Here is a 208,311-nt window from a genome sequence, read left to right on the forward strand (position 1 = left end):
GAATCCCCGGGAGAAGAGGCTGGGTGACTCCCCCAGCTCCTGGAGGCTCCTTGGGATTCAGTGGATCCCTTGGATCTGTGCTCCAGGATCCCTCCAGGAGAGGGATGCTTCCCATTCTCCATGGGAATGACAGCAGAGTTCAGGAAGAGGAGTTAACAAAGTGGGAAAAGAGGAGAAAAATGGCTCTGGAATGTTCCAGCCTGTTCATTCCCACTGAATGCACCATGGATGATTCCTGATGGGATTGAGCTGGGATGGAGCTGGGAATGGAGCTGGGATGGAGCAGGGATGGAGCTGGGATGGAGCAGGGATGGAGCTGGGAATGGAGCTGGGATGGAGCTGGGAATGGAGCTGGGATGGAGCTGGGAATGGAGCTGGGATGGAGCTGGGAATGGAGCTGGGATGGAGCTGGGATGGAGCAGGGATGGAGCTGGGATGGAGCTGGGATGGAGCTGGGAATGGAGCTGGGATGGAGCTGGGATGGAGCTGGGAATGGAGCTGGGATGGAGCTGGGATGGAGCAGGGATGGAGCTGGGAATGGAGCTGGGAATGGAGCTGGGATGGAGCTGGGAATGGAGCTGGGATGGAGCTGGGAATGGAGCTGGGATGGAGCTGGGAATGGAGCTGGGATGGAGCTGGGAATGGAGCTGGGAATGGAGCTGGGATGGAGCTGGGAATGGAGCTGGGATGGAGCTGGGATGGAGCTGGGATGGAGCAGGGATGGAGGTGGGATGGAGCTGGGATGGAGCTGGGAATGGAGCTGCATCCAATGCATGGAACCAACACATGCATCCAATGTGTGTGTCCAACTTGGGTGTCCATGTGTGCCCAACATGTGGCATCCATGTTGTATCCATGTTGTATCCACGTTGCATCCATGTTTTATCCTTGTTTTAATCTTGTATCCATGTTTTATCCATGTTGTATCCTTGTTTGATCCTTGTTGTATCCATGTTTTATCCATGTTGTATCCTTGTTTTATCCATGTTGTATCCTTGTTTTATCCATGTTGTAACCTTGTTTTATCCTTGTTGTATCCATGTTTTATCCAACATGTCCATCTCATGCATGGAACCAACAGATGCAACCAACTGATGAATCCAAAATGTGTGTCCAACATGTGCATCCAATGGATTAATCCAACACTTGTATCCAACACGTGCATCCAATGCAGGGAACCAATGGATGCATCCAACACCTGCATCCAATGGATTAATCCAATACTTGTATCCAACACGTGCATCCAATGCATGGAACAAATGGATGCATCCAACACCTGCACCCCACCCATGTTCCAGCACACAATCCAAGCCCTGCATCCCACCAGGAGCATTTCCCAGAGCAGGATCCTGCAGGATTCTCCCCTCCTCATCCACAGGCAGGGAATCTCTGCCCTCCTGTCCTTTCCAACCTGTCTCCCACCTTTCTGTGCCTGGATTTCCTCGCTGGTTGCTCTGCAGAGGGATTTCCCATCCCTCAGCAGGGTCATGCCGAGGGTAACGGCGTTCCGGCTGCTCCAGGATGGATGGAGCTGTTGGACCAGAACTTCCCTGCCATTTATCCTGTTTTTGCCTCCTCTGGATTCATCCCCGCTGCTCCCAGGCCAGGAGACAGCACAGATAGATTTTTTAAGATCCTTTATTTTCCATAAAAAATATTGGATGGCGCATTGACAGAGCCGCGGGTGTAAAAGGACAAGGAAATATTTCCAAATGGTTTCTCTGGCACTGAGAATTCCAGCTCCTGTCGCTTATTGACCTCTAATTGTTTCCAGTAGGAGCAGGAGACAGGAAGATCAATAGGGATGGGAGAGAGTTAAAACCCTCCTGGTGCACTTAACTGTAGTTAGGAACCACTGGAATTCATCTTCCTGGGGTTTCCAGCTGTAATTGGAACTTTGGGATTGCTCTGTGTGCCTGATTCCATTCAGAGTATTAATTCCTTCCCCATCCTGATCCTTGCCTGGTCCCAGGGCTCGGAGCAGCCTCGTGGTTCTCCATCCACCTTTCTCCTGTTAGAAATCCAGGAGAAACAAATTTGGGGGGAATTTTAAAGGAGCAGGAGGATTCAGGCAGCTGGAATTCCATGGGAAAGAAGGGATGGATAAATTGAGTGAGGAGAGCACGGACACACCAAGATACAGGAGAGGATGTGGGAATGATGTCCTGGAGAGGCCTGGGGATGGTTTTTCATGGTTTTCCCACAGGGAGCTGCCTAGGCTGGGAATGTTCTGGGTGATTTTGGGATGGGAACCAGGTGGCCACCACTGAGTTGGTCCTGTTGTGGCCACCAGAGTTTCCCTGGGAATTGTGCTCCCCTGGGAGCTCCTCCAGATGGTGACAGTGCCACAGGTGCCAATGGAAGCTCCTGGTTCCCAATAAAAGCTCCTGGTTCCCAATGGAAGCTCCCAGTTCCAAATGGAAGCTCCCAGTTCCAAATGGAAGCTCCCAGTTCCAAATGGAAGCTCCCAGTTCCCAACAGAAGCTCCCAGTTCCCAATAAAAGCTCCTGGTTCCCAATGGAAGCTCCCAGTTCCAAATGGAAGCTCCCAGTTCCCAACAGAAGCTCCCAGTTCCCAATAAAATCTCCCAGTTCCCGATGGAAGCCGCGGCTCCCGGCGCTGCTGTCACTGGAATCACGGCCCAGCCCTAATCTGTCATTAACGCATTCAGCACTAATTGCTGGCAGCGTGCCACTCGCCTATTTTCCCCTTTTAACAAAACATTTATGCATGGAAGATTTAATGCCAGGTATCAAGCATATCATTGTAAATTTACCACTAATTAAGCCTAATTAAAATAATTAAATGGCTGCGGAGTCACAATGTGAATGAAAATCACATTTCCTCTCGTGTGCTCACCCCTCTCCTCGCTGGCCTCGCTCTGGCTTCCCAACACAAATATTTTCCCATTTGGGTGTGGGAAGAGAAGAAATTCATCCCAATCATAATGCTGGGATGTGGGGGAAGTTCCTCAATTCCAGGAGATTCTCCTTCCTGGGGATGAAGGATGGACAATGTGACAAATGTGTTCCTTGGAGCTTTTTGCATATTCATCACTGCTCGGATTTTTAATCAAAGCCTGGGCCATGAATAATGGATGGGAGGGATGGGATGGGATGGGATGGGATGGGATGGGATGGGATGGGATGGGATGGGATGGGATGGGATGGGATGGGATGGGATGGGATGGGATGGATGGGAGGGATGGATGGGATGGGATGGGATGGGATGGGATGGGATGGGATGGGATGGGATGGGATGGGATGGGATGGGATGGGATGGGATGGGATGGATGGGATGGGATGGGATGGGATGGGATGGGATGGGATGGGATGGGATGGGATGGGATGGGATGGGATGGGATGGGATGGGGTGGGATGGGATGGGAGGGATGGGATGGGATGGGATAATGGGATGGGATGGGATGGGATGGGATGGGATGGGATGGGATGGGATGGGATGGGATGGGATGGGATAATGGGGTGGGATGGGATCCAGGAGCTCCAGGGGATGTTCTGGCTGGAGGCTCCAGGAATTCCAAGGGATGCTCTGGCCAAGGATTCCAGGAATTCCAAGGGAGGGAAGGAGGGAGGTTGGGAAGGAGAGGGAAGGAATGAGGGAAGGAAGGAGGGAGGGGGGGAAGGAGGAGCCCACCTCCATTCCCCACTGTCACTGTCTCCTGTGGGGTCCCAGCCCGGGCTCACAATGGGCTCCAAGCCCCTTTGTGCTACCCCGCTCTGTTTTAGGCCCAGCTCATTCCAGGCCAGCCTGGCAAAGCTCTGATTAACCTTTGCTTTCCCAGGAATGGCCTCATTCTCCCTCATGACAGGGTCCCAGCACCCCTGTCCCCCCAGGCAGGGGTTTGGGTCCTGGCAGATTGGCTCTATCCCTGTCCCCTCTAATCCCAAATAAAGTCACCACAGCTCCTGGGCAGGGCACTGGGATGAGATCTGGGAATGTCCAGCAGGATTGGGATCTCCACAGCATGGCAGGAGGAGCCACAGTTTGACCCTGGACAGGTGGGACAGGTGGGACAGGCGGGACAGGTGACCTGCAGGGTGTGGGGACAGGCACAAACCTGTGTTCCAGGATTGAACATCATCCTCCTGCCATGGTGTCATCCTCATCCTGCTGTGATGCCATCCTCATCCTCATCATCCTCATCCTGCTGTGATGCCATCCTCATCCTCATCATCATCATCCTTCTGTGATGTCATCATCCTCATCATCATCATCATCATCTTGCTGTGACATCATCATAACCCTGCCATGACATCATCATCTTGCTGTGACATCATCATCAATCATCCTGCCATGAAATCCTCCTGCTGTGACATCATCTCCTCACCATGACATCACCCCAATAACAACCCTTGTACTGTGACATCATCCTCCTGCCATGACATCATCCTTGGTTTCCCATCCCTCATTTTCTGGGAATCACATCCTTCCCCAAGGGACATCAGCACAGAGCCCTGCCCAGGTGTGTCCAGCTGTGCCCAGGTGTGCCCAGGTGTGCCCAGGTGTGCCCAGGTGTGCCCAGGTGTTCCCAGCTGTGCCCAGGTGTGTCCAGCTGTGCCTAGGTGTGCCCAGGTGTGTCCAGGTGTTCCCAGCTGTGCCCAGGTGTGTCCAGCTGTGTCCAGGTGTTCCCAGCTGTGCCCAGGTGTGTCCAGGTGTTCCCAGCTGTGCCCAGGTGTTCCCAGCTGTGCCCAGCTGTGCCCAGGTGTGTCCAGCTGTGCCCAGGTGTGCCCAGGTGTGCCCAGGTGTGCCCAGGTGTTCCCAGCTGTGCCCAGGTGCCCCCTCCCCCCTCTCTGCCCCCATTCAGCTCCAGCTGTTCCCCCTGGATCAAACACTGTTTTTTTTCCCCCGGATTCCATTTTTTTTTGGTGGGAATTGACCCCTGTGGCATTCCCAGCTCCGTGGGCAAACAGAGCCGTTTGTCTCCGTGTTTGCTCAGCTCATCCCAAATATTTGCCTGCCGAGCGAGCGCCGTCTCCCGGGACGTGCTATTAATGGGATAATTAGGCAGCCGCTAATGAAAAGGATTCCTGGGAATTATGGCAGCATTTGTTTTGGCATTTGGAGGCTGGAGTGCTCCAATCTACCTGAGAGTTAATTAGTTAATTAGCGCTGGTGGAACACACCTGGAAAAATAGGGCAGCCAACGGAGGCTGCGGTTGGTTTTCCTCGGAAATGGGTTTTTCCATGGGATTTTTGGGAAGAAAACAAAATCCTCTTTCTTTCAGCTCCTCACTGGTTGGAGGGGAAGGTTCAAATCCTGGTGATTTGGGGTGTCCTGATGCTTTTGGGGTTTTTCTGGTGTGGCTTTGGGAATGGCCGTGGATTTTCCGGATTTTTCCCGGTTGTGTAACCCCGCCCCGGCTCCCGCCGAGCTGCTGGTGACAAACCCCGTGTGGGGCTGGCCCTGCACTGATTAATTAGGAAATTACATTTATATAACCCCTAATCCCCGGCTGGGCCTCGGGAATTACATCCAGATTAGCTCCCAGCCTGAGAAAACCCCGGGCTGGAATTATTGCCCGGGCACACATCGGCAAATTGGACTGATCTGGGGGAAAACAGCCAAAATTCGGCTTTTTGGGGGTTTTATTTCCCTTAATTCCCTCCTCCCACAGGGCCTCTGAGGGGTGAGAGCTCCGTGCAGCTGGAGCTGATTCTGGCTGAACGTGGCCGTCGGTTTTCCCAACAAAATTGCTTTTATCCTTCCCAACATGTGTTCCCAAAGATTACAGGGCTGTAATCCCACATGGCTTAACCCGGGGAGGGGGGCTTGGGGAACAGAGCTGGGCCAGGATTGGGAATCCTGGTTATTGAATTAGAAAGAATCTTAAGGGATAAAGGGTGGGCAAGGGGGGATTGAAATACTTGGGGGGATTTGGGGGAGCCGGGCGGTCACAACAAATCATTTTTAAAGTGTTTTTGTGGATTTGGCTGTTTGGTTTGTTTTTTTGTTTTTTTGTTTTTTTTTTTTTTTTTTAGGCCGTGGCTCAGGATTGATCCCAGATTGTTACAAAGGACATGTTTTCCCTGGAATTTTAGGGAATTTTAGCCTTGAGGCTTTGGGAATGCTCCATTAATGCACAAAGCCCTGCGTAGGTTCCCTGCTCTAAGGGAATTTTGGGAATGATCCATCCTGGGGAGCTGAGAACATCCTTGGGAATGCCCATCAAGAGGGGGAGAAATTCCTGATAGGTTTGGGATGGGCTGGAAAGCAAATCCTAAATTCCCTCTGGCCCAGGGAGTTTGGGATGATCCAGCAGGGCTGGAGCTGCACCTTCCTCATCCTGTGCTGGTGTTGGGATCTGGCAGGAATGGGATTCATTCCAGGTTTGGGATTTGCTGGAGGGGGAATTGCAGATCCTGAGGATCCTGTTGTCTGGGAGAACTTCTGCTGTCTTGGGATAATTCCTGGTGTCCCAGGATAATTCCTGCTGTCTCATTCCCTAAGAAGATTGAGACACAAATCCCACCCCAAATCTGATTTTCCCCTGGGAATCAGGGTTAAAGCTTTGGGAACTGGCAATTTTTCCCTTGGCCAATCCAGAGGGTGAATTCCCAACAGCCAGGCCTATCCTGAGCAATTTTGGGAAACCAAACACCAACGGGATCAGCAAATTCCCCTCGGATTCCCTGATCTCATTGAAGCACTCACAAGGAGATGGGGTTGGATTTTACCTGGTTTTACCCTGCCAGGACCCAAATCCTTTCAGATTTCCCATAAAATGTGGCAGGTTGACAGGTGTGTCAGCTGTCCCTGACCTCTGAGAATTTGGGAATAAACCATGGGAGCCTCTCCCTACATGGAGCAACCACCACTCCCTTTAATCTCCAGGATTTTCCCCTCCAGCCCTGCAAAAATGTCATTTTTGGCCCCTTATTGCACAGCAGTGATGGAGTCTCAGAGCTGTGGCTTTTCCTCCTGCCAGGCAGATTAAGGAGATTATCCCACTGCAAACCTGATGGAAAAGATTCCCTTTAAAGTCACCCATGGAGCTCAATAAATCACGAGCTTCAGGGCTGCTTCCCATAGATATCAGAACTTAAAAAACATTTCAGTGGTTGTTATTTAAAGGGGAAAATGACCCCAAAACAGCATTGCTGGTAAAACCTTGGGGTTCTCTGGGGTTTGGGGCAGAGCACAAATTATGGGTGCAGGTTTGTTCCCCTCTTCCTGGGGGTGGAAAAAAATAAACACGATTTAGGGAGACCGTGGGAGAAGGAGGAGGATTTGGAGAAGGATTTGGTGAAGGAGAAGCAGAAGGAGAAGAAGGAAGAAGGGGAAGAGGGATGGGAAAAGGAAAAGGGGGAAGAGAAGGAAAAAGATGAGAAAAGGAGAAGGAAGAGGATGAAGAAGAAGACGATGAAGACAAAGAAGAAGAAGACAAAAAAGAAGAAGACGATGGAGATGAAGAAGAAGAAGATGAAGAAGAAGAAGATGAAGATGAAAAAGAAGAAGATGAAGAAGACGAAGAGGACAAAGAAGAAGAAGAACAAGAAGTAGTAGAAGAAGAAGAAGACGAAGAAGACGAAGAAGAAGAAGAAGAAGAAGAACAAGAACAACAAGAACAAGAAGAAGAAGAAGAAGAAGAAGAAGAAGAAGAAGAAGAAGAAGAAGAACAAGAACAAGAACAAGAACAAGAACAAGAACAAGAACAAGAACAAGAACAAGAACAAGAACAAGAACAAGAACAAGAACAAGAAGAAGAACATTGAGAAGTGGCCAGGCCGCAGGGACTCAGCAGAATTCCCAAATTGTGCAGGAATCTCCACTCGGCCGCGGGTCTGGGGCCACCCAGCTCGGGCTGCCCCGGCTCATCCATGTCCTCCCTCCCTCCTTCCCTCCCTCCCTCCTCCCAAGCACAGCACACGGGGCTTTGGGGAGGTTTTTCCCTTTGTTTTCGCTTTTCCTTTCCCGGCGCTGCAGCTCCATTGGAAGCCCGAGGGATTTATGGCCTCTCCAGTTTATTGTTGATACAGATCTTTATCTGCCCCGGGCTTATAACTGACATTTAAATTACACTGCAAACAATGAATCAATATTTATGGATTAGCACGCCAATAGGAGTTGTCCCGGGATTGTGGCTCCCGGCAAACGGGACAATGAGGTCAAGGTCAAGGCTTTGTGTAACGAGGGATGGGCAGACAGGAGCTGCCAGCCGGGTATTGACTTCCTAACAGGAATGCATTTATGGCCGGCGTTTAGCCCTGCATGGAGCTCCCATTTCCCATTCCTGCCGTTTTCCCGCTGATAATTTGGGATCAGGTCAAGCCCCGAGCCCGGAGTGTTTCCCCCTGCCTGGAAAAACCCGGGAGAAACCCCCGGCTCCTCACGGCCCCTGATTTTCCAGCCCTGATTTTCTGCCTTCCTGGTTTGGAGTCGGGATCAATCCTGCATCCCTTAAAACCTTTCCTAGTTTGGGATCAACCCTGCACTCCTTAAACCCTTCCTGGACTGGATTTGGGATAATTCCTGCACTCCTTAAACCTTTCCTAGTTTGGGATCAACCCTGCACCCCTTAAACCCTTCCTGGGTTGGATTTGGGACCATTCCTGCACCCTTTAAACCCTTCCTGGGCTGGATTTGGGATAATTCCTGTCCTCCTTAAACTCTTCCTGGGTTGGATTTGGGATCATCCCTGCACTCCTTAAACCCTTTCTGGACTGGATTTGGGATCAACCCTGCACTCCTTAAATCTTTCCTAGTTTGGGTTTGAGATCATCTCTGCACCCCTTAAACCTTTCCTGGTTTGGGATCATCCCTGCACCACTTAAAAATTCCATGAGTTAAATTTGGGGTCAATCCTGCACCCCTAAAATCCTTCCCGACTTTCAGCTTCCAATGGGAGCTTGTTCCCTTTTCCTACCTGAAATCAGGCGTCAAGCTGGCTGAAAGAAAAGAGATTTTTAAATAATTATTATTTATTTTTTAGGGCTTTTCCCCCACCCTGTTTCTGTCTAATTCCAGCAGCAGCCGCGTGGATGTGGCACTTGGGGACATGGTGGCCTTGACCCTGCTGGGGGGACGCTTGGAATCAAGGATCTCTGAGGGCTTTTCCTGGAGGAATAATTCCCTAATTCCAGCATTTTAACAGTTCTTTGTAGTCAGGTACCTGCTGCTCGCTGCCGGTCACAATTCCCAAGGATTTCACTCGGGGCAATGCCTGAATCCAATCCCTGAAGAGCTGCGTCCCCAGCGGGAAATGGAAAAAAATAAAAAGGGATTTGGGGGATTTTTTTTTTTTTTTTGGGCGCTGTTTTTGATCCCCCTCCTTAAAACCCAGCTGAAAACTCGCAGTGCTAACCGAGCCCCGCGTTTATTTACATTCTAATCATCCCGAGCCTGCGAATTGTGTCAATTATTCTTTCCTCGGGGCGAGCCGAGCACTCTTTGTTCCTCGCTGGTTTACAAAAGTGAAATATAGGTGAGGTTTCGGACCTTTTAATCCCCCGATGTAATTACTGCTCCCCGCAGGCTCGGCCGCGTTTCGGCGGCGCTGCCGGGCTCAGATTAGACACACAAAGTCCCTGCTCTCCATCAAAGGCTTCCTTATCTGCCCGAGACAGCCAAACAACAAACCAGCCCCAAATCTCGCCGGCCCCGCTGTTTATTTGAGCGGGCCCGAAATAAATAAATCGGCTGCAGCCAAACAGGCGCTTTTCCCTGAGAACGGGCGCCTGGGTGGGAATTTCCAGGAGCGTGAAGAGAGCCCGGGACTCCAGTCAGGCTTTTGAAGTGCTTTTCTCCACGTTTTAGGAGCCCTAAAATGAGGATGAAACTAAAATGACACGAAGAAATAATCCCCCATTCAGCCCTGAAAGGATTATTCTAATTACTTTGATTATTAAAGATCAGACAGATTTTTTTTTTCTCCTTTCTTTCTTTCCCCCTCCTCCTCCTCTTTTTTTTTAAATTTTTTTTCTTTCTTTTTATTTTTTTTTTTTTTTTTTTTTTCTTCCCTGCCAACAGAAAGTAAACCAAGCCCCGAAATCCAAATCCTCGCTGGGAATTGAGGAACGTCTTAAGTAAACAGCGGGAACAAACGGGCTGTGTGAGGATCCGCAGGGTCCTGCAGCCGGCCCGGGGGGGCCCCTTTGTGCGGCATCAATGGGGTTAAACGCCCCCCGAAGCCCCCCGGGCCGGGGGCCGCGTCTCGCCCCTTTCAGATGCAAATGCGGGGGGCTCGCCTTTATCCCCGCTCCGAGATGCCGGTGTCAAGCTGCGCCCGCCTGAATAAACCCGGGAATGGCTTTGCTGGGATGGCCGGGCGGGTTTTGGGGTTTTTCTGCGCAGATGGTGCCGCAGTTCCCCCCCCCGCTCTCCGTCGGCCGCGATTCGTTTAAGGAGGCTGTTTGTTTCTGCTGATGAGGGCTGTTAATTTGCACAGCGGTCTCATTAGGCCTAAACCACCAATTAATTTCTTTTGTTCTCATTAAACGGCTGATTCCGAAACATTTTTTGGGCAGCCACAATGGATGGCTGCGAGCCGCAGCCGCGGCATCGTCCGCGCCAGGGCTGGCGGCGCTCCTGGAGCCCCGGCGAACCGCCCGGAGCCTGGCACGGCCCTGCCGCGGGCACCCCAGCATCCCCCCGAAACCCCCCGGGCACCCCAGCATCTTCCCTGGGTACCCCAGCATCCCCCCGGGCACCCCAGCATCCTCCCGGGCACCCCAGCATCCCCCCGATCCCCCCCGGGTACCCCAGCATCTTCCCTGGGTACCCCAGCATCCCCCCGAAACCCCCCGGGCACCCCAGCATCCCCCCGGGCACCCCAGCATCCTCCCGGGCACCCCAGCATCCCCCCGATCCCCCCCGGGTACCCCAGCATCTTCCCTGGGTACCCCAGCATCCCCCCCGAAACCCCCCGGCCACCCCAGCATCTTCCCTGGGTACCCCAGCATCCCCCCGAAACCCCCCGGGCACCCCAGCATCCCCCCGGGCACCCCCGGGCACCCCAGCATCTTCCCTGGGTACCCCAGCATCCCCCCCGATCCTCCCTGGGTACCCCAGCATCTTCCCTGGGTACCCCAGCATCCCCCCGAAACCCCCCGGGCACCCCAGCATCCCCCCGGGCACCCCAGCATCCCCCCGATCCCCCCCGGGCACCCCAGCATCCCCCCGGGCACCCCCGGGCACCCCAGCATCTTCCCTGGGTACCCCAGCATCCCCCCCGATCCTCCCTGGGTACCCCAAAATCTTCCTCAGCAGCCCCAAATCTGTCCTGGATACCTCAGCATCCTCCCCGGGTAACCCCAGGATCCCCCCCGGATCCTCCCTGGGTACCCCGACATCGTCCTCAGCAGCTCCAAATCTTCCCTGGGTATCCCCAAATCTTCCCTGGCAGCTCCAAATCTTCCCTGGGCACCTCAGCATCCTCCCCAAATCTTCCCCGGGTATCCCCAAATCTTCCCTGGCAGCTCCAAATCTTCCCTGGGCACCTCAGCATCCTCCCCAAATCTTCCCTGGGTATCCCCAAATCTTCCCTGGCAGCTCCAAATCTTCCCTGGGCACCTCAGCATCCTCCCCAAATCTTCCCCAGGTATCCCCAAATCTTCCCTGGCAGCTCCAAATCTGCCCTGGGTACCTCAGCATCCTCCCCAAATCTTCCCCGGGTACCTCAACCCCCCCCTGATTACTCCACATCTTTTTCACCAGCCTCAGCCTCTTCTCCAACACCCTCCCGGCACCGTTTCCAGCCCTGGCCTCCTTCCCTGAGCATCCCATCCAAATCTCTGAGCTCTCCCCTTCATTTTCCCAAATTAAAAATAAGATTTTGGGGATTTTTTTTTTTTTTTTTTTTTTTTTTCTCTGTTCCATCCTTTTTCCCGACCAGGGGAGTGCAGGATCCTGTGCCTTGTGTTTCCCAGCTCGGCCACACAATTCGCAGCCGCTTTGAAGAGTCCTTGACTGTCCCTGAGCGATTTAATGTCCCCAAGTGTCGCCTTTTGTCCGGCAGTGCCGCCGGGGCGAGCGCTTAGCCCCGCTTGACATTCCTGAGGGTTTTGGGAATTAAATCAACCCGAGGGAAACTCCGCACCGGGATTGGCCCGGGTCAGAAATCCCCAATCCAAACCCCAGCAGGGATAACCCGGGTTGGGGGCTGGTTTGACAGGGCGGTTCTGAAATGTGAAATAAGGAATGGAGAGATAATAAACGGGGATTTGGGGTGGTTGGGGAAGGGACAGGAGGGATTTGGGAAATGGGGATTTGGGGGAAATGGGAATTTGGGGGTGTTTGGTGTGGGGACAGAGGGATTTGGGAAATTTGGATTTGGGGTGATTGGGGAAGGGACACGGAGGGATTTGGGAAATTTGGATTTGGGGTGGTTGGGGAAGGGACAGGAGGGATTTGGGAAATGGGGATTTGGGGGAAATGGGAATTTGGGGATGTTTGGTGTGGGGACGGAGGGATTTGGGAAATTTGGATTTGGGGTGATTGGGGAAGGGACACGGAGGGATTTGGGAAATGGGAATTTGGGGATGTTTGGTGTGGGGACGGAGGGATTTGGGAAATTTGGATTTGGGGTGGTTGGGGAAGGGACACGGAGGGATTTGGGAAATTTGGATTTGGGGGAAATGGGAATTTGGGGATGTTTGGTGTGGGGACGGAGGGATTTGGGAAATGGGGATTTAGGGAAATTGGGGATTTGGGGTGAGAACAGGCAGGGATTTGGGAAATGAGGATTTAGGGGTGTTTGGGGAAGGGACACGGAGGGATTTGGGAAATGGGGATTTAGGGGAAATGGGAATTTGGGGATGTTTGAGGGTGGGGAGAGGGAGGGATTTGGGAAATGGGGATTTGGGGGTGTTTGAGGTGGGGACGGAGGAATTTGGGAAATGGGGATTTAAGGTAAATGGGAATTTGGGGATATTTGGGAAAGGGACAGACAGAAATTTGGGAAATGGGGATTTGGGGATGTTTGAGGGTGGGGAGAGGGAGGGATTTGGGAAATGGGGATTTGGGGATGTTTGGGGTGAGGACAAGCAGGGACTGGCTCATCCCAGCCTGGAGCTGCTCTGTCCCCGGGTGTCCCCAAACTTGGGCTGGCTCTGGATCCTGGGGGCTCCCGGATATTCCTCGTGCCCCTGGCGCTGCTTTGATTCCGACCCTCGGGCAGGTTCCAAAAGCCTCGCCGGCTTCTGCTGGTGTTCTGTAAATTCCGTGAAAAATTTATAGTCAGGACAGAAAGGAAAAAGGGAAAAAAAAAACCAACAACAAAAAACAACAAAAAAACAAAAAACAAAAAACCAAACCACCAAAACCAACCAAAAAAAAAAGAAAAAAAAAGGAAAAAATTCACCAGGGCTGTTCTCAGCTGAGCCTCTCCATAAATTATCGGGATTTGCTTCCCAGGGTGGTCCGGCGGGTCCGCGCCAGACTCGCCGCGTTCCAAGGGGGAGGATCCCGGGTTAAGTGCTGGGGAAAGCAGATTATTGCAGATTATTTAAGGAAGTGCTGAGAAAGCGGGGACAGTCCCTGCGGCTGCCGGGGCAGCTCCGGGCTCGGCACTTCCAGGCTGGGATTGTGGTTAAAGGTGGGGAATGTTCCGAGGGGGTTTTGAGGAGTTTTTTGGGGGATTGTGGAGAGGGGATAGAGCTGGAGAAGGATCCAGGGCTTGGAATTGTGGAGCAGCAGCGGGATGGGGCAGCTCCAAACCCGGCTCTGGAAATTCCAGGGATCCAGGGGCAGCCACGGCTTCTCTGGGAATTCCATCCCATCATCCATCCATCCATCCATCCATCCATCCATCCATCCATCCATCCATCCATCCATCCATCCATCCATCCATCCATCCATCCATCCATCCATCGTCCCCAATCCCTCTCCAGCTCACCTGAAACTCCTTTAGGTCCTGGAAGCTCCAAGGTCTCCCCGGATCCCTCTGGGAATGCCGAGTCCTGGTGGAGGCAAATCCATGGGGAGGGGCTTTAATGAGTCATTAATTAACCCCAGATGAGAAAATCCCGGCGATGCCCCAGCCCGTGCTCTCCTCCTGCAGCATTCCAGGTGTGTCCCTGTCCCCCATCCCAGCTCAGCCCTGTCCTTTCATCGGGGATTTATTTGGGATTCCCAGCAGGACCTGCAGAGGGGAAGATCCAGGGGTTGGGATTTTCCCTTCCCAGGGAAACTCTGCCCTTCCATCCCTGCATTCCCAACCCCATGGATCCACTTCGCTCCAGCCTGGAAATGCACCAAAAATTCCATTAAAGCACAAAAATCTCCCAAATTAAGGCCCAGCTTTCCCATTTAAAAAAAATTAAAATTAACTTTCCCAGCTTTAATTTTTTTTTTCTGATTTACTGCTCAGCCCTGGGAGCTCCCCAGACGCGGGGACACCCACGGGGTTGGATTTTCCAGGCAGGATTCCTGCAGCTCCTCATCTTTCCCGGGGATAACAAGGCTCCTGTGTGCTCCCGGTTTTTGTTTGGGGCTGGAGCTGGCTGGGGAGGGAAGTGTTTGTGAGGGTGTTGTGGAAAAGCCTTGGCTCCATCTGGGAGCTGTCAGGAAAAGGCTGAGCTCAATCACACGTTGTTATGAATAGCAGCATTTCAGCCTTTAAAACCTTCGCTTTTTTTTTTTTTTATTTTTTTTTTTTTTTTTTCCCTGCTCTTTTTATATTTTTTTCTCCTCTTTTTTCTTCTCCTTTTTTAAGTTTTTTTTCCCCTATCCGCTCCTGAGGTAAATTCCAGCTGGGATCAACACTCCTCAGGAATTCCCCTGGAGGAAGTTGGCTGTTCACCAACTCGTAAAAAAAAAAAAAAAGAAAAAAAGAAATAAAAATAATAATAATAATGAAAAAGATTCATTATTCCTGTTGAGCTGAGATGAAACAATTCCCTGGAATTAACGAGGTTCATTTTGGCCAGCCCAGGTTCTGCTCCAATGAAAGTTTTTATTGTTACCCAGAAAAGCCAAAAAACCCCCAAACTCCCCCCAGGGGCTGCATTTGGGGCTCTCTGTCCAAGAGGTGACCCCAGACCCACCCTGATCATCCCTGCATTCCCAAATTCCACCCTCTGCCAACCCCAGAATGGATTTTTCCAGCCCAGGGTTGGGATTTTTGCTGCTGGGCTGTTTTTCTTCCCGCCTTGGCTCTGGTTGTTGGTAAAAAAATTTCATTTATTTTTTTTCCAAATGAGTTTTTCTCCATCCGCCGCTCTGCAGGGGCGGGGAGAGCAGCTGGAGGAGCGAAGCAAGCGGAGCTGGGCCCCGCCCATCGCTCATTAACACCCAATTAGCGCAATTAGCTGAGGGGACCCCGAGAGCCGGCAGCGTCCGCGCCCAGCCCGGGGAACCGGGATCTGGGGATAATGGGATAATGGGATGGGATCCATAGGATGGGATAATGGGATGGGATGGGATAAAGGGATGGGATGATGGGATGGAATAATGGGATGGGATGATGGGATGGAATAATGGGATGGGATGGGATAAAGGGATGGGATGATGGGATGGGATAAAGGGATGGGATAATGGGATGGGATGGGATGAGATGGGATCCATAGGATGGGATAATGGGATGGGATGGGATAAAGGGATGGGATGATGGGATGGAATAATGGGATGGGATGGGATAAAGGGATGGGATGATGGGATGGGATAATGGGATGGGATGGGATAAAGGGATGGGATGATGGGATGGAATAATGGGATGGGATGGGATAAAGGGATGGGATGATGGGATGGGATAATGGGATGGGATAATGGGATGGGATGGGATGAGATGGGATCCATAGGATGGGATAATGGGATGGGATGGAATCCATAGGATGGGATAAAGGGATGGGATGGGATAAAGGGATGGGATCCATAGGATGGGATAATGGGATGGGATGGGATGGGATCCATAGGATCCATGGGATGGGATGGGATAAAGGGATGGCATGGGATAATGGGATCCATAGGATGGATAATGGGATGGGATGGGATCCATGGGATGGGATAAAGGGATGGGATGGGATAATGGGATGGGATGGGATCCATAGGATCCATAGGATGGGATGGGATAATGGGATGGGATGGGATCCATGGGATAGGATAATGGGATGGGATACACGGATGGGATAAAGTGATGAGATAACGGGATGGGATCCATAGGATGGGATGTGATGGGATAAAGGGATGGGATAATGGGATCCATAGGATGGGATAATGGGATCCACAGGATCCATGGGATGGGAGATCCCGTTGTTCCCTGGTTGGCAGATTGTGTGGATGTGCCTGAGGCACAGCGGGGTCTGGGGTGGGCACGGCTCAGCTGGCACAAGGGACACCAACCATGGCATGGGATACACAGGGTGTGGGACACGGAACACTCCATGGGTCACAAAACATGGGACAGGACACAGAACACGGGATGGGACACAGAACATGGGATGGGACATGGAATATGACACAGGATACAGGATGGGGACACAGGACATGGGATGGGACACAGAACATCCCACAGGACACAGAACATGGTATGGAACATGGAACATGGGATGGGGACACGGAACATCCCATAGGACACAGAACACGGGACAGGACACAGAACATGGGATGGGGACACAGAACATGGGATGGGGACACAGAACATGGAATGGGGACAGGACATCCCACAGGACACAGGACATCCCACAGGACACGGGATGGGGACACAGGACATGGGATGGGGACACAGGACATGGGATGGGGACACAGAACATGGGATGGGGACACAGAACATGGAATGGGGACAGGACATCCCACAGGACACAGGACATGGGATGGGACACAGAACATCCCACAGGACCCAGCCCAGCCGTGCCACCCCTTTCCCAGAGCTGCCCTTCAGGGGCTCATCCCCAGCCTGGCAAACGCAGTTTGGACCCTGCAGGACCAGCCCCCTGCCCCCACACCCCGGCAGGAAATCCCAGCAAACCCGGGCTCTGCACCCCAAATTCCGTGTGCCAGCTGCCCCTGCCCACCCTCAGCACCCCGGGGACCCCCCCCTGCTGCTCCAGCACCCCCAGCCCTGCTGGCAGCCTGGAGAGAGGGATCTAGAATGGAAAATTCCAGCGTGGGGGTGGGAATGATGGGGAGCACAAATGGGGATGGGAGAGTCCAGCAGCTCCTGCCAAACACCTGGAAAAGCTGATCACAGTGGATCCCTGCACCCCAAAATCCTGATCCCAGTGGATCCCTGATCCCTGCACCCCAAAATCCTGATCCCATCAGGATCCCTGATCCCTGCACCCCAAAATCCTGATCCCAGTGGATCCCTGCACCCCAAAATCCTGATCCCAGTGGATCCCTGATCCCTGCACCCCAAAATCCTGATCCCTGCACCCCAAAATCCTGATCCCAGTGGATCCCTGAGCTCAGCATCACAAAATCCTGATCCCTGCAGGATCCCTGATCCCAGCACCCCAAAATCCTGATCCCAGTGGATCCCTGCACCCAAAAATCCTGATCCCATCAGGATCCCTGAGCTCAGACCTTTCCCTGCACCCCAAAATCCTGATCCCATCAGGATCCCTGATCCCAGCACCCCACAATCCTGGCAGGATCAGGATCAGGACAGCCTTGGGCTGGCACAGGCAGGGATGGGGTTGGGATGTGCATCCCATGGGATGGGGGATGCTGAGGGCTGGAGCCTCTCCCATCACTCCAGGGCTCCATCCCAGCTCAGGGTCCCTGTTTGGGGGGTCCTGAGCCCCCCAACCCTCCCCTGCTGCTGCCTTTCCCCCCCACCTCCATGAATTCCATGGATCACAGGCTTCAGAGACACTTTGCTTGCAGTTCAGCTTCAGTACATTGATTTTTTTTTTTTTTTTTTTTTTTTTTTTTCTCTTTTTGGCCCTTTTTTACAAAAAAAAAACCAAAAAACAAAAAACCAACAAAAAAAAAAAAAAAACCAAAACAAAAAAAACCCAGTGATAGTTATTAACAGCTGTACAGATTCTGCTACATACTTTGGTGTGAAGTTGGGAGCCTGGCTCTGGGAGGCTCCTGAACAGGCAGTTCCTGCAGTTCAGTCCTGGCAATTTTGGGGGAGAAAAGCCAAGAAAGGAGCTGGGGGTGACAGGGCAGGACCCCCCAACCCTCCCCATCCGTGGGGAGTGGGAATGCTGCGCCCAGGGTGCCCCAAAAACCGACCCCAAACCACCCCTGGGACAGCCCAGGACCCTCCAGGAGCCTCAAGCACCTTTCCCCAAAAGCAGCTCTGGAGAATTTTCCTTGGGTCCCCCCAGGCTGATCCCCCCTGCCCTGGGGACCCCCAGAGCAGCTCAGACCCCTGGGAACAGAATTCCCAGATTGCTGCTGCTGCCCAGCCTGGGATGGGATGAGGCTCTGGCAGTTCTGCAGCTCCAGCTCTCACCTCTCCATCCTCCTCCTCCTCCTCTCCCCTCAACCATAAACATTTTAATTTATTATTTTTTACCTTTTGGACCAGATCCAACTCCCCAAAAATAATCCATAAAAATGTTGTATAAAAATCCTCTGCCATGTGCCACAATACAGGTGAGCACTTCTGCTACACAAATACTTTTATTTTCCCATTAGGTCTTTGTTTGTTTCTTTTTTTTTTTTGTCTTTTTTTTTTTTAATGTCCTTTTTTGGAACCCTTTAGTACAAAAGGCCTGTGGGGGGAGGGAGTTGCTCCATAAAACCAGAAGACACAAGACCATAAAGCCCACAAGGACCACAAGCAGCCCCCCCACCACACACAAACCCTAATTGTTAGTAAACTTTGCTTTTTTTTTTTTTTAAAAAAAAAAAAAAAACCTTGCTTTTTTTTTTTGTCTTTTTTTTTTTTTTTTTGAAGGTTATCAATTCTAATTCTTTTACTTTCATTTGAATACAAAACACATAAGTTTGCTATTATCTTTCATGGCTCCCTGAGCTGAATTTTCTAAGCTTTCTTTGAAATCACTCCTCATTTGCTTCTGTCCGAAGACCAAGAAGGGTTTGCATGGGCTTCCCCTTTTCTTCAAACATCCAAGCATGGGAAAAAAAAAACCCAAAAAAAAGAAGAGGATAGATCCATAAATCCATCTATAAAACAAAAAGAATTGTGTGGATGTGCTGTCAGTAGCTGAGGATCCCAGTGATTCCCACCATCACTAACACACCACGCACGACAGGAGGAACAACTTTTCACCAGTGGACATCTCTGCTCAGCCTGCATGGCAAAGTCCCCACGAGGAAGGAAAAAAAATAAAACAAAACAAAAATTTAAAAAAAAAAAAAAACCCAGAATAAAATTGCCACCACCAAAAACCATCAGTGGAATACAATTACAGCAGACAAAAATACACAACTAAGTGTAACTGGGAGGGTCCCCCCCTTCCCATGCTATTTCCTAGTCCAGTATTTACATTTTTCACAAGTCTTATGCTGGATGCACCAAAAAAAAAAACCAAACAAAAAAAAAGTCCCAATAAAAAAAAAAGGAGTCCTTTATAGTGCCACCAAAACCAGAGGGAAAGAACTGGAAAACCAAAATTAAAAAAAAAAAAAAAATTCAAAAGAAACCCCAAAAAACCTTTTTGAAAAACCAAATAAAAAATCCATTCAGGGCTTCCATGTGTGCCAGAGTTGCAGATTTCCAAATAAATCCGAGTGTGGCAGAGCTGGGGCCTCCCCTGGGTGCTCCTGGAAGGTTCTGAGGGTGGGAATCCCAGGATCAGTAGATGACCTCATAGACTGTGGCCTTCTTGTCCCCAGAGCCCGTGACAATGTACTTGTCATCTGCAGAGATGTCACAGCTCAGCACTGACGAGGATTCCTTGGACTGGGGAGGGAAGGGAGGGAGAGGAGAGATCAGCATGGGGAAAAAAAAACAGCAGGAGGGGAAAAAAAAACAGCAGGAGGGGAGAAAAAATCAGCAGGAGGGGAAAAAAAACCAGCAGGAGGGGAAAAAAACCAGCAGGAGGGGAGAAAAAATCAGCAGGAGGGGAGAAAAAATCAGCAGGAGGGGAGGGAATCCATGAAAATGGGAGAAAAAATCAGCAGGATGGGTGGGAATTCATCAGGATGGGAGAAAAACCCAGCAGGATAGGATGGAATCCATCAGGATGGAGAAAAATTCATCAGGTTGGGATGGAATCCATGAGGATGAGATGGAATCAATCAGGATGGGAGAAAAACCCACCAGGATGGGATAGAATCCATCAGGGTTGGAATCCATCAAGATGGCACAAAAATCCATCAGATTGGGATGGAATCCACCAGGATGTGAAGGGATTCATCATCAGGATAGGATTAAACCCATCAGGATGGGATGAAATTCATCAGATTGGGATGGAATCCATCAGGATGGGATTAAACCCATCAGGATGGGATGGAATCCATCAGATTGGGATGGAATCCATCAGGATGGGATTAAACCCACCAGGATGGGATGGAATCCATCAGGATGTGAAGGGATCCATCAGGATGGGATTAAACCCACCAGGATGGGATGGAATCCATCAGATTGGGATGGGATCCATCAGGATGGGATAGAATCCACCATCAGGATGGGATTAAACCCATCAGGATGGGATGGAATCCATCAGATTGAGATGGGATCCATCAGGATGGGAAGGAATCCATCAGGATGTGAGGGGATCCATCATCAGGATGGGATTAAACCCACCAGGATGGGATGGAATCCATCAGGATGTGAAGGGATCCATCAGGATGGGATGGGATCCACCAGGATGGGATGGAATCCATCAGGATGTGAAGGGATCCACCCAGTTGGGATTCCAGGAGTTCCCAGTTCCTCCCTGCTGGGGCCACCACCCCATCCCTGACACCACCCTGGCCATCCTGAGGGATCTGCCCTCCCAGGATGATCCAGGAGGGGCCTTGGATCCCCCCAGCCCCCTCCCCAGCCCCCCCTGCCCCACCTGGAAGATGCTGGCTCCATAGGGCGTCCTCCAGGCGTTCAGCAGGTTGTCCTTGCCAGTGCTCACAAACCACTTCCCTGCAATTTGGGAATCTGGCATCAGCAGCTGAACTGACAGTGTCACCTCCCTGAATGTCCCCTGTCCCCACAGGATGGCTGAGCCCAGAGGTTTGGGAGAAATGGGGAAAGCTGGAGGTTCACTGGGGAGTCAATCCAAGGGTGGATTCCCAAATCCCACAGTGCCCTGTGGCTGTTTGCAGCCAAAACCAGGATGGGGATTGGGGATAAACCATGCCAAAACCAGGATGGGGATTGGGGATAAACCCTGCCAAAACCAGGATGGGATTTGGGGATAAACTGCCAAGATCAGGATGGGTTATGGGAATAAACCCTGCCAAAACTAGGATGGGGTTGGGGATAAACCCTGCCAAAACTAGGATGGGGTTGGGGATAAACCCTGCCAAAACTAGGATGGGTTATGGGAATAACCACAGCCAAAACCAAGACGGGGTTATGGGATTAAACCCTGCCAAAACCAGGATGGAGTTTGGGGATAAATCCTGCCAAAACTGGAATGAGTTTATGGGGATAAACCCTGCCAAAACCAGGATGGGGTTATGGGAATGAACACCACAGCCAGAATGGGTTTACAGGAACAAACCCCACCACAGCCAGGATGTTTTTTTGGGGATAAACCCCAAGTGCAGCACCCATGGGATGGATCCTGCTGAGCCCCTCCTGATGCACTGAGCACCATCTGCAGCTCATGGACACCCCTGGAAATGCCCATGGACATTTGGAGCACCCTGGGATAGTGGGAGGTGCCCAAACTTCAGTTTCCTTCCAACCCCAAATATTCCACAACTCCATATCCCCATCCCTGAGCGAGGTCAGGTGGGAGCACCCCAGGGATGAGCTTTAGGGTCTCTCCCAGCCCAAAATGCCAGGATTGCAGCAGCCCAAGCCCAGCCCAGCCCCCTGCTCACCACAGTAGGCGAATTTGAGGGAGAGGACGCAGCTCTCGTGCAGGTGCAGCTGGTACTTGTCAGGTTTGGTGTGGTGCAGCACCTCCACATTGCTGCTCTCCATGCCCACTGCCAGCCACTCCCCCGTGGGGCAATAGCCCAGAGAGAAAATCTGTGGGGGAAATGGGGTCAGCAGCAATTCCCAACCCCCCTCCCATGGAAATTTGGGATGAGACAGCCTCAGTGTGCATCCTGAGCCAGCTGTGCTGGGATTTCTGGCACTGCTGGAGCTGCTGGTCAGCACCAGATGGGTGAGAAGGTTGGGAGAAGACAAAAAGCCAAATAATCCATGGGATTGGGTGGCTCCATCCCTTTTTCAAGGCCCCAGCTCTGCCCCTCTGAGCAGAGCTCTGGGAGGCTCTGCTGGAGCAGGATCCTGATCCCTGCACCCCCAGAACCCTGGCACACGATCCAGGGAACCCCAGCACCCCAAAAGCAGCAGAACAGCCAGGCTGGGGGCTCAGAGAAACCCCCCATGGCTGGGCAGGGTCCAGGTGCCCCGGGCAGGGTCCAGGTGCCCCAGGCAGGGTCCCAGTTGCCCTGGCAGGGTCCCAGTTGCCCCGGGCAGAATCCCAGTTGCCCTGACAGGGTCCCAGTTGCCCTGAGCAGGGTCCCAGTTGCCCCGGGCAGGGTCCCAGTTGCCCTGGTAGGGTCCCAGTTGCCCTGAGCAGGGTCCCAGTTGCCTCGGGCAGGGTCCCAGTTGCCCCGGGCAGGGTCCCAGTTGCCCTGGCAGGGTCCCAGTTGCCCCGGGCAGGGTCCCAGTTGCCCTGAGCAGGGTCCCAGTTGCCTCGGGCAGGGTCCCAGTTGCCCCGGGCAGGGTCCCAGTTGCCCTGGCAGGGTCCCAGTTGCCCGGGCAGGGTCCCAGTTGCCCTGAGCAGGGTCCCAGTTGCCTCGGGCAGGGTCCCAGTTGCCCCGGGCAGGGTCCCAGTTGCCCTGGGCAGGGTCCCAGTTGCCCTGAGCAGGGTCCCAGTTGCCCCGGGCAGAATCCCAGTTGCCCCGGGCAGGGTCCCAGCTGCCCGGGCAGGGTCCCATTGCCCTGAGCAGGGTCCCAGTTGCCCTGGCAGGGTCCCAGTTGCCCCGGGCAGTGTCCCAGTTGCCCGGGCAGGGTCCCAGTTGCCCTGAGCAGGGTCCCAGTTGCCCTGGCAGGGTCCCAGCTGCCCGGGCAGGGTCCCATTGCCCTGAGCAGGGTCCCATTGCCCTGAGCAGGGTCCCAGTTGCCCTGGCAGGGTCCCAGTTGCCCCGGGCAGTGTCCCAGTTGCCCGGGCAGGGTCCCAGTTGCCCTGAGCAGAATCCCAGTTGCCCTGGCAGGGTCCCAGTTGCCCTGGCATGGTCCCATACCTGGGAGGTGAAGTCGTGCTGCTGCAGCTGCCGCCCCTCCCGCAGGTCCCAGGAGCGAACTGTGTTGTCCAGACCCCCTGTCCACAGCTTGGTGCCATCGTGGGAGATGTCTATGCAGCTGGCACCATCTGTGTGGCCCTGGAATTGCCTTGGGAGCAGAGAAAAATAAAAATGGGATCCTGGAATTCTGCAATTGTGCAAGGGGAGGGCTGGGAGAAGCAGGGAGATGAGCAAGCTGGGATAATGGAAGGTGGGGGGAAGAGGGAAAGGGATTGTGATGGGGGAGAAGAGGAAAGAGATGATAATGGGGTGGGGAAAGAGGAGAAGAGAGATGGGCAAAAGAAGGGGAAAAGAGAGATGGACAAAAGAAGGGGAAAAGAGAGATGGACAAAAGAAGAGGGAAAGAGATTGGGAAAAGAGGAAAAGGGATGCTGAGAAAAGGAAGAGGAAGGTTGACAGAAGAAAGAGGGACATTGACAAAACAAAGAAAAAGGAACGATGACAAAGGAAGAGGAGCAGGGATGTTGAGAAAAGGAAGAGGAAAAGGAACATTGACAAAAAGAGAGAAAAAGAGATGCTGAGAAAAGGAAGAGGAAAGTTGACAGAAGGAAAAGGATGTTGAGAAAAAGAGGAAGGCTGACAGAAGGAAGAGGAACATTGACAAAACAAAGAGAAAAAGGAACGATGACAAAGGAAGAGGAAAAGGAATGCTGAAAAGGAAGAGGAAAGTTGACAGAAGGAAGAAGAAAAGGAACATTGACAAAACAAAAAGAAACAGTGACAAAGGAAGAGGAGCAGGGACATTGACAAAAGGAAGAGGAAGGTTGATAGAAGGAAGAGGGACATTGACCAAACAAAGAGAAAGGAACAATGACAAAGGAAGAGGAAAAGGAACAATGACAAAGGAAGAGGAGCAGGGACGTTGACAAAGGAAGAGGAGCAAGGACATTGACAAAGGAAGAGAAGGAGAACACGGACAAAGGAAGAGGAATTTCCCCAGGAAGGAGCAGCAGCAGCAGCGGCAGCAGCAGGCAGAGGCAGGCAGGGAAGGGGCCGGCGCAGGCGCCCCCAGCCCAGCAGGGCTCACCTGACCAGGGTCTGGTTGTGCAGGTCCCAGACGGCGATGTTGCCGTCGCTGCAGCACGAGAAGCAGACCTTGGCGTCGGGGCTGATGGCCAGCGCGTAGCAGGCGGGCGCCGACGACGTCAGCTCGGCCTTGATGCGCGGCGTGGGCGACGCCAGGTCCCAGATGGTCAGAGTGCTGGCCTCGCCCCCCACGATCAGCGTGCGCCCGTCCGGCAGCAGCTTGCAGGAGCGGATGTAGTTATCCCTGTTCTGGGGGCACGGGGCGGGGACAGGGTGGGGAGAGGGAAATGGGGTTGGTGAGGAGGAAAGGGATGTTGGGGGGAGGGAAAGGGAAAGGGATCATGATGGGGTAAGAGGAAATTGGACATTGGTGGGGAGGATAAGAGGGTGGGAAAAGAGGAAAAGGGATCATGATGGGGGAAGAATAAAAGGGATATTAAAGGGTGAAAAGAGGGATAACAGAAAGAGGAAAAAGACAATAATGGAAAACCAAAGAGTTGGTAACAGGTTAGGGTCAAGAGGGTTATAAGGAGGGAAAAGAGGAAACACAGACGGAAACGTGGGGAAGATGACAATGAAGAAAAACCATCAGAGACTGTCAATGTGACACAAAGAGGGGCAGGGGCCGGGGCCAGGACCCCTCCTCACCAGGCAGTCCAGCTGGGAGATGGGGCTCTTGCTGCCGGGCTGGCTGATGTCCCAGATCTTGACGCAGCCCTTGCCGCCGGTGTAGACGTGGCGCGTGGGGTTGCTGATGGTGACGGCGCACACGACCTCGCCGTGCGCCAGCGTGTTGATCTGCCGCGCGTGCCGCGGGATGCCCGGCCCCGCCAGCGCGTCGTGCGGGAACGGCACCGGCTGCATCTGCCCGTCCGCGCTCACGTGGAACGAGTAGGCCCTGGGGAGACGCGGGGTCACGGGGGGAGAGACCCCCCAGGGGGGAGAGACCCCCCGGGGGAAGAGACCCCCCAGGGGGGAGAGACCCCCCCGAGGGTGGAGAGACCCCCTAGGGGGGAGAGACCCCCCAGGGGGGAGAGACCCCCCCAGGGTGGAGAGACCCCCCAGGGGGGAGAGACCCCTGAGATCCAACCTGTGCCCTAACAGCTCGACTCACAGTCTGACTACAGCACCAAGGGCCGTGCCCAGCCTGTTCTCACAGCTGGCACTGAGTTTCTCTGACCTGCCCCGTGACCAGCAGAGACAGAACCAGCACCCCACCATGACTCTGGACCTGAGTTCTGGCCTGGCCAAAGGGGATGTTTGTTTGTAGCTGTGCCTGGTGCTGCCATGGTATGAGTAGGGTACTGGTTATAGCACCCTGTTCCTGCTCCTGTTACCTGCAGCAATGATTTCCACATGCCATAGTCCATAAATCTCCCCACCTTCTGGCCAGAGGCCACTGGCTTTGGAAAAGGACTATAAAAAGTGATTTCCTAAAGAGACTCTGAGATCTCTTTCTCCCCACTGGACTGAAGACACGTCTATCATCAGACAAGCACAAGGATGCATCCCATCTGTTGGTAGCTACATCCCATCCTTTCTCTCTTTCTCTCCCCTTTTACTTCATTTCCTTTCCCTCCCTCTCTCTCTACCACAAAACTGAATTGTTTTCATGTAATAAACTGCATTGCTGCTTTCTGCTGAGTAAAACCTGAGTCTCTTTCTTTTGTCTTTTGCACCCTGGGGTCGAATGAGCCATCAGACTCCCACTGGGGTTGAGTGGATTGTGACATCCTGCTGGGGGGAAAGGGCTCAGACCCACTGTGGGGATGGGGACAGGGAGTGAACAGTGAGGAACAGCTCAGCACACAATGAGGACTGGCTGGTGTTTACTGTGCTTGCAAAAATCCAAAGGAGAGGCAAATTGGAACTTGCAAACAGGGTGAGGGGTGCAAAGCTACCCCACAAGCGATAAAGCCAAAAAATAAATCCTTATAAGGATTTATTGAATTTTCCCCCAAAAATAAACCCCATAAGTGATAAATCCTTAAACCAGCAAAGAACTCATCTCAAGGCCTGGAATGTGCCCAAAAGGGACACATGCTCTGGAGACAAACTGAAAAGTTCAAGTTCCATGAAGAATTTGGAGCCCCCAAATTTGGGAGGCACAAGCACATTAAAATGAACTTTTGGTTCATTTGAATATGAAGCATAGGTGGGCGGGGCTAGGACATGAATATGTATGAGGCATTGTGCAATCCCAGGCTTTTAGGGAATAAATAGAGCAGTAGTTTGAATTTTGGTGTGGATGCTTTGGGAGGAATTACCCCCGTGCACCTCAGCGCTGAATAAATGCACAGCAACTTTATAACTGATTCCTCAGGAGTCACAGAGTCTTTTCTGTGTATCAGGGTGCTGGGGACACAGCCCAGCTGCCACCTGGTCCCAGTGCCAGCCCTCCCTCCCCTCCAACCCCACAGAAACTCAAGCAGCACTCACGGCTTCCCTCCGGGGATGGAGGCCAGGCTGGAGGGCAGCCCCGGGGCTCGCATGGGGGGGTGTGGATCAAACCCCACCTGCCAAGAGATGCAGGACAGGGTGAGGGCAGGAGTGTCACACAGCCTCACATCCATCACCCCTGGGGACACTGGGCAGCTCCTGATCCTGCCCTGCTGCTCAGAGCTCGTTAATAATTGGGGATTCCCCCTGGTAGGAAGGGGAAGCAGCCAAAGTTTTGGGGTCAGCAAAAAGCAGGGGGGACACCTTCCCTCCCTTCCCCTGTGTTCTTCCCCAAATCCCCAGGAATGGGATCAGCCCTGCTGTGCCCAGCACCCCGAGGGCAGAAACCCCAATCTCTGCTTTAATGGCAGCGTTTGACTCCTTGTTCTGCCTTAAAACTGGAGTTCAGTGAGAGGAAGGGGAAGGGGGCTGAGGAATGGGATAAGGGGGTGGGAGAACGGGATAAGGGTGTGGAGGAAGGGGATAAAGGGCCAAGGAGTAGGATAAGGGGTTAAGGAATGGGATAAGGAGCTGAGGAATAGGATAAGGGGGCTGAGGAATGGGAAGGGGGTTGAGGAACAGGATAAGAGACTGAGGAATGGGATAAGGGGGTTGAGATGAGGGTAAGGATTGGGATAGGGGTTGAGGAATGGGATAAGGAGCTGAGGAATTGAAGGAGGGTTAAGGAATGGGATAAGGGGGTTGAGGAATGGGGGTTAAGGAATAGGATGGGCATTAAGGAATGGGATAAGGGGGTTGAGGAATGGGAGTTAAGGAATAGGATGGGCATTAAGGAATGGGATAAGGGGGTTGAGGAATGTGAGTTAAGGAATAGGATGGGCATTAAGGAATGGGATAAGGGGGTTGAGGAAGGGGGGTTGAGGAATGGGGTTAAGGAATAGGATGGGCATTAAGGAATGGGATAAGGGGGTTGAGGAATGGGAGTTAAGGAATAGGATGGGCATTAAGGAATGGGATAAGGGGGCTGAGGAATGGGGTTAAGGAATAGGACGGGCATTAAGGAATGGGATAAGATGCTGAATAACAGGAAGGAGTAACCCCACATTCCCATCACATTCCCATCACCCCACAACCAACCACCTCCCCACCCCAATCCCCACCCCCCAGCAGCCCCCCAGGCCCATCCCCCAGCAGAAAGGAGCTAAAGGGCTACGTACAGCTCCAAAGCTCACCATGGGGGCGCGGCCGTAGGCGCCCATCTGCGGCGGGAGGCTGTGCAGGCCCGCGTAGGCGCCGGGGCTGCCCAGGGAGCCGTTCATCTCGTGGTGCCCCATCATGGCAAAGGGCCCCGCGTAGGAGCCCGCCAGGGAGATGGGCGTGCGCAGGGCCGAGGCTGCGGGACAGCGGGGTCAGCAGAGACAGGGACAGGGACACACAGGGACAGACAGGGACAGGGACAGACAGGGACAGACAGGGACAGGGACAGACAGGGACAGACAGGGAGATGGGCGTGCGCAGGGCCGAGGCTGCGGGACAGCGGGGTCAGCAGAGACAGGGACAGGGACACACAGGGACAGACAGGGACAGGGACAGACAGGGACAGACAGGGACAGGGACAGACAGGGACAGACAGGGAGATGGGCGTGCGCAGGGCCGAGGCTGCGGGACAGCGGGGTCAGCAGAGACAGGGACAGGGACACACAGGGACAGACAGGGACAGGGACAGACAGGGACAGACAGGGACAGACAGGGACAGGGACAGACAGGGACAGACAGGGACAGGGACAGACAGGGACAGACTGGGACAGACAGGGACAGACAGGGACAGGGACAGACAGGGACAGACAGGGACAGGGACAGACAGGGACAGACTGGGACAGACAGGGACAGACAGGGACAGACAGGGACAGGGACAGACAGGGACAGACAGGGACAGGGACAGACAGGGACAGACTGGGACAGGGACAGACAGGGAGATGGGCGTGCGCAGGGCCGAGGCTGCGGGACAGCGGGGTCAGCAGAGACAGGGACAGACAGGGACAGGGACAGACAGGGACAGACAGGGACAGACAGGGAGATGGGCGTGCGCAGGGCCGAGGCTGCGGGACAGCGGGGTCAGCAGAGACAGGGACAGACAGGGACAGGGACAGACAGGGACAGGGACAGACAGGGGACAGACAGGGACAGACAGGGAGATGGGCGTGCGCAGGGCCGAGGCTGCGGGACAGCGGGGTCAGCAGAGACAGGGACAGACAGGGACAGGGACAGGGACAGACAGGGACAGACAGGGGACAGACAGGGACAGACAGGGACAGACAGGGAGATGGGCGTGCGCAGGGCCGAGGCTGCGGGACAGCGGGGTCAGCAGAGACAGGGACAGACAGGGACAGGGACAGACAGGGACAGGGACAGACAGGGACAGGGACAGACAGGGACAGACAGGGACAGGGACAGACAGGGACAGGGACAGACAGGGACAGGGACAGACAGGGACAGGGACAGACAGGGATAGACAGGGACAGGGACAGACAGGGGACAGGGACAGACAGGGAGCGTCAGGCACGGGGACGGGGACAGGGAGCATCGGGGACAGGGGACAGGAATATGGGCAGGGGTGGTGACACAAGACAGCTGGCATCATGGCATGGGGACAGGGAGCGTCAGGGCACAGGGGTGGGGACAGAGGGCAGCCAGTGTCAGGGCACAGGGGACAGAGATATGGACAGGGATGGGGACATGGGACAGAGAAGGAATGAGACAGTGATGGGACACAGGCAGAGGTGGGACACGGGACAGGAACACGTTGAGGGGACAGGGTGGGACACAGGCAGGAATGGGACACGGGTTAAGGATGGGGACACAGGCAGGGAGAGGAGCAGAGCACCGCCACAGAAAAACCCAACACCACAGAGCCCAACCCCACCTTGTCCCCAGCCCCACTGAGTGCCACCTCCTTGGACACCTCCAGGGATGGGACTCCACCACCTCTGCCTGGGCATTCCCACCCTTCCCATGGGGAAATCCCTCCTGATGTCCAGGCTGAAGTTCCCCTGGCACAGCCTCAGGCTGTGTCCCCTCATCCCACTACCAGACCTCCCTCCTCACCCCATCGGCTGTCCTGACCTGGATCAGGTCCCCATAAAATCAATTCCCCATAAAAGCAATCCCCCCTAAATGGAAACCCCCCATAAATCCTCTCCCCAAATCTGCCGTTCCCTGTGACGGGACAAGTTGCAGCCTCGTTGGGGACAGCGCTGACCCCGTGGTGACCCCGTGGTGACCCCGTGGTGACCCCAGTACCCACCCAGAGGGTCCATGCCACCAGGTTTTCCAGGCATGGGCCGCAGCCCCGGGGTGCTGCTGGTGCCCGGGGTGGGAGCGTCGTTCCTGGGCGTCGGAGTGTTGGACTTGAGGCCGGGCGTGGAGGATTTGTCATTCTGGGGGGAGAAGGGATGGAAAAGCAGGGATGAGCTGCAGGTGCAGCTGGGATGCAGAGCCCCCCCTGGAGCTGTGACATACGTGGCCCAGGTCCTTGGTCTTGGAGGAGGGAGTGCTGCTGGAGGAGGCCACCGAGGCTGGGCTGTTGGGAGCGTCCCCCTTCTTCAGCCCCCGCGATTTGTCCAGCCCGTTCTCCGGGGGGGAATGGGCAGGGCTCACCCTGGGCGTGGCAGGGTCCTGCGGGGTGGAAAAGTGCTGCAATTATCACACTGGGAAGGGTCACTCTGGTCTCTGCTTCAGGCAGAGCTGGGAGGTTCCATAAGGAAGGAATTGTCACATCCCAGAGCTGGCTCACCTCGTTGGAGACGTCGACCACCAGGTCATCGCTCTTGTCACCATCGCTGTCCTGCAACACAGAGCGGGTCACACCCCACAGGGAGCTCCAAAAGCTGGGGGGGAACAACCCCCCGAGGAGCCAAACCATCCCAAACAGCAGCAGGACACTCAGGGGAAATTGCTTCCATGGAAAAGATTTTTTTAATGGAAATTTTTTTTCATGGCCAGGCGTTGGAAGGGGCTGGGGTGGAGTCGGTCAGGGGAGGGGATGTGGCACTTGGGGACATGGATTAGGGTGGCCTTGGCACTGCTGGGGGATGGTTGGACCCCACAGTCTCCAAAGCCTTTCCCAGCCTGAATGATTCCATGGTTCTCTGCTCCAGCTCACCCACACCACATGTGTAAAACATCACCCAAATACCGATTCCTCCCCTCAAAATGCTGTCCTGAGGTGTCCCTGTCACTGTGTGTTGGGTTGATGTGGCCAGAAATGTGGATTGATCACCAACTGCAGAAGGGTGGGGCAGTGCCCCTGATCTCCTGGCACACATTCTCTGCTCATGGGCCATCTTTAAACCAGCTGGGCAATCATCTTTATCTTCCCACAGCCCATCCTCCCTCCAGGAGATATCTCCTGTTCATGGCTCAGGTGTTAAAAACCAGCTGGGGCAGTCATCTTCCCATGACCCACCCTTCATCCAGGAGGTATCTCCTGTTAATGGGCCATTGTTAAAAACTGGGTGTGGCAGTGACTCTTATCCCTGTGGGGATATCTCCTGTTAATGGGCCATTGTTAAAAACTGGGTGTGGCAGTGACTCTTATCCCTGTGGGGCTATCTCCTGTTAATGGGCCATTGTTAAAAACTGGGTGTGGCAGTGACTCTTATCCCTGTGGGGCTATCTCCTGTTAATGGGCCATTGTTAAAAACTGGGTGTGGCAGTGACTCTTATCACTCTGGGGATATCTTCTGTTAATGGGCCATTGTTAAACCAGCTGGGCAATCATCTTTATCTTCCCACAGCCCATCCTCCCTCCAGGAGATATCTCCTGTTCATGGCCACTGAGTCCCAGGGCATGGCTGATAAAATTCCATCATCCCACTGGGAGATGCTCCAGCCAGGGCAGGAGCCAAGCCTTTCCTACCCTGAGAAAAACTGACATTTTGGACACCAAGGAACCTTCTTTCCACTGGATTCCAGAGGAAAACCAGACCCTTCCACATCATCCCTGGAGCTTCAGAGGAAACTGCACCTTCTCCAGGAGCACTGCTCCAGCTGAGCCACATCTGCCCCTGCAGGAGGATGCAGCACCATGGAATGGGACTGTGCCACCACCCTGACTGACTGACTGTGCCAGCTTGGATTCTGACTCTGGCAGGGCTGGGATTGTTCTGTGTAATACTGCATTGCTATTTTAATTCTCCTAGTAAAGAACTCTTATTCCTGTTCCCATATCTTTGCTTGAGAACCCCTTGGTTTCAAAATGATAATAATTTGGAGGGAGGGGGTTTACAATCTCCATTTCAAGAGAATCTCCTGCCTCTACTGGCAGACACCTGTCCTTCACACCAGGCCAGGCTGCCACTCACATATCTGCTCATGCTGTCCTTCTCCTCTGCTTTCCTCTTCTTGGAGTCCATGCTGTAATCCGTGGAGCTCCGGTGCTTCTCGCTGGCCCGCAAGCTCTCCGAGGGGGACACGGAATTATTCTGTGGGGATGGGAGAAGCTTTGCAGGGGCAGCACAAGGGGACACAGCCCTGTGCCAGTGAGACCCCAGGGATCCACCTCTGCACCCTGGGAGGATGCCCATGGACATCTGAGCTCTTTTTAGCAGGAAAATGCAGGAGAGGGTTGTTGTTTATAAAACCCACATGGCTGGGAAAGCTCAGTGGCACAGCTCTGCTCACTGGGGATTTCCTGGCAATGCCAGCATGTCCTGGGCTTTGCTCTCTTTAAGTTGGTATTCCCAGGAAAGCTTCAGAGCTCAGTTCTCCCACTGGCAGAGCTGGGAGCCTCATCCCAGGAAGAGCAAAGGAATAGCTTTTTAAAATAAAAAGACATTCACAAAATGTCCTGGAAAAGCCACGTGAGCAGGAATGGCAGAGCCCAGTGCCTGTGGCACAGGAGGAATTCTCCAAGGAGCAGAGCCCAGGAGATGCCAGCACTCCCAGGAAAGCTCCAGAGCCCAGTTCTGCCTCTGGCAGAGATGGGAATGGCTCTGGAACTAAAGGACGTCCACAGAATGTCCTGGAAAAGCCACGTGAGCAGGAATGGCAGAGCCCAGTGCCTGTGGCACAGCTCTGCTCACTGAGAATTCTGTCCATGCTTCAAGCAGCACAGCCCAGGAGGGGCTGGCATTCCCAGGAAAGCTCCAGAACTCAGTTCTCCCACTGGCAGAGCTGGGAGCCTCACCCAGGAGGAGCAAAGCATCTTCCAAGTAAAAAGGACATCCACAGAACGTCCTGGAACAGCCACGTGAGCAGGAATGGCAGAGCCCAGTGCCTGTGGCACAGCCCAGGAGCTGCCAGCACTGCCAGGAAACGCTGCAATCAAACACAGCAGCAGCACGAGGAGGATGCCTGGCCCTGATCCCACACCCCCCTCACCACCCCACACATTCCCTGCCCTCAATCCCTGCGAGCAGCAGGATCTGCCCCCTCTCCCTGAGCCCTTCCTGCCTTTCTTCCCCCGCTGAAAGGCAGAAGCAAAGCAGTTCATGTTTCTGCTCAGTCCCCACTAAGCAGCTTTGGATAACACGGAGCTCTTTCTTCCCAGGCAGTCATGCTGAAAACCCTCTCAGCTCCCAGAGAATCATGTCAGGCATTTAGAGGCATCGATCCATTCAGCCCAGCTCCTGGCCTGCTGCCAAGCAACTAAATATTTTTTATTGCACAGGCAAAAAAAAAAAAAAAAGAAAAAAAAAAGGCTGGGGGAAAATATGAATGACTAAGGCTGATTATCACACACACATTAAACCTCCACGGGGAATACCCCGGCTGGCAGTTGATGGATTGGGAAGCTGCCCGGCCCCCTGCCCGCCGCAGGAGCGGGTTAATGATGCCCAATTCCCCTCTGGCTCTCCCCCCTGGCTCAGCACTTCCCTTTTCCCTCTCTCCAAAGGGTTGTTTGTGGGCTTGGGGCTGGCAGGGGATCGTTGCCAAAGCCGCAGCTCGGCCGGGGTTTTGTCCTTGGCAGCTTTTCACACGGAATGTTGGGCTGGGGAAAAAAACCTCTGGGGTGGCTGAGTCTGACCTGGGACACAGCCCCAGCTTGTCACCAGCACTGAGAGCTCAGGGACACATCCAGACATCTCCACTGCCTGTCTGTGCTGCCTCTCACAGCCTTTTCCAAGGAGGAATTCCTCCTGATGTGCTGTTTGTCCTGAATGGGGAATGGGAGGTGCTGGCTCAGCCCCCACCTGGCTCCTGCCACCCTAAATATCCAGGGAATCCATCCCTGCTCCCAGGAAACCCATCTCAAGGACAGGCTCCTCCAAAATCCCTGGTTGGGAGCTGCTTGAGCTCCCAAATCCTTAATATGGAGCAATAATCAAACCCTATTAATTAACCCAAATTAATGATCGCAGAAAATTGGGGAATGATCAGGAATGAACCAACCTCCCTGACCACCATGAACCAAACTCATCCTAGATTAATGACCCCAGAAAATGAGGGGTGATCAGGAATGAACCAACTTCCCTGATCACCAAGAACCAAACTCATCCCAAATTAATGACCCCAGAAAATGAGGGGTGATCAGGAATGAACCAACTTCCCTGATCACCAAGAACCAAACTCATCCCAAATTAATGACCCCAGATAATTGAGGGGTGATCAGGAATGAACCAACCTCCCCAAAGGTTCTGGGTCTGACCACGCTCCTTCAGCCAAAATTTCCTGCTTTGCCACGAGCAAAGGGATTTAAATCAAATTTCCCAACCACCACCACCATGGAGAAGGTCACCCTGCTCATCCCAGCACAGCTCCCCCAGGCAGGATGAGGGATTTTATTGCCTGGTTTATTATTTAATAAGAACTAAGGCAGCCCTGCAGCCACCAGGTGGGTTTTTTATGGGATAAAATAAAACTCAGCTGTGCAGCCACCAAAAAGTGGGAGCAAAAGGAAGGAATGGCACTTACTGCACTTGAGTCTCGCTCTTCAGGAGATGCCAGGGCAGAGGGGAGGGCACAGCCAAAAGAGACAGGAAAATAAACCAAGTTAGGGTAAGCCTTAAACCAGGAAAATAAACCCAGAACCTCCTCATGCTCTCAACTCAAACCCTTAAACTCAAGCCCTGTCTGGGCACTCTCCAGCTTTAAAATCTCTCCCCATCCAATTCCTGCCCCTTTTTGATTTATCTGGCCAAAAAGAGCTGGAAATGTCCCAAATCCAAAGGGATTTGGTGCTGGCAGCAGCCCCAGGTGTTTGTCCCTGAGGTGACCCCACAGCCCTGGGTGCTCAGCTCCACATCCAGGGATAATTTGTACCCCAAAGTCCATCTGTACCCAAATATATGCATTTCCCCTGGAATCTCTGGCAATCTGAATCCATGCAGGAAAAGCAATGGAACTGGATCATTGCTGCCAATAGTTTTGTCTCACTGTTTTTGTTGGTTTTTTTTTCTCCCACCCCAAATCCCCCAGCAGAGCCCAACAGCTCTGTGGGAACCTGCCCTGCCAAGGGGAAAGTGGAGGGGGAATATCCCAAATTCCCTGTGCTGGTGGACAGGGGGATGTGCCAGGACAATCCTGGATCCTTCTATCTCCTAACAAACAGCCAGATCCCTAAGAATGGGAAAAATCACTAAATTCCTGGTGCACAGAGCTGGATCCCTTAGGAAGGTGATGGGGAGGAAGAGGAGGGTGAAGGCTGCTTCACCATTAAGGAACAACACAGGAATTGCAGCCAGGCTCTACCAAAGCAGCATTTAGGGAATTCTGCATTCCTAGAAGTGCAATCCATTATATGAACCCAGCTGAGCTGAGGGATGGGATGGTGGGAAATGAGTCCTGACAGGACCAGGGTGTTCCCCCAGCATGAGGAGACCTCAGAGCTGGAGCCAGGCTGGGAGAACTGGGAATGTTCACCTGGAGAAGGGAAGGAGCCAGGGAGAGCTCAGAGCCTAAAGGGGCTCCAGGAGAGATGGGGAGGGATTTGGGATAAGGGATGGAGGGACAGGACACAGGGAGTGGTCCTACTGCCAGGGGGATGGAGGGATGGATGGATGGATGGATGGAGGGATGGAGGGATGGAGGGATGGATGGATGGATGGATGGATGGATGGATGGATGGATGGATGGATGGATGGATGGATGGATGGATGGATGGATGGATGGATGGATGGATGGATGGCATTTTGGAAGGAGTTCCTGGCTGGGATGGGATTCCCAGAGCTGCCCCTGGATCCCTGGCACGGGGAGGTGTCCCTGCCATGGCAGGGGTGCCACTGGATGGTCCCATCCAAATTCCAGGATTCCAGGGCTCTGTCCACTCCTCCCTCTGCTCCCACTGAGCTGGAGAGGGACTGGGGACAAGAGACAGGACACAGGGAATGGCTTCAGAGAGGCAAGGTGGAGATTTGGGTGGGATCCTGGGAAGGATTGCTCCCTGTGAGGGTGGCAGTCCCTGGCACGGGGGGCACACGGTGCCATTTCTCACACTCCCCCCCTCTCACCCAACCCACAGGGACTGTGCCCCCTGCAGGGGCTGCCCCAGCCCCTCTCACCTCTGTGGTCCAGCTCGTGGTGGTTCTTCTCATCCTTGACTGCCAGGTGTGCCTGGCTGCCCAGGGCCCCCAGGGCCAGCAGCCCCGAGCTGGCGGCGCTGCCCGGGGGGATCCCGGGGGGCTGCAGCCCCGAGGGGTGGGGGGGCAGCTGCACAGGGGGGGCCGTGGGCAGCGTGGGACAGGTGCTGGGCCTGGAGCTGCTGCTGCTGCAATGAGAGCACCAGTGAGGCAGGCAGGGCAGGGACAATCCCCAAGAGGGATGTGCCCAGCCCCGCTGGGTGCCTGCAAGGAGAAACCCCCCCCTCGTCAGCAGAAGCCCCCCAGGGATGATCCCCAGCTCAGAGCATGGGATAATCCTGCATTCCTGGAATGCTCATCCCTGGGGAAATGGTTAGTTTGGCTTTCCAAGCAGGAAAAAGGAAAAAAAAACAACCCAGGAATCAGGGAAGGGACATGCCCAACCCCATTGGGTGCCTGCAAGGAGAAGCCCCCCCATTAGCAGAACTCCCCATTAGCAGGAGGTGCCCCCAGGGATGGTCCCCAGGTCACAGCATTGATTTCCTGGGATAATCCTGCATTCCTGGAATGCTCATCCCTGGGGAAATGGTTAATCTGGCTTTTCCAAGCAGGAAAAAGGAAAAAAAAACAACCCAGGAATCAGGGAAGGGACATGCCCAACCCCACTGGGTGCCTGCAAGGAGAAGTCCCCTGTTAAAAAAGCAGGAGGTGCCCCCAGGGATGATGCCCACTTTCCTGGGATAATCCTGCATTCCTGGAATGCTCATCCCTGGGGGAATGGTTAGTCTGGCTTTTCCAGCAAGAAAAAGGAATAAAGAACCAATTCAGGAATCACATCCATAGGCAGAGAGACTCCATGGCTGGAGGGTTTAAACAGAGAGAAAATTCCAACCCCAGCAGGTTCCCAGCCAGGTCAGGACAGGGAAGTTCTGCTCATTTTTTCAGGTGCTTCCATGGGGAGAAGAAAATCCCACCCAATGTCCTGGTTCCATCCAGGATCCTGCTGCTGCCAACCCCTCCAGATAAAGCCTGCAGGGACCCTGCCATGGGGCTGGACAGAATCCCCACATTTCCCAGGGTGGCAGAGAGCCCCCAGCTCCCCCAGGGGATTTTTGGGAGTCAATCCCAGCCACCCCAGCACCCATCCAGCCATGGAGATCCTCTGCTGAGCTGCAAGGAGCTCTGGGCAGAGAGGAAAACCAAACACATTCCCTACTTCCAACACAATCTGGGAGGAAAAGCAGCTGAAATCCAAGGAGCCACTTCTGAGGGTCCCCAGGTGCTGCCAGGAGGGTCCTGGAGCTGCTGCTGGGACCCCCCTGACTGCAGCCACAGCCCCCCTGCAGCTGCCAGAGTCACTTTTGGGTGTCTGGGGGGACACCCCAAATGAGGGGGACACCCCAAATGAGGGGGACACCCAGGCTGCAGCAGAGCCCCCCAGGTCCTCACAACCAGCCTGGATCAGGATTTGTCCCATGGGCAGGGAGGGACAGCAGGACCTGCTGGCACAAGGGACACCCCAAAACCAGCCCCAGGAACTGGGGGCTCCCTCTGTGTTCCTGATATTTCCATCAAGGGAATTTCCAGCAGCCAGAAGCTGCTCCCAGGTGTCCCTGGAAATGCCCCAGGCCAGGCTGGACAGGGTTTGGAGCAGCCTGGGACAGTGGGAGGTGTCCCTGCCATGGCACTGGGTGGCATTTAAGGTCCTTCCAATCCAAACCATCCTGTGATTCCATGAGAATTTTCCCCACATGAAGGTTTTGGGGAGCAGCTCTGGCTCTGGATGGGTCACCCAGCCCCTCCAGAGCTGGGATGGAGAGGGAAGATTCCAGAACAGGATTCCAGCTGGGAGCTGAAGACAATCCCAGGCACAGCAGATCCATGGAAGCAGCTCCCACCATGAGATTTCTTCTGCTGCAGGAAATCCATAAATCCCTCCAAAAGCTGGTTCCACCAGGATCCAAAACCAAATGGCACCAAAACCAAATTCAACAGATCCTTGGCTCTTCCCAATCCCAACTTCAGAGGATTTCCACCCATTGTAGCAGAGCACATCCCAAAAAACAGCCCCAGGTGGTTTTCCAGCCATTCCCACATTTCCTCTCCAGTGCTGCCCATCCCTGGAGTGCACCAAGATCCAAAGATTTATCCTCCATCTGCAGGTTGTAACCCATCCCAGCAGCTTTCCACCCAAAAAAAGGAACAGCAGCACTCCAGTTGCCAGGGTGTCCATGAGAATTCCAACCCTGGAACAGCCCCAGGGCACAAAATCAGCAGAGAAGGAAAACTGGGATTTCTTCCTGGTTTTTACAGATAAATCCATCCAGGGAGCTGCCCCTCACAGGAGGTGGAACCAAGGTCAGGACACAAGATCCCATCTGCAGGTTCTGGTTTTGATTTCCATCATTCCCATTGGATTAATTCCTGGGGATGAATTCCTGGGGATGAATTTCCACCATTCCACCAGGTGAATTCCTGGAGATGAATTTCCATCATTCCCATGGGGTGAATTCCTGGAGATGAATTCCTGGAGGTGAATTTCCATCATTCCCACCATGGGGTGAACCTGGAGATGAATTCCCAAGACAGGCTGGGAATTCCTGGAGATGAATTTCCATCATTCCCTTTGGATTAATTCCTGGAGATGAATTTTTCCATCATTCCACCAGGTGAATTCCTGGAGATGAATTCCCACCAGGTGAATTCCTGGAGATGAATTCCCACCAGGTGAATTCCTGGAGATGAATTCCCACCAGGTGAAATCCTGGAGATGAATTTCCATCATTTCCACCAGGTGAATTCCTGGAGGTGGATTTCCATCATTCCCATTGGATTAATTCCTGGAGATGAATTCCCACCAGGTGAATTCCTGGAGGTGGATTTCCATCATTCCCATTGGATTAATTCCTGGAGATGAATGTCCATCATTCCCACTGGATTAATTCCTGGAGGTGAATGTCCATCATTCCCACTGGATTAATTCCTGGAGGTGATTGTCCATCATTCCCACTGGATTAATTCCTGGAGGTGAATGTCCATCACTCCCTCCAGGTGAATCCCTGCAGGTGCTGCTCACTCCACGTGTGCTCTGCTGGAAAAGCCCCATCCCCTTATCCCAAGCCTTATCCCAGCCTGGAGAGGGCTGTGCTCAGACCCAGGGCTTGCTGCAGCACTGCAGGGATGGGGAGGCTCTTTGGGAACCCCAAATCCTGTGACACACACACAGGACAAGGATTTGGAGAGCACTCCAGGATCAGGGAGTGAGCTCAGGATGCTGCACTGGGGCTCCAGCTGAATTCCAGCACCAACTCCTGTGCTCCCAGCAGGGAGGGATGGCCCCAAAATCCCCCAAAATCCCAGAATAATCCTGCAATCCCAGCCTGGGTGAGCCCCTGGGGTGGTGCCACACTGAGATGGGGACACAGAAAAGGCTCCAAATTTGGGAGGGAGGCTGGCAAGGAGTGTCTGTGCTGGAGTGGCTTTAATTGGATTATGTCCATCAGCTCCATGCCTTTGTTCCTGATTTAATGGTTCAGCACTTCAGTTCAGTTAAATTTAGTGACAGAGTTTAATCATTTCCAGGGCTACAACCAAATCAAGGCTCCATTTCAGCCCAGCCTGGAGCACAGGAGCAGCCAGACAATGGCCCAGATGCATAAAATTAACAGATCTTGACCTCAAAAGGGGCAAAAAGAGCTGTGGGAGGGTTGGGGTGCTGCAGCCCCTGCTCTGGGGGGCTGGGAACAGCAGGGATGGAGTTCAGGGACATTGGGATACCCCAAAACTCAGCAAACCAACCCAGGGATGGAGTTCTGGGACATTGGGATACCCCAAAACTGAGCAAACCAACCCAAGGATGGAGTTCTGGGACATTGGGATACCCCAAAACTGAGCAATCCAACCCAAGGATGGAGTTCTGGGACATTGGGATACCCCAAAACTGAGCAAACCAACACAGGGATGGAGTTCTGGGATATTGGGATACCCCAAAACTGAGCAAACCAACCCAAGGATGGAGTTCTGGGACATTGGGATACCCCAAAACTGAGCAAAGCAACCCAGGGATGGAGTTCTGGGATATTGGGATACCCCAAAACTGAGCAAAGCAACACAGGGATGGAGTTCTGGGATATTGGGACACCCCAAAACTGAGCAAAACAATCCAGGAATGGAGTTCTGGGATATTGGGACACCCCAGGGCTGTGTCCTCATGGGCAACCCTACAAAAACAACCTGCTGGGGACAGGGAAAACACCAAATCCTCTGTGTTTGGGGGCTCAGGGGCTGCAGTTGCCACCAAAATCAGCTCCACATTTTGGGATGAGCATGGAACCATCCCCTAAAACCATGGGAGGAGGGAATCACCATCCCCTAAAACCATGGAATCACCATCCCTGCTCCATCCCAGTCCTGCAGGAGGGTTCAGAGTCACCCCAAAATTCATCTCCCAATTCCTGGGGCACACCCTGAGTGCCACCAGCCCCACCAGGAAGGATCCAGCTGCTTTTCCTCCTTCCCAAAAAAAACTGCAGGAGCCCAGAGCATGATTCCATATCAAATACAGGAAAATGAAGAAAGTTAGCACAGAGAATTAGAAATTATTAGAAAATTATTTGAAAAAAAAATATTAAAATAAAAATAATTATAAATGTTTTCTGGCAAACAAAGCCAGAGGAGCTCTGGAGCCACCTGGATTGGGAATTCCAACATTTGCTGCAGGACCAAGAGAGTGACAGCAATTAGAGAGAGGATTCAAATGGTTAATTAAAGAAACAACTCACAAGGTTAATTAAAGAAATAACTCAAAAGGTTAATTTCCCATCAATCTGTGCAGGGAAAAGGGTCAATAATGGGCACACAGCACATTGCACAGCAAGAGCCCCACAGAGCCAGGCCTGGCCTCAGGGGCTGGGGGGGCTCCCACCCCAAAACCCCCAAATTCCAAACTGGAGCTGCCAGGGGGAAATCCCAGCCCTGAACTGGGCAAACTGGGGGGTTTGGGGCAGATTTGGTGTTTTGGGGCAGATTTTGGTGCTTTGGGCACAGCCAGGCTGTGGGATTGGGGCAGTTTTTTGGTGTTTTGGGACAATTTTGGTGTTTTGGGACTGCCAGACTGTGGGAATGGGACTGTTTTAGGACAGTTTTGGTGGTGTTGTGGAGCAGTTCTGGTGTTTAGGGTCAGTTCTGGTGTTTAGGGTCAGTCCTGTTATTTCCACACAGCCAGGCTGTGGGATGGGACAGTTTTGGGGCAGTTTTGGTGTTTAGGATCAGCTCTGTTATTTCCACACAGCCAGGCTGTGGGATGGGACAGTTTTGGGGCAGTTTTGGTGTTTTCACACAGCCAGACTGTGTGATTGAGGCAGTTTTGGGGCAGTTTTGGTGTTTAGGATCAGCTCTGTTATTTCCACACAGCCAGGCTGTGGGATGGGGCAGTTTTGGGGCAGTTTTGGTGTTTAGGGTCAGTTCTGTTATTTCCACACAGCCAGGCTGTGGGATGGGACAGTTTTGGGGCAGTTTTTGGTGTTTTGGGGCAGTTTTGGTGTTTCCACAGAGCCAGGCTGTGGGACTTGGGACAGTTTTGGGGCAGTTTTTGGTGTTTTGGGGCAGTTTTGGTGTTTCCACAGAGCCAGGCTGTGGGACTGGGGCAGTTTTGGGGTGCCTGGGGCCAGCCTGGGAGCCACCCCGTGCTGCCCTGAGGGCAGGGCTGCTCTGGCCATGGTAAATGAAGGAATAAAAGGGGAATACACACGGTGAGAGGCAGATTGGGAAGTCCACGTACCCCGATGATGGCATTCAGCTCTGTCATTGTCACCTGCTTGGCACGTTCAACAGCCTGGGCCACCTGCTGTTGGTGCTGGGGGACACAGGGGTGAGACCCAGCCCAGGCCCACCCCCAGCTGTGCCCCCCCTTTTTATGCCCCATTTCCCCTGTTTTCCCCCATTATTTGCCCTATTCCCCCAATTTTCCCCTATTATTTCCCCTATTTTTCCCTATTCTTTTGCCCAATTTTGCCTATTCTCCCCTATTTTTTGCCCATTTCCCCCCCTATTTTCCCCCCATTTTGGCCATTTTTGCCTATTTTTTTCTGTCCCATTTTGCCTTTTCTCCCTCTATTTTTTGCCCTTTTTTCCCTATTTTTGGCCCCATTTTCCCATGTTTTTTTCCCCTATTTTGCCCATTCCCCCTCTTTTTTCCCTATTTTCCTTTATTTTCTTGCCCTATTTTGCCCATTTTCCCCCCATTTTTTGGCCAATTTTCCCCCATTTTGCCCATTTTCCCCTATTTCTTACCCCTATTTTTTGCCTGATTTTACCCGATTTTTTCTGCCCTATTTTAGCTCTTCCCCCCTTTTTCTGCCCCATTTTCCCTTTTTTTTTTTGCCCATTTCCCCCCTTTTTTTTGCCCCATTTTGCCTATTTCCCCTCTATTTTTTTGCCCTATTTTACCCAATTTTCACCATTTTCCCTATTTTTTTTTGCCCTATTTTCCCCACTGAGCCTTTTGTGCTCAGTGCATCCCCCCAGCTCAGGGGCAGGATTCCATCCCCACACCCCTCCCACCCTGCAGGGACCCCCGGGGCAGGGTGTGGCCCTGTCCTCACCTCTTGTGACAGAAAAGGCATGATCTGGGCTAAAATCGTGTTCAGTCTTTTAGCAATTTCTGTCTGGAAAAAGGGAAGAAGGAAAAGCAGCATCAGCACCAGGCAGACTCCCACAGCTGGCACGAGGCTCCCTGCCCTGCCCAACCCCCTCTCTGGCCCCAAACCTTCCCAAAATCTCCCCTCTCTCCCTTCCCAAAATCCCATTTCTGTCCCATTCTTTTCCAAAAACCTCTCCCTGTCCCCTCCCAAAATCCCGTTTCTTCTCAAAATCCCCTTTTTGTCCCACTCTCCTTTCCCAAAATCTTCTCCCTATCCCTTCCCAAAATCTCCTCTCTGTCCCTGTTTCTTCCCAAAATCTTCTCCCTGTCCCTTCCTAAAATCACCTCCTGTGCATCCCCCCTTCCTGTCCCTTCCCAAAATCCTCTCCCTGTCCCCTCCTTGTACTTTCCCAAAATTCACTCTGTCCCACTCTCCTTTCCCAAAATCCCTTTTCCTGTCCCCTCTCCCTGTCTTTTCCCCAAATCCCTTCTCCTCTTCCCAAAATCCCTTCCCTGTCCCTTGTCCCTTCCCAAAATCCTTTCCCAAAATCTCTTCCCTATCCCCACTCCTTGTCCTTTTCCCAAAATCCCCTCTATTCCCTCTCCCTGTCCCACTCTCCTTTCCCAAAATCCCTTTTCCTGTCCTCTCTCCCTGTCTTTTCCCCAAATCCCTTCTCCCCTTCCCAAAATCCTTTCCCTGTCCCCTGTCCCTTCCCAAAATCCCCTCTATTCCCTCTCAGGACAGCCCTGCCTGGGCTCCCAGGGGTTAATTCTGGCTGCTGCTGCCCGAGGCAGCTGTGGAAACATCTCCAGCCCCGAGGCAAACAGGAGGATGCAGCCCCACAAGGGGCTGGCAGGGAACCCACCACCCCAAATTGCTGCTGCCAGCCCCAGCAGCTCGTTAGCAGTGATTAACCAGCTCCTGCTGGGAGGGAGCCCCTGCCAGGGCAGCCCTGATCCCAAATCACCCCAAATCCACCCCAATTCCATCCCAAATTCCCCCTCCTGACCCCACAGCATCTCTGGGATTTAACCCAGACAACCCAAATGAGCTCTCAGTGCCAGCTGCTCTCAGGACAGTCACAGCCACCTCCTAATCCCAAAATCACCCCAAATATCCCAAACCCACCCCAAATCCATCCCAAATTCCCCCTCCTGACCCCACAGCATCTCTGGGATTTAACCCAGCCAACCCACAGGAGCCCCCAGTGCCAGCTGCTCTCAGGACAGTCACAGCCACCTCCTAATCCCAAAATCATCCCAATTCCACCCCAAATTCCCCCTCCTGACCCTACACCTCAGCTCCCACAGCACCTTTGGGTTTTAAACCCAGCAACCCCAAATGAGCCCCCAGTGCAAGTTGCTCCCAGGATAGTCACAGCCACCCTCTGATCCCCAAATTCCCCCTCACCATCCCAAAAATCAGCTCTACAGCACCTCTGGGTTTTAACCCAGCCAACCCCAAAAGATCCCTCAGCTCCCTCTCAAGCACCCCAAGGAAGATCCCCAAATATCCAAAATTAGAGGAAAAACCCCCAAAGAACACTCAGCCCTTGCTGCTCCTGCTCTAGGAACAACCCAAGCAGCACAACCAACATTCCCAACCTGGAAAATCCTGGAAGAGGGAGAGGGAACAACCCCAAAAAACCCCCCCCAGAGGCCAGAGAGCTGCAAAGGCACAGGAGCCCTGCAGTGCCCTGAAGCACTGATTGGGTTACACCTGCTGCTTTTCTTAGCAATTCCAGAGGCAGGGAACGTGCTGGCACACGGTGCCAAGGCAGGGACAGGTGGCAGTGACCACAGGCTGACTCAGGTACCCCAAATCAGCAGGATCAGGGTGGCCTGAGCGTGAGGGATCCTGCAGGCAGGGGGGGACACAGAACCCTGGGATGGTTCTGCTGGATGGGACTTCAAAGCTCATCCAGTTTCAGCCCCAGGTTGCTGCAGAGTGGGACTGGAGACTTCCAGGAACGGGGCAGGGAAGGGACACTTCCCAGTATCCTGTCCTGGCCACTGCAGGGACACTTGGGTGTTGTCACCCCTGTCCCCAGCACAGGGTTTTCAGCAGGCAGCAGCTCCCTGAGAACCTGCAAGTGCCAAATGCCAGCCCAGCCAGGCTGGCACTGTGTGTGCCACCAGCCCTGCTGGTGCCACCACAGCCAAAGTTCCTTCCAGGCTCTGGCACTGCAGCTCCATTGAAGATTTACAGCAGCCATGGGGCTGGGGATGCTCCAGGAGCTCTGCCCAGCTTCTAGAACAAATCTGATCCAGGTCTGAGGGGAGGAGAGTGCTGCCAGCACTGCTTCCCTGGGCTGGATCCTGGGAAAATCCCAGCTCCTGGATCCAGGGAGCAGCTGGGCTTTCCCCACAGTGCCCTGACCAGCAGCTTCCACCTCTAAATGCAAATTTTCCAAGCCAAGCTCTCCTTTCCACACAGAGAGACTTCCCACGTGGGAATATTCACAGATATTGGATGTCCAAAATATTATGTTTACAACTGAGAGGTTTTCCTGTGAACAGAGATCCATCAGTGCTCAAATATTTGCTCACACTTTCCCTTTTCCCATTCCCTGGCAGGTTCAGCTCCAGTTGTCCCCCATTAAAAGTTTAACTGGGAGGGAAAGGGATTGTCTGGAGTGCCAGGAATTGGGGAGGGGGCTCCAAGCTCAGCACACTCCCCTTGCCAGGGTTTGCTCATCACCTTGCCCAGAGCTGCTCCTGCCAAGCAAAGCCTCCATCCATTCCCAGCGTGGGTTGCCATGGCAATCCCAGCTCCTGCATCTTCCCTGGACCAGGGCACGGGGGGAGAGGCTCCCCAAAACCCCTGGGAGCCAAACCTGGGATGCTGCAGGGTGTGAAAAAGGCCAAGGAGGCAGGAGAAGCTGAAATCCCAACTCATCCCCCCTCTCTCTGTGTCCCTGCCAAGGACCTGCTCTAAAAATCCCAGCCTGGGGTTTCAGAGAAACCAGAGAAAACATCTGCACTGGTGATAAATCAGCACTTGGCCCTGGCCTGGGCTGCTGTCACCTGCTCTCAAAATGGCCAGAGCCACCAGCAGCATCCCAAGCACTTGGGGACAGGGGCAGCAGCTCCTGGCAGCAGCCAGCAGTGTTAAATAGCTGGGGCTGGCTCTGCTCTGCCATCCCCACACCTGGATGGAGCAGGGAATTTAAAAATAACCCCCTGGGTCTCACTCATGGCAGAGGAGGTTTCAAACTGAGCCAAAATTTGGGAGTGCAGGGTGTGCCAGCCCCAGGGGACCCCCAAGGTGGGACAGGACAGGATAGAGATCACTCCTGGGCTCCCTGTTCCTGGGAGGAACCAGCCCCACATTGTTCAGCATCCCAAAAAACCCTGCACAGGACATCCCAAAAAAACAAACAAAAAAACCTAAAAACAAAAAAAAAAAAAAAACAACCCAAAAAACAGCAGAGAACATCCCAAAACATCCTGCACAGAACACCCAAAAAAAAAAAAAAACAAAACCCAGACCTGCACAGAACACTCCTGGAAATGGGGCTGCAGTGACAATTCCATGGGAGAGAACAATATAAATCCACACACACTTCCCTGACAGCCCAAAATCCCTGGAAATAGAGCTGTAGTGGAAATTCTATGGGAGAGAATAAAATAAACTCACACACATCCCCCCTGACACCCCAACATCTCTGGAAATAGGGCTGTAGTGACAATTCTATGGGGAAATAACAAAATTAACTCACAATGGCAACCCTGAACCCCTGGAAATGGGGCTGTAGTGACAATTCTATGGGAAATAACAAAATTAACTCACTGACACCCAAAATCCCTGGAAATGGGGCAGCAGTGACAATTCCACGGGAAATAACAAAATAAACTCACACTGGCACCCCAACACCCTCGGAAATGGGGTGCAGTGATAATCCTATGGGAAATGAACACACATATCCCCCTGACACCCCTCAACCCCTGGAAATGGGGCTGCAGTGACAATTCCACGGGCAATAAAATAAACTCACAGTGGCACCCCAACACCCCCAGAAATGGGGTGCAGGAGCATCACCCCTCTCCCAAACCCCCCCAGCCCCTCTCCCTGGGGGCAGCACACCCCGAGGTGCCTCAGTCATCACCCCAAAATCCCCTCCAGGTCCCCCCAAAGCCGCGGTAAATCCCAGGCAGGCGTGAAGCACCAGCAGCATTTGTTGAAACCAGGATATTGTCTCCTGAAGCACATGAAAATCAGGCCCTTGAGCAGTGTGGTTCTCACTCGGGTGCACAATTATGGGCACTTTCAGCTGTCTACCACTATTTCAAGTGCTCTCTCCAAGCGGGCTGTCAATGGCATGTTGAAAGCTATTTGTGGCTGCTATCGTTATTAGCAAAGTGGAGAGCCTGGCTTGATGAGAATTAAATTCAGGGCGGGGGTGTGGAGGGGAAGGACACAACCCCCTCATTAGGGAATTATCAGCAATGGGGTGAAGAACCCCAAAAATTCACCCGGGAGATGTTAAATGCAGCTCAGGAAGCCCCAAAATGCAGGGGGGGAAATGAGAATTCCCTTCTGCCTTGGGAGTGCTGAGAGCACAGCTCGCAAATTACTCGGCTCCTGAAGTATTTAGCAAATTATTACCTGGCACTCCTTGCTAACGAGCACGACAGAAAGGATATTGTGTTGCTGGAATATTCTAGAAACACACGCACACAAAAAGCTGCTTCTCTTCCCTGCAAGTGTTGGGGGTTTAGGGTTTTTTTTTTTGTTTTTTTTTTTTCCCAAGCATTAGGCAGGAAAACAAGAAGCTTTCCGAGCCATAACAAGAAATCAAAGGCAGCACAAAGGTTCTGTCCTCCGAGGTGTCCCGTTTCCCCACGCAAAAAAAAAAAAAAAATTAGTTTTTCTTTTGGAATGGTTATTGCCCTCGGCGATTATCCACGGAGATCTGCACAGAAACAATGCACGGCCCGACAGGGGGAAGCGAAGTTTTCTTTTTTTTTTTTTTTTGAAGAAATCAATTAGCCCGAACAAAAAAAAAAAAAAAAAAAAAAAAAAAAAAAAAAAAAAAAAAAAAAGTTTTGCCGGTGTTTCAAAAGAAAACTCCTGATTGGAGTCGGGTTTAGGAAAGCTGAGCCTGGGGAGAGTCGAGTTCAGCAGGAAGACTGATGTAAGGAGCGACCGACTGGGGAATCACTTCCTAAATATTTCCTTGCATATGGAGTTGTTTATGAAACTCCATTTTTTTCCTAACGAGAAACAAAACGAGAAGAAAGGAAGAGGGGGGGAGGAAAAAAAAAAAAACAAAAAAAAACCTCAACCCCACACGCAGCCACATATGCACACACTTAATATTCAGCGTGGAAGAGATAATCTGTTATATAAGCCCACAGACAGACAATCCCCTTTTGCTTAAAGATGAAGTATCCATCAATGTTTGTCTGGAGCAGATGTAATCACAAGCAGTCAAGTCTGGAGGGCAGGACACTGCATGAATAATTCAAGCACTTCAGTCTACTTGATTGTGTGCAGATAAACACAAGTCAACCGCTAAACAGGTCAGCTGATAAACTTGTTGTTCAGGACCAGCCACCCTCAGCCAGATGCCGGCAGGACCACGCCGCAATTAGCGGGATTCCTTGCGGGATGCGGTGCCAGCCATGCCTTTCGGGGATGCTGCGGCCCCAAAAAAGGGGGGGATCCCTCCCCAGCCCCCCCCCGTGCCCGCTGCGGTCCGGCGCTCCCCGTTCGCCCCGGCTCGGGTGTCTTTGTTCGCTGTCAATGAAAGGAGGAGCAGCTCCAGCTTTCCCCGAGTTCCCGGCAGATGTCAGCGAAAAGGGGTCGGGATGCTGCGGGAATCGCGGGGACAGCAAGGGGTGAGCACGCTGGAGGGGCTGGAGGGAAGCAAACTGGGAATTCTGGGGCTGCTCAGGCACCCCCGAGACCCCCCGGGCACGCTGAGGAGGGGGCTGCTCCAGCAGCGCATCCCAGAGCTCGGGGGAAGGGGGAAAAACACCGGGAATGCCTGGGGAATGGCACAGGGGATCACCCCGACATCCCGGGGTGTCACCAACACCCTGGGGGTGTCACCGCAGCGAGGGGATCACCCCGACACACTGGGGTGTGATTCCAGTTTGGGAATCACCCCAACATCCTGGATGCCATCCCAGTATGGGAATCACCCCAACACCCTGGGGTGTCATCCCTGCAAGGAAGTCACCTCAGCAAGGGGATCACCCCAATATTCTGGCTGTCACCCCAGCACAGGAATCACACCAACATCCCCAGGTGTCATCCCTGCAAGGGATCACCCCAATATCCCAGGGTGTCACAGCATCTTCCAGCAAGGGGATCACCCCAATATCCTGGGTGTCATCCCTGCAAGGAAATCACCTCAGCAAGGGGATCACCCCAATATTCTGGGGTGTGATTCCAGCATGGGAATCACCCCAACATCTCAGGTGTCATCCTAGCATCTCCCAACAATGGGATCAACCCTATATGGGAATCACCCCAACATCCTGGGGTGTCATTCATCCCAGCATCTCCCTGCAAGGAAATCACCCCTGCAAGGGGATCACCCCAACATCCCAGGTGTCATCCCAGCATCTCCCAACAATGGGATCAACCCTAATATGGGAATCACCCCAACATCCTGGGGTGTCATTCATCCCAGCATCTCCCTGGCAAAGGGATCACCCCAACATTCCATGTGTCATCCCAGCATCTCCCTGGCAAGGGGATCACCCCAAAATCCCAGGTGTCATCCCAGCATCTCCAGCACCCTGCAGCCAGGTAGGAGCAGGGTGAGAGGATGGGGAGAGCAGACCCTGTGCCCCAAGAGCTTGGGCTGGGGTCACTTCAGTGTCCCCTGGGCATTGCTGGGGTGGCCACAGGCTCCATGTGGCCACACAAAACCCCAAATTTCGGGGTGTTCCCCTACACAAACCTGGCTGAGCTCCCCCCGAGCTCGGGTGTCCCCTCACAGCATCCCCCGAGCAGGAACTCGGGATTATCTGCGCGGAAGGAGGCACTCATAAAAATAAAAAAAAACCCCCAAAAAACTCCAGACTAAGCAGGAATTATTTTGGCTGCCCCGTGACCAGAGAGGCGCATTCAGAGGCGCTGCTTTGCATCTCATCAGGCTGCTCGAGCAGTGCGATGCCGCTGTTACACCAGCGCTTTGCAGCTGAATGGGGCTGATCTGCCAGCCGGCAAAGTTGATGTCAACTTCTATCTGCCTTAAGTTCTTAATTAGAACTCCTTCTAAAACCAGTAAGCAGCAGCAGCACAAATAATCAGGTCTAATCTCAATAATAACTTTATTCCTTTAAGTTTTACCATCATGTGCGCAGCCTTTAGGCTCTTTACCGATAATCTTATCAAGGTAGCACACCACATTCTGCTGGGGCCTTCTCTATTTTTTCCTTCAGGCAAGTTACACATTAGAGACGACTGGAAGGGAGGGGAAATTTAAAAAAAAAAACAAAAACGAACAACAACAACAACAAAAAAATAAAACAAAACCCCAACCAGCCCCAAACATTGCTTCACTTCCCAGATGCAAAGACAACTCCGTGCCATTGAGCAACACACGGTGAGCTCGGGAGATAATTCCCGGCTCGGTCTCACGCTCCAGGAGCAGGGATGACCTTACAAACAGCCCTGTTGGAGCCACAACACGAGCAGAGGCCGGCGCTGCCCCTATCGCTGCTTTCCAAGCCTTGGGAACGCGCTATTCCAGGTACCGGGAGGCGAGGCTGTTCTCACCTCTTTGCATAAACATTCCGGCTGAAAACCGAAATTCCTCCTGAATATCGACAAAATAAACCCCTCCCGAGTGCCATCAACCTGCGGCTGCCAATTTAACAGCCGGGCCACGGGATCCCACCTGGAGTCACATCCCTGCCTCCAGCACTTATTCTCTATTTAGTGCAATCAGGGCCGATTTTACCTCAGGTGGAGGAAAAGGGCAACAGGAGATCAATCAATCGCAACTTCCCCCTTCGAAATTACTCACCTGTTTGTGCATTTCAATATTCAAACCGTACGACATTTCGTAGTACTGGGGGAAGGAGCAAAGGGAGGGAAAAAAATAGAAATAAATTCAATTAAACACGAGAGGCGAGGAGAATTTGAATTCAATTCACAGAAGGTATTTGCATAAGGTCATTACCAAAAAGCATCCTGGGCAAAACTGGGCTTAAAGCACGGGTAGCCAAGGAAATTACACCTTATAATAAGCAGATGTTTATGGGTTTAACTGGCAGGCACTTAACGAGGGGACACTCCTTTTGACTCCTGTTTTCTCCTCCTAAGCTACTTAGAAAAACAAAGAGGCGCAGAGCTGGGTGACAGGCGTCTGCTCAGCCCTGGCAGAACAGGTACAGCCCGGAGTCTGGCCAAAAATCCAGCTTCTCACCGGGGGGGGGGGATCTGTTCTGCCCCCGGGGATCAGCCGGGAAAGGGGGGCTGGATCTGCCAAAGCCATCAAAAACCCCAAGCAGCCCACCCGGGGGAATCACCATGCAAATGGAGCTTCAAAAAAAAGAGCGTTTGGAGGCAACAAAAGTGCTGGTTTCCCTGGGGAAGGAGGAGAGGGGGGGAGAGCAGGGATGGCTCCCGGGTGGCCTCGGGGTAAGTCAGCGAAGGGGGGGGACCCCTATCAGTACCGGGGACCCCCCCCATGAGCTCGGGGTCGCCTCTCCAGCTCCTCCCCCGACCCCCCCGCGGCAGCAGCAGAGCTCCAAAGGGGTTAACAGGAAACTTGGGATGGCGCTTCCAGCCGGCTGCAGCTCGGAGCGCCGGGCTCCGCCACCCCCCCGCCCCGGGGGTCCCCGGTACCGAGAGGGGGGTCCCCCGGTTCCCCCCCCGCCCCGTTCGCGGGCTCGCAGCTAATGACATTTCCAGGCTGATCCGAAATCTGATTAAAGTCTCTCACCATAACGTAATGGCGCTGCATTTCGGTCTTCTCGTTCGCCAGCTTGTCATACTCCACTTTGAGGCTGGGGGGGGGGGAGAGCGCACGGTGAGACCCCAGCGGGAACGGGGGGCTCGGGGCTAACGGGGGGGCGCAGCCGGGGCTCACCTGTGGTACTGGGCCTGCAGGAACTGGAACTCGTCCTTGATCCGGTCGCAGGACTCGGCTACGGTGAATTTGAAGCCCGGCTGGCCCGGCTGGTGCGGAGCCTGCGGGAAGCGGGGGTTACCGGGGGCGGGGGTACCGGGAATGGGAAGGGGGGTACCGGGGGTTACCGGGGGGCTACCGGGACTCACCGGGTGCCGGCCCTGGGGGTACATGGCCGGGCTGGGGCGCGGTCACTGGGAGCAGCCGCGCCGTGCCTCGCTACGGCGATCGCGACGTGCGGAGCTGCCGCTGCTGCCCGCCGGGCTCGGAGCGCTCCCGGAGAGGCCGAGAACTGAACAAAGGGACGAGAGAGAGGAAAGTCCGTGCGGGGGGCGGAGGAGGGAGGGCGGAGGGGGTGGAAGGGTGGGGGGGGGGTGTTGGGGGGGGCCCGGCCGGTTCCTCTCCCCGCATATTCCGCCCCCCGGTCCCGCACCCGCGGCCAGGTGCCGACCCCCCCGCACCCCGGGGCCGCCGCGCTCCCCGGGCCTCTCCGCTTCCTCAACCCCCCTCTCTCTCCTTCCGGCACTCGCTGGCGGAAAAAAAAAAAAATTAAAAAAAAAAAAAAAAAAGAAAAAAAAAATTAGCCACCCCCCCCCCCCCCCCCGCGCCGAGAAAAAAAAAAAATAAAAAAGATGAAAAAGCCACAGCGACAACAACAACAACGCGGCGGCGGGAGGAGGGTCCCGCGGTATTCCTGCGGCCGGGAGAAGGGGAAGCAAAGCCAGGAACTAACGCCGGAGCACGACGGCCATGGAGGAGAGGAGGAGGGGGAGGAAGGCCGTACACATCCGACTTCCCGGGCGCCGCGGACATGCGAGGTGCGAGCGGGTCCCCCCCGCAGCGGGGAGCGGCCGTTCAGCTGCGTCCAGCCGGGATCGCCGTAACTCCGGGAGCCATCGCGGAGCGGGCGCGGAGCGGGGCAGCGGCGCCCGAGCACGCGGTGCCGCCACAGCGCCCGGGCGGAGCGGGGCGGCGGGCGGGGGACAAAACCCGGGCGGCCTCTGCGGCGCCGGCCAATGGGAGCGCGCCGCGCCCACGTGGGGACGCCGGCGGAGCGCGCTGATTGGGCGGTGATTCAGTGACGTCACAATGGCAGCTTGTCTCTGTGAGAGCCACGCCCATGGCGGAGCCCCGCCCCGGCCCCGCCCCCCCCCCCCGGCCCGGCCGTAACCCCGCTGCACCGGCCCGGTTCGGGCTGTAAAGCAAAACCGAGCGCTTTGTCACCGGCAACGCCTCCGCGCGCTGAAAGCGCTCGCTGCGAACCCCCCGTACCGGCAAGGCCGCCCCGCCTCCCCCGGCGGCGCGCGGCGCCTTTGATGTGTCGTGAGGGCCGCGCTGTTCCCCCCCCCCCCCCCCGCGCGCCTCCCCTCACGCCTGAGGGGGTTTAACGAGGAACACGGGGAATGGCGTTAATAACGTCAGAGCCTCCCGCCGCGCACGGGGGACACCCCGCGCCCGCCGCAGCGGGGCGGGAGCAGCGGTGGTCCCGGCGGGGCGGAGGGAGCGGGACCGGAGCAGCCGCGGCCTCACGGGCGGGCCCGGCCCGGCCCAGCGCACAAAATGGCCGCTCGCCCGCGCGTCAACCGGAGCCTCCGCCCCACGTGGGGCCGCGCGCCGCTCGGCGCCGCTCAGCCAATCACAGCGCGGAATCAGCCGAAGCTCCAACGCTATTGGTCGAGGGGAGCGGCGCTGTCAATCAAAGCCACGCGGGGCCGGCGGCGCGCATCCCCCGCCCGCCATGGCGGCGTAATTAGCCCGGGCCGGCGCTTCCTCCAGCTCAAACAATCTGTCACCGCCGAGCCGGGCGGGCCGCGATCTCTGCGGCAACGCCGCGCCTCGCCGCTTTTCTCCACCAGAAGCAAATAAATAACAAACAGTCGGGCGCAGTGCCGTCCGCGCTCCTCCATCCCCGGCGTGGGGGTGCGGCGCCCCGCTGCCCCCCGCGCTCGGGGGGATGGATGGATGGATGGATGGATAGATGGATAGATGGATGGATGGGGGTGTCCCGGCTCCCCCCCCCGCCCGCCGCTAATTGGGCGCGTTCCGGTTGTTGACGTGCCGAGCGCTGTCAGCTCCCGCCGCTTCCTATTGGCTGCCGCGGCTTGGCCACGCCCCCTGCCCCACGTGGGGCGCGGCCGGAGCGCCGCAAAACGCGGAGCGGATCGTGCGCGGAGCGGAGTCACTGCCCCAGCGCCCTTCCCGCCTCCTCCGCCATTCGCAGCTCTTCATAATTCCTTCATTCTGCCGCGTTTCGGCTTTTGATTGTTGGCTTCTCCTCTGTCGAGGCTGAAGCTCTTTGTGAAAGCCCTTCCGAGCGGGGTGAAGTTGGGGGAATCCCTTGGGGTATCCATAGGGGCACCCATTGGGATGGACATTGGATGTCCACAAAGATGCTTATTAGGGTGTCCATCCCTTGGGGTATCCATAGGGGCACCCATCAGGAAGGATATTGGGTGGATATGGAGGTGTCCATCCCTTGAAACACCATTTGGGATGGACATGGGGTGCCCACTCAGGTGTCCACCCATTGGGATGGACATTGGGGTGTTCATCCCTTGGGATATCCATTGGGATGGTCATTGGGTGCCCACCCCCTGAAATGTCCATTGAGTGACCCATGAGTGACCAAACCCCCCCAGGCAGGCAGATCCTGCGGGATGGGATAATGTGGGAGCAGAACAACAAAAACGAACAGCAAGGAGCAAGGCTGGAAATATTCCTGGTGAAATTAGGAATGTCCACCTGAGAAGAAGGAAGGAAGGAGCAGAGGCTCAGAGCCTGAAGGAGCTCCAGGAGAGATGGGGAGGAATTGGGATAAGGGATGGAGGGACAGGACACAGGGAGTGGTCCTACTGCCGGGATGGAGGATGGAGGGATGGATGGATGGATGGATGGATGGATGGATGGATGGATGGATGGATGGATGGATGATGATGGATGATGGATGGATGGATGATGATGATGGACTGAGGATGGATGGATGGATGGATGGATGGATGGATGGATGGATGGATGGGATGAGGGATAGATGGATGGATGGATGGATGGATGGATGGGTGATGGATGGATGGATGGATGGATGGATGGATGGATGGATGGATGGATGGATGGGATTTTGGAAGGAGTTCCTGGCTGGGATGGGATTCCCAGAGCTGCCCCTGGATCCCTGGCACGGGGATGTGTCCCTGCCATGGCAGGGGTGCCACTGGATGAGCTTTAAGGTCCCACCCAAACAATTCCAGGATTCCAGGGCTCTGTCCACTCCTCCCTCTGCTCCCACTGAGCTGGGAAATGTGGGGAAGGGGGTGATTCCCGTGCTGGGGCTGAGCCAGACTCTCTGTCCCGGGGACTTTCCAGGGCCAGGCTCAGGGGACGTGAGGCCACTGGGAGAGGAACAGAAAGCGGCGATTTTGCACTGAAAATTCACTTTATTGCTCAAAATAGAAGCCATTAGCAGGGCTGTGCCCCTCCCCCTGTGGTACTTATGGACAAATTCTGATTTTTACTTAATGGTTTCCCTGAAAAGGTTGTAATTTTCTTCCCATTCCCATCGAGCCGCAGCTCCACTGTGCTGTGGTGAACTCCAAGGGCTGAGGACGGCTCTCGTTAATTGATATTCCTCATGCTGAGAGAGGAGATGTTTTATTTTAGCTTATTAAAACTCACCTGGTTGGGGGAGGGAAAAAAAAAATAAAAAATGAATCAAAAGAACGATTAGGGGTGAAAAGAAACGTTCTGGTTCATATTGATTTAAGGTCTGCTTAAATTGATATTTGCACATCCCAATTAGAAACCCGTGATCTTTTCCCAGAATTTATTTTTTTCTTTTCTGAGTGAGTTGGGTTTTCTTTTTTTTTTTTTTTTTTTTTTTTTCCTGAAGGTTTTTGGGAAAAGCCTCTGTGGGAGAAGCTGATGTCTCCTCTCCCAGCTGGTGGGGACATCAGTGGGGACATTGTGTCCCTCCTTTCTGGGTGAGGATGAGGACTTTGAGGACATTTAGTGGCACTCAGTGACACCATTAGAGTGGCACCTTCCCATGGGATCGTGATTTTGGGGTTTTTGGAATAATGTCACAATCCCTCAATGTCCCATGGGATCGGGATTTTGGGGTTTTTTGGGATAATGGCACAATCCCTCAGTTTCCCATGGGATGGTGATTTAGGGGCTTTTGGGATAATGTCACAATCCCTCAGTGTCCCATGGGATCATGATTTTGGGGTTTTTGGGATAATGTCACAATCCCTCAGTGTCCCATGGGATGGTGATTTTGGGGTTTTTGGGATAATGTCACAATCCCTCAGTGTCCCATGGGATGGTGATTTTGGGGTTTTTGGGATAATGTCACAATCCCTCAGTGTCCCATGGGATCGGGATTTTGGGGTTTTTGGGATAATGGCACAATCCCTCAGTGTCCCATGGGATCGTGATTTTGGGGTTTTTTGGGATAATGTCACAATCCCTCAGTTTCCCATGGGATGGTGTTTTGGGGCTGTTTCGGGACGATGTCACCACCCCTCCCTGGGGATGTCACAGCTCCGAGGGTGGCTTTGTCCCGTCCCCCGCCCTGTTCCTGGTGCCCTGTGAGGTGGCACAGCCGGGAAGGGAAGCTGGGCATGTCCCCTCCCCTCGGGGACAAAGCTCGGGCTCAGTTTCTGGGCACGGGCTGTTGTGACACTCGGTGACACCGTCCTGTCCCCAGCAGCCTTTCGGGGAAACCGTCGGAGCTGCTCTTCCTTCCCCTTCCCGAGGTTCCTCTGTGGGATCAGCCGCTGTCACAGCCCTGGCACTGCCACCACCCCCGGGACAGGACACCCCAAATGTCCCCCAAAATCTGAACATCCTGACAGCCACCCCCGGGACAGGACACCCCAAATGTCCCCAGGGTCTGAACATCCTGACAGCCACCCCTAGGACAGGACACCCCAAATACCCCCAGGATCTGAACATCCTCACTGCCACCCCCGGGACAGGACACCCCAAATGTCCCCCAAGATCTGAACATCCTGACAGCCACCCCCGGGACAGGACACCTCAAATGTCCCCTGCGTCTGCACATCCTCAGAATCTGCCCCGGGACAGGACACCCCAAATGTCCCCTGGGTCAGGACACCCCAAATGTCCCCCAGGACAGGACACCCCAAATGTCCCCCTGTCCCTGCAGCCCCCCCGCAGTCCCTGCGGCCCCTGGCCACTCACACGTGTGCCACACACATCCGCACCCACGTGTGTCCCTTTGGTGTCCCCTCCTCCCTCCCGGCGTGACGGGAGCCGCCCCAGAGGTGACTTTATCGCTGACAAGGCGCTCCCAGCCCGGTCAATGGTGTGTGTTTACATTTACAGGTGACATTATCTGCCCTCCGCGCAGGGCAGGACCCTGCCTGCCAAATTCCCTTCAGCTTTCAAGTTTATCTAAACAAGGATTTCAGAGTGGGAAGGCAGCGGAGCGCTGGGCAGCCAAGCGCCGCCCGGATATTTGGTTTTGTGGGGAGCTGCGCTTTATCTGCCCCGGGCTGCGAGGTTTTTCCAGCCCCCGCTGCGCCCCTCTGGCCACCGGGATGGCGCTGGTGGCCACAAAAATCCGCAGGGAAGCAGGTGCTCCTGGATCCTCCTGGGGACTCCTGGATGGTCCTGAATCCTCCTGGATGCTGCTGGGTTCTCATGGGTGCTCCTGGATCCTCCTGGATGCTCTGGGTGCTCCTGGATCCTCCTGGGGACTCCTGGATCCTCTTGGATGCTTCCAGGTGCTCCTGCATTCTCCTGGATCCTATTGGATCCTCCTGGATGCTGCTGGTTCCCCCTGGATCTTCCTGGATCCTCTGTGTGCTTCCAGATGCTCCTGCATCCTCCTGGATCTTCCCAAGTGCTCCTGTACCCCTCCGGATGTTCCTAGACACTCCTGGACACTCCTGGATGCTCCTGGATCCCCATAGATGCTTCTGGGTTCTCATGGGAGGTCCTGAATGCTCCTGCATCCTCCTGGACCCTCCTGGATCCTCCCAGGTGCTCCTGGATCTTCCCAAGTGCTCCTGTACCCCTCTGGATACTCCTGGACACTCCTGGATGTTCCTGCATCCTCCTGGATGCTCCTGGATCCTCCCAGGTGCTCCTGGATCCTCCTGGACGCTCCCGGGTCTGTCCCGTGCCGCTGCCCCGGTTCCGCTCCCGCCACCCCTGGGCTCACCTGCCCTCCCTCCCTCCCTCCCTCCCTCCCCCGCCGGGACAAACAGCTCGGGCCCGGCTTCTGCTGAGCGCTGCCTAATTATAGATATTATATTGCAAATGGCTTTTGGGCCTGCTAATGGTATTACTGGTGTTATTCTTCTACTTGTTAATTATAACCAATTTGTTTGGGATGCCTTCCCAGTTTTCGGCTGTAATTGCTCTCTCCCCGTTCCCTGGTGGCTGTGACTCAGCAGAAACTCCGCAGTTTCGCTCAGGGATGAGGTTTCTCTCTGTCTCTCCTGCCAAGCGAGGCTGCAGACGCTGCCTGAGCGGCGTGGCTACTGCTCCCAGCCCGCCGGTGGCCACGGGAGGCTGGGACGCGGGGCTGGGAGCGGGAGCGCATCCCCCGAGCGCTGGGGCTCAGGTTTGGGATGCTCTGGATCAGAGCTGCGAGCCGTGAACCATCCCAGGATCCCGCCCGTGAAGCCAAAGGCTCAGGCCGGGGAAAGGGGGGGAATATTAAAGCGATTGTTTTCTTTTTCTTATTGCTAAATTCTTAAGAAGTTTGCTCTTCTCCTCTGGCCGGCATTAACTGCAGATAAGTTATTTGGAAAGCGAGTATTTCAGCAGAACAGCCGCTCAAGTAGCCTAATACACACATTAGAGTCTATTTGCACTTAAAAGAAGTGGGAGGTATTAAATCAGCCCCTGGCCAGATAGGCATTGTATAAACAAGAGCTGTTAACTCCTACTTGATAGCGATGATAGCGAGGGAAAGCAAAACAGCCCCGCAGTGTCACCGCCGGCCTGACACGGCTTGTTGGAGGTCTGGGCAGAGAAAAAAAACAACAAACCCCTGGGAGATGATGGCTGAGGGAGGGGGGGATGATCCCAAATCCGGCCAGCGGGCCGGACACGAGTGGACACGCGGTGGACACGCTGGTGGACCTGCGAAAGCCACCAGGAGCTCGGGATAGGAGCCAGAATTCCAAGGGGTTTGGTCCTAAAATTCCAAAGATTTGGGGGCTGAAATTGCCAGGTTTTGGGGGCAGGATTTCCCAGATTTTGGGGCTGAAATTCCCAGAGTTTTGTGGCTGTAATTCCAAGAATTTTGAAGCTAAAATTTCGCCCATGCTGGCACAGGGGGGTTTCCATGCTGGATCTCGCTCCGGGGCTGGGGGGGCGAAGCTGCTGCCGAGGTATTAATGAAATTTATGACTCAGAGCGAGCAGAAGAAACTGTTTTCAGCTGACTTCACTCACCACTTCCTCTCGTCGCCCTGGGCTCTCCCGGCAGCGCGCTTATCTCGGCCTGGAGCCGTGCCCAGCGCCCCTGCCCCGCTCCCTCCCTCCCCGCCTCAGTCACTCAAGCACTCTCAAGTTGTTCTCTGTGGCTAATCAAATGTCAAAACAAGCTGCCCCTGAGATTTGGAGAGCTTTTAACCAGGAAGACATTCACGGCCGAGACACGAGAGCGCCGGGCTCGGCCGGCAGCGGGAGCGGCCCCGGCCCCGCGCAGCTCCCGGGGTCTCAATTTTGGGGGATTGGCGCTGTGGGGATGGTGGCAGTGATGCCATGGCTCGCTCAGAGATGGCACTGCTGGGATTGGGGCTTCTTGTGTCCATTTATCCATTAATCCATCCACCCATCTACTTATCCATCCCTTCATTTATCCATCCATCCATCCCTTCACTTATCCATTTATCCGTTTATCCATCCCTCCATCCATCCCCACGTGCAGCAGCATCATCCCCATCCTTGTGTCCCATTCCTCCATTCCCAGCCTCGCTTTATAGCCTGACCCTAAACCCGACCCCAAACCAGGAGCTTTGGGTCCTCAGCTCTGCGCTGGCCCTGGGGATGGAGGGGACCCACCCCAAATCCTTCCCGAGCTCCGAGCGCCCCCGGTGCCATCTGTGGGGCCGGGAGGGGACAGGGAAGGGACAGGGAAGGGTCTGTGCCCGCTGCCACCGCCGGGAGCAGACAGGCAGCGGCTTTGTCCCTGTGTTTTCAGACAAATGAATGGATTTCAGTGTTTGACCGACACCGCGGGGTCCAAACCCCCGGGGGTTTGGCAGCAGGGCTGGCACTTGTCAGCTCCGGTTCTCTCTGTCCCCTTCTGGGAAGATCCAGCGAGTCCTCGGGAGAGCCGCATCCTGGAGAGCTTCGTCACCCGGCCGGGAATTTTGGGATCAAAATTTGACACCCTGGAGACGGGCAGGGCACGGAGATTTGGGAGGAACGCGGGAATCGCTGGGGGATCCCGAAGGAGCCCGGCCTGGGGTGGGAACTGCCAGGGAAAAGCTGAGGGAATGATAGTCCTGTACCCCAAAAACAGCCCCGCACCCCAAAAACAGCCCTGTACCCCAAAAACAGCCCCTCATCCCAAAAACAGCCCTGTACTCAAAAACCAGACCTATACCTCAAAAACAGCCCCGCACCCCAAAAACAGCCCTGCACCCCAAACAACTCTACATCCCAAAAACAGCCCTGGACCCCAAACAGCCCTGCACTCAAAAACCAGCCCTATACCTCAAAAACAGCCTGGCACCCCATAAACAGCCCCAACCCGCAGGGGCAGGGCAGGGAGCCCAGCCCAGCTGCCCGTGAATCATCCCAAATTGCCTCTGGAAGGGCAGAGCTGCCTCCCCTGCCGTGTTGGGGAGCAGGGCTTGAGCAGCCAGGGCTCCCCAGTCTCTGTGAAATCACAGGAACAGGGAATTCCCAATGGTTTGGGTGGAAAGGGATGTTAAAGGAATGGGACATCCCACCCATATGGCAGGAACACCTTCCACTGCCCCGGGGTGCTGCAAACCAAATCCAGCCTGGCCTGGGGCAGGATCCAGGAGCAGGATCAGAGCAGCTCCAGGGGGGTGCCAGAGCTGGTTTTGGGCAGCCTCTCCAGGATAACCCAGCTCATTCCAGGTGCTCGGCACTGGGATGTCCCCAGCTCTGCCCTGGTTGTGTGACCGGGGCTGAGCCAGGAGCCAAACCCACACTGCTGACCCGGGCACAGGCTGGAACAGGCTCCCAACCCAAACCATCCCGGAATTCTGGGGTTTTAAGGGAAGCCCGGCTCCTCCCCGGTGCCCAGGTGGCCACTCCGAGGGCTCTGTGGACCACCAGCCCCTCCCCCGGCTCTGTATTGGTTCCAGCTCCTTGAGGGGATTTGGAACTCAAACCCAAGGGAAAGGACAAAGCACCAAATGATGCCCCCAGAGAAGAGAAATTCCCTCTTGGGTGATGAATGTTCCTGTTCCTTGCTTTAAGAGGGAGCAATCAGAGCTGCCCGAGCCTGCACTCATCGGGGTGCCTGCCATAAATCCCAAAATAAATGGGATCACGACCCTGCTGTTCCACATCTAGGTGAGCTCTGAGTGACCCTCGGAGCCTTCCCGGGTCCCTTTCAGCTCCTTCATTATGGAAAATCCAGGTTTTGGAAAATCCAGTCTGGATGATGCTCTGGACATCAGAGAGTCCTCGTTCCTGCTGTTATTTTATTAAATCATTCAAAGACACTTCTTTAATAGCTCCAGAATTTTTTTTTTTTTTCCTTTTTTTTTTCATGTGGCTGAGGCTGCTCCCAAACCTGGAACAGGCACAAATCCTCCCGCAGGTTGGTTCAAAGCCGCCTGGAATCTGCTGCTCCGCCGGGAATGAGGGGATAATTGGGATGAGCGCCTTCAAAAGGAGCCGGAGCTGCCAGCCCCGGGTCCCGAGCCCTGCTGCAATCCCGGGGGAGAATTTCTGAATTTCTGCCTCAAATCCTGGTGAGGGACAGGAGGGGAGCCCAGGACACCCACCCCAGAGCCCCCAGCCTGTCCAGGCACGCTGCTGTGGTTGTGAGGAGATTAAAGGCAGCGGGGACATGCAAATTTAATGTTGTTAATTGTTAAACCGCAGAATTTCAGGGGAATCATCCCTGGAATGAGCGGCTCCAGTAGGATCAGAGCTCCCCGGGAATGGGAGGATGTGTTTGTGGCTCTGGAGGATGCAAAGGAGCGGGGAGGGATGTGGGAAAGGGAAATTGGGGAAGGAGAGGCTGGGGGGTATCCTGGTTTGGAGGTATCTCCAATAAAGGCAGGAGCTTCTCTTGAAAATGGAGAATGTAACCCCCCTCCCTCCAAATTATTACAATTGTGAAATTAAGGGACTCTCAGGCAAAGATTGGGAATTAGGAATAACAGTTCTTTACCAGGAGAATTAAAATAGCAATGCAGTATTACACAGAACAATCCCAGCCCTGCCAGAGCCAGAATCCAAGCTGGCACAGTCAGTCAGTCAGGGTGGTGGCACAGTCCCATTCCATGGTGCTGCATCCTCCTGCAGGGGCAGATGTGGCTCAGCTGGAGCAGTGCTCCTGGAGAAGGGGCAGTTTCCTCTGAAGCTCCAGGGATGATGTGGAAGGGTCTGGCTTTCCTCTGGAATCCAGTGGGAAGAAGGTTCCTTGGTGTCCAAAATCTCAGTTTTTCTCTGGGTAGGAAAGGCTTGGCTCCTGCCCTGGCTGGAGCATCTCCCAGTGGGATGATGGAATTTTCTCAGCCATGCCCTGGGACTCAGTGGCCATGAACAGGAGATATCTCCTGGAGGGAGGATGGGCTGTGGGAAGATAAAGATGATTGCCCAGCTGGTTTAACAATGGCCCATTAACAGGAGATATCCCCAGAGTGATAAGAGTCACTGCCACACCCAGTTTTTAACAATGGCCCATTAGCAGGTGATACCTCCTGGATGAAGGGTGGGTCATGGGAAGGTAAAGATGACTGCCCCAGCTGGTTTTTAACACCTGAGCCATGAACAGGAGATATCTCCTGAGGGAGGATGGGCTGTGGGAAGATAAAGATGATTGCCCAGCTGGTTTAAAGATGGCCCATGAGCAGAGAATGTGTGCCAGGAGATCAGGGGCACTGCCCCAGCCTTTAATAGATGGGGACAGAATTCACAATGCTGGAATACACAGAATTCACATTTCTGTTCACATCAACCCAACACACAGGGACAGCTCTGGTGGCACCTGGAGGTCTCTGCGTGAGGAACATGGCAGAACACTGGATTTTTTTTCAATTTTTTTTTTTTCCCTGTCTTTGGGAATTCAGAGAACCCCCCGGGCTCCTTCAGAGCCGCGTTTCAACAACCAGGAACTCGTGTGTGTCTTGGACAGGACTCCAGTGCGGCTGGGGCCATGTGCAAGGTGTAATTTAAGCTCCAGCTCAGAGCCCAAGTGCTCTCCAAGTGCAGAGGTTTTGGCACCGAGGGTTTGGTTTGGTCCCAGCTTTCATGGCAAATTGAATAATCACAGGAGGGGGAGGAACGGCGAGAGAGCAAGAGAGAAAAAAAATAAAAAACACAACAAAAAGCCCAACAACTCTTGACAGCTCTTCCAAAAGTGGAAAGAACCAAAACACATTTTGGCTTCCTCAGCCCTGAGCCGCAATTATTTCCCTCTAGATCTGGAGCAGCTTTTCCAACAACCCTTTTCAATTTAGCTTTTTTTATTAAAATCGTGCCGTGCCCTGGCAAATCCTGGCGGAGCTGCCTCTTGCCAGGGCTCTGCAGCTCCTACTCGTGCTGCTGGCACCCCAAAAAACATTCCCAGCCCTGCCTGGGGCAGCAGCTGCCCAGCGAGCAGGGCCACAGAGCCCCGAGCACGTTTTTAAATCACCCACTGTGCTGCTGACTCGCTGGCCTGCTGGATCTTTTAATTATCCCCATGTTTGCACTTTGCTGTGGCTTACAGGATTTTTCCCCTCCAATGCTGTGTTTTCCTGACAATTAGCCCTGCTGGCTGGGAAAGGGTTGGAGAGGGAGCTCAGACCGAAATCCAAAAGTAAAATCAGCACAGAAATCCAAAAGTAAAATCAGCACAGAAATCCAAAAACAGCTCTGAAATCCAAAAGCAAAATCAGCACCGAAATCGAAAATCAGCACCAAAATCCAAAAGCAAAATCAGCATTGAAATCCAAAAGCAAATCCAGCACCAAAATTCCAAAATCAGCACGGAAATCCAAAAGTAAAATCAGCACCAAAATCCAAAACCAGCACCAAATTCCAGCCCTCCCTCCTGGCTGGACTAAAGCAGGGTCAGGCTCAGCCTGGGACACTGGGAGGTGTCCCTGTCACGACAGGGGTGGCACTGGGTGACTTTCAGGTCCCTTCCCACCCCGAGCTCACAGCAGCAGCTAGAGACACCCAAATTGCAAACCCCACCCTGCAGGAGAATTTTGGGGTCCCACAGAGCCCCCTCCACCCTCATTAGGCAGCTGCTAATCAGCTCCAAACGATTAAGTCACGGTCCCCACCGCCCGGCTGCTGCTCTCCCCGGGAATTAAACCTCCATAAAACCAAGCAGCGTGAATCTCCGAGATTTACACGCTGCTTTCTTAACAGTTTTCAGTATATTTCAGTAGTTAATAAAACCAAACGCTGCTTTGTGTAAAAGGTAATAGATTACAGTCGGGGGGGGGTTTTACTGGCACTCGGTGTGCTCAGCCAACACCTCATCCGTTCACCTCAACATCCACTTGGTGCAGATTAAAAGCAGATTTATCACAGATGTGCCTCAACATTATGCTTGGCTTGAGCCATTAGACTCCTGGAGTTTAAAGGTTGGGATTTAATGACTTCAAGGAAGCCGGGTGCTTTTTGAAAAGCTTTAAATAAGCAGCTGGGACGGTGCTGGCATTCCCAAACTGGGCAGACTGGTTATGGGCTGCTCCGAGGATGCACAATTCCCACTCTGGAGCCTGCTGCCCTTTGAAGCAGGTCCTGCTCAGGGGTTTAACCCTCATGCAAATCCACAATAAATTATTTACCAGATGAAAGCGCTGCCCTGGAAAATTGGGTGGTGGAGCAGCTTCTCAGCCCCAGGGGTGGATGGGGAGTCAAGGATGCTGGAATGGGACGGGAAACGTTGTCCTGTTCCTTGGAAAGGGATAAATCCCACTGTCCCAGGTTCCCTGGGCACTGCAGGGATCCGCAGCTGCTCTGGGAATTCCATCCCAGCTGGGAATTCCATCCCAAAATCCCATCCATCCATCCATCCATCCCTCCCTCCATCCATCCATCCATCCATCCATCCATCCATCCATCCATCCATCCATCCATCCATCCATCCATCCATCCATCCATCCATCCCTCCATCCATCCATCCATCCATCCATCCATCCATCCATCCATCCATCCATCCATCCATCCATCCATCCATCCATCCCTCCATCCATCCATCCATCCATCCATCCATCCATCCATCCATCCATCCATCCATCCATCCATCCATCCATCCATCCATCCATCCATCCATCCATCCATCATCCATCCATCCCTCCATCCATCCATCCTCTGGCAGTGGAATCCATTCCCTGTGTATCCCAAACCCCTCCCCAGCTCACCTGGAGCCCCTTCAGGCCCTGCAGGTGTGTCCAGCCCCCCCGGAGGAAGCAGCACAAAATTCTCTGCTGGGATTTTTATCCCTCCCAGGCACAGAGTGAGAAAATCCGAGCGGAGTTTCGCCCTTGGAGATCTCGGGTTGTTCAGTCTCAGAGGGTCCAGAGTGTCCTGGGGCTCGGAGGGCACACCTGGAAGAAAGGGCACATCTGGAAGAGAACACACCTGGCAGAGGACACACCTGGAAGAGGACACACCTGGAAGAAAGGTCACACCAGGTAGAGGACACACCTGGAATTGCACACATCTGGAAGAAAGGACACACCTGGAACTGCTCACACCTGGAACTGCACACACCTGGAAATGTACACACCTGGAATCTCTCACACCTGGGACTGCACACACCTGGGACTGCACACACCTGGGACTGCACACACCTGGAATCTCTCACACCTGGAACTGCTCACACCTGGAATTGCACACACCTGGAATCGCTCACACCTGGGACTGCTCACACCTGGAACTGCACACACCTGGAATTGCACACATCTGGAATCTCTCACACCTGGAATCGCTCACACCTGGAACTGCACACACCTGGAACTGCACACACCTGGAATCCCCCACACCTGGAATCTCTCACACCTGGAATCTCTCACACCTGGAATCTCACACCTGGAACTGCACACACCTGGAATCTCTCACACCTGGAATCTCTCACACCTGGAATCTCACACCTGGAACTGCACACACCTGGAATCTCTCACACCTGGAATCCCTCACACCTGGAATCTCTCACACCTGGAATCGCTCACACCTGGAATCGCTCACACCTGGAATCCCTCACACCTGTGACTGCACACACCTGGAATCCCTCTCACCTGGAACTGCACACACCTGGAATCTCCCACACCTGGAATCCCTCACACCTGGAATCGCTCACACCTGGAATCTCCCACACCTGGAATCCCTCACACCTGGAATCCCTCACACCTGGAATCTCTCACACCTGGAACTGCACACACCTGGAATCTCCCACACCTGGAATCCCTCACACCTGGAATCGCTCACACCTGGAATCTCTCACACCTGGAATCCCCCACACCTGGAATCTCTCACACCTGGAACTGCACACACCTGGAATCTCCCACACCTGGAATCCCTCACACCTGGAATCGCTCACACCTGGAATCTCCCACACCTGGAATCCCTCACACCTGGAATCGCTCACACCTGGAATCTCTCACACCTGGAATCCCCCACACCTGGAATCTCTCACACCTGGAATCGCTCACACCTGGAATCTCTCACACCTGGAATCCCCCACACCTGGAATCCCTCACACCTGGAATCGCTCACACCTGGAATCTCCCACACCTGGAATCCCTCTCACCTGGAATCGCTCACACCTGGAATCGCTCACACCTGGAATCCCTCACACCTGGAATTGCTCACACCTGGAATCCCTCACACCTGGAATCGCTCTCACCTGGGACTGCCCCCCCTGCAGAGCTCCCAGCCGCCGCAGCCCCGCGCTCCCGCCGCGGTTCCCCCGCCGCTCCCGCCCCTCTCCGCGCTCCCCCAGCAGAATTTGGGGTCCCCCCGCCCCGTCCCGCCCGTCCCGCCCCGGGAGCCGCCGGCGGGGGGAGATTCCGGCGGAACGTTTGATGCGGGTTAAATTAACCTCGATCGCCGTCTAATATTTTAAAAAGACACTTTTTCTAACACGCGGGAATAATGTAGGAGAACTAATGTTCCCTCCTGAAACGCCTTTCAGGGAGGTGATAAAAGCGCCCTTTAATCTGCTGTGGGAAGGGAGAGACGTCACCCGGGCAGGTGGAATCGTGGAATAAATACAATCATTAATGAGAAGGAAGAATTTGCATCTCCCGACTTTTTTTTCCACAACACCTGCTCAGTTGTTTTTTTTTCTTGTTTTTTTTTTTTTTTTTTTTTTTTTTTAATCCTCAAGCAGTTTTATTTTGTTTCCTGAGGGTCTGGAGAAGGCAGGGATTGGGGATTGTGGCCGTTATTAAAGGACATTTCCAAAGGCTGTAAAATGTCAGGGAAGCAGCGCCTGGGAACTGAGTGCTCCATTAAGTTTTCCCTGTGAAATTTAAGCACCTTTATTGCCTTAAATGAGAGTTACAGCCTAATGACGGCCCCATGCAAATCCACAGCAGCGTTCCCGAGCCCAGGGCTGCTTCCCACCCCGGAAAAACAGGGAATGCTCCCAGACCGGCAGAGGAGGAGCCCCGAAAAGGGGGCAGAGAAATTTGGGGGGTCAGGATGGGGGTCAGGGGAGTTCTGGCTCGAACAAAACAGCAGGAGGGACCTCAGGGACAAATCCTGGTTCTGGGTCTCCATCCTGACTTCCCACAGAGGCTTCAGCAGCTGGGATGGTTCCCAAATTCTCCCGTGGATGGACACTGCCAGCAAGGTGGGGATAATCAGCATCACCCCCAAATATCAGCGTCATTCCCAAACCTCTGCATCACCCCCAAACACTGACATCATCCCTAAATACCAGCATCATCCCTAAATTCCAGCATCATCCCTAAATTCCAGCATTATCCCTATTATCAGCATCATTCCCAAATACCAGCATCATTCCTAAATATCCCTTTCAGGGGTCCCAGGGTCTGTACTGGGGATCCAGGTCCTGATTAGGGTTCCCTTTCAGGGGTCCCAGGCAGGGATTCCAAGTTTTGTCAGGGTTCCTAGATCCTCAGGGTTCCCAGATCCTGAATAAGGTTCCCTTTCAGGGATCCCATGTCCTGGACTGGGGTCTCAGGCCCAGAATAGGATTTCTTGTAAGGGGTCCCAGGTCCCAGGCAGGGATTCCAAGTTTTGTCAGGGTTCCCAGATCCTGAATAAAGTTCCCTTTCAGAGGTCCCAGGTCCAGAATAGGATTTCCTGTAAAGGGTCCCAGGTTCCAGACAGGGATTCCAAGTTTTGTCAGGGTTCCCAGATCCTGAATAAGGTTCTCTTTCAGGGATCCCATGTCCTGGACTGGGGTCTCAGGTCCAGAATAGGATTTCCTGTAAAGGGTCCCAGCTTCCAGACAGGGACTCCAAGTTTTGTCAGGGTTCCCAGGGTCTGTACTGGGGTCCCAGGTCCTGATTAGGGTTCCCTTTCAGGGATCCCCTCTCCCGGACAGGGGTCTCAGGTCCTGATTAGGGTTCCCTTTCAGGGGTCCCATGCCTCAGGCAGGGATTCCATGTCTCAGCAGCTCCAAGTCTCATTTTGGGCACAAACCCCGCTGGAGCCGAGGCACAGCCCGGCTTTGGCAGCCCGGCCGATGTTCCCTTCACTCGCGGGGCCGCAAAGAGCCAGGAGGGAAAGCGAACAATGAAAAAGGGGAGTTTTCCTTGCTGGAGCTGCCGGGAAGTGCTGACAGAGGCGCAGCGGGAGGGGGAAGCGCTCTTTGCTCTGCCTGTCTCCCGCTGAACGAGGCTCGGCTTTAATGGGCTCGGTACCTACAAGGCGCAGCTGACAACAAAGATGTTCCACTAAACCTAACACGAGAGGGAAACAGCTCCAGCACACAGTGAGTAATTAGAATCTAATTAATTTGCATTTCACAAGAGAGGCAGAGATGTCGGAGGGAAAGGAGAAAAAAAAAAAAAAAAATCCGCTCCTCGCCGAGATGAAAGGGCTGGAGGAGGGGAGCGAGGGGGTGACTCGGAGCCGGGATGGGAAGGGTTAAACGGGAGCAGGAGGGGAGGTGACAGGTCTGGGGGTCAGCAGAAAGTCCCCAAACAGTGACTTTCCCTGGGAAAGCATCCCCGGCCTCGCAGGGAGGAGCCAACCTCAGGGAAAAAGGGACAAAAGGTGCCGGGAGCCGCCGGGCCGGGGGCTCCTTCCCAAAATGAACATTTCAGTGTGTTTGTCCCGCTGTTCCCGCCCCTTTTCCCGAGAGCGAAGGTCCCGGAGCTGCAGAACATCAAGGGGAGATTTATGGCTCCTTTCCATAATGATGACACCAGGCAGGAGATTTCGCTGTCGGAGCGGCTGGAGCAGCCACGGGAGCCCCGGGGAAGGAAAAACAATCCTCATGTCCTGGGGTGCTCCGTGATTGTCATCCCTGCATCCCAGTTCCATCCCATCCCATCCCTGCTCCATCCCATTCCATCCCTGCTCCTTCCCTGCATCCCAGCTCCATCCTTGGTCCGTTCCTACATCCCTGCTCCAACCCAGCCCCATCCCAGCTCCATCCCTGTTCCATCCCACCTCCATCTCAGCTCCATCCCATTCCATCCCAGCTCCATCCCTGCTCCCTGCTCAGGAGATTTCACAGGGTTGGGATTTCCCAGGATCATGGGATGACCTGCTTGGAAGGGACCTTAAATCCCATCCCATTGCACTCCCTGTCACTGTCCCAGCTGCTCCAAGCCCCAGTGTCCAACCAGGCCTTGGACACCTCCAGGGATCCAGGGGCTGCTCTGTGCCAGGGCCTGCCCTCCCTCCCAGCTGGGAATTCCATCCCAATATTCCCTGAGTCCATCTGAGGCCATTCCCTGTGTTCTGTCCCTTGTCCCTCCCTTCAGGCCCTGCAAGGGGCTCTGAGCTCTCCCTGGATCCTTCTCTCCATTCCCAGCCCTCTGAAAGTTTGGGGATTTTGGGGAAGGAGAAGCAGGAGCTGCTCCTGGAATTCCTGGGCCTGGAATATCCATCCCAGTGGGGAGGGGTGAGCAGCAGCCTCATTTCTTCCCCCTGCCCACTGGAGCTTCCTGAACCTTCTCCCTGGGGCTCTGCACAGCCCTTGGCTGTCACTGTCACAGCCCCCAACATCTGGCACATCTGGGGCTGCCCCCGATCCGGGGCCGATGCAAACAAAACCCAAATGCAGCCAAAGCTGAATGCAAATGGATGCAAATGGGGAACCTTGTGCAGGAAAGGGGGGACCCAGGGGGATGGTGGGGACCCAGGGGGATGGTGGGGACAGTGGGGTCAGTGTCCCCCAGCCCAGCCCCACCCCCCAAACAGCCAGAGAAGAGTTGGGGGCAGGATGGAAGTGAGGGAATGACCCCGGGGGTCAGAGTGCAGGAAACCCCCGGAGGGCAGGGAGAGGGGCCGGGGGAGAATCTCCAAGTCCAGCTGGAGTTTCCCTGGCCGGGATCGGCTCCCGGGGCTCCCGGTGCCCCCCGGCAGCGCCATCCCAGCACCCGGAGCCCATCCCAAGCTTCTCCTCCCTTTTTTCCTGCCGATCCTTGCCCTCCAACCGCGGCGCGTCTGCAGCGCCGAATCAGCTCTGTAAACACGCCGAGGGGGGATTTATTTTTCTTGAAAGCAAAATAACTAAACAGCACATCAGAGGGAAGGCATTTAACTCAGTCGGCTCCTTCCTTTTGTCGGGAATCAAAGCGGGGACGATTCCAGCAGGGCGCTGGGGAATGTGCGGCTGCAGCTCCCACGGGCTGCGGGATTTGGGGTGTTTGGGGTGTTTGGGGACAGGAGATAAAGCTGCTGCTGATCCCACAGGGATCACAGGCACGTCCCGGCACGGGATGCTGGGAACGGGAACATCCCCACGGCAGCTGCGGTTTGAAGGTTCTCTCTCTCTCTTTTGTTTCCTCCCCAGGAAAAACAAACCAAGCCCAGCCCAGCGCATTCCCTGCGCCCCATCCCAATCCCCGGGCACGGAGCCGCCGGGATCCGGCTGGAATTGGCGGTGGGATGAGGTTGTGAGTCACGGAACCACTGAAACCAAGGGCCCGGGTGGCTCCCAGGCTGCGGCAGGAACACCCAGGAATTCTTTCCCTCCATGGAGAAGCAGCGGCTGGAGGGATCCAGCTCGGCAGAAGCAGCTGGAGCCTCGTGCCCCGAGGTGCTCCCTGCCCCGGGGGGCACGTGGATCTCTTGGAAGTGCCACATTCCCAAAAAAGTGCGGATACGGCTCTTGGGGACACAGTTTAGGGGTGACCGTGGCAATGCTGGGCTCAGTGACCTTCAGAGGGCATTTCCCTGATTTGGCGATCCCACCCCTGATTTGGTGAATCCATTTCCTGCTTTGGTGATCCCATCTCTGATTTGGTGATCCCATCCATGATTTGGTGATCCCATCCCCTGATTTGGAGATCCCATCCCCTGATTTGGAGATCCCATCCATATTTGGCGATCCCATTCCCCGATTTGGTGATCCCATCCCGATTTGGCGATCCCATCCAGATTTGGCGAACCCATCCCCATTTGGCGATCCCATTCCCTGATTTGGCGATCCCATCCAGATTTGGCTATCCCATCCTGATTTGGCAATCCCATCCATATTTGGCGATCCCATCCATATTTGGCGATCCCATCCAGATTTGGAGAGCCCATCCAGATTTGGAGATCCCATCCATATTTGGCGATCCCATCCAGATTTGGAGATCCCATCCAGATTTGGTGAACCCATCCCCTGATTTGGGGACCCCACCCCCTGATTTTGGTAGGCAGAGCTGTGCGTGGCTCGCTGTGCCACCCAAGGGAGGTGACACGGGGACAGGAGAGTCTCAGCACGTGCCACGCTCCAAAGCATCTCCCAAAAATTTGTCAGAGCCGGAAAAATCCCAGTGCCAGCCCTGGCCCGGCTCCAGCGCCGTCCTTCACCGGCGAACAAGCCAGGGAAGATGAAAGATTGATGCCCGGCTCTCCCGGCAGCACATCCAGCCCCTCCCCGGGGATTTGTGCCTCGGACAATTCCTCGTCCCCACCTGGCTCGTCCCCGGAGCCACCGGGGGTGAGAATTCCGGGAGGTTCCCGGCTCTCCGCTGCGATTCGCCCGCAGATTTGTCACTTCACTAAAGACCCAAATTACTCGCGTTTAGGAGGCGGCTCCGCAGCTCCAACCTGAGCTCCTGCCGGGATGAGGGATGCGCGGCGGTGATTATGGAAATGGGGATGGCAGACGGAGAGCTGGCAGCGGCAGCGCGCTGAAATCGCTATTTATAGTTCATGGGAAGGAAAATAAACCTCGAATTGTCCAGGCGGGTTCAGGGGACAGGGAGCAGGGCAAGGGACATCCCGAGAGCCGCTCCCGTGGGGTGGGGGCTCGCAGGGGGTGGGGTTGGGGTTTTGGGGATCGGGGTGCCCCAAATTCAGCCCTCGGGGTGCGGGCGATTTTTATTCACCGTGGAGAGAAAACAAAAACCCCAAAGCGCCAGGGGACTGTGAGTGATGTTGGCGACCACGGGAGCTGGGAATTCACCGAGAGACTTTATCCCATGGAATCGGAATGGTTGGGCTGAAAAGGAACTTAAAGCCCATCCCATCACATTATCCCATCCCATAAATCCCATCCCATGGATCCCCTCCCATGGATCCCATAAATCCCATCCCATCTCATCCCATCTCATGGATCCCATCCAATTATTCCATCGCATTCCATAAATCCCATCCCATAAATCCTATAAATCCCATCCCGTGGATCCCATCCCATCCCATGGATCCCATCCCATAAATCCCATAAATCCCATCCCACAAATCCCATAAATCCAATCCCATGGATCCCCTCCCATGGATCCCATAACTCCCATCCCATCTCATCCTATCCCATGGATCCCATCCCATCCAATTATTCCATCCCATTCCATAAATCCCATAAATCCCATCCCATCCTATGGATCCCATCCCATTATCCCATCCCCCCAGCCCCGCAGGGAGGAATTCCCTCCCCATTTCTCACCCTATTGATCCCTCCTTTCCCTCCTCTCCCGTCAGGATGGAATCTCTGAGCTCCCAGCGCTGCCAACCAGGATTTGTGGCGTTCAATAAATATTATTAGAAAAGCACAGGATAATAATTATGTCAATTAGAGGATGGGTAATTGGGCCTGCAGCAGAAAAGTGCTTTTCTGCCTAATTGCTGAGGCCATGTGCCTGTGATTGCATGTGTGCCTTCCAAAAATAAAAGGGCAGCCAGCAAGTGGGAAAAGCACTTTTGTTTTCCCAATGAGCTCCGTGGTGGGAATTGGGGGGAGGGAAGAGAATCCAGGGGTGAAACCATGGCCCAGGAGGGAGGGGGAAAGGACCTGGGGGCTGGGGGAGAGGGGCCCCAAAACTGGGGAAAAGGGAAACAGAACTGGGGGAAAAGGGATCCAGAATTGGGGGGAAAAGGGATCCAGAACTGGAGGAGAAGGAACTTGGGACTGGGGGTGAGGGGTCCCAGAACTGGGGGAAAAAGGGATCCAGAACTGGGGGAGGAAAGGACCCAAAACTGGAGGAGAGGGGCTCGAGAACTGGGGGAAGAAGGGATCTAAAACTGGGGGAGAAATGACCCAGAATAGGGAGGATAAAGGACCCAAAAGTGGGGGGAGAGGGGTTCCAAAACTGGGGAAGAAGGGACCCAAAACTGGGGGAGAAAGGACTCAAAACTGGGGGAGAAAGGACTCAAAACTGGAGGAGAAAGGACCCAAAACTGGGGGAGGACTCCCAGCACAATTTTGGGAATCTCAGAGCACAGGAGCTCCGTGCCCTCTCCAGATCCCTGGGACCAGACCCCCAAAATTCCCATGGGGAAGGGGAGCCAGAATTCCCTGAATCCAACCCTGCTGAGGCTCCAGCACAGACTTCCCCACCCAGGCATCCAACTGGTTTTCCTCCCACTGCCAGCTCCTTTCCCAAGAGCCAAATCATCCCCCAAATATGCATTTGGCTTTAGCATATTCCCATCTCCTGGAAATCCGTGGAGCACCAGGCCAGCTCCAAGCCCTGAAGGTCTGGAGGGCAGGAGGGGGAAGAGCTGTAAGCAAAGCAGGAGCATTCATTTCAAACAGCAGCTAAAAAAAAAAAAAATGGAAAAATTAAAAATATTAATTTTAATTTTCTTTTGGCTGCCTGGGGGCTGCTGGAACATATGCACAGACAAGTTATGCAGAATTCCTGCATGGAAATGGGCTGGCTGGCTCCTCTGGGTTTATCATCTCATCCAGGGAAATCTGCCGGGCTCTGCCCTTCCTGCAGGGCTCTGCTGCAGTGTCACCGCTCCCAGGAGGTGACAGAGTGACAGGAGCACGGCCCTGCTGGCTCTGGCCAGGGTCAGGTGAACCCCAGAGCTTCCTCTTGATCCCAATCTCCCAATGGGAATTCCAGAGAGGCGTCACATCCCTGGGAAAGTTCCAGGTCCCTGCCCATGACCCCTGAGTGTCCCTTTCAACCCATTCCAGGGTTCTGGGATTGCCTGTGCTCCTCTTGGATGGCGGTTCCCAGCCAGGAATTCCAGAGAGAGTTCCAGGCTGCATCCAGGGGGAAACCCGGGGATGGTCCCAGAACCAGAGGGACCCTGGGGAATGATCCCACATCCATGGGATATTTGGGAATGGTCCCACATCCAGGGGGTGTTTGGGATTGGTCCCACATGCTGGGAATGGTCCCACATTGTCCCTGACACAGATAGAAACCCCACACCCAGAAATCCCGGATTTTTTCCACCAATTCTGGTGAATATCCACAAAAATCCATCGCTGGAGAGACCCAAGCCCGGTCAGGGCAGGAGAGCGGGGGTGCAGCCCAAGGATCCAGCAGAGCGGGATGTGCTATCCCCAGCACCGCTTTTCCCTGCATAATCTCCATTATTTATGGTCATGAGCTCCTAATTGCGCCGCTTATCTGATAAATGAGGGGGGAAAGAGCGGGGCAGGGAGTTCTTGGCAGGGCACGGCCGCGCCGGGCATCAGCTGCAGCTTTTTGGGAAGTTCCCAGTGGGGGATGAGAACCGGGAACACCCCGGGATTCTCCATAATGGGAAATTTCTGAGATTGAGATCGCAAAAATAAGCCAGATCCACGAGTCGGGTTCTTCCATTATCCCCTCTCGGGATTATTTCCATGTGGAATTGAACAAAAATGCGGTTTTTAAATCATCTCCTGAGCTTCCTCTCCATTGCTGCCATCCCAGCAGCTCCTGGTACCAAAGCAGGTGGTGAAACCGCACAAAGCTGGATTTTAGGTGGGATTTCAGGGAGAAATTCCTCCCCTGAGGTTTTCCCTGGATCCCTGGCCGTGTCCCAAGCAGGGCTGGACACGGTTTGGAGCAGCCTGGGATAATGGGAGATGTCCCTGCCCTGGGATGAACCATTCCAGGATCCTCTGATTCTATTTTTGAGGCCAAACCTCCCGTTTCCTGCTCGGAGTGGTCTGGGGGATGCGGGCTGGAATTCCCTGGGAGCATCTCAGGTCGGTGCCAGGAGTTTGGAGCGGTGACGCCAGGAATCCTTGGGACACTCGGGGTGACCCCAGAATGGGCAGGGACCCCCCAAAATGCCCTTGGTGACCCCCCAGGCCAGGGTCACCGCTGCCCCCAGCACACAATGCCCTCATTGTGTGGAAATCTGATTCATCCCGGCCAGGGATAAAATTAGCAAAGCATCAGATTCCCAGGAGCCTTGTTAAATCAATCCAACACACATCAGGCAGGCCCTGCACAATGCAGGGCTCAGATAAAATTAGCAGCAGTCCCCCCGGGTGGGTTGATATCAGCTCGGAATTGGCAGGAGCTCGTGCATAATTTATCAATTACAAACAATTTAATTCATCCGGGATAATGAGCGGCGGGGCAGCTCCGGGTGAGATCGGTGGCACAGGGGGTGACAAGAATCACCCAAATTTGGGTTATTGCAGGGAAGAGCGGGGGACCATGGGGGTCCTGCAGGTTCTCGGAATGTTTGGGTGTTGCTGCTGTGGGTGAGGACGCAGATGGGCCGGGAATGACGAGAAGAATTCCGAGGTTTTTCCAGGAGTCCCCCGGAGCTGAGAATTCCCAGCGCTGCCGGCGCTATCTCGCCATCCCAGCAGGGAAACTCGAGGGGGTGAAGGGGAGGTTATTCCAAAGAACAAAAGTGATGAAAATCAGAAGCTTTTCTGCCGCTGACAGGAGCCTTGGGAAGGTTGGGAAGCGTTTCCTTCCCGCTGCCCTCCTTTGTTCCTGCGCCCATCGCCCCCGGCCGGGGCCGCTGCTGCTCACCGGGAGAGGGAGGGGGAGCCGCCGGGAGAGACCCCTCGGAAAGGCCTTCCTCCCTCTCCATCCTCCCTCTCCATCCCTTCTTCCTCCCTCTCCATCCCTTCTTCCTCCCTCTCCATCCTCCCTTCCTCTCTCCATCCCACCTTCCCTCCTCTCTATTCTCCTTCTCCATCCCCATTCCTCCCTCTCCATCCTCCCTCATTCCCTCTCCATCCCAGCTTCCTCCCTCTCCATCCCCCTTCCTTCATCCCTATTATCCTTCTCCATCCTCATTCCTCCCTCTCCATCTCACCTTCTGCCCTCTCCATCCCTCCTCTCCATCTCCCCTTTCAACCCTCTCCATCCCTTCTTCCTCCCTCTCCATCCTCCTTCTCCATCCCCACTCTCCATCCCTCTTCCTCCCTCTTAATCCCCCCTCTCCATCTCCCTTTCCCCCCTCTCCATCCCCCTTTCCCCCCTCTCCATCCCCCCTCACCCCAGCTCTGCTCCCCGGCTTTCCTGCTGCCTCCCACAAACTAAACCCAAGCAGTTAAGTGGTGCATAATTACGGCATTGTGGTCGCTAATTACGATCCCACAGCGAGATCAGGGCCGTGCAGGGAGCTCAGGGTTTGGAGCAGCTCAGCCCTGAACCCTCGGAATTCCTGGCTGAGGTCAGGAGAGCTCAGGGGAAGGGAGAGGGGGATAAACCCAAACCCACCAACATCCTCCTGACCCCGGTGCCCAGGGGCTGGATCATGGAACTCTGGGGGGGAAATGTGGAGATGGTGGAGAACCCACGGAGAGTCCCAGCCCCAACCCATTGTCTTGGGTTGTGGCCAGCAATGTGAATTCTGTCCCCATCTATTAAAGGCTGGGGCAGTGTCCCTGATCTCTTGGCACATATTCTCTGCTCATGGGCCATCTTTAAACCAGCTGGGCAATCATCTTTATCTTCCCACAGCCCATCCTCCCTCAGGAGATATCTCCTGTTCATGGCTCAGGTGTTAAAAACCAGCTGGGCAGTCATCTTTACCTTTCCATGACCCACCCTTCATCCAGGAGGTATCACCTGTTAATGGGCCATTGTTAAAAACTGGGTGTGGCAGTGACTCTTATCCCTCTGGGGATATCTCCTGTTAATGGGCCATTGTTAAAAACTGGGTGTGGCAGTGACTCTTATCCCTGTGGGGATATCTCCTGTTAATGGGCCATTGTTAAACCAGCTGGGCAATCATCTTTATCTTCCCACAGCCCATCCTCCCTCCAGGAGATATCTCCTGTTCATGGCCACTGAGTCCCAGGGCATGGCTGAGAAAATTCCATCATCCCACTGGGAGATGCTCCAGCCAGGGCAGGAGCCAAGCCTTTCCTACCCAGAGAAAAACTGAGATTTTGGACACCAAGTTATTCCATATTTCCACTGGATTCCAGAGGAAAACCAGAGCCTTGCACATCATCCCTGGAGCTTCAGAGGAAACTGCCCCTTCTCCAGGAGCACTGCTCCAGCTGAGCCACATCTGCCCCTGCAGGAGGATGCAGCACCATGGAATGGGACTGTGCCACCACCCTGACTGACTGACTGTGCCAGCTTGGATTCTGACTCTGGCAGGGTTGGGATTGTTCTGTGTAATACTGCATTGCTATTTTAATTTTCCTAGTAAAGAACTCTTATTCCTAATTCCCATATTTTTGCCTGAGAGCCCCTTAATTTCAAAATGATAATAATTTGGAGGGAGGGGGCTTACATTCTCCATTTCAAGGAGAATCTCCTGCCTTTATTGGGAGATAATTGTCCTTTTAACCAGGACATCCATGGACTATCCCAGCCTGGTGCATTCACACAACTCTGGGTGCAGCTCAGCCCTCCCCCACCCCCATTTGCTCCCTCCCTGCTCGGAGCAGCCTCAGCCCCGTCCCTTCCCCTCAGGGCAGTTGATTTATGGGGTAATTTGTTCCTCCCCGTGGTGGCAGCCGTGTAATGGGATGATGGAAGCTGCAGCCTCAGACTGGGCGGGAGGGGCTCAGTGAATGGGACCCCAAATCGATCCACAGCCATTGCTGGGTTTTGGGCTTGGCTGGGAAGGGGAAAATAAGAAATATAAAATTTACAGTGATTCTCTAGAGCTTGGTGCTGCAGGAAATTGGTGCCGAGCTTGTGCCCAAATCCTGAGGGATTTTAGGGTTCTACCCAGACCTGCTCAGCCACTCTCTGATTTAGAGAATCCCGGGAACAGGGTGCACACGTGAGCTGGGGCTCAGCCACACTAATCCCAAATTAATTCCCAATGGATTTTCCAAGGATGCTCAGTGCCCTGCAGTGGGAGTTTGGTGCCTGCCAAAATCCTGGTGAGCCTGAGGGAGAGATGAGAGAGGTGGGGAAAGGATGGGGAAAGGATGGGAAAAATATGGGAAAGGATGGGAAAAATATGGGAAATGGTGGGAAGGATGGGGAAAGGAGGGGAAAAATATGGATAAAGGTGGGAAGTGTAGGAAAGGATGGGAAAAATATGGAAAAAGGTGGGAAAGAATACGAAAGGATGGGAAAAGGATAGGAAAGGATGGGAAAGGTTGGGGTCAGGGCACAGGGGATCTCTGGCTGCCTCCCAAGGCTCAGCCTCCTCCATCCCCGCGGTGCCAGCAGCTGTTACTGGGAGTTACTGGGGCCCAGGCTGGAAACCAGTGCGTGCTCCATTCCCACTGGAATTCCTGTTTCTTCAGGGAATGACCCCGCCCCGGGAGCTGTGGGGGAGCAGCGTGAATCACCGATCCGGCGAGCAGAGCCCGTGAAGGAGCGGGATCAGCCCCGGAGCGCCCCAGTTCTCCACCCCAGTGTCCTTGCTGGGGGAAACTGGGACACCCGAGCGGGATGTGAGGCTGATCCCGGCCTGTGGCGGGCTCGCAGCAGCCTCGGGAGGGCTCGGGAGGGCTGATCCCACTGATCCCACGGCGATCCCACACTGATAGCATCGCGCCGGGCGTGCCCCGCTCCGCAGCTCCGGTGCAGCGGGGATTAGCAGGGATGCGCCGCTGGCGTTTGGGGAAATTGGGATGCGCGATAGGGATCGGCCGCAGCCCTCGGTGAGACACCGGCACGCCCAGCCCCGCTCCGGACCTGGCCCTGGCCCCAGAGCCACCCGGGATAAGCGCAGGAAGGCGATTCCAGGGAAGGGAAGTGACCTCGGAGATTATCCCATGCTCAGGGACACCTCCCACTGTCCCGGGCTGCTCCAACCCCAGTGTCCAACCTTTGGGCACATCCAGGGACTGTGGGGCAGCCACTGCTGCTCTGGGAATTCCATCCCAGCCCGGAATTCCTTCCTGTGGCCATTCCTGTGTCCTGTCCCTTGTCCCCAAGCTCTCCTGGATCCCTCCAGGCGCCGCTTGGGGCCTCAGCTCTCCAAGCCCCGGCTCGGGATGAGCTGGCACGCACGGGAAAAAATTAAAAAACAACTCTAAAGAAGCCAAGGAGCGTTAATGAGGGCTGGAAACCATCAACCCAAACCTGTTTTGGCTGCGGGTGCCGCCCCGACGTGCCAGACGAGCCGGGAGCTCCGGGGGAGGAGGAGGAGGAGGAGGTGGCGGGGAAGGCTGAGGCTGCTGCCGCTGCCCTCGGGGCTGTGCGGAGATGAAACGGGGTTTGTAAATCCGCGTCTGCACCCAGGGCCGGGGGAGGAAGGGCTGCAGGAGGAGGAACAGCTCGGCACCCAGCGCCCTGAGTCACCCCCACCCTCCCCAAGCGCTCCCCAAGCGCTCCCCGCCCTTCCCCGACACTTGACCCACCCGAAAAAACAGCAAAAGGGAAAGTTAAATCTGATTTCAGCGCTTTCTGCCTCTTTTTTTTTTTTTTTCTATTTTTTTTCCCTCTCTCTCTCCCATTTAATTCCTTGTTATTACTTTTATTAGCCTCGCTTCTTTGGCTGCGGGGCCTCGCTCGGAGAATGGAGTGTGGCGTGGGTGTTACCGGCTGCTGGCGCTCTCCCCGGCTTCAGAAAGAAATGCCAATTACTAATTTCATGGAGATAAGCCATCCTGAAGGAGGGGAGGTGGGAAAAAATAAGGAAGGGAAAAAAAAATCCTCCCGGCTTTGAAACGCGAAAGGAGACTGCATTTATTCATTTATTTTTGATTTTTTTTTCCTTCTCCGCAGCTCGTGGGGGCACCAGAATCGTTCAGTGGAGGGATCAGAGGTGGAATTGGGATATCCATGGATTCAAATCCACACACACACGAGATCCTGCATCCTGCTGGGTGCTATTCCCGACCCTGCGAGCCCCGGGGCTGGCACAGCACAAGCGGGGCTCCCAAACCGTGTATCCCACCAGTATCCACCAGTATCCACCAGTGTCCTGCTCTCAGCACGAGGTGACGCCTGTCCCAGCTCCCACAAGCCGCAAGCACCGAGGGCAGGGGCTGGGGAGGGAAAATGACGGTGCCCGGAATGAATCTGGGTGTAGTTTGCATTTTTATTGCTCCAGCCTCGGATCCCAGCCTACAGAAAGGTTTCAGAAAGGATTAGATGCCATAAAACCTTTAATAATCCTCCCACATCTGACGTTTAATTATTGTTTTTACACATGCGGAGCCAACACGCCTGGAGCGAGCAATCAAGGCTCGCACGCCACTCCTCCTCCTCCTCCTCCTCCTCCTCCTCCTCCTGCTCTCCGGGATGATTCGGCACCCGGAGGTCTCCTCCTTCCCAAAACCGCTCCTCCCCCACAATCCGGCCCTAGAAAATTCATCCTGAGCCATGGATGCGCTGAGGACACCCAGCCCGTGTCCCCTGGGAGCTGCTGGAATCACCCCTGGCTGGGAATTGCAGGAATTTCTCATCCCCAGCTCGGATCCGCCTGTTTGGGGGGAAGATTTCGGCGCTGATTTGGCATCGTTGCTGTTTTTTTAGGGGATTTCGGCGCTGATTTGGCACCGTTGCTGGTTTTTTAGGGAGGGAAAAAATAAAAGAAAAATCAGAATTGGTTGGTTCTTCTCAGCTTCTCCCTGAGCCCAACAGGCACAGAGAGGCTTCGTGCATGGGAAGGGAAATCACAGGAAGCGGGAAATGTGTCCAAACTGGGGTTTGGGGGATATTTTAAAAGCTGCGTCATTAATAATAAATTATTTCTGCATCCAGGGCGGTGGCACCGGTGTCACATCCACAGGGACACAACAGAAGCACTCGGGGCCACCCTCCTGCGGGGACAGGGTGAGGATAAATCATTCTGGCAGGGTGGGGGTAAATAATTCCACTGGGCATTCCCCGACGAAGATAAATAACTCCATTAGGATGCCGGTGAACGGGTTTATTATTATTCATTGTTCTTGTTAATTATTATTATCCTCATTATGGTTGTTGTTGTTATCACCAGCTGCTTGCCCCGTTGCCTGCAGCGTGGCTCTGTGGGGGAAGGAGTTTTCCTGGTTATTTCTGGGATGGGGGGAACCAACACGTTCTTCCACTCCTGGGAATCTCCAGCAAATCCCAATTTCTTCAGGAATTTCCCCCGTTGGGTCAGTGGTGGGCTGGGATGGCTTCGAGGTGGGGGTCACTGGTGGAGCAGGAGATGTCACAGCCCTGGGAGTGTCACATCCCTGGGAGTGTCCCATCTTTGGGAATGTCCCACCTGAGAATGTCCCATCTTTGGGAATGTCGCATCTTTGGGAATGTCCCATCTTTGGGAATGTCCCACCTGGAAATGTCCCTGCCCTGGGAGTGTCACATCCCTGGGTATGTCCCATCTTTGGGAATGTCCCACCTGGAAATGTCCCTGCCCTGGGAGTGTCACATCCCTGGGTATGTCCCATCTTTGGGAATGTCCCACCTGGAAATGTCCCTGCCCTGGGAGTGTCACATCCCTGGGTATGTCCCATCTTTGGGAATGTCCCACCTGGAAATGTCCCAGCCCTGGGAGAGTCACATCTTTGGGAATGTCACATCCCTGGGAATGTCCCACCTGGAAATGTCCCATCTTTGGGAGTGTCCCATCTTTGGGAATGTCACATCCCTGGAAATGTCCCAGCCCTGGGAATGTCCCATCTTTGGGAATGTCCCACCTGGAAATGTCCCATCTTTGGGAATGTCCCATCTGGGAATGTCCCACCTGGGAATGTCCCATCTTTGGGAATGTCCCAGCCTTGGGAATGTCACATCCCTGGGAATATCCCATCTTTGGGAATGTCCCACAGGACTGTCCCAGGCCAGGCTGGCCATGGCTCAGTGCACCCTGTTCAAGTTGTCCCTTTCCAGGGACCGGATTTTTTCCAGCCCAAACCATCCCAGCCCCGCTCCCGGCCCCGGGCTGAGCTCTGCCCTTTCCCCCTCCATCCCAAATTCCAGCGGTGCTGCCTCTGCCCCACGGCTGAGCGAGAACTCGGGATTTCCGAGAGAGGGACAGGCACCAGCGCCACCAGCGCCACCAGCGCCACCAGCGCCACCAGCGCCACCCCCCCGGGTCCGGCCCTGTGTCCCCAGGCAGCCGCTCCAGGGAACAATCGCTCATTTTTTGGGACCCCGGCCGGACAAAGGCGGCCTGTGCTGCCCAGATGTTTTATTCATGGCAGCAAAAACAAGCCCGGCTTATTCTGTTTGTGCTTCGAGCCGGGCTCGGCAGGGCGGGGCTGGGGGGTCCTTGTGCTCCCCCTCCCCCGCTTCAGCCCCGGGATTCGGGATTGTTTCCCAATTCCTCTGGCTCGGGGTTTGTGCAGCTGCACCAGGAGCTGGGGACACGGGGACAGCAGGAAAAGGTGATTGCAGACAGGGCAGGGTCAGTGCCCTCTGACCTGTTCGAATATTTTTATTTTTATTTATTATAGATATATTTATCATATATATTTATTATATATATTATATATATATTTATTATCTATGTATTTAATATAAATATTTAATATTTGTTAAATCCGCCCTGATCCCCTCTGATGGAGCAGAGCCCACAAATCTCCATTTCCATCCCCGAGCTCCTGCTCAAGCTCAGGAAGGTCCCACAATAATCAAAGCTCAGGTTCAGGCTCGGTTTTATTTTCCTGCTGGAATCCAGGCAGAATTCTTGGCACGTCCTGGGACGCGAGGCAGGCAGCTCAGGGAAAACAAGGAAAAAAATTTTAAAAATAATAATAAAAAAAATCTTTAAAAAAATTTTAAAAATAAAAAATCGCAGGGATGTGACCGGCACCCCTCCGTGTCACCCTCGCAGCCTGTCCCCGTGTCCCCACCCCAGGCGCGCACGGAGCTCGGCTGCCAGAAATTCCAGAGGAATTTGCAATCCCAATGAACAGTGGGGTGAAAGCCTCGATCGGCGCGGGAAGTCCCGGAATCCTCCCCAAGAGCCCGGCGAGCCCCGGGGCTGCGAAGGCCCCAGAGGATTTGCCAGTCAAGAGCGGTTCTTCCTTGGCTTTGTCATGGCTGAGCACTGGGGGCACTGGGAGCAGTGGGAATGGCACTGGGAATGGCACTGGGAGCACTGGGAATGGCTCTGGGGGCACTGGGAATGGCACTGGGAATGGCACTAGGAGCACTGGGAATGGCACTGGGAATGGCACTGGGAATGGCACTGGGAGCACTGGGAATGGCTCTGGGGGCACTGGGAATGGCACTGGGATGGCACTGGGAGCACTGGGAATGGCACTGGGAATGGCACTGGGTAACAGTGGGAATGGCACTGGGAGCACTGGGAATGGCTCTGGGGGCACTGGGAATGGCACTGGGAATGGCACTGGGAGCACTGGGAATGGCACTGGGAATGGCACTGGGAATGGCACTGGGAGCACTGGGGGCACTGGAAATGGCACTGGGAATGGCACTGGGGGCACTGGGAGCAGCGGTTTTGCCCAGCCGGTGACAGAGAAGGGACAAACCCTCAGCCCCTGGTGACCTCCCTGCTTTTATTGGGACCACAAAGAGGAGGAGGAGGAATCTCAGGAGGAAGTAGGAGCTGAGGGAGGCTCAGGAGCACCGGGAGTTCAGCACCCAGCCCTGCTCCCTCAAACTGGAGTGCCAAAAAATAAAAATTGTCCCGTCTCTGGCACAGCCCGGCTCCTCCTGGAAGTTCAGCTCTGTGGCAATCGCCCCTCTCGGGGCAGGAGGTGCGTGCTCAGCGTTGCTTCACCGCCGCTTGTGCAACTCGCTGCTGCGGATCCCTCATTATTCACGATGCTATCTCGCCACTTGATATGCAGAATAGCTCAGAGGTACCGTTGACTACATTTTTTCCAGCTCTTTGATGTGCCAGAGATAACTCGTTTCTGTTTCGCAGCCATTAAGTTCGGTGGAAATCATTACACCGCGTTAAACGCGGCGCTTGTTCTTTAATCAGCGCTGCTTCTGGTTCCAGGCTGGCTGTTGCAACCTGTCAGGCGTGGAAAAAGATCCTGTGAACCCAGGGGAGCGGTGCTGGGGGAAGTTTCTGCAAGGTCAGGGCCGGATCCTGATTCCAGCAGCAGGGCTGGGCTGTGGGAATTCTGGCTGCTAAACCCACCCAGAGCAGAGCCCAGACTCATCAACCAAATCCTGGCGTGGCCCGGCTTGGGAAGGAGCCTCAGGTTCATCTGGTGGCCACGGGGGTTGTGCCACACCTGGGAGAGGCTCCCAAAAAGCAGCAGCTCCAGGAGGGAGCCTGCTCGGAAATCCAGAAGGAATTTCTTCCTGGAAAAGGTGGCCGGGCACTGGGACCGCCCAGGGAGGTTTGGAGGAGCCCAAGGTGGGCACAACTTGGACTCGATGTCCCCGCAGGATTTTTCCACCCCGGACCATCCCGGGGTTCTGTGCTGCTCCAAATCCGCGATGTTTCCGAGCACAGCGCGGGTTTATTCGGCCAAACCTCAAACCAGCAGAGCAGCGGGGACACCAGTGAGGATGGAACCCCTTTACTGGGAGGCGCTGGGTGCCAGGGCAGGGCTGAGCTCCTTCACCTCTCGCCCCTGCGAGGCTCCGCAAGCCACCAGCCGCTTTCGTTTCCTGCTTTCCCGCGGCCTCCGGTGCCTGTGGCAGGTTCTAAACACGTCACCCCGGGTCTCCAAAACCTTCCTGGTGTTTTCCTGCCCGTCTCCATCCTTTGGGCAAGCCGGGAGTGGCTCCTGCCCCAGCGCCCCCGGAGCCCTGCTGGGCTTGCAGATGTTTATCGCGGATCTGCAGATGTTTATCGCGGCCCTGCAGATGTTTATCGCGGCTTGCAGATGTTTATCGCGGCTGATAGAGCTGCGCTGGCTCTTCGCACGAGAGGAAGGCGAGGTCCTGCAGCGCCGAGCTGATGCCAAACCCCGCTGGGGCTGCGCCTCAAAGGGTTTTGGTGTCGCTCATTCCCGGAGCTCCTGTGCACATCCTGAGCTCCTGAGGATGTAGAGGGGACACCAAGGTCCTTCCTGTGGCCACCGAGGCCCTTCCCGGGGCCACCGAGGCTCTGCCCTGGCCAGTTTTCCCCGCCGGGGTTGTCCCAGGGCACGGCTCGGGGTAAACACGGCAGCAGCCCGGTAATCACGGCCCTAATTCAGCCAAGCATCCCCACTTAGAAAGACACCTAAGCATGTGCTTAGAGATAATTAGACGCTTAAAGATCTTTCCTGAGTAAGCCTGGATTTAAGGCTGTGTTTGGTGTCTCCTGCACTTAGCTGTGATTCAGCTCAACACCCCCCAGCCCAGCCCGAGCCCAGGGGGAGGCGATTCCAGCGCTGCCAACCGAACCTCTGCGCAGGGGATGGGAAAACAATGCTCCTCCTCATCCCCACGCCTTTGTTTTCTGCTTCCCTGAGACTTCCAGGCTGTTGGGAGGGCAGGGATTGAGGCAGCTCCTCTGCCAGGCCAGGAACGCCTCGGTGGGAAATGTCCCCTCTGCTCACCGTCACTTTTTCCACCTCATTTGCATCTCTCTGCTCTTTTCTCGCTTTCCTCTCAGCAGTTGCTGCTCAGATGTCGAGTGTGAACCCTCTGCTGGCTCTGTCCCTGCCTGGTCACAGACCTCAAAGCACAAAAACCCCCGGGGCTGCTGGAGGATGGTCGGACCCGGCCGTGCCTTCTGCTCTGACATAATTTCTTTAACAAATCAGGGCAGGGCCTTGCAGGAGAGAAGAGTTTGAGGGGGTGGTTTGGGTGTTCTGCTGCTGAAATTCCCCAGGGAAACAATCCCGGACCCAGAAAACCCAGCAGAGCCCTGAGAGCTGCCTGGAGTGATGGAATTTTGGGTTTTGGAGGATTTTCCAGGGGAGTTTCTGGCACATGTGACATGCTGGGCCAATCACCTCCACTTGGGCTCTTTCCCACTCTCTCCTTGGCCACTGACTGGATCTATTTTATTACTATTATTATTATTATTATTATTATTATTATTATTATTATTATTATTATTATTAAAACCACGGACTTGGTTCATTAAATTGTTCATTAAATTGTTCATTAAATTTTATCTAAAGTACACCTCTGACATTCCCACCTGTGACATTCCCACCTCTGACATTCCCACCTTCAACATTTCCACCTCTATTCCCACCTTGGATATTTCCACCTGTGACATTCCCATCTCTGACATTCCACCTTTGACATTTGACATTCCCACCTCTGACATTTTCACCTGTGACATTCCCAGCTTTGACATTCCATTTTTTACATTCTCACCTTCGACATTTCCACCTCTGTTCCCACCTTTGGCATTCCCACCTGTGACATTCCCACCTCTGACATTCCCACCTCTGACATTTTCACCTTTGTCATTTCCACCTCTGACATTCCACATGACATTCCACCTGTGACATTCCACCTGTGACATTCCCAGCTTTGACATTCCATTTTTGACATTCCCACCTTCAACATTTCCACCTCTATTCCCACCTGTGTCATTCCCACCTGTGTCATTCCTCCTGTGACATTCCCACTGTTGACATTCCCAACTTTGACATTTGACATTCCCACCTGTGTCATTGCCACCTGTGTCATTCCACCTGTGTCATTCCACCTGTGACATTCCCACCTTTAACATTTCCACCTCTATTCCCACCTGTGTCATTCCCACCTGTGTCATTCCACCTGTGACATTCCCACCTTTAACATTTCCACCTCTATTCCCACCTGACATTCCCACCTTTGACATTTGACATTCCCACCTGTGTCATTCCCACCTGTGACATTCCTCCTGTGTCATTCCCACCTGTGACATTTGACATTCCCACCTGTGACATTCCCACCTGTGTCATTCCCACCTGTGTCATTCCCACCTGTGACATTCCCTCTGCTGTCATTCCTGCTCTGGGGATGATGCCCCTGCTCGTGGCCACCAGATGAACTCAGAGGTCCCTTCCAAGCTGAGCCAGGCCAGCATTTGATGGTTCATCAGTTATGGGGTGGCTTTATCAGCCAGGAGCACCCCCGGGTGGGACCTGCCCGCCCCCCCCGCAGCCTCACCTGGGCTCCAGGATGGTTCCAGGTGTCCCCTGGGGATGTGTCCCCGGGGCAGAGGTGGCCCCTGCTGGGAGCTGGGCTGGGAATTCCCGAGCAGGGAGTTTCGTGTTTGTGCTCACATGTCCTTAACCCCGGCGAGCCGCGAACGCTCCTGTGAAATCACATCTGCTGCTCGTCAGGCTCGGCGCTTCCCTCGGCTGCCAGAGCCCAGAGGATATTTATAAACCACGGCAGAGCCCACCCAGAGCTCCGTCAGTCACAGGGAAAATCACAATTCGAACAGGAGGGGATGGGATCTGCCACTGCAGGGCTGGCGGCTGCCAGCAAATAACTCAAAAAAATCTCATTTTAAGGAATCCCGCACTTTCCCTGAGCTTCCCTATACACCCTACCAGCCCTGCCCTTTATGTTTTTATTTTTATTTCAGGAAAGGGGGAGGTGAGAAAAGGAATCACCAAACCACACCTGCCGTGGTTCCAGGGTTATCCAAACCCTCTGTGCCCATGGGAGGGACACAAATGATCCCAACCCTCAACATCCTCAGGAAAATCCATAAATCAGCCCTGGGTGAGCCCAGAGCTCCATGCCCAGCGTGGATCCATCCCTGGGCTGCTTCCCTGCCATGCTGGAATGGGATCCAGACCCAGGCAAGTCCAGGGGTGTTTTTCTGAAAAGTAGGCACAGCAAGGATTTTTATTTTTTATTTTTTCACAGAAAAAAGGGATGGTTTGGGTTGGAAGGGACCCTAAAATTAATCTCATTTCAACCTTCCACTGTCCCAGGCTGCTCCAAGTGCCATCCAAGCTGAGTTTGGACACTGCCAGGTGGGATGGCCTAATTGAAATGCTGGGATGTGGGAAGAGGAAAAATGCTGGAATGTGGGCACAGGGAGATTCTGATGATTTCCAGTGAAACCACGGGGAACTACAACAGGCAGGGCTGAATCCAAGGGGATTTTGGAAGTGGTTGGCGCAGCAGGGAATGGCAGAAATGCCAGGGAATGTCATGACTGACCCCACACCGCACAATTAATGCCCAGGGCTCAAGCATGGCAGCTCTGCAGCCCCAGGAAAGCTTTTCCACAACCCCCAGAATCCCCACTCAGAGCAGGAGGTGACAAAAAATCCGGATTGAAACCTCCTCCCTCTTGCCCGTGGTGGAAGCAGAACCCCAGGGTTAAGTGGGACAGCTCCTGGGCTGTGCTGGGAGTGGAGGATGGGGGTGATAAAGGGTTTATTTCAGCAGCAGCAGCAGGCGCGGAGCGCTCGGGAGCGCAGCCCCATTCCCATTCCTGTCACGTGCCCCCAAAATTGCAAATGGAGATTTGTTACATTTCATTTGCTCCCATCCCTGGGAAGCCATTTGTGAGCAGCTCACGGCTCCCGGGAGGCTCCGCTCCAATCACGGGGAAAGAGCGGGGAAGGGAGGAAGCGATGGCTGAGAGAGACCTGGAGCCGCGGGGCTGGGACGGCGGGGACACTGCTGGGGACATGGGGACACTGCTGGGGACACTGCTGGGGACACTGCTGGGGACACGGGGACACCGCTGCGGACACTGCTGGGGACACTGCTGGGGACACGGGGACACTGCTGGGGACACGGGGACACCGCTGGGGACACTGCTGGGGACATGGGGACACTGCTGGGGACACTGCTGGGGACACGGGGACACTGCTGGGGACACGGGGACACCGCTGGGGACACTGCTGGGGACACTGCTGGGGACACGGGGACACTGCTGGGGACACTGCTGGGGACATGGGGACACTGCTGGGGACACGGGGACACCGCTGGGGACACCGCTGGGGACACTGCTGGGGACACGGGGACACTGCTGGGGACACTGCTGGGGACATGGGGACACTGCTGGGGACACGGGGACACCGCTGGGGACACTGCTGGGGACATGGGGACACTGCTGGGGACACTGCTGGGGACACTGCTGGGGACACGGGGACACCGCTGCGGACACTGCTGGGGACACTGCTGGGGACATGGGGACACTGCTGGGGACACTGCTGGGGACACTGCTGGGGACACGGGGACACCGCTGGGGACATAGGGACACTGCTGGGGACACGGGGACACCGCTGGGGACACTGCTGGGGACATGGGGACACTGCTGGGGACACGGGGACATTGCTGGGGACACTGCTGGGGACACGGGGACACCGCTGGGGACACTGCTGGGGACACTGCTGGGGACATGGGGACACTGTTGGGGACATGGGGACACCGCTGGGGACACTGCTGGGGACACTGCTGGGGACATGGGGACACTGCTGGGGACACTGCTGGGGACACTGCTGGGGACACTGCTGGGGACACGGCTGGGGACATGGGGACACTCTGGGGACACGGGGACACTGCTGGGGACATGGGGACATTGCTGGGGACACTGCTGGGGACACTGCTGGGGACATGGGGACACCGCTGCGGACACTGCTGGGGACACTGCTGGGGACATGGGGACACTGCTGGGGACATGGGGACACTGCTGGGGACATGGGGACACCGCTGGGGACACTGCTGGGGACATGGGGACACCGCTGCGGACACTGCTGGGGACACGGGGACATTGCTGGGGACACTGCTGGGGACACGGGGACACCGCTGGGGACACTGCTGGGGACACTGCTGGGGACATGGGGACACTGTTGGGGACATGGGGACACCGCTGGGGACACTGCTGGGGACACGGGGACACCGCTGGGGACACTGCTGGGGACACTGCTGGGGACATGGCTGGGGACATGGGGACACTCTGGGGACACGGGGACACTGCTGGGGACATGGGGACATTGCTGGGGACACTGCTGGGGACACTGCTGGGGACATGGGGACACTGCTGGGGACACGGGGACACTGCTGGGGACATGGGGACACCGCTGGGACACTGCTGGGGACACTCTGGGGACACGGGGACACTGCTCTGGGGTTGGGGACACTGGGACACTGCTCCAGGACATCACTCCTGGCCTGGCGGTGCTGGGGAATGTTTGGGTATCAATTCCCACCCCAGGATGCTGGGAATACAATTTTCAGCCCCAGGGATGCCCCCCAACCCCAGGGATGCCCCCCAACCCCAGGGACGCCCCCCAACCCCACAGATGCTCCCCCAGCCCCACAGATGCCCCCCAACCCCAGGGATGTTCCCCCAACCCGAGGGATGCTCCCCCAGCCCCATGGATGCCCCCCAGCCCCATGGATGCTCCCCCAGCCCCATGGATACTCCCCCAGCCCCATGGATGCCCCCCAGCCCCACGGATGCTCCCCCAACCCGAGGGATGCTCCCCCAGCCCCATGGATGCCCCCCAGCCCCACGGATGCTCCCCCAACCCGAGGGATGCTCCCCCAGCCCCATGGATGCCCCCCAGCCCCACGGATGCTCCCCCAACCCGAGGGATGCTCCCCCAGCCCCATGGATGCCCCCCAGCCCCATGGATGCCCCCCAGCCCCGGGGCTTTGACCGCTGCTGTCTCTCCAGCTGAGGCTGCTCCCAGATGGATCCCCCACCCTGAATTCCCATCTTTTCCTCCACGAGCAGCTCCCGGAGCTGGGTGAACAAAGCCAGGATTTCGAGCTCAGGGGGGCACGGGCTGAGCATCCGCTCCAAGCTCAACAATTCTCACCTCACACCCCCAGAAACCGAAAGCAGAGGGGGCTGGGGCTGGGTTGTTTTGTTTTTCTTTGGTTCCCCATTTTTTCCGAAGGCTGACTCTTGTTTTCAGTGGTGGCTGAGGGCTGTTATTGATGAGGGCACGTTGTGGAGGAGCAGGAAGCCGCCTGCCTGCTGCTAAATTGAAATCTCCTAATCTTCCCAATCCTTTTAAGCACCGGCAAATGAAAAAGCAGCGCCGTGAGGAAAATCTCAGCTCCGGGGGAAGCAGGAGCTGCCAGAGCTGGGGGAGCTCCTGCTTCTGAGGGATCCAGGATGGGACCATGATTTATCCTCTTCGGATAAATTAATTCAGCCCTGTTTGCACCTCGCTGACCACAGCGAGGTGCAGAGTTTGGGATGGACATTCCCAGTTCCATTGCGCCCGGCCTGGGAGCTCAGCTTGTTCCCAACTCCGTGAGAAAACAAGGACACCATAAAACCGAAATCCTAAATAATCTCCTCGGCCTGAGAGAGAAATTCCTGCTCCGGGAATAGGCTGGGAATGGAGAGAAGAAGGATCCAGGGAGAGCTCAGAGCCCCTGGCAGGGTCTGAAGGGGATCCAGGAGAGCTGGAGAGATGAGGAATGGAGGGAAAGGACACAGGGAATTTTTGGGATTGAGGGGGATGGGACATCACTGGTCCTGTTTGTATTTGGCATGGGGGATGGGACATCACTGGTCCCATTTGTATTTTTGGCATGGGGGATGGGACATCACCGTTTCTCGCTCCTCACCCTTCCCGGCCGGGAATAACAATCGCTGCCATCAGCCCTCATGAATAAGCCGCACCATCTGATTTCGTTATTTATATCCTTCCTGCTGGGAAATTAATTAATGTTTCATTTGCAGCACAGGCAGCCCCTCCGACGCTTGTCCCCGCTCTGGATGGGGCGATGTCGCAATGTCACCGATCCCCGGCGCTTTTCCTGGCACATGAGGATTGTTCTGCCCCCTCCCCGTGCCCCAAACCCCGCCTGGGGCTGTTTCTGCAGCGCAAAGGGACATTTGGGCTCTTCCTCCTGGATTTTAAGCGGCGTCCAGAGGGAAAATCACGCCCCTGTTGCTGGGATGGTTCTGGTCCATCCATGCAAGGACAGGATGGGAGCAACCGACAGCCCAGGAGGGCTCGGGGGGAAGGAAAGGAAGGAAAAACTCCATGGACACCTGCAGGAGATGGAGGGAGGGGAAAGGGAATTATTAATTTATCGTGGGGGCAGCGGCAAACGCTGAGGGTCCGAGGGAAGGAGGAGCAGCCCTGGAGCGGCTGGGATGGATGAGGGAGGCTGGGATGAGGCTGGGGTGGTGTGGGATCCTTGGCCGGGGATCCTTTGGCATCTCCAGGGTTCCCCACAGGACAGGGAATGGGAATGGGAGCGCTCGGGATGGAGATAAGGAGCTGAAAAAACAAAACTCCCCAGCTCGGGACGTGCCCATGACCCCACAAGGGCTGGACGGCTCAGCCTGATGGAAACGAAGCTTTTCCTCTCCAGGTTTCCATTCTCACCCCAAAACCAGGATGGTCCCGGCCCTTCCCGTTCCAAACCCCGATTTCTGTCATTCCTCTGTTTTTTGGGATGCTGTTTGCGGCAGGGAAGGCTCAGAGAGATGTCAGGGCAGGGTTGTTACTGCCCGGGCCTAATGAATATGAATGGGCTCTTCATAAACGTGGCTTTGTGTCATTAAATTCCTTCACACCTCAGTGCCTGCGGAAAGGTTACTCGGAATTAAATGTAAATCACAGATTTACCGGCACCAAACGCGCGGCCTGGCGGGGCTTTTCAAAAACATCGAATTTAATAACGGGGGGATCTTCCCCCGACGGGTTCCGAGCGCTCCCGCCCGGGGGGAGGTGATGGAGATCTCACCCATGGGCGATTTTCACCCTTTTTTTCCCCAAAGTTGCTGGTGGTGCCAGCAGGAGAGGAGCCACCCCCCCCGCCGCAATTAACAGATTAAGGAATTGCTTCTGTCGGGCTGCAAACGGAGGGGCGGGGGAGCGGCAGGGTTGGGAACACCAGTCTGATCCATAATGGGATCACACAATCCCAGTCTGGGCCGGGTTGGGAGCTTAGAGCTCATCCCATTCCACCCCCCCCTGCCACGAGCAGGACACCATCCGCTATCCCGGGATATCCCAAACCTGCTCCGAGCCAAGCCCGGACACTTCCAGGGGTGGTGGAGGTGCCACGGACACCCCCAGCCCCTCGGGGGGCTCAGGGGGATCGGGAAAATGATAAAACCCGGGATTTTTTAAGGAGCAAAGCCCCCTCCCAGACTGCTCTGAGCAGCCCGGGCACGTCTCAGCCTGCCAGGGAGAGCTGATTAGTAATTAAATGGCTTTTAAAAATAAAACCATTAAGACTAATCCCATCAAAATTGGAGCTTCATCCCGGCAACTCTTATTAATTGTCGGCGCACCTCATGGCGGTTCCGTAAATAAACACGTGGGTTTTTTTGGGAATTCTCGCCGGGAAAAAAAAAATAACCTGGGTTTTGTTAAATTCTCCCTGGGAGAGGGGAAATTCTCGCTCCAAGCTGGGGGACATCCCGGATGATGCTCCAGGTGCCCGGCCCCTCCTGGAATGTGCATTCCTAATGTATGGAATGCTCTATGGGAATCTGGAATGTGCTTTCCCAATGTCGGGAATTCTCTATGGGAATCTGGAACCTGCATTCCCAATGTCGGGAATGCTCCAGGACCTCTCAGGAGGCTCTGGAAGACACTGGAACGTGCATTCCCAATGTTGGGAATGCTCTATGGGAATCTGGAATGTGCATTCCCAATGTCGGGAATGGTCTGGAGGACCCTGGAACACACATTCCCAATGTCGGGAATGTTCCAGGATCTCTCAGGAGGCTCTGGGGGAGTCTGGAACGTGCATTCCCAATGTCGGGGATGCTCCAGGATCCTGGAATGTGCATTCCCAGTATCAGGGATGCTCCAGGACCCCGGAATGTGCATTCCCAGTATCAGGGATGCTCCAGGACCTCAGAATGTGCATTCCCAGTATCAGGGATGCTCCAGGACCTCAGAATGTGCATTCCCAGTATCAGGGATGCTCCAGGACCCTGGGATGTGCATTCCCAGTATCAGGGATGCTCCAGGACCCCGGAATGTGCATTCCCAGTATCAGGGATGCTCCAGGACCCCGGAATGTGCATTCCCAGTATCAGGGATGCTCCAGGACCTCAGAATGTGCATTCCCAGTATCAGGAATTCCCCAGGATCCCTCTGGAGGAGCTCGGGGCCGCCCTCCCCGGGGATTAAAGCTCGGGCTGAGCCCGGCCCATCCCTGCGGGGCCGTGCAGCCGCCGGCTCCTCCTCGCTCTTCCCTGGCAGCATCCATAATTCCGGGGTTAAGGAAACAAAAGCTCCTCTCTGCTTGTTTGTATTTTCCCCCTCATCAATAGCAGGGCCGGGCAGGCCACTGGCAGCTGCTCCCCGGGGCCTGCTCAGCTATTAAAGACAGAAATTACATCTTCATAACCCGGGATATTGCTGCTCGCTTATTTATGACTCGCTCCATTGCCAGAATATTTATTCTAGACAGGGAGCCTGATAATTTTCATCCAATCTACTCCTCGTAGCTCAGGGCAAAAGAATGGAACAGCTCAATTGAAGGAGCACTTTCCCATTATTGCCAGGTAAGGGCAGAGCTCATTGCTGCCCTCGCCTCGCCACCACGCTGGGCTCGGGGGATTTTTTATCCTGCTTTTTCTCTCCTCTGTTTTTTTTTTTTTTTTTTTTTTTTTTTTTGGTTTTTTTTCCTTCCTTTCTTTCTTTCTTTTTTTTTTTTTTTTTTAATTCATCGAGGAATGGCAGCCCACACAACCACTTAGAGGAAGTACTGCATAAATCCCAGTGCAGTAATTACCCATTTGGAACACGAGGCTTTATAGGAGCGGCGGCACCGTGCCAGGATGCTCAGCACGCTGCTCCTGCTCCAGCTGAAATCCTCCCAGGGCTTGTAGGGAACGGCTCCGGCTGCACTCACAGCCTCGTAAAAGCGAGCTGCTCCAGCTGGGGCACGGCCTGGAGCCATCCCGGGAGGGGAGAGAGAGGGGAGGGGGAAAGGAGGCACCGGGGAAAGACGGGGGGCTGCAGGGGAGGGGCAGGGGACAGCCCAAGGGACAGGGGAGGGACCAGGGACAGACCAGGGATGGTGTTTGGGGCAGGGGAGGGACAGGGGACAGCCCCGGGGACAGGGGAGGGGCAGGGGACAGCCCAAGGGACAGGGGAGGGACAGGGGACAGTCCAAGGATGGTGTGGGGAAGGAAAAGGGACCAAGGACATCCCAGGGATGGTGTTTGGGGCAGGAAAAGGGACCAGGGACAGCCCAAGGGACAGGGGAGGGACAGGGAACAGCCCAGGGATGGTGTGGGGCAGGAAAAGGACCAGGGACAGCCCAGGGGTGTGTGGGGCAGGGGAGGGATGGCCATGGCTTGGAGTGATTCCCCAAAAATGGATGGCTGGTGCTCAGTGAATGGAGTGATTCCCTAAAAACTGACAGGAGGATGGATGGATGGATGGATGGATGGATGGATGGATGGATGGATGGATGGATGGATGGATGGATGGATGATGGATGGATGGATGAAGGGATGGATGGATGGAGGATGGATGGATGGATGGATGGATGATGGATGGATGGATGGATGATGATGGATGGATGGATGGATGGATGGATGGATGGATGCAGTGATGCCCCATAAGTTGCAGAGATATCCCCAAAAAAAGACAGAGCAACACCCTTTAAGGTGATGCCCCATGAGGTGGAATTATGCCCCAGCCTGGAATGCTGCCCTGTAAAACAGACAGAGCAATGTCCCATAAACCAGAGTGAGACCCCATAAACCAGAGCAGTGCCCCACAAACCCAAGAGATGCTCCCCAAACCCAAATGATGCCCCACAACCCCAAAGGATGCCCCCCAAGCCCCAGGGGTGCCCCAGAAGGTTCCATCTCCCACCTCCCCGAGCCCCCAGCGCCCACCCCCAGCTCCGGGCAGGATCCCCTCCCTGCCGTGGCTCTGCTGCTGCCTGCCTTAAATGTCAGAGGCAATGAAGTGTTGCAGAGGCTTTATTGCTTTCCGTGGAGCCGATTAGGAATCTCCTCTGCTGGGTAAAGAGCAATATTGCAGTCTGAGGGATGGGGGGAGCGCAGGCAGCCCTGTGTGAATTCCCCACAGGAAGCTCTGTTCTGGCAGCCAGAACAGTTATCAAAAAGACAATTTAGGCAGGATTGTGCTCTAACTGGCTGGAGGACAGGGGAGCCAGCCCTGGACAGGAATCTTTCAGCTCCCAGTAAATGAAACTGCAAAAGAAATCAGCTTTGCTGCCTGGTCTGCAGGGGAGGAAGGTGCCAGAAGGAATTGGGTTTTTTATAACCATTAGCTCAGCCCGGCTCTGCCTGCCAAGGCCAGGAGCTGCTGGGGGATGGAGGCAGCTCAGCAGCAATTCCAGCCCCCAAAACACCCAGCAGGGCACGGGGGAAGCTGCCACCCCTCCGTGTTTCATCCCTGCTGACACTAAAACTCAAAGCAAGGCCTTTGCCACCCTTAGGGACAGCTTTATGTCCCCAGGAGACACCAGGACCAGAGGGGTGGTTGGGGTTGGGGTGTTTTTGGGAAGGGAGGTTTTGGAGAAACCATCAGGCCCTGAAGGGTGAGAATCTCCATTTTTGGGGCAGAAATGTTCCTGCTCTGTGGGCACATCCCAAAATGGCCAGTGCCAGCTCTGTGTGGCCACCTCTGGGACCCCTTGGGTGCCTCGTGTTCCATCCTGGAGAGTCAGGGAAGGATCAGGGCTCTGGCAGGCAGAGAGGAGCTGAGGTTAAAATCATAATTATTTAAGGAGCTGTTAATGATAATTATTGATGGAGCACCCAGGATTTGGAATTTCAGCCCAGCCCAGCCCTGCTGGGGGCTGTGGGAGGCACAAATCCATTTCCACCCGCTCTGATGGGAGCTCTGCTGACATCCCAGGGAAGCAGCACCCAGCAGGGAAATGAAAACTTCCCATCCTGAAATTACATCCAGACACGGGGGGGAAATTCCCTCCATTTTCTCCTTGGACTGGCAGAAGTGAGAGCAGAGTTTCCCTGTTTGGGATCCTCACCCTGCCCGCGGTGCTCTGTGATTCCCCAGCGAGGAAAACTGCCTGGGAATGAGGAGGGAATGGGGAGGTGTGTTGGGTTGATGTGACCAGCAATGTGCATTCTGTCCCCATCTGTAGAAGGGTGGGCCAGTGTCCCTGATCTCCTGGCACACATTCTCTACTCATGGGCCACCTTTAAACCAGTGGGGGCAGTCATCTTTACCTTTCCATGACCCACCCTTCATCCAGGAGGTATCACCTGTTAATGGGCCATTGTTAAAAACTGGGTGTGGCAGTGACTCTTATCCCTGTGGGGATATCTCCTGTTAATGGGCCATTGTTAAACCAGCTGGGCAATCATCTTGATCTTCCCACAGCCCATCCTCCCTCCAGGAGATATCTCCTGTTCATGGCCACTGAGTCCCAGGGCATGGCTGATAAAATTCCATCATCCCACTGGGAGATGCTCCAGCCAGGGCAGGAGCCAAGCCTTTCCTACCCTGATAAAAACGGACATTTTGGACACCAAGTTATTCCATCTTTCCACTGGATTCCAGAGGAAAACCAGACCCTTCCACATCATCCCTGGAGCTTCAGAGGAAACTGCCCCTTCTCCAGGAGCACTGCTCCAGCTGAGCCACATCTGCCCCTGCAGGAGGATGCAGCACCATGGAATGGGACTGTGCCACCACCCTGACTGACTGACTGTGCCAGCTTGGATTCTGGCTCTGGCAGGGCTGGGATTGTTCTGTGTAATACTGCATTGCTATTTTAATTCTCCTGGTAAAGAACTGTTATTCCTAACTCCCATATCTTTGCCTGAGAGCCCCTTAATATCAAAATGATAATAATTTGGAGGGAGGGGGTTTCCATTCTCCATTTCAAAGAGAGTTTTACCCTGGACTTGTGGAGTTTTTTTGCAGTTTTTATTTGGAGTTTCCCCCGAATCTGCAGTTTTTATTTGGAGTTTTCCCCCAGATTTGCAGTTCTTCTTTGCAGTTTTTACTTGGAGTTTTTCCCCTGAATTTGCAGGTTTTGGTTGTTTTGTTTTTGGGGTTTTTGTTTGTTTGTTTGTTTGGGTTTGTTTGAGAAGGGGACCCAACTCTTGGATGATTCTGCCCTCCAAAAAATCTCATTTTGCTCCTCCCAGAGTTTCCTTCAGCCTCTGGAGCTGTGAGAGCTCAGCTGAGGGCGAGGGAAGCTGCTCTGCTCTTCTTCGGGAAGGTTTTTGGGTTTTGTTTTTTTTCCCAGCTTTGTCTCCTCTCCCGCAGCTTTCCCAGGCCGGCCGGGAAGTTTGAGCCGGGCTCACACCTCCTCCTAAAGGGAAAGCTCATTAAATTGATGATCCAGGCATCCTTTATCCAGAATCTCCCGTTCTTATTAGAGGCATTAATTAAAACAATAGCAGATCAAAGCGCTGCGCAGCATCTCATTTGGGACGGAGCCTCCTCCCCTGCGCATCCCGGCTTTTGTTCTCATCCCTTTGAGCTCGGGGCTGGTTCTTGCACGGGCGGTGTCCCTTCCCAAGGGCACGGGGGGGGGGGGGGGGATGATTCCCATCCCTGATCCCCAAAATTTCTCCTTGCTGCGGCTCTGGGGTGTCCCAGGGGCTCTCCTGTGCCGGGCATCTCCTCTGAGCTCTTCTGCAGCTCCTGAGTTTTTTTGGGAGAGCCTGACCCGGGGAAATGTGCAGGCTTTTATTAGCGCTGCAGATAATTACATTTAATAAGGGCAGCAGCTTTTCCCACACCAGAGAGCTGAACCATCAATCTCGCCTGTAATAATCAACCCTCTCCAAGTCATTTACATTCATTGTTCCTTTTGCAACACATTACCCACTCTTTGTGGCCCTGGCTGATCTCGGGGGAGCTGTGTGGGGCAGGGGTGTCCCCTGGGGGGTTCTGTCCCCATTTCTGTGCCCACGGGACCCTCAGCCCTTTGTCCAGGGAGCCACAACCCTCCTGAGCACCAGCACCGTGCGAAATTTCCCAATAAATCCGTGGCTTTGTGGAGTCCGGAGCAATTACTCAGCTGGCAGGAACCTGCAGGGCCGGGATTGCGTCTGCAGGGATCCCGGGGTGAATCATGGAATTGTTGGGGCTGGGAAGGACCTCAAAGCCCAGCCAGCCCCACCCCGGCATGGCAGGGGCACCTCCCACTGCCCCAGGGTGATCCAAACCCAATATCCAACCCGGTTCTGGGCACTGCCAGGGATTCAGGGGCAGCCACAGCAAATCTGGGAATTTTATTGTGGGGTCTGGCCACCCTCCCAGCTGGGAATTCCATCCCAATATTCCCTGAGTCAGTCTGAAGCCATTCCCTGTGTGCTGTCACTTGTCCCCGATCCCTCTCCAACTCTCCTGGAACCCCTTTAAGCTCTGAGCTCTCCCTGGATCCTTTCCTTCTCCAGAGGAACATTCCCAACCCCTGGAACACCTCTGTGGCCTCCTCTGGGCTCTCTCCTGTGAATTTGGACCCCAGAGCTGGAGCAGCTCAGCAGGTGAGGTCTCACCTGAGCAGGACGGGTTCCTGTCCTCTCCCTGCTGCCCAGGGATGGATCATTACAGGAGGACACAGGAACATTCCAGAGCAGGTTCTTTCAGGCAGAACTGGTGGGATTTTAGGGAGAGAAGCAGCTTCAGTGTGTTGGGAAGCACTGTGTCCCTCAGGAGATGGGAAAAATAATGGATAAATGAATAAGAGCACAGCAAACATTCATCTTCACAGCTGAAATTGGAGAGGAGAGCTGAGGGTGTTATAAATCCTATTTTGCTGCTGCTGCTGCTTCGCTGTGATTTGGTTTTGCTGGCTCAGACCAGGACAGATATTCCAGCCTAGTTTTCCCTCCCTGGTGCTCTGTGCTGCTCTGGGGTGGGAGCAGAGTCTGGGAATGTCCCCTCCTGTCCTGGAGCTCTGCAGGACCCTCTGGGGCCAGGGGGGCAGAAATGGGGTTGGGGATTCTTTGCCATGGAGTGATGAAGAGGAACCAAGGCTCCAGGCTGGGCTGGCTGGGTTTGGAGCAGCCTGGGGCAGTGCCAGGGGTCCCTTCCAGCCCCAGCCAGTCCCTGATTTCATGACTCTGTGATGATTTACAGAGTGCCAAGGCCTCACAGGGCTGGGACTCTTCTCCTGCCATCCCTGTGCCGTTCCAGCACGGGGGGATCTGGCAGGATGAGGATTTGTGTCAGAAAAGGCAACAAGAAGGGCTCAGATCCTGCACCTTCCCTGTGATCCCATCTGGCCATGCCTGTGTGCCTGTCCCTGGGCCAGCAGCCAGTGACATCATCCCACAGGATGGCATCACCGTGCACAGACAGGGCAGCACCCCCGGGGCAATTCGGGGTGCTGGGCTGCCCCAGGGTGCAGCTTGGGGTGGTCTGCACCAGCCAGGCACATTCCCCAGCCCGTGCCAATATTCTGGGATGTGCTCCAGGCACAGCCCCAGTCCCTGTGGGGCAGCAGCCAGGACACCCTGCGGGATCTGCTGTGTTTAGTCTGGGCTCAGGGCTCATTATCAGCCTAACCATAGCGAGCAGGGCTTGGGAGGAGCAGGAATCTGCAGGAGCCTGAGAGCTGAGCTGGGCAAGGGCAGCTCCTGCTCCCTTCCCTTCTCCAGATGAGCACCCTCGGCACTCCCAGCCCGGCTCCAGCAGCTCCAGAGCTGTGCCCACGAACTCCTGCCCTGGATCCATCCCCACACACCTGGTGCAGGAGGAGCTTTAACACCCCCGAGCTGCTGGTGTGACCGGAGGTGGTGACGAGGTGACAATGCAAAGTGACAGGGAGGTGACAGACGGGGAGGGTGCAGAGCAGGCTGTGCTGGCCTGGCAGGAGCTGAGGCAGGTGCAGGAGCCAAAGGCTGGGTGTGGATGGATGCAGGATCCAAGCTCTGGGTGCAGGATCCAGTCTGGGTGCAGATGGATACAGGATCCAAGCTCTGGGTGTGGATGGGTGCAGGATCCAAGCTCTGGATGGAGGATCCAAGCTCTGGGTGTGGATGGGTGCAGGATCCAAGCTCTGGGTGCGGATGGGTGCAGGATCCAAACTCTGGGTGCAGATGGATGCAGGATCCAGCTCTGGGTGCAGGATCGAGCTCTGGGTGCAGATGGATGCAGAAGCCAGCTCTGGATGCAGGATCCAAGCTCTGGGTGCAGGATCCAGCTCTGGAGTAGGATCCCATCTTTGGATGCAGATGATGGAGGATCCAGGTTCTGGGTGCAATCGATTCACTTTTCCCCTTTGACTCCCCCCACACCTGGCAGCCCTTGGGGTCTCTCCATGAGGCACAGCTGACGCCCCTGGGAATGTGAGTCCTTCCCAGCTGGAATCAGTCAGGTTTTACACAGGAATATCCATGGCTCTTTTCTCCTTCCCTCTCAGATCCTTCCCAAACCCAGCCATCAGCACCACGTGTTCCCCTCAAACCCCATCCCTGTCTGGAAAGAACAGGAGCCGCTGCTCGCTGGGTGGGAAAAAACCCAGGGATCATCATGCGGGAACAACTCGCTGAAAACCCCCCACCCATGCACGTCCTGGAGCTCATTTATTCCCTTTTATCTCCTGCTAGAAGCGATCAGCTGGGGCTTGGCAGGAGGCACCTCTGCCATGTGTTATCTCTCTGATATCCCGAGCCGATAATCCGCGCTCAGCTTTGTGCCTGACACCCGGCTGGAGCAGCCCTGCATCTCTCTGGGATTTTTCCTCTCTCCCATCGCCCTTCCAGCCCATAAATATTTGTGTAAGAGCCTCTCTCCCCCAGCCCCGCTGCCGTTCCAGTGTCGCAGGCGACTTTTTTTTTTTTTCCCCCAAACTTTTAAATTCCGTTCATTAATCATTTAGAGAAATGTGCAATTACTCGAGTCCAATTACAGAAAATGTGCAACTACTTGAGTCCCATTATGAGCCCCTAGAAAATGCCAAGAACTTGATTAGAGCAAAACCACCGCCAGTCCCAGAGACTTTCAAAGCAAACACTGCGACTTCTCCTGGCAGGGGAGGAGAAATCCCAATTTATCGACGCGCGAACGCGTCCAAGCCTCGCCGGCAAGATGGGAAATCTCTGCTATCGGCTGGAACGCCAGTTCAGCGCTCCCCAAAGGAAGAGATGTCTCTCCCTTAATTAAAGCAAGGACTGAACTCGCTGTAACCTCCCGATTTCATGGATCTGCTCGGATTTTTTCCGGAGGGTTTGTAATTACCCCGCGAGCCGGCTGCTCCTCTTCCAGCGTCCGCGGGATTGGGATTTCTGCTCTTCCCAGACCCAGAGCAGCTCCTGCCGAGATTGCCTTCATTCCCTAATCCGTAATTACTCCAAGAGTCTCCCCTGGAAATCAGGGGCGGCTCCTGATTGAGGTCAGGCTGTGTCTGGGAGAGCCGCAGGAATTACGGTTTATTAGGGATTAAACCGGGATTTAAGGGCCTTTCTTAGCGTGGGGCTGTGGCGAGCCCGACTCCCAAAGTCTGAGATTTTCAGGGGAATCTCAAGCTAAGGGGCTTAGAGAGGGGAATTAATTTCCTGGGACGCCGCAGCTCGTCCAGAATTTAAAAAAAAAAAAAAAAAATCTCTTATAAAAAAGTATAATTTTCTCCTTGTTATTCGTGATTACAAAATAATAAGATTGTTTAAAAATCCAATAGAGTGGATGTCAATATTGGCAGGAGACGCAATTGCAAAGCACGTGCCAGCCGTCCGTGGCTTTTCTTAATTTTAATTAGGATAAAATTTACTAATCTTGCCGGGTTTGCAGAAGGAGGTTTGCCAAGAAGCCATCAATTGATCTGGATGATATTGGCTCCCTTTTAAGAGCCCCTCGCTAACTGCTCTGCAAAGCCTGGGCTTTCAGCTCCCTTCTCAGATCCTCTCCGCAGCGTTTTTGGCATGTCAAAAGGCCAGATGTTTTTTATTTGAGAGCAAATTGACACGTTAAATTACATTGTGCAAACAGCAAAGCCAGCCATGAGTAAACAGGCGACGAGGATTCATTGAATTTTATGGGTCGCAATAATGTTTATGTAATTTAACAAATTTATGCTTCGTGTCAGCTTCACCGCAAGAGTTATTCATTCCAAAAGGAAAAACAACTTCCACGACAGCCCCCAGAGATTCTGCCTCGGAGCCAATCAGGAGCAAACCCAGCTCGGAGATGACAGTGACACGGCCAGCACAGCCCGCTCTGGCTCTTTTTGGGGGGTTTTCACTCACATTCGAGGATTTTGGAGCACCAAGAGGGGCTGGTGCTGCTCCAGGCTCTGCAGAAGGGGCTGCTGAGCTCCATAATGAGTTTTCCAGGGAGCTCTGGCAGATTTAGCAGGAATCCTGCATGAATCAGCCTGTCCTCGCTCCCCACCCAGAAAACACCTCACGGGGATTCCACTGGCAAGGAACCCTCTGTTAAATATCCCAAAATCTATTAGACCCTGTGCTAACATCTCAAACTCTGTTAGACCCTGTGTTGACATCCCAAACTCTGTTAGACCCTGTGTTAAATATCCCAAAATCTATTAGACCCTGTGTTAACATCCCAAACTCTGTTAGACCCTGTGTTAAATATCCCAAATTCTGGTGAACCCTGTGTTAACATCCCAAAGTCTGTTACACCCTGTGTTAACATCCCAAATTCTGGTGAACCCTGTGTCAAATATCCCAAATTCTGCTGAACCCTGTGTTAAATATCCCAAACTCTGCTGAACCCTGTGTTAAACATCCCAAACTCTGCTGCCTGTTGAACCCTGTGTCAAACCCCGTGTTCCCTCCATAACAGGGTGGTGCCTTCAGGAAACCCAAAAAACCTCAGAGGGGATGGCAGGGGAAGCTCAGATTTTGGTCAGCTGAAGGGAAAGGTGCTGCTCACATCCCAAATTTCCCATCTGGCTCCTGTCCCTGTCAGCACTGCCCTCATCAGCAGTTCCCATGTCTAAATGGAATTTAATGCAGGCCTGAAGGAGATCTGTGCCCAGGACACGGAGAGGGAACAAGGGGTTATTGCTGTCAATATAATTAATTTCAAGCTAATTTGAGCATCTGATTAAGTTTAGCATTACCATAAAAACTAAACTGCTATTTAAAGCAGAGAGAGGTTTATTAAATAAGTGCTGGAATGCAACAGAAAGCAAAATGAAGGCAATAAAGCCACTGGAAGTAATAAAATTAAGTGAATGCTGGAGATAATCCTTTGATGGATCTTTCCTTTACCCTTGCCCGGGATGGAGATCTTCCTTCCACTGCTGGCATTTTCCATCCAGACCTCTGGAAAATCTTCTAATCTTCATGGAATCAGAAGATGGAGGAAGAAATGGTCGGTGCAATGATTTTTCTTTGGAGAAGGAGGAGGGATCAAGGTCAGGGCGGGAATTCTGCCTGGAGCAGGGATGGGTGGGGAAGGACAAAGGGGATCCCCCGTGGGTGCTGCTCTGGGGGTTCCCTTCACCACTGCCCTGTCTGAAATGAGACATCGGCCCGGGCAGGCAGCGGGTGGTGAAATCCCTGCGGGGATTCGTGCCAGCCACGACAAATCCCCTCCTCCCCAGGCCCCCGTGTCAGCCCGGGAAAACATTGATTTTCTGTGAAGCCTCAACGCGCGGCGGCGGAGATAACGCTGATGGGATCGCACAGACATCCACACGCCTGTGTCCCCAGGGCCCGAGCTGCCGCCGCTCGGGGCTGGCAGAGGGAGCTGTGCCCGTGTCACTCCGCGGGCATCCCGGGCCAGGGATGGGGACGGGCTGGGGACGGGCTGGGGACGGGCTGGTGGCCACAGGGACCCTGTGCAGGGTCAGGGATGGGGATGGGATGGTGGGCACAGGGACCCTGTGCAGGGTCAGGGATGGGGATGGGCTGGGGACGGGCTGGGGATGGGATGGTGGGTACAGGGATCATGTTCAGGGTCAGGCTGGTGGCCACAGGGATCCTGTGCAGGGACAGGGATGGGGATGGGATGGTGGCCACAGGGACCCTGTGCAGGGTAAGGGATGGGGAGGGGCTGGTGGCCACAGGGACCCTGTGCAGGGTCAGGGATGGGGAGGGGCTGGTGGCCACAGGGACCCTGTGCAGGGTCAGGGATGGGGAGGGGCTGGTGGCCACAGGGACCCTGTGCAGGGTCAGGGATGGGGATGGGCTGGGGACGGGCTGGGGATGGGATGGTGGGTACAGGGATCATGTTCAGGGTCAGGCTGGTGGCCACAGGGATCCTGTGCAGGGACAGGGATGGGGATGGGATGGTGGCCACAGGGACCCTGTGCAGGGTCAGGGATGGGGAGGGGCTGGTGGCCACAGGGACCCTGTGCAGGGTCAGGGATGGGGACAGGCTGGTGGGCACAGGGACCCTGTGCAGGGTCAGGGATGGGGATGGGCTGGGGACGGGCTGGGGACGGGCTGGTGGCCACAGGGATCCTGTGCAGGGACAGGGATGGGGATGGGATGGTGGCCACAGGGATCCCGTGCCAGGGTCACAGTTTGGGGGTGCTCACAGGGATCCACACCAGGGTCACAGTTTGGGGGTGCTCGCAGGGATCCCGTGCCAGGGTCACAGTTTGGGGGTGCTCGCAGGGGTCCCATGCCAGGGTCACAGTTTGGGGGTGCTCACAAGGATCCACACCAGGGTCACAGTTTGGGGGTGCTCGCAGGGATCCCGTGCCAGGGTCACAGTTTGGGGGTGCTCGCAGGGGTCCCGTGCCAGGGTCACAGTTTGGGGGTGCTCACAAGGATCCACACCAGGGTCACAGTTTGGGGGTGCTCACAGGGGTCCCATGCCAGGGTCGCAGTTTGGGGGTGCTCACAGGGGTCCCGTGCCAGGGTCACAGTTTGGGGGTGCTCACAGGGATCCCGTGCCAGGGTCATGGCTCCTGGCACCCCTCAGCTGCTCTGGGTCAGCACCAGCTCGGAGGTACCACCTCACCTGGTGCCACCCCAGCCACGGCAGGGACACCTCCCACTGTCCCCGATTGTTCCAAACTCAATGTCCAGCCTGGCCTTGGGCACTGCCAGGGATCCAGGGGCAGCCACAGCCGCCGTTCCCTCCGGGGAAAAATCCATCCCAACACCCCATCCAGCCCTGCCCTCTGGCAGGGGAAGATTTTCCCCTTTGTAGCAGATTTCATGAAACCCCCAGAGAGCACCGAGACTTCTCCTGGTGCTCTCCAGAGCCCCTCGGGAACATTCCTCAATTTTAGGCACTGCCAGCCAACATTTCCTCCCATCCTGAGCCCAAACTTCCCCTCCTAAGTTTTCCATCCGGCACCAGGGTTTGCAGGTAACTTCCACTGCGATGCTGAGCACAATTTAGATCATAAAATATATCCGCGGGCTGTTTCCTTAATTGATTTCTTTTGTTTCATTCTATTCCTCGAAGATTTGTCAACATTAATTTTTATATGCTTAACACTTTGCAAATACTGGCCAACTTTTTAAAATTAATGTGTTGAGATGGAGATTGAATACCTTCCCTCCCTTACACTTGCAGCAGGGATGAGAGTAAAACACGCTATCAACATTTAATCAGGGAAATTTGGGTTATTAAAAAGGAAATCCGCCAGCACCCACTGGCAGCCGGATTTAACACCGCCGATTCCCGCACGACGGAAAAGCCCCACATTTCCCACAATAAGGAGGTTTCAGGAAATTCCCGGGGTTTCCCAGGGTTCAAATCAACAAATCAGCGATTTGTTGTGCCTGATAAAACCCTGGCCACCAAAACCGACGGGGCCGGTGCCAAACCCCGCCGGGAGCCGCCCCCGAGGAATCCTGCGGGTTGTTCGGGAGCCGCGCGTTTCTGAGCCTCGCTCCCCAAACACATTTCGGAGATGGCTCCTATTAAAGCGCAATTACAGGTTGAGTAAGGGATTGGCTCCGTGCCTAATCGAGAGGATCGCGCTGTGACAATCGGAGAAGGGATGGAAGAACGCGGCGAGAGCCCGAGAGAGGGAAGGAGGGACCGGGGGGCACCGGGAGGGACCGGGAGGGACCGGGGGGGACCGGGGGGCACCGGGAGGCGCCGGGAGGGACCGGGAGGGACCGGGAGCCGCCCCCGGGGGGCTCCGCTGCCACCGCTCAGCCCCGACAATTCGGAGTTTTGAAAGCCGAGCCCGGAGCTGCGGGCGACAGATCTAGCTGCAGAAACAGAGAATCACAGAATCACGGAATCACGGAATCATGGAATCACGGAATCACAGAATCACAGAATCACAGAATCACACAATTACAGAATCACAGAGTCAGGGAATCACAGAATCACGGAATCACAGAATCACGGAATCACGGAATCACAGAATCACAGAATCACACAATTACAGAATCACAGAGTCAGGGAATCACAGAATCACGGAATCACAGAATGACAGAATCAAATTATCACAGAGTCAGGGAATCACAGCATTATGGAATCACGGAATTGTGGAATCCCAGAATCAATGAATCACAGAATTTATGGAACTACAGAATCACAGAATCACAGAATCACGGAATCTCAGAATCACAGAATCTCAGAATCTCAGAATCTCAGAATCACAGAATCACGGAATCTCAGAATCACAGAATCTCAGAATCACAGAATCACGGAATCTCAGAATCACAGAATCTCAGAATCTCAGAATCACGGAATCTCAGAATCTCAGAATCACTGAATCTCAGAATCTCAGAATCTCAGAATCTCAGAATCCCAGAATCCCAGAATCCAGCTCCAGCTCCAGCTGCTGCCGCCGCTCCGTGCATCCTGCGAGCGCTGCTGTCGCCACGGAAACCGCCGATTGTCGCAGCCATCGCTGCCAGCGCTGCGGGGCTGGGGCCGGGCTGTGAGTGCCACTCCAGCGCCACTCGGGGCTGAGCTCGGAGCGCCTCTCCTGGAGACGGGGACACCGCTCCAGCCGCCCGGGGACAGCGCTTTTCCGCCTCGTCACCGCCAGCCCGCGGGGACGCGGCCCCAGCACTTCACCCCTTGGCACAGCGCACGCAGAGGGCACTGGGGGAGCTCCAGGAGCCCGGGGGGTCACTGCACAGGGGCAGGGGACACCCCTGGGTGTCGGTCACAGGGAGCTGGGACAGGTGACAGCAGTGGGTGGCAGCGCAGGGAGAGACAGAGAACGGTAGGGGCTGGGTGAGAGAATCATGGGATGGGTCGGGAATGAATTCCCAGCCTGGGAAGGAGGTGAGAGGGGGTTGTGGAGGAGTCTCCAAAGCTCTGGGTGCACAGGCAGCTGGCAGGGATGTGTCCCCACCTCGTCCTGAGAGGTTTAACTCTGGTTCCTCGTCCTGCAGGTGGAATCACTGCTCCCCTCCAGAGCCTCGCCATGGATCCAGGGTAGGGTTGGGGTTGGAAGGGACCTTGGAGGTCATTTAGTGGCATCTTCTCCATGGCTTCCATGGCAGCTCCATGTGCTCCTGGTGCTGGGCCCCAGGGCTGGAGCAGCTCTGCAGGTGGGGCCTCACCTGAGCTGGACAATCCCCTCCTGACAAAGAGCAGCCAGGACACCAAACCTCACCCTGGCTCCTCACAGCTCCTCAGGCAGCTCTGGCATCCCTGAGGACCAGCAGGGCCACCTGGGCCACCTCCTGCTCAGGACAAAGTCCTTTCCCCAGGTGATGGGGAAACCCCCCTGTTCCTCTTCTGCCAGAGGGGCTGGAAAAGCTGCAGAGGGAAATTCGTGCAGAGCACCCTCAGGAGATCCATGGGGGGCTGGAAATGCCTCTGAGATGATGGACCCCAAGCTCTCACCCAGCACTGCCAAGGCCTCCAGTGCCCCGTGTCCCCAAGGGCCACCCCTGCAGGTTTTTTCCAGCATTTCCATCTCCATCCCAACCAAATTCCCTGAGGAGCTGCTGCTAAGGGTGAGCAGGGGCTGGCTGAGCCAGGGGCTCCTTCCCCCACCCCAAAACTCCACCCCAAAACTCCACCCTGGTGTTTATCCCCGCTTTGGCTCCGGCGGGGGAGCGGCAGCAGCAGAATCCTGGAGCACAGCGAGTTCTCAGCGATATAATTCTCTTTAATCTTTTAAGCATTTGACAGTATTTGCTTGAAAGAAGAAGCAACAAGTACATAATTATTGCACTAATTAAGCTGCCAAAACACAAGCATGCTGCAAGAGCACCTTTGAAACAGTGAGCTCTCGATTCATTAGCATCTGCTGTAAGCTTATTAATCACCTAACAGGCAATTAGCAAGCTGTTACTGTTTGAGACTAGTATGTAAATAAATTCTTGGGTTAATTTCTTCCTCTGATAATAAAGAAAACATTATGAAAATTAGCTAAGCGACAATGTAAATGATCTTGACTGTTAATTATGTGCTGGTGTTACACGCGGCCGCCGCTCGGCACAGAGAGGATGCACCTCTCGTTTGGCACAGCCTGAAAAATAAAATTGTTGGCAGAGGGAGGGGGAGGTTTTCCTGCGGTGCAGCCACAGCTGTTCCCTGCAGATCCCCCCGAGCCACAGCCCGGGATGGGCACGGAGGGGTCCCCTGGGGTTGGGGCAGGAAATTGGGCTGGGGGTGGATCTGGGCTCTGGTCGGCGTCTGGGAGCAGGGGAGTCACAGAAATGCACAGAATCGGGGAATCATGGGATTATAGAATAATGGAATAATGGAATCATGGAATCGTGGGATTATAGAATCAGGGAATCATGGAATTATAGAATCGCGGAATAATGGAATCACAGAATCATGGAATCATGGAATCACAGAATCACGGAATCATGGAATCATGGAATCGTGGGATTATAGAATCAGGGAATCATGGTATCATGGAATTATGGAATTATAGAATCACGGAATAATGGTATCATGGAATTATGGAATTATAGAATCACGGAATAATGAATCACAGAATCATGGAATAATGGAATCAGGGAATCACAGAATCAGGGAATCATGGAATCACAGAATCAGGGAATCATGGAATTACATAACTACAGAATCAGAGAATTATGGAATCATGGAATCATGAAATCACAGAATTATGGAATCATGGAATTACAGAATCATGGAATCACAGAATCACGGAATCATGGAATTACAGAATCATGGAATCATGGAATCAGAATCATGGAATCACACAATCTTGGAATCAAGGAATCATGAAATCACAGAATCACAGAATCATGGGGTTACAGAATTACAGAATCACAGAAACAGAGAATCACAGAATCACAAAATCACAGACTCATGGAATCACAGAATCACAGAATTGCAGAATCACAGAATCACAAAATCATTGAATCACAGAATCATGGAATCACAGAATTACAGAATCATGGAATAACAGAATCACAGAATCCCAGAATTACTGAATTACAAAATCACAGAATCACAGAATTAGAGAATCCCAGAATCCCAGAATTGCCCAGCACCAAAGGAGGTCCCTTCCCTGCCTGGCCCCTTCCCTGCAGGAGCCCTGCCCTGCTCTGAGCTCGTTTCTCCAGCTCCTCTCCCCCAAATCCCTCCCAGCTCCTCGGAAGCTGCTCCAGCAGAGCAGAAAACTCATTATGGAGAACTGCACTGCTGGAGTGAGGAATTACCAGCAGCAGAGGTTGCTTCATGATCTCATTAATTTAAACTATTTTATCACCAGCTCCTGCCTGTAATTACGTGTGCAAAGTGCACAGAGAATATTTCACTGTGAGAGAACTGAGAGATGAAGATTGAGGTGAAGATCTTCCATGGGGCTGCAGGAGCTGTGGGCTGTGCCATGGCCCTTGTCCCAAATCCTTCTCTCTCTCTGAAGAATTTTCCCAAAGAAAAAATTTTTGGACCACAAAAAAAAAAAAAAAAAAAAAAAAAAATCACATCTTTCAGGGTCTGTTTTCAGAGTTTTGCTGTTGGTGGAAGCAACTCTTGGCTGCTATTGATCAGAACAAAAACTCCAGCAGCCCTGGGTGGAAAAAGCAGCCCCAGGCCGTGGCTGTGTGCTCCCCTTCCCACAGCAGAGCACTCCAGCTGCCAGACATTGGCTCAGCTCTCCACATGAAAAATTTACTTTTTAATGGGCCAGGCTGAGCCAGATCCAAAATAACCTCTTAGCACAGGGCCCCGAAGGGATCTCCAGCCATCCCATAAAACTGGAGCACTCTTGGACTGAAAAGCTCTTCCCAGCCATGCCCTCCTTGGCTTCTCAGGCCACACAGTCATTGGGAAGGAATGGAAATTTTCCAGGAAATGGGAAATGATCTTTTGGAGCCACACTGCCCATGGCTTTTGTTTTCCAGTTAAAGCAAGCTCACACATCAATACATTTGGATTTTGTTGGTTTTTTTTTTCTCCTCCAGGGTCCAGCAGCAGGAGCAACCTCAGCAGCCTGGCCAAGGGGGGCAGATGGAGGGGAAGGGGAAAAGCTCCTGGAGGTTCTGAGGGTGTGAGGAAAGGTGGGACAGAGCCAGGGTGAGGTGGGCAGAGCCCCAGAGCCCCTCCTCAGCACAGGAACACAGGTCTGGTGGTGAGGGCATTTCTGAGGGGATTTTGGGCAGAGCTGCAGCTCTGGGTTGGGTTGGGAGGCACCTCCAAGCTCCTCTCCTTCCCCCAGACCAGTTTGCTTTTCCTTTTCTCTCCCAGAGCTGGTTTTATCTGGGAAATCTTGAGAAAAGTGGGTTTTACACAAGCAACCATCCTGCTCTGAGCTGTGTCCAGGATCAGCCAGCTCACCCCACAGCCAGCAGCCCTGGGTGACCCCAGGTATTGATCCATGAAATATTTCCCTGCTGAGTCACAGGGGAGCAGCCAAGCCAAACACCTGGCCAGGTTTGAGGGAAGGGTTGCTTTGGAACAGAACAGCAGGTGCAGTGTTGGAACCCTGGTCTCATCGATTTGTGAAGCAAAATGGAGTTTTTGGGGGGGAGGTTTGTCCTTCTTCACCTTCTCCTTCATGGGTTTGGGTGGTTTTGTAACTGGATAGAAAAATCTGCACTGTGGGCCATGGGTGGGTGGTTATTGGGGTAAAAGTAAAAATAATTTAAGTGTAATTTCTTAATTGGAGGGTTTATCCTTAAAAGGCCACGTGGAGAGAGAGACACAGCTCCATTTTCATTTTTGTTTCATTTCCAGTTTGTTAGCTTGAGGTGCTGCAGAACTCAGTTTGTGGGACTTTGATGAGAACTGATAAACATCTGAGTCTGAACAAGAAATTTCATCTCCAGCACTCAATCCTGACCCTAAAAAACGGGAATAAAACGTGACAGGTGAGGAAAATTGCTGTGCTGGCAGCTGAGGGGCTGGGCTCTGTGTCACTGGGTGTCACCTGCAGTGGGTGGCACAGGGACCATGGCAGGACAGGGGCTGGCACAGGGGCTGATGGAGGCAGAGCTGTTGTTATTAGGGCTGACCTTGTCCCCAGGCTCTGCCACAGATCCAAAGGTCACAGCAGAGCAAACATTCCCAGAAGGGCTGGAGCCAGCCCAGGACAGGATGCAAATATCCCCAGGGAACAGACAAACAGCTGGAGGGGAGGGTGGCCAGGGCTGCAGGGAATCCTGGAAACCACTCCAGGGGGATGTGGAGGGGATTGCAGCCCCAGAGCTGCTCCAGCTCCAGGGTGCAGCACCACAGAAACACAGAAACACAGAACAAGAGTTATAGAATTACAGAATTACAGAATTATAGTATTATAGAATGATAGAACCACAGAATCACAGAATTACAGAATTACAGAATCAGAGAATCACAGAATTACAGAATTATAGAATTATAGAATTATAGAATCAGAGAATTATGGAATCACAGAATTACAAAATTACAGAATCACAGAATTATAGAATTATAAAATCACAGAATCACAGAATTACAGAATTACAGAATTATAAAATCACAGAATCACAGAATTATAAAATTACAGAATCCCAGAACCACAGGATCACAGAGTCCCAGAGCCAGCCCAGAGGAGGCCACCGAGCTGCTCCTGCCCCCAGGTGCCACATCCACATTCTTTAAATCCCTCCAGGGATAGGGGCTCCAGCCCTTTCCATGAAGAAATTTTCCCAATGTCCACCAAAAATCTCCCTGGTGCATCTTGAGGCCATTTCCTCCCATCCTGGCAAGCAAGAAATTACACTTAAATTATTTTAACCCAATAATTAATTACCCGTGGCCTGCAATGCAGACTTTTTTATTTAATCAGATGAGATCACCCAGACCCATGAGGAAGAAGGTGAAGAAGAAAGAAAAACCTCTGCCCTAAAACCTCCATCTTGCTCCATATTTTTCACTATATTCCAACACTTTAAAATCTAAATCTTCCACTATGTGATATTTCACATAGTATAATATAAATACATATTAATAAGATATTACACACATATAATCGTTAAGGTATTACACACTTTTATTCAAACTAGACACCTGTGGTTCCAGTTATTCAATTTTGGGAGCCCAATGCACCACAGGAACATTTCCCTGCACGGAAGAAAGGAAAAAAATCTAAAAGTAGGAGAGGAAAAATCCGCTCTGCCCTGCCCTGGGGCCGGGGCTCGGCATTCCAGCACAGGATGGAATTCCCGGGGCTGCCCGAGGGTTTCAATGGGATTGGGCCGCGATCAAAGCTAATCTGCGATTAGCCACACTGAGGAGATTTCATCTGCTTTAAAGCCTTACCTGAAATGCAGAACTGGGTATTATTGCATATCTGCTGTGGCAAAGCTGGAATATTTGTAGAATTAAACCCTCTCTGCAAGCATCGCCCGAGGAGGGAGCAGAACCGAGCGCGGCTCCAAACACTCCAAAATCATCTCTCCCCCACGGAAACGCCACAGGATTTTCAAGTGTCATCTATTTGCTCTCATTTCTATTTAGTTCGAGCCAGCCGAGCTCATATTTTCAAGGTGGTGGGGTTGAAATCAGAAATCGGAAATCCGAAATCGGAAAGCAGAAATCCGAAGTCCGAAGTCCGAAATCAGAAATCAGAAATCAGAAATCAGAAATCAGAAATCAGAAATCAGAAATCAGAAATCAGAAATCAGAAATCAGAGATGAGAGATCAGAGATTAGAATTCCGAAATCCGAAATTGGAAATCAGAAATCAGAAATCAGAAATCAGAAATCAGAAATCAGAAATCAGAAATCAGAAATCAGAAATCAGAAATCAGAAATCAGAAATCAGAAATCAGAAATCAGAAATCAGAAATCAATGAGAATTCCGCCTCTCTCCTCAGGAAGGGGAGATTTTCACCCGGTGCCAGAGATGGGCTCTCCAACCTCTCTTCTCCACAATTCCCTGCCGGAATCAGGCGGTTCCAGTCCCTGACTGTCCCTTCCAGGCAGAAATTCCGTGTCCTCATCCTGCCCCCATCCCCTGGGAGCACAGCCCGACCTCCCGGCTCCGATTCCTGCTCCCCGTGCTGGGAATTTTGGACCATCAGGGTTTTTTTTTTGGGGCCAGCCCATCCAGGCTGGGGGAGGTCCAAGGTTCTGGGATGGGTAAGTGCAGCCTTCCCTTGGGAAATCAGAGCGAGGAGGGGGGAGAAAAAATAACCCAAAGCGAACTAATTCCTATTAGGAAGGAGCTCCTCTCTGCCCTCATCTCCTGCGAGCGTTCTTGATTAGCTGATAAATGATTAATGGTGCCAAGAAGAGCCGGCTCCTTCATCTCCTGCTTTCATCCCCCAGCCGCCTCCGGGGGACTCCAAATGTCAGGGGCAGATGAAAGGGACCCCCCGAGACCCCCCAGCCTCCCGGGAAGGATGAGCCTTCATCCCCTTCCTCATCCTCATCCTCTCCCTGCTCTCCTCTGGCAGAGCCCATCGCTGCTGACATCGCTCTATTTTAATGCTCCTAACAGCAATTTTTATTCCAGCGCTATGTGAAGGCACTTTAGATTTCCGCGCGGTTTTTACTTTTTAATCTGCCATACTTCTTGCCGGTGTCAAAGTGTCACCGGTTAATAGTCTGACTGGAAAAAGGAGTGTTTCAGATCTTGTTCCGCCGTCCACGCTGCGAATACATTAGAGAGGCACTGAATGATTTAAGAGGGATTTTTTCTTTTTCTTTTTTTTTTCCCTCCCCCCGAGCAGGCAGGGAAGGCAAACGTGGGAGTGCAGGCTCGCTGCTCCGAGATAAAAAGATGGGCAGAGCTTTCTGCTCCGGGCTCCCCCGAGGCAGCGCGGTTTGGGGTGGGGAAGGCGCTGCTGGCACCTCCTCATCCCTCAGGAATTCCGCTCCAGCTCTCCCAGGCAGTTTTCCCCCAAGGATTTTGTCATTCCTGAGCACCAGGAAAGTGGATAACCAGAGGAGCTGGAGCACAAGCTGGGAAGGGAGGGATCCCCTGGAGTTATCCAGGTGTGGGGCAGAGCATCCCCCGTGGAGGACATCCCACCCATGTGGAGGACATCCCACCCCTGTGGAAAACATCCCATCCCTGTGGATAACATCCCACCCCCGTGGATAACATCCCATCCCTGTGGATAACATCCCATCCTTGTGGATAACATCCCATCCCTGTGGATAACATCCCACCCCCGTGGATAACATCCCATCCCTGTGGATCACATCCCATCCTTGTGGATAACATCCCATCCCTGTGGATCACATCCCATCCTTGTGGATAACATCCCATCCTTGTGGATAACATCCCACCCCTGTGGATAAAATCCCAACCCTGTGGATAACATCCCATCCTTGTGGATAACATCCCATCCCTGTGGATCACATCCCATCCTTGTGGATAACATCCCACCCCTGTGGATAAAATCCCAACCCTGTGGATAACATCCCATCCTTGTGGATAACATCCCATCCTTGTGGATAACATCCCACCCCTGTGGATAAAATCCCAACCCTGTGGATAACATCCCACCCCTGTGGATCACATCCCACCCCCGTGGATAACATCCCATCCCTGTGGAAAACATCCCATCCCTGTGGAAAACATCCCATCCCTGTGGATAACATCCCATCCCTGTGGATAACATCCCATCCCTGTGGATCACATCCCACCCCTAATATCTGTCCCCATTTAGAAATATCTGATATCCCTCCCTATATATCAATATCTGATATGTCAATATCTGATATCTCTCCCAATACACCAATATCTGATATCTGTCCCCATATATGGATATTTGATATCTCTCTCAATATATTGATACTTGATATCTCTCCCAATATATTTATATTTTATATTTGTCCCCATAAATGGATATTTGATATCTCTCCATTGTGCATATCAATATCTGATATCTCTCCCCATATATGGATATTTGATATTTGTCCCCATAAATGGATATTTGATATCTCTCCATTGTGCATATCAATATCTGATCTCTCCCCATATATTGATAAGGTTTGATGTGCCCCCAGCCAGGGCTGGATGCAGCTCTGCCCATCCCAATTAGCAGAAGGGCACTAATTGTGGAAGGGAAGAGGAAAACCCACAGTGCTGTTTCCCTCAGCTCAGCCCTGGCTGCTCCAGCCCCTGGGATTTCCTGTCAGGCCTCTGTGAATTTTAAATAAAAGGCAAAAGGGTTTAACTGGAACACGACACCTCTGAGCACTCGGGAGCAGCTCAGCTCCAGTTCCCAGGGATGCTCCAGAGCTGGATCCACACCAGGCAAGGGCAAACCCATCCCTGCTCCTGCTGCTGCTCCTGGGCTCTGCTTCCAGCCCATCCCAAACCAATCCCACACACAAAACCCACGGGTGCTGCCTGGGCTGGGCTGGAGACAAGGATTGACCATCCCAGGCTGGAATGGCAGGGAGGAGAGGGCTGGGTGTGGGTGGGAAGGGACCTCAGACATCACCCAGTGCCTGGAAAGCTGAGCTGGAACAGAGCAAAAGGAATAAAATGGGAATTTATTGAAGGGATGCACCTTGGGCAGTGCAAGAGCCTGGGTGGGACTGCAATAAATCAAATCCAAAATGGATCCTGGTCAGAATTTACTTTTGTAAATTTTGGTTTGTATTGGGGTCAATTATCCAACCACAGCCTCAGGCTAGGAAGTATCAGCCCCTTTTCCCTCGTTTCTGCTTTTTGGGTACCACCTGTTCTTGATTCTCCAGCTCTAAAGGAATTGTTTTGTCCAACAACCCTGTGAAGAGAACTTACTAACACCTAACATGAAATTTTAGAGTTGCACACCAAGCAGCAGAGACTGTGAAAAACAGAAAAACTAAACCCCAAGGCATCACCACAGGGCACACCAAAAGCAGGGATTTATGGGCTGGATCACACCTGCAGAGCTCTGGGATCCCCTCCTTGGTTTTCCACGGATTTTTTTGGTGATGGGGATGGTGATGGAGGGGGAGCCCACTCCCAGCCACGGCCCCGCTGCCAGGGCTGGGCATTAATTATTAACTCCAAGCAGGAGATTTGCCTCTCTCCCAGCAGCAGACGCTGCTGCAGGAGCTCCCCACATAAAAGAGCATTAAGTGAAAGCCGGGATAAAGCCACGGCCCCGCTTTCAAGGCCCATTGCTCGGCAGGAAAATTTACAATCCTTTAATTCCATTTACAAGGCGGCAACACAAAAGGGAGACGGAGACGGAGGCTGGAAGCTGGGAGACTGAAGGGGAGGAATAAAATAAACAGGAGTCCAAGGGAGCTGGGATCAGACCCCCCCTCTGAAATCCAGCCCTCATTAAATTCCAGCCGGGATTAGAGGCTCTCCTGCTCTTCAATGGGAGCTGGATTAAGTTATATGGGTTCCATCTTGTCCCTATTCACGCCCAGCCGGGTTGTCTGTGCCCGAGCAGCTCGGTGTAATTTGCTTATAAATAATTGACTTCTTGGCGATTAAAATCTCTGGAGGGGCTCCGGGTTTATTCACAACAAGCCGCCTCGGCCTGCCGTGCAAATTAGGCCTTTCAAACCTGTCTCATCTCCAACAGAAATGTTATGAAGAGTGATTTTTTTATCCCCTGTAATAACCTTCAACTAACCTTTAAACTGAAGTGAATAATTTAAATCTTATTTTCATATCAATGGGGGAGTCAAGCCAAGCAATTATCTTTTATCTGTATACTCTGTCGTCAGAGCGAGGCATAATAAAGTTTTCCCAAGTGGGCAGAGTGAGGCAGGAGAGGAGGAGAGAGCGGGGAGCGCGCTGGGATCTGGAGCCATTAATGCAGAGATGAATTATTCAGGAACGAGGACAGGATCTGCCGGCGAGGATCCGCAGCTCGGCACAAATCGCCGGATTTTCGGCACAGTCAGGGCTGGGCTGGCTGGGTGGGTGGGCAGCACCCCCTGCCCAGGGTGAGTGTTGAGGAGGAAATAGAAAAATCTTATTAATATGAAACTGTAAGTGAAATAGAAATTATATCAGTTTTCGACTATGAAGCTGAAAACAGCCATGTGAAGATTTGAGGCCTCTTCCTCTGCTTAGGTGATGCCAAATTGCCACAAATACCAAAGAACCAACAGGCATCCTGTTCCAAGGATGGCAGGAACGGTTTAGAGATAAGGTTTGTAGACAAGAAAGCCATAAAACATGGTAATAGAATGATTCCTATAGGTTGAATGCAAATATTAGGAAGTTAGTATATTGTAGTAAATTGGTTAATGGGAATTAGAATATTCAACATAGAAGAAGACTTATTGTATTGTAAACAGGAAATTGTTCTCTATTTTCTCTTAATCTCTCTGTGCTCTATTCTCTCTACTCTCCTATTCCCTCTTACACTCTCTCCCTCATATACCCACACACTAATAATAAAGTACAAACTTCAAGACCAGAATATAGAGAGCTCCTGAGTCCATCCGACAAAACCCCCTCAGGTGAGCTACAAAAAATGGGGAAATGACAAAAAATTCCTCCCCAGTGTCATTGGATGCTGGGGACCAGGGGAAAAGCAGCATTGGAGAGTTGGGTTTCTCAGGCTGCACAAGGATAAGAAATTACAACAATGATTAAACACCTGCAGGGTGTGAGAGCCCTGTGAGTGTCTCGTGATATTTTGCACAAAGCATGATTTCAAAGAGGTGTTGCCCTCTTGGACCAATGAGTCTTTTCTATTCTGTATGGCACGAGCTGCCCTATATAAGTGTGGTGTTCCTTTAAATAAAGCTCTCTTTTCTTCTCCACTGCACGAGGAACTATTTTGTGTTATCCTTTTCTCTGCTCTCCTACAGCCCCAAATGCAACACCCCAAAAATCCCCACCCCAATACAAGAAGCTGGGCTGAAATCCCCAAATTCCTCCCCTCATTAAGGTTTTTGCTGGACTCTCCACGATCTTCTGGATCTGGTGGATTCTCTTTTTCATGGATTCATCAAATATCGTGATGGAGGCACTGATGGCAGCTGAGCTGCTGGAATATCACAGCCTGGCCCTGGGAAAACATGGCCTGGCATCAAATCTTCATCCCTAGCCTTGGGGATCTTCATCTTCTAGACCTGGGGGCATGGAGGAGTGGGATGAGAGGGGAAAAACCAGGGAAAAAGGAAAAAAAATATTAAAGTGCTGCTCAGAGCCTCGCTGAAGTGGCAGACCCACATCCCTCTTTGGAATGAGGATTTAACCTGCAGCCACAAGCACCCAGGATCTCCAAATTCCTCTGGCATCATCCATAAGGGGATTAAAAAAAAAATCACCAAATGCAGTGGGAGGGACAGGGCTGGGAGCCTCCTCCTCCATCACAGCATCCCCAGCAGCCTGGAAATGTTTGCACTGCAGCAGGGACAGCCCCGGGGGTTTCCTCTCTGGGTTTTTTTTTTTTTGTTTGTTTTTTTTACAGTGATGGACAGCTGGGGAAAATCCCAGAGGGTGCAGAAAATCAGGAGCCAGGGCAATCCCAGGGAGGGAGCAGAGCTGGATTAGATGTCAGGGCAGCTCTGGCACCGAGCATTAAATATCTTCATGTAATCTTTCCACTTAAACCAATGATTAAACAGATTTAGCAGATGATTAAACAAATAAAGATTAATGAAACAAGCAAAGCAATCAAATCTTTATGGGGGAATAAATGCGTGATCCAAAACAATATTAGGACAAATTGTCTAAAACTAATCGAGGCTGTGCTGCTTTTGTCTAAACAGCGTTTGTTATGTTCGCACTTGGGTGCAATCAAAATATTTGCTCAAACTGGGATGGAACTGAAAATCCCAAACACCACCGAGGATGAAAGGAAAAATAAGGAATGTTTTGCAGGATTCCCTGGGCTCCAGAGCCAGGCTGGGTTTCTGAGGGGGCCGAGGGATCTCCTGGGAGGTGGGATGAGGATGGAGAGGATGGGATGGGACAGAGGGACCCTGGAGAGGCTCCATCCCACAGCCACAGGGCTGCTCCCTCTTTAATTAATTTTATGGGATCTACAGCATCTCCAAGGTCCCTCCAAGACCATCCCAAACTTCCATGAACTTTGGCTTTGGCTGCTCCAGCAGCAGCAGCAGCAGCGCCGGGGTTTAGAGCTGTAAGTCTTTTTCTTTCATCAATTTTGCATAGGGGAAGATCGTGTTTGCTCTAAATACTTTTGTTTTTAAAGCCTCCTAAATTTTTGAAATGAAAATAACAAGGGGGAGAAAAGAGAAAAAGACTTTTCCAGACAAACTGTCAGGAGGCTGCAGCCGCCAACAAACACAAACAGAGCTGAGCTTAATTAGGGGGGAAGGGAAGGAGGTGCCAAATGCAGGGATTGCTGTGCCTGGTGGGAGCAGGGATGGGGTGTCCCTGCTGGGATTGGGGTGTCCCTGCTGGGATTGGGGTGTCCCAGTGTGGATTTTGGGGTTTTCCTGGACATTGGGATGATGCTCTTGGACAAAACCGCCCCAAGTTGTTTGAGTGTTGCACCCAAACCTTTGCTTAGGAAATGGGGTGGTCACTTAGCACTAATGCACATTCCTGTTTCTAAAAATAGTGGGGTGGGATGGGGGAATTCCTCATTTTGCAGGGAGGAAAAAAAATCAGAAATCACCTGGGCTGAGAGCAGAATCAGCCTCAGCTCCTGTGGTGCCCTGAGGTGGAGCTGAACATCCCTGCTGGGAGCCACAGATCTTGGGATGGTTCCTGCTGGAAAAGCCCCTGGACACCACAGAGTCTGAGCATTCCCAAAGCCACCACAGCTTCCCCCAGTGACCAGAATCCCTGCAGGAACAGGAGCACCAGCCCTGCCCCAGCTGGGGATGGAGGCCTGGAGCTGCAGGGATGAGGAGGAGGATGGCACAGAGGGACCCACGTGCTGTCCCTCTGTCCCTCTGTCTCTCTGTCCCTCTGTCCCCCAGCCACAATCCCAGTGGGAATTCCTGCCCCACCCTGTGCCAGGACACACAGCTGGATGCCATGGGCACAGGGTGACCCCTTTTGGCCCCTGTGCCACCCCTGCCAACCCCAGCCCCTGGTGGTCCAGGGCTCCCCACAGCCCCTGGTGCTGCTGCTTCCAATGGGAATTCTGGAATTCTGGAATTCTGGACCCTTGGCTTTGCTTGGGCATGGAGAGGTTTGCATGGTGCAGCTGCAGCAGGAGAATCCAGCAAATCCATGACATGAATTCCAAGTCTCCCTCCCCGAAGGAAAGGCTGGAGCCAGCTCAGCATCCCTCCTCTCTCCCCCCTCCTTCTTTTTTTTTCCTTTTTTTTTTTTTTTTTTTTTTGGAGACTCATTACTATATTGTGGATATTCTCCACTAAAGGGCATCTCTTTGAATGCATTTGCTTTTTTATTAATGTGTGCTAAGACAAGTCAAGCCTGATTATCATGAAGACAATTGCTGAATTCCCTCCTGGAGAAATCTCATCTAGACTGTGTAGGCGTTTTAATTTCAGAGACCCATTAATTGGCACAATTGCTTAAGCAGCTGCTTTCCGTGTCATTTTAGGACCACTTTATGAAAAACAGAGCTTAAAAAAAAAAGAAAAAAAGAAAAAAAAATATATGACAGGCCAGAGCTTTCTACATGGCAACATAATTAATGCAAGGAGCTTCCTTGGAGCAGCAGAGCAACAAAAAGGCACCAAAACACGGCTGCCCTGGGCTGGCTGCACGTGGGGAGCAGAGCCCAGCACCCACCTCGCTCTGGAAATCAGCTGGGAAAGCTGCCCAGCACCCTGGGCTGCCAAAAACTCCTCCTCACCCCAGGAAAGAGCCCTGGGGCAGAGGGGGAGGCAGAGGAGCCAGCCCAGAGCTCCCAGGGTGGGCTCAGCCCTGAGTGCTGGTGCTGAGGGGGCCCAGAGGGGGCCTGGGGGGGTTCAGGGTCTCTCCCTGCTCTGGGGTGATGGGGAGGGGTCTGGAGGAGGGGCAGGTCCTGGTAAGGGGGTGGGAGAAGCTGCAGGAGCAGAGAGGACCAAAGATCCCAAACTGACCCCGAACAAGAGGGGTCAAACAAAACATGGGGGGTCCTGGTGCTGCTGCTGTGCCAGTGCACCCTGGCATGTCCTGGAAAATCCTGGTGCATCCTGCCATGTCCTGGTGCATCCTGGAAAATCCTGATGTGTCCTGGCACATCCCAGCACATCCCGGCACATCCTGGCACATTCTGGCACTTCCTGGCATATCCCGGCACATCCTGGCACATCCCAGCACATCCCAACATATCCTGGCACATTCTGGCACTTCCTGGCACATCCCAGCACATACTGGCACTTCCTGGCACATCCTGGCATGTCCTGGCACATTCCAGAACATCCTGGCTCATCCAAACACATCCTGGCACATCCCAGAACATCCCAGAACATCCTGGCACTTTCTGGCACATCCTGGCACCCCCTGGACCCCTCCCAGTGCCAGGGACAGGGGCAGGGGTTGGCAGAGCCCCGTGGGCACTCGGGGCTCCCTGGGTGCCAGGGTGGCACCGCAGGCTGAGCGGGCTCCCAGAATTTGGTTAATTAAGAAGAATTAATTAATGAAGCCCCCATCCTTCAGCAGAGAGTGACCAGCCCCAGCTCTGAGCTGCTCTTTGCCCCAGCCCCACCTCCCCACTGATTAATAAATCAAACCCTATCAACGCCCCGAATTAGCAGCCGAATATATCCGCTCACCCAAAGCGACGGCGGGAACAATTACTTATTAATAAAGCAATAGCTAAATCTAATTACATCCCCATCAGATCCTGCAAGTAATAAAAGCCCAGTTGCCTGGCAGAGCTGAGGGACCTGCTGACCCCAAATCAGAGTTTACAGCATCCATCAGCTCCCCGGGCATTGGCAGCACATGCAGCAATTACCGTGGGCTTCCCGGCGGGGCAGGGGTCACCCCAGCTCTGCATGGCTGGGAGCAGCAGCAGAGCCTCAGAAATCTCATTATCCTCTTAACCATACATTTATCTGACAAGATAAAAGAGACTAGGTGACCAAGCTATCATTAAAGATTAATAGAAAGTATAAAAAATTCAGCTGCAACCAGCATTACTGTTTAGTGCCTGTGATAGGCCTGACAGGATTATTAATCAGGCAGCCAAAAAGATTTAGGGCTTTGCTCTTGGGGGTTTTTTTGTGTTTCAAGTCGGTGGTGTCGTCCCCTCTCCCCAGCAGGCACAGCCTGGGTCAGGGGGTGTTGGTTAATTGGTTCTGGGTTTGGTTTTGGATCAATTATGAAATCCAGGGCTGAGGTGAGGGGCTGGGATGCTCCAGAGAGGGTCGGGGTGTTCATGGCAGCGGCTCCTCTCCGTGCCAGGCTATTAATAAATTGTACAGATCAATGCCAGGATTAATTTTAATCGAGGGCTACAAGGATCATGCAGCTCCCAGAGTGATTTTCCCCCCTCATTCTTAATTCCATTTAAGTTTAACATGAAAGATTCCCAGGTAACACCTACACAGGAAGAAACGAGATTTCCCTGTTTTTAAGCCTTAAGTATTCTTTTTATTCTGCTTTGCTTTTTCCCTTTTGATCATAAATCAATGTCCGTCGCTGCTTTCCTGGGAAGCCAGGCTGCAGGCAGGGCTGCCCTGCATTTCCCCACCTGCCACAGAGAAAAACCAATAAATTAGGGAAGGAGTTTGCTAAAAAACTCCTTGGAGGGTTTTTTTTTAGCACCCCAGCACCTCCAGCTCCTCTCATCCCTCCTTTCCAGGGATCCCTGCCTGGATTTCCCTCCAAACTCACATTTAAAGTAGGAAATATCACTGAAAGCTTGAGCAGCCTTTGTGGGCCTATCCCAGGGGGTTGGAACAACATAATCCTCACAGTCCCTTCCAAACCAAACTTTTCTGGGGTTCTGTGATTCTGCAAAAACCAAGCTTTTATTTTCTCAGGTTAAAATATCCCAGTGGGAGATTTGAGAGGCTCAGACCAGCACAGCCTTTCCCAAAAAAAATGAGACAAACCTGAGCAATACCTGTGAGCATCCCAGGAGAATAATTTACCTCAAAACAACCCCAAAAATATTCACTCCATAGAAAAAAAAAAAGTGCAAATCAACCTGTGGAAGCCCAGGAAAGGATCCAAGAGAGAAACAGAGCAGAGAAACATGGAAGTGTCTGATCCTGGCTGGGAACAGGACGTGGTTTCTATCTCATATCTCATGGAACCCTTTGCAGGGAGGTTTCTCTGCTGCAAAAATCACATTTTAAAGTATTTCCCCACTGAATTTCCATGTTTTCCATCAATTCCCTCCTGCAGTTGGGAATTAATGATCAAACACAACTGGAATTGTGAGCAGAACAAGCTGGAGAAGGGCTCGGGGGGTTTGGTGACAGGGGATGGGGATGGCAGGGACTGGGATGCACTGGAGGGATGGATCTGGGCCAGCTCCTTCCCTGAAGAAGGAGCAGCAGCAGCAGAACAAGTTCCTGCTTTTTTTTCCCAACAATCCTGCAAATCTTCATGGAATCATGGAATGGTTGGGCTTGGAAAGGCTCATCTTATTCCACCTTCCACTGTCCCAGGCTGCTCCAAGCCTGGCCTTGGACATTCCAGAGATCCAGAGGCAGCCACAGCTTCTCTGGGCACCTTATCTCCATCCCAGAAAACAATTCCTTCCCAAAATCCTTGGGATTTGGAAGGGATACACAATTCCTTCCATTCACCCCTGGCAGTGGGAATCCATTCCCCCATCATTCTATCCCTGCACTCAGGAGCTTTCCTGTGAAATCCAGGGCTTGGATTTGATCCTCCTGCATTCCAGGGTGCTGGAAAACCTTCAGAATCTCCTGGGTTTGCATCTGGGGAGCTGCTGTGGAACCCCAAATAACCCAACTGCAGTTGGGCAGGCCGGGAGCAGGGCTGGATAATCCCTGCAAGAAGGTGGAACTCAGCTTCCAGGTCTCTTTGAAGCTCACAGGAGTGAGATAAAAGAGGAAAAAAAAAAAAAAAAAAAGAGAGAGAGAAATGTTAAAGCTTCATCAGAGTGAGTGGGAGGGGACGGGGGAAGCGGCCTCAGCTCGGATCCTCCTGGCTCTGCCAAACCCTGGATGAAAGGGAAACCTCCAGCACATCCCCTGAGCATCAATGAGGAAAACCCACGAGTTCCTCCCCACTCTGATGCCTCACATCGCTGTCATCGGGGTCATTTTGGGGCAAAAAATGTCAATTTCAGCTCTGTGACATCACGTCACTCCCGAGAGAGGAAGAGCAAATCCACTCTGACCCAAAACTCAGTTTGCAGTGATTCCCTGAGCTGTGCAGAAAGCAGCTCGGGGCGATTGAGGTAGCTGAGCAGTCCAAAAGGCTCAATAAATTCCTGAAATGGGACTCCAGCCAAGCGTGAAGCTCTCTGACTTCCATGAGAGCCCCACGTTGGGCGCCAACTGCAGTTCAACTCAGATTCCCTGAGCTGTGCAGAACACAGCTCTGAGTGACTGAGGTAGCTGAACAGTCCAAAAGGCTCCATTAATTCCTTAAATGGCACTAATGGAACTGCAGCCACATTTGAAGTTCTCTGACTTTCATGAGAGCCCCACGTTGGGCGCCAACTGCAGTGATTCCCTGAGCTGTGCAGAAAACAGCTCCAAGTGACTGAGGCAGCTGGATAGCCCAAAATTCTCAATGAATCCCTCAAATGGGACTAATGGGACTCCAGCCACGTGTGGGGTTCTCTGACTTCCATGAGAGCCCCACGTTGGGCGCCAACTGCAGTTCAACTCAGATTCCCTGAGCTGTGCAGAAAACAGCTCTGAGAGACTGAGGCAGCTGGATAGCCCAAAATTCTCAATGAATCCCTCAAATGGGACTAATGGGACTCCAGCCAAGCGTGAAGTTCTCTGACTCTCATGAGAGCCCCATGTTGGGCGCCAACTGCAGTTCAACTCAGATTCCCTGAGCCTCCTCTCTGCTTTCTAGGTTTCAGCTGGTTTCAGCTCAGTACCAGGAGGAGGCTTTGGATCCTGCAGGAAGGAGATAAAAGACCAAAAGAGGCTCTTCTTCCAGGGATGGTCCAAGCTTTATTCCTGGAGGGGCCCAGGGAAAAAAAAAAGAGCATGGGGAATTTCAAACCTGGGGTGAGGGGCGGAGGAACTCCAGATCACAGCCAGTCAGGGGGAAAAAGGGGAGGGGGAAGGGTTAAATCATACACCAGACCACAGGAGAAACCATTTCTGTGCAAAATATAAACCAAACCAGTGAAATACAACACAGTTCATCCCACAGGGGTCCAAACCACACGGAAACAGCTGGGAATTCCCAACATTCCCTGTTTTTTGTGGTATCCCTGCCCCTCAGGCCAATGAAAAGCAAGTGCCAGGAGCTGCTGGAGGTGGGATGGGGCTGGGGGGGGGTTCACAGGGAGGTTTTGAGTCTGGGATGTCTCATTCCATGGGATTCTTGCTGAAAATGTTCAAATCCCTGCTCCCCCAGGATGCTCCAGCCTCTCTGCTGCTCTCCTTGGAGGCTCCAGGCAGAAATTCTCCCCGTGCTGGGGACTGGAAACATCTAGGAGGAGAATCCACCCCTTTCCTGGGGAGGAGCTGTCCGAAGCCGATGGAAGATAAAGTTCAATGAATTATTTACTGCCATGAGCTCATGGAAATCTTCCCTGGAGCCTGGCAGGACCAGCAGGCTCCCAGCTTTTTATCTGTTTACCAGGATGAGATGGGAGAAGGGAATGGAGGGGAGTTGAGAAGAACTTAATGACGGCGTCTGTTGATCATCAACGCGAGAAAAATGAATTGCTTCCCTGAACCTGAGAAATATCAAACTGCATAAATAAATCCATTTCAATTATTAATAAAGGAATTTACATTCCGAGCCTGAGCCTGAGAATTAATTTCATTTCTTATGCTAAAGTGGCCAGTACGGCTGAGGAGTTGAGAATTAGAAGATGCAGAAATGAAGGGAAAATGAAGGTAAGGGTGGGTGTGGAGGGAAAAAGAGGCAAAGTGGAAATTCCTGGTCCTAAACAGAACCATCTTCCAGCAGCTGGAAAGGAAATGAAATGGGAATAAAAAGGGAGTTTGGGTGTGAAGATGATTAAGGAATGATGATCCCTCTCCATCACCATCCTCTGTGCTCTCCTGGCCCACATCCATGCAGATTGCCAAGGACAGGCCGTTTGGGGACAACCAATGCTGGCCCACAATTGATAAATACCAGGTCTAAGCAAACCCCAGTCTGAAATCCTTCCCAAAACCACGGGCTGTGCCCTCCCTGCCTCTGCCCCAGGGCCGTTCCCTCTCTTCAAAATCATTTGGGGTGAAGGCTGACCTACAGCGTGGGCAGGGCAAAAATCCTGCCTGGGTTTTGCCCTCTGTGAGAAATGACCCCAGAAATTATATTAAAAAGTGGCAGTGCCCTGGTGGCTGCCAGAGCTGGGGAGTTTGGGGCAGAAATGTTGGATTTTGGGCAGTTTCCAGCATCCCAGGGGCTGGAACGGGGCAGTTTCAGGGCACAACAACCACATCAGCCCTTCCCTGCACCGCAGCCCCCAAAACTGCTGATTTCCCATTCCCAGACTAAACAACCCCATTTCTTTCCATCTTCCCTCTTTGGTGGCATTCCCAGAGCTCTGGGAAGCAGGAGGGGGTTCCAGTGCCCAGCCCCTTTCCCAGACCCCATTCCCGTGTCCATTTCCCTGCTGAAAACCCAAAGCCCAGAGAGAAAAACCCTTTTATTGTGCAGCTCATCCCGAGTTGCTGAACTCAAACCTTGTCCCAAAGCCACCCTTCCCTGGGGCAGCCTCCTCCTCCTTGCCTGCATTGTTCCCCGTGTGACAGACATTCCAGGAAAACCAGCTCCAATCCAAGCAGACATTTGGAGGGGCTTTTGTTTGGCTCCAGCCCAGCTCCCCCCGCCCTGACTCCTGTCAAGGCTCTTGTCGAGTTGATTTGCTCACGCTGCCTCCCGAGCCCGGCCTTGCTCCGGAGCTGCTGCTCTTTTCAGTCGGCTCCTCGGGATGAGAAGAAAAAAAAACTTGGCAAAGCAACAATAGGGAAAAGGAAAAAAAAAAAAGGGAAAAAAAAAAGAATAATCTCAGCACAGAAGTTGCATTATGTGATGTGGCTGCCGTGTGGTTGAGGCTGGGAGGGGATGATGAGAGAGTTGAGGGGATATGATAACGGGAGAGACGATCCTATTTGGGATCCAATGAAAACCTGGGGGTACCAACCCTGCCTGGTGCCAGGAGAGCCCATCTGGGGGAGCCTGGATGGGGACAAAAGTGTTGCTGGGCACGCTCAGCCCAGATTTGTCCGCCTGGATTCCCCATGTGGGGATTTAATCTGGGGGATGCTGGCAGGGAATTCCCGTGGGTACGAACCCCAAAGCTGGCAGGGCTGGGTGGGATTTTGGGCAGGAATTGTTCCCTGGGAGGGTTCCAGGGGCTGGGATGGAATTCCCAGAGCAGCTGTGGCTGCCCCTGGATCCCTGGCAGTGCCTCAGGCCAGGCTGGACATTTGGATTAGAGCAGCCTGGGACAGTGGGAGGGGATTTAAGGTCCTTTCCCACCCAAACCACTCTGGGATCAGCCCCCAGAAAGCCACAGGGTCCCAGTGCAGGGGACAGTGGTGGCCCTGTGCCCACAGAGCCCCAGAGCCCGGGCCAGCTCTGCCCAGGAGTGCCCAAATTCACACAATCAGCTCCTGGTGAGAGGCAAGGATCCAAAACCCTAATTTGGCCTGATTAAAGCTTAATGATTCCAGCTTAATGATTAAGGAACTGCCCCAATTTGCTGGTTGCAAGCAGCCCAGCCTGGCAGGACTCAGGAGGGTGGGCACAGCTGGGGGGACAAGGGGCCAAGCTGGGCATTTCAATGGCTTGGGCACAGGGAGGAGGATCCCAAATTCCTGCAGGGAGACATTAAAGAGCCTTAATGAGGATTTCAGGATGAAAACCAACCTGGCTGCCTCTGGAGCAGCTGAGAATCGCTGTGTGCAGTCACTTGGAGAGCCCAGAGCTGCATCCCCTGCTCCCCCTGGCACCCCCAGGGCTGGGGCAGGGGCACAGGGGGGCACAGGGGGCACAGGGGGCACAGGGGGCAGGGAATGGCTCTGCTCCCATCCCTGCCCTGCTCCCCATGTGCACACGAGCTCTGGACCCCATCAGAGAGGGGCCCCAATGCACACAAGGTGCTCTCCTCATGAAAGCATCTTTTGATTGTGTTATTGCAGCTATCAAAACATTGCTGAGTTCAGAGCATTCCTCAGGGATCCCCGAGCTCTTCAAAGGCCGGAGCACCACGGCTGGGGAAAGAACCTTTAATTATGTTGGTTTCCAGGCTCGCTCTGCCGTGGTTTCCTCGCAGAAAAAAAAGGTTCTTAATGAGGAGGAGCCCATCTGGCTGCACTGCTCAAGCAGGGGAATAAAGCTGAGTCTGGGGTTGTCTCCAGTACATGGGGGAGATCCCTTCCAGCCCCACAATCCGAGGGGCTCTGGAGCACTGGGGGAGGGCTGTGGAAATACCAGCCTGGCTGCAGAGCTGCTCCCATCCCAAATCCCAAATCCCAATCCCTTTACACATCCCAAACCCCCATTCCCAATCCCCAATCCCAATCCCAATACCCATACATATCCCAATCCCCAATTTCCATCCCATCCCAAGCCCCATCCCAATCCCAAATCACAAATCCCAATCCCAATACCCATCCACATCCCAATCCCCAATTCCCATTCCATCCCAATCCATATCCCCATCCCAAATCCCTTCCCCATCCCAATCCTCGATTCCCATCCCAATCCCCCATCACAATCCCCATTCCCATCCCCATCCCATCCCAATCCCCCATCTCAAATCCCATCCCATCCCAGGACAGAAACAATCCCACAAACCCAAACAAGGAAACCGAAGAAAACTCACTCCGTGTATGTAAAAGCTTTTTCTGGCAATCCCAGAAAATCTGGTTTCCCCATCCTTCCTGCCCCGAAGCCCTGGAGTAAAGCAGAATTTATTCCCCCTTTTCCTGAGGACCTGTGGGCACAGTCTGAGTCTCTCAGGCGGTCACGTTTACCACCAAAACACAAATATTTACACTTCAATAACAGATGCGTTTCCCACAAAGGATTAAAACCCACCTGAAGCTCGAGGTTCAGACTTCACCAAAAAATCCCCAACCCCCCAGGGCTCTGCTTCCCAGACAGAATTACAAAGAGCAACCCCTCAAGGGCTGCAGAGGCAGCAGCGGCATTTTAGCGATTTTAGCTGCCAATTTCTTTGCTTTCCATGTTTTACATGACAATTGAGGGAAATCTTCCCCAGACAGCGATTCCCGTCCAGGTCAGCGGGACACCGGCACCACAATACACAAATTACAGCGCTGGCAGCCGGGAGCAGCCAGAGCTGGAGACGCCACATTGATGCCAAAAAATTCCCATTTCAAGGCACCACAAAGGCAGAATTGCGCTGCGTTTCCCATGCGAATGATCAGGCAGGAGAGCAGCGGCACCTCCGGCTCGGGGAGCAGAGGGGGATTCAGGATTCAGGGACATCCCACATGGATTTAGGAACATCCCATAGATGCAGGAACATCCCCCATGGATTTGGGAACATCCCCACATGGATTCAGGGACATCTCACATGGATTTGGGAACATCCCCCATGGATTTGGGACTATCCTCATTGGATTCAGGAATATCCCCCCATGGATTCAGGAACATGGATTTGGGAACATCCCCCACGGATTCAGGAACATCCCACAGGTTCAGGAACATCCCACATGGATACAGGAACAGTCCACAGGGTTTTGGGGAAATCCCCCATGGATTTGGGAACATCCCCCACGGATTCAGGAGCATCTCCCACGGATTTGGGAACATCCCCCATGGATTCAGGGACATCCCACATGGATTTAGGAACATCCCATAGATACAGGAACATCCCACATGGATTGGGGACATCCCACATGGATTTGGGAACATCCCCCATGGATTCAGGAACATCCCACAGATACAGGAACATCCCCCATGGATTCAGGAACATCCCCCACGGATTCAGGGACATCCCACACGGATTCAGGGACATCCCAATGATGCGGGAACAACCCCTACAGGGATTTGGGAACATCCCCCACCCGCAGCTCCCAGTCCCTGCTCTCCAGCAGGGATCTCTTCTCCCCTGCCCGAGCCCAGGGTTAATCCCACCCAATTCCTGCTCCCAGATGATCCCAGGGGAGCTGCTGGGCCCCCCAGGCTCTGCCCACCCAGGAATGCTCCTGGAGCCACAGGGATGCAGCACTGCTGTGACAGGAGTTCCCAAAATCCAGCCCCGAACACTCTGCGAACATCCCGCCCTGATTTCATCACCCAGGAATGCTCCAAAGCTTCCAGAACATTTTTTTTTCCCCTTCAATTTCTTCTTGGTTTTCCAAGAGTGGCTTTTTATTTTTTTTTTTTTGTTTTTTTATTCCCAGAGGAAAAGCAGGAAGTTAACCATTGGAGTGAAGTTTTTCTGTTCCCCACCGTGTCCTTCCAGAACCAGGGTTAAAAATGGAAAGGGGCACCTTTAAAACTTTAATACCATTTAAATGTTGCAGTCTCCCTCCTGCACCAGATCGTTCTGTAAAGCAGCTAATTAAAAAATGGCTGCTGTGATGACAGACTCGATTAATAGCTCTTGAAGAGCAGCCAGTGCACCAACTGCTCCTGGAGCCATGATGAAAGCTAATAATGTAGAAAATTCTGCCAATTCTTCTAATTCATGAATATTTAAGCCTGTGAAAAATCTGTCAGATTATAGCACTTCTCTGGTGATTTTCTGCTTAAGTACAGGGATGGGTGGGTGCCAGGGGCTCCCAAACTTCGGGGAAGTTTTATTGTCTGCAGCTCCAGGGTCCTGAGCCCTCCTCTGGCTCTTTAACCCCTGCCAGGCCAGGGGGAGCCCAGGAAAAGGCTGGGCTGGACTCAGAGGGACACCCAGAGGGACACAGGGACACCCAGAGGGACACTGGGACACCCAGATGGACACAGGGACACCCAGATGGGCGCAGGGAATCTCAGAGGGACACAGGGACACTCTGATGGGCACAGGGACACTCAGATGGTCACAGGGACACCCAGAGGGACACAGGGACACCCAGATGGACACAGGGACACTCAGATGGTCACAGGGACACCCAGAGGGACACAGGGACACCCAGAGGGACACAGGGACACTCAGATGGGCACAGGGACACCCAGATGGACACAGGGAGTCTCAGAGGGACACAGGGACACTCAGAGGGACACAGGGACACTCAGATGGGCACAGGGAATCTCAGAGGGACACAGGGACACTCAGATGGGCACAGGGACACTCAGATGGTCACAGGGACACTCAGAGGGACACAGGGACACCCAGAGGGACACAGGGACACTCAGAGGGGCACAGGGACACCCAGATGGACACAGGGACACTCAGAGGGACACAGGGACACCCAGAGGGACACAGGGACACTCAGAGGGGCACAGGGTGTTCCATAAACACAAGTCTGGGATTAAGGGTTCAGAGGATTTGCAGCTCTGGGTTTCCTGGTGGGAAACAGCTCCATGGAGCTCTCAGGGTTTCCTGGGTCAGCCCAACCCCAAGGAATTCTCACCTCCAGGAATTCCTGCCATCCTCCAGGAACCCCCAGCCAACCTGGCCTGGCTTAGCCACCTCTTCTCCTGGGAGGGGAATTTGCTCCTGGCTCCCCCCCTGCAGCACCCAGAGGTTCCCTGTCCCACTGGGAATCAGCTCTGCAGGCTCTGGGGGGATTTTTGACCTTCACTGGGGGCTGGGATTTCTGTCCAGCAGCTGGGGGATCATCCCATCCCATTATCCCATCCCATCCCATCCCATTATCCCATCCCATCCCATCCCATCAATCCCATGGATCCCATTCCCAGAGCCCAGGAATAGCTGAGCCCCCCCTTCCCCTGCTCGTCACAGACCTTCAGCCACTTACAATGTCACTTCAGCTGAGTAATAAGCAATTATGATTTAATTACTCCAATGCTCTTCAGCAGAATTCTCTGAATAATAACAGTCACTTTTATGGCACCTCATTTATCCTTTCTGCTCCTCATCTGGATTTATCCTGCAATGCCAGAGCCACCAGAGCCAGTCACCTTGCTTGGGCTGCCACCAGCCAGGCTTTTCTTTTCCCACCATCCATCCATCCATCCATCCATCCATCCATCCATCCATCCATCCATCCATCCATCCATCCATCCATCCATCCATCCATCCTTTCCTCTGCTTTTCCCTCCATCCATCCCTTCCTTTTCTTTCCCCACCATCCCCAGCTTGGCACGGTGGGATGGCAGCCACCCTCCCTCCCTCCCTCCCTCTCTCCCTCCCATCCTGGAAACTCTCAGCTCACAGAGAACCCGACAAGTGCCGCTAATTCATAAATATTTAACACCCAAATCTGCTGCCTCCCGATAGCTTTTTCCAGAGTTTCTATTCTAATCCGTATTCCACCCTCTTCCCCTCCCCACCGGCCCTCCTCGGCTTGGTTTGTTGTTTTTTTTTTTTTCCCTTCCTCTTTGCCGGGCACAAATCCAAGTGCTGAGATGACTGTTTCACTTCCCTGCTGTCATCAGTTGTTTTTATCTTATCTGGCCCGTGGATGCCAGTCGGAGCCCGCTCAGCCCCAGCGCGGCTGTTCCGGCAGATACGGGCACTCAGCGCGTCCGTCAGCACTTCTGGGGGGAAAAAAGAGAAAATCCCGGCAGCTGACAGCTCGGGGTGACAGCGGCAGCAGCTGGGCCAGGCTGGGAATTCTGCGGGAATTCTGTCCCTGTCCAAAATCCCTCTTCAGCAGCTCCAGAGCTCTCCCTTCCCAAATTTCTTGCCCCTCCCCGCTCGCAGCTCGTCCTTCCCGCACTCCCCTGGCCGCGTTTCCACTGTTAATTTCTCCGTTTGATAAAGGCACGGTGGGCAAGGGCGGAGCGGGGCCAGCACCGAGCCGGCTCGGCTCTCTGTACATCTCACCCAGAGTAAAAATGTCATGTAAGATTTACTCAACACGCATTTTATCAAAGTGCTCAAGCGCTGAAGTAAAAGGGCTTTTAGTTCCAGCAGATTGAAGGGGGTGGCATGTGGGGAAGGAGGAGAGAACGGATGGATTTGAGCTCTGCCAGAAGCTCTTGTTGCTTTCGCATCAACATCTTTATTTTCCATGAGAGGATTTAAGACCTTGTTGTGTATAAACAAGCGAGACTGGAGGAACTTGAACGGTGAGGAACTGTAAAAGGTTATACTGAAAAATGCTCTTAGTCTGCATGAAATAAGATTCTTCCTGGAAACATGACACTGAACATTGGAGGGAGGGGGAGGAATAGCTGTAAAATGGCTCTAGAAAAGGGGTTACAAATTAAACATAATAAAAAGAATCCTTTCGAATGAGATCTTAATTTAACCTCAACATCATGACCATATATTTCAGGAAATTAATCCCTTGGCCTCCAATAAATCCAGAGTATAACACAACCACTTACGGTTCAGCAACGAGCCATTAGCGCGGGCTGCGGATCGCGCTAAACCACCAGAGCCGTTCCCGAGGCTGAACCCGCAGCCATCGGGGCTGGGCTGGCACTGCCCTCGGGGGGATTCCTCACCCTCCATCCCACCCTGCCCGGCCATCCCTGGGATGGATGCGCCAGGCGGAATTTGGGAGAAAACTCCCGCGGAGGCTCCGGGAGCTGCCAGCTTGGCTCTCCTGCTCTCCCAGAGACGAGGGAAGGAGCTTTTAATGAGGCAGGAGTGTAACCTTGCTCTGAGAGGGAACATATGCCAGCCCAGCTCCCTTGGCAGCCGCTCCTGGAGCCGCCTGCTGCCAGGGAATGCTCGTCCCGGGCAGCCACAGGAGCTGCGGGATCAGAGAGGGGCACACGGGGAGCGCCGCAGGGATCACAGAACCTGCTGGAAGAGCTGCGGGTCAGAGCGTTCCTGCTGGAGACACAGCCCTGCAAAACCACGGGGGTGTCGGGGAGATGGGGGGTCTGGGGGGAAAAGGGGGTTTGGGGAGGAGGTGGAGTCTGGGGGGAAAAGGGGGTTTGGGGAGGAGGTGGGGTCTGGGGGGAAAAGGGGATTTGGGGAGGAAGTGGGAGGAAGGAGCACAATTGGGAGCGTGTCTGTGTGTCTGTCTGTCTGTCTGTGTGTCTGTCTGTGTCTGCGTGTCTGTGTGTCTGTCTGTGTCTCTGTCTGTGTCTGTCTGTGCGTGTGTCTGTCTGTGTCTCTGTCTGTGTCTGTCTGTCTGTGTGTCTGTCTGTGTGTCTGTCTGTGTGTCTGTGTGTCTGTGTGTCTGTGTGTCTGTGTGTCTGTGTGTCTGTCTGTCTGTCTGTCTGTGTGTCTGTCTGTCTGTCTGTCTGTGTGTCTGTCTGTCTGTCTGTGTGTCTGTGTGTCTGTCTGTCTGTGTGTCTGTGTGTCTGTCTGTGTCTGTCTGTCTGTGTGTCTGTCTGTGTGTCTGTGTCTGTGTGCCTGTCTGTGTGTGTGTCTGTCTGTCTCCAGGCTGCGATTTTGGGGGGTCTGTGCTGGAAGGGGTGACCCCGATGTGTCCCTCCCAAATCGGGATATTCCACAATTCCACAGAACCATCCACACCCCAACAAACCCTCTGCCTGTCCCCTTCACCCAAAAACTGCCCAAATTCAGGGCGGAATCTCCCTCCCGGGCCGCACCGGGGGTTCCCCAGCTGCTGGGAGGTGGGAACGGGGACAGCTCGGGTTTCCCACCGGTGCCAGGTTCCCTTTGGTTCCCAAATCTCTGCCGTGGGCGGGTGCTGAGGTTTTGGGGCCAGAGCTCTGCACGGGGAAGCAGCAGCTCCAGCAGAGCGGCTGGAACAGAGCTGAGCCCTCCGGGAGCCCTTCGATGGATGGAGAGATGAAATATTCAGGAGGATTAAGAATTTGGAGGAGGTGGAAATCAAAGAGGGAAAGAAAACAAGCAACAAAACAATTTAATCTGGCCTCGGAGCGCTAATTGTCGTTGAGATTGGGGCTAAAACAAACACAGCACAACGAGCTGCCAGTCTGAAAGGGGAAGGAAGAGGGTGAGCACCATTCCCACCGCACTGAAAGAAGAGGTTTTTCGGGGTTTTTTCGCTTGTTTTGCTTGTTTTGTCCCCAACTTTCACCCAGTGGGGTCCCCACTCCTGGGGGTGCCCCAGGAATATCTGGATGCTGGGATAAGGTGGGCACAGCTCGGATTTGGGGATCTAGGAGGCATTTTCCAGCCTCAGTCATTGATCCATGTGAGGCAGGGGGGTGTTCAGCCGTGGTGCCACCAACAGGGACACCCCAAAATCCCTGAGAGCAACCCCAAAATCCCTGAGAACAGCCCCAAACCCCCTGAGAACAGCCCCAAATCCTGAGAACAGCCCCAAACCCCTGAGAACTACCCCAAATCCCTGAGAGCAGCCCCAAACCCCTGAGAACAGCCCCAAACCCCTGAGAACAGCCCCAAATCCCTGAGAACAGCCCCAAACCCCTGAGAACAGCCCCAAATCCCTGAGAACAGCCCCAAACCCCTGAGAACAGCCCTTGTCCCCCCTGTCCCCCCTGTCCCCCTGTCCCCCTGTCCCCCCTGTCCCCCTGTCCTGGCTCAGCCCGGGGCTGATTTCAGAGTGAGATTCTCTGCAGCCCCAGCTCAGTTACCCAACACTGCAATTTAAGTTGACAATTACATGGTAACCGACTTGCACACAAAAAGAGGCTCTGGAAGAATTCCCAGAATACAGAAGTCTGACAGTATCCACCCAATTTGTTGCAACAACAAAGAATACTGGAATCTGTCCTTTCATTTGGCAGAGGACTCTTTTTATTTTTTAAGGCTAGGTGGGGAAATTTAGCCTGCTATTTAGGGAGCGTGTTGTGCCTTGAGAGTGACAAGCCAAGAGTTTCACTGGGAAGCCAAACTCCAACACAAATTGCAGCCTGCCACCCAAGGAATCTGCAGCAAGCAGAGGAACCAGGGGGATGCATCTGCTGTGGGGGGATGACAGAGCTCCCTGTTGTGTCCTCCCTCTCTGCAGGAGTGCCAGCAGAAGGAAAATCCCACCTGAAAAAAAAAAAAAAAAAAAAATTAAATTTTTTATTTTAATTTTTTGTTGTTTTTAATTTTAAAAAAGTAAAAATCCTGAGTGTGGGCACAGTGTGGATCCCTGGAAATGCCCAAAGCCAGGCTGGACACTGGGTTTGGAGCAGGCTGGGGTGGTGGGAGCTGTCTCTGCCAAGGCAGGGGTGGGATGGGATGAGCTTTAAATCCCTTCCAAGCCAAACCACTCTGGGTTCTGGATTGCACTGGGGATGCTCCTCTGTCCCAGCCCTGCAGGAAGTGGTTTGAGGAATGTTTCAGAGCTGAGCCGGCTCCGAACGTGCCTTGAGGTTTGTGCCCTGCAGCAAACGCTGAGTAATTCCTACCAGAAACAAGACCACAGGAATAAAAACCCAGCCCAAGGACTCCTGTGTGCCCAGCCTGGGACAGGGACTGTGCAAGGGTGGCCTGGGGGTGCCCAGAGCTGAGCCCTGGGGGCCGTGTCCCCCCTGCACCATTCCCGGGACCCTCCCAGGGATCGATTCCATCCCAAAATCCCATTTCCATTCCCTGCTCCTGCCCCAACCCTTGTCCTCTGCTGCTCAGGGATCTCACCTGTGCCAGGTGCCATCCCAACCCCCTTCAGGGCTCAGACAGGGTGGGGGGCACTGGCAGGGTGGTTTTGGGAACCACAAACCATCCCCTAATACCACACAGGGCTGAGGGACCACCCAGGCACCTCCTGCAGGCTGTCCCACCCCCCCAGCCCTGCCAGCATCAGCAGCAGCTGCCCCCACAGCCCTGGCACGGCCCCAGCATGGCACAGCTCCCCAAAAACAGCCCCGGGGCCACGCAGGCACCTCCTGCCCCCCGAGCCAGGGTTCTGCTCAGCAGGGCAATTAGGAGGAGGGAAGTAATTAGGTGGTAGGAAAACATGGGAGAGGGAGAGAGGAGCGTGGTTTGGGGGGAGATGTTATCTGGGGAGCCAAGCTGGGCTTGGGGAGGTTTGGCAGGTTTGGGATGTTTCACTGGGCACCACAGCACTGGAATAAAGCTGGAGTGTCAGGGCAGAGCCAGGAGAGGGACAGGGACAGGGACAGGGACAGGGACAGGGACAGGGACAGGGACAGGGACAGGGACACATCCCTGCCACCAGAGAGAGAGACATTCCTGCCACCAATCCCTGCTGGAACTGCTCATTCCCAGCCAGGCTGGACACTCACAGCCTGAGTAGACACTCATAACCCAACTGGACACACCCAGACTGGACACACCCAGACTGGACACACCCAGCCCAACTGGACACACCCAGACTGGACACACCCAGACTGGACACACCCAGCCCAACTGGACACACCCAGCCCAACTGGACACACCCAGCCTGGACACACCCAGACTGGACACACCCAGCTCAACTGGACACACCCAACCCAACTGGACACACCCAGCCCAACTGGACACACCCAGACTGGGCACACCCAGACTGAACACACCCAGCCCAACTGGACACACCCAGACTGGACACACCCAGACTGGACACTCCCAGCCCATCCAGACCCTCCCAGTCCTTACACAGCCACCCAATTCCAGCCTTTTCCCACCCAAACCTCCCCCAGCAACCCGAGCTCGCTCTGTGCAGCCCCAGAACAAGCCAAGCCCGTCCCAGGGCGGCTCTGGGGCAGGGGCAGGAGCAGGCAGGGGCACCCCAGTGCTGCTGGAGCTCTCTGCACCCCGGGTTTTGCTCCTGGCTCATCAGGAGCAGCAGCACCCACTCCCAACCCGGGCTGGGCTGGCATTCCCTGCCAGGGAGAACACACAGCCTCTCCCCTCCCTCCCTCTGCCTTTCTTAACCTTTTTGGCTCCTTTATTAAAGCAACTGAACAGTTTAGATTTTTTTTTCCCTCCCCCCTCCTCCTGTGTGGCTCTGCCTTGAATATTTGATGTGGAGCCTCTGGTGAGGGCGAGCAGGGTTTTTCTGGGCTCTGGAGGAAAACTCTAGCAAGGCAGGAGTGGTAATGAGCACCCCTGAGTACCCTCTCTCTTTCACAACCTCCTGCCTTCAAAAACGAGCAGGAATTGGGCAAGTGGTTCTCATGTGGGAGCAGCTCTGCCTTCCAGGGGCTGCAGCAACACTTGTTTATTCCAATTGAAGCTGACACCAGCAGCAGGCCAGGCGGGCTCTGTGTGTCCTGTTTTGTTTCCAGTGTGGATTAACAGCGTCTCTTTAATTCCTAATGGCCCCTTCTGGGACCTGCAGGCGCTGCCCAAACACCAGCCCAGCTGTGTCACTCGTGTCCCTCCTCTCCCGTGTCCCCTCCGTGCCCAGCTCCTGATTTCACACCCAGACAGAGCTCCCAGCCCAATTACTTGGGATGAACTCCTGGGAAGCTTTTTCATCACACCCACACACTTCTTCTTCTTCTTTTTTTTTATTTCTCCCCCATCCAGGTCTCTGAATTTAACACAGCAGACACGATTCCTCTCCTTTTCAAAGGCACAATATTCCCTTTCATTTCCAGCCCTCTGTACATCATAACCCTGAGCAAACTCTGCAGGAGCTGCTCGGCTCCAGCTGGGATAAACAGCCAGCAGAGTCCTGGGGGGTCCCTGCCCACCCCCACTGGAGTTTGCCCCCAAAGCACACACCTGTGGGGCACCTGGCCAGGCTGGGGAGCCAGGGCTGGGCTCTGCCAGGGCTGATGGTTGGGGTGATGATCTGTGGGTGTTGCAGCTCCCTGTGCCTGTAGGGGTGCCCTGCACTCCACAGGATCATCTGAACCCTGATAGGACCACCTGCACCCCAAAAGGATCATCTGAACCCTGATAGGACCACCTGCACCCCAAAAGGATCACCTGCATTGCAACAGGATTATCTACATTTGAATAGGATCACCTACACTGCTACAGGAACATCTTCATCCCAACAGAATCACCTGAACCAGAACAGGATCACCTATATCCTTATAGGATCACCTATATCCCAACAGGATCACCTGCATCCTTATAGGATCACCTACTTTGCAACAGAATCATCTACATTGCTAGAGGATCACCTGCACCCCAATAGGATCACTGAAACCCAATAGAATCACCTGCACTGCAATAGGATCACCTTCATCCCAATAGGATCATCTACATCCCAATAAGATCACCTACATCCCAACAGGATCTCCTGTACCCTTTGTAACACCTTTGCAATACTGCATTTCTATTTTAATCCTCCTAGTAAAGAACTGCTATTCCTAATTCCCATATCTTTGCCTGAGAGCCCCTTAATTTCAAAATCATAATAATTTGGAGGGAGGGGATTTCCATTATACATTTCAAAGAGAATCTCCTGCATGTATTGACAGATACCTGTCCTTCCAACCAGGACATCACCGTTCCTAATCAGAGACAGGAGAGGAGAGTCCAAACGGGACAAAGGAGGGTAAAGGGACAAAGGAGGGTGAAGGGGACAAGGGAGTGTAAAGGGGACAAAGGAGGGGAAAGGGGACAAAGGAGGGTAAAGGGGACAAAGGAGGGTGAAGGGGACAAGGGAGGGGAAAGGGGACAAAGGAGGGTGAAGGGGACAAGGGAGGGGAAAGGGGACAAAGGAGGGTGCTGGAGCCAGCCAGGGATGCCCGGCTGGGCAGCCAAGCCCAGCGCCGAGCCCTGCAAGAGCCAGGCAGGCTCTGATTATCCCGAGGTTAATTAACGAGCTGATTAGTGCAGCTTGGGCAGGGCTGGGGCTCCCGTGGCCGCCGGGCTTTGTGCGGTTCCTTCCTGCGCCCCGCAGCCCGGGCGGGATTTCCCGGCTGCTCCCAACAAAGCCCGGCTCAGCCGAGCCTGCAAGGAGCCCCGCAGAGCCCCGGGCTCACACTCGGTGCCCGCAGCCCCCCGGGGACAGGGCAATTCGGGGAGGGGGCGTTTCACAGCCTCATCGTGCGCTGGAGGATGGATTTTGCTGGGATGCGCTGAGCATCGTTTCCTTCTCCGTGACAAGGTTGGACGAGGCTGGGAGCGAACTGGGGGAGTGGGAAGTGTCCCTGCCCAGGGCAGGGTGGAACAGGGTGGGATTTACCCTTTCCCACCCAAAGCATTCCAGGATTTTCGGATTCCTGTGTGCCCTGCTCTCTCTGGTCCAGGCTCAGTGCTGCAGGAAAGAGGGAAGGAGATTTGGTTTCCCCTGAGCTTGCTCCAGCCCCTCCCTGCTGAGCTGCAGCAGGATCAGAGAACATTATTAAAACAGTGTCATGTTACCTATCAATAATAAATGACCAGAATAAATTCACTGCTCTCTGCTTAATAACCCTGCTGCATCTCCATACAAATACCTGCTCAGAACTGGCTCCTCATTCCAGGAGCCCTTCAGAGGGACACCAGTGCCACGTCTCAGACACAACTTCCATGGGAAAAATATTGTTTCCTGCCACAGAGGGAGGAAGGGGAATTAGGCACTGATGGAATGAATCCAGTGTCAGTGATGTGCTCACGTTTAGGTGCAGCCCAAGCATCCCCAGCAGGTGTGGGATGTGCCACCCCTGCAGATCCCTGGATCCCTTGGCCAGCAACATCCCCAGGGATTCATCCCCAGAGATGCATTCCCAGGATTTCATCAACCCTGGAATCCCAAACCCTGGGGATGCTCTGACTGGATCCCAAACCCTGGGGATGCTCTGACTGGATCCCAAACCCTGGGATCCCAAACCCTGGGGATGCTCTGACTGGATCCCAAACCCTGGGGATGCTCTGACTGGATCCCAAACCCTGGGATCCCAAACCTGGGGATGCTCTGACTGGATCCCAAACCCTGGGATCCCAGACCTGGGGATGCTCTGACTGGATCCCAAACCCTGGGGATGCTCTGACTGGATCCCAAACCCTGGGATCCCAAACCTGGGGATGCTCTGACTGGATCCCAAACCCTGGGATCCCAGACCTGGGGATGCTCTGACTGGATCCCAAACCCTGGGGATGCTCTGACTGGATCCCAAACCCTGGGATCCCAGACCTGGGGATGCTCTGCTCCTCCCCAGGCATGTTTTAGCCCAGCTGGCTCTTGGTGTTCTGATGCCCCAAGCCCAAGGGGTGTGCTGTGCAGCTGAAGCTCCTGGAGGGTGATGGAGTCTGGGAAGTGCCTACAGCCCAAAAAATCCCCTTTCCCACCAAGAAATCCCCTTTTCCACCTCTGCCAGGTGGGGCACAGCAAGGGGCCAGCACAAACAAACCCCCTGGCAAGGCCCAGACACCCTCTGCCCTCCTCCTGTGGCACAGCTCATCCCATCCCATTATCCCATCCCATCCCATCCCATTACCCCATTATCCCACCCCTGTGCAGGGACCCCTCCAGCCCCAAGAGCAGCACACACGGTGCAGAATGAGAGTTGGATTTTTGGGATCCCCCCAGCCCAGCTCCCTCCATGCAACCCAGCGTGCCAGGGACTCTTTTTTTTAATTTGTTTTTTTTCCAGCATGTCAGAGCAGCCTGATCCCTCCCAGCTCTCTCAGATGTGGTGGGATTGTTTTCTCCAAAACTTCCCAAACACAAAGTCCCAACCTAAAGCAGACGCTGCCCACAGAAAGATTTCCCCCCTCCAGCGAGCTGTGAAGTTATAAGCAAATAAAACTGGATTTAATAATGGGAAATATTCCTCATTCTTGTGCCTCTGAAGTCAAACCACCCTGCTTGAGGGCGTCCTCCTCCAGCCAAGGGGGTCTGTGCTGGATGCTCGCTGCTCTTTGGACCAAAGTTTGGAAAAAAACAAAGTTTTGTTTCCCTTCATGTGGGCACAGATTTCAATCTCCCTCCAGTCTCAGAATTACCCAGCAGCTGCTTTGTTGCAGCTTTTTTTTTTTTAATTTTTTTTTCCCAAAAGCTCCCAGAATCTTCCCAGCACAGCCCAAATCCCACACAGCAGGATCCTGCTCCAGTTTTTTGGGCAAAAATCAGGAATGAGGGTGGTGGGGGGTGGCAGAGGAAATCCCCAGCAGAGCAGGCAAAGAGCATCCCTGGCACATCCCACAGGCAGCAAAATCTGAATTTGCCACCGGCCTCAACATCTCTGTTCTTCCAATCTGGGACCTCGTTAAACCTGCCCCGGGCTGGGCTTCACATCCCCTCCCTTCTTTTGGTTTGGGGGGTTTTGTGGCTTGGCTTTTTTTGGTTTTTATTTTGGTTTTTGGGGTGTCTTTTGGGGTGTCTTTTGGTTTTGGGTGGTTTTTAGGTTTTTTATTTAATTTAAGGTTTTGGTTTGGTTTGGTTTTTGGGGATTTTGGGTTTTTTGGGGGTTTTTTGTTTGGTTGGTTTTTTGGGTTTCTTTGGGTTTTGGGGGCTGTTTTGGTTTTTGGGGTTTTTTTTTTTGTTTTTTGTCCCGAACTGTGATCCCTAAAGATTCCCGGTGTCCTTCCATCTCACACAGCTCTCCCCGGGCAGCCGGAGCCGCTTCGAGCCACTGGTTCACACGGAGGATCAGAGGCAGCGCTGGGGAAGCCACAAATGTCCCGTTTGCCCTGGAGCATCCGCGGAGCAAAGTTCCCCTTCCCGGGAAGGGAAAGAAATCAGAGCTGGAGAAATCAGAGCTGCAGAAATCAGAGCTGCAGAAAGAAATCAGAGCTGCAGAAATCAGAGGTGCAGAAATCAGAGGTGCAGAAAGAAATCAGAGGTGCAGAAAGAAATCAGAGCTGCAGAAATCAGAGCTGCAGAAATCAGAGCTGCAGAAATCAGAGCTGCAGAAAGAAATCAGAGCTGCAGAAATCAGAGCTGCAGAAATCAATCAGAGCTGCAGAAATCAGAGCTGCAGAAATCAATCAGAGCTGCAGAAAGAAATCAGAGCTGCAGAAATCAATCAGAGCTACAGAAATCAATCAGAGCTGCAGAAATCAATCAGAGCTGCAGAAATCAATCAGAGCTGCAGAAATCAGAGCTGCAGAAAGAAATCAGAGCTGCAGAAATCAGAGCTGCCTTCAGAGGGGCTGAAAGGGGAGAAGACGCAGAACACAGCGAGAGCTGCCTCTGTGCCAGGCAGAGCTGGGGAGGGGGAGCAGCCCCCGGACAGGGGCGGCACAGCTCGGTCCCCCTTTGCAAAACCCTCTCCTGGAGGATGGAGATCCATCCCTGCCCAGCTTCCCTCCGAAAATCCCGCATCCCTTCGGATCCCGCGGGGAGCAGGGGCTGGGATGAGCTGCTGGGATGGGCTGGAGCACACCCAGCCCCAAACTGGGGGCTGTCACACCTGAGGGGTGACCCCCAGGGACAGCCCCAGGGGTGGGGGACACGGGGAAGGGACACTGCACTGCGGGTGGAAAGGGGAGGAACGCAATTAATAAACCGGCCTTGATTAATTTGGCATTCTGAGGCAGCTCTGCAGAACACGGTCCCAGCAGGAATGGGCTGCCCCACATCCCAGGGCAGGAAGGGATTTACAGAAATCAAGAATTCAAGCCTGGGAATAATGTATCAATCAACAGCCTCTTCTTTTGGGCTCACCGAGAGCCATTCAAAGCACTCAGAAAAAAAAAAAAAACCAACAGTGATTCATCTGTGGTGTTATTGTTAAAATCCACACCGAGGTGCTTTTAACAAATATCAAGTGCTCTGAGGAAGAGCATCGGGAATAAAGACGTTAAAAAAAATTAGTGTTTTTTCAAAGGAGAGCTGATTTCTCACATTTTAATCCTCACAATCCGCAGTCAGAGTGCCCAGGGTTGGATGGGGACAGTGGGAAATGTCCCTGGCCACGGCAGGGGTGGCTCAGGTGGGATTTAATGATCCCACCCCATTCCTGGGCAGCTGGGAGGGACGCAGGGATTGTCCCTGCCGCTCCCCGCGTGCTCTGAGCCCTCGGCACCGCCGGGAACAGCCGGGATTTGGGATCACAAACCCTTCATCACCCCGTCTGGGCTCCTGGAGCCAGCACACGGAGCAGCTCGGGGCAGATCCAGGATCCTCCCCAGCACGGGCAGCCCCAGATGCTAATGAGGATGCCAAACCCTTGTAAAACGCCGGCTGAATTCTGGGGAATTAGGAAATTTCCATTTCAATTCAAATACAAATTAAACTCCGAGTTGTCATCAAAGAAAAGAAGAAGATGAGGATCAAAGTGATGCAACACTCTGGGAAAGGAAAAGATTAAAGAAAGTAAATTGAACAAGATTTTAAAGAGATATTAAAAGGTGTTAATGCAAGTTAATGCGGCTAATGAAGAGAAAGGGAGGCTATTCAATTAACATTTGCAGCCAGGAGAGGAGAGCTTTCTACACCTCCGCTACGACATCAAAGGCTGGATGCTACCTCTTATTAAAAGGGAACATAGAATATTTAAAAGGCAGAATAGATTAAAATAGATTTCGGATAATTACGTCTACCTCCATAATGGCAACAGTTTATCATTATATTCCAAAAACAAATCTAATAATATGTGCCACATACTGCGGTTAGAAACATTCTTTGAAGTGTTCCAGAAAAGCAGCAATTAAACCCGAGCACAGACGGGTCTGCGGTTCCTCGGGGCGATGGGAACCGCGGCATGTCCATCTGGAGCTGGGAATGGTGCTGGGCAGGATGCTCTGCAGGAGCTGGAATTTGGGAAAATCAGGAATTTTTATCCCATTTTTTTCAAATTTGGGATGTCCAGCTGGAGCTGGGAATGGTGCTGGTCAGGATGCTCTGCAGGAGCTGGAATTTGGGAAAATCAGGAATTTTTTATCCCTTTTTTTCAGTCTCGGCATGTCCAGCTGGAGCTGGGAATGGTGCTGGGCAGGATGCTCTGCAGGAGCTGGAATTTGGGAAAATTGCCCGGGAACGCAGCACTCTTACCCCGGGAGAGGCTCCTGGCTGTCTTGCAGCAGTAATTACAGATAATTTGGGGTTTGCAGACACCTCCGAACCCACGGAGAGGGAGGTGGAAGGGCCGGAGCCGCCCCAGCCCTCCCGGCACTGCCAGGACCCGAGCAGGAGGTGTCAGTGCCCATCTCATCCCTTCCAGGACCCGAGCAGGAGGTGCCAGTGCCCATCTCATCCTCCTCCCTCGCCCTTCCAGGACCTGCACCCGGCACTGCCAGGACCCCGAGCAGGAGGTGTCAGTGCCCATCTCATCCCTTCCAGGACCCGAGCGGGAGGTGCCAGTGCCCACCCATCTCATCCCTTCCAGGACCCGAGCAGGAGGTGTCAGTGCCCATCTCATCCCTTCCAGGACCCGAGCAGGAGGTGTCAGTGCCCACCCATCTCATCCCTTCCAGGACCCGAGCAGGAGGTGTCAGTGCCCATCTCATCCCTTCCAGGACCCGAGCGGGAGGTGCCAGTGCCCACCCATCTCATCCCTTCCAGGACCCCGAGCAGGAGGTGTCAGTGCCCATCTCATCCCTTCCAGGACCTGCTCCCGGCACTGCCAGGACCCCGAGCAGGAGGTGCCAGTGCCCATCTCATCCTCCTCCCTCGCCCTTCCAGGACCTGCTCCCGCCTGTCACAGCTGCTCAGCCTCAGCCGTGGCCACGACCCTGGAGCAAACTGAGCCACGGGGGCACGGGGGGGTCAGGGAACCTCTCAAACTGTGCCATGGGGGGGTGGCATCACCTGTGATCAGCTCAGCATCACCTATGACCGGCTCAGCATCACCTGTGATCACTCAGCATCACCTGTGACAGGCTCAGCATCACCTGTGATCACTCAGCATCACCTGTGACCAGCTCAGCATCACCTGTGACCGGCTCAGCATCACCTGTGATCACTCAGCATCACCTGTGATCACTCAGCATCACCTGTGATCAGCTCAGCATCACCTGTGACAGCTCAGCATCACCTGTGACCAGCTCAGCATCACCTGTGACAGCTCAGCATCACCTGTGATCACTCAGCATCACCTGTGACCGGCTCAGCATCACCTGTGATCACTCAGCATCACCTGTGACCGGCTCAGCATCACCTGTGACCAGCTCAGCATCACCTGTGACCGGCTCAGCATCACCTGTGACCAGCTCAGCATCACCTGTGACAGCTCAGCATCACCTGTGACCAGCTCAGCATCACCTGTGACCGGCTCAGCATCACCTGTGACCAGCTCAGCATCACCTGTGACCGGCTCAGCATCACCTGTGATCACTCAGCATCACCTGTGACCGGCTCAGCATCACCTGTGATCACTCAGCATCACCTGAGACAGCTCAGCATCACCTGTGACAGCTCAGCATCACCTGTGACAGATCAGCATCACCTGTGATCAGCTCAGCATCATCTGTGACCGGCTCAGCATCACCTGTGACAGCTCAGCATCACCTGTGACCAGCTCAGCATCACCTGTGACAGATCAGCATCACCTGTCATCACTCAGCATCACCTGTCACCGGCTCAGCATCACCTGTGACCGGCTCAGCATCACCTGTGATCAGCTCAGCATCACCTGTGACAGATCAGCATCACCTGTGACCAGCTCAGCATCACCTGTGACAGCTCAGCATCACCTGTGACCAGCTCAGCATCACCTGTGACAGATCAGCATCACCTGTCATCACTCAGCATCACCTGTGACAGATCAGCATCACCTGTGATCTCTCAGCATCACCTGTGATCAGCTCAGCATCACCTGTGATCAGCTCAGCATCACCTGAGACAGCTCAGCATCACCTGTGACCAGCTCAGCATCACCTGTGACCGGCTCAGCATCACCTGTCATCACTCAGCATCACCTGTGACAGATCAGCATCACCTGTGATCTCTCAGCATCACCTGTGATCAGCTCAGCATCACCTGTGACCGGCTCAGCATCACCTGTGATCTCTCAGCATCACCTGTGACCGGCTCAGCATCACCTGTGATCACTCAGCATCACCTGTGACCGGCTCAGCATCACCTGTGACAGATCAGCATCACCTGTCATCACTCAGCATCACCTGTGACCGGCTCAGCATCACCTGTGATCACTCAGAATCACCTGTGACCGGCTCAGCATCACCTGTGACAGCTCAGCATCACCTGTGACCGGCTCAGCATCACCTGTGACAGCTCAGCATCACCTGTGACCGGCTCAGCATCACCTGTGACCGGCTCAGCATCACCTGTGATCACTCAGCATCACCTGTGACAGCTCAGCATCACCTGTGACCAGCTCAGCATCACCTGTGATCTCTCAGCATCACCTGTGATCTCTCAGCATCACCTGTAACAGTTCAGCTCCACCCTGGAGCTGGAGCAGCTGGATGAGGTCTGGCCACCAGCACCCCCAAAAATCCCCCCCAATCCCCCCCATCACCTGCAGAGCCCATCCTGACACCCCCCTGGCTCCCTCCCACCCTGCTCAGAGAAACCCCCCAGATTTGGGAATCTCTCACAGGCAAATGTCAGCTCTGCTGAAACATTTGAATTTTCCCATGGGAGACGTCTAAACAAAACATTAACATTTTGACTTAAAATGTCATTTCATTCTGGTTCTTCAATTAAAAACAAAATGACATTTCAAGTCAAAACGTTGATTCGAAACTGATTTTTTCTTGTTGTTTTACTCCAGGAACCAAAATTCTATTTCAAGTGAGACAGACAAGAAAGGCTGGCTCAGAGCTGGTTCCTCCCAGGTTTGCTGAACAAATGCCCCAGGAAACCCAAATTCTGGGAACAACCTGTTTTAAGGGTTTTTTAAATTTAAAAAAGAGCTGACAGGAGGGTGCAGCTTCCTGGGCTAACTCAGCCCAGGAAGGGAGGGGGGCTGGGATTGTCCCTGCAGGGATTGAGGCATCACCTGAGCTCCCCTTGTCACCCTTGTCACCCTTGTCACCCTCACCTCATTTCCTTGGCACTCAGCATCACCAGCACAGAGAGATTTCCCCTCTGGTAAAACCTGAGTCCAGCAAAAATTCCCTGAGCAATTCACTGGAAGAATTTAACATCCTCTCCCTGCCTGCTCTCCTCTCTCTGCACATGAAATGTTCTTTTCTGTGCTACAAAAAATACTTGGAAACCACTTTATCCTTAAGTGCTACCAGGCCTTTTTCCTTCCAGCTGCATAAACACGGTGGAGCAGGTTGGGCTGTGCCTCGTGGCACATCTGGAAAGCCCAGGGAGGTTGTGACAGCCCAGGGATGGTCTGAACAGAGCTCAGGTTTAAAGAGAGCTCAGGTTTGAACAGAGCTCAGGTTTAAAGAGACCTCAGGTTTGAACAGAGCTCAGGTTTAAACACAGCTCTGTGCCTGAACCTGGTGAAATGCTCAGAGTCAGCTTCAAACCCTCCCTTGGTTCTGGTTCTGGGTGCAGATCCAGCCCAGCCAGGGGGTTTTCCTGCAGCAGGAATTGCACTGGGCAGAGTTTGCACCTGGAGCTCAGCCCCTGCAGCCCCTTTGGGTGGGGATTTGAGGCTGTGGGAAGGGACAGGGATGGAGGGTGGGCTCTGGGAGCACCCCTGGCCCCTGCTGGGCAGGATTTTGGTTTGTGGTGAGGAACCCCCAGGGTTGTGCCCCAGGTGTGACCCCAGTGCCAGTGAAAGCCCTGCAGGCACCAGTGGCCCCTGTGGGTCCATCCCAGCTCAGGATTTCCTGTGGCACACCCAGCTGCTCCAGGGCTGGGTTCTCACCTGAGTTTGCCAAGAAGGGACCCTCATCTCCCCTGGAAGCTGCTCTGTGCCCAGGGATGTGGTGCTGGCAGCTGAGAGACCCCCTGCACCCCCACCTGGAGGGGGGTCCAGCTGCTCAGCAGGTGCAGGGTGAGACCCCAGGGGATGGGGAGTGGCACTTCCCACCTGGAGGCTCCAGGAGCAGCAGGGGCTGGACTCAGGTGCCCAAGCAGTTTTGGGATGGAGCCTGTGGCTCCCTGCAGGAGCCAGGCCTGTCACAGACACACAGACGTGGTTTGGCTCCAAGGAGGTCACTCACAAGGCAGGGCTGGCAGAGAAGAGGAAAAGCAACCCAGGCTTGAGGAGAAATGTGCTGGAGGCCACCCCAGAGCAGTGCCAGAGCAGGGAACAGCAGCCAGGGCTGAGCTCCCAGCCCCACACACAAACCACATCCAAGGGCTGCAGGGAGCAGCCAAGCCCAGCCACAGAGCTCAGCTCCCTTTGTCTGGGGCAGACAAAGAGAGGGGGAAAGTAAAACCCATCCTTTCCCTCTGATCCTCCCCAAAACCTTTCTCCCAGCAAGACACTCCAGCCCAGAGGAAAGGGAGGATGAGGTTTTGTGGGTGCACCACCCCTGGAAGTGCCCAAGGCCAGGTCGGATGGGGCTTGGAGCAGCCTGGGATGGTGGGAGGGGTCCCTGCCCTGGCTCTGGGTGGGATTCAAGGTCCTTTCCCACCCAAACCATTCCACAGCTCCAGCCCCCAGCCCCCTGGCAGCTCCAGGCGCTGCCCAGGAGCCTTTGGGGGTTGTTGGCACCAATCTCCTGCTTCCCACGAGAATTCCAGCTCTGACCCCACAGGAAAACCCCGTTCCCACATCCCCTGTGCTGGCAGGGCAGAGCTGGCCTGTCACCCCTGTCCCTGCAGTCACACCCTCCCTGTGCAGGGCAGAAACTGTCACCTCGCTCTAATTAGCCAGTGAGGTCCCTAATTAGCTGATGTAATTACTCTGAGGAAGTGATTTCATGTAAGAAATGCCTTATTCCTGAGAGCAGGCAGAGCCAGCCCAGTACCTGCAGGAACAGTGGTGGTGGCTGTCACTGGGGTGGGACAGGGATGGGGACAGGGACAGGATGGGAATGGGGACAGGACAGGGATAGGGAGGGGACAGGGATGGGGACAGGGACAGGATGGGAATGGGGACAGGACAGGGATAGGGAGGGGACAGGGATGGGGACAGGGTGACAGGACAGGGGGACAGGACAGGGGGAAAAGACAGGGATGGGGACAGGGATGGAGACAGGGATGGGGACAGGACAGGGATGGGGATGGGGACAGGACAGGGATGGGACAGGGGGACAGGGATGGGGAGGGGGACAGGGGGACAGGACAGGACAGCAATGACAGACAGAGGGACAGGGCCAGGCTGCCCCAGTGTGGAATCAGAGCCCACAAAACAGTCCCAGCACCAATTTGTTCTCTCACAAGAGATCAGATAAGCTAATCAGCACTGCTCCATCTGTCGAAGGGATGGAGGTGGGGGCGGGGTGTGGGGAAATAATACTGCTTATTTACATTTTCTTCCTTTTCTTGATGTAACTTCTAGATCTAATCAGCACCAAGCTGTGCTTTAATTGGAATTACAGCACATTTCTCTGCAGCTCGTTTGTCTCTCAGCACAAACTGTCCTCAAGTCCAGTGCCCAGGTGGCTCTTGGATCCTCCAGCCTGGCCTGGGTTGGGTCTGACGGGAGCTGAGGGGCATCCCCACCCCCATCCCATTATCCCATTATCCCATTATCCCATTACCCCATCCCCACATCCCACGGGAGGCAGGATAGATGATGGATGATGGATGGATGGATGGATGGATGGATGGATGGATGGATGGATGGATGGATGGATGGATGGATGGATGGATAGATGGATGGATGATGGATGGATGGAGAGAGGGATGGAGGGATGGGTGGATACATGGATAGATGAATGGATGGAGGGATGGATGGATGGATGTTGGATGGATGATGGATGGATGATGGATAGATGGATGGATGGATGGATGGATGGATGGATGGATGGATGGATGGATGGATGATGGATGGATGGATGATGGATGGATGGATGATGGATGGATGGATGGAGGGATGGAGGGATGGATGGATGGATGGATGGATGGAGGGATGGATGGATGGATGGATGGATGGATGGAGGGATGGATGGATGGATGGATGAATGGATGGATGGATGGATGGATGGATGGATGGATGGATGGATGGATGGATGATGGATGGATGATGGATGGATGGAGAGAGGGATGGAGGGATGGGTGGATACATGGATGGATGGATGGATGGATGGATGGATGGATGGATGGATGGATGTTGGATGGATGATGGATGGATGGATGGATGGATAGATGGATGGATGATGGATGGATGGAGAGAGGGATGGAGGGATGGGTGGATACATGGATGGATGAATGGATGGAGGGATGGATGGATGGATGTTGGATGGATGATGGATGGATGATGGATGGATGGAGGGATGGATGGATGGATGGATGTTGGATGATGATGGATGGATGGATGGATGGATGGATAATGGATGGATGGATGGATGGATGTTGGATGGATGATGGATGGGTGGATAGATGAATGGAGGGATGCAGATGCTGAGGGGACTCTCACCGGCCGTTTGAGCAGTTTCAGGTGACAGGAGCTCGGCTCTGCTCTCCCAACGAGACCCGACAGATCCCCCGGCCCTGCAGAGCCCGAGCTGCCAACGTCGCTGCGGATCTGGTGACCTTCGAAGAACCCCAGGGCTCCAACCCCGCAATTTCCAGCTCGGCAGCGATGGAGCCGCCCCGTGCCCCCTCCCTGGGGCTCCCGCTGCTGCAGGAGCCGCCCCTGGAGCACAAATTCCCACAAATTCCCACAAACTCGGCTTCGCCGCCGACGGTTTTGAGCCACAAATCAGCGGTGAGAAAAGTGTTAAGCGCTTCAATTGGAGCGGGTTAATCATAAAGGGATGGGGACAGGGACGAGACACCCCGTCTGCTCCCCGAGGCGCCCCATTAATGCAGATCACCGGGTCATTAAAGGACAGGGATGTTTGCGCTCCTCCTTTCCCACAGCTGAAAACCCCGAGATGGGAAACACGCCGAGCTGGGGTTTGTGTCACCCAGAGCGTCCCGCAGAGCCCCAGAATAATGAAAGGAGGAATAAATCGGTTAATTCCTGTGTAATGAGAGCTGCGAGCCCGCGCAGGCTCCGGGAGTTCACCAGGGCTGCTCTCCGGATCTCGCACGGTGTCCTGCAGTCCGAGCCAGCCCAGCCCCTCAGCCAGGACACCCTGGGCTGTCCCCGTGTGCCACAGAGGCCAGGGGGCTTCACCTGGGCAGCCCTGCCCCTTTTTGGGGCTCGGGAATCCCTCTGAAACCAAATCCAGCTGTTCCCCAGCACTGCCCTGGGCAGCTGTGATCCCTGTGCCCAATGTCACATCCACAGGAGCTGTTAAATCCCCACAAAGAGGGGGATTCCAGCACTGCCAAGGTCACCAGTGATCCCTGTCCCCAAATGTGACACCCACAGGGATGGGGATTCCAGCACTGCCAAGGTCACCAGTGATCCCTGTCCCCAAATGTGACACCCACAGGGATGGGGATTCCAGCACTGCCAAGGTCACCAGTGATCCCTGTCCCCAAATGTGACACCTACAGGGATGGGGATTCCAGCACTGCCCTGGGCATCGGTGATCCCTGTCCCCAATGTCACACCCACAGGGATGGGGATTCCAGCACTGCCAAAGCCACCACTGATTCCTGTCCCCAATGTCACATCCCCAGGGCTGGACAGGGACTCCAGCACTGCCCTGGGCAGCTGTTCCAATGCTCCTCCTTCCTTTTGGAATTTTCCCCATCCTGCCCTGCCACACCAGCCTCCCTCAGGGCCACCAAGGCCGTGTGCTGTGCTCACAGAGCAGAGTTTGTGCAGGAGCAGAACTCATCTGCCAGCCCGGGGGGGGCTGGGTTCAATCCCTCCCGTGGTTTCACAGCTCCCATCCCACCTCACCACAAGGCCAGGAGGAAATTGCAATTATTTGCTGATGGTTTTTGGGAACCCTCATCCAGCCACAGGAGCTCCTTGTTTGTGCTGCACCACCAACCTGCTTCTCCTCTGCCAGAACTATTCCCAGGGCACCTGTGGGAAGCCTTGGTTTGGAAAAAAAAAAGTGATATTTCATATCCTAAAAGGGAGAAAGGCAGAAAACCTCTCCCTCAGTGCCCCCTGACCATTCCAAAGGCACTGTGGCCATGAGGAGACCCCAAACTGGGGCAAGGTTTTCCTGCAGGGATAAACATTTCTGTGAATATGAGGAGACCCCAAACTTGGGCAAGGAGGTTTTCCAGCAGGGATAAACATTTTTGTGAATATGAGGAGACCCCAAACTTAGGCAAGGAGGTTTTTCTGCAGGGATGAACCTTTCTGTGCCCAGAACCAGCCTCTGTGAAGTCAGAAGGATTTCCAGCAGTTTTTCCATGCTGAGCCCCGAGTTCCTGTGAGCCCAGCCCCCCAGGAGCTGCCCCAGGAGCAGGGCATTGAGTGGATAAATTGATTTTGGATCCAGGTCTGCCCTTCCCCGGCCCTGTGGGGACTTTCCTCAGGGAACTGCTGCTGGACTGTCCCTGCCAGGGCAGGAAATGGAGTCACAGGGTGGTTAGGTTGGAAAACACCTCTCAGATCATCCAGCCCGGCCATAAACACGTTCCCAGCACAGGCAGAGCTGCCTCTGCCCCGAGGGTTTCCCCACAGACGGTTCCTTCCTTCTGCTGCGTGAGGAACACAAAGAGATGCAGACCCAGAACAGATTTTACCTCCTGAGCATCAAGACTCAAATCAAATAAAAATTTGGATGGGCTGATGCTCAAGTGCACCTGGTCTCTGGAAGCACCTGCAGGTTGGAGGGATTGGCAGGAGAACCAGGAGGGATTTGTAGGAAAATCGGGAGGAATGTTTAGGAAAATCAGGAGGAATTTTTAGGAGAACCGGGAGGGATTTTTAGGAAAACAAGGAAGGATTTTTTAGGAGAACCGAGCGGGATTTTCAGGTGAACCAAGAGTGAATTTTAGGAGAACCAGGAAGGATTTTCAGGTGAACCAGGAGGGATTCTTAGGAAAACAAGGAAGGATTTTTTAGGAGAACCAGGAGAGATTTGCAGGAGAAACGGGCGGGATCTTTAGGAGAACCAGAAGGATTTTTAGGAGAACCAAGAGTGAATTTTAGAAGAACCAGGAAGGATTTTTAGGAGAACCAGGAGGGATTTTTAGGAAAACAAGGAAGCATTTTTTAGGAGAACCGAGCGGGATTTTCAGGTGAACCAGGAAGGATTTTTAGGAGAACCGGGAGGGATTTGCAGGAGAACCGGGAGGGATTTGCAGGAGAACCAGAAGGAGTTTTAGGAGAACCAAGAGTGAATTTTAGGAGAACCAGGAGGGATTTTTTAGGAGAACCAGGAGGGATTTTCAGGAGAACCGGGAGGATTTTGTGGAACCTGCGGGAGCAGCGCTGGAATTCCGCGGGAGGGACGAGCGGGGCCGCCCCGGCTGCAATTAGGAGCCAATTTGGGAGAAGTTCAGGCTGGGAGGGGCTCACATGCCGGTGGTCTCCGGAGGCAGAGCTCTGCCCGGGAGGGTTTTCCTCTCTCAGCCCATCCCTTTGTGCCTGAAAGAATCAGCCCCGCTTATTATCAAAGCCACAAACCATCTGGTTCCACTTTGCCGGGGAAAGGCAACGAGTGCAAATCTGGTTTCACTTGGGTTTTCCTTCCCCGGGTTATGGTTTGCTCCGTGTTTAATGTTGTTTCTGCAATTCGATAGTTGGGCGGTGGGTGGCCCGGTTCCCCCATTTGAAACTAATTTACAGCTTTGTCTGGCAAAACTGTTGCTTCCAATCAATTAGCGCTGACACCGAAATTAAACCGTCCTGGGGTCTCGACATGTAAAGGAGCAGGTCGTCGTTTTTTTGGATGAAATTTGCTCTTCCGAGGGGAGTCTGGTGGCTCAGCCTTCCCCCGTGCCGAGCTGGGTTTTTATTTTTAAAAGATCCAGGCTGTGTTTCTTTCCAGCAGGTTTAATGGGGAAGGCTGAGCTCCCTGGTGGATGCTATTTTTGTTTTACAGCCGTGACCTTGTTAAGGAGATGGACAAACAAGGCAGAAATGGAACATTAATAAATAAAGCCTGAACCCATCAAACCATCGCTGCGGGAGCGTTCCCAGCCCCTGCCCTGCCCACCCCACCCGGGCCAGGCTCTGCCCCACGAGTGGCACCCCCAGAGCTTAAATGAACCCCGGGTTTATTGTCGTGAGAGCCCCCCGCAGCCAAAGCCTGGCCTAAGCCCACCCAGGCAAGGCTTAACTGCCGGCAGGGGCAGCTCGGGAGGTTTGGCCGGGATTTTTGGGATTTCAGAGTCCCCGGAGGACAAACAACGCCCTGAGACAGGGGCCAGGCTCCGCGGGGAGCTGCAGGGTTCGGGTTTGGAGCTGGGAGGGACCGGGAGTCACCCAGGGTGGTGATGCCACCCTCAGCCTTCCCCTCCTGCAGCCAGAAATCCCGAATTCCCTGCGGATGGGGCCAGATGGGGATCCAGGGCTGAGAGACAGAGCAGGGCTGCAAAGCTCACCCAGGGCTCAGAGCTGGATCCAGTGGCTGAACCAGAGCAGGGACACACCTGGAACACACCTGAACCCGACTGGACCCACCTTAAATCCACCTTTAACCCACCTAGACCCACCTTAAATCCACGTGGAACTACCTGGAACTTACCTGGAACCTGTCTGGACCCACCTGAACCCACCTGGACCCAACTGGACCCACCTGGAACCAACTGGACCCACCTTAAACCAACCTGGAACCAACTGGAACTACCTGGAACCCACCTGAAACCACCTGGACCCAACTGGACCCACCTTAAACCCACCCGAAACCTACCTGGACCCGACTGGAACTCACCTGGACCACCCCCAGAACCCACCTGAACCCACCTCCTGCCAGGGCTCAGCCAAAACCTGCCCTCCCCCAGCACCTGGACCCTCAGCAGTGCTGGGGCTGTTTAGAACCAGCAAACAGCAAAAAAAAAAAAAAAAAAAAAAAAAAAAAAAAAAAAAAAAAAAAAAAAAAAACCTCTCTCCCAACAGGAAGAAAAATATTTTTGAAAGCCTTGAAGTTTTTACAGCTGGTGAGAGGCAGCACCGGGAAGGCTGGAGGGCAGCCCTGGCCAGCAAATTCCAGCCAAAGTAGGAGCATGGGAGAATACCAGAGCAGACAGGAAGAAAGAGATGAAGAAGAAGAAAGGAGATGAAGCAGCTGTGATAAAAACGAGCTGGCTGACAGGCTGGTGCCCACCAGAGCCTCGTGTGTGAAGATGCAGCAGCCAGAGCTGGGAAAATTCCCTGGCTTTGAAGACCGGGTCTTCCTGGAGACAAACAGCTCTAATCCACACTCCTGAGTAATTCTCTCTTTGGCAGCACATCATACCAGCATCGATTTAAACCTCGGGGCAGCTGCACCGCCTTTAATCTGGGTTTTATTTCTGTAAACTCCAGTTTCAAGGAGCTGCAGCGGGGCTGGGTGGCAGGAGCAGAGCCAGAATCACTCGGGGCTGCCCTGGAAACTCTTGAGCTGCTCCAGGAACGGTGTAAAAAGCTGTGATGCTGAAAAGGTGACAGGCAGGAAAAGGGTCAGAGTGATGCTGAGCAGGAGGGGCAGCCCCGGACGGGCTCGTTCCTCTGCTCTGTGAGGGTCTCAGCTCCCAAAAAACAGCCTGAGAAGGGGAATGGCATCCCCGAGAGCTCCTTTAAACTGAGATTTTAATGGAATTGTCCCCAATCCACAGCCTGCCTGTCCTGGGGGGTTAAACTGAGATTTTCATGGAATTGTCCCAATCCACAGCCTGTCCGGGGGGGTTAAATTGAGATATTGATGGAATTGTCCCAATCCACAGCCTGTCCTGGGGGGGTTAAATTGAGATATTGATGGAATTGTCCCAATCCACAACCTGTCCTGGGGGTTAAACTGAGATTTTCATGGAAATATCCCCAAGGATATCCCTCAACAGGGAGATGCTGTGGAACAGCCAAAAGCCAGAATGACAGAAGGGCTCAGGTTGGAGCCGGGGGGTCCCCGGTGCATCCCCCCGATGGAATTGGGTCTGGGGTCGGCTTTCTGCCCCCTTTGAGCCCGTTCCTCCCGGATTCCCGCAGTCTGAGCTTTGTCCCGTCTCTGGCACCATCTGCAGGTGGCAGCTCCATCCCTCCGACGATGCCAGGAGGATTTTCCAGCCCAGAATCCCCCAAAAACGGAGCCGGGCAGGGGCTGGGGGTGCCAGCACAGCCCCGACCCCCTCCCCGCCCTTCCCCTGCAGCGACAGCAGAGAATTCGCACATTATTGTGTGAAAAAACAAAGTTTCAGCAGCAACAATCCCCACTTTAACCTTACATCTTATTTTATATAGTTTTTAAAGATACCGTGGTTAACTTTAAGCGTGGTAACTTTTTTTTTTGAACCACTAAATTCACTGATCAGAAGCGTTTGTGTGGATGTGCTCAGGCTCTCTCTTCCTACAGGTATTTAATTTTTTTTTTCTGGATTCTTGTGAGACAGACTTTAATTTTCCACAGATGCAAACTCCTTACAAGAACAGATTGTTGTGCAAACTGATTCTAATGATTCTTTTTCATGGGAACAGGTTCAGTTAGAATAGCAAGGTTAGAACTGAGTTTTACCAAGATTTTTCTTTTATGAAGTTTTATCTATATGCAACAACTCCACATCCTCTGCTGCTCAGGGAGTTTATTTCTCTTCTTGGAGGAGAAAACAGCTGGGGGAGCTCTGGGGAGGGAATTGAGGTGGAAGGGAGCTGCTGGCACAGGGCTGAAGGGTTGGAATTATATAGAATATAAATTATATTCTATCATATTATATTCTATCAATCATATTATATCATGTTATATCATATTATATAATATATATATAATATTGTATCATATTATACCATGTTATATATTTATTGATTGGTCTTGTGCTTTGCACAAGCTTAGGTACAATAATTGGTGGTTATCCAGAATTTCACTTACCTGTATTTTGAGTCTTTTAATTTCAATATTTTGGTTTTTTAGCTTTTTTTTTTTTTTTTCTTGATTTAGTATAATTTATATTTTAGTGGCTTTGAAGGGTTTTCAGTTGTAGCAAAACAGTTAAAAACGGCTCATTTTGTGCACCTGTTATAAATATTGGTCTAAAGTAAGAAATATACAGAAAAACATGGAGAGAAGCAGGTGAATACAGTTTGGCTGGTGCATACAAGCACAGGCTTGTTCAGACGTGGCTCCGTGGTTGAAATTTGCTCAGAATGACACCTGAGCACCTGGAAGTGGCTCCTCAGGGATCCCCTGAGCAGAGCTGAGCTCTGGGGAAATTCCCCCCCTGAGACCCCCCTGGCCCCCAGCACAGACCCCCGAGTGCAGAATTGACCCTCGGGGCTCTGCTGCTGCTGGGAACCCGGGGCAGAACAGCCAAAACCCCAGGAAATGGAAAAAAAAACCCTCCATCCCTCAGCCTTTGTCAGCAAAGGGATTCCAAACAGCACGATGAGAGGCTTGGCATCTTTCCTTCCTGAGGAATTTGCAAAATATCCTTTTTTTTTTTTTTTTTTCCTGCAGCAAAAATCAAAGCCAGACTCAGCCTCAAACGATTAAAGGTTAACTAAAACTTCAAACAATCTCAGGGGATGGGTGGTTATCCCAAGAATGGTGGGATGTAAATGGGCTTGGGTGGAAGATCTGCCTTTAATTAGGGCTGTGTCAGGGCCACGAGCAGGAAAAGAGGCTCTGGCACAGATGGGAGATTCCTTGGAAATTCTTTGCAGGGGAAAATATTGCTGCACCTGTTCTGGGAGAATCCTGCCCCGGGGAAAGTGTCCTGAGTGTCCCAAAAACTCCAGGGGGTTTGGACATGGCTCCAGGCACAGGGAGGGGTTTGGGGGTCTGGGGGTGGGTCTGTGATTCCTGGGGGTCCCTTCCAGCTCAGGGCATCCCCTGGCTCAATGAGGGCAGGGATTGGGAACCTGGAGCAGGAACAGGATCCCAGACATGAAATGGGAACCTGGAGCAGGAACAGGATCCCAAACCTGCACTGGGAACAGGATCCTAAACCTGAACTGGGAACAGGATCCCAAACATGAAATGGGAACCTGGAGCAGGAACAGGATCCCAAACCTGCACTGGGAACCTGGAGCAGGAACAGGATCCCAAACCTGAACTGGGAACAGGATCCCAAACCTGCACTGGGAACAGGATCCCAAACATGAAATGGGAACCTGGAGCAGGAACAGGATCCCAAACCTGCACTGGGAACAGGATCCTAAACCTGAACTGGGAACAGGATCCCAAACATGAAATGGGAACCTGGAGCAGGAACAGGATCCCAAACCTGCACTGGGAACCTGGAGCAGGAACAGGATCCCAAACCTGAACTGGGAACAGGATCCTAAACCTGAACTGGGAACCTGGAGCAGGAACAGGATCCCAAACCTGCACTGGGAACCTGGAGCAGGAACAGGATCCCAAACCTGAACTGGGTACCTGAACTGGGAACAGGATCCCAAACCTGAACTGGGAACAGGATCCTAAACCTGCACTGGGAACCTGAAGCAGGAACAGGATCCCAAACCTGAACTGGGAACCTGGAGCAGGAACAGGATCCTAAAACTGCACTGGGAACAGGATCCCAAACCTGAACTGGGAACAGGATCCCAAACCTGCACTGGGAACCTGGAGCAGGAACAGGATCCCAAACCTGAACTGGGTACCTGAACTGGGAACAGGATCCCAAACCTGAACTGGGAACAGGATCCCAAACCTGCACTGGGAACCTGGAGCAGGAACAGGATCCCAAACCTGCACTGGGAACCTGGAGCAGGAACAGGATCCCAAACCTGAACTGGGAACCTGAACTGGGAACAGGATCCCAAACCTGCACTGGGAACCTGGAGCAGGAACAGGATCCCAAACCTGAACTGGGAACCTGGAGCAGGAACAGGATCCTAAAACTGCACTGGGAACAGGATCCCAAACCTGAACTGGGAACCTGGAGCAGGAACAGGATCCTAAAACTGCACTGGGAACAGGATCCCAAACCTGAACTGGGAACCTGGAGCAGGAACAGGATCCCAGAGCAGCAGTGGGAACAGGATCCCAGAGCAGCAGCTGCTCCAGGCTCGGGCTCCTCTGGCTCCTCCCAGCCCAGCCCCAGCAGCATTTTAATTAGCGGGGTGTTTCCGTGCCCCTTTTCCCCATTGATGTGCCCCCAAGAGGAGCCCATAAACGCAGGAATTGAATCCATAACTCACCGCCCTTGGCGGGGCTGCTGCGGGCTCTGCTCGCCACATTGCACACGATGCTTCCCTGCCTCTGCCAGGACATAAACTCCATCCAACAGCTCCAAAAAGAGGAAAAAAACCCTACAACCCTCCTCCTACCCCCGCAGCCTTCCCAGGCTCCGGTTTAGGGCTGGTTTAGGGCTGGCAGTGTCTGATGTGGGGCCAGGCTGTGGCTGCAGTCAGATGAAAGAGCAGCCCTGGCTCTGCCAGGTGTGCCCCTGGCACTGCAGCCCGGGCCCTGCTCCAGCCCAGACACCGCCAGGAAATAAAATCCAAACCAGGAACATGTGCTGGAACAGCCTCACTTCGCTGGTTTCTATAAAGGAGTTTCCCAGGGCAAGGCTGGGGTTTTCTTCAGTGCAGCGTTTGGAATTCTCAGCTCCCTGCTCCCAGCAGCCTCTTATTTACAGCGGTGAGACCTCAAAGAGCCGAGTGAAACCTCCAAAACAACAAGAATTGCTGGGGGCGAGGTGCCAGAGAGGAGCAAACGATCCGCAGGGAATGCTGAGAGCAGGGGGAGCCAGAGCTGGGGGATCCACACCGGGCTGGGGGCACAGATCCTCTCCTGTGGCTTGGTGAACTCCGAGGGGCAGCTGCTGCTGCTGGCACACAGCTCCAGAGACCAGGAGAAAATAAGAAAATTAAAAGTAAGTAAAAAAAAAAAAAAAAAAAAAAAAAAAAAAGTAAGTAAAAAAAAAAAAAAAGTGAGTAAAAAAGTAAAAAAAGTAAGGAAATGAAAAGGGTTTTGTAGAAGATGTTACACTCCCTAAAGCATAGCCCGGGGTTGAAAAACACCCAACCTAAAAAATAGCTGCAGGGTTTTTAAATGGAATAATTTTCATGCCCTTTAAGCACAGGATGAGGGGTGGCCCCAAGCTGAAGGAGAGGTTTGGGTTGGACACCAGGAGGCACAGAGAGAGATGAGGGTGCTCCAGGATCCATTCACACCTCCAGGGATTCTCTGGGCACCCAGGGAACAATTCCTGCCCCAAATCCCACCCGTCCCTGCCTCTGGCATCCCCATGTCCTGGCCCTCACCTTGCCCCCAGCTGGCACAGGTAAGGTCTCACCTTGGTGTGGCCCAAGGAAAATCAAATCCCTGAGCAGAGCAGCATTTACAGCCCCTCCTGGGCATCTGGATTCCATCAGGAGCAGGGGCTGCTGAGCAGATCAGCACATCCCTGGGGAGTGTTGTGGGGGCAGAGCCAGAGCCTGGTGCCCCCTGCCCTGAGCTCTGGCTGCAGGATGCTCCTGGCAGTGAAATGTGTCTGAAACCAGCCAGGAGCTCCAGAGCTGGCAGGAACCTTCTCCCCTCATGCTAGGCCAGGTCTAACCAGTCCTGCTCCTTCCTAGGAGAGCACAGAGCTTTCCTGCCCCTCCTGGCTCCACATGGACACCCCAAACCTGCACAGAAATCACCTCAAAGGGCTGAGAGCAGAGCTGTGACAACAGGCAGAGAGGGCTGAGCCAGGATGGGAAATGGAGCCACAGGTGCTGATCAAATCCCCTGAGCCAGGTCACACACATTCCAAAAAATGGCACAAAAACTGTGCCCTGGCAGGGCAGGGACAGGGCAGGGACAGGGCAGGGACCTCTGTCCTCACCCTGCTCCAGGCACTGGAGCCTCCTCTGTCCCCAGGGGCACTGACCCTGCAGCTGCTCCCAGAGAGGGATCCTGCTGCAGGCAGGGACCTGAACCCAGGTGATCCCACAGCAATGGGAACATTGTCAGTGACCCAAAGCCAGAGCCAAAAACACCTGGAACATGGCCCCAAAAATACCTGGAACACAACTCCCAAAATACCTGGAACACAACCCCAAAAACACACCTGGAAAACAACCCCAAAAACACACCTGGAACACGGCCCCAAACACACCTGGAACACGGCCCCAAACACACCTGGAACACAGCCCCAAACACACCTGGAACACAACCCCAAACACACCTGGAACACAGTCCCAAACACACCTGGAACACAACCCCAAACACACCTGGAACACAGTCCCAAACACACCTGGAACACAGCCCCAAACACACCTGGAACACAGCTTCAAATCAAGCCCCAAACACACCTGGAACACAGCCCCAAACACACCTGGAACACAGCCCCAAACACACCTGGAACACAGCCCCAAACACACCTGGAACACAGCCCCAAACACACCTGGCCCACAACCCCAAATCCAGCCCCAAACACACCTGGAACACGGTGCCCAGCCCCTGCTGGGAGCTCTGCCTCAGCCCAGGGGCAGGAACAGCCCAGGGCTCACCTGGAGAAGGGAAGGATCCAGGGAGAGCTGGAGAGGATTTGGGGTAAGGGATGGAGGGACAGGACACGGGGCTGGGTGGGATTTGGGGTAAGGGATGGAGGGACAGCACTCGGGGCTGGGTGGGATTTGGGCAGGAATTGTTCCTGGCAGGGGCTGGGGTGGATTCCTGGCAGTGCCAGGCCAGGCTGGTGGGCACTGGGACAGGGGACAGCTGCCCAAAGTGGCCCCAAAGTGACTTTTCCAGCTGCCACCAGAGCCTTTCCCAAGGGGTGTCTGGAATGTTCCCCCTGCACAAACTGAGCACAGACCCCCAGAGCTGGGTGGGGTTTGTCTGGGACCCCAAAAAATGGGAATGGGAAAGAACAGGCTGAGAATCCCCAGCAGTCAGTGGGTGTTTCAAAGGCACAGGAGGTTCAGGAACAGATTGGTTTATTTGTTCCATGTAATTTAGTCCCCAGTGTGTCCCTGGAGTCCCCAGCACTGCACTGGAGATACTGCAAAGGTGACCCAGGAAGGTTTTGTGTCCTTCCCAACATCCCAATCCAACCCTGCCCTCTAGTTGCAATTTATTTATTCACTTTATTACAGTAACATGTATCAGATAAATGGGGCAATAAATAAAAATAAAAAAGCACAGCACCTCCAAACCCCCTGATGAGCTGAGATCCACACACCCAGCTGCCTTTTTTATCTGGATTTTTGGGAATTTGGCAGCTCAGGAGAGGAGAGGGATCATTCCCTTCCAGGCAAGGAAAACATGGATCTCACCCCTGGGATTGCAACCCAGGCTGGAACTCCTGGTCCTGCAAAAGCTCCTGAAGGATCTGCTGCACTTGGACCCTGCAGCCAAATCTTCCTGCAATCCCCTGCCAGAGCCCCAATCCCTATTCCAGAGCCTCAAATCCCCATTTCCAGCTCCCCAAATCCCCCATTTCCAGCTCCCCAAATCCCCCATTTCCAGCTCCCCAATCCCCATTTCCAGCTCCCCAATCCCCCATTCCCCAATCCCCCATTTCCAGCTCCCCAAATCCCCCATTTCCAGCTCCCAAATCCCCATTTCCACCTCCCCAATCCCCATTTCCAGCTCCCCAAATCCCCCATTTCCAGCTCCCCATTTCCAGCTCCCCAAATCCCCCATTTCCAGCTCCCCAATCCCCCATTTCCAGCTCCCCAAATCCCCCATTTCCAGCTCCCCAATCCCCCATTTCCAGCTCCCCAAATCCCCATTTCCAGCTCCCCAATCCCCCATTTCCAGCTCCCCAATCCCCCATTTCCAGCTCCCCAATCCCCCATTTCCAGCTCCCCAAATCCCCATTTCCAGGATCTCAGATCCTGCAGCATTTCTCACTTTTCTGCCCACTGGGACAGAAATCCAAACCCCAAATCCAGCAAGCTGTAGAGTGAGAGCAGCAGAAAGTCTCTGAACTCACACTAATTCTTATCCCAGCCCTGATCCTCCTTAGACAAACCCCCTCCCTCTGAAATTCCTCATTACTTTATAAAACTGTAACTTGATGCCCTGCTGAGAATTTTTAAATCTTCTCCACTGTATTCTTAAAGCACATAAGCAAAACCCCCATCACTTAATGAAGTGTAAAACTAATTATTATGAAATAAAACTAGCTGCTCACCAAGTGGAAAACCAGCCTGTTTTCATCTCCTATTTTCCTCTGCAATGTATTTCCCCCCCTGCTCTGCAAATGTAAAAATAAATATCCCTCCCAGCAGCGTGCTGCCAGGAGCTGCAGCCCACCAATGAAAACCTGCACAATTTAATGGCCCTTAAATGCTCAACATCTTTTTCTCTTCCTGTAAAATCCATCTGACCTAATGGCTGTGACAATTACATCTATGGCCTTCCTATTAAAAGGTAATTTTCTGAGTTGGCAGAGCAACACAGGCACGAGATGACAAAAGCACTGAACTCCAACTCCCCAGCATTCCCAGGACAAAAAGGCAAAATTCCCTTTTCCAGAGAGCTGTTACACCCATTTTCCCAGCATTTACACAACCCACACCTATTAAACCTCAAAACTCTACTGGTGTTTCTTTACCTGAAAAAGAATTGACCACCACAATGCAAAAAAAGATTAAAAAAAGAAAAAGGAAGAAACTATTTTATTGATGTTATAAGAGAGATTTAGAAAAACATACCTAGAAGGAAAGACAGTATCAAAATAGGCCAGTTAGTACAACAAAACAAATCCTCTCCAATCAGTTTCAAGTAATGCAATCATAAAAGATATTTGGCTAAAAAGAAACTCTTTACTCTGAGATGTTTTCTGTAATAATCCTCTAAGAAACTAAAGGAAAGCAGCAGCAGATCTGTTTTACTCCAGACATGGATTTAGTAAATATATTAAAGGTATTTCTATATAAAAACTGCCCTGCACATCCATCACTGTCTGCAGCCTCCCCAGTCCTACAAGACTCTGCCCAAAAAGGGAGGAAAAAGGAGATGAACACAACTGTGCTGTAAGGAAAGGAGCAGCTGGGGGAGCCCAACAACAGAGCAGGAGCTCTGGCTGCAGCTCTTGTTTCTCAGGAATCTGGAGGGAGTTTGGCTTTTGTGCTCCAGGATGCCACATTCCCCTGGTGCTATCAGCAAAAGGAGCAGGCTGGGGGCAGCACCCACTGCAGCCCCTTTTGTTACCAGGCTGCTTTTTCAGCCTCCCCTTTGTAACACATTTCATGGGTTGGTTTGTACATAAAAGTTCCTTATGGGAAGCATCCTGCAGGTAAAAATGAAGCCTTGTTTCGTGGGGAGATCCCAGCAATTAAAAACTCCCATTAATCCTCCCCTACTGACATTTCCCCCTTAAAAAATATTGAAGAACATCATGGAGGTGCAGGGCTGGGCTGCCTCAGGGAGCTGCTCACTCCCATCCTGAGGAATGGAATCCTGACCCTGGCACTGCCTCCAGGAGCCAGGACTGAAGCACCCAGGAACAATTCAGGGGAGGGACTTTAGTGTTTGGATGGAAAACCTGATTTGTTTTGAAGTCTTGTAGAAGCAAAGGCACTAAATCTTCAGCTTATATATTAAATAAAGGTTGTAACTTGGCCAGCCAAGTTACAAGAGACACCAGAAGAGCTTCCAGTGTGTCACAGCACATCCTGCTCAGCCAGTGTGACAAATGAGCCACTTTCTCTTGATCATTAAGGGACATCCACAGCTACAACACTCAGCTACTCTCCTCTGCAGTTTATTTTTAACCACCCCATGAGAGTTCAAGTTCAAGGATCAACTGGAGCTTCTGGGTGTAGGTCCTGCTTTAATAAGTGGTCAATCAGACATTAAAATAATTTAACCCCTATGTCATCATTTTGACAGTTTGAAAAGATGTTCTAAACCTTTTATCCATCTCATGAAAGAAGTGTCAGGCCTGAAACACCACAGCCCTGTTTAGTGTTTTGTGAGAAGAAAAAGCTTCAGCTGGTTGGGAGGCTGTGATTGCAGCTTTACCAGCAGCAGGGATTTGACACCAGCACTGGAGTTGAGTGTCCCAGCTGCAGGTCAGCACACCAGGCCCTGCCTCATCTGGATGATCTGCAGCAGGGCAGCCTGCACATCTTCATCCATGTGGCCCTGCAGGGCAAACACTGGTCACACACTCTGCAAATGCCCCAGCAGCTGCCCCAGCCCCAGAGCTGCCAGCTCACCTGGGCAGCGCTGAGCAGGTGAGTCCTGTACACCGAGATCACCTCCTGGTGCTGCTGCTTGGCCTCCTGGCAGAGAGCAGGGACAGCATCAGCTCCTGCAGCTGCAGCCCCTGCAGCAGCTGCAGCAGCTGGAAACCTGCAACCCCTGGAAATCCGCAGCCCCTGCAGCAGCTGGAAATCTGCAACAGCTGGAAACCTGCAACAGCTGCAACAGCTGGAAACCTGCAACAGCTGGAAACCTGCAACCCCTGCAATAGCTGGAAATCTGCAACAGCTGCAACAGCTGGAAACCTGCAACAGCTGGAAACCTGCAACAGCTGGAAACCTGCAACAGCTGGAAACCTGCAACCCCTGCAATAGCTGGAAATCTGCAACAGCTGGAAATCTGCAGCACCTGCGAAATCTGCAACACCTGGAAATCTGCAACACCTGCAAAATCTGCAACATCTGCAACCCCCCCTGCAACCCCTGCAGCAGCTGGAAATCTGCAATCCCTGCAAAATCTGCAGCACCTGCAAAATCTGCAACCCCTGGAAATCTGCAACGCCTGCAACCCCTGAAAAATCTGCAACCCCTGCAACCCTGGAAATCTGCAACACCTGCAACCCCTGCAAAATCTGCAAACCCCCTGCAGAATCTGCAAGCCCTGCGACACCTGCAGAATCTGCAAGCCCTGCCCCTTCCAGCCCTGCTTCTGGGCACTGCCAGACCCAGCAGAGCTGAGTTTACAGCTTCAAGTTTTATCCTCTCCCTGCTCTTTTGCTGGAAGCTGCCAGGGCTGAGGTGACAGAATCACAGAGTATCTGAGCTGGACCCAACTCCTGGCCCTGCACACACTTGTTTCAGCTGTTTGGTTAAATTAAACCCACCTCATTTTAGAACTGCCTTAGAACCAACCTTGCAGAGTGGAGTGAGTCTGAGCAGGAGCTGCACTCCCCTGGCTCAGACACAGCTTCACTGAGTGCTCACAGAATCCCACACTCAGCATGTGCCCCCTGCTCTGACAGGGCTTCAGGACAAACAACACACCCAGGGCTTGCAGGCAGAGCTCACACCATGAGGGAATCAGGACAAACAACACACCCAGGGCTTGCAGGCAGAGCTCACACCATGAGGGAATCAGCACCTCAGCCTTCCAGGGAGAGAAAAGTGCATGGCTGGGTTTCTGTAAGGAATGAGTGAAGCTGAGCCTGCACTCACAAATGATCCTGGCAGGATTATAGCACAGTATCCCACCAGCACAACCTCCCCTGCTTTGCTCATATCCTTTTTATCTGGAAAAGCTGCCAAGTGCTGCAACTCAAACTGAAGAGGAAAGCAGAAGAATTTACAGAGAAGCAAGAACTCAGGGGAAAAAAAAAAAAACCACCAAAAGAATGGACAGTGCACTTGTGAAGTGTGAGCTGCAGGGGCACAGGCACATTTCCCTGTTTACACAAGGAATTAAGCAGAGCTGCTGCACATCACACAGCACCTTGTGAGAGCACTTACAGCCAGCTGCTGCTGGAGTGTTTTCACTTGGCTCTGGAGCAGTTCCACCTGCTGGCTGTGCCTCTTGGAGGGGATCCCAGTGGTGTAGGTCAGCTGGGACAGCCCATTGAGAGCCTGCTTCAGCCTCTCCACGTCGTTCAGCAGCTCTGTGATCTGCACAGGAACACACAGACAGCCCAGCAGGGCTCACTGCCATGCTCTGGGGCATTACTGCAGACACTCAGGGAGAATCTGACTTTCCTGACAGGCTGACACTGGGGTGTGTGAGGTACAGACCCTGCAGGGCAGCAGGGACAGAGGGGACTGAGGAAAGGGAGGATCTCAGGATATTCCAAACTTCTGGCAACAACAGTGAACTTTTAGAAGGCAAGTCAGGGATGCCCAACAAGCACAGCTCCACTGGAAGGAGGGGTTGGTATCCCCAAAAGCCTGAAGATTTAACAAGATTTAAATACTACACCATGTCCAGAATATGTAAGGGACTGGAAAAACTTTGCAAGCTCAGGACTCAAGCTGCTTTGGGCCAGCCCTGGGCACCTAAAGCTGAGCATAGAGAGGTGCTGGCACAGCCCAGCCCCTGAACAGCACCAGAGCTCACCTTGTTGTCCTTGGCTTCCACCTGCTTGGCAGACTCCTGGATCCTCTTCTGCAGGTCCATGATGGTTGTCAGTGACCTGTCACACCTCTCCTTCTGCTCCCTGATGTCCTGCTCGATGCTGCAGCTGCGCAGCTGCAGCTGCTCCTTCTCCTCCCTGAGGCTCAGCTGGCCCCTCCTGGCCTGCTCAGCCTCCTGGCACACCTGCTCGTACCTGAGCCTCATGCTGGCCAGGTGCCCAGCCATGCTGCTCACCTGGGCCTCCAGGGCACCCTTCATGGAGCTGAACTCTGCCCTGGCCACCTGCAGCTGGCTCTGCAGCTCTGCCACAGCCTGCTGGCTCAGCTGCAGCTGCTCCTGCAGCATCAGCACCTGCTGGCCCCTGGCTCTGTTCTCTGCCTCCTCCTGCTGCAGGCTGCACTTCACAGCAGAGATTTCTCCTTCCAGCCCTTCCTTCAGCTGGGTGTACTCCACCAGGGGCACCGAGGATTCCTTCAGCCCAGCCAGCTCCTGCTGCAGCTCCCTGACTTGGAGCATCTCCTTCCCATATTGTTCCTCCTTCCTGCTCAGGGCTTCCTGCAGCTCCTGCACCGTGTGACCCAGAGCCTCCCCCAGAGCCTCCACGTGCCCTGCCAGGACCTGCTGGCTCCCTGGCAGCTCCTGCTGCCCCTCCTGGCCCGTGTGTTTGCTCAGCAGAGCCCTCAGCTGCTGGTTGAGCTCCTGCATCCTGCTGGCACACAGCTGCTCCAGCTGGTGGGATTTCTCTGCCAGCACCTGGTTCTGCTGCAGGTCCTGCTGGATGGACACCACCCCGCTCCTGAGCTTCTCATTCTCCTCCCTGCACCTCTGGGCCTCCTCCTGGCTGTGCCTGCACCTCTGCTGCTGCTCCTGCAGCTGTGCCCTCAGTTCCTGCACTGTGGCCTCCCAGCTCTGCTCCCTGTCCTGCAAGGAGGCCACCGGGGTGTATTTGGATTTGATGCACTCCTGAATCGTGTCCAGCTCCTTCTTCTGGGCTTCAATCTCTGCATGCAGCTGCAGGATTTCATCCTGCCCCCTCTCCTGCTCTGCCCTGAGGGCAGCATTGCTCTCCTGCAGCTCCTGCACGTTTTTATTTAAACTATTTACTGTGCTCTCGTGATCTTTTAAGCTTATATACTCTGTTTGTAATTGGTTCTGTAAGACTTTCACCTTGTTTTTCAAAGCTCCATTTTCTTCAGTTACCCTCAGGAACTCTTGCTTTATCTCTCCAATTTTGCCCTTCAGATCTGACAGCTCCCCATTGGTTTTCTCCAGGGTGCTGTTCAGGACAGTTTTCACCTCCTCATGTGTGGTGGCCAGCACGTACTGATCCCTCAGGGTCTCCTTCAGCCCCGAGTTCTCAGCCAGCAGCTTCCCCACTTTGGCCTGCTCCTCATCACATTTCTTCTGAAGCTCAGCAAGCTGCTTTTCAAGCTCAATCCCATTGGATTTTAAAGCTTCCACCTCCTTCTTGTGCTGCTCTGGAGACAGGTACACAGCTTGGAAGTGGCTGATATTCTCATTTAAGGAGTTCTTCTCTGCCAGCAGCTTCTCAGCTTCTGCTTTGCTTTCATTGTACTTCTTTGTTATTTCAAAAAGCTTTTTTGTCAGGTCACCCACAGCCAGATCGTTTGTTTTCTTCAACTCCTCATGAATTTTTAAAGGCACATTCTGGCTTTTAATTTCAGTTTTTAGCATTTGGACTTGCTGCTTCAGCACCTTGTTATCAGCCTGCAATCTTTCAAGCTCCTTCTGCAGAGTCTCATTCTTGTGTGAGAGCTCAGCAATTGCCTTCCCCAGCTCCTCCTTCCTCTGCTCAAAGCCACTCCTCATCTGCTGGTGCTCCTCTGGCTTCACACTCTGAGCCAGCTGAGCTCTCTGACTCTCACACTCCCTCTGTAAAAGCCCCACCTCTGCCTGCAGCTTCTCCCTCTCCCCCTGCACCTCTGCCAACCTCCTTGCCTTCTCACTCACCTCGTTTGACAGCAAACTCTTCATGTTCTCAAACTGCTCTGTGCTCACAGACTGGGCCAGTTTGGCTGCAGTGTCTCTGAGCTGCCCTTCCAACTCTGTGACATCCCTGCCCCTTTTCTCTCTCTCCATCTCCAACTTCCCCAGCTCCTTCTGCAACTTCTTGTTCTCCTCCAGCAGCCTGCCCTCGTCCCTCTGGAACTCTGCCACCAGCAATTCGTTCTGCTTGATCTGGTTCCTGAGTTTCCCCACCTCAGCAGAGGCTCCCTCATACTTGCTTTTCATCTCCTGGAGCTGCTCCCTGAGCTCCTCTGTCACCTTGCTGCTTCCTGAGGCCACCTCGCTGGCCAGGTGGTCCTTGAGGGCGAGGAAGTGGCTCTGCATCTGCTTCACTTTGCCCTCAGACTCAAACATCCTCTTCTGCACCTCCTTCAGAGCATCCTCCAGCTGCCTCACCTGCCCATCACACTCTGCCTTGGTCCTCTGGCACTCAGAGGCCAGAGCCCTGCACTCTGAGCACTTCAGGGACAGCTCTCTCTGCAGCTTGCTGATCTCCTCCTTGGCTGCCCCAAAGCAGCTCCTCAGGCTCTCCAGATCCTTCTTCAAAATCTCCTTCTCTGAGCTGGGGGATTGGGTAGGCAGGGACAGCTCCAGGGGCCTCAGCATAGACCTGGACTGCAGGGAAACAGGCACAAAAAAATATAAAAGTTCACAGCTCTGACAGGTCACACACATCTGTTTATTACTTATTATTTCATATGGGAATTGCCACTATTTAATATGGGAACTGTCATTATTTAATATGGGAACTGTCACTATTTAACATGGGAACTGCCACTATTTAATATGGGGACTGTCATTATTTAACATGGAAACTGTCATTATTTAACATGGCAACTATCATTATTTAATATGGGAATTGCCACTATTTTAATCTTGGGACTGCCAAAAATCCAGTTGATCTGAGTATAACATATAGAAGAGATTTCTTTCTTTTTCTTAAAACCACACTAAGTTATTTTTGCCCCTGTTAGAGAACAGGTGTTTCAGCTTTTAACAGCAAAAATCTCAAAGTTCCACATTAGTGCTTCCCAGTCATGGAATGGTTTGGGTGGGATCTCAAATCCCATCCAGTTCCATCCCTGCCATGGCAGGGACACCTCCCACTGTCCCAGATTTCTCCAAGCCCCAGTGTCTAACCTGGCCTGGGACATTCCAGAGCTGCTCTGGGAATTCCCTCCCAGCCCCTCCCAGGGAACAATTCCTTCCCAACATCCCATGAAAACCCAGGGTGGGGCAGGTATCATGCATTCATTCCACTTCCCCTGTTCTGCATTCATATTTAATCACCCATCTGCTAGAACAAATTTAATTTATGAAGATACTGCTCCCATCCCACAAGTGTGTGAAAATAATGTGGTAAGGAATCAGAGCAGAGAATGTCATGGCAAACAGACCCTTCTTGCTGGGAAAAAGTGAGGAATGCAGTAATTTGGAATTCCAGAAGGGTTTGGGCTGGAAGGGGCCTTAAAGACCACCTCATTCCACCCCAAGGGGCTGCTGGACTTTGCTTGTACCCAAATTGTTGCTTGAAAAGGTTGATAGCTTGTCAGGGAATTATCATACAGCAGGCAGGGAAATTAAATCTCCAAATATTAGCTGAATTTAAATTAGACAAAGGTGATGGAGATGAATCCCCAGTTTGCAGAGTGGGTAAAACATGTTCAGGAGAGCTGAGACAGAGGCTCCCAGCATGTCCAGAGACACAGACAGGACTCTAGAGGGCACCCACAGCTAAAAACAAACAGGGAAAACAGGAATTCCTCAAAACCCCGTGCTCAGAAGCAAAGCTCAACAAACACACATTTACAAGCACATTTAGCTTTCCCAGCACAACTATCTCACAGCTCCTTCCAGTGGTAAAATATTTATTACCTGGGATTCCACTGCAAAGGCTTGGCCTTGTTTAAGCAATAAATCTTCTTTCCCTGGATTTTCAAAGCAAACAGTGTTTAGGCTCTGGTTAAAAACAGCAAGACAATCACAAGAACTCTGCTTTTCCTGCCCCCTGGGGTCACACCAGGCTGAAGGCTGTTTAAATCCTTGTCAATAAGGCAATTTCTGAGGAGCAGTGCTTTGGCAGGCTGGGATCTGGCCCTGCAGAGGGTCAGAGCTGCCCCTGCAGGGAAAGCATCCCCTGCTCTCCAAATATTTCATATCTGCCAGGAGCCCTCGTGTGACACCAGTGCCAGGCAGCTCCAGCTCCTGGAAAAGGGATCATTCTGATGCTTGGGTTTTAGTTTTTCTGTTTTTCAGAATCTCTGCTGCTTGTAACTCAAACTTCATGTTAGGTGTAAGTTCTCCTCACAGGGGAGTTGGACAAAATTCCTTTCTAGCTGGAGAATCAAGAAGTGATTCACACAAGGAAACCTCTGTGCTCCAACACCCCCATGCACAGCCAGCTTCAACAATTAACCTCAGCAATTAACTGTACTCACTGTTTCCAAAGGTACCTCCAGACCCAGCAGAGTCACCCTAAAAATCAAACAGCAAGGGACAAAAGTGAAGCTGAAAATTCATTTCAGGTTTCTGCTCTGTGTTAAACCAGGGTGGAGGGGCAGGGAAAGATTTTGCAATGAGAACCATTCAAGAGTTTCAGCAACTCCAAAAGCTGAATTATTTCCCACTGCAAATATCAATTGTTGTATCCCATTTCAAATCACTCAACTTACTTCATAACACTTGAGTTTAGCTCTGAGAGCTTCAATAGTCCTCAAACTCTCCTCCTGCTGCTTTTCCTTGGCAGTCAGCATTTTCTTCAGCTCATCTTTCTGAAAGAGAGGAGACCCACAGGAATGGACAGCTCTGTAACACCCCAAGGAACTTTTTTAAGAGTTGAGACAGAACTTCAACCAAGACCAGCACCAAAAGAATCCCTAATTCATTTATTTATTTATTTATTTTGCTTCTGGAGTTCTTCAAGATTGCTCCTGTACAGGAGGAGTCTTGAAGAATGAGTCAAGAAAATGCACCAACATAACCTGCTACTGTTCAATTAATTCATATTTGTTAGCCTTGCATCACTGAAATTCACTGCAAAATGCTGAATATTGCCAATGTGCTGAATATCCTGAATGTGCTTTAAAGCAGCCATGGCAATTCTGGGAATTATTGCAGCACCAGAAATGCTGTGAGGCTGCATGAACTGGTGCAGAGCAGCCAGGTTGCATTTTCAGGTAGGTTTTAAGTGATGTATTTAAAACTGCAGAGGGAATAAAAGAGAGAGAGCTGCTGCCCCTGCTCCCCAGAAACACCTGCAGGTCACACATCCTACCTCATTCTCAAGATCAGCTGCAAACATTTGCTCCTGCAAAAATAGCAACAACAAAGAATCCCCCCAAATCATTTCCTCAGTGATGTTTAAGGGGCTCACACAATTCAGAGATAAATCCACCCCAGTTTCTAATGCTGCCACTCCCAATTTCCATCCAGGTTTATGGCTCTGGTTTCTGTTTCTCTGGCCAGGGTGTTTGACAGGACAATGTCTGGAAATTGGAATATCTCCTCTTTTCCAGCTCAGACACCACTGAGGCTTTTCAGATGTTTGCTGAAATTGGGAAGTGACTATTGAGAATTTTGTTTATAAAGGCAATGCTTAAAGCAGGAGTTCAGACAAGCCAGTGTCTGCAATAAAAAAATATTCTTTCTATCCAGGGGCTGCATTTAGGAGAAGCTGCATAAATGTTCCTATAAAAATACAGCAAATAAACAGATTCCACAAAGCAAAAACAACAAAATAAACCTCTTTATATTTTCTTTTTATTGGTGACACTTAGACCTCAAAAAAGAGGGAAACTTTTTAAAAATCAACATTTCAAATTTGGGTGAGAAACTGTGAAAACCTTTGTTTTCTTGCCAGCTGAAGATATATTTTTTTCTTTGCGTTTCCACTTCCAGCAACAGCTGGAAAATCAGCTGCTGACAAAGCCCTGCACATTCCACCTGCATTTAATGCAGAGACTTGGGCAGTTTTTCTTGTACTGAGTTGGTTTTTGTATGTTTTCAGTATTAAAAAAAAGTCTAAAGTTTTATTCTAAATTTTTTAAAATAGTTTCTAGTAATAAGGTTTCTTTTTATAGCATTTCAATTTAAGCCTGTTTTAACTTCCTCCTAATCCCATCTCACAAAAAAAAAAAAAAAAAAAAAATTTCCAACTAATAAACCAAAGGCACTAGAAAGAGCAAAGGCTTTTCCAGCAGGAATGAGTGGCACACATGGCAGCAATTCCCAGCAATTCCCAGTTCCACCTGCTTTTCCAGTTTTTTCCAGGCTGTTTTACCTCACTCAGCTGCAGCTGCAAGCCACTGATTCTGTCCAGCAGCATCCTCTGCTCCTCCTGCACTTCCCTCACTCGATCTTTCAAACCTTGGTTTTCCAGCTCCAAATCCTTGCCAAGTAAAAGATGGAATTAAAAAATAAAAATAAAGACACTGAACCAACAGATTGAACAGCTACTGGTGAGTGCAAGCCCTGCCTAGACTATTAAATGCTGCAATGACATGGGAATATTGGTGCTGCTTAGGAGAACCATTGTGACACTGATTATTTTTAGTGGGAGAAATGGTAATTAACATTCTTGAGAACGTTAAAAAAATAAATCCTCCTCATTTGCAAGTGATTTCACTGCAGAGGCAGGAGGGTAAGAGGTAGGAAAGGACAGGAGAGGGCACTTGGAACTGTTCACTGGGATCAGAGCCAGCCTGTGCTGCTGCTGCTGCCTGGGCTCTGTTCATCCAATCCTGCAGCCCCCTCCCCACCCTGCAGCCCCCTCCCCACCCCTGGGCTCTGTTACCCATCCCTGTGCCCCCTCCCCACCCCTGAGCTCTGTTACCCAGCCCTGTGCCCCCTCCCCACCCTGCAGCCCCCTCCCCACCCCTGGGCTCTGTTTGTCCATCCCTGTGCCCCCTCTCCACCCTGCAGCCCCCTCCCCACCCCTGGGCTCTGTTCCTCCATCCCTGTGCCCCCTCCCCACCCCCTGGGCTCTGTTACCCATCCCTGTGCCCCCTCCCCACCCTGCAGCCCCCTCCCCACCCCCTGGGCTCTGTTACACAGCCCTGTGCCCCCTCCCCACCTGCTCCCCCTCCCCACCCACCTGCCTGCTGGGCTCCTCCTGGCCCTGGGGCAGCTCCTGCTGTGCTCCAGAGCCCCTGGCCCAGCTCTGGGACCCTCTGGGGACCTGTCAGAGCAGAGAACATTCCATCACCTGCACCCCCAGAGCCCCACCTGCCCCCCCCCCCCCCCCCTCCCCAGTACCTGCTGCTCTGCCTGCCCCCTCCTCAGGCTGTCTCTTCCTGAAAAACACAACAACAGCAGCCAGTCACAAATTCAGGTTCAGGGAGCAAAGCCACACATCAGCTGAGTCCATCCCTCCCACCCTGGCAGGGCAAAAAACAGCTCACAATTCATCAAACATGGGAGCCCCACAAGGTTTTCTGTAAAATAAAGGTTGTTTTATTTCTATAAAATAAAAACTATTTATTTCTGTAAAATAAAAACTATTTATTTCTATAAGATAAAAACTATTTATTTCTATAAGATAAAAACTATTTATTTCTATATATGAAAAGGTTATTTACTTCTATAAGATAAAAACTATTTCTGCAAGATAAAGGTTATTTATTGCTATAAGATAAAAACTATTTCCATAAAATAAAAACTATTTATTTCTATAAGATAAAGACTATTTATTTCTGTAAGATAAAGGCTACTTATGTTTATAAAATAAAAATTATTTCTTTCTATATGATAGAAGTTATTTATCTCTATAAAATAAAGGCTATTTATTCCTATAAAGGCAATTTATTTCTATAAAATAAAAACTATTTATTTCTATATGATAAGGGGTATTTATTTCTAGAAAATAAAGGCTATTTATTTCTAAATGATAGAAGTCATTTATCTCTAAACAATAAAAGCTATTTATTTCTATAAAATTTAGACTGTTTATATAAATACAGGTAAATAACTCCCATGATCAATACTGTTGAGGCACCAGAGCCTGCAACCCCCTTAAAGGCTTTGATAAACCCCAACCCCAAAAGCTGCTTTTCCTTTCCTTTTTCCCTTCCCTTTCCTTCCCTTTTTCCTTTCCTTTCCCTCTCCTTTCCCCTTTCCTTTCCTTTCCCCTTTCCTATTTATTTCCCTTTCCTTTCCCTTCCCTTTTTCCTTTCCTGTTTCCTTCCCTTTCCTTTTCATTTCCCTTTCCCCTTTCATTTCCCTTTCCATTTCCCTTTCTCTTTTCATTTCCCTTTCCCTTTTCCTTTTCATTTCCCTTTTCCTTTCCATTTCCCTTTCCCTTTCCCTTTTCCTTTTCATTTCCCTTTCCCTTCTCATTTCCCTTTCCCTTCTCATTTCCCTTTCCCTTCTCATTTCCCTTTTCCTTTCCCTTTTCCTTTTCATTTCCCTTTTCCTTTTCATTTCCCTTTCCCTTTTCCTTTTCATTTCCCTTTCCCTTTTCATTTCCCTTTCCCTTTCCATTCCCCTTCCCCTTCCCAGCCCACCCCAAGTGCCCAGAGGGGCAGAGCTCCCTCCTGAGCAGCTCCTGAGCCGCAGGGACACAGTCCCAGCCCAGGGCAGGTGCTCCCACCTGTGCAGGAGCCCTGCAGGGCAGTTTTGATCAGAGCCAGGATGTCAGTGCTGTCCCCAATCCTGGCATAGTAGGCAGAGTCATGGCCAAGGCCGTCGGTGGCAGCAGCATCAGCCCCGTTGGTGAGCAGCACCTGCACAGCGTCCCTGCAGCCATACTCACAGCCCAGCATCAGGGCAGTCCTGGGGACACAGGGGGACAACCCAAACTATCCCAGAGGGAAACAGGGACCTCCCCAGACACGCCAGGAACACCCCAAATCCACCTGGGAAACACCAGAATCCACCCAAAACTTCCCAAAGTTCTCCCAGGACAGCCCAAAATCCATTGGGTTCACACCAAATCCACCTGGGAAACACCAAAATCCACCCAGAACTTCCCAAAGTTCTCCCAGGACAGCCCAAAATCCATTGGGTTCACACCAAATCCACCTGGGAAACACCAAAATCCACACAGAACTTCCCAAAGTTCCCCCAGGACAGCCCAAAATCCATTGGGTTCACACCAAAATCCACCCAAAACTTCCAAAACTCCCCCAAAAACACCCCAAAATCCATTGGGTTCACACCAAAATCCACCCAAAACTTCCAAAACTCCCCCAAAAACTCTCCAAAATCCATTGGGTTCACCCCAAAATTCTCCCAGGACATCCCAAAATCCATTGGGTTCACCCCAAATCCACCTGGGAAACACCAAAATCCACCCGAAACTTCCCAAAGTTCTCCCAGGACAGCCCAAAATCCACTGGGTTCACTCCAACATCTACCCAAAACTTCCAAAACTCCCCCAAAAACACCCCAAAATCCATTGGGTTCACACCAAAATTCCCCCAGGAAACCCCAAAATCCACCCAAAACTTCCCAAAATCCCCCCAGGACACCCCAAAATCCCCTCAAAACTTCTCAAAACTCCCCCAAAACACCCCCAAACTGCCCCAGGACACCCCCAAACTGCCCAGGGCAGCTGACCTGCCCTGCTTGTCCCTGGCATTGACATCAGCCCCCCTGTCGAGCAGCAGCTGGCACAGCGCCGGGCGGCACATCTGGGTGGCCAGAACCAGGGGGGTCCTGCCATCCTGGGGGGACAGGGACAGGATGGGGACAGGGGGCACAGGGACAGGATGGGGACAGGGGACAGGATGGGGAGACAGGGGACAGGATGGGGACAGGGGGCACAGGGACAGGATGGGGACAGGGGACAGGATGGGGACACAGGGGACAGGATGGGGACACAGGGGACAGGATGGGGACAGGATGGGGACACAGGGACAGCTCTCACCCCATCCCTGGAGTTGACAGCAGCACCGTGGTCACAGAGCAGCTGGATGCTGGCAGAGCAGTCAGACATGGCTGGGGAGAGAGAGGGACAGGGTGACACACAGCAGGGACACAGTGACACACAGCAGGGACACAGTGACACTGAGAGCAGGGACACAGGGGTGACACTGAGCACTGAGAGAAGGGACAGGGTGACACACAGCAGGGACACAGTGACACTGAGAGCAGGGACACAGGGGTGACACTGAGAGCAGGGACACAGGGGTGACACTGAGAGCAGGGACACAGGGGTGACACTGAGCACTGAGAGAAGGGACAGGGTGACACACAGCAGGGACACAGTGACACTGAGAGCAGGGACACAGGGGTGACACAGAGCAGGGACACAGGGGTGACACACAGCAGGGACACAGGGGTAAATGCATCAATTAAATCTTCATTTCCACACAGTCACCAGCCAGGCAAACCCCTTCACCTGCATCATGAAGAGCAGTTCTTCCCTGGAGATCCACATTCTCTGTTGGACAGTTGTACTGTTAAAATAAATAACCCCAGTCAGCAATCAGAACCCAGCTGCATTCACAACATCAGGTGTCTGAGGTTTGAATTAAAGCAATCAAGTGTGATTTAAATAAAAATTATGCACAATCCATTAGAATTTTCACAGATAATGAGCTTTTATATCATGGAGGCATGCATCGAATAAAAGTTTAAAAGAACCCATTAAAAATAACAACCAAAAAAAAAAAAAATTCACACAAACCTAAGACAACCCTCCAACACTTTCATTAATGAGAGTTTGTGGCTATAAATGCCCAGTTTTGAAGCAAACACTGCTCTGGAGCAGCCAGAGTCACAATTTCTAAACTGCATCCAGACAGGGAACAGCAGCCTTTAAAAGACACTCTGCCCCATTTCCAAGAATCACAAATTGATTTGATAGCCTATGCAAATATTTTTTAAAAAAAGTTATTTTCTTTATTTTAGCCTTTTTTCAGTCCCAACCTGTTAATTAACACAAAAAGGTTCTTTTTTAAAAAAAGAACCTGATGGGTTAAGAAAGAAATCCCATGTCCCAGTTTGGAGTCAGGGCATTTGCAGCCACTTTCCCCCCAGCACAGGAGCTGCACCCCAGTACCTGCAGGAGCTTCTGCAAGCACAGAGCATGGCCATACTTGGCAGCCAAGTGCAGGGCATTCCTGCCTGCAAAAAGAGAGAACAGCAGCTCAGGGATTGCCTGGGGAACCCTGAAAATATTCCCAGTTTGAGGTGAGCAGCTCCTGTCCCCCAGAGCTGCCTGTGCTGTGACATCCCCCTGCAAAGGATGAGTTTAATTGTGGAATTAATCTCAAAATACTGCAGCTGACTCCACACAAGCTTTTAATAAATAACTTGGCCCCCTCCTCTTATCTCTAAGTTTTCTTGTTTTCAGCTTCATATTAAACATGTAAAATTCTGAGGCAACAAGCTGAAAATCAGCAGCTGTTTTTAACTCTCTTCCATAAGATCTTACACAAACTCTGTTATCAAACAGGGAAATGTGGAAGGTCCAGATGAGCTCTGAGTGCCCAAGGCACACAAACACCTCCCACAACATTCCACTGCAATCTCACCTTGAGTTCATGTAAAACTGTTCTTACCCTGCTGTTCTCACCCAGAAATGCACCTCACCAGTGAGTCTGGAGCAATTATAACAACTACAAATCTATAATCTATCTATAATAATTATAAATTAACAACTGCAGCAGCACCAACCCACATTCCTTAAGTTCTGCTGCACTCATGAATTCCACCAGTTTCCTCAAGACCAGCAACAATCCACACAAATAATTTGCTTTTTTCCAGCTACAGAAAGAAGGAAGAGCTACCCTGTGGCTGAGTTTAACTTTATTGAGATGAAACCCAGCTGAGAGCATTTCCAGCTGCCCTGGGCCCACCTGCAGCATCAGTGGCTGTGATATCAACCCCATGCACCAGGATGGTGTTCAAGCAGTCCAGGTTCCCCTTGGAGGCTACAACGTGGAATCTAAACAAAGGAGAAGAGACCTTGCTCAGGCACAGCTGGTTTGCACACAAAAATGAAAATACTGGCCAGGAAAGGCAACAGCTGCATAAGGGAAGTGTTCCAGAGGGCAGCTCTGGACAGCACCCAAAATTAAGGATTCTGCAAATATTGCTTCAAGGAACAAGGCAGCTTTCCTGAGAAACAATCATTATTTGCCTGGATCAGTGAACCAGGTGAAATACCAGCATGGTTCCAGTTTCTCTTTAATATCCAAACCCCAGAGCAAGCCTTTAAACACTGATCTTCATGCAAGTGAAGACTGATTGAGAATTTCCCATTGCAGCTCACATAGATGAGTTACAGATTCCTGCACTCCAAACAGCCTCCAGAGCAGCAGGAAGATGATTTTGAGCAGCTTCCCACCTCCCCTGCCCAGCCCTGAAGCCACTCACGCAGATCTCCCTTCCACATCCAGCTTGGTGGGGCTGACCCCCTTCTTGGCCAGGATGGATGAAAGCTTCTCCACATCTCCCCTCTCAGCTGCCTTCATCAGCCTGTCATCATGCTTGCTCCAGTCTGGGTTCAGCTGCAGAAGCAGAGCAGGGAGTTACAGCTGGGACCCACAGAATGGGACACAACCAAAGCCCCCCTGCTGTACAAGCAGGCTGTAGCCAGGATGTTTGGGGTTCTTTGTGCAGCATCCCTGCCACTTTGTTTTGGTAGTGAATGTGCAGAGCTCTGGGACAGCCACTTTGGGATCAAACCTCTTTGGTTTTCCTTGTTCTGTTCCAGTTTGTGTAGAAACACACCCCAGCTCGTGGCTTTTCCTGGCTGTGCCAGGCTGGGTCATACATTAGCTAAGTGTGATATTCAAGGGAAGAGCATCTAGTGAGCTGCAGAAGAAGGAAATATTCAAAGCTGATAGTTTTGAATTCCTGCAGAGGAAGCCCGAGTCAGTTATAAATAGACCACCACCCACCCAGCCCCAGACAGTCTCACCCCCACTCCTCTCCTGTTTACTCCAAATTCAGCATTTCAGGCCCCAGGCCAAGCTCCCACCCCAAAATGCAGAGCTTGTTCTCTCCCCTGCCAAAGCATCCCTGGGAATGGCTCAGGGCTTTTCAGGAAACTGCTCTGGGGCACAAACCTCACATCCAGGCTGGACACTGATGGCTTGATGTTCCAGGAGCTTGGAACAGAAGAACAAGGCTTCCAGAGGAGCATTATACTCAAAATAATTTGGAGTATTGTAACTCCAAATGGGAGGATAACATTTAAATCTAACTCTGCACAGCAGAATTTCCTGGCAAGGGTGAGACACAAGCAGCCTGTGCGTGCAGGGAGTTACTTTTCACACGGGTCAGAAATTCTTCAAAGCACAAAGAACATGAAACCAGGTAACCTCAGCCCAGGGTTTGTTTGAGAAAAAGAGGGTACACAAAAAAAGAGCACCCCCAAAAATCCACTGCCACCATCTGCATCGATTTGTACAGGGCAGCTGCACTCATGCTCAGGCAGAGGGGACCCCACCAATCCATACAAACATCTCCCAGGGGTCAGGGGGTGACCCCACACTGCTCAGGGGTACCCAGCACAAGAAACAATGGCCAGGAACTAAAATACAAGAATTTCCACCTCAGCATGAGGAAGAGTTTCTTTCCACAGAGGGGAGAGCCCTGGAGCAGCTGCCCAGGGAGGGGCTGGGGTCCCCCTCTCTGGACACATCCCAAGCCCACCTGGACACTCCTGTGTCACCTGCCCCAGGTGACCCCAGGCTGGAGCATCTCCAGCCCCAACAACTCTGGGTGATGATCTTGGCTCTGCTTTCCCACAAGAAACAAGATTACAGTAATCACCAAGGCTCAGCATCAGCTCCCCCTGCTAACAGTGACAGGAGTAATAAAAATAGAGCACTAATGAACTTAGCAGCAGTGCTGGCTGGCTGAGGTGCTGCACTGACTCATCAATCAATTAACACATCCATTAGCCTGAAAGCCAAGGCAGCCTGGCCTGGGAAGCCACTGCATGGTGGCATCAGCAGTGCCACGTCCCTGCCCAGCTTGGGCAATGCCACCCCCCTTCCAGGCTCAGATTTATGTCAAACACTTGGGGACTGTGCACACACAGCACCAAACTCTGTGCTCCCCAAACTCTCCTGGGGTGTTCACACTGAGGATTGCTGGGTTGTACCTCTGCACTGATACCTGCCAGCAAAACACACCCAAAACTACAGAAAATCCTCCCAAATCCTCCCCAGCCAGTCCTCACTCCCATTTCATAAAAGTTCTGATTAATAGAAGCATTACTTAAACAAACCCAAATTAATCCATCACCTTCATATTTTCCTCCTTTGTAACACTTCAGTAAGTTGCACCCCCAGCCTTGTACCAAGTTTAAAAGGGGCTGGAGGCACAGGACACAGGGAATGGCCCCCAGTACAGAGGGCAGGGCTGGGTGGGATTTTGGGAGGGAATTTCTGGCTGGGAATTCCAAGCTGTGGCTGCCCTGGATCCCTGGCACTGCTGAACATTGGGTTTGAGCAGCCTGGGACAGTGGAAAGTGTCCCTGCCACGGCAGGGGATGGGATGGGATGAGCTTTAAGATCCCTCCCAACCCAAACCATTCCACGATTAAATAATTAAACATTTAACAAACGCATTTCACACTTAGGGCAAATTCCTGGCAGGAGGAGCTGCTAAGGAGACACAACACACATGAATTGACAGAAGCACCACACAACCCTCCCACAACCCAGGCTGCTCACACTCCCACAGCTGGAAATTGCTGCTCGATACCTACAGAGTCTGGCTGCACAGGAGAACCAACAAATCACACTGAGCTCACAGCTGGGGCTGCTGTCAACCCAGCCCAGCTCCTGGTGAGGTGCAGCTCCTGTGCATCCTTCACTGGGCTCTGCTGCCCATCCTCAGCATCCCCTGCATCCTCACCAGCCCAGGCTGTGCTGCAGGGGGGCTGTGCTGCAGGGGGGCTGTGCCTGCAGGGGGGCTGTGCTGCAGGGGGGCTGTGCCTGCAGGGGGGCTGTGCTGCAGGGGGGCTGTGCTGCAGTGATACAGCCCAGGCTGTGCTGCAGGGGGCTGTGCTGCAGGGGAGCTGTGCTGCAGGGGAGCTGTGCTGCAGGGGAGCTGTGCTGCAGTGGTACAGCCCATCAGCCCAGGCTGTGCTGCAGGGGGGCTGTGCCTGCAGGGGGGCTGTGCTGCAGGGGGGCTGTGCTGCAGTGATACAGCCCATCAGCCCAGGCTGTGCTGCAGGGGGGCTGTGCTGCAGGGGGGCTGTGCCTGCAGAGGGGCTGTGCTGCAGGGGGGCTGTGCCTGCAGGGGGGCTGTGCCTGCAGGGGGGCTGTGCTGCAGGGGGCTGTGCTGCAGGGGGGCTGTGCTGCAGTGATACAGCCCAGGCTGTGCTGCAGGGGGCTGTGCTGCAGGGGAGCTGTGCTGCAGGGGGGCTGTGCTGCAGTGGTACAGCCCATCAGCCCAGGCTGTGCTGCAGGGGGGCTGTGCCTGCAGGGGGGCTGTGCTGCAGGGGGGCTGTGCTGCAGGGGGGCTGTGCTGCAGTGATACAGCCCAGGCTGTGCTGCAGGGGGGCTGTGCTGCAGGGGGGCTGTGCCTGCAGTGATACAGCCCAGGCTGTGCTGCAGGGGGGCTGTGCTGCAGGGGGGCTGTGCCTGCAGGGGGGCTGTGCTGCAGGGGGGCTGTGCCTGCAGGGGGGCTGTGCTGCAGGGGGGCTGTGCTGCAGTGATACAGCCCATCAGCCCAGGCTGTGCTGCAGGGGGGCTGTGCTGCAGTGGTACAGCCCATCAGCCCAGGTTGTGCTCGACAGCAGCCGGGCTATTAACACATTCCTGGAGTGCCCCGGGCCTGAGTCAGCCCAGAGTGAACTCCGGGCACAGACACGTCCCCTGCACAGGGCAGGGGCTGTTCTCGAAAATAAACACACTGCTGGTGTTTGCCACGGCAGGGGGGAGGGACACAGCAGCACGGGGAACAGCCCAGGAATGAAACACCTCAACAGCACCCCAACAACAGCCCAACAACACCCCAAAAACAGCCCAGGAATGAAACACCTCAACAGCACCCCAACAACAGCCCAACAACAGCCCAGGAATGAAACACCTCAACAGCACCCCAACAACACCCCAAAAACAGCCCAGGAATGAAACACCCCCAAAACACCCCAGGAATGAAGCACCTCAACAGCACCTCAACAGCACCCCAACAGCACCCCAACAACAGCCCAGGAATGAAACAACCCCCAAAACACCCCAACAACAGCCCAACAACACCCCAACAACAGCCCAGGAATGAAACACCTCAACAGCAGCCCAACAACAGCCCAGGAATGAAACACCTCAACAGCACCCCAACAACAGCCCAACAACACCCCCAAAACAGCCCAGGAATGAAACACCCCCAAAACACCCCAGGAATGAAACACCTCAACAGCACCCCAACAACAGCCCAACAGCACCCCAACAACAGCCCAGGGATGAAACACCTCAACAGCACCCCAACAACAGCCCAGCACTAAAACACCCCAAAACCACCCCAGGAATCAAACACCCCAAAAACACCCCAGGAATGAAACCCCCCAGGAATGAAACACCCCAAAAACAACCCAACAACACCCCAAAACCAGCCCCAGGAATGAAACACCCCAACACCAACCCAGGAATGAAACACCCCAACAACAGCCCAACAACAGCCCAAAACCAGCCCCAGGAATGAAACACCCCAACACCAACCCAGGAATGAAACACCCCAACAACAGCCCAACAACAGCCCAACACTAAAACACCCCCAAAACACCCCAACAACACCCCAACAACAAAACACCCCAACAACACCCCAGCAATGAAACACCCCAAGAATGAAACATCCCAAAAACACCCCATGAATTAAACACCCCAACAACAACCCAGGAATGAAACATCCCCAACAACACCCCAGCAATGAAACACCCCAAAAACACCCCAACAGCAGCCCAGCACTAAAACACCCCAGGAATGAAACACCCCAACAACAGCCCAACACTAAAACACCCCCAAAACACCCCAACAACACCCCAACAACAAAACACCCCAACAACACCCCAGCAATGAAACACCCCAAAAACACCCCATGAATTAAACACCCCAACAACAGCCCAACAACAACCCAGGAATGAAACATCCCCAACAACACCCCAGCACTGAAACAACACCCCAACAACACCCCAGCACTGAAATACTCCCTGCAGGAATTTTTAAATACTCCCTGCAGGAATTTTTTCCCCCCATAACCAGACTCAGACTCAGGCTCAGACTGTGGAGCAGATGGAATGCATGATCCTATTTTGACAGAAATGTAACCCATTTTAAATTAGAAAACACACATGCCTCTGCTGTAAAAAAATTTCTCCTTTTACAGCACTGAAACCCTTCCTGAATAAAAGCTGGTTTCAGCTTACTGCTGCTGCCAGTCTGTCTCCCAACATGTGAAAGGAGAGGAGTCACAGAGGCTGTGAAAACATTAAATAGACAGCACAATGATTAACAGGAGGGAGATGGAGAATCCCCTTTCAGGAGTTTAAATTTAAATGGAGATCTCCCAAGTGCCACATTTAGAGGAGTAGGTCAACAAGACAAGCAATGCACTGTTTTGTCTGCAGGAGAGAAAGCTGGTGCTGGGCCAGGAAAACCACTTACACAGCCTGGAGGACACACACCAGGGGCTGCAAACAACCTAATAAATGGATCTCAGCAGAGAATTTTAAAATCACTCGCTCAGATCTGGGCAAATTCTCTCATTCCCAGCAAGTTGTGAACTATCCCCCATCCCCTGTGAGCAGCAGCCTTTGCCCCACAGCACCAACATTCCCCAGAGAATGTTCCAAGACCTCTCTGCAATTAGCATCCATGTGACAAAGCCACTCCAAAAAAGTGCAGTGACTGTGTTGTCTTCTGACCACAACCAAGTCTGTCTCCTCAAGCTAAAAATGGCTTTTTTTATGGGGAGGGAATAAATACACCTCCCTAAGTGTCAGCAACAGAAAAGCTCCACTTCACCAAATCCAGTTTGGTGAGAAATGTAGGTAATGCTGGGGCTTCCAGGTGTGCAGTGTGCTCCAGAATGTTCAGAATATCCAAAGGTTTTCCTCGTCTCCATCTGCCTGCAGACATTGCCTGAGCTGCACCCACCCTGCAGCCCCTTTGTGCTGCAGATCCTCCAGATTTAGGATTGCTGAGCCACATTCCCCAGCCCTGCCCAGCTCCAAACCCCTCAGATCAAACCTTCTTCTTCTGAATGCAGAGAGCCCAGACTTACACAGAGTAAACAAAGTGCACTAATTCAGACTTTTTCTCCAAAATTAAGACCAGAAGCATCATGAGACCCCAGCAGGACACACAGACATTCCCAGCAGAGAGACAGAACAAACCCCCTGCTCCAAAGGTGACAAACATCCTGCACTGCAAGAATTGATGCCCCAGTCACTCCTCAGTGCAGCTCTGAGCATCCAGCACCTGCTGCTAAAAAACTGCACAGCTCCAGAGCACGGAGTGACAGGGAAGGGACAATGGCCTCACTGAAACAGAGGGGCTTTGGGATGGTCTGGGGGAAATCCTTCCCTTTTAGGGTGGGCACAGGCTGCCCAGAGCAGCTGTGATCCCTGGCAGAGCCCAAAGCCAGGCTGGATTTGGTGTGGATCACCTCTGGATGAGCTCCAAGGTCACCCAGCCCAGCTCAGCAACACCAGCTGTAAATGCAGCAGCTCCTGAGCCCTCCCAAGGAGCTGGGGTGAGGCTGTGAGAGCCAGCCCAGCTCCTGTCCCTGCAGGCCAGGCTGGCATTGCAGGGGACAAAAGCACACAGCAGAGCACAGAGCTCTGGGGACACTGCAGCATGTCCCACTCTGGGGTCTCTCCTCTGCCCCAGATCACCCCAGAGGGACATGAGGTGCTTCAAACCCTGGTTCTCCCTGAAGCAGCCCAAGAGAGATTGCTGGAGATGGTTTTCTCTTGTTTCAGGGATTGTTTATTGTTTATTATCTCAGGGACTTTTTGCCTGGCCAGCAGGGTCTGCCCAGCCTGGCATCCATGGTGGGATCTGCCTGCTGAAGGCAGGGCTGATCTTAGTTTGTACTACCTATTACATGTTTACAAAACTTTCCCAATACAATTTCATCAAATAGTCCAGCCCTGACCCCATCCAATCTAAAAGTGCCAACGTGTCACCCAACATGTGTGACATGGAGAAGAAGGAGGAAAAGGTGTCCACCCCCCCAAATTCTCCATCTTGGCCACGTGTCCCTTATCATAAACATTCCAAAAATCCTATTTATCTATGTTCTGAAGGTCTGATTTACACTTTACTAATTCTGGTGGCTTGTTTCCATTCCCTCTGGGTTTGCAATTTCCCCCAGGGGTTGGACACCAGGGTCTCACTCAGGGGTCTGAGACCCTCGCCAGGGGGGTTTTGAGACCCCCAAGGAGGCCAGGGGCACACCCTGGGCTCCCACACCAGCACAGCTCACACACCCCCAGTGATTCCACAGCACCCCAGGAGAGGCTGGAAGGGACTGAAATCCCAGCCAGTGCCACCCCTGCCATGGCAGGGACACCTCCACTGCCCCAACCCCACTGCCAGGGACCAGGGGATGCCCCTGACCAGCAGGAATCCCCCCAAATTCAATCCAAACCAGCCATTTCAGGCTCACACATCCAGCAGGTCACACACTTTGAGCCCCTGCTCTTTCTCCAGAGGGCAGAGTGCATTTGTCATCAGAAGCAGCTGTGGCAGACACACCCTGCCCTCTCAGTGGCACCAAGTGACAAATGCTTTCCAAGCCCTTTGAATTGCTCTAAAGCTGCACGGGCAGAATGGAAAGGTAAGTCTGAAAACTGTTTTTTAAAAATGTTCCCCAGGTGCAGCTTCCCCTGCAGTGCAGAGGCATTTCACTAATCCCACCTCTCCTGAGGAATTTGGCTTACCTGGAAAAATCTCCATATCCTGGGTTAAACCCCACTGGGGTGAGCACAAATGGCATTTGATATTTTACAAGCACATTTTCCTTCCCAGGACATGCCTGTCTCCAGGTGTAAGTGTGGGGTTTAGTCTGTGCAAGGGAAACCCAGACAAACACAGGGCTCTTGTTCCAGGCAGCACTTTGTGTCAGCACCTCATTCACCAAAATATCAGAATAAAAAAGCCATTGAGGGCCACAGAGTGGGCAAGGCTCAGTGCAAACTGGGATCAAAACCAGCTCTGGTTTGGTGAAAACACTGCTGCCAAAATCTCACCTTAGATGTGTGTTTAAATGAATGCAGTCTGGCATGAATGCAGGTAAGTGTCCTAAACCTGCTCAAAGCAAGCAACTAAATCCCTCACAAACATTCCTGATTCTATCCTGAAGGTATTCCCCCCCAAATCAGCACAAGATAAATTTATTAAAAATCAAGAAACAATTCAAATCGACTTTAGCTCTGTTACATGTAAAAAAAAATCCTCTCAAAAATCAACATTTCCCCCTAAAAGGAGCGAGATCCCTCACAGCAGTGCCAGTTCCTCTCTTCCAAACAAAAACCCACCACAGGAGCTCAGAGGCCACACTGGAAGTGTCAAAGGATTCTGCTAGAGCCCCTGCAGGAGGCAAAGCTGCCTCAAAGGAACAAAAACAGTCCCAGTTTTGTTCTGAAACAACTTTCCCACGTCTCATGGCCAACACACAACTCCAGAGCACTTTCTAGAAAAACCAGCCTCAGACTGCCTTGGGCACCAATAAAAGTGATCAGAGCACCTGGGGCACTCAGGGCACAAAGAATTGGCATTTCCAAACTCTGCCAAGGACATTTTGGGTACCTGGGGCACTCAGGGCACAAAGAATTGGCATTTCCAAACTCTGCTGAGACATTTCAGGTACCTGGGGCACTCATAGCACAAAGAATTGACATTTCCAAACTCTGCTGAGACATTTCAGGTACCTGGGGCACTCAGGGCACAAAGAATAGACATTTCCAAACTCTGCTAAGAACATTTTGGGTACCTGGGGCACTCAGGGCACAAAGAACTGGCATTTCCAAACTCTGCTGAGACATTTCAGGTACCTGGGGCACTCAGGGCACAAAGAATTGGCATTTCCAAACTCTGCTGAGGATATTTCAGGTACCTGGGGCACTCAGGGCACACAGCAGTGGCATTTCCAGACTCTGTTAAGGACATTCCAGAGCAGCTGGAGCCAGACCCTCACACTCAAAGAGCTCCAGACCCTTCTGGATGCAGGGGCCCTGCAAGCCCAGCTCCTGCTGCAGCCTGGCTTCACCCCACAGGTGCCCAGGGGAAATATTTCCCCTTTAAAGAGGCAGAACAGGAGCAGGGTCAGAGTCCAGCTGCCTGTGCTGCCAGTGGGAGCAGCTCCTGCCTTCCCAGGCACTGCATTAGCTGGAATTTCTGAGCTCTCAGGCAAGGCCCCATTGATTTGTGTACTTGCATTTATTAAATCACCAGGGGATATCAGGGGTGATGAAACCTGACATGGCTGTTGCATGCAGCACACAGTGAAAGGAGGAATAAACCCCATGGTCAGCCACCAGTGATGAAAACAGCATCAGCCTCAGATGCCCAAGCATGTGCTTGCTTATATTAATATTTAAATACTGACAAAGTACTCCCTAAGTTGCTTCTGCAGGAAAGGTCACATGAACTCCAAACAGCTTTGCAAAGAGCTTATCTGTGCAATTATGTCTGCAAATCAACCCAGAATATTGAACTCCCAGGCCCACACTGAACCTCCACTCTTTTAAATATTTTTAATTGCTACATTCCAAAGTGATAAAGCATTAATGCTCCTTTCTATGGAGCCTGAAAATTACAATGCACCTGTAAACAGGCTGCACCACAAATTGCCCCTTCAGCTTCACCCCAAACATCACACAAACAACCTCTAATTCCAGTTAACTAAATGCAAGTGAATCACAAAGAGATTTTTCCCCAAGAACAAACACATTAGAACGAGGCTGAATAAAGCTTCCTGGAACCAAAGCTGCTGCAAGGAACAGCCCCAGCCAGGCCAGGAATGCCATTGGAATATTGCAGTGCTGGGGATGCCACAGAGTCACCTCAGGGGAGGGGAAAACTGCTCCAGCCAGCAGCAGCAAGGCTGGAAAAAATTCTGCTGATGGGTGAGGGCAGTGGGATCAGCCTGGCTGACAGACTGGCCTGTCACTGAGAGCCTTGCTGGTGTGCAAACCCCACTGTGTAAACCCCCCTGTGTGCAAACCCAAACCCTTGTGTGCAAATCCCCTGTGTAAACCCCCCTTGTGCAAACCCAAACCCCCCTGTGTGCAAATCCCCTGTGTAAACCCCCCTTGTGCAAACCCAAACCCCCCTGTGTGCAAATCCCCTGTGTAAACCCCCCTTGTGCAAACCCAAACCCCTGTGTGCAAACCCAAACCCCCCTGTGCCCCCAGCACCACCAGCTCCTTCTGCAATGACCATGAACCTTTAAACTGGGCTATCAAACTCCTGTTTTTCACTTCACCCCTTCAGCTATCAATGTGTTTTTGACAGCACACTGGGGGTACAAATCACTGTTAAGATCCATGCTGGGGCACATCCAGCAAGAAGGTGCTGCTGGTGGATTATCAGCAGATTCAAGCAGCATCAGAAGAAAATGGGTGAGCCCAGGGGAGGTGCTGGCTGCTCTCTCTGCTGCTGACAGGGAACAAGATGTCTCAGGGTGTCCTGGGTCACCCCACAAAGCTCCACTCCTTCCCCAGAGGAAAACTCACCACTTAACAGAGCTGGGCAGCATGCACAGGGAAAGGATGTTGACACAACCTTGAAGAAGTGCAGAGCTTGTTCAGATATTCATTATTAACAATCACAGCTCATCACACCAGGGCAAGTGCTCAGGTGTCCCTTTGTTCCTTGCACAATGGTTTCTGCTAATTACACGGCAGGTTTGGTTTCTCTTAATTAAACAAAACCCAGCACCACTTTTCCCAGAGGAGAAAGGACTGGGAGGAGTTTCCCCACATGGTTTTGGGTCTGCTCATCATCTGCTCAAAGCAGAGAACTCTGAATTTCCCAGTAGCTCCAGGTGCCCCTTCCCTAAATTCCCCTCATCACAAGGACAGCAAGGTTAAAACCCACCTGAGGAGAGAACACACCTGAGACTGAGCAGAGCCTCCCCCCAGCTGTCTGCCCAGAGGTGCAGCAATAAGCCAGAGCTCACCACTGAAAGTTCATTTTTGCACAGGTCTGAGCCAGAGACAACTTTGCAGAACAAACCAACCCTTCCCAACTGCCTGCTCAAGAGACACCAACCTGTGAGAACCTCATTTCTAACTCTAACCCAAATTTCTAACTCAATTTTAAGACATTTCCTGATCACAATGCAGGTCCCAAAAAATTTAGGGTGTCATGATGTATTCTGGAATCTCAGCAGTGGCAGCTGCTGCAGTCCCAGTGGGGTGGAGTACATTAATTAAGATTTTTCCTGTAAGTGCTGGTGAATGAGGCACCTGCTCTGACCTTTGTGCCCCACATCCAACTTTCCAGCCTGCCCTCCTGCTAACGACAGGCATTTGTCTCACTATGCAGAGCTCTGAACAGGCTGCTCAGATGATTTTCCAAGCAGCTGGAGTTGGCAAAACCAGGGAATTCCACTTTCAGGCAGTGGGTAATCACGGAATTGGTAATACCTGACACGGTTTTTACTTTCTGCTGCTTTTTGTGGCTCCCCTCCGTGACAAATCAGTAATAAAGCCCTTCCCAACACGTAACTACTACCTGCACCTGGAGGAAACTTCCCAAAGCAGGCTGGATTAGGTTCCCTCCACCCCCAGGAAATGGCACTGGGGAGAGAGGGATGGGTTTGTCCCACAGGCAGCCCTTGTGCACTCCTTTCAGCAGGATGTCTGAAGCTGCTGCTGGCAGGGCTCCCACCCCATCCCTGCTTCCAGCAGGAGAACAGAGACCTGGCTTCATCCCCCTGCAAACACCCACCCCAGGGATGGATCTGTCCCCCCCACAAAGATTAAAACTCACATTTGATGAGATGATGCAGTGATCACACCGCCAAGCTATGTAATAAATAAGTTTGCTATGGACAAAAATCTCTGTTTTTACAGGATCTTGCTGAAAGCAATTTCCCTTCACGTTATTTTAGAGTAACCACAGCTCTCAAAGGCATTAAAGTGCCCAAAGCTCCTCTGAAGAGAAGGTTTACTGGACGTGAAAAATCTCCATGCCTATTCAAAACCAAACACAGGTGCTGTCACTCTTTGTTTGCATTTAATTATTGGGCTAATTTGAGAATAACAAACAGCTCTAAAGTACAGGGCAGCTAATGAACACGGAGCAGTGCCAGCCCACACATGACAAATGCTCATAACAGCGCCATGAATCACCATGAATCCGCGGATGGGATGGGATGGATCTGTCACTGCCAGGGAGTGCTGGCAGCACTTTAGGATTTTAGACAGCCAATATCTCAAAGGACAGCTGATAAAACCAGTGTCTCGTATTCACCTCCCTGTCCCGCTATTCCACAGGGGTGGATTTACTGAACAGGCACAATAAAAGATGATTTAACGAGCGAAGCAATTTCCAGACGCGGCTTTCTCCAGTTACAAACACCTCCTCCCTCCCTCAACAAAAGTCAACCGCGGGGATGAATGAAATAAAAATAAAGACTAAGAAAGCCAGTAAGAGCCAGCCAAAACCAGCCTAAAGTTTGGGAGGCGGAGAAGAAGAGAAGTGCACTATCTCAGAGGTGCATTTGCAGAGGTTGTGCCTGGCATTCCAGCCGGGATGATCAGCGCTCGCAGCTGCCTGCCCGCCAGCCTCGCCAATTTTCCGCCTTTCCTAAGCAATCCCTCCTTAGAAGCGCCACGTTCGTTCCGAGCACAGAGCCCGCTGCTGCCCGTGCCCCGCACACGGCTCCCGAGCCTCCTGGGGTGCAAAAAGCGTTAATGAGCGCGTTAATTGGGAAGCAGCAGCCAGGCAGGTAAGCAGCTGGGCAGCCGGAGCGAGCGGCAAGCGAGGGCAGCCCGTGCCAGGCTCTGCTTCCCCGGGTTATCCCCGCTCCTCGGGGAACCGGGACCCCCGAGCTCTGCCCCCAGGAGCCGGGACCGGGAGCCGGGACCCCCGAGCTCTGCCCGCCGGGAGCCGCGACCGGGAGCCGGGACCCCCGAGCTCTGCCCCCCAGGAGCCAGGACCGGGAGCCGGGACCCCCGAGCTCTGCCCCCAGGAGCCGGGACCCCCGAGCTCTGCCCGCTGGGAGCCGGGACCCCCGAGCTCTGCCCGCCGGGAACCGGGACCCCCGAGCTCTGCCCGCCGGGAGCCGCGACCGGGAGCCGGGACCCCCGAGCTCTGCCCCCCAGGAGCCGGGACCGGGAGCCGGGACCCCCGAGCTCTGCCCCCCAGGAGCCGGGACCCCCAAGCTCTGCCCCCCAGGAGCCGGGACCCCCGTTCCCCGCCCCTCCAAACTCCGGGACCCCGTGTTCTGTTCCTCCAAACGCCGAGACCCTCGTGTTCCGCCCCTCTTCAAACCGGGACCACCGTTCTCCGCCCTTCCAGCAGCCGGGACCCCCGTTCTCCGCCCCTCCAAACTTCGGGACCCCCGTTCTCCGCCCCTCCAAACTCTAGGACCCCCGATCTCCGCCCCTCCAAACTCCGGGACCCCCGATCTCCGCCCCTCCAAACTTCGGGATCCCCGTTCTTCGCCCTTCCGAATACCGGGACCCCCGCGCTCTGCCCCACCCCGGGAACCCTCGCGGGGGTCCTGCCTCGGCACCCACCGCGCTGCCCCCGATCACCGCTTCATGTTTCTTCAGGCGGGACTTGAGGCTCTTCATGGCGCGGCCGCGGGCGGGGGGCGCGCACCGGCCCCGTCGCGCTCCCGCCGCCGCCACGGCCGGGACGCGCCGGTCGCGCCCCGCCCACCCCCAACCGCAGCCAATGGCCGCCCGCCCTCGCGGGAGCCGCGGCCAATCAGCGAGCGGGGCGGGGCGGAGGGGAGGGACTTCCTCGCGTCGGAGGGGCGCTGGCCGGCGGAGCCGCCCGGCCGGCAGGGGGCGCGCTGCGGCGGGGCAGGCGCGCGGGGCGGCGCTCTGGACCCCGGCGGCCCCTCAGGGCACCATCGAGAGGGCGGGGCTGCGGCTGCGATAAGAACGGGGAAAAGCGCCGGGAAAAGCACCGGGACAGGCGAACTCGGTGCCGGGGAACCCGCCTCCGTCACTCTCGGTGTCTGAGCAGGAAGCTCGGAGCCGTCCCATTTGCAGCGGGCGATACGAACCAATGGCGCCGTGCAAACAGTCCCTGTACTACACACATCTGAGCACAAAGGAGTGAAGAGGTCACACAGCAGAGGCCCGAGCTGGCCATAGGCAGCATTTTAAACAATTAACTCCAGCCTCGGCACGAGCGTGTCCAAATTTGAGTTCAGTTTTGCTCATCCCAGCTCTTATTTACTGTCCCCTTCTCACCCCGTTTCCCTCACAGCCCAGTCACACTGCAGTGATGACAGAAGGTTTTTAAACTTATTTGAGATGTTTTTAATGACAGCCCGTGGGTTGGGTGTAAGACCTTGCTTATTAGAGCTGGAACGGGCTGTTTGATCAATGGATCTCTAATACAAGCAAGGCCGGAGGTAAATGTCACCACCTTTTAATCAATCTGGCCAAACCCTCTTCAAACACTTGGGTTACTCTATAGGTCGCTTGTTTAGAAAGAGAGAAGGGAAATGGTGCTGTTGAATCTGAAATTCTGTGCAGTGCAGGGTGGCCAGCGAGCTCTGAAATTGAAATCTTCCCCTGGGCACCCTGAGCCCTCACCCAGCACGGATTAATCCCAAAATTGGCTCTCTGGGGGCACACTGCCCCCCTGCCCCAGGTAGCATTTGAAGTTTGTGGTGTTTTTTTCCCTCAAGAGCCACGTTCCCAGGGCACCAGCAGAACTCCAGCATGTCCTGGAGCACAGCAGCTCCAGGCACCTCTCAGCAAAAGTTCACCAAAAGTTTCAGCTTTACGAAAATACTGTCAAAAAAGAACTTTCCCCTTTTCCCACCAAATCTGTGCTGTTTAGAGGAAGCTCCTTCTGACTCATTCCAGTACGAGGGAAAGCAGAATCTTAAAAATAACTCCTTGCAGTGGAGGGGGTGCCAAGGAGCTGCGGGGAGCAGTTCCAAGGGCTCGGCCAATTCTGCCTGAATTCCCTGATAATCACACACAGCCACACATTGCCCTGCTCACACACTGATTGCCCTGCTGTGCTGGAGCTCAGGGATGCTGCAGCTCAGGGATGCTGCAGCTCAGGGATGCTGTGCTGGAGCTCAGGGATGCTGCAGCTCAGGGATGCTGTGCTGAAGCTCAGGGATGCCGCAGCTCAGGGATGCTGTGCTGCAGCTCAGGGATGCTGCAGCTCAGGGATGCTGTGCTGGAGCTCAGGGATGCTGCAGCTCAGGGATGCTGCAGCTCAGGGATGCTGTGCTGCAGCTCAGGGATGCTGCAGCTCAGGGATGCTGTGCTGGAGCTCAGGGATGCTGTGCTGGAGCTCAGGGATGCTGAAGCTCAGGGATGCTGCAGCTCAGGGATGCTGTGCTGGAGCTCAGGGATGCTGTGCTGGAGCTCAGGGATGCTGAAGCTCAGGGATGCTGCAGCTCAGGGATGCTGTGCTGCAGCTCAGGGATGCTGCAGCTCAGGGATGCTGAAGCTCAGGGATGCTGTGCTGCAGCTCAGGGATGCTGAAGCTCAGGGATGCTGTGCTGGAGCTCAGGGATGCTGCAGCTCAGGGATGCTGCAGCTCAGGGATGCTGTGCTGCAGCTCAGGGATGCTGGAGCTCAGGGATGCTGTGCTGCAGCTCAGGGATGCTGTGCTGGAGCTCAGGGATGCTGTGCTGCAGCTCAGGGATGCTGCAGCTCAGGGATGCTGTGCTGGAGCTCAGGGATGCTGTGCTGCAGCTCAGGGATGCTGCAGCTCAGGGATGCTGTGCTGCAGCTCAGGGATGCTGTGCTGGAGCTCAGGGATGCTGCAGCTCAGGGATGCTGTGCTGGGAGGGTCCATCCAGCTTTGGGATCCATCCCAGGGGATGCACCGTGCCTGTGCAGGGTACAGCCTTCAGCCAGAGTAGCTGGAGCAGAGCCTTCCCAGTTTTCCCCTGCTGTCAGAGCAGGAAGTTCCCTATCTGGACACCATCTCCCAGCCCGATGTGTCAGCAGCAGAACAAGATGTTTCACGTTGGATTGCTGCAGCCTGACTCAGTGTGAGCTCAGGGTGCCCAGCCAAACCAGGCTGTTACAGTGCAGATTCCATGCTTGGCCCTTCCCTGACCACACTGCCAGCACTATTCCCTCATTCTGGATGCTTCTACAGGCTTTTTTTCACTTTGCTCCTCAAATTAATTCAGGCTGCTGCTGTTAAGATTCTTGGCGTGTAGCTCCCACTACATCACCCCCCTGCATGTCCCATCCCCTCTGGATGATTAGCTAAATGATATATCATGGGTCATAAAATTCTGAGTGCTTTGGGTTGGAAAGGACCTCAAAGGCCACCCAGTTGCAGCCTGCCACTGGCAGGGACAGCTTCCACAGGTTGCTCCAAGCCTCTTTGTGTTTCTGGTGGCTGGTTTTGTGTTGCTCTTGCCATCATTCCTGGCTCTTGGCTCCTGTCCCTCATTGTCTGGCCAGACATTGTCCCAGCTCTCCTGGAAGTGAGACAGGCCATGACAAGCCAGCCTGCTGTGCGTGGGCACCACGAGCAGAGCTCAGCCTCAGGCTGCTGAGATAAGGTCCCTTGGTGCCTTCCAGACAGAACTGCAGAGCTCCTGCTGGAGATCCATCCCTGCTCTCCCCAGCTCCGTGCTTTCTCTGCCTGTGACTTTACCCTTCCAAGCAGAGGTTTCCTTGGAGCAGTGGCTGACACTGCACATCTCTGTGCACTGACTCAGGGCTCGGGGGATGCTGTGTCTCAGCAGTTCTGTGTCTGCAGGGAGCACTGACACACAGTTACTGCCACCCCTGACCAGGGTGACACACTCAGTGCCATCCCCCTGACCAGGGCTGACACACACACACACTCAGTGCCATCCCCCTGACCAGGGCTGGCATCTGAGCTCAGCAAACAGCTCACACAGCTCCCCAGCCATCCCCCTGTGTCTGCTCAAACAGCTCATTTTTGTGACAACCTTGGCTTACAGCAGCACAACAAAGGGGAGATTTATCCCGACAATGTTTGCCTGATAAGTGCCGAGTTAATGGCACACGAAATGTGCTGGCTGGTCCTCTGCAGGCCTGGGATCTAATTAATCTCTGGCAAGTCCCTCTGAAATAGAAGCAGTGTTGGCCTGCACATGTAGCAGTCGAGACCAACTAATTGGAGCCAAACTGTACAGCGAGGCAGGAGGAAGGAGTTGCTGCAGCACGGTGGGATTTGCAGAGTTACAGTGCCAGAGCCTGTGTTTCTGCTCCATTGGAAGAGCATTTGTGCCACTCTCTTAGCCCAGCCAGGGCTCAGAGAGCTTTTGAATCAGTCACAAAAGCACAGGGCTAGGTGGTCACACACTCCACAAAAGGAGGTGGTGCTGGCTGTGTGAGTGGGTGAGGCCCCTGCCCACAGGGATGTGACCCCAGGGGCTCCTCCTGTGCTCAGTGACACCTCCCTGCAGCCACACAGCAGCTGGCAGCCCCTCTGCACAAGCCATGGCAACATCTGTCCCAAAAAGAGCCTCACAAGCTCTGCTTCTCAGCATACTACAGAGAAGCAGATCAGTGGGAATATATTCCACTCCTCCAGGGGGTTCGTTTATCAATCCATTTGTAACAGGACATAAAAATCAAACCCCAGCACGACTGAAAGGGAAACATGCTCTTGGCTTTCTATTTCCACCTGGGTCATTAAATTACCCAGCCACCTCCTGCATCACTTGCTGCCTTAATCATCCAGATAAATGAATCCCCACACCAGGCACACACACACACACATAATTTTATCTCCCTTTTCTCCTGAGCTCAGGAAGAGTCTCAGTCTCCCCAGGTGTGCACAAACCTGCACAGCTGGATGGCAAGGGGACACAGCCCCAGGGACAAGCAGTGGGAAGGTTTAACAACATATACAACCAAACCAGTGTCCAGGCTCTGGAGAATCCTGGAATTGAGGCTGAAAAAGATCTCTAAGTTCATCAAGTGCACCTGTCACCATGCAACAGCACCATGCTCAGCACTAAGCCTTGTCCTTGAATGTCATATCCACGTGGTTTTTGAACATTTCCAGGGATGATGATTCACCACTTCCCTGGACAGCCTTTTCCAAAGCTTGATAACCCTTTCAGTGAAGACATTTTTCTCAATATCCAGCCTAAAGCTCTGCTGGCACAAGCTGAGGCCGTTTGCTCTTACCCTGTGTGCTGAAGAGCCCGACACCACATCACTGTGACAAGCTCCTGTCACCCTGCTCTTGTCCCTGCGAGGGAACACGCTCACACCAAGCTGCCCCCAGCAGTGTTTGCACACTGAGCTGCCAGCCTGCCTGGCCTGGGGCCCAGCTGGGCAAAAACAAAAGCTGTGCCAAGCTGTGGGTGCCAGCTTGGCTGCTGAGAGCGTGGCCAGCCCCAGCTGCAGCACTGCCAGCAGCAGTGGGGACAGAGCTGTGTGCCAGGCCACAAGTGGGTGTAGAAACCAGGGCTGCTGCTGAGAGAGCCAGCAGAACACACTGTGCTGCAGCTTCAACACACCCCAAAGGAGAGCACGCCCCAGAGGAAGGGAATCTGTTTTGGCAGCAAAAGAGGGTAAAGTTCAGCTTGTGGATGAAGACTGGAAACAGCTCCTTGGTTTTTCCTCACTCACACGTGCTTTCAGGGGAGTGGTGAATTTAATTTTCTTGGCTGCAGTAAATTCTTGTTCCAGATGCCAGGAGAGTTTTGGAATATCACTGGGGAAGGTGTATGGTGAAGGAATCTTTTCTTGGGGCTCCAGGCTTTGCTGAGCACCCCAGTGCTGAGAGAAAGCAAATCCACTCTCAGAGAAGTGGAAAGGTGCTGAGGCACAGAGGGCCAGCAGAGCTGTGCTCACTGCAGCCACAGTGTGATCAGTGGTGTTAATTGAGCAGCACGTTCCATAATGAGGGAGCTGAGCTCCCAGGTGAAGCAAAGGCAGCGTGTCCCACACAGACTGAGCTGGCACTGTGCTCTGCTCCCACCCAGGAAGCAAGGGAACACCAAAAACTTCTCACATTCCCATCAGGATGTTGTTGCCAACAGGTTCTGGCTCTCCTCACCTCAAGTGGGGTTTGCTGCTGCCTTGGTTTATCAGCACCAGCAGGCAGGCTTCCAATGGGATTGTGCAGCTCCTGGAACATGGGAGCACAGGCAAAAGGACCTCAGACCTGCACCAGGGACAGAGCAGTGGCAGGAGAAACCCTGATCTCCCCGGGACTGGTTTGATCCTGGAGATAAATCTTACCACGGACAATGATAAATGGGAGGACAGACAAACAGCAGGGATAAGAAGTGATAAGGATCCAAGGGAATGTAAAGATCAAAAGGAATTTAACCAGAGCTGAATGCCTTCCTGCACAGAGCAGTCCAGCCAGGGAGTGACCATGCTGCATTTAACTGTTTCATTTGCAGCAAAAGAGAGAAAAAGAGGACTCTGTGGCAACAGAGTGTGCAAATCCACCAGAGCAGAGCACTGGCAGAGCTGCAGACAGGTCTTCAGGGAGACAATGCTGTGTCTGTGGGGAGCCAGCCCTGCTCAGGAAAAGCATCTCAAATAGCTGCTGTCCTCAGCACATCCTCCTCCATCCCCACTGCAAACCAGAGCTCCCAGGCAGCCAACCCTTCCCAAAGCTTCAGAGCCAGGAGCAAAGGCAAAACTCCTCCTAAGCTTCTTATCCTTGTGTGTGTGAGATGTCTGGGCTTGGACCATCAGCAGCTCGGAGCCTTGGTTAAGCTCAAATGGATCAAGAGTGAAACTGGAGCCTCGTGACCTTCAGCAGCTCCCTCTGTCTCTTCTTGGAGCTCCTGTCAGCACCAGAGAGATCCTGGATTCATTTTTAGGTTGGTGAGGAGCAAAGCAAGCAGGGCCCCAGGTTAGCAACCATCCAGGCATGCAGGATTTGCAGGGTAATAATAGCAACCCCAGTGCCTCCCACAGTAATCCCAACCAGCAGCCACCAGAGAAAGCCCACACAGCTCCCTGAGCCTCACAAACCAGCTCCATGATCCTGGCCCTGCCTTCCCTGCTCTCCATCTGCTCTGAGCAGTGGGAAACCAGCAGGGTGTGAACTGCTGCCTGCTCAGAGGGAGCAGCTGAACCTGCAGCAGCCAAAGCAGCCTGGCCTCACAGAGCAGAGAGGGGCTGGGGCACAAACAGCACCCCAGGGTGGCACAGGAGAGCAGGGTGGGCTGAGGCTGGCCCCCACAGCAGTTACTGCAGCCCTGAGCTCGTGGCACTGCTGCAGAATAAATCCTGTCTCTGCTGCTGCTGCTCCCTCTTGGATGCTGCTGATGGCAAACGGGGCTGAATTTCCTGGGAATGGGATTCTCTCTGGAAAGGAGCTCAGGTTCCTGCTGGGCAGCAATCTGTGCACAAACCCAGGAGTGATCTCACTGTGGAGCAGAGGCCCCAGCCCTCAGAGCAGCCCTGGGACAAGGGGCAGGCACACTGTGTCCTCATTCCACTGGCACCCCCCAGCTCCCTGGACAAAGCCCAGGCTGCCCAAAATACCTGCTGGGTGGCTTGGGAAGCTGGGAAACCTGAGCTGGCTCCCTGCAGATCTCTGCTGCCCCAGCTATTCAAGGATGGGTTTGCTCAAAGTCTTGTCATTTCAAGGGAAGGGAAAAAATACCCGTGGGTAGAGCACCCAAACAGCCTGGGAACCTGTCTGGGAGTGCTGAGCCCTTCTGGGGTGCAGACACCAGGCACTGTCCCAACACCAGCTTCTCCAGCACAGGGCATCCCACCTGGGAGTGCTGCCCTGGAACTGGGCAACTCCTGCTCCTCAGTTCAGGGCTCCTTCAGCCCTGTTAAACAGTGGCAGTGCCCATCACTCTCAGTCTGTTGTTTGAACACACTTGGCTGCTCAGTGAGTGATCTGCAGTGAGCAATCTGCAAACTCCATGGAGAAAATAACCTCTGTCCTGCCACAGGGCAGCTTCCACACAAAGTGCACCTCACATCCAGCCTGGGATGCATTCCAGAGGGGTCTCTGCTGCAAGAGCCTCTGGGACAATCAGCTGTGTCAGAGATCACAGTGTGTGAGTGCACAGCTTCTCTCTCCATCCCCTGCAGGGCAGGGCAGCCTCCAGGAGTGTGCAGGGGGGGAACAGGCACAGCCAAACCCAAACCAGTTCCAGTTCTGCTGGACTGGGGTGAACTCTGCCCCAGGGCTCTCCCCTGTGTCAGACTCCACAGCTCCATGTCCTGCTGCATTTCCAGCTCCAAGGAGAGCACAGGATCACAGAATCCCAGACTGCTTTGGCTTGGGGACCTGAAAGCTCTGTGAAGTCATTCCCCCTTGTCCTGTACCTCCAGGCCTTGTTCTCAGTCCCTCTCCAGGTCTCTTGGAGCCCCTTGGAAGAGGCTCTAAGATCTTCCTGAAGTCTTCTCCAGGCTGAACACCCCCAGCTCTCCCAGCCTGGCCTTAGGAGAAGAACAGGAGGAACCTGAGTTACTTCAGAAATATGAACTCTGAAAACTTACTAAAAAAGGGCCAGGACAAATCAAGCAGGGAAAAATACTGAAACCAGGGAGTGAACAGTCAAACACAAGGTAACACTGAGTGTTAAAAACCCCAAAGCTCAGGAGATCATGTCCAGGCATGAAAAACCAAAACCCCAAGACATGTCCTTCAGAGTCCCCTCCTCTGGCCAGCCTGGCAGGATGCTGGTGCTCACACTGAGCTGCTGCTTTGCTGTGGCCTCAGCAGAGTGTTCCAGGCTGCTGCACACCCCATGTGCCAGTTCCAGCTGCTCTGCACTTGGGCATTCTGGTGTTTGCACAGAGAAGGGAAAGAAAATTACTTGTATTTTAAATAACAGCCTAAATCCTGGAGCACCAGACCCAGACTTTGGGGAGGGCAGCCCGTTGCCAAGCCACCCTAATCCCAGCCTTTTCCTTCTCTTTGTTTAGCATTCCTCTAGTGGAATTTGGACTACAGCTAATGCTGATTAACATTTCCATGTTAGTTATTTCACATAATCTCTTCTCCAGCTGTGGCAGAGCCTGGAAATGCACCATTTACCCTTGCTCAGTCTCTGCTTCCCAAGCTCTTCCCAGCCAAAGCACTGGGACTGAAAGGCTGCTCTGTTTAGTGCCCCTAACTCAGATCAATTCCTAAAGGCAGGGATGGTGTCCTTTCCCTCTAAAGCTCCACCTGGATGAGAGGGTGTGGTTGCAGGCTGGTCCAGGGCTGCTGGGGAGCAGCAGCACAGACACATTGCTGTGATGGAGCACTGGCAACCGCCAGCCCAGAATAATCCAGCTAATTTTACACCTGCACTCATTCTGCCCTGCAGGAATTCAGTGCCAGAGACCAGTGCCTAAAATTAGGGCAGGTTACAGACAGGATGCTGAAAGTGTTAAAAGTAGAAACATGGCAGTGGGTGTAGTGCTCTCATCCCACTGCTCCAGCCACAGGGACATTTTGGACACCACTCTGCCTCAGTTTCCCTGCTCCTGGAGAACTGATCCCATCTCCTCAAAGCACTGCTGAGGCACCAATTTGGGATTATTCTGGCATAACTGTTAATTCCCTCATTAAAAAAAAAAAATATCCCTTTTGGTGGTACACCTATTGTTAATCAAAATTAATTTTTTTTCTATCAGTAATTCTCCAAGGGTGAAAAAAAACCCCACAGCTATGTGTGTCTGCATCTGTTTACAAGATAAAACCAGAGGCTGGTGTGATGCTGACGCTATGGAGGGAGCAGTTTCCTTGCCCGGACCTGCGGGCAGGTGAGGCAGCAGCAGCTGCCGCACAGGTTCAGCTGGGGCAGCGACACTGGCGAGCAAATCCCGGGAGCAGCTGCTGCAGGGGAGCTCCGAGAGACAGAGGATGCCGAGAGGGCTCCTCCCGCCGCTCCCAGGCTGATGCTGAGCCGCCGGACCGAGCGAGGAGGGCCCGGCTCAGTCATTACCAAAATTCTCCCCCGAGCATCGCCCCCGGCGCGGCCGGTCCCGCTCGGGGTGCGGGCTCCCCGCACGGCTCCGGGCGCGGCGGCGGTACCTGCCCTGCCCTGGCCAGCCCTGCCCTGCCTTGCCCAGCCCTGCTCTGCCCTGCCCTGCCCTGCCCTGCCCTGCCCAGCCCAGCCCAGCCCAGCCCTGCCCAGCCCTGCCCAGCCCTACTCTGCTCTGCTCTGCCCTGCCCAGCCCTGCCCTGCCTTGCCCTGCCTTGCCCTGCCTTGCCCTGCCCAGCCCTGCCCTGCCTTGCCCTGCCCTGCCCAGCCCTGCTCAGCCCTGCCTTGCCCAGCCCAGCCCAGCCTTGCCCAGCTTTGCCCTGCCCAGCCCTGCCTTGCCCAGCCCAGCCCAGCCTTGCCCAGCCCTGCCCTGCCTTGCCCTGCCCTGCCCAGCCCTGCCCTGCCTTGCCCTGCCCTGCCCTGCCCTGCTCTGCCCAGCCCTGCCCTGCCCAGCCCAGCCCAGCCCAGCCCTGCCCTGCCCTGCCTTGCCCTGCCCTGCCCTACTCTGCCCTGCTCTGCCCTATCCTGCCCTGCTCTGCCCAGCCCTGCCTTGCCTTGCCCTGCCTTGCCCAGCCCTGGCACCACAGGGATGGATGCCAGCGGCAGGAGCAGCCCGGGAGGGACAGGGCAGACGGGCTCAGCCCGGAGCGAGGGCAGGGCTCTCCATCGAGCCCAGAGCATTCTCCGGCCGGGGAGGGCACGGCTGGGTCCCTGCTGAGCCCTGGGACCCGCGGGGATGGGCTGATCCCGTTTCCACGGAGAGCAGAGGAGGTGGGGAGGGCTGGCAGCTCCATCGCCACGATTCCCTGGATAGCGAATCCCTGCTGCTCTACACGGGAAGGGACGCCGGGTTTGCACTCCCCAGCCAGCTCAGAAACAAAAGCAGCGATGGTGGCAGCGGGAGGGTGTCCCCGGGCAGCTCCCACCCCCGCAAAAGCCCCGGGCCCGGTCCCGGGGTGGGTTCAGCACAGCAGGGAGCGCAGCGCAGCCTGCAGGCTTTGTGTGCCCGGCTCCATCCGCCCCACAGCGACAGCCCGGCCCCGAAAGGCACTGCCCGAGAATAAACTAATTAGCCAGCAGCCTGCCCTGCCGCGTTTAGCAACCAGCTACAGGTGAGAGCAGCGGCTGAGCCCCAGCTGCTCCCTGGCCCTGCTGCCCCTGCCAAGCACAGGGACTGCAGCCCGTGGGACCCTCCTGCCACCTCCTCCCCTGGCCAGCCCTGCCAGCCCCTCCAGCAGCTGCTGCAGCCACAGAACACCAGGGAATGGAAAGCTGACAGTGGCACCCAGCAGCAGGGCCTCGAGGGGACACACTGCTCCTGGCACGCCCTGCACACCCAGGGCAGCTGCAGAAAGCTGCTTTTCTCCAGAGAAGCTGATTACAGCTCCCTGCCACCCAGGAAGGCCACACAGGCAGCAGAACCCACAGTGGGGCTGCAGCCGTGGTGCCCCCAGGGACACCAGCGGGTCCTTGGGGTGATGGGACAGGGGAGCATCCTCTGTGCTGCTCCCTGCATCTCTCCACCCTTCATCTCATTGATTCCTGTTAATAATTAGCAGGAGAGAGTAGGGCAAGGCCTTGGCATAATCCCAGTGTGGCATTAGAGGCATGGAAAGCCTGGTGAGCACGTGCCCACTGCAGGTAGCAGGGAGCCCTAATGGGCTTTGGGGCCTGTTAGCTCCTGATCCCCTGCAACAAGCTCCTTGTCTCTTGAGGGAGCTGCAGAACCCCCAGCAGCTCTGGGATCCATCCCACATCTGACCTCCTGAGCCAGCCCCATGGTCACACACAGTGCCACTGTGTGATGTGGGCACCCCTGGGCAGGGCACAGCTCCCAGGGCAGCCTGAGGCACAGGGACACAGCCAGGACACAGCCAGGACACTGGGATGGGGCTATGGGGACACAGCCAGGACACTGGGATGTGGTTATGGGGACACAGCCAGGACACAGCCAGGACACTGGGATGGGGCTATGGGGACACAGCCAGGACACTGGGATATGGTTATGGGGACACAGCCAGGACACAGCCAGGACACTGGGATGGGGCTATGGGGACACAGCCAGGACACAGCCAGGACACTGGGATGGGGCTATGGGGACACAGCCAGGACACTGGGATATGGTTATGGGGACACAGCCAGGACACAACCAGGACACTGGGATGGGGCTATGGGGACACAGCCAAGACACTGGGATGTGGCTATGGGGACACAAGCAGGACACTGGGATGTGGCTATGGGGACACAAGCAGGACACTGGGATGTGGCTATGGGGACACAGCCAGGACACTGGGATGTGGTTATGGGGACACAAGCAGGACACAGCCAGGAGGACACTGGGATGTGGCTATGGGGACACAAGCAGGACACTGGGATGTGGCTATGGGGACACTCACCTGTGTGGATGCCATGGCTGAGCTGGGCAGTGCCACCAGGATCTCTCTGCTCTCTCCTCTCCTCTGCCAGCCTCCAGGAGCAGCCCTGGGGATGGAGGAGGGTTGGGATCACATCTGGCACAGGCACTGCTGTGCTGAGCAGGCTGGAAAGGGCAGCAGGAAAAGAGGGATGGAGCCAGCCCTCCACACCCCCAGCACAGGAAACCAGCCTGACATGGGAGCAAAGGAAGGAAAAAGGCAACAGCACACAGGGCAGGATGCACAGCTGGAACACTGGGAATGGCACAGCTGGAACACTGGGATTGGCACAGCTCATCCCCACAGCTTTCCCATACAATCATTTTCATTTATGTAAAAGCACCTTTTCCAGGAGGAGCCCAGGCTCTGTCGTGTTGTGCTGTGCCAGGGACTCAATTTCCAAGAGCCTCCCTTCCTGGGCATGGGGCTTGGCCTCCAGCTGTCCATCCTGGCAGAGATTTCATTTCCTGCTCTACAAACTCCTCAGCTTCTCCAGGGGTACTGCCCTGGCTGAGGAACCACAGCCATGAGCACACCCAGCCTGGGGTGCCAAGCATTCCTGCCCCAGGCCAGCCTGGAAGAGTTCACCCTTTCCAGGCAGGGCTGGGAGGAGCAGAGGCCCCCAGCTCAGAGGGGCAATAAAGCACCAGGTGCTCTGTCCCCAGGAACCAGCAGGAGCCCAGGGACCTTCCCACATCAGTCACAGAAGATCCCAGCAGGCTTTGGTACAAACCCTGCTCTGGGAACACCAGCAGGGACAGCAAAAGCAGTTCCACTCTTGGGGCAGTTGGCAGAGGATAAATGCATTGTTCAGACTGGAACACAGTCCTGCTCAGGGTAAAGGCCAGGATAAATAATGAGAAGTGGCTAATGAGCAATGCTGAGGTGAGCAGGCAGTGACTGAAGAGCAGCAGGAGCCAAGGAGCACCCACCCAGAGCTGGGCAGGAAAGCTCAGTGCCCCCCCCTGCCCTGAGCAGAACCCCCACTGAAACCTGCCCTGGAAGAGCCAAAGCTGCTCCAGCCCTGCCTCATTTCCCTGGAAATTTCCCCTCACCCCACTGCTCAATATTTTCCCATG

At 53.5% G+C, this 208,311-nt stretch overlaps 2 protein-coding genes across 2 annotated transcripts; both read right to left on the reverse strand.

Annotated features, from left to right (window-relative positions):
- Positions 1-16,832: 16,832 nt before the first annotated feature.
- UACA (uveal autoantigen with coiled-coil domains and ankyrin repeats) lies at positions 16,833-195,606 on the reverse strand. Its single transcript, XM_079317591.1, has 19 exons — positions 195,448-195,606; positions 182,109-182,242; positions 181,589-181,677; positions 180,790-180,854; positions 180,127-180,184; positions 179,653-179,723; positions 179,343-179,449; positions 178,375-178,556; positions 177,042-177,079; positions 176,068-176,175; positions 175,063-175,095; positions 174,461-174,559; positions 174,227-174,263; positions 173,664-173,716; positions 169,743-172,403; positions 169,145-169,297; positions 167,654-167,719; positions 167,483-167,579; positions 16,833-16,850 (listed from the first exon to the last, which is right to left on the reverse strand). The coding sequence occupies exons 1-18, from the start codon at positions 195,502-195,504 to the stop codon at positions 167,508-167,510; spliced, it is 4,083 nt and encodes a 1,360-aa protein (XP_079173717.1). The 5' UTR covers positions 195,505-195,606; the 3' UTR covers positions 16,833-16,850; positions 167,483-167,507.
- On the reverse strand, positions 18,551-52,900 carry TLE3 (TLE family member 3, transcriptional corepressor). Its single transcript, XM_079317557.1, is given in 22 exon segments — positions 18,551-19,778; positions 20,881-20,957; positions 21,866-22,016; positions 23,243-23,390; positions 24,330-24,577; positions 24,977-25,226; positions 26,768-26,844; positions 27,961-28,121; positions 30,033-30,165; positions 30,248-30,403; positions 30,522-30,572; positions 32,092-32,211; positions 34,643-34,659; positions 36,229-36,388; positions 36,390-36,434; positions 42,026-42,100; positions 42,849-42,911; positions 50,875-50,919; positions 51,796-51,859; positions 51,943-52,043; positions 52,131-52,273; positions 52,766-52,900. Coding segments are annotated over 21 exon segments (2,274 nt in total). The 5' UTR covers positions 52,155-52,273; positions 52,766-52,900; the 3' UTR covers positions 18,551-19,670.
- Positions 195,607-208,311: the final 12,705 nt, after the last annotated feature.

The sequence above is a fragment of the Erithacus rubecula genome (genome assembly GCF_903797595.1).
Source record: "Erithacus rubecula genome assembly, chromosome: 14".
Classification (NCBI taxonomy): Eukaryota; Metazoa; Chordata; class Aves; order Passeriformes; family Muscicapidae; genus Erithacus; species Erithacus rubecula.

Bases quoted from the DNA above. Each gene is read 5' to 3' on its own strand.
- UACA (XM_079317591.1), bottom strand. From the start codon at position 195,504: ATGAAGAGCCTCAAGTCCCGCCTGAAGAAACATGAAGCGGTGATCGGG. The intron at 179,724-180,126 runs GTGAAGGGGTTT...CTCTCTCCCCAG, and splicing joins AACTGCTCTTCATGATGCAG to CCATGTCTGACTGCTCTGCC. The intron at 167,580-167,653 runs GTGAGCTGGCAG...TTTGCCCTGCAG, and splicing joins ACCTGCTCAGCGCTGCCCAG to GGCCACATGGATGAAGATGT.